Genomic DNA, 241,602 nt, shown 5'->3' on the forward strand with positions numbered 1-241,602 from the left:
ATTGGGAAGGAAATATTAGACCAATACTTGCGACAGAAAAAGACAGAAAAGAAATATACCCCGGATGACCGAGGTATATTACAGATGATGGACAGAAGAAGAGAATCCAAGCGGAAAGACTACGTTGCATATCAATTTCTAGACAAAGAGATAAAAAAAGCTGTCAGAGAAGCTAAAAATAAAAATCTGGAAGAACAGTGTGAAGAAATCGAGATATTGGAACGTAAACACGATTCGTTCAACCTCCACAAAAAGATCAAAGAAGCAGCAAGCATCTATAAATCAAAAAGGACAGGACACTTAACAGACGCTCAACGAAATCCAATAGTTGATATTGAAGAAACAAAAACAACATGGATGAACTATGTGACAGCAACATTTGAAGACGATAGGAATGTCACCATCACACAAAATAAAAATGACGATACCGATACCTATTCTCGAAGCGGAAGTAGAAACTGCTATAAACAACATTAAGGAGGGAAAAGCCGCAAGACCAGACGAGTTCTACTAAGAATTTTTGAAAATTATGGATAAAGACGAAGTAAAAAGACTTACCTTGATCTTCAACCATATATACCAAAGTGGAAAAAACCCCAACAGCGGCTAAGATCAACTTTTATAACAATCCCTAAAAAGCCCAATGCCAAAAAATGTGAAGATTATCGAATAATAAGCCTTATGAGCCATCTCTTGAAAACTTTTTTAAAAATTATACATAAAAGAATATATAAAAAGTGTGAAGAACACATGACAAACACACAATTCGGCTTCAGGGATGCATTGGGTACTCGAGAGGCACTTTTCGCAATACAAGTTCTCTTTCAAAGATGTAGAGACGTGAATTGTGATATATATGTATGTTTTGTTGATTACCAGAAAGCGTTCGATAGAATAAAACATGACGAACTGATGAAAATATTAAATTCAATTGGTCTAGACAGCACAGATCTCCGTATAATAAACAATATCTATTACGAACAAACCGCAGCTGTTAGAGTTGGAGATCAGTTAACAGATGACATAAAGATAAAAAGAGGTGTGCGACAGGGATGTATATTGTCCCCATTATTGTTCAATACATATTCAGAGCACATTATGAACCTAGCGCTAACGGACATAGACGAGGGAATACTTATAAACGGAGAACGATTGAACAACATAAGATACGCTGATGATACTCTGATTTTTGCAGACAGTCTTAAAGGTCTGCAGACACTTGTCTCCAGGGTGGCAGAAGTAAGTAGCAGGTTTGGGCTTGATTTTAACATCAAAAAAACCAAATACATGGTTATAAGCAAAAATCGGATACCACCTGGTCAATTACTAGTTAACCAACAACCTATAACACAAATCACCAACTTTTGTTATCTGGGTGCAACTTAAATGAACAGTGGGACCAATCGACGGAAATTAAGATAAGGATCGAGAAGGCAAGATCAGCTTTCGTTAAAATGAAAAAAAATCTTTAATAACCACGATATAAAATTGACAATAAAAGTTCGTTTACTAAAATGCTACATATGGCGTGGAGTCATGGACCTTAACTGAAGCATCACTGAAGAGACTCGAATCATTTGAGATCTGGTGCTATAGACGCATGTTGAGGATTTCCTGGATAGACAGAGTTACCAACGAAGAAGTACTACATAGAATGGGTAAAGAGCGCGAACTAGTCATAACCATAAAACGTCGCAAAGTAGAATACCTGAGCCATATAATGCGCAATGAACAACGATACAACCTACTTCGGACCATACTTCAAGGTAAAGTGCATGGGAAAAGAGGTCCAGGACGAAGAATGTCCTGGCTGCATAACCTGCAAGGTTAGTGTCCAACATCCGTAACGGATAGGCACCGTAAGAAGAAAATAGTCATTAGCTGCTTTGTTTTGGATAACTTTGCAATGAAAATACGATAAGTGCTATTATTTAAATGTTAAACTCCAGTTAAAAAAAAAAAAGAAAAGAAAGCAAATTTGGTCCAGTATAACCCGAGATGTCATTTTTTTTCGAGCTTTCTATTTTAAACTTATGTTGGATTTTTTGAAGAGCACAGCTGGCCTTTCACTGGGTTCACTATACTTCGATCTGGAAATATTACGGAGTGACGAATTTTTAAAGTATATACAGTTTCTGTGTCGAGCGGAAGTATTTTTGAAATTTTTGTTAAGCTGTCGTGCAATATTTAGTAACTTCCGATAGACTTGTCATACCCAATTTTTTTCCTATCTAGCCATTCACTTATTTCTCCTTTTGGCAACTTGTTGTTGGAAGCTTTTCTATTTGACGACTATGATAGGAAGCATTATCTAAAATGATTATTGAGCCAGGTTCAATTTTTGTCAATATGAACGAAAACCAGGTTTCAAATTTCCCAGCATCCATATCCTCGTGATATCTCCCGATTTTTTGGATTCAAAAACTCTCCTGGAGTTCTCCAGGAAGAAAAACCATGTTCACTAACAATTATAATAATGTATAATCGCCATATAATGATGTTGTATATTCTTAGGAGATTGCTACCATCAAGAGTTCCATATAGTGGAACTCTAGGGGTAGTTTACCCCCTGTATGTGGATGATTAACTCGAACTCACTGGATACTCATAATTACTTTATTAGTTCTCTAAGTACAATAATAGAGAGAGTACCCAGTTGACGGATGACAACACTAGCTTCGACTGTTAACTCTTCATTCTTAATAATAATTCTACTCGTGAGTTCCAGCTATTTAACTCACGTGCGTTTGTTTATATGATATTGTTTTAACTGTCTTTTCCTTGATATTGTTTTACTTATTTAATTTGTACACATTATTTAATAAGCTTTTGATTACATTGCAAATGTCACGAAGTCAGCGTGCGTCCCCGTTACACCAATATTTTCGATGTTATAAACAAACAATCGCGTTTAGCAATTAGTGTTATTAAAAGGATTTTAAATATTTTGGGTTACTTAAATCTGATGCTTAATTAAATCCCGTTGCATCCCTATCCCTCAAAAAAAATTTCTGAGTGCTGTTCGTTTTCAATCAACTGTTTTTACTCTTACCTTCCGAAAGAAGAAATTTTTCGTGTCATCATCAACTGATTACTGTACATATATACACTATTTACATATACATATATATATATATATATATATATATATATATATATATATATATATATATATATATATATATATATATTGTTATGATGTGTTGTTTGTTTGAATGATGAGCAATGAGTATTTTTAATAATATAGGGTTTTTATCGCGGTTCTCAAAGAATTAGTTTGTAAGTACTTTTTTAAATTATCTTTATTATAACTATTATGAAACACACATATATATCTAACCTAGCCAATGTAAATTTAAAATAAACTATCTTTAAATTGATATTCTTATAAAACTAATTAAATTCTATAGACAATGTAAAATTTAAACAAACTATCTTCAAAATTGAAATTGTTATGACACTAACTAAATTATATTAACAAAATTTTATACCTTTCTTTCACTGAATGCCTAAATGAACTGTTTTCCACTATATAGATTCTAATCACCACTGAATGTCTTCGTACTTCGGTTATCCTTGTTTTTGTGAAATTACTTTTTCCAATTATCAGCTTCTACCAATTTAAGATATATTTTTCTTCACCAGCATTTATAAACCACCAAGCAAACCAGCAAAACAGCATTTATATTTATTCTTCTTTTCAATATACCAATATCCAATTATTATAAGTTGATTTATACTAATCTCCAATCATAATATAATTTTAATTTCTTCCAATATTCTTCTAATATACTTTTTTAATCTTCAATAATTATTTGTGTATAATTATAAATGTGCATTAAAATATATGCATAATTTTTAATCTTCATTTAACTCACTATATTAAACAATTGGACTATTTGTAACTGATTGACTGACTTGAAAATTCTGAACAATTGACTTCACTAACTAAATGAGTCTAACTAAATGAGTCTATCTTCTACTAACTTTCATAATAAACTGGACATCTTGAATCCAAATCACGGGTATTTATATCTTTTCAATCTTCCAGAACCATCTGGTAAGAAATCATGTTCGATTTAGTTCTATTTCTTCTATATGGATGTTCTCAAAAAAAGTATCTGTTCGATCCACCGACATAATCATTATTCCAGAATGTTCCAACATAAACAAAGGTCAAATTCTGCATTCTGGAGAATTCGTTAATGTTCTATTGATAATTTTGTTGACATTTAGGCTTTTCAGATCAGAATAAACATTTAAATTAGTAACTAACACTCTAATTTAATAAAATACACATTTTAAACAATATATTATTTAACCCCACTTTATATTCCCAATTATTTCCTAAAATGTCACTTGGAGAGTATGTATATCTGTCTATCACTCACATGTATAGTTGGTTGCCTATGCACATGGCTCACTTAAATATATCTACCACATTATAATTACTAAAATACAACTTTTTACAATTATTATATGCTAATTTCTTAAAATTGCCCTCACATAAATATATTTTTATAAAATTCTCTAGTATATAACTTATTAAAATAACCAACTACTTTTAATATCTAATATATAACTTGTAAATTATTTTTAATCACTATTTTTCTTTCTCCTATATCATATCAATACCCCAAAATAATATTTAAAATAAATAATTTACTTATTTTTTTAAATATTAATTTTCTCATACCTTATTAAATTTAATAAATTAATAATTCAATTTTTTTTTATTTAAAATGTGTTCTATTAAATACATCCCTGTTCGCTGTCTATGTCAAACTGTCATGTCAAATGGAGCAATGGATGCTATATCAGAGAATAAAATATAACCTTAATTAAAAATATAATCTATATTGTGTTCTGTTTATTTATAGACAAAATCTAGGAATTATTTCCATTCAACAGGCTTTCATCCATATGAATTGGTAAGTTTTACACTTTATTATATTAGAAAGACATTTTTAGCAAATTATTTATAGAATCTATTTAGTATCTAACCCTAAATTATGATTTTTAGGGTACAAAATAATTTCCATATGTACAAGACAACAAGTATGATGTCAAATTGATTCAAAATAATGAAATCTACCATCTATTTAACAAATCAAGTCTATTGAATAAAATGGATATATCAGTAAGCTGTTTATAAGTGTTAAGTTTATAACCTAGATATATCACTACTTTTTGAAAAAATGTACATTTTTCTTGATTTATTTTTAGTCCAACTTTGTCTAATCTATTGATTATAATTTTTAGGTGTTTCTCATGATCTTCAGCAGTTTTAGAAAAAATTAATATATCATCAATGTAGTGAATTACAAAATGTTCGTATTGATCCAGAATATCATGAAGACATCTCATAGAGCACTGCAAGATGATTGAAGTCCAAATGGTACTACTTTGAATTGATATACTACTCCATCTATCTGAAATCCTGTATACTGTCTACTTTTTCTTTCTAGAGGTATTAACCAAAAACTATGCAGTAAATCGATTTTAGTGAAAAATGACATTTCTGTAATTCTTTCTAGTATTCCATCTTCTAACATATTATTAATTGTTTTGTTTACTTCTTCTCTGTATTTATATGGTATTGGGTATGATTTTGTTTTAAAATCTTTTTCTTCTTTAACTTTTATATTATGGACATAATTTTGTGCAATTCTATTTTCTTTATTGACAAGTCCCTTGTGTTGCTGCAATATGGAAATGACTATTGATTTATATTCTTCAGGGCAATTTAAAACTTTTATCATATTTTCTTCTTTACAAATAAAATTATTCTTCATTATGTACTCATTATTCCTTGCTTCCAATTTTACGCACTCCACCTCGTAGGCATCCATCTGCTTAAAATTTCCATTCCTTAAATATTCACTACAATAATTATTCTTTACATTCTTTTGGAACATTTCCCTATCATCAAAATACATTTCTTCTTCATAAACATCATTATTTTCTTTTAATAATATCCTATCAACTCTTATTCCTTCTTCCACCTCATCTTTCTGCATAAATTTAATTATTTGCCCTTCCAAAGTTACCATTTTTTCTTCAAAATCTATCTTTACTTTCTTCTTTTCCAATTCATCATTTCCCATTAATATATCAACACATAATCCTTGACAATAAATCCTTGCATATTAATTTCTTTATTAAGAATATTAATTTTAAAATTGGCTAGTTTATCAATTTCACCCAACTTCTTATTATTTGCACCAACAATTTTAATTTTTGGAATCTTTATTATATCTGATAGTTTTAATGTATTAAAAATAAAATTCTCCGAGACTAAAGTACTTTCTGAACCAGTATCTATCATAATCTTAATCATTTTATTTTTGGCCAAAGCATTTATATAAATTAAATTAATAGATTCAATAATTTTATCTTCATCTAAAGAAATAAATTCAGAAGGTTTTTCATAATAGCAATGGCCTAACTTGTAATTCAGAAAGTTTACTGAACAAAATTTTGATTATTAGAATTCTCAGATTGTATCTGACCACTTGGATCTGATGTCCTATGTCTTTCCCTACTGTGACTTCTACTCACATTTTCTTGCCTTGTACTATTTCGTTCCCAGTCTTCGCAGCTTCTATTCCTTCGTACACAGTTTACCTGTCATAGTTAGGTCGCTCTGTATTTCTTCTATTGTTAAAATCTTGTCTATTATTATTAGTACTGTTATTAAAATGTTGTCTATTATAATTACTGTTATTATTATTAAAATTTTGTAAATTATTACCATATCTATAATTATTATATGATTGTCTATATTGTTGATTATTATTTTTATTATATTGAAAGTTATTATTGTTTTTTCTGTTGTTATTATTACTTGTCATATTGCCTCTTTGTATTCTTTGAATAAAATTAATAAAACTATCTATTGTTTGAATATTTTGTACAGTTACTGTTTGGACAACATCAGCATCAAAATGTCTAGATACATTTAAGACTGTTTCTTCCTCTCTAAGTGGTGGTTCTAAATATTTTGCAACTGTTATCAGTTTCAATGCATAATCTACCATATTTGATTTTAAATTGTGATTATACTTTCCAAAATATAGAATTTCTCTAAACTTGGCTTGCTCTAATTCACCCCAATAATAATTTAAAAATTTATTTTCAAATGTTTGAAAATTATCTAAATCATTTTCAATACTAGCAAACCAAGTTGCTGCATTGTCATTTAATGTCACTCTAATATAATCTTTAATATCATTAATATTATTCACAAATCTTAATTTATGTTTTAAACTATGTATGTATACTCTAGGATGCAAACTTTTTATATTACCAGAGAATATAATCCCAGTCTCATTTGTTAAATTTAAGTAGGGTCTCCCTATGTCTCTCATTTGTGAAATATCATCTATTCTCTGTTCCACATTTCTTATTTGATTACTATTTATTTGGATATTTTGTTGTATATCGTCTAATTTTTCTTCTGTGTTTCTCCTGTCTTCGTTAATTTTTACTTCTAAGTTACATTTCTGCAACTCTATTTTCTGTTCTATATCTATCTTATTATCTTGAATAATCTTCTTTACTTCTGTCCTCTCATTTTTTATCCTTTTCTTGTAGTCATGCTGTATATTTTTTATTTCATTTGCTACTTTCTTCTCTGCAGCTTCAAGTTTTTTATACATTTGTTTTTCCATTTGTTTTACAATTTTATTATTATTATCTTCTATTTTCTTTTCTAATTTTCTATAATTCTCTTCCAATTTTTGTTCCATTTTTTTCATGTCTTCTTTGACTTCTTTTGAATTCTCTTCCATTTTTTTCGTATTCTCTTCTATTGTCTTGTTCATCTGCATCATTAATGACATCAAAGCTGCCATATTGACATTTTCCTCTCTTTCTGGATTCATTTCTGCAGTATCTTGTGGAGCTTGAACTAAACTCTCCTCTTGTATAGGTTGTGTTTCTACTTCCACATCTTCTTCATTCTTTTTGCTTCTTGTACCTTTCTTTCCTTGAGACATTTTGAGACTTTACTTGTTCAAATATAATTAAAAATAAAATCTATAATTTTTTCTTTCTACTGATAATTAATTTAATTATATGTGAGCACTTATCTTCCCAAACTAATTCTTTTAAATAGAGAGCCACCGCGTTGGGTGCCAAATTGTTATGATGTGTTGTTTGTTTGAATGATGAGCAATGAGTATTTTTAATAATATAGGGTTTTTATCGCGGTTCTCAAAGAATTAGTTTGTAAGTACTTTTTTAAATTATCTTTATTATAACTATTATGAAACACACATATATATCTAACCTAGCCAATGTAAATTTAAAATAAACTATCTTTAAATTGATATTCTTATAAAACTAATTAAATTCTATAGACAATGTAAAATTTAAACAAACTATCTTCAAAATTGAAATTGTTATGACACTAACTAAATTATATTAACAAAATTTTGTACCTTTCTTTCACTGAATGCCTAAATGAACTGTTTTCCACTATATAGATTCTAATCACCACTGAATGTCTTCGTACTTCGGTTATCCTTGTTTTTGTGAAATTACTTTTTCCAATTATCAGCTTCTACCAATTTAAGATATATTTTTCTTCACCAGCATTTATAAACCACCAAGCAAACCAGCAAAACAGCATTTATATTTATTCTTCTTTTCAATATACCAATATCCAATTATTATAAGTTGATTTATACTAATCTCCAATCATAACATAATTTTAATTTCTTCCAATATTCTTCTAATATACTTTTTTTAATCTTCAATAATTATTTGTGTATAATTATAAATGTGCATTAAAATATATGCATAATTTTTAATCTTCATTTAACTCACTATATTAAACAATTGGACTATTTGTAACTGATTGACTGACTTGAAAATTCTGAACAATTGACTTCACTAACTAAATGAGTCTAACTAAATGAGTCTATCTTCTACTAACTTTCATAATAAACTGGACATCTTGAATCCAAATCACGGATTTATATCTTTTCAATCTTCCAGAACCATCTGGTAAGAAATCATGTTCGATTTAGTTCTATTTCTTCTATATGGATGTTCTCGAAAAAAGTACCTGTTCGATCCACCGACATAATCATTATTCCAGAATGTTCCAACATAAACAAAGGTCAAATTCTGCATTCTGGAGAATTCGTTAATGTTCTATTGATAATTTTGTTGACATTTAGGCTTTTCAGATCAGAATAAACATGTAAATTAGTAACTAACACTCTAATTTAATAAAATACACATTTTAAACAATATATTATTATAACCCCACTTTATATTCCCAATTATTTCCTAAAATGTCACTTGGAGAGTATGTATATCTGTCTATCACTCACATGTATAGTTGGTTGCCTATGCACATGGCTCACTTAAATATATCTACCACATTATAATTACTAAAATACAACTTTTTACAATTATTATATGCTAATTTCTTAAAATTGCCCTCACATAAATATATTTTTATAAAATTCTCTAGTATATAACTTATTAAAATAACCAACTACTTTTAATATCTAATATATAACTTGTAAATTATTTTTAATCACCATTTTTCTTTCTCCTATATCATATCAATATATATATATATATATATATATATATATATATATATATATATATATATATATAAACTAAGGTACACTCGAAGAGTGGTGGGTTTTTCGGTCAAAGTGGAGAAATAAAAGACAAAGAAGGTGGCTACTTTATCTATTTATTGAAGACGTATCGCTTTCTGCTCAGAAAGCATCATCAGTTCATCTAAAAAGAACAATATGAAACCAAACATCCATAGAGAAGTTAACAAAGTGTGTTACTTTACAAAGACATGTAGCAGTCAATGATGTTAAAAATATGAAAAAGCTTATGAAACTGGACATTTAGAGTTAATTGAAACTAGGTATAGTTTGCAATTTAACAAAATTAGCACAGCAAAAGAACATGTGATAAACATACATGTATATAAAAAAGTTAGTATAAAAACTTAAGTAAAAAACATTAAGGTTTATTTTAAAGTGTAAAGAACTAGAAAGATCATGAGAATGCACTTCCAACAATTTATTTATAATCAATTAGATTTTAATTTTAATTTTAGGTAACAGTTCATTTAGATGAACTGATGATGCTTTCTGAGCAGAAAGCGAAACGTCTTCAATAAATAGATGAAGTAGCCACCTTCTTTGTCTTTTATTTCTCCACTTTGACCGAAAAACCCACCACTCTTCGAGTGTACCTTAGTTTATTTTGGATTGACGGTCGTACTCCTTTTCTCGATATATATATATATATATATATATATATATATATATATATATATATATATATATATATATATATATATATTATTGTGATATTTAAAGTCTTGGTGCGCCAAGCAATAATTAGCTAATTAATTTTTTTAATTAATTAAAATTATTTAAATGATATGATTATGACTCTATCACAATTTTTAATTCTTTTATCTCAGGGTTAAATTCGTGCTTCAATATCTATGCTATTACATGTGAAAGGTAAGGTCCAGAAAATACCGGAATAATAAAAAACACATATGATCTAACACTATATATTGAAATAAAAATAATGAAATAATTCACACTCAAAAGTTTTCAATAAACAAATCTCATATAAGGATTCTCTAAATTTTGTTCTCCGTACGTGAACAATCAAAATTTATGGTACAAACAATATTAATTGAAATCTCAAAATTCCGAACTATTCTAACTCACCTAATCAAAAAATTTATATCCTTTCTAAATTAAGTGTAAAAATTGTGTTATCAATAAAAGAAAAAAACTGCAGAAAACAAAATATCTCTCTCTGATGATGAGTGGTCCAAATCCTTGTTCCTTGTAGACTATATTATCTCCTCTCAACCGGTCCCTATGTAATCAGCAATCTTACACAGATTGTTGCAAGTATATCGTCCTTAATGATCTCCTTCAAAAGCACAAATCATTCAAATTATGATAGCCTTTCTCCTCTCGATAAACTGAATCTCTCGTTGGCCCGAGTGAAAAATGACTCTTGGAATATCTTCTCTTTACGATAAACTGAATCTCTCGTTGGCCTGCACAGTGACTCTTGGAATATAAGTAGAGAAATATGACTTACAATATTTTGCTGCTTCAGCTTCTGTCAGATACACTAACTCCACAAAAACTCACTAACATTCAACACTACTGCTTGCTACATTTCAGGAACCGCCAAAGAACAATCACTGTTCCTCTTACAGATTTGGAAAACCAACTGATCCTATCCTTTCTCTCTCCTCAATCTCGCTAAACTTTTTCCTACATACTTATCCAACCTTTTTCAATCTCCGCCAATCAAAACTCGTCACAATTCCCCCATTTTTTCATTTCGATAACAAACAAATTTTTACCTATAATTATAAAATTTCCTAAAACTTATTTACAAATAATATTTTCTATAATTCTTAAAACTAACAAAAAACACTTTCTAAAATCTCTTCTATTTGTCACTAATCACTGCATTAATGTATTTTGGAAAACCCCGTTCAATTGTCTTTTTGTTTTCACTTAAAATTATGCGGGTCACTCAAGTATAACAAAGAAATAATTTATGCAAAGCTTACTTTTTGTTTGGTACAGGTAATTCAAGAAATCATACCGCTATCATATCATAATTTAAATCTTCAATCACCACACATTTCATAATATGGAATTTGTTTCCCACTCTTATCTGTACTCCCAAGCCTTCGTTTACTGTCGTCAAATTTTTATTGTTTGCACCCACTAAATCAACCCTAGGAATCTTATACACAAATCTGTCCAAATTTAATTCTTTTACTAGTTTTTTATTGATTAGCGATATCTCCGATCCAGAATCAATCACAATTTTAATCGCTTTATGTTTTATAAATGCATCTAAAAATATTAGATTAGAATTAGAAATTTGTCTGTCGTTTCCTATTGCTACATGATTCATCTCCCTTCTATTTTGTTGTTGGAAGCTCTGGTTATTTCTATCGTCCCTTTGCTCGTTAGTATTCCTATTCGGAGGATTTTGTGCATCTCTATTCCTGTTGTGATTTTCATATGTTCTCTGTTGTGTGTCATTCCTGTTATCGTAATTTTGTTGTCTATTGTAATTATTGTAATTTCTCGGCCTATATTCGTTTGTTGATCTGGGATGTCGGTTTCTCTGGTCATAATTTGATGAATACCTTCTTTCCGCTCCATTATATTGGTCATGTTGTCTTCTATTTCTCATTTCTTTTCTTTTCGCTTCTTTTAATTGAAGGAATTGGCACAAACTATCAATATCTTGATAGTTTCTCAAAATCACGTGATCTTCCAACGTTTCCTCAAAATGTCTGCTGATCATTTCTACCAGCTGTTCGGTAGAATATTTGTATTCTAGATATTTTGAATTGTTATATATCTGCAAAGCATATCTTTCTTCAGATATTCCCATTTTTTCGTGATATTTTCCATTCTGTAGCTCTTGGTTGATTTCTCTCTGTTTATTTTTCCCCCAGAAATAGTTGAGAAATTTATTTTCAAAATCTGTCCAATTTTCAAACTCATCTTCCTTGCTTTCATACCATAACGCTGCTCCTTCTTTCAAATGGTTTCTAATTGTTTCTTTGCAATCGTCAAAATATCTAATATGTTGTAATTTGGTTTTCAAATTTTTAACAAACGGTACTGGGTGTGTTTTCCGAATATCCCCGCCAAACTGTATTTTTATGTCACCCGGACTTTGGCTGAGTACTTCTCTCCTGTCTCCCATATCTCGTTGTTTTCTGATATCCTCAATTTGTTTTTCTATTTCTTTCTTGTCTTCTTGTAAAGCCATTTCAAATTTTGTTTCTAACTGTTCTAATTCCTTTTTCTGTACAGTCTTAATATCTTTCATTTTAGTTTCTATTTCTTCTCTCTGTATCTCTAGTTCCTTTCTCTGGCAATTTTGTATCTCCTTCATTGTATTTTGGATATCTTTAATCTCTGTCTCTTGTTTTGCATTCTTTAGGGTTATTTCTTCTATCTGTTGTATCAGTTCTTTCTTTATCCCCTCAACACATCCTTTAATTTCCTGTTCATAGTTTTCCAAACGCTGCTCTATATTCCTGTTATTTAGTTCTATTGCTTGTCTTGTTTCCCGTTGGTTTTCTTCCATTGTTTGTTTTGTTTCTTGTTGATTTCTATCCATTTTATCCATTTTCTTTGATGTTTCATTTTGGTTTTTCTCTATTGTTTGTGACTGGAGTTGCATTAGTTGTAATATTTTATCTATTCCTGATAGTTCTTTTCTCTCCTCAACTATTGTCACATTTCCTTCATTATCCGATACTTCTTCCAAAATTGTTTCATCTTCTCTGTTATCCTCCTTCCTTTCCTGCATTTTACTTTGTCTCCTTGTGACAGACATGTTGTTACTTTTTGTTATTGTTTTTGTCCCCGCCAAATGTGAAATTTTACAACACTCTATATGTTTCAGAACACGACAATATTTCTCCCCAAATGTATTAAATTTTCACGACAAATATCATATATGCATTCAGTAAAATTCAAATAATTCAAAATAAATATCAAATGTACGATTGGTAAAGAAAATAAAATCAAATAATTCAATAGCAGTAAATATCCACTAACTACGATCAATCAATAAATCAAATTTATATTCCCTGGAAAAATTGTCAAAATACTTTCAAATTCAAATTCCCTCAATGTTAAATGTTTTTATCTCTGGATCACCTGTACTTATTCCAGATCTCTTTCCCTTCCTTCAAATGTAAAGCTGCGATATTTTCAAGCCCCACGTTTTGGAAGCCAGTTATTGTGATATTTAAAGTCTTGGTGCGCCAAGCAATAATTAGCTAATTAATTTTTTTAATTAATTAAAATTATTTAAATGATATGATTATGACTCACAATTTTTAATTCTTTTATCTCAGGGTTAAATTCGTGCTTCAATATCTATGCTATTACATGTGAAAGGTAAGGTCCAGAAAATACCGGAATAATAAAAAACACATATGATCTAACACTATATATTGAAATAAAAATAATGAAATAATTCACACTCAAAAGTTTTCAATAAACAAATCTCATATAAGGATTCTCTAAATTTTGTTCTCCGTACGTGAACAATCAAAATTTATGGTACAAACAATATTAATTGAAATCTCAAAATTCCGAACTATTCTAACTCACCTAATCAAAAAATTTATATCCTTTCTAAATTAAGTGTAAAAATTGTGTTATCAATAAAAGAAAAAAACTGCAGAAAACAAAATATCTCTCTCTGATGATGAGTGGTCCAAATCCTTGTTCCTTGTAGACTATATTATCTCCTCTCAACCGGTCCCTATGTAATCAGCAATCTTACACAGATTGTTGCAAGTATATCGTCCTTAATGATCTCCTTCAAAAGCACAAATCATTCAAATTATAATAGCCTTTCTCCTCTCGATAAACTGAATCTCTCGTTGGCCCGAGTGAAAAATGACTCTTGGAATATCTTCTCTTTACGATAAACTGAATCTCTCGTTGGCCTGCACAGTGACTCTTGGAATATAAGTAGAGAAATATGACTTACAATATTTTGCTGCTTCAGCTTCTGTCAGATACACTAACTCCACAAAAACTCACTAACATTCAACACTACTGCTTGCTACATTTCAGGAACCGCCAAAGAACAATCACTGTTCCTCTTACAGATTTGGAAAACCAACTGATCCTATCCTTTCTCTCTCCTCAATCTCGCTAAACTTTTTCCTACATACTTATCCAACCTTTTTCAATCTCCGCCAATCAAAACTCGTCACAATTCCCCCATTTTTTCATTTCGATAACAAACAAATTTTTACCTATAATTATAAAATTTCCTAAAACTTATTTACAAATAATATTTTCTATAATTCTTAAAACTAACAAAAAACACTTTCTAAAATCTCTTCTATTTGTCACTAATCACTGCATTAATGTATTTTGGAAAACCCCGTTCAATTGTCTTTTTGTTTTCACTTAAAATTATGCGGGTCACTCAAGTATAACAAAGAAATAATTTATGCAAAGCTTACTTTTTGTTTGGTACAGGTAATTCAAGAAATTAATAACTCTCCTTCTTCGAAATGTTTGTTGGATATTATCCTACTTATCTGAATTATTTTAATGTTATTGAATTTTGAAATATTTTTAAACAAACCAATATTTTTCTCGATTTTACATATCATAACAAATCCCCGCCATTTGATCTGCCGAAAACTCTTTGTTAAATTTTAAAAATGACAAAAGTTTTCTAGGATCAAATTATTTCACTATGTTATTAAAATCTACTTATGATACTGACAAATGTCGTGAATGTTAAAATACCCCGTATATTGCCTGTCTTTATACGGGATTGGATATATTTTCGTTTTAAATTTTTCCAAGTATTTTCCCTTAAAAGAAAGTTCATAATTTTTAACCACTTGATTTACTTTATTAACAAAATCTCCATGGTTTCCTAAAATCTTCTCTATTTCCTTCTCCATGTTTTTTCCACAATTTATTTTTCTTTCATCCACCTTTTGTTCACATGTGTTCACTGTCCATAATACTTCTTCACAAAATTCTGGATTCTCGTCCATCAGTGCCATTTTTTCTTCTGTTTTCTTTTTATCCTCCAATTCCCTTTGGTATTCCGAGCACCATGTTTCTATTCCTTTCACTTCTCTGATGATACCTTCTTTTTCTTCCTGCTTCCATTCTGTTTTATCGTCGGTTGCCAACAATTCTTCTGTACCTTCTATTTCCTGTTTTTCTCTGGTCTCCATCTTATTTTCCTGCTTTCTTTTCGAACTCTTCTTCTTTTTCTTCCTTCTCTTTTTCTTTTCTGTTAGATCTTGTTCTTGTACTTTCGGTTTATCCTCTACAGTCATATCGATTTCTTTGCGTTTTTCCTGTGCATTGATCCTTCCAGAATTTGTTTTCCTATCTGTTTGCTTTTCTTCTCCTGTGTTGTCTGGTTCTGCTCTGATTTCCAGTTTATTTTCCGAAAAATTTATGGTGATATCTTTTTTCCTCAATTCATCAATTCCCGCTATCATATCATAATTTAAATCTTCAATCACCACACATTTCATAATATGGAATTTGTTTCCCACTCTTATCTGTACTCCCAAGCCTTCGTTTACTGTCGTCAAATTTTTATTGTTTGCACCCACTAAATCAACCCTAGGAATCTTATACACAAATCTGTCCAAATTTAATTCTTTTACTAGTTTTTTATTGATTAGCGATATCTCCGATCCAGAATCAATCACAATTTTAATCGCTTTATGTTTTATAAATGCATCTAAAAATATTAGATTAGAATTAGAAATTTGTCTGTCGTTTCCTATTGCTACATGATTCATCTCCCTTCTATTTTGTTGTTGGAAGCTCTGGTTATTTCTATCGTCCCTTTGCTCGTTAGTATTCCTATTCGGAGGATTTTGTGCATCTCTATTCCTGTTGTGATTTTCATATGTTCTCTGTTGTGTGTCATTCCTGTTATCGTAATTTTGTTGTCTATTGTAATTATTGTAATTTCTCGGCCTATATTCGTTTGTTGATCTGGGATGTCGGTTTCTCTGGTCATAATTTGATGAATACCTTCTTTCCGCTCCATTATATTGGTCATGTTGTCTTCTATTTCTCATTTCTTTTCTTTTCGCTTCTTTTAATTGAAGGAATTGGCACAAACTATCAATATCTTGATAGTTTCTCAAAATCACGTGATCTTCCAACGTTTCCTCAAAATGTCTGCTGATCATTTCTACCAGCTGTTCGGTAGAATATTTGTATTCTAGATATTTTGAATTGTTATATATCTGCAAAGCATATCTTTCTTCAGATATTCCCATTTTTTCGTGATATTTTCCATTCTGTAGCTCTTGGTTGATTTCTCTCTGTTTATTTTTCCCCCAGAAATAGTTGAGAAATTTATTTTCAAAATCTGTCCAATTTTCAAACTCATCTTCCTTGCTTTCATACCATAACGCTGCTCCTTCTTTCAAATGGTTTCTAATTGTTTCTTTGCAATCGTCAAAATATCTAATATGTTGTAATTTGGTTTTCAAATTTTTAACAAACGGTACTGGGTGTGTTTTCCGAATATCCCCGCCAAACTGTATTTTTATGTCACCCGGACTTTGGCTGAGTACTTCTCTCCTGTCTCCCATATCTCGTTGTTTTCTGATATCCTCAATTTGTTTTTCTATTTCTTTCTTGTCTTCTTGTAAAGCCATTTCAAATTTTGTTTCTAACTGTTCTAATTCCTTTTTCTGTACAGTCTTAATATCTTTCATTTTAGTTTCTATTTCTTCTCTCTGTATCTCTAGTTCCTTTCTCTGGCAATTTTGTATCTCCTTCATTGTATTTTGGATATCTTTAATCTCTGTCTCTTGTTTTGCATTCTTTAGGGTTATTTCTTCTATCTGTTGTATCAGTTCTTTCTTTATCCCCTCAACACATCCTTTAATTTCCTGTTCATAGTTTTCCAAACGCTGCTCTATATTCCTGTTATTTAGTTCTATTGCTTGTCTTGTTTCCCGTTGGTTTTCTTCCATTGTTTGTTTTGTTTCTTGTTGATTTCTATCCATTTTATCCATTTTCTTTGATGTTTCATTTTGGTTTTTCTCTATTGTTTGTGACTGGAGTTGCATTAGTTGTAATATTTTATCTATTCCTGATAGTTCTTTTCTCTCCTCAACTATTGTCACATTTCCTTCATTATCCGATACTTCTTCCAAAATTGTTTCATCTTCTCTGTTATCCTCCTTCCTTTCCTGCATTTTACTTTGTCTCCTTGTGACAGACATGTTGTTACTTTTTGTTATTGTTTTTGTCCCCGCCAAATGTGAAATTTTACAACACTCTATATGTTTCAGAACACGACAATATTTCTCCCCAAATGTATTAAATTTTCACGACAAATATCATATATGCATTCAGTAAAATTCAAATAATTCAAAATAAATATCAAATGTACGATTGGTAAAGAAAATAAAATCAAATAATTCAATAGCAGTAAATATCCACTAACTACGATCAATCAATAAATCAAATTTATATTCCCTGGAAAAATTGTCAAAATACTTTCAAATTCAAATTCCCTCAATGTTAAATGTTTTTATCTCTGGATCACCTGTACTTATTCCAGATCTCTTTCCCTTCCTTCAAATGTAAAGCTGCGATATTTTCAAGCCCCACGTTTTGGAAGCCAGTTATTGTGATATTTAAAGTCTTGGTGCGCCAAGCAATAATTAGCTAATTAATTTTTTTAATTAATTAAAATTATTTAAATGATATGATTATGACTCACAATTTTTAATTCTTTTATCTCAGGGTTAAATTCGTGCTTCAATATCTATGCTATTACATGTGAAAGGTAAGGTCCAGAAAATACCGGAATAATAAAAAACACATATGATCTAACACTATATATTGAAATAAAAATAATGAAATAATTCACACTCAAAAGTTTTCAATAAACAAATCTCATATAAGGATTCTCTAAATTTTGTTCTCCGTACGTGAACAATCAAAATTTATGGTACAAACAATATTAATTGAAATCTCAAAATTCCGAACTATTCTAACTCACCTAATCAAAAAATTTATATCCTTTCTAAATTAAGTGTAAAAATTGTGTTATCAATAAAAGAAAAAAACTGCAGAAAACAAAATATCTCTCTCTGATGATGAGTGGTCCAAATCCTTGTTCCTTGTAGACTATATTATCTCCTCTCAACCGGTCCCTATGTAATCAGCAATCTTACACAGATTGTTGCAAGTATATCGTCCTTAATGATCTCCTTCAAAAGCACAAATCATTCAAATTATAATAGCCTTTCTCCTCTCGATAAACTGAATCTCTCGTTGGCCCGAGTGAAAAATGACTCTTGGAATATCTTCTCTTTACGATAAACTGAATCTCTCGTTGGCCTGCACAGTGACTCTTGGAATATAAGTAGAGAAATATGACTTACAATATTTTGCTGCTTCAGCTTCTGTCAGATACACTAACTCCACAAAAACTCACTAACATTCAACACTACTGCTTGCTACATTTCAGGAACCGCCAAAGAACAATCACTGTTCCTCTTACAGATTTGGAAAACCAACTGATCCTATCCTTTCTCTCTCCTCAATCTCGCTAAACTTTTTCCTACATACTTATCCAACCTTTTTCAATCTCCGCCAATCAAAACTCGTCACAATTCCCCCATTTTTTCATTTCGATAACAAACAAATTTTTACCTATAATTATAAAATTTCCTAAAACTTATTTACAAATAATATTTTCTATAATTCTTAAAACTAACAAAAAACACTTTCTAAAATCTCTTCTATTTGTCACTAATCACTGCATTAATGTATTTTGGAAAACCCCGTTCAATTGTCTTTTTGTTTTCACTTAAAATTATGCGGGTCACTCAAGTATAACAAAGAAATAATTTATGCAAAGCTTACTTTTTGTTTGGTACAGGTAATTCAAGAAATTAATAACTCTCCTTCTTCGAAATGTTTGTTGGATATTATCCTACTTATCTGAATTATTTTAATGTTATTGAATTTTGAAATATTTTTAAACAAACCAATATTTTTCTCGATTTTACATATCATAACAAATCCCCGCCATTTGATCTGCCGAAAACTCTTTGTTAAATTTTAAAAATGACAAAAGTTTTCTAGGATCAAATTATTTCACTATGTTATTAAAATCTACTTATGATACTGACAAATGTCGTGAATGTTAAAATACCCCGTATATTGCCTGTCTTTATACGGGATTGGATATATTTTCGTTTTAAATTTTTCCAAGTATTTTCCCTTAAAAGAAAGTTCATAATTTTTAACCACTTGATTTACTTTATTAACAAAATCTCCATGGTTTCCTAAAATCTTCTCTATTTCCTTCTCCATGTTTTTTCCACAATTTATTTTTCTTTCATCCACCTTTTGTTCACATGTGTTCACTGTCCATAATACTTCTTCACAAAATTCTGGATTCTCGTCCATCAGTGCCATTTTTTCTTCTGTTTTCTTTTTATCCTCCAATTCCCTTTGGTATTCCGAGCACCATGTTTCTATTCCTTTCACTTCTCTGATGATACCTTCTTTTTCTTCCTGCTTCCATTCTGTTTTATCGTCGGTTGCCAACAATTCTTCTGTACCTTCTATTTCCTGTTTTTCTCTGGTCTCCATCTTATTTTCCTGCTTTCTTTTCGAACTCTTCTTCTTTTTCTTCCTTCTCTTTTTCTTTTCTGTTAGATCTTGTTCTTGTACTTTCGGTTTATCCTCTACAGTCATATCGATTTCTTTGCGTTTTTCCTGTGCATTGATCCTTCCAGAATTTGTTTTCCTATCTGTTTGCTTTTCTTCTCCTGTGTTGTCTGGTTCTGCTCTGATTTCCAGTTTATTTTCCGAAAAATTTATGGTGATATCTTTTTTCCTCAATTCATCAATTCCCGCTATCATATCATAATTTAAATCTTCAATCACCACACATTTCATAATATGGAATTTGTTTCCCACTCTTATCTGTACTCCCAAGCCTTCGTTTACTGTCGTCAAATTTTTATTGTTTGCACCCACTAAATCAACCCTAGGAATCTTATACACAAATCTGTCCAAATTTAATTCTTTTACTAGTTTTTTATTGATTAGCGATATCTCCGATCCAGAATCAATCACAATTTTAATCGCTTTATGTTTTATAAATGCATCTAAAAATATTAGATTAGAATTAGAAATTTGTCTGTCGTTTCCTATTGCTACATGATTCATCTCCCTTCTATTTTGTTGTTGGAAGCTCTGGTTATTTCTATCGTCCCTTTGTTCGTTAGTATTCCTATTCGGAGGATTTTGTGCATCTCTATTCCTGTTGTGATTTTCATATGTTCTCTGTTGTGTGTCATTCCTGTTATCGTAATTTTGTTGTCTATTGTAATTATTGTAATTTCTCGGCCTATATTCGTTTGTTGATCTGGGATGTCGGTTTCTCTGGTCATAATTTGATGAATACCTTCTTTCCGCTCCATTATATTGGTCATGTTGTCTTCTATTTCTCATTTCTTTTCTTTTCGCTTCTTTTAATTGAAGGAATTGGCACAAACTATCAATATCTTGATAGTTTCTCAAAATCACGTGATCTTCCAACGTTTCCTCAAAATGTCTGCTGATCATTTCTACCAGCTGTTCGGTAGAATATTTGTATTCTAGATATTTTGAATTGTTATATATCTGCAAAGCATATCTTTCTTCAGATATTCCCATTTTTTCGTGATATTTTCCATTCTGTAGCTCTTGGTTGATTTCTCTCTGTTTATTTTTCCCCCAGAAATAGTTGAGAAATTTATTTTCAAAATCTGTCCAATTTTCAAACTCATCTTCCTTGCTTTCATACCATAACGCTGCTCCTTCTTTCAAATGGTTTCTAATTGTTTCTTTGCAATCGTCAAAATATCTAATATGTTGTAATTTGGTTTTCAAATTTTTAACAAACGGTACTGGGTGTGTTTTCCGAATATCCCCGCCAAACTGTATTTTTATGTCACCCGGACTTTGGCTGAGTACTTCTCTCCTGTCTCCCATATCTCGTTGTTTTCTGATATCCTCAATTTGTTTTTCTATTTCTTTCTTGTCTTCTTGTAAAGCCATTTCAAATTTTGTTTCTAACTGTTCTAATTCCTTTTTCTGTACAGTCTTAATATCTTTCATTTTAGTTTCTATTTCTTCTCTCTGTATCTCTAGTTCCTTTCTCTGGCAATTTTGTATCTCCTTCATTGTATTTTGGATATCTTTAATCTCTGTCTCTTGTTTTGCATTCTTTAGGGTTATTTCTTCTATCTGTTGTATCAGTTCTTTCTTTATCCCCTCAACACATCCTTTAATTTCCTGTTCATAGTTTTCCAAACGCTGCTCTATATTCCTGTTATTTAGTTCTATTGCTTGTCTTGTTTCCCGTTGGTTTTCTTCCATTGTTTGTTTTGTTTCTTGTTGATTTCTATCCATTTTATCCATTTTCTTTGATGTTTCATTTTGGTTTTTCTCTATTGTTTGTGACTGGAGTTGCATTAGTTGTAATATTTTATCTATTCCTGATAGTTCTTTTCTCTCCTCAACTATTGTCACATTTCCTTCATTATCCGATACTTCTTCCAAAATTGTTTCATCTTCTCTGTTATCCTCCTTCCTTTCCTGCATTTTACTTTGTCTCCTTGTGACAGACATGTTGTTACTTTTTGTTATTGTTTTTGTCCCCGCCAAATGTGAAATTTTACAACACTCTATATGTTTCAGAACACGACAATATTTCTCCCCAAATGTATTAAATTTTCACGACAAATATCATATATGCATTCAGTAAAATTCAAATAATTCAAAATAAATATCAAATGTACGATTGGTAAAGAAAATAAAATCAAATAATTCAATAGCAGTAAATATCCACTAACTACGATCAATCAATAAATCAAATTTATATTCCCTGGAAAAATTGTCAAAATACTTTCAAATTCAAATTCCCTCAATGTTAAATGTTTTTATCTCTTGATCACCTGTACTTATTCCAGATCTCTTTCCCTTCCTTCAAATGTAAAGCTGCGATATTTTCAAGCCCCACGTTTTGGAAGCCAGTTATTGTGATATTTAAAGTCTTGGTGCGCCAAGCAATAATTAGCTAATTAATTTTTTTAATTAATTAAAATTATTTAAATGATATGATTATGACTCTATCACAATTTTTAATTCTTTTATCTCAGGGTTAAATTCGTGCTTCAATATCTATGCTATTACATGTGAAAGGTAAGGTCCAGAAAATACCGGAATAATAAAAAACACATATGATCTAACACTATATATTGAAATAAAAATAATGAAATAATTCACACTCAAAAGTTTTCAATAAACAAATCTCATATAAGGATTCTCTAAATTTTGTTCTCCGTACGTGAACAATCAAAATTTATGGTACAAACAATATTAATTGAAATCTCAAAATTCCGAACTATTCTAACTCACCTAATCAAAAAATTTATATCCTTTCTAAATTAAGTGTAAAAATTGTGTTATCAATAAAAGAAAAAAACTGCAGAAAACAAAATATCTCTCTCTGATGATGAGTGGTCCAAATCCTTGTTCCTTGTAGACTATATTATCTCCTCTCAACCGGTCCCTATGTAATCAGCAATCTTACACAGATTGTTGCAAGTATATCGTCCTTAATGATCTCCTTCAAAAGCACAAATCATTCAAATTATGATAGCCTTTCTCCTCTCGATAAACTGAATCTCTCGTTGGCCCGAGTGAAAAATGACTCTTGGAATATCTTCTCTTTACGATAAACTGAATCTCTCGTTGGCCTGCACAGTGACTCTTGGAATATAAGTAGAGAAATATGACTTACAATATTTTGCTGCTTCAGCTTCTGTCAGATACACTAACTCCACAAAAACTCACTAACATTCAACACTACTGCTTGCTACATTTCAGGAACCGCCAGAGAACAATCACTGTTCCTCTTACAGATTTGGAAAACCAACTGATCCTATCCTTTCTCTCTCCTCAATCTCGCTAAACTTTTTCCTACATACTTATCCAACCTTTTTCAATCTCCGCCAATCAAAACTCGTCACAATTCCCCCATTTTTTCATTTCGATAACAAACAAATTTTTACCTATAATTATAAAATTTCCTAAAACTTATTTACAAATAATATTTTCTATAATTCTTAAAACTAACAAAAACCACTTTCTAAAATCTCTTCTATTTGTCACTAATCACTGCATTAATGTATTTTGGAAAACCCCGTTCAATTGTCTTTTTGTTTTCACTTAAAATTATGCGGGTCACTCAAGTATAACAAAGAAATAATTTATGCAAAGCTTACTTTTTGTTTGGTACAGGTAATTCAAGAAATTAATAACTCTCCTTCTTCGAAATGTTTGTTGGATATTATCCTACTTATCTGAATTATTTTAATGTTATTGAATTTTGAAATATTTTTAAACAAACCAATATTTTTCTCGATTTTACATATCATAACAATATATATATATATATATATATATATATATATATATATATATATATATATAAATATATATATATATATATATATATATATATAAATATATATATATATATATATATATATATATATATATATATATATTGTAATGTTTTTATTAATTTATAATTTATTCTATTTTATTAATTAATTCTTTACTAATTTATTATATTGTTCTTATTTTAATTTATTAAAACACACGGTAATTTATATCAGTTTATTAAACCACTAATAATACATAATTTTATTTATACGAACGATACAATTTACACGCGGCGCAAATCTTCAAAATTAACTGTTTCCCTCAATGAAAAATCCGTTATTATATATGAAAACAGCTATTTCTCGAAACCCATCGAATAGACTGCTATTTCGGCGAAAGGCCTATGATGAGTCATCTCCACGACTCGAAACTTCCAAGCAGGACAAAAACCAGTCTAGGGTCTTCGATGAGAGATCGCCGCACTCTCAAATAACTACAACAGAAAAGAATTAGTCATAATATATTTACAGTTTTGGGTCAGAATTTATCGTAACATTGCCCCCCTCTTAAAAGATGGTTCCTCCTGGAACCTTGTCGGGACTGGAACCGGAACGGTATGCTGGTATCAGCAACTGGACCCTCTTTTACAACTTCCAGTTGTATAAAAATGACAAGGGACGGTTTTCTCTCCGCACCAGTAACTATGCGGATTGCAACAGACTAACACCTGGACTTCGGTGTCTTTAAAGATCTCCTACACCATATTTCGGATAACCCTCCAATCTAATTGGCGGCACTCCAACTTTGGCATGGCTAACTTTTGCACGTCGGACTCTAGTACGTGCTCTCTCAATTGAAGTAAGGCTTCCCATACATCTCGGTAGGTAGGTTGGTCACGGGCAGTGTCTTTTGTTACCAGGTAGAAAAGATAACGTGATGCATATTGGAGTTTCAAGGTTTTACCGGGAGCTGGCACTTGGCATTGAAGTTCTGCAACTCGACCAAACTTCCTTCGAAAGACGGATGCCAACCCTGGTGCGTCTTTGATACTGGCCGGGATGGTAAGGGCCAGCGAGTAGTCATCAGGGAGCGCGAGTAGATCTTGCTTTTCTTCAGTGGTAACACCATGTATTGCTTTACCGGTACCTCCATAGGCACCCATGAATTCCTCAAACGTGAGGTCAGACACATCTTGGACTTGGTTTACTTCCACTTCTTCATCTACGTCGTGGTCACCTTCGAAAGACGCCAGCCGGTTATGGTGTACTATCATCGGCTTTCCCCTCGGAATCTTGCTTATTCGGTAGATGACATCGTTGATCTTCTCCATAATTAAGTATGGGCCTTCCCAAAACTGCTGCAATTTGGGAGAACAACATTTTTGCTTCTTGGGATTATAGAGCCAGACTTTGTCGCTCTTCTTAAAGCAACCCTTTTCGGCTTGTGTATCGTACCGTTTCTTCATTCGGTCGCTCGCGATCTGAAGGTGGGAACGGACCAACTCATGTACATCGTCCATTCTTCTTCGTAATTCGATCACATAATCTTCACCTGCTACATCCTCTCCAGGTCGACACCCAAACTCTAGATCACAAGGTAGTCGCATTTCGCGTCCGAATAGGACTCTGGCTGGTGTCTGGCCTGTCGATTCGTTAACAGCAGATCTGTAGGCCATTGTGAAGAACGGAAGATATTGGTCCCAGTCTCGCTGATGATCGGACACCATCTTTGTCAAATACTTGCCAAATGTCCTATTCATCCGTTCTACCATACCATCAGACTGCGGATGATATGCTGTAGTTCTTGTTTTCTTCATGCCTAGTCTATCACATATTCCTTGGAATAGATCGCTTTCGAAGTTCCTGCCTTGGTCACTATGGATCTCCAAAGGCACTCCAAATCGGCTGATATATTCTTGGATCAACTTATCTGCAACGGTGGCGGCCTTCTGGCCTGGAAGTGCGTAAATCTCGACCCACTTAGTAAAGTAATCCTATTCTTTTAAACGGGCTTCCAACATTATATTGTCTCATAGGAGCTCTCCTTTTTCGGTAAGGCCCGTTACTCGAAGTACAAATAGTACATTTCTTACACCAGTCTTTTACGTCGTCGGAACTGTTCATCCAATAAAACCGTTCCCGAATTCGCTGAAGGGTTTTCTTTACACCAAAACGCCGTCCTGATGGACTGTCGTGTAACTGACGAAGTACTTCGGCTATACTGCTCTTTGGGATCACCAACTGTCTTCTCTTCTCTGAACCGTCATCATTTTCCAGGACTCGTTTGAGCAAGCCATCTTCCATGATAAATGAGTCCCACTGGGCCCAATACGTCTTAACTACTGAGCATAGGTTTGATATTTCTTGCCAAGGTGGTCGACGGTTTTCCTCTTTACATTTTCGAATTTTCTGTATAACTGGATCTCTTTCTTGTTCTTCTCTGATCTTACTAGGCGTCCAGTCGTCGTTGACCATCGTTGTTCTTAGCACTGCTGCTTCCTTGGATTCCGTTTTGTAGCAGTGGGAACACTCTGCTGGGCATGGCCTTCTGGAAAGAGAATCAGCGTTTCTGTGGCTAACTCCGGCCCGGTGCTCAATCTTAAAATCGTATTCTTGGAGTCGTTCGATCCACCTGGCTATCTGGATTCTTAAACTGCATCAACCATTTAAGGGCGGCATGGTCGGTCCGGATTAGAAACTTCCTACCATAAAGGTATTGATAGAAGTGCTCTACTGATTTCACTACTGCTAGAAGTTCTCTTCTCGTGACACAATAATTCCATTCAGGTTTTGAAAGAACTTTACTAAAATATCCGAGGACTCGTTCCTGTCCTTCTTGAATCTGAGACAGCACTCCTCCAATTCCCACATTACTCTACTTCTAGCAGTGGATACCCTAAAATTGGTGATGTTATTAAATGCTTTTTCAAGGTCTCAAAGGCATTTTGGCAGTCTGTATCCCAGCAGTAATCTCTTGCTTCCTCCGTAAGTCGCGTCAATGGATTAGCGATATCTGCAAACTTCTTAATAAACCTTCGGTAGTAAGTACATAGTCCAAGAAAACTTCTCACTTGGTGTTTGTCAGTTGGTTTTGGCCATTCCTTAATGGAATCGATTTTTCCCTTATCCACGGCCACTCCTTCTTTACTGACTATATGACCCAGATAATTGACTTTACCTTGAAATAGCACCACTTCTTGGGGTTTAGCATCAATTGGGCAGCTTTAAGTCGATTAAAAATGTTTTCTAAATTCCTCAAATGATCTTCAAATGTCTCCCCCAAGACGATTATGTCATCTAAATAAACCAGGCATGTTTTCCAAGATAACCCTCTCAACACATTTTCCATAAACCTCTCAAATGTCGCAGGAGCATTACAGAGTCCAAATGGCATAACGTTGAATTGCCACAATCCAGAGCCTGTGGTGAAGGCTGTCTTTTCTTTATCTACTGGGTCCATTTCTACCTGCCAGTATCCAGACTTCAAATCCAAAGTAGAAAACAATTTACTTCCAGCCAATGTGTCCAATCTGTCATCGATCCTAGGCAGAGGATAACTATCTTTCTTGGTAACGTTGTTCAGCAAACGGTAATCCACACAGAACCTCGTCGTTCCGTCTTTCTTCTTAACCAGGACCACCGGAGAGACCCATGGGCTCGTAGAAGGTTCTATCACCCCGTCTTTCTTCATTTTCTGAACAATCGTTTCAGCTTCCTCTCTTTTCGCCTGTGGTAATCGTCGAGCTGTTTGACGAATTGGCTTAGCATTACCAGTATCAATTTTAAGCTTAACAACGGTAGTTCTTCCCGTCTTTCCTCCTTTCGGTACGAAAATATCACGATACTGCCGAAGAAATTCCCTTAATTTCCTTTTCTCAATCTGATTCAGAGACTGTCCTGCAACTGCAACCATTTGGTCGAATTTGTCGTTGGAATTATCAGATGTCGCCTGACGGATTATGGATGTCACAGGTACACAAGTTCCTACTTTTGTCTCTTTCTTTATGGTCACTGGGTAGTCGTTGACATTGATAAGTCTCACAGGAATTTCCTTAGCCGAAGTCACCAATTCCTTTCCAATTATGATTCCACGGCCAACCTCATCGTCGTGGTTCCAAGGCTCCATCATAACAGATCTCCCTTCGTCCACAATTCCCTGTAGCCGCGCTACTATGATCGTTTCGCTTCTCGCAGGCACGACTGTATCTTCTTTAATGGCTGCTTGCACAGTGTTGTCATTATGTGGATGGAGAAATACCTCCTCGTTACCAACTTTTATTACCTTATTCTTAAAATCCAATTGGAATCCATGCGTATTCATTACGTCCATTCCTAATATAACATCCTCTTCGATGTCAGCAACTATAACAGTACGGACGAACTTTTCTGCTCCAATTCCCAATTGTACCTGGATTTCTCCATGAATGTTGGCATTTTCACCTGTAACGGTCCGAAGTCGCAACCTCGTTGGTAACAGTTTCTTACGGCTGTTTATAACTGTCGGGCGTATAATGGTTCTGGTCGCTCCGGTATCCACCAACAACGTATGCCTTCTACCATTTATTTCTCCATCTACATATACACTATTTTCACGACATTTCAAAGAAGCTATTAGTATAAGAGGGTCTTTGGAAGAGTTCCGGGTCGGAGCTGCCCCCCTAAGGCTGACTCGTTCTGGTTTTCCTGATGGTGAGTTTCTTGATTTTATGGTCTTCTTTTTCTTGCATGTAATACTTTTCATCATATTAACGAGCTGGTCAAGTTTGTCTTCATCTCCTTCCTCTTTTACAGTCCTAACTTTACTGTAACCGCCAGAGGCCTGCGTATCAACAAGCGTCTTGTGACGAGCTAATCGTAGTGTTATCTGCATTTCATGATCACGAAGACCATCAATAAACGTTTGAACGGCCAACTTTTCCATCATGTCTTCGGGAGCTGTTGGATAAGCATATCGTACTAATCTGGCAATATCTACCTCATATTCTTGAAGAGCCTCATCTTTCTTTTGTCTTCGATTTTTAAGCTGTGACTGATATACATGCTCCAAATGTTCGTGACCATATCGCATATTTAACCTCTTCTTGAGTTGTTCAAAATCATCCGTCTCCTCTACGGCTATGGTCTGAAGCACATCTAAGGCATCTCCTCGAAGAGCGATAGTCAGGTTTACAGCCTTTTCTTTTTCAGACCATCAATTCGCTCTTGCAGCTGATTCGAACTGTTTCCTGTAGTTGTTCCATGACGATTTTCCGTCGAAAGTTGGGACTTTCACATGGACAGAACCTCCACTTCCTTCAAATTTCGGCCGTATTTCCAACTTACATTTCGTCTCGTCTTCTTTTGTCTCTATTGTAATCGGATTGTTACCTCTCTCTGCTATCCCTGTTTCCTCTATCTTCCTTTCCATCTCTTTCATCTTTTCTTCGAAGACCAACATATCGGCAGCAACTTGATTTTTTAACGAAGACATTCTATCGTCCAGGGCAGACATCTCAGAAGTGACTTTAGAGATTCCCGAAGAGATGTTAGCAGAAACTTTGCTTTCCAGAGAAGAAATCTCGTTAGAAACTTTGTTCTCCAATGATGCGATGTCACCAGAAACTTTGTTCTCTAATGATGTGATGTCGCCGGAAACTTTGTTCTCTAATGATGCGATGTCACCAGAAAATTTCGAAATATCGCCAGAAACTTTATTCTCCAATGATGCGATGTCACCAGAAACTTTCGAAATTGACGAGATAACAGCAACATGCTTGTCTTCAAATATATAAGTTTCCGGATCCAAACCTTCTTCTTTTAAAGCGTTCTTTAGTCGTTAGACTAAATCAGCCTTTTTCCCGGTAGAAGCTAATTCCCTATCTTCAAGATGCCTTCTTAAATCCGTAAATGTGAGCTCATAAATCGTAGCCATTTCCACAATTTCCACTTATCCCACTTCTGACACCACTTGTAGTGTTTTTATTAATTTATAATTTATTCTATTTTATTTATTAATTCTTTACTAATTTATTATATTGTTCTTATTTTAATTTATTAAAACACACGGTATATCAGTTTATTAAACCACTAATAATACATAATTTATTTATACGAACGATACAATTTACACGCGGCGCAAATCTTCAAAATTAACTGTTTCCCTCAATGAAAAATCCGTTATTATATATGAAAACAGCTGTTTCTCGAAACCCATCGAATAGACTGCTATTTCGGCGAAAGGCCTATGATGAGTCATCTCCACGACTCGAAACTTCCAAGCAGGACAAAAACCAGTCTAGGGTCTTCGATGAGAGATCGCCGCACTCTCAAATAACTACAAATTAGTCATAATATATTTACAGTTTTGGGTTAGAATTTATCGTAACAATATATATATATATATATATATATATATATATATATATATATATATATATATATATATATATATATATATATATATATATATATATATATATATATATATATATATATATATATATATATATATATATATAGAATTATATACAAATTTTTGGTACATATTTTCTTATATCTAATAACAAAAAAAGATGTTCAATATCAATATAATTGTTCCCGTTTTCAAATTTCATTTATCCTTATCATTACCTTAACATCAGCATATTATAAGTTTAACCTGATTGTTCCCTTGTAATATGCAATTTATCATCCTTCATTATGCCTGATGTTAATTATTAGCTTAATATTTTACCTACGTTATTTTACCTTACGTTAAATTATTTAGATTATATTAAATATTACCCCTATTATGTGCACATAAGATTTACAATAATATTTACATATTTTACATAATAAATAAAAAATTGCAATGATAAAATCTTATATTAATTCTTGGTACCAAGTAATAGTTCTGTTTTCACTTTTCGTATACACGATTAATGACTGTCACAATAAAGTTTTACCGTTTTATCCATTTATTAATTTATCCCTATTTCTTTTGTTTAACTACTATACAGACTAACATTTTTTTTTGTTATACACATTCTAAATATATATTGTACGAACTTAACAGTATATTTACACATTATACTCATTTAAATATATTTTTATATATTATTCGCATTCAAAAGTACATTTATATAATTACGAGTATATTCATTGACTCTTTTTGCAGCAGGTAATTTCTCCTTTTAAAGATACTTTTTACTATCGCCAATAATTCCTTTTATATTGTAGGATAATTTAATTCCTCTTCTAGTAAAGATATGTTCGAGTTTTCTTCTGTCAAAAAAAATTTTCATACTTGTTAGTTCCTCTTGCAATCGTAAATAAAATTTTAAATATACGGATCATAATAATAAAATAATTAAATTGGTCAGTTATATTGTATTCATTTCAAAATTTATGGACTTGCTTACTACGCACATTCCAACTCTATCAAATATCATTTAGACTATTAACCTGTCATTATGTAATGTTTATATTACGAATACTGTGTTTGCTATCGTATTAAAATATTATAGGTACGGTTTTTTGTTTGGTTTCACATCTTTTTGCAAATTAACTTTTGGTTTGTACATATGGGTCTTTTCCCAAATAAAAAACATCTGCATATTTTGCACTTTTTTTCTATGGGCCTTTTTTTTTCTCTTCAAATATTAATGGTTTTTACCACTGTGCTTAATAGTATTTCGACTCTGTTTTACTCTTTGCTTTGTTTCTTCCACATAAAATATATCTATTTTTTCCTAGTTTTGTATCTTCGGAATAAAACTTCTAATATATATATATATATATATATATATATATATATATATATATATTTCTCGATTATTTACATTTATGATTCCTATAGGTAACACAATTTTAATCGGTTTATCTATTAATCCTGCTGTAAACTACTACGCAACTTCTTGTTTCTCCATTATTGTAGCTGCTTCTTCTGTTTTTCGGTTCGATCTCGAAATTAATTTCGCCAAATATGTAATAATATTAACATATACTTTTCAAAATAATCTGATTCATGATTTTTTCGCCTGTGTGCGTACTTAATTTACTTAACATCTTTTCTTCTCTTGCATATAAATACAATAATTGTAGGGAATCGTTCTTCATTGTGACAAACTTCTTTTTCAATAATTTTTCCATTTACTGCATTAAAAAAAAATCATAATTCCAAATTCTTTTCGCAATTTTAATCCATTATGTATATTGTCGTGCTGGAGCCGCAGGACTCTTAGCGGGTTAAGATTCAAGTACCACCCTAGCTTATCCTCTTAGCAGCTTCCTGCTTGACGTAGGTTTCAACCCTTAAGGTCGAAGCATTTCCAGTTTGCCTACATTCCTGGAAAAAATCTTCAGGCACTAGATTTGTGTCTGCATGCGGTGCGAAATATGCTCCCGCTGTGCCTCTTTTTCTGTGGCATCTCACCTGTGTCCATTGATTATTCTTCCTTCTTCGTTGTGATTGCCATTTTCCTGTTTCTATGAAATCTATTACGATATATCCTCGCATCATACCTTTCATATTCACTTATATTTCTATAATTTTTGTTCTTATATTCTTTTCTACCTTCGAATTTATTTTTATAATATCCATATATTACATTCTTACCTTCTTTCCTTATATCAAAATCGTATTTGTTCCCGTATTTTAACACTCTTCTTTGTGTGCTATCTTCTGTCGCGTCGATCGATAAAAATTTGGAAATTACTTCGTGCGTGGTTGTGAAGTTACATGCTTCCAATATTAATTTAGCTTTTTCTGTGTTGACGTTGCGTTTCATTGTTACAACTACAGTTTCCGTTGTATATCTTTTCGCTAGTTCCAATGGCATTCCTTCCGCTATGTATGCAACTTTTAGCTGTTCTGCTAATTCTTCAACTTCAGATGCATAGACCTCTGCATCTTTATGTCCTTGTCTTTTCTTCGCCAATTTAGCTATTACCGTCTTCGGACTGTCGCTTCTCAGTTCTCTCTTCAGTGCCGCTGCTATTCTTGGGATTGTATCCTCTGTAGTTATAATGTTTCTGGCCTTATCGGTTAATCTTGTCTTTATTAATGATATTGCTGTTTCCTCGTGTAATATCGTTATTTTCTCAAGGAGTTCTAATGCATCTAAAAATGACTGCAGTTTACCTGCGCTTCCATCAAACTCGCTGATTAACACCAGGCTTGCGATATTTAAAAATTCGTTGACTGTAAGAGTCATACTTATTTCTTGCCCTGTATCGCTATGTTCTTCCTTCTTTATAGGTTGTTGTTTCTTTGTCACAGGTAAAGAAACTGGCTTAAAATCCTCTACATTTTGAGTATATTCTTCATCCGAAATGTCCATCATGTTATTATTGTTTTAAACTTTTCTATCTCCAGTGAGTCCTTGTATTTGCAATGATTATGTCGTTTCAATGAAGGTATTTAAATCTTATTGTCTAATTTGTATTTCTCCATGGTATATAAATTGTAGCAAGTCTCTTAGTATTTCGTAAGTCACGTTTGTCAAAATTACTATAGGATGTTGACAGGGATTTGACTTAAAAATTTCCTTAAAATATGGGCTACAAACTGAAAGAACCATTTTATGTGGTTTTATGCATTTTCCTGGCGCTGCAAGCCTTAGATTTACAAAATCTTGATTCTCTCATAATGAATTTATTCCTGAACTCACATGCTCGTGGAAATTGTTCCAACATAATGAAAATTTTTCTGACGCCATGGTCAATTATCTTTAAAAGTTCTTTTAAATTCTTTTCCTTCCTTATAAATATAACGATAATTATAAATATCGTAATTTATTGTGGCTAAATAGTTAAATAAAAAGTCATATCCGATTTCTTTGTTTATATTATTTGAAGAATTTGTCATTTAAGCAAATTCATGTCGTAATTTAATATTTTCCGACCAAGGTCACGGTGTATTTTCACGGGCAAGTATAAACATTTTTAAAAATATACCTTAAGCAAATAAAATTATTTGGCATATTTGTTTCATTAAAAAAAAGACATATATAAACAATAATTTAGAGCTAATTTAAAAATAAATAATTATATTCTGTACTTTTAAAAGCAATAAAAAAAAGTTGGATAATCACCATTTTGAACTTGACCTAGTTAAATTCTTATATTCAACTAATAAGTAATAATTTCTATCTGTTAAACAATATAATATATATAAGGGATAAAATAAATTTACTCACATAATATATTTCTTCACATATGGTTTTTGTTAATTTTCTTAACTGCTGATGCATTTGCCATTACGAAATTGGTACAGTGGGTTCCATATAACATCTAGTATGTAAATTTCCAGGTTATAGTAGTCATGTTTCATTTGTTTCTTCGGATCAGAAGATTCCTTATAAAAAAGGTAGGATCGCTATATAATAATGTATGATCGCCATATGATGTTTTATATTCTTAGGAGATTGCTGTCATCAAGAGTTCCATATAGTAGAACTCTATGGGTAGTTTACCCCCTGGATGTGGATGATTAACTCGAACTCACTGGATACTCATAATTACTATATTAGTTCTCTAAGTACAATAATAGAGAGAGTACCCAGTTGACGCATAACAACACTAGCTTCGACTGTTAACTCTTCATTCTTAATAATAATTCTACTCCCGTGAGTTCCAGCTATTTAACTCAAGTGCGTTTGTTTATATAATATTGTTTTACTTATTTAATTTGTACACATTATTTAATAAGCTTTTGATTACATTGCAAATTTCACTAGGTCAGCGTGCGTCCCCGTTACACCGATATTTTCGATGTCATAAACAAACAATCGCGTTAAGCAATAAGCAATTAATGTTATTAAAAGGATTTTAAATATTTAAACTGAATTGGGTTACTTAGATCTGATGCTTAATTAAACCCCGTTACACAATATGTGTTATTATTAGACGCCGGCCCTTACCTGATATTGCTTTTAGACCCTTAGAGACCTTCAAGGAACGCTTGTCGACTGCTTTTAACATTTAAATCGTGCCAAACTTTGTTTACAGTATGACCTTCGTTTAACCAAGTCCCATCTAAATAATAGATTTTTCTTTTTTCACTACGATATTGACGAACCTTTTTAAATAATTACGACGCCATATAACAATCTCACTTTCTTCTAATAAACTGTTCTGTTGACATTGTTTCATATATTTAAAATTCATTAAATGAAGTGTACGCAATAGTAGGTACTTCCCGTGAGATTTTTGGTAAAGTGGCATCATTATCGATTTCCGCAGACATTTTCTTAACGTTGGAATTTCATTCCTAAAGAAAAATAAATAAATTTTTTGACGAATAAACCTTCGTACTTCATTATCTAACAATATTGGTTTTCTCCCCCTTGTTTCTTTGTGTTCTTTCTAAACACTTTTTTTGTTTTCTTTTAGAATTTTATATATACTGCTCTCAGATAGTTGCGTTAAGATGCTTGCACATTCATCACAACTTTACCTCTGGAGTAAAAATTGTTCTAGAACGTTTGTTATTGGTTTCCATTTTATTGGAGGCCATAGCTTAAAAAATGGAATTCCTGGAAAAAATAATAGTGTTACAAAATTAAAACTACAAATTAACTATAAAATAGTTGTTCTTTATTCAACTAAATGTGTTTATGTCTACCTATTTCGCATAAATAAACTGTGACTTCTATTTGTACTAATATTTTAAAACTAAAAATAAAAGGATATATATTTTTGGTATTGCATAAAATAAATCTAAAGCTAGGAATGTAACTAAATTATGTGAAGATAAGTGACATTAATGAAAATAAAAATGTTCTAAAGATATTCTCCGATTAAAATGCTGCAATACATTTTAACAAAATCAGTAATTGAATATTAATTAGTTAACCAGGTTTAAATCGAGAAAATATTTAATTCGGTATTAGTATTCTAAATCAAATATGGTAAAATGGGGAAAATAGACCCAGATGATGTTAACCGGACGTAAATCAGCTTCATTTCTAGAACCGCCTCCACCCTGTATAGATATATCTCCTAGTAAAATATATATGTATATAGTCAATACGCGTTTTATATTTTGGACATTTACAGTTAATACACATATTATAAATAAACGTATACGTACCGAACAAATAAATTTAAAAAATAAGCACTACTTACCTTCTAAAGTCTACCGTAAAATACAAAACAATGTGATACGCCAACTACGAAACCTAAACTGATAACGAAAAAGAAATTGAACCTTTTGTAGACATGTGTTTTGAAAATTTCCAACAATTCAGTTCCAGTTCCAATAAAAAGTTTATCAATCCCTAGATGAAGAGTCTTTTTGTAATATCTGATACTACACATTTCAACTGTAAAATCCGTCTACAGTAGTGACGAAAAAGATTTATTTTTTACTAACTGAATTGGTCTAAATAATAAAATTATAAAATTCGTCATTGAATGACATTGAAATATTGGACAATTCTATACTTACATAGTAATTTATATACTTGGATATCCTGTGAACAGTATAAAACTGGAGATTTAAAAGAATCAGAATACTCTATAGACGCAACATGTCGATGGGTCATTAATACCACCTACCTTGTACATATAATATTTTCAAATGAAGGAAGGAAATCCATCTTTTGCGAAGTTATACTGTTGTTACTAAAAATCACGGGCTAGTTCTAGTTGACTTCAATGTAAACTCAGCTTACTGGATTGTATCACATTAAATGTGACCTTACGAAGCAGTTCATGTGTTAACTGAAGTCGTTACCACCTATATTTGTCTATGAACAAAAACCAAAGAAAAAAACAGAAACTTTTTAGAAAAAAAAATTGTAATTCGTACCAACTACGTCGGATTTTTGTTATCCTTATACATATGTACAAAAAGCGAATAATTTTAATTCAAAAATAAAAAAATATCGACATTATTTACAAATTTTGTAATAATAAAAAATTGTTATTATTGTATTTAAGTGTTGTCCGGCCACACTTCTTGACTTTCACTTTTCTCGCTTTCAATATCAACAGGGGCATAACAAGGACTTTCTCGTGGACAATCGTCCTCACTTGTTATAGTCCTTTCACTAGTCATTGCCACGGGTAGTTGACTCTTTTTTAATTCCTCACCGAGCTTATCATTAATTTCTTGATTATCGTCGGTACAACCGCAGTATCTACCGTCAAAAATATCTGTATAGACGTGTTCGATGCAAGGGCCATGATTTGGATTTTCATACTTTTCCGTTTTTAACCTAAAACAAAGTAATTATTATTGTAATATTAAATTATACAAAAAAATTGAAATAAGCAAATGAAACAAAAAGACAGAAACGGTAAAAATTTGATATTATTGAAAAACCTATTGTGTAGGCCTATTGTAAATAATTGTTTAAATAAATATAATGATATTTTGAATGCACCTAAAAAAACTGATTACTAAAACTTTCATAAGCGTTTACATGGTATGGTTGTTTATCAAAAATGTAGTCACTAAATTATGAGCAATGATAGCTGAGTTTTAACGACAACACTGTTGCCAGGTTATGCTTATACATAATTGTTCTTCTATATTAATACATATATAATCTATACTTCTATATTTGACATACAGTAAATAGTCATAGAATAACAAACTTGTATCTCATAAAACATGACAACCCTGACCAGCAGAAACAAACAATAGATAATCGAAGTCGCAAGTTAAAGAGAGCTATATCACTGAGGCTAGACCTTCACTGCACTCACGGTAGCAGATCGTTTACATTGTTAAATGAATTTCAAAAATTTATATGTACTTTATTTTAGTAAGTAAAATAATAAGACGTACTAAGACGTTAGTATTTTAATATGACATGTATTTAAACAAAATTAACTTACCTATTATATGAGGCAATATTGACAAAGTAATTCGACATCCACAAAAAAGGTCAAAATATTAACTATTGTCTGAAGAAAACTTGTCAGATGATGAAGAACTATTGCAATCACTATTAGTCACATTGATACTTAAAAGTTCAACAAAAACATCCACTCTAGTGTCTAGATTCCACATTCTACTTTTTTCTTTTCTGTATGTGTAGGTAATGCAAGTTCAGCTCACAATAATAAGGAGGAAGGCGCAGAACAATTATGTTCTTTCTACAAGCCATTTCGCTGAAACTACTTTTCTTGTATTCGGGTATTGTTCCCGATCTGACTTACTTTCATTTTGGGTTTTTATTTTGCCAATTAATACGACTATTACTTTAATTTTAACCAACCATCATTACCCAACGTATTACCGATTGTTTGTGATCCGCGTTCCAACAACTTTTGCAATTCTTTTAACTCTCTATTTGCCTCAATATGATTTGACCCATTATCCGAATAAATTGTGTGTAGTTTACCACGTCTTGCGACAAACCGTCGGAAACACGTTATCCAGGCTTTTGTTATATAAGTCTGATAACACTTCTAAGTGAACTGCCTTTGTTGAGAAACAAATAATAAGACAAATATAACATTTAATTGTTTGTGAGCCACGACCACGCTTTGTTTCTTCTTCTTCTTCGGCATATCACATCATGAGTTCGCCGTTTTCGTCCTCCACAGCACTTTATTTTCCCAGTCACCTTCTCTGAGGTCTCTATCTATCATAGCATTTCCCATGTATGTAAAAATATAATCATATATATGTATGTTTTCCATCTTGTAGCAGGTCTTCCTCTTCGTCTTCTTCCCGGCGGGTCCCGGTCCAATATTCTTTTCGGCCACCTGTGCTCTGGCGTTCTTTGTACATAGGGCTCTATTTTACAACTTTTTTGTAATTGGGTAATTTGGGTCTGCGTAGCGCAAGCGGTAGGATGTTTGCCTCGCAAGCTGGTGGTCCGGAGTTCGAATCCCACCGCCGGCAAGAACATCTAGACATTTTAAAAATGTCTATAGGCCCCAGGTCGACTCAGCCTGAATAAAAATGAGTACCTTGGGTAAAACCAGGGGTAATAATAGACGGTTGAAGCGTAGCACTGGCCATGTTACCTTCCTTGTATACCGTAGGCCCTAGATATAGCAGACTACCCTGCTATACTCCCAAAGCCGCGACAGCGGTATAAAACGGGAGACTATTATTATATTTTGTAATTGAGCATTCTACTTCAATTCTAATCCATATTTCCTCTGTTCTTATTCTATCCGCTCTAGTAATTTGTAGAGATCTTCTCATAAAGTCCAGTTCAACTGTTCTTATTTTATTTCGTATTGAAGTTGTCATTGGCCATACTTCCGCTCCATATAGGGTAATATTCATCATTATGCTCTGAAAGATCTTTTTTTTTTGTTTTCTTTTGAGTAGTGTTGTTCCATATTACTCCATGGACTGTTTCGTTGCTTGTTTTCCACATGCAATTTTCATTTAAATATAATAATAATAATAAATTGCCTTATTTAGTCTGTAAAATTTTACAAACATGAGTTACATGAGGCGAAGTCTCGCTAGGGCTACTCCACTTAATCTCAAGTTTTTAAAGTTTGTAAGGATGCTCTGATCGTTTAACAGTTCGAACCGTGGGAGTGTCAATATTTGCGCATCCACTTCTACAACGTGACGGCGAAGTGGGAATCAGAACGGCTATTTAAGGCGTGTGAATAGCGGAATTAGACAGTCTTGTAGCTAGCGCTCTAGGCTCCCTGACTCGCCGGTGTAGTGAACCTGCGAGCCATCTTGGACAGAGAGATTTCCGTATTGAGGATCATACTCTGTCCTTAACCAAGCGGAACCCATCGGTACTGTGTATTGAACATTACCGTGGATCTGCACAGAGCCAAGCCGGACAGAGAGATTTCCGTATTGAGGATCGTACTCTGTTCTTAGCCAAGCGGAACCCATCGGTATTTGTGTATTGAACATTACCGTGGGTCTGCTATTTCATTTTTTCATTAGTAATAATTAGTTTCTTTTCTTTTATAGACGTTCGCCGGGGAATTCATTCATCGCGGGACCCAGACGGAAACGTAGAATTCATTTTATTTTTGTTTTATAAGTATACAACGTAGAATTCCTTTTTTATTTATTGTATATATACTAAACAGATTTATTTTTATTTCAAACCTGTGTTTTACTGAGTCTGTCGCCCCGAAAGAGCTACCCATCACAAACTGGCGCCCGAGCAAAAATTAATAACATGCCGACAGATAAAGACACAGACTCAGTAACAGGTACGTCGTGGATAAATCGACTTTGCAAAGAGGAATTGCAGAGCGAGGCCGAAAAATGCGGCTTAGATCCCAAGGGAACCGTCGACGAATTGAGAGCACGACTCAGAACCTATTTTAAAAATCGCGAGGAAGCTACAGGAACAATCCCAAAAGAAAAAACTTCCAAGGGAACAGAATCCGACACACTGACCCAGGAAATTTCGGGCATCCGAAGACAATTACAGGAATTAATAACGAAACAAATGGGGCAACCAGAATTGCTAAATCAAGTACGAAAGTGGAACACACACACTTCGACAAGAAACATTCGGATGCAATAGAATTCTTAGAGAGGATAGACGAATTAAGCTTGGCCTACGAGATCGATAAACAAGATCTACTAAGAGCATTACCAGAATTATTAGGAGACCACGCTTTGTTATGGTACAGAAACAATAACAAAAATTGGAAGTCATGGACAGATTTCAGCGAAGATTTTAAAAAAGCTTTCTATCCCAGGGGATATTTGCTACAACTAGAAGAGGAAATCCGAAACAGAAAACAGAGACAGAACGAACCAGTAGATAGATATATCACGGAGATTCAAACATTAATCAGACGAGAAGGATCTTTTTCTAAAAACCAAGAACTTGAAAGGATATACAAAAATTTGTTACCAGAATATAAGCTTTATGCTCGCCGCCGGGATTTCGGAAACTTAGCCGAATTACAGTATTTAGTCCAAGAATACGCAGCTCTAGAAGACGAAAAGACCCGAGCAAATCAGATTTGCCGTGGAAACTGGAGACGCACGGACCAAGCAGAGTACGATGCGAAAACGGCATGCTTTAGATGCAAGATGCCAGGTCACAGCCGTAAAAACTGCAAAAACCCATGGAAAAAGTTTTGTTCGCGTTGCGGCAGAGAAGGGGTTTACAGCAGCGACTGCTGTTTCAGGCGTCAGGGAAACGAATTACAGACTGGAGAAACAAGGAGTCGTCCCAGTCTGTAAAACAAGATTCGACTCCATTCGTTTTCGCCGTTACACAGCCAGCAAGCAATGACATTCGACTGTTCGCATCACTAAAAATAGGGCAAAGAACATACAGAGCGCTCATCGACACAGGAACTACTAAAAATTACGTCGGGGATAGAATAGCTCAGATATACAAGGACTCTCTAGATAGCTACAGCGGGAGAACAAGACTAGCAAATGGAGCGTCAATGAAGCTTAACCAGAAGTTGACAATTGAATGCGAGATCGATAAGTTACAAACCCGACAAACATTCATAGTAATGCCAGGGTTGACGGAAGATGCCCTACTAGGAGTGGAATTCCTCAGGAACCATTCTATCGAACTTAAATTCGATAAACATACGACCAAACAATACATACAACATCAAGAAGAGACATGTAACACTTTAAAAGACTCCACTCAAAATACGGAGTTAGAAAGGTTCCTAAGAAAAGAACTAAGGGAGTTTGAGAATATAACAGGACCCACCAACTTAATAAGACACGAAATAAAATTGAAGAAAAAGTGCGATCCAGTCAAGCAGCCTTATAGGCGGCACAATCCCGCAATGCTACAGATCATCAACCAAGAAGTGGACAAGATGTTAAAAGAAGGAACCATCGAACCCTCCACAAGTGGTTGGAGTTCACCGATTGTACTAGTTAGGAAAAAGGATAACTCGTACAGATTTTGCATTGACTTTAGAAAAGTCAACGAACTATCAGATAAGGACGCATATCCGTTACCCAGAATATCGGAAATTCTGGATAGACTTAAGGAAGCAAATTTTATATCGACCCTCGATTTGAAACAGGGATATTTTCAAATACCCCTAGAAGAAACAAGCCGCCCAGTGACAGCATTCAGCGTACCCGGAAAAGGCCATTTTCAGTTCAAAACCACCCCATTCGGACTGCATTCCGCAGGAGCCACTTTCCAACGCCTACTGGATAAGGTAATACCTCCCGATATGGAATTCGCGTTTGCCTACTTGGATGATATCGTAGTAATATCTAAAACGCTCCAAGAGCATTTAAATCACCTACATGAAGTTTTCCGAAGACTGAAAGAAGCCAGATTACAGCTGAACTTCGAGAAATGCACGTTTTGCCAGTCAGAACTCAGATACTTAGGACATGTGGTTGGAGCAGAAGGAATAAAAACCGACCCGGAGAAAACCAACGCTATAACCGGACTTACAGCACCGAGAAATGTGCGTCAACTCCGCCGGTTCCTAGGAATAACATCATGGTACCGCCGATTCATAGAGAACTATTCGACAATAGCAGGACCGCTAAACATGCTTCTGAAGAAGAAGATAAGATGGAAATGGACCGATAAGCAGGAAAACGCGTTTGAAGAGCTAAAATCAAAACTTACATCGGCCCCAGTATTAGCATGCCCCGATTTTTCGAAAACATTTTACCTGCAAACAGATGCGTCGAACTGTGGACTTGGAGTTGCACTAACACAGAAATACGACGGCCAGGATAAAGTAATTGCATATGCTAATCGAACCCTCACACCAGCCGAGACAAAATATTCCACAACGGAAAAAGAATGTTTATCCATCGTGTACGGGATAAAGCAAATGAGGCCGTATATAGAAGGATACAATTTTAAGGTCATATCAGACCATCAGTCCCTCAAATGGCTGAAGAACCTTAAAAACCCGTCAGGTCGGTTAGCCAGGTGGAGTTTAGAACTGCAACAGTACGATTTCGAGGTAATATATAGAAAGGGAGTCCTCAACAAGGTAGCAGATGCTTTGTCACGACAACCACAAGAAAACCAGAGCGAAGAACCAGAGTCGGAATTATTAGCATCAGAACTGGAATCATGCAGTTGGTACGATAATTTATATAGGAATGTACTCCAGAACCCAGACGATTTCCCGGATTTACAAATATCAAACGGGAAATTATATAAACACGTTTGGAGCAGCCGTAATTTAGCCGACCCAGAGTTTAATAACCCATGGAAATTATGCGTACCAAGATATAAAAGGAAAGATATTTTGGAGGAAAATCATGACTCGACCACAGCAGGCCACTTAGGAATTGCAAAAACAATTTGCCGAATAGCGCAAAAGTACTATTGGCCTAAGATGTTTAAACAAATTGCAGACTACGTTAGAGCCTGTACGAAGTGCCTACAATATAAACCGTCTCAAATGCAACCAGCCGGGAAAATGCAACCGTCCACTGTAGAAAAGCCTCGGCATACTGTCTCAATTGATTTAATGGGACCATTCCCAAGATCTGCAAAAGGAAACATTTTCTTAATAGTCGTGCAAGACCGGTTTACCAAATGGGTCGTCGCCCAGCCAATAAGAGCAGCATCTACGAACTCAATCATCGACACTCTACGATCAAAAGTAGTCATGCAATTCGGTATCCCGAAGAAAATCATCTCGGACAACGGCGCGCAATTCACAAGCGGAAATTTTAAGGCGTTCCTAAAGTCCTATAACATAAATCACATTCTAACACCGCCGTACTCACCTCAATGCAATCCAGTAGAACGAATGAACAAAGTACTGAAAACGATGATAGCTACTTACGTGGAGGATAACCATAAAGACTGGGACAAATTCATACCAGAATTCTGCTACGCCATAAATTCGTCAAGACACGATTCAACAGGATTTTCACCAGCGCTTCTTAATTTCGGAAGGGAATTAGACACAACAGAGGCGACAAATGGACAAGATATACAGGGGTATACAGAAAACTTAAACAAGTTAGAAGCGTTAAGAGAACTAGCGAAAGTGCACATGGAACACGCTTTCGAGGACCAAAAGAAACATTACGATCTAAGACGAAGAAACTGGCAGCCACATCCAGGAGATCGAGTCATGAAAAAGGAACACCATCTATCATCGGCTAGTGCAGCTTTCACCAGCAAACTAGCGCCGAAGTACTCAGGACCATACATAGTAACGTCAGTGATATCACCAGTAATAGTAAAACTGAAATTGGCCGATAGTAGTAGCCGCAAGCAGACGACGGCGCATGTAAAAGATTTAAAACCGTGGGGAGGAAGATTGTGATAAAGATACCGAGAGGGATAGATGACATCACAAGGCTGTAGACACCATATACACAAAAAAAGGTATGTTACTTTTTTTTTTCAAAGAGAAGGGGGTGTAACGATGCTCTGATCGTTTAACAGTTCGAACCGTGGGAGTGTCAATATTTGCGCATCCACTTCTACAACGTGACGGCGAAGTGGGAATCAGAACGGCTATTTAAGGCGTGTGAATAGCGGAATTAGACAGTCTTGTAGCTAGCGCTCTAGGCTCCCTGACTCGACGGTGTAGTGAACCTGCGAGCCATCTTGGACAGAGAGATTTCTGTATTGAGGATCATAGTCTGTCCTTAACCAAGCGGAACCCATCGGTACTGTGTATTGAACATTACCGTGGATCTGCACAGAGCCAAGCCGGACAGAGAGATTTCCGTATTGAGGATCGTACTCTGTTCTTAGCCAAGCGGAACCCATCGGTATTTGTGTATTGAACATTACCGTGGGTCTGCTATTTCATTTTTTCATTAGTAATAATTAGTTTCTTTTCTTTTATAGACGTTCGCCGGGGAATTCATTCATCGCGGGACCCAGACGGAAACGTAGAATTCATTTTATTTTTGTTTTATAAGTATACAACGTAGAATTCCTTTTTTATTTATTGTATATATACTAAATAGATTTATTTTTATTTCAAACCTGTGTTTTACTGAGTCTGTCGCCCCGAAAGAGCTACCCATCACAAGTTAATAAGAAATTACAGCGAATAAAGTGATTTATAATTTTTACATAAATAATAACATAATATTAAAATGATATCAATAATCATATGGTTACTAAAATAGTACTGTAAAAACAGAATAATTTGTGATATTATGTGACAAAAAAAAAGAAAACAAAAATAATAACAATAACAACAACATAATAGTAATTATTATTATTATTATCCACATTTAGCCATACGGCTCACACTCCCTCTAAGGGGAAAATTCACTCATCCCAGATACCTACGGTATCAAAAGGATTGAGCTCTGGTGGGACTCTTTCCGTGTTATCGAGCCCTAGGTGACTTGGTATGTTGGAGTATCTCCCAAAAATTTTCGTACACATCTGGACGTCGCGAGGAGTACAGCTTTCTGTATGGCCTTATAGAAATGTTCATTTAGACCCAGTTGTTTTATGTTCTCTAGGAGGTTTTTGGGAATAACACCAGTAGTAGATAGAATAATGGGTACTGTCTGGGTACTTTCCATTCTCCATTGTCTCCTGATTTGTATTTCTAGATCTCTGTACTTGGCGATCTTTACGTTGTATTTAACACGTAAATTATTGGTGTTGGGTATCGCCACATCAATAAGTGTTGTTTTCCTAGTAAGTTTATTAACTATTATGAGATCCGGTCTATTATGCATCACTGGTTGGTCTGTGAGCACAGTGCGGTCCCAGTATAGCTTGTAGTTGTCATTTTCAAGCATTCTGTCAGGGACGTATTGATAATAAGGAAGATGCTCGGTTTGGAGAAGTCCCAGTTTGTCAGCTAGTTCTTGGTGGATAATCTTTCCTACTGAGTCATGGCGTTCTTTATAATCAGTACCGACAAATGCCTGGCAGCCACCGGTAAGATGTTGGATGGTTTCTTGGGCTTGACATCCATATCGGCATTTGCCATTTTGGGCTTGAGGATCTTTAATAATATTTCAGGTAATTTTTTGTTGGAATAACCTGATCCTGAATGGCAAGTAGGAAATCCTCAGTCTCGGGAAACATCTTTCCTGATGTCAACCAATAGCTCGACGCTGTATTGTCGACATATTCTTGGCTGATCTCATTGAGATGTCGCCCATGCAGAGGTTTACTTATCCAGGTGCGCATCTTTTCTTGCTTAGTCAGATGGTTCATGCGCTTTTGTTGTTCCCTCAGTTTAAGTGGCGTTGTATCATCTACTGCGTAGATTGCTCGATGTAAAGTAGATGTCTCAGCCTGAACCTGAAAATAAGTTCTTAAATTAGCAATTTGTTTATCCAATTGCTCACCTATATCCATAAGTCCTCTTCTCCCTTGATACCGTGGCAATGTTGTTCTCTCTACTGCACTGCGTGGATGATGTTTTTGCGTCTTTGTGAGAAGTGTTCTTACTTTCCGCTGAAGACCCTCTATATCCGTTTTTGACCACTTTATATAATATCAAATGAGTAGCTTAGCGCGGAACAGGCGTACGTATTTAATGCCTTAAACAAATTTTTACTATTAAGATATGACCGATTTAGCTGTCTTACTCTTCGCACGAATTCCGAAGTTAGTTCAGTTTTCATTTGTTTCTGGTCAATTTTCCGCGCTTGTGTTACTCCGAGATATTTGTAAATATCATTTTCACCCATTGCCTCGATGTTTTGGCCATCTTGCATATCGAAACCTCCGGGCTGAACCTTTCCTCTGACTATATTTAGTATACGGCACTTGTCTAGTCCAAAATGAATACTAATATCATTTGAGAAATTTTCTACAGTTTTTAGCATCTGATCTAAGTGGTTTCGAGTGGAAGCTATTAATTTCAAATCATCCATATACAACAAATGATTAATCTTCGCCATAACAGTATTGTTATTTTTGATACTAAAACCTGAGTCAGTGGAGTTCAGTAGCTGAGATAGTGGGTTCATTGCTAAACAGAACCAAAGAGGACTCAACGAGTCCCCCTGGAAAAGGCCCCGGTTAATTGGGATATCTTCAGTTTCGATGTTGTTTTCACCGGGTATTTGAAGGTGAATTTTAGTCTTCCACTCCGTCATTATATGCTTCGAAAAGGTCACTATATTGTTACACTTCTTAAAAATTAAGTTTATTCAACACCAACAATATTACAATACTTTTTAACTAACTGACAACTATATAATTATATATTTTCTGACGTTCCAAACTTCACTAGGCATTTTAAGAATTTTTGATGTCATCTTGAATGTTCTCGAACTACTTCTTCTTTTTCGTCAATGGACTTTTAATATGTGGGATAAACCTTTCGTAACGCTGCTTCCTCCTTTATAGTTATTCGCCTCGAATAACTGGACTATCGGGGATCGATTGAAGCCAACAGGGTGGATCAGTTCCATGATATGGAGCTAGTCTCTCGATATGAACTACCTTGGGCTTACTTCTAGCTGAAAACTGGATGCGATAGAGTAGATCATTTATTTTCTGCAGGACGGTATACCCAGTTTCGTTGAAGTTTCGGACAAAGTCCTTTCTTACGTGTGGGATTGTATAACCATACTGGGTCACCTCTTGCGAAAGTTGTACCAGTAGTATGCATGTCGAGCCTGGCCTTGGCTTTATCTCTTTGAAGCTTCAAACTTTTACGAGCAAATTCGTAGAGTTTTTCTAATTTTTCTTTCAAATTTTCAATGTAGGTCGGGGATGAACGTTCTTCTTCGCAGGGAGGCAATCTTCCGAAAATAAGATCTTGAGGAAGCTTCATTTCTCTTCCGGTGATCATCATTGATGGAGAATAATCAGTTGCTTCATGTTCGGAACTTTTATAGGCTAACAGGAATAGAGGAATTAAACTATCCCAATCTTTTTGATTATCGGAGACAAACATTGAAAGGTATTGACAAACAGTTCTATTATGTCTTTCGACCATTCCGTCTGATTGAGGATGGAGAGGCGTAGTGCGAGTTTTCTTAATACCCAAGATTTTCATTAATTCTTGCCATAATTCTGATTAAAAATTTCGTCCTTGATCAGAATGTAACTCTAAAGTAACTCCATGTCTTGATACGACGTGTGTTATAAATGCTTCTGCTACTGTAGTCGCTTCTTGATTAGGAAGGGGTACAATTTCAGGCCATTTTGAAAAATAATCCATTGCAACCATTAAGTACTTGTTCTCTCTGTCATCGGAAGTGGACCAAGAATATCCACTGCAAGTCGTTCAAAAAAGATATTGTGCCATTTTACCACGACTTCTTGTTCTAGGGCCTTTTTTATCATTACATAAATCGCATTTCCTACACCAATCTTCTACATCTCGGCGACAATTAATCCAGTAAAATCTGTCTCGAACTCTGGCCAGTGTTCTTTTGACTCCAAAAAGTCCTCCAGAAAGGCTGCTATGATATTCTTGCAACACACTTCTAATGTGTGATTTCGGCAGTACAATTTGTTGAAGTATACGTACTCCATCGGGACTTTCCCACTTCCGATATAATGGACCATTGGAAAGATACAGAGATTCCCATTGAGCCCAGTAAACTTTTATAGTTCCACTGTATTTGGTTATTTCCTGCCAAATAGGTCTTACTCCATTTTTAAGCCATTCTCGTATGACTTTTAAGTCATTATCTTTCTTTTGACTCTTTTTAAGGTTATCCAGGGACGTCTGATCATTATCTTCTTCCTGTATAACTGTGGTTACCTGGAGACTTACTTCTTCGGTTATGTTCTCTTTATCTTCAAGTCTTTTACAGTACTGGCATTGTCGTTCCAAACAGGGTCGCATAGAAAGAATATCGGCATTGTTATGGAGACGCCCTTTTCTATGTACTACGTCGAAGTTATACTGTTGGAGTCTCTCTATCCACCGAGCCACTTGTTCATCTGGCTTCTTAAAATTCATTAGCCATTGTAAAGCGCTATGATCAGTTCTAACTATAAAATTTCTGTTATAAAGAAAAGTATGAAAATGTTCTAGGGCTTTTATAATAGCTAGGAGCTCTTTTCTGGTAACACAATAATTCTTTTCAGCCTTTCCCATTGTTTTACTAAAATATGCAATAACTTTTTCTTCCCTTCCTGTTCTTGTGATAATACTGCGCCAATACCATGGTGAGATGCGTCACAATCCAACAGAAATTTGCCATCTTCTCGTGGATATGCTAGAATTGGTGATGTTGTAAGTCGTTTTTTTAAATCTATGAAAGCATTTTGACAATCCGGTGTCCAGTCAAATTCAATGTTGTTTTCAGTTAGTCGATAAAGGGGCTTAGCTATGCGGCCAAAATCTTTAATAAATTTTCGGTAATATGAACAGAGTCCAAGAAAACTTCTAATTTCCTTTTTATTTTCTGGTTTAGGCCAATCTTTAATAACCGAAATCTTCTCTGGATTAGTTTTAATTCCTTCTACTGAAACTATATGTCCTAAATAGTACGCCTCTCTTTGAAATAGTGAACATTTCTTATAATTTAACTTTAAATTGGCATTTCTCAATCTGTCAAGTACCTCGCTTGAAAAGTTTTTCAGATGTTCATCAAACGTTTTGGACATAATCATTATATCATCAAGATATACTAGACACGTTTTCCAGGTAAGTCCTCTTAAAACCATTTCCATTAGACGTTCAAACGTAGCTGGAGCATTACACAGACCAAATGGTAGAACTTGAAACCTGTAGAAATCACGGCAAGTTGAAAAAGCTGTTTTGTCTCGATCATCAGGATGTACTTCTACTTGCCAGTAGCCACTTTTTAAATCTAGGGTAGAAAACCATTTAGAACCTGATAAGAGTGTTTAGTGTATCGTCTATTCGTGGCAACGGATAACTGTCTTTTTGTGTAACCTGGTTTAATCTTCTGCAGTCTACACAAAAGCGAGTAGATCCATCTTTCTTAGTTACTAAGACTACTGGTGAACAATAGGGGCCCGAAGCTTCTTCGATAATATCAGAATTTATCATGTCTTGTATTATGTTTTCAACTTCATTTTGTCTAGCAAATTGCAATCTCCGTGGCGCTTGACGAATTGGTCTTGCATCTCCAGTATAAATTCTATGTTGAACTAAACTAGTACGCCCTTTAGATTTCTCGGATTCAAAAATGTCGTAGTTTTCATAATAAATTCGTTAATTTTCTTCAATTTAAAAGGCTTTTTAGACAAATTAGCAACCCTTACTGGAATCATCTCATCTACATTAATGAGGCATCTGGCTATCAAAATTCCATCACTAACTAGTTCATCGCTTTCCACAACGCCGAAATGTAGACCTTCAGGTTTTTGACTCAGTCTCGCCAGGATGATACTTTCAGAATTTTGAGGAATTTCGGTATCCTCGCTCACTATAACTCTTACTTGAGGTACCGATTCTTCCAAATTTAGGACAATTTCTTCATTTTCAATTAACAAAATTTTATTTTGAAGATCTATGATAAATTTGTTCTGCATAATATCCATCCCAAGAACGCATTCGTCTTTAATACCGGCTACAAGGAAAATGTGTTTTATCAAGGTGTTACCAATCTGTATGGTTGCCGTTATCTCTCCATGAATTGGAATAGTGTGGCCTGAAGCAGTTTCAAGAACTAAGTTCGTTTTAGTGGGTTGTAGTTTCTCATTCAGAAATCCGGTTCGAATAAAGGATCTGGTTGCACCGGCATCAATAATAAAGGTGCATTTTTCATTCTCAACGTAGCCCTTAAGTAATAAATTCTGTTCATTTTTATGTAAAGTGTAAGTGCGAATTTGGGGCTTCTGGATGTCGATCTAGGCGACCTTCTAGCCTCATTCTTTGGATATTCTCTCCTTGTTTGGGATCGGCTTCTGCAATTGTTTTGAAAATGTCCTATTCTCCCGCAATTAAAACAGCTTGTGTTTTCATTTCGAGGTTTTTGTTGAAGATTTTGCAGTATGTTTAAAACTTGGGATAAAATAGGTTGTTGGTTATCTGCGGTTGTGATTTCTTCATTTTCTTGAAATTTTATTTCTCTTAATTTTGGGCGAGATCTGGAAATGCTTTTTGCCGCTTCATACTCCTGGGCTGAGACTAGTGCTCCATTTAGCGATTTGTGATGTTGTAATCTGAGAGCTTGTTGCATTTCCACATCCTGTAGTCCATCTATGAATGCTTGTATTCCAATTTGTTCCAGAAAATCTTTAGGTGCCTGAGGGTATGCCAAGTGCAATAGTCTTTTAATGTCGGCTTCAAATTCTTGCAGGCTTTCGTTATGTTTTTGATATCGAATTTTTAGCTGACTTTGGAAAACCTGCTTTAGATGCTGCTGGCCATATCTTGTCTCTAAAGCTTCAACGAGAGAGGTATGAAGCATCTTGGGGAAGGAATTGCAAAACGGTTGCTGCCTGTCCTCGAAGCGACAACACCAAAGAATCTGCCATTTCTTTTTCATTCCAGCCATTTGCTCTAGCTGCAGCTTCAAATTGAAAACGATAAATTTCCCATGCTGTCTGACCATCGAATGTGGGTGGTTTTAAAAATTTACCAGTTCTAATTGTACCTGGTTCAATTATGGAAGATGATGAAGCTGTTTGTTTAGATTCGACGTTAGTTACTGAAAGATTAGATAAAGAAGCTTGGGTATTCATGCGGTACTGAATCGAAGGCCTTCTTGTAGTCGATGAAGGCGATGAAAAGGTTCCTTTTTTTGGTGTACGCCTGGTTGGAAATGACTGAGTCGATTATAAGTTGTTCTTTGCAGCCCATGGAACCCTTAGCGCATCCCTTCTTTTGAGGCTCTATGATATTGTTTGGAGAACAGTGTTGGTCGTTGGTACGCTGGGCTACACAGGATGTGACCAATTTGTACAAAGTTGGAAGACAAGTAATTGGGCGGTACTTGGCTGGATCTTGGGTGTTATTTTGATCCTTCGGTATTAGATAAGTGGTTCCCTGAGTAAGAAATGGTGGTATTTCCTGCTGATTAAAAATAACATGATTAATTAATACTGTTAAGAGCTCGTGTACACTCCAAAATTTCTTTAGCCAGAAGTTTTGAACCCCGTCTGGTCCAGGAGATTTCCAGTTATGAAGCTCTTTGATAAGGTTCGAGACTTCGTCAGCGGTGAAAGGTTCATAGGGAATATTACTGTAGTGTTGACAGTTGTTTGTCGTTTCTTCAATCCATCCCGCATTGTTGTTATGAGTAGCTGGCGTCGAAAGTTGGTTTCGTATATAATATAACTAATAAATACTAACTTGTTCCTTAAATAAATAGGATTCGACGACGAAATAATTCGATATATCAAAGGCGAGGTGATATTTATGTAAGTTATTGAAGTTCGTTTGTTTTGCTTGATACATGATCATATTTCTTTATTCCAAAGACAAATCTGCAAAAGTTATTTTGAATTTTTTGCAACCTTAATTTCGTAACTTGATATAAGCAAGGATAAAATACCAAGAGCCCATAATTAAGAATTGGCATTATCATAGTTTCAGAGAGTAATTTACGCACTTATGACACTAAATAAAACTTTTTTCATAAAAGGGAAACGTGCTCTTGAAATCGTAGCGTACAATCATATACGACTCCCAAGTTTCATTTTTTATAGGTTCATTCTTTATAATTAGTTTTAAGTTATCCTAAACAGTGGCTATGTAATTTTTTGAACAGTATATGAGAATTACGTTTTTTAGCATTTAGTTTAACCTTCTACTACGCCCACATGACCCCCGGCTAAATTCAAATTACGCGCAATTTTTTATTTTTGTTGTTATAGGTTTGTGACTCGCAGCTACCTTCAAGTTACAGTAACGTCGATCGCTTCACTTAATAAGTTTTTCAGTAGTGTGGTATTTAGTTTATAACTATCTAAAGTTTGAAAGGGGTCATTTTGGCACCACGTCAGTGTTTGTGAAAAATTTACGAAAATGGCAGGTTCATCCAAAACAGTACATTACGGTCATAGAAACTATGAAGAAACTCTGTTAGCATGGCATAACGAGGTAGAAAGTGAGGTTAGCGATATGGAAGCGTCAGGTGGCTCTTTAAATGACATTGAAAGTGAGCATGATACAGATTCGGTAGTAGAAGATGATAGTGAGGGAGCTAGTGGTGACTTGTCTGACAAATTCCGATTCTGAAAGTGGTAAAGAAGTTGAAAATGGAACGAGTTATTATGGTAAAAATAGATTTAAGTGGTCGTCACAACCTTTTGTACAGAGAACGAGAACAGAGAAACATAACTTACTTTCGTATTTACCAGGACTTCGTGGTGATGCCAAACAGTTGGGCAAAAGTGCATCTCCTTTACAAATATGGAGGTGTCTAATCGATAATGACATTCTAGCTGAAATTCTTATACATACTAATCGAAAATTATCTGAGTTAAGAAGAAACTATAAGCGGCTCAATAAACCAGAACTGGAGGACCTTGATATTATAGAACTTGAAGCCTTTTTAGGCATATTATACTACAGCTCTGTTTTTAAATCAAACAACGAGGACATTCAGTGTTTGTTTGCAACAGATGGCAGTGGCCGTGATATATTCAGTTGTGTGATGTCTCGGGAAAGAATGCTAATGATTTTAAGCTGTCTACGTTTTGACAACCCCGAAGACCGAGCGGAAAGAAAAGAAAATGATCCTGCTGCAGCAATATCAGGTATTTTTAATAAATTTAAAAATAATTGTCAGGAACAGTACTGCATGGGCCATTACACCTGTACTGATGAGATGCTCATAGGTTTTAGAGGGCGTGTAAAGTTTCACATGTACATGCCAAATAAACCCAACAAGTATGGTCTGAAGGTCTTGATTCTTACTGATGCCCGTACTCATTATTTTTTCAATGGATATATTTATACCGGCAAAGGTAGCGATGGCAAATTATTAACAGATGAAGAAAGACGTTTGGCGGTACCAACCCAATCCGTGATAAAACTTATTCAACCTATTATAAATACCAACAGAAATGTAACTGCAGACAATTGGTTCTCCTCTATTGAACTTGCAAATGAGTTGCGACAAAGAGGATTAACGTATGTAGGTACGCTTAAGAAGAACAAGAAAGAAATTCCCACCGAATTTTTGCTCAACCGGAAGAGAGAAGTAGGGAGTTGTATCTACGGTTTTACTAAACATATTACAATTGTGTCTTATGTTCCAAAGAAAAGAAAGGCTGTACTTTTAGTTTCTACGATGCATCAACAAAAATACACTGATGTTAAAACTGGCAAACCTGAAATGATTGTCTTTTATAATGAAACCAAAGGGGGCGTAGATGCCCTGGATAAAAAATGTGCAATTTATAGTTCAAGTAGACGTACTAGGCGTTGGCCTATGGCGGTATTTTATTCCATCATCGACATCGCAGGAGTTAATTCATATATATTACACCAAAGCTATCCAGACGCAAATAACATACTACGGGCAGAATTTGTGAAGCTGCTCGCCAAACAACTCGTTGAACGACATTTGAATAAAAGAATTATCAACCAAAGACTTCCAAGAGAATTAAGAATGAACATCAGTAGAATACTGAACAAACCGATGATTTATGAAAACGTGCATCCCGATATGAACCAAAAACGAAAAAGATGTGGGCTTTGTCCACGAAAAAATGATAAAAAGACTAAGAATTCATGTGATGTTTGTAAGATATCAATGTGTGATAACTGTAGAGCTAATATTTGTAAAGAATGTGCAAAGTAACTTTTTATCTGAATTCCAAAATTGCTAAAGTTTGGGTGTTGTAGTTTTTTATATGGGGTGTTTATTTTTTTGGTTTATTTTGGTTTTTCATATTTCGTATATTTGATCTTTAATTTTACATAACTATTAACATTTTAAACAATAAAAAAATTACAACAATTTTAGTAAACCGTTTCATTATTTAGGATATTTTGACATGTAATTTGTAATATGTTTAATAACTAACAATTTGGAAAAATATTATAAAAAAAAATGCATACACTAATGTAAAATGTATCAAAGAAATTATATTGAACATAATTTGTCATATTTTTAAAGAATGTTGGCAATACCAAATAGAAATTACATGGGGTCTACATGGCACCAGATCCGTAGTTATGTTCCAGAAAGTACACGTCAGTGGTAGAAGGTTAAGATTATGTTTAGTGGAATAAATACAAATAGCCCCCAAATCCTGATTTATTTTTTGTGACGCTACATTTACAGAGTTAGGTTCAAAAGAGTACAGTTGTGTATCGTCAGCAAATGAGTGTTATTTCAAATATTTTAAAGATTTATACAGGTCGGAAATATATATTGCAGTAAGATATATATGCCAAATCTTCTTGTATTTTTGGTCCATTGTATTGTAAATCATTGAAAGATATCCCTGTATCAGTATTGGCTGACCCATTAAATACCTTGTAGTTTCACTATTTTCATTTACCACCCCATGTGGAAAATAATATGGTATGGTATCCAACGAACCATCTGATAATTTCATATGACCCACTTCAATATAATTTTGCATGAATGTGAAATATAATTCTTGAAACTTTTCGTTTTTTTTGCAATTTTTGTTCCAATTTGTAAAACCTGTTTAATGCGAATTACCTAGATTCCATGCTGTAACTGATTTTTTCAGTGGAATATGTACGACAAATTTCCCATCAGGAGCTTTACTGGCCGTTTGCTGAAAGATGTGCTCACATTCTATTTCTTCTTTTGAAAGCACCTCCTGTCCCTCTGGAACTTCTTCTAGATGACAGAACTTTTCCAATTGTTGACCGATATTTATTATACCTTGTAACATTTTGTCGCTTTCCAATAAAACTCATTTTCCATTGACCAGCCAACCCAACTTTGTTTTCTGAAGCATTGGAAGATTTTAACCCAATTTAATTTGTCCAACACACAACAGCTAATAAAATATATCCAGTCTTAAGAGAAGATCAAACATGGGATTACTCCAGTAATTTTTGGAACTACTAGAAAAGATAACTGTTTTCTAAAGCCCACTCCAGTTGTTTCAACTGTAACATTGCACCTATATTTTACTGGTGCGGCCTTGCTTCCAATTCTTCCCAAAGTAACTTCTATTGAATTCCTAGGTAAATTCAACTGCTTTATAACTTCTTCATATATTAAATTAGGCTGGGACCCAGAGTCCAACACCGTTCTACAGGTCCAAGATTTTCCATTTCTATCAATTACTTGAACTAATTTAGTTGACAACAATTCCCCTCCAGGCTCCTCAGCTCGATTTTTTAACCACACAGAATTAACATTAGGTGACCTACCATTTGATGAACCAGCTGACGACTGACTACCATTACTAACAGTGGCACCCTCTTCACAGACCTAAATAGCAAAAAGTTGTCCAATACCTTCCTGATGACCCACTCCATCTACTTCTTTGTCTGTCCCTTCAGTAGTGTAATGCAACAGTGTGTTATGCTTCCGCCCACATTTTCTACAGCTTCCAGATTGACAATTTTTACTGATACGATTAGTGTTTTGCAAAAAATTTAAACATAAACCCAATTTTTGCGTTTGTTTATATCTTCCAGGGTGTTTAATTTCAAAACGTTAGAACAATTATAAATAAAATGTTTTTCATTGCATAGTGACATGAAGAATCTGTTTCTACTGCAAATAATGTTTTACTTGATTTATTTATCAAATTTCTTTGAAAACTTTTACCCTTATTACCCAATGGGTTTTCTACTCCAGTAACACACGACGTCCTCTGGACGTCTAAAATACGTTCAGTTTTGGTCCTAACGTCCCTGGACGTTAAACGGACGTACATGAGATGTACTTCGGGTGGACTAAATATGGACGTTCTCCGGACGTCCGTATTCGGACGTACCCTGGACGTCCGTACTCCGACGTTTTCTGAACGTCCGACATTTATCAATTATGGGATCAAACAGCAAATATTTGAATAGAATAACAAATTATTTACGTTAATAAAATAATTAAAAGCGAAAAGGTTAAATCATGATTAATTAAAAATTGTATAGTTTAATATCCAAAACATGTTTTTGTTTTTAGGTAACAACTATAGAAATAGAACTACCTTAAAAAATATACATATCATATATATATATATATATATATATATTTCAGGTTGTAGGTTTTACAAAAACCTACAATGACATCCACTCTTTCAATATCCATTCATTATTATGGGACACTTTCGATCGTCTTTCTCACCAAAAAGCCCAACACATTTCTGACAACAAAACCCAAACCCAGAAACGCAAACTGGACCAACTTATCTCTCAGCAAAATCCACCGCCCGTTTCAAATCAACAACCTTCTACTGTTGTCCATAATTTCTCAGATATTCACATATCCGATTCAGCTACCAAAGCTCTGTCAAAAGGCTTCAATTTCTCTGTCACTCCTCTTTCCATTCCAACTGAGAAAATTATTTGTCAAACTGAAGAAGCTATTTCCCATCTTCCTTCCGACCAAGCCGAAGTTGCCAGACAAAATGTCGCCAGAATTCTCCGTACTTCCAAACCCCCACCTTCAAATATCAGTCTTTCAGAAAGACGTGCCCTCAAAGAACTTTACAACAACCCTGACATCGTCATCCTTCCGGCCGACAAAGGTAATGCCACCGTCATTCTCAACTCTTCTAACTATTTCGACAAAATGTCCGAACTTCTGAATTCCACAGAATACAAACATGTCCCAAATGATCCAACCACATATCTAGAAAAAACGACCAAATCCATTATAAATAAGTCTACTCTATCTCCAGACCTCAAAAAATCTCTTATACCCAGAGAAAAATCATCCCGAATTCCAAAGATATACGGCCTTCCAAAAATCCATAAGCCCAATGTTCCCCTAAGACCCATCGTCAGTGCATACAACTGTCCCACTCAGAAATTGGCAAAACATCTCGCTTCATCCTTACAACCATCAGCCGAAAACGCCTCGTCCTTTGTCAAAAACTCTTTTCATTTCATTGATCTTCTGAAAAACTTTTCTATTTCGCCCTCAGACATACTAGTCAGTTTTGACATTGTTTCTTTATTCACCAACATTCCCATCGATGAAACCATTTCCATCTTGAACTCTAAACATCAAATTCCCCAAGACACATTATCTCTTATAAAACACTGCATGTCTAATACATATTTCACGTTCCAAAATCGTTTCTATCGTCAAATCAAAGGTGCCCCAATGGGATCGCCCCTCTCTCCCGTAATAGCAGATATATACATGGAACATTTCGAAACAGTAGCCTTGTCCTCGTCAAATCTCAAACCCACCTGCTGGTTACGGTACGTTGATGACACCTTTGTCATTTGGCCCCATGGTAAAGACACATTAGATCTCTTCCTCTCCCACCTGAATGGAATACATCCCAGCATTCAATTCACGATGGAAGTTGAGTCTGAAGCGTCTTTGCCATTCCTTGATGTTCTTATTCAGAAAAATCCACCTCACAGTTTTTCCTATTCCGTGTACCGGAAACCCACTCATACAAACCGCTATCTCAATGCCCAGTCACATCATCACCCCGCCCAACTTAATTCAGTCATCAACACTCTTATTTCCCGTTCCATAAGACTTAGCGACAACAATCACAGGTCATCCGAAATCAATTCAATAAGACAAACACTCCTACAAAACGGCTACCACAAAACCCAAATCAATAGAAGCATTCAAAAACTTCTAAACCCCATTCCATCCAAAAAAGAAACCTTGCCGCCGGATCAACCCAAAATCTTTCTACCTTTTATTAAAGGTGTCACTGACAAGATCAGTAGAACTCTTATCCCTCTTAATATCAAAACCATCTTCACCACTCACTCCAAATTGTCCAATCTCGTTAGATCCGTAAAAGACCAAAGCCCCAATGAAGACCATGGTGTCTACGAGATACCTTGTTCCAGTTGCCCACGTACATACGTAGGACAGACAAACCGACGAATCCATAACCGTATTTACGAACATTCTCTATCAAACATTCCGATACCACTTCAGCCCTAGCCCAACATCATATTCAGACAGGCCACAAAATAGATTTCGAAAAAGCAAAAACCATCGCTCCCATCCGCTCATTAAAAGCGAGAATCATTCGTGAAGCTATCGAAATCGAAAAACGGCCTCACAGCTTGAACACGCGCGATGACGCGAAACGATTGCCGGCAACATGGCGACCCCTTCTTCAGCGACCTCCCGCCCACACCGCTCAGGCCACGTCAGTTCAGACCACGTCAGCGCATACCATTCCCGCGCATACAGCGAGTATAAAAGCAGCGACACAGGGTAAGACCGGTTGTCACTCGACACTGGGGAGTAGGCAGATTGAGACCCCGAACTCGAACCGAACCGTATCCCTCTTGATAATGGCTCCAAAATAGGTGCCGAAACGTCGAGTTTTAAATTCTCAACGCGGTTCTTCCCGAGAACTCAGTAATTGTCATATATATATATATATATATATATATATATATATATATATATATATATATATATATATATATATATATATATATATATATATATTGGGAAATCTGAAAGAAAGACTCTAATGAGTATCAATTGTTTCGCTGAACGTTTTCGTCAAAGATAATTAATTTGGCTTCTTCAGGGCTGAAAGAGAAGAAATTATAATTAGCTACCATATAATCTATTTAAAAACACGAGATCTTACCGTAACTTAGAATTGTAGAGTTAGGATGTTAAAACAAAAAAACTTAACCAGTAACAACAGTGGTTTTTTTGTTACTATGTGAAAAAAGTTATCGTTGGAAATGTATGGTAGCTATGAACTTGAAAAGTAAAGGTGCACCTAAGGTCGACCGAAAAAACTAATGCAACTACATTTAAAAGAAAAGACTTAATTCTTTGAGTTGTCGGCAATAAATAAATTTCGGATTGTTGGAAAGTTCACATGTGAGGTTCTGTTTTACCAGAACGCATGCGCTGACAAGTCAAAGTAGTTCTTATGATTCCTAAGGTTCATTGGTATAACAAAATAAAGTTAATTCCCAGTTTAGGGTAAATTATTATTTAAGATTTTTCTTAATTAATTTTTTTTTTAAATATTATATTGTTCATGTATTATTACTATATATCTTATTGAGATGTATCTAAGAAAAAGCAAGGGAATGTTATCTTTTTTTAATTACTGAAAATTATTATTTAAGTAGGTTAGTTGTTAATGGATATATCAGTCAAGTTAGTTCTCTGTGATGTAGTGTTCTTGGTATCGCATTTAAGTAAGAAGTGGTATATATCGCTTAGATTCTTAATGTCACTCTTAACATTGATGGAGAAATCGCTAAGGAAAATATATTACATTTCAATGAACTCTCTTTTAGATTTATTGTTCTCACGGTGGAGAATTGTAGTGTTAGTATAGTCCATGAGATGACCAGTGGAATGGACATGTTTGCCTTAATGCACAACGGTCAGGGTGAAGTCGAGAATCACTCTTGTGAAGTCTGATACGTGATTTCAATAATTGAGAGGTTTGGCCGATGTAGGAATTGTTGCAAGAGAGGCATGGAATGTTGAAGACAATGTTACTAAGCATATCTATAGGAGTCTTATCTTTGATCTTAGAATAAAGGTTATTAATTGTTAGGGTTGATCTACAAGCCACATTAAGTTTAACATTATTATTATTATTACCAAAATTATTTTCAACACTTTTCAGAAACCTTGTTAACCCCGGAGTGATATCACTGAAGTATGGCAATGAAAAATATTTGTTGATAGGAGTATCCGAGACTGGGTTCCCACTTAAGACCTCAGGATCAGCATTGTTAGTCGCGAAGGAAGGTGAAGTACCTTCGTTGTGGACAGTGTTAAACAAAATCTTATTCACTAGTGGTGTTGGACCTAATAAGCAAAGACAGGAAAACAGTCAAGGTCATAGTAGGTCTTCTAACAGGGCACTGTAAGCTGAATAGGCACTTGAAGCTGATGGGATTATCAGATGATGACCTGTGCAGATTCTGTCACCTCGAAGAAGAAACAGCAGAGCACATTTTATGTCAGTGTGACAGTCTGGCAAATGTGCGGTTCTTTGCATTAGGAGAAGAAAATCCGCCGGCATATAGCTACATGGAAGGTACAGTCTCGAAGCTACTAGACTTTATAAAAAGGGTCAGGCTAGAGAATGTTATCTAGGACTAGAGGACCACAATAGATCTGAAAAGGTCGCAGTGGAATAGGCCGAAAGGCCACCTCTCTTAATCTAATCTAATCTAGTGGTGTTGGATAAGCGTTTGAAATGAAAAGTTTCTGTAGGATTTGTAGGTTTTTTGTATGAAAAGAAGGATCTGATAGTTTCATTACTCTATTTTTCATCTGTTTGACTAAGTTGACTTTGGTAGAATTCTTGTGGTAAGAGTGGTAGTTAAGGTATCTACCAGAATGGGTCGGTTTTTGATACCGATGAAACGTTTAGATGTAAACCGAACATTTCGCTGTGGTGAACTACCGCATTTATTATATTTTGTAGTTCTTGTGCGTTGCTTGCTATTAAGACGGTGTCATCAGCATATCTGATGTTGTCTATGCTGATTCCGTTAATCTTAATTCCGCCTTGGACCTCGTCTAATGCTTCTCTGAATATAGACTCCGAATACAAATTAAACAGTAGCGGTGATAAGATGCATCCCTGTCTCACTCCTCGTCGGATTTGTATATCTTCGGATGTTGTGTGCTTTATTTCGATTGTTGGCGTTTGGTGCCAGTATAGTTCTGAGATAATTCTCAAGTCTTGTTCGTCAACTCCAGTTGTTCTCAATATTTCGATCATCTTTTGATGGTTAACGCAGTCAAATGCTTTTCGATAGTCAATAAAACATGCATATACATCTACATTCATGTCTCTGCATCGTTGCGTTAACACATTTAAAGCAAAAAGAGCCTCTCGTGTTCCCAGCCCGTTTCGAAATCCGAATTGAGTGTCACTCATCTGGAACCCGCACTTTTTGTAAATTCGTGTATGGATAATTCTGAGAAAAGTTTTAAGGACATGAGACATCAAGCTTAATATTCGATAATCATCGCATTGTGAGGAATTTGATTTTTTTGGTAATGCTACGAATGTTGATTTTAGCCAGTCTGTTGGGATTTTACCTGTGTCAATAGTGCTGTTATTAAATCTAGGCTTTTACTTTCGTTATCTGCACTTAGTTTTAGTATTTCGACATTGATATTGTCTGGACCGGTGGCTTTTCCATCTTTTTGTGATTTTACTGCGTGAATCACTTCTTCTTTGGTTATTTCCGGGCCTTTTTCATTTATTCGATTATCTGTGGATGGTGGAGAACAAGGTATATCGTCGTCAAAAAGAGTTTTTATGTATTCTTTTCATCTCCCTAGTTTGTCTTCTGTTCCCATAATTATTTCGTTATTATCATTTTTTAATATTGTTGCTTGTCTCTTTTTGTGTCTACCTTTCATTTCTTTTACTTTTTTATGAATATTAAAGGTGTCGTATTTTTCCTGAAGTTGTTCGATTTCTAGGCATTTTGTTGACATCCAGTTTTCTTTCGCCTCCCTGCACTTTTTTCTAATGATTTTGTTAATTCGCTTGTATTCTATTGGGCTTGTTTTATGTTTTCGTTTTACGTCCATAAGGTCCATGATCTCTTGCGTTATCCATTCTTGTTTTTTGTTGTGTTTTATGAACCCGATGTCTTCTTCTTGTATCTTTGTTATTTTTGTTTTTAGAGCAGTCCATGTTACGTCAATGTCTGTCTGTACCAAGTTTTCGATCGTTTTTATTTCGTCCTCAAGCTTGATACTTATTTCTTTTTTCTGTTCAGGGTTCTTCAGTTGTGAGATGTCTATTTTTCTTGTCACTGTTTTCTTTCTGACTTTGAGAAATCTTTTTAATCTAAAATCCATTATAACTGGATTGTGATCGCTATGTATATCAGCTCCAGGGTATGTTTTCGTAGATTGTATGTACTTCTTAAAGGTGTTATTGATCAAAATGAAGTTAATTTGTTCTCTAACAATTCTGTCTTTTCTGTCTACAGGTGATTTCCATAGGTACCCTACAGAAGGTATTGGCTATGAACAGATTGTTTTCTACGCAGAATTGTACAAGTCTATCTCCTCTATCTATCTCCCATTAACAACTAACCTACTTAAATAATAATTTTCAGTAATTAAAAAAAGATAACATTCCCTTGCTTTTTCTTCTCAATACAATACATCTCAATAAGATATATAATAATAATACATGAACAATATAATATTAAAAAAAAAATTTAATTAAGAAAAATCTTAAATTTGTTACATTGTTTGACAAATTGTTGTCGGTCCTCTGGGCTATACGAAATTTGCGAAAGATTAAATCTTTTAGCAACAGCTGCTATCGCTTTGTTGAATTAAACGACCAAAAAATTGATATCTGATATTGACAGATGACATCTGGCAGGTATCTTTAAATAGGAGTGGTTAAGGGTCGTATCTTAAATATCTGCCATAGTGCATTTAAAAACAACGCAATTTATTAAATTATGATACATATCGGAAAGATCTTTAGATGCCAGTGTTATTGTTGATAGAATTTGGATCTTTTTTATGTGCATCATCTCTAACATACATCTTTTGTTGTAATTTTGTTCTTTTTCCAAAATCTGTACATTTTCAAAATCAAAAGAATGGGTATTTTCTAATGAATGTTTGTCTAGGGCTGTTGTGTTTAATGCATAGGTCTGTACACTATGTTTGTATGCAACAACTGTTCTATGCAGGTATTGGTGTGTTATAATATATATATATATATATATATATATATATATATATATATATATATATATAATATCATTAAAAAAACACTCATTGATCATCATTCACTAATAAGACATCATAACAACATATATATATATATATATATATATATATATATATATATATATATATATATATATATATATATATATATATATATATATCCATAGCATTATATTGCGTCCTTCTTATTACTCTGCACATAACATTTTACGTCCATGACTATTTTGCATCCGTATATCGGAAGCAAAACAGTTTTTCGATTTTTTTCGGTTATTGTTGAAGATAAAGACATCATTTATACAGAGAACTCTTTCGGATTATATTGTAATTGTTTTAACCTTATAGACAGAAATCTCAACCATACCAAATGGCTGTAGTCATAAAATTAAAGGATGCAATTAAGTATTAAAAGTGAAAGATAATATTCACATTTAATTCAGGGAATATCCGCGAGGGAGCGCAAAACCAATATACGGAATGTATATTTTTAATTCATTTAATGCATTATTTTGATTCCTCTTTGAAATCACTGACGGCAACACTGTGCAATACTGTGCATCTATAAATAGATACTAATAAACGGATTTTCGAAGATTATTCGATCTGTGACTGTGCTTGTGAGGTGAGAGGTGGTGAGACAATATAAGAATGTTAGCCAAGAGGAGAAGGAGAACATCGTATCCTTTTTTTTCAGATGATGTAAGTAGAAATTTTATATTTAAAACTCATAATATGTATTAAAATTATTCTAAATTTTCGAATAAAAATATACGAAAACAATACAGGTAAAGTATTTGAACGTAATTAATTTATAAAGATAGGTACCTACTCATATTTTTATGTATATTAGGTATGCTAGTTTTCTTAAAGACATCATACGAACAACTTTAATTTTGAAAATATAATTTTGTGGAACTACAACATATTTATTAAACAACTGCCAAATTTAAAAATTTTTACTAATCTAAATTTTAAAATTATTACTAACTTTATTCTTAATAATAACGTTTATTTATATTTTGTTTCCACCCAATTTTGAAAACACGTGAAAACGTTAAATTATCCACGTCAGTCTGCCCGTAAACACACCGCCTCCCTCATTATACCATGTAGAAGGAAAAATGAGTTGTCGAATTAAAGCTTGTAATCCATGGATAGTACTAAAGGTGGGAAATTTGACCTAGGACGTCAGTTTTAGAAATGTAACCAGAAGTACTGTTTTAAAGTCACCGGAATAGTACAAGCGATATATTGTTCGGCTCGCCTTAGCAAGACGAGAACAAATATATACTTTCGCTTCCATGACCGTCTGTCCGTCCGTCCACGAATATAACTCCTTCTACCAGGTAGAATGAAAAATGAGATGTCGAATGAAAGCTTATAATCAAATTATAATCAAAGAATGGTAATAAAGGTGAGAAATTTTACCTATGACTTCCGGTTCTAGAAATGCAACCAGAAGTACTATTTTAAAATTATCGGAATAGTACAAGCAATATATTATTCGACGCGCCTTAGCCAGACGAGAACAAATATATACTTCCAGTTTCATGATTGTCTGTTCTTCCGTCCGTGAATATAACTCTTCCGTTATTAATACAGATAGAATGACAAATGAGATGTCTAATGCTTGTCAAGCTAATAACCCAAGGATGGAATTAAAGATGAGAAATTGGACATCACACTTTCGGTTTTAGAGTTGCAACCGGAAGTACCATTATTAAGTCACCGAAATAGTATAAGCGACATATTATTCGACGTGCCTTAGCAAAATGAGAACAAATCTATACTTTTGGTTTATATATAATTTCCGGTTAAAATTTCGAATCCTGAGAAAACTAATAAGTATTTTTAAAAAATTTAAACGCTGAATGCAATATGACATTATTACCGAGGGCTGAAAGTCCCTGAAAACTATATCGTCTATAACGTTTATTCTAATAAGCTACAGGGGTGAAAAAAAAAGAGAAAAAGTGATTTTTAATTTCAAATATTTCAAAAAGAAACTTTTTGTTTTCTAAAGGACTTTCGGCCCTCGGTAATAATGTAATCTTCATTTAAATTTTTCAAAAATATTTTCTTATGTTTTCTTAGGATTTGAAAAAATGAATGCATTTAAATAGCATTGGACCAAGATTTTACACCTAGCCCCTTATAATATTTGTAATACTTAGTACTATGGATTTACAGCTTTTTCTAAACTGGTTCGAAGAACATAGTTATAATTTCGCTAATAAACTTGACGATAACATTAAAAATTATGTTTTAAATATACTTTTAGCGGGATGTCCAGTTTTTTCAATCGAAAAAGAAAGAAAGATGGTTCTGCAATAGGCCATTATCTCCATTCTCCGAGGAAAATCAAATCACTGATGACAATATTGGAAAAATAAAGGTACATAAGTAACTTTTGTGTTGCAAATATCAAATTAAAAAAATTATATCACAATTAAAATTTTTTTGTATAACTAAAGACAAAGTGGTTAGTCCAAATTATTTTCTAATATATTTAAAAAAAATGTATCTGTAATTACAAATTCGTAATAATTACAGGAATTGAACAGATCTCCGGACTCTCCTATATACGATAGCGATATTGATCCAGAATATTTTCCAGAATCGGATACTAGTGAAGATGAAATAAAGGCAAGTAAAATTATAAATTATATTCTTTGGCTTGTTGGATCTTTATTCTGATACTCTTGTGTATTTACTTGTATTTTTTTTCATTTTTACCTCTGTATTTTCTTCTTTCGTTCATCATGTTTAAAATTTCTCCTGTCATTAATGGTTTGTTCTTTTTTCGTCTCGTGTTTAAGGTAGTCTTCTGTTACTCTTGTCATTGTTTTCTTAATATAGTGCCAGTCTTCCTCGGAACTTTGTATCGACTGTACTGGTCTTTTCCTCCAGTGTCTATGTTTTTAATCCCTTATTTTATCGCTAGTGGATTCTTCTTTAAGCTTATCTGGGTTATTAACAACTATTATTTTCTTATTTCTTTTTGTTCTTTTGAATTTTGGTCTTATTATTGCTAGAAGATTGTGTTCGGTAGGGATGTCAGCTCCGGGATATGTCTTGCGTGTTTTTACTGCGTTTCTTGATCTTTTGTTAACAATTATGTAACCGATTTGATGTCTTGTCATGCGTCCTCCTAGTTCATCTGCTGGGGATTTCCACGTGTACAGGCGTCTGGGTGGTAACTTGAAAAAGCTGTTTATACTGTACTGATTTTATAAAATTAATGTTTTTAAGAAAACATATTATAAAATATGTTATATTGAATTTTTACTGCAATTTTACGTCTTTCTTCCTAAAGTTTTTCTTTTATAAATTTATTATACTTACGAGATAAGAAAACGGGGTTATTGACTAAATTGCTTATAAATGAAATTAAGCTTATAGAATAGTAATGAAGTAAATTATATATATTATAAAAGTGGATTCTTAATATATTATATTTTAGAAAAATTTAATTGTAACATTTTAATTTTAGGAGCAAACTTCAAATAGCCCAGGCGAGAATATAAGTACTGAAGTTTACAATGAAACAATCATAGGTAAAACTAAAAAATATGAAAGGAAAAAAGATATGTGCTATTACTGTGAAACGGACGTCATCAATTTTGTAAGACACTTAAAAAGAAACCATTCTTGTGAACTAGAAGTGCAACGTATACTGTCAAAACAAAAGAAATCCAAAGAAAGAAGAGAATTACTTTCACTTCTAAAGAAAAAAGGAAATTTCATTAAAAATTCACAAGAATGTGTAAAGCCGGTTAAGCAAGGACTTCAACCTTCTCAGTCATTTCTACCATGTTCGAACTGTCTAGGGTTTTACAGATCTAAATTTTTATATAGACATAGAAAAACATGTTTAGGTGGTCAATCATCTAAACATTCTCAAGCAGAAGGCCAAAATTTCTTGTTAAAGAATGTTAAAAAAATTGACCAGCGTTTAAAAGATGAGGTCTTCCCAAGAATGCGGCCAGATAAAATCTCTTTCGAAGCAAAAAATGATTTTCTTATATGTGCATTTGGTGCTAGATACCTTAAGATTCATCGCGAAAAACATCATATTAATGTTACAAGTCGAAAAATGAGAGAGTTATCTAGAATTCTAATAGAATTCAAGAAAATTAAGGCTTGTACAAGTAATCTATTTGAAACTCTAAAACCAAAATTTTATGACGATTTAGTAGAAGCTACTAAATTAGTAGCAAAATATGATACAGATAAAGATTTATTTGTTTCGCCCACGTATGCATTAAATATAGGCACGTCTTTAAAACAATGTTGTGACATTGCGTTACACATGATATCAAAAAATGAACCAACCATTGAAACAGCTAATTGTGAATCAAATCTGAAAACATTAATAAATTTGTTTCAATCAAATTGGCGTTTTGATATATCAAACCGGGCCGGTAATGACCTTAATTTAAAGAAATTTAATAAAATTACTATTGTACCTCTCGCCAGTGACCTAAAATTACTCAAGCAACATTTAGTTACAGAAGCAGATAAGGCATTACAAGTACTCAAAATAGATTCACATAATGTTGCTGCTTACAATACTCTATTAGAAACAATATATTGTAGAGTTATACTTTTAAACAGAAAAAGACCAGGGGAACTGCAAAGAATGCTTTTGGATACCTACGAGAAATCTGAAAAGAAAAATGAAAGTTATGAAGAATGTAAAGAAGTTGTTAGCGAAACAGAAAAAATATTGTTAAAAAATATGAAGCGTATTGTCATAAGAGGTAAACGGGGACGAGGTGTTCCGGTTATATTTAGCACTGACATACAAAATCACATTAGAGAAATATTAAAAGTTAGATCTAATTTTGTAAAAGATGACAACCCTTATTTATTTGGCAGATCAAGTCACTCTACTCCTATCTGTGGATATAAAATAATTGCCAAATATGCTGTCGCTTGCGGTGCTAAAAATCCTCAAGCCATAACTTGCACCAGATTAAGAAAACATCTAGCAACGCTCACACAATTATTTAATTTAAGTGATAATGAAATTGAACAGTTGTCCAGTTTTATGGGACACACAGCTGCCGTTCATAAAAACTCTTATCGATTACCAGACGATGTGTACCAAACGGCGAAAATTTCAAAATTATTAATCCTAATGGAAAATGGTGAAGCCGGAGGACAGAAAGGAAAAACATTAGACGATATATCTATAAATTTGGACCGAAATCTTTTAGAAGATGAATCTAGTGAGGAAAGCGATGATCTAGAAAAAAATGATTTTGACGATTTTAAAAAAGTTAATGTAACGGAAGAACTAAAGAAAGACGAAACAATAGAGACAATACCATTTGCACCCAAAAAGAAAAGAATACTAACTCCCTGGACAATTGAACAAAAAAACATTGTTAAAGTTTACTTTTCAAAATATATAGATCAAAAACGGGCACCAAAAAGGTTCGAATGTGAAGAATTAAAATCTTTGCATCCGCAATTATTTTTTAATAAAAATTGGTTAAAAATCAAAGTGTTTGTGCAAAATCAATATTTAAAAAAAGGTACATAAATATGAGTGTTACATGATGTTTTTTATTTATGCCATTAAATAAAAAATTTTTAGCTTATAGTATTGTTTTTAATTATTCCTAAAAAACTTAAAAAATTATACTTGCAACACTTAGACAGCCGCCATAGTGAAAAAAAGAGGGTCCTTCCAGTCGGACATATTTCTATCCCATACCCATATAAATAACAAACAGACTAGAATCAAAAGCTGATTCTCGTGGCAACAGAATCAAATTGGCCGTGCATCACGGCATGCTTCTCATGGCAGTCAAAGTGTTAAAATCATAGGCCTTTAAATGATATGCCTATAATAATAAAAGTATACTTTATCTGATATCAAACAATACAGATATGTCAGTTCGCTAATCTGAGACACAACTGTCTAGTAATTTTAGTAATTATTTTTTTTTTTGCAAAGTTAGTGACATTTTGACAGACTAGACGTGGCTGAAAATAAGGTACTGTACAATCTAGCACACGTACTCCTAGCAAATATTAAGAGTAAACAAACGTAAATGACATCAATCTTATGCCAATCAATAATTATTTATTTACACCATAATAATAATGTATTGACAACAAATGAGAAAGTTATTTATTGTACAAAATAAAAATATTTTAAAGAAATAAATTCCACAAAGTTTATGAGTTTAGTACACACTCCCACTATTTCCAATAATTCTTTTTTTTTTAATTAAACAGTAAGGTTATTCAACCTGTTAATAGTGCGAGGTAGAAATTTTTTGTTGTAGGTTCAGTTGAGCGAACCGAGTATATTTTAAGAAGTATGTTAATTTTAAGTTAGTTTAAAGCTTTGTTTTAAATAATTGTTTATTAATTTATTATCTATAATTTAAACAATTAACTTTGTTCAAGAATTTTCGATCACAAAAATGCTATTTTGCACTTCAGTAATAATAATTAAAAAAAATTATGCATATATAATTTTGATGTATAGATCCCTATAACTTAAAGAAATAACTAATACAAGTTCTTCGTGCGGCTCGGCGCCGACGCGGCGACAAGTGATATGTTGTTGACAAATGTTTTCTTTAAATTACTGTGGTAGTTTGTGCATTTTAACTTGGCAACATTGTGGGACGTAAAATAAATAGTAAAATAAAATATATATTCATATGTGGAAGTAAAATAGTAATGTATATATACGAGATGTATATAAGGGGACTCATATTAGATAGTAATATAAAAAGAAGCAAAATAATCTGAAAATAAAAAATTTGAATAATTTTTTTTTTCAAAATAATAATAAGAAAAATACAGTATACATTACTAAATTTTCTATAGAAACAGTATACTTTGTTAGTTTTTTTCTAGGATCATTGCTTATGGGGGACGTAATATGTTTGCTTTCTGAACGGACGCAAATTTGTGCCCAGATGTAAATATATATATATATATATATATATATATATATATATATATATATATATATATATATATATATATATATATATATATATATATATATATATATATATATATATATATATATATATATATATAGGGTGGTCCTTAAGTAATTGTACAAAAAGAAACAGTAGGTTCTACACTTTAAAATATAACGATTTAAGCCAAATTGCTTTAATAAAATGTTGATATTAAGAAAGATACAGGATGTTAAAGTGCAAATTTAAAATTTTATTTTTCGCTATAACTTTCATGTTTGTAAACATTTATGTATAAAAATTTACAACTGGGTACTTTTAAATATGAGAAATTTTAATCTGATGTACATTTTGATGTAGCTAATAGAGGGCGCCACATATGCCACATATGTGGCATAAATTTGCACTTAACTTTTTTGCTCTTTAAGTTACCTGTATTTGTGACAATAAATATTAAAGATACATTATTTTAACAAAAAAAAAGGTATACTTGTTAATAACTTCAAAACTCGACAGTTTTCTAGATAATAGCATTTTAAAAATCAGCTGCATAATTCTGATTTAAGGCAATTACTCCAGGCAACGAAGGAAAAATAGACAAAAACAGTAATACTTCTGAATTTTGGTATAAAATACCTTTAAGTAAAGTTAATAGATAACGAAATATTAAATAAAATAAATATATCAGCAGGATAATTAATAATAGGATTTGACAAAATACCAGAATAATGGGATTTTACATCAAACATTTTACGTTTTATGTTAAATTAAAGTCATAATTAAAACATTTTGTTTACAAACCAAATTAAAAAATAGTTAAACTCAATAACATAACTTTTTGTCAAAGTAAGTGTTCGATATGTCCACCATTTTCTTTAATTTATTTGTTATAATATTCCATAAACGATCGTCTCATATTAAATAGCATCATTGGGTCTAAAGAAACTGCTGCAGTATTTATTTCTTCCCATAGTTGGTTGCGAATGTTTATCGGATTCTTATAAACACGTTGATTTAATGCGCCCCATACACCAAAATCAAGTGGATTAAATTCTGGGCTACGTGGTGGCTATAATGTATAATGGATGAATATATTATTTTGGCTACATATCGAAACCTTATGGTATATTGTGGAACTACACCTTATTTGTCGCAGAGGTTAAATAATGTATTAAACTGTGATATATCTCGTTCATTGGTTACTTATATCCACACGGAATAATCTATCGATGGCATTACTTAATTATATGATTAAATTACAGCTTACGAGTAACTATAATTACATCTCGAACAAATGGACTATTATGATTTACTAACGAACTAATATTATGCTGAACTAAATTGCCTGTGTGTTTACTGTGGAATGAATAATAAGTATTCTTTTGGGATTTTTTATGAAATAAATAATTATATCAAAATCTCACCACATTGCCAAGGAATATGACTACCACGACAAATTCAACGTTCAGGAAAGTTGTATTTAAGTATGTTCTCACTGCCTTCTCTCTAGAATATGGAGGTATACCATCTTGCATAAATCACATATTTTGGGTTTTTAGCATTTTACAATAAAGAAAAAGTTATACAACGCCAGTATAGAAATTTAAGAAGCGATAGAAAAGGGAAATTGTAAATATAATGACGGCCAACGTCTGAATACGGACACTACACCTAAAGAAGAAGATGAAGAATCTTTTCTCCAATAAGACATTTAGCAGCCATAACAAAGCCTTTTGTGATGTAACAGTATCATCTTTGAGTTGTTTTCATAAGAATAAACTATGAATTATGCTTATCTACATATATTCAGTGCTTTACCGCACAAATAGTATTATGCAGCTGACTTATAAAATGCGATTATCTCGAAAACGGTTGGATTTTGAGGTTACTAACAAGTATACCTTTTCTTTGTAAAAATAATGTATATTTAATATTTTTTAACACAAATAGAGCTGACTTAAAGAGCAAAAAAGTTACGTGCAAATTTATGCCATACATGTGACATATGTGGCGCCCTCTATCAGTTACATTAAAGTATGTATAAAATTATAATTTATCCTACTTAAAAGCATCCAATTGTAAATTTTTGTCTAAAAATATTTACAAACGTAAAAGTTATAGCGAAAAATAAAATTTTAAATTTCCACTTTAACACCCTGCATCTTTCTTAATATCAACATTTTATTAAAGCAAGTTGACTTAAATAATATTTTAAAGTGCAGAATCTACGGTTTCTGTTTGTACAATTACTTAAGGACCACCCTGTATATATATATATATATATATATATATATATATATATATATATATATATATATATATAAAGTGCACTCGTAAGTGAATGGGATGTTTTCGGTCAATTTGGAGATAAAAAAGACAAGAGTTGTGCTACTTTATCTATTTAATGAAGACGTTTCGCTCACTGTTTAATGAGCATCATCAGTTCATCTAAAAGATTGTTATTAGCGATACACCTAATATGAGAAACAATTAAATGATCTTACCTTTAAAAGATCTGTAGCGTTAAAATGGTATTAATGTGAAGAAACATCAAAAAGGCAAACATCAAAAATTAATCTAATAAATACATCAGCAAAAAAACACAGAAACACAGAACCCCGGAAGATTCCCAATTTACGTAATAATTTTATATTAACTTTTTTAATTTAACTTTTGACAACACTGATTGATTATAAAATCTATCAAAAAATGTACTTGTCAATTTTGAAAGGTTATATTAACAACGGCGCGGCTTGTAGTATTAGTGCATAATAAATTTGGTTTAAGTTGCTGATTCTCTTATTTAATGCATTAGATTGTTTCAAAATATGACACATCTCCATAAACTGTCTCTTACTAAGGTTACGTTCTATATATATATATATATATATATATATATATATATATATATATATATATATATATATATATATATAAGAATTACTGGATATTAGTGACTGTCAATATAAACAAACAACACAGTTTATTAGGGTTGCAGTCAGAAAATTGGCTGGGATGTTAATGAAACACTCTTATGACTTTTCGTCTAGCTTTCGGAATCGTTTTGTTCCTTTTTCAAGACTCTATAATAAGAAAAAAGTGTAAATATTTATAAAAAATATCACAAATCTTCCGTGCAACTTACTAGTCGTTGAGATTATTTACAAAAGCATAGACACTCAACATTAATAACAACACACATAAAATATAAAATAGTGGACAAAATACATTTAAAATTCTTTAAAATTTAGGTACAAGTAGTAAAAATTTTGTTGTCATCTTTTACTAGTGTGTTTTAACTCTGGCACATAGATTATTATGTTTTGTTTGCATAGATTGTTATTAATGTTAAGTGTCTATGCTTTTGTAAATAATCTCAACGACTAGTAAGTTGCACGGAAGATTTGTGATATTTTTTATAAATATTTACACTTTTTTCTTATTATAGAGTCTTGAAAAAGGAACAAAACGATTCCGAAAGCTAGACGAAAAGTCATAAGAGTGTTTCATTAACATTCCGGCCAATTTTCTGACTGCAACCCTAATAAACTGTGTTGTTTGTATATGTATATATATATATATATATATATATATATATATATAAGAAATGCTATCATTTTCTATTTATAAGTCGGGTATGTAAGTGCACCTTTGTAGGCTTGGCACCGTTGTCGGTTTTTCAATAATCCGATTTTTTTATATATTAAATTTTTTACATCAAACCATCATTTAAACCTCGGGAGGTAAAATTACTGTATTTGGTATAATTTTAAAGCCAATAGATGTTGCCAGTGTTAATACTTAAAATAATATTTGAAAACATAAAAATATCGATCGGTTTGGGTCAAGTTCAAATAAAGACATTAAAACTACCTGCCGGCCGGCTGGTTTCAACCAACAGGTTTTTTATATCAACGTTCAGTTGTTATATTTATTCAATTTAGATATTTTTCCCAGAGAGTTGTGTAGGGGAATATTTTACAAATTTCAATTTCCAAGCTGTTTAATCGAAGCTATCAATGAATAGTTTAAGATAAATATTAGGTTTTTATGGGATTAAGTCAAAAATATTGGTTGTGATTGTGATGAGAATCACATTTTTAATTATTTAATGTTTGACATTTTGGTTTCCATTCAGGAAATCGTTTTCAAAAAACGTTTTTTGTACAAAATGTGTATACATATTTTTACATAATTTGTACAATAAACAAGGTTAAATATTGGAAATCGTATCGTTACATATTAGTTAATTAAAAATGTAATTTTTATCTCAATATCGACCAATAATTGTGGCTTAATCACATAAAAAAATAATATTTGACTTTGACCATGCCATAAAAAAGTAGTTCACGGAACCTCGCTAAATAGTTTAAAAAAATCTTATACAGAAATTTAAATTCTAAATAGTATGAGGAGTAGCCGACGAAAAATTTGTAAATATTTAAAATTAGTTCAAAATATTTTATGTATACATATGTAAATTCTTAGCCCTAAGTTTTAATTTGCCTAGACGACAACCCTAGGCAAAGTCGTTACACTTTATAAGAGTAGTATGTTTCTATATGTTGCCATAAGAGCACAAAATAAAGAACGTGTGAAGAGATTTCGTTTTACAAGTTATTTCTTCACCCTATCGATCAACTATTTACGACCACGATCAACCAGCGACCAGTCAATTTAAATCAACAATTTAAACATACAATTTTTTGGTCATTCGTAACCGGATTCGGTGGTAAATCGTAACAATTTCAATTTTTAATCATCAATTTATTAAAAGTAAAGCAAAAGTTTCTATTAGTGCATGTGTGCCTTTCAACCCATCAGAGAACGGGACAGCGAGTCAAAAAAAAGTTGACAAGCACGAAGCAGTGTTCCTGTGGCCAATTTGCTGAACGATTGCAGACGCGCATCCCTGGAAAGCTGTAAGTCAGTTCCACTTATATACCATCTTAAGATAAATCCTACCCTTATCGCAGTGCTATTTATAGATTCTGGTATTTCAGACTTTTCGATCTTTTTGCATGGTATTATAACTTGTCAGATTTAGAGTATTATTTACGAACATTTTAATTAAAAAATAAATAATGTCGAACTCAGATATTGCACAATTAATAAGAAATAAAGGTTCTCTTAAACGTAAATTAACTTCATTAACAAATTTTGTAAATAAAATAATTGATGGTTCACTTAAACCGACATTAGGCGATGTAAATATGCGATATAAAAGTAATCTTGAATTATTAAGTCAATTTGAAATTATTCAACATGTAATAAATAATCTTCACTTATGATCTCTTGTGGTATATTTATTTAAAACACACTAGATACTCATAGTTTAGTTTATTAGAATCAAGTACAATACTAAATAGTACTCAGTTGACGTTGACTAACTTAGACCGTTCTCTTGATTCTTCATTCTTAACTATATTGATAATAATACTAATCCCGTGATTTCCAGCTATTTACCTCCCGTGCGCTTGTTGATATATTATTGTTTTTACTTGTTTAGTTTGTACACATTATTTAATAAGCTTTTGATTACACTGCAAATTTCACTAGGTCAGAGCGCGTTCCAGTTACACCGATATTTTCAAAACAAATAATATATTTTGGCAAATGTGTGTCACGTTATTAAAAAGATTACTTGAATCTGATGCTTAATTAAATCCCGTTACATCCCTATCCCTCAGAAGAAAAATTTTCTGAGTGCTGTTCGTTTTCAATCAATTACAGGAGCTGGTTTTACTCTTCCCCTCCGAAAGAAGAAAATTTTTCGTGTCATCATCAACTGATTACTGTACATATATACATTAATTACATTCAGTATTTACATATACATATTTATAGAATTATATACAAATTTTTGGTACATATTTCCTTATATCTAAAAAAATTTAGTAACCTAACCTAACCTAACCTCAGCATATTATAAGGTTACCCAAATTGTTCCTTTATAATATGCTATCTGGTATCCTTCATTATGCCTTACTGGTATATTAATTTAATATTTTACGTACGTTTTTTCTTACCTTACGTTAAATCATTTAGATTATATTACCTTATATTACCACCTATTATGTGGTTGATTACATATTATATCTTACCCCCTATTATGTGCACATAATATTTACAATAACCTTTACATATTTTAAATAATAAATAAAAATTTATAATAATAAAATCATATATTAATTCTTGTATTAATTCTTGCATTAATTCTTGCATTAATTCTTGGTACCAAGTAATAGTTCTGTTTTCACTTTCCATATATACACTATTAATAACTTTGACATCTCGCAATAAAGTTTTGTCGTTTTATTCATTTATTCATTTATCCCTATTTCTTTTGTTTAACTACTACTATACAGTCTAACATTTTTCTTTTTGTTATACACATTTTAAATATTATATTGTACGAACTTAAAACTATATTTACACATTATATACATTTAAATATATTTTTGTATATTATTTGCATTCAAAAGTACATGTACATATTACGAGTATATTCATTGACTCTAATTGTAGAAAGTATTGTTTCCTTAATTATTCTAGCTATAAACTTTGTGCCTTGGTCTGCTATTATTTTTCTGGGTACTCCATACCTCAAGATAAATTTTTCTACCAATGATTTGGCTACTGTTTTGGCTTATTTTATTTTTTATTACATATTCTTTTACGTAGTTGCTTAATTCGCATTGTACGTCAATATATCTGTTTCCATTTTCATCCATGTATATTTTCATGGGTTCCTTGTTTATGATTTAGTGCTTATGCCTTTGGCAGTCGTCGCATCTCTTCACATTTCTCATATTTCTCAACATTTCTTCGTAATTCGTTCCACAAATAGTATTAACTTATATTTCTGTATTTAATATATCCTATTCATTCTTCCATATCCTTCCTCTAACATGTGGAAGTCGTTAATTATAACTCTTCTTGATCTGCTTATCTTGTACTATATTATGTATTGATTGTATTATGTTTATCTTGTACTATACAAGCTTTTATACTTTCCTTAAAAAAATTATATTTTTTCTCTTCGTATTTCATTAAGAATTGGTTGATTCTTTTTTCATCTCGTTTTATTCTCATTTCATTATTATCATTTTCTTTATAATCTTCTGCACTCACATTTGTGAGACAAAATCTCAACAAGTCTCCTAATGCTATTCCTGAAGCATAAATCCTTAAAATAAATTTGTTTTTCTTCGATAAATCGGGAAATTCCACAACCGGGGCTTATTAGATATATCTTGGGCTTATTAAATTTTTCTTGCATTCTGCGTAGGTGTAGGATACTGTTTATTCGAAAACTTATGTCTTAAGATTTCCTCTTTTAGAAAACATGAACATATTATCTGTTCATCGATTTTTCTTCTCTGTCAAAAAAATATTCCATACTTGTTAGTTCTTCTTGCATCTTGAATAAAATTTTAAACATACGGATCTTAATAATAAAATAATTAACCTGGTCAGTTATCACTCATTTCAAGTTTATGGACATGCTTACTACGTACATTCCAACTGTATCAAATATCATACTATTAACCTAATGTCATTATGTAATGTTTTTATGACGAATACTCTTGCTATCGTAATAAAATATTAAAGGTATGATTTTTTTTTATTGTTTGGTTTCTGGTCTTTTACAAACTAACTTTTGCTTGTACATCTGGGTCTTTTCCTAAATAAAACGTCTGCATATTTTGCATTTTTTCTATGGGCCTTTTTCTTCAAATATTAATGGTTTTTACTGTGCTTAATAGTTGTTCGACTCTTTTTTACTCTTTGCCTTGTTTCTTCCATATAAAATATATGAAAATTTTTTCCTGGTTTTGTATCTTCGGAATAAAACTTCTAATTTATATTTCTCGATTATTTACATTTATGATTCGTATAGGTAACATAATTTTAATCGGTTTATCTATTAATCCTACTGTAAATTCCTTCTCAACTTCTGGTTTCTTTATTACTGTAACTGTTTCTTCTGTTTTTTGGTTCGATCTCGAAATTCATTTCTCCAAATATGTAATAATACTGACATATACTTTTCAAAATAATCTGTTCATCATTTTTCGCCTTTGTGCGTACTTAATTTACTTAACATATTTTCTTCTCTTGCATATAAATAAAATAATTGTAGGGAATCGTCTTTCATTGTGACAAACTTCCTTTTCAATAATTTTCCATTTACTTTATTAAAAAAAATCATTATTCAAAATTCGTTTCGCAATTTTAATCCATTCTGTAGTTACTGTATTGTCGTGCTGGAGACGCAGGACTCTCAGCGGGTTGGGATTCAAGTACCACCCTAGCTTATCCTCTTAGCGGCCTCCTGCTCGACGTAAGTTTTAACCATTAAGGTCGAACCATATGCAGTTTGCCTACATTTCTGTCAAAAATCTACTTCTGTCACTGTATTCGTATTCGCATGCGGTGCGTAATATGCTCTTGCTGTGCCTCTATTTCTGTGGCATCTCACCTGTGTCCATTGATTATTCTTTGTTCTTCGTTGTGATTGCCAATCTGCTCTGTTTCTATTACGATATATCCTCGTATTATGTCTTTCATATTCACTTATATTTTTATAATTTTTGTTTCTATATTGTTTTCTTTCTTCGAATTTATTTTTATAATATCCATATATTGTATTCTTACTTTCTTTTCTCATATCAAAATCGTATTTGTTCCTGTAATTTAATACTTTTCCTTGTGTGCTATCTTCTGTCTCGTCGATTGATAAAAATTTGTACATTACCTCTTGTGTGGTTGAAAAGTTACATGCTTCCAAAATAAATTTAGCTTTTTCTGTGTTGACGTTGCGTTTCATTGTAGCTACTACTGCCTCTGTTGTGTATTTTTTCGCTAGTTCCAATGACATTCCTTCCGCTACGTATGCAACTTTTAGCTGTTCCGCTAATTCTTCAACTTCAGATGCATAGACCTCTGCATCCTTATGTCCTTGTCTTTTCTTCGCCAATTTAGCTATTACCGTCTTTGGACTGTCGCCTCTCAGTTCTCTCTTCAGTACCTCTGCTATTCTTGCGATTGTATCCTCTGTAGCTATAACGTTTCTGGCCTTATTCGTTAATCTTGTCTTTATTAATGTTATCGCTGTCTCCTCGTGTCCTATCGCTATTTTCTCAAGGAGTTCTAGTGCATCTAAAAATGACTGCAGTTTACCTGCTTTTCCATCAAACTCGCTGGGTAACACCTTGCTTGCGATATTTAAAAATTCGTTTGTTGTAAGAGCCATACTTATTTCTTGCTCTGTGTCGCTATGTTCTTCCTTCTTTATAGGTTGTTGTTTCTTTGTCACAGGTAGAGAAACTGGTTTGAAATCTTTTACATTTTGAGTATATTCTTTATCCGAAATTTCCATAATGTTATTATCATTTAAAACTTTTCTATCTCCAGTGAGTCCTTGTATTTGCAATGATTCGGCCGTTTCAATGAAGGTATTTAAATTTTCTTGTCTAATTTGTACTTCTCCATGGTATATAAATTGTAGTAAGTCTCTTAGTGCTTCGTAAGTCACGTTTGTCAAAATTACTATAGGATGTTGACAGGGATTTGACATAAAAATTTCTTTAAAATATGGGCTACAAACCGAAAGAACCATTTTATGCGCTTTTATGCATTTTCCTTGTGCTGAAAGCGTTACGTCTACAAAATCTTGACTCTTCCATAATGAATTTATTCCTGAACTCATATTTTCGTGGAAATTGTTCCAACATAATGAAAATTTTTCTGACGCCATAGTCAATTGTCTTTAAAAGTTCTTTTAAAATCTTTTCCTTCCTTATTAATGTAACGATAATTCTAAATATCCTAATTTATTGTAGCTAAATAGTAAAATAAAAAGTCATATCCGATTTGTTCGTCTATATTAATTGAAGAATTTGTCATTTAAGCAAAATCATGTCGTAATTTAATATTTTCCGACTTAGTCACAGTATATTTTCATGGTCAAATATAAATATTTTTTAAACTATACCTTAAGCAAATAAAATTATATATGTCACATTTGTTTCATTAAAAAAATAGAATTTGATATATAAACAGTTATTAGCGATAATTTAAAAATAAATTATATTCTGTACTTTTAAAAGCCATAAAAATTGTGTACTTAACATTCTGAATTTGAATTAGTTAAATTCTTATATTCAAATACTAAGTAATCTTTCTATCTGTTAGACTGCATAATTTATATAAATAAGGGATAAAAATAAAATTTACTTACATAATATATTTCACATATTGTTTTTGATAATTCACTTTTGTCCATTCATCCATTTTTCCGATTTATTTTCCATTATCATGCGCTGGGATTCTGTCGCGGGGCTCCTGGCGGGTTTGGTTCAGAATTTGGCGGGAATTTTCTTAAGTGCCGATGCATTTTCTATTTCGAAACTGGTACAGTGGCTTCCATATATCATCCATTATGTAAATTTCCATTTAAATTTCCAGTATGTGGTTGGCATTTTTGATTTGTTTCTGCGAATCAGAAAACTCCTTATTCGAAAGACAGGATCGCCATGTAATAAATAATCTTCACTTATGATCTCTTGTGGTATATTTATTTAAAACACACTAGATACTCATAGTTTAGTTTATTAGAATCAAGTACAATACTAAATAGTACTCAGTTGACGTTGACTAACTTAGACCGTTCTCTTGATTCTTCATTCTTAACTATATTGATAATAATACTAATCCGGTGATTTCCAGCTATTTACCTCCCGTGCGCTTGTTGATATATTATTGTTTTTACTTGTTTAGTTTGTACACATTATTTAATAAGCTTTTGATTACACTGCAAATTTCACTAGGTCAGAGCGCGTTCCAGTTACACCGATATTTTCAAAACAAATAATATATTTTGGCAAATGTGTGTCACGTTATTAAAAAGATTACTTGAATCTGATGCTTAATTAAATCCCGTTACAAACAATCTATCGAGGAGAAATGTTCGGACGATCAATTAGAAATTCATTTTAATGAACGTGATCCATTTGAAAATAATTTTTATATGACAATTTCATATTTAGAGGAATACATAAACAGCAATTCTTCTCCAGTAATAAATGTCGCACCTCAAAATGTATTAATCACGATCCACTTCAAAATTTTCTTTTGCCTAAAATCAAGCTTCCTACATTTAATGATGAATATGAGCAGTGGCGCGAATTCAAAACCAATTTTATAAATACAATCGATTCAAATGCATCATTAAGTGCAGGTCAAAAGTTTAACTTCTTAAAAGCTGCGTTGGAAGGTTATGCCAAAACGAACGATAGAGGATTTTACTCATTCCCGAGACTACCATGCTGAATGGAATATGCTTTGTGACAAATTCGATCGAAAAAAGTTTCTAGTCGACACCCACTTAAAATCTATTTTCAATTTAAATTCGATACATAAAGGCACATTCATGCAATTCAGAGGGTTAATCGATGAAGTTTCAAAGCATTTATCATGTTTAGAAGGAATGAAGCTTACTAAAAAGTCTCTATGGGATATGAAAATTATTCATGTTGTGTACAATAAATTAGACAAAGTAACTCAAAATAAGTGGAAAGAATATCACACTTCTGTAGAATTGCCTCACCTAAATGAATTTATTGAATTCCTTAAACAGAGACAAGACATATTACAATCTCAAGAAGAGGCTCATTCCTCCTCAATGATTACCGTTAAAAGTCACTCTGGGTTTCAGAAACCTCTACAATCTCGATCACAATTTCATTTATCAATAAATCAAATTCAGTGCAATTTATGCAAGAGTGATCATTTAATATATTCTTGCCCCGAATTTTTAAGATTAACAATTAATGACAGATGGGAAAAGATTAAATCTTTAAAACTGTGTCCGAATTGTTTACGTTTTGGTCACTCCAAGGAAAGATGCAGTAGCGGATCATGTAAGTGTAAACGTAAACACAACACTTTATTACACCAAGATTATTCTCGTTCATATCAGAGTCAAAACACACAGTCAAATGCATACAACAACAACAATCATCAATACAATTCACGAGACACAAATCAATCAGTAGGTGCTCGTAATCATCCAAATGATAGTGACCAGGTGTCACACAATTCACAAGGAATTTCGCATAATATTCAAGCAATTTCAGTCCCAAATCAACAATGCTTAGTTACAGACAGAGATACACAATCTAATATAATTCTGTCGAGAGTAACATTCAAAGTTAAAGACCAAAACAACCAATTGCATCAATGTATAGCTCTGCTCGATTCAGGAGCTCAATCTCATTTGATTACCGAAGAGTTTGTCAAACGGTTAGGGTTTCCATTAACCAATACCGAATTAGCTATTATTGGTATTAACCAAGTGGTTTCTACTTTAAAAAAGAAAACTTCAATTACAATTTTCTCAAACAAAAATAATTTCCAATTTCAATTATCTTGTTATGTAACCAAATTTATTTCAACTATTCCGTTGCAACAATTTGATATCTCTACAATTTCCATTCCTCAAAATATCGAATTGTCTGATCCTACTTTCAATACTCCTCAGAAAGTTGACATGATCATAGGTGCCAGTTTGTTCTGGGAACTGCTATTAGAGGGCAATATTAAATTAGGAAAACATGCACCAGTACTTCAAAATACAAAACTTGGGTAGGTAATATCTGGTACTATAATGAATGCGATATCAACGTCTTTATGCAATTTTTCACAATGCTTCATACCAGAAGACAATCAGTTACGTAAATTTTGGGAAAATGAGATAAATGAACCTATGATGCTATCAAAAGATGACGTCCAGTGTGAGGAATTATTTACCAAACACACTCGAAGAAATGAAAACGGTCAGTTTGTAGTGAAGTTGACCTTCAAATATTCTACCGATTTATTGGTAGATTCAAAAGAAAAACTAATCATATCACTTGAAAACCGATTCAAAACTCATCCTGAATTTTATTGATTATACAAAAATTTTATATATGAATGTATCGATTTAGGTCACACCTAAACCAGGGTGGAAAGTGACATGGTCACTGAACCAACTTATTTTTTCCCCACCATGGCATATACAAGCCTAGTAGTCTGACTACTCAACTTAGAGTGGTCTTCGATGGATCAAGTCCAAGTAGTTCTGGATGATCTCTCAATGAATTACAATATGTTGGACCAAAGGTGCAAAATAACATATTTGAAATTTTAATTAGATTCCGACTATACAAATATGTTGTGTCTGCTGACGATAGTAAAATGTATAGGCAGATCCTTATACATGATGCACACAAGCCCCTTCAACAGATCCTGTGGAGGGACAACCCAGCAGATGAATTTTCAATGTATAAATTAAACACCGTTACGTACGGTTGTACTAGTTCGCCATACTTAGCAATAAAATGCATAAATCAATTAGCAATTAATAACTGTAATACATTACCGACAGCTTCACAGACAATTCTTAATGATTTCTATGTTGATGATCTAGTAACGGGTTCCAATGACCTTTCAGAATTACAAACCCGATGTAAAGATATTTCAGACATATTAAAATCAGCACAATTCATACTTAGAAAATGGGTTACAAATAATCCGAGTGTTCTCATGAACATTCCATGTTGCGATATTCCGAATGAAATTTTAAATTTCGGTGAACACGAAAGCTGTAAAACCTTAGGTGTACAATTTAATAGTAACAAAGGCATTCTAAGTTTTGAAATATCTTCAATTCCACACGATAATTCGATTACTAAGAGAAAGATATTATCTATCATTTCACAGATCTGGGATCCTCTTGGTCTTCTCTCTCCAGTAATTGTACTTTCTAAACTCATAATTCAGAAATTATGGACCCTCAAATTAAATTGGGACGAAAAGGTTCCACATGACATTTATATTAAATGGACACAATTTTACAATCAATTGTCCCAACTCAATCAATTAGAGATTCCTAGGCATGTTCTTGGATCCAATCATTCCATACTAGACATTCATTATTTCTGCGATGCATCTGAATATGCTTATGCAAGCTGTATACAGGTATGGAAATAATTTTTCGGAACATAGGAATACCAATGCAATAAGTAGATTTCTTGATTTGCAATTAACCAGTGTAAATTTCAAGATAACTTCGCGATGTGCCGTGTCTAATTCAATTGTTCGACTGGATATGCTGTACCCACTGAGTTCTCTGATTTGCAATTAACCAGTGTAAATTTCAAATATCAAGTCGGGATGTTTTAAAATGAATTTATTTGTTCGACTATAATCGACTTGTAATAAAGATTACAATGGAACAAATGAATTAATTTTAAAACATCGCGACGTTATATTTTAATTTACACTGGTTAATTACAAATCAGAGAACTCAGTGGGTACAGCATATCCAGTCGAACAATTGAATTAGACACGGCACATCGCGACGTTATCTTGAAATTTACACTGGTTAATTGCAAATCAAGAAATCTACTTATCGTATTGATATTCGTATGTTCCGAAAAATTATTTCCATACCTGTATATTTCCGAAGCATAGATGCAAGTGGCAATTATCAAAGTCATTTAATTTGCTCCAAAAGTAAAGTTGCACCATTAAAGCGACTCACAATTCCAAGATTAGAGTTATCTGCTGCCCTTCTGGGAGCACAATTAACAGCCCAAGTTGTCAGTACACCATCAGTACCGATATACTATTGGTCCGACTCTCAGATAGTAGTATGTTGGATAAAAAAGGATTCTAATCAGTTACAACAATTCGTAGGCAATCGCGTCGCCAAAATTCAACAGTTAACCAACAAGGATGATTGGCATTATGTTAATACAGTATACTCCCTCTATAACGAACACAGTTATTACGAGGTTTCGCTTATAACGAGATACATTAGATGTCCCGTGAAATTTCTATTGAACTATAACCGTCTATAGCGAGGCAAATTTGGTTATAACGAGAGAAAATAAGATCCAAAAACGTGTTTTTTACGTTTTTAGTCCGGTCGTGTCTATAAATAAATACCTTTTCAAACAGCCCCTCAATAAACTTAACTGCAGCCCGCAATAAACTTCTTTACAATGAATAAATACAACTGTTTCACATCTTTAGAAAATATATGATAGAATGATACTGGACCATTTAAAGTAGTTAAAAATAACAGGGTTCTTAAAATTGCAGAAGTAATAGTTTATGTTATCCTTGAAGATACGATTTATACATTATGTAGTTAGAAAAAAATATAAGTACAGCTTTTTTGTTTTAACGTATATCATTGATAATAAAAGTAAACAACTCTTTTATGTTTTAATATATTTCATTGAAAATAAAAGTAAATAACTTTTTTTCAAAAACGCCATTCAAACAATATTTATTAGCATCTTATATTGCTCCGAATGGCTTCACTATAGGAAGTTAATGGTTTAGAAAACCACAGATTCATATGTATGCACAGTATTATGATTGTCTGATATAACGAGATCGGCTTATAACGAGGTAATTAGTCTGTCATTTCAGTTCTCGTTATAGAGGGAGTCTACTGTACTAAAGAAAATCCTTCAGACCTGGCTTCCAGAGGAGTTTTACCAGAGGATCTAGCTAACCGTGAATTATGGGCCAATTTTTCTCCGTGGTCCTATAGACAAGCCCGCACCTTCTGCAATGTCTGCAATCGAACTTCCTGAACAAAAGGTTAAAAGTTCGATGTTATTGGCTACCCATTCTGCACCACTCTATTCTCTCGATTTTCTAATATTTCAACGTTAAAACATGTCGTTAGTTATTGTCTTCGATTTCGTAATAACGCGTGTAAAAAAAGGTCAGAAAGAACGATAGACCCTTTAACTCTTTCCGAAGTAGAACAAGCATCATTGCGGTTAATAAAACTTGCACAATTGGATTCATTTGCGGAGGAAATATCTATTTTAAATTCCAATAAGCCATTACCAATCAAACATAAACTTTCAAATCTTACTCCATTTTTAGATGAAAATCATGTATTACGAGTGGGGGTCGACTTAGATTATCCGGATTAGACTTTACCTCTAAACACCTTTTTACCTATATTAATTTCATCTAACCATCCTTTCACTAAGTTGCTATTTGAACATAAACATAAAGTCCTATTACATGCAGGTCCTCAACTCCTTCTCTCATCAATTCGACAATATTTTTGGCCAATTCGGGGGAGAGACCTTGCAAGAAAAACGGTAATAAATTGTCTTACTTGTTTTAAATTTAAACCTACATTTGCCAGTTGTCCAATGGCCAGTTTGCCCGAAGCTCGCACAACCCCATCACTGCTCATTACAAATCTCACAACAGACTGTTTCCTATCCTGCTTGAAGCGTTTCATAGCTCGACGAGGTATCCCCAATGACATTTATTCAGATAATGGATCCACTTTCGTTGGAGCTCGCAATGAACTTAAACAATTTGGTCAATTTCTTTTAAAAAATAATACTTATATTCACAATTACGCTATTGATCATAATATAAATTGGCATTTCATTCCACCGGTTGCGCCTAATTTTGGCGGTCTTTGGGAGGCGGCAGTTAAAAGCATGAAACACCATTTAAAGAGGGTGTTACTCGACAAAAAACTTATCTACGAAGATTTCAATTCTTTGCTAATTCAGATCGAGGGAGTCTTAAATTCTAGACCTATGTTTGCACTCTCTAATGACCCACCTGACCTAACGCCACTTACTCCTTCCCATTTCCCGATTGGCCGTCCTATTACAACCATTCCCGATACTGACTTAAGAACAATCCCAATAGGCAGGCTCTCCAACTACAAAACGATTCGTCATATGTATCAACAATTTTGGAATCGTTATGTGAAAGAATACGTTTCGCAACTGCAACAGCAATACAAATGGAAAGAATCTTCGTCTCATTTGAAGATTGGAACTTTAGTGTTAATTCGCAGTTATCAACAACCACCATGTAGATGGCCTTTGGGAAGTATTATTAACTTGCATTCCGGTAAAGATAAACTTTCAAGAGTGGCAGAGGTAAAAACAGACAATAAGACTGTTATTCGTTCTGTTCGTCATTTGTGTCCGTTACCAATGCAGCAAGAGAGTGTTGTATGCTCTATATGTTACTGACTTACTAATAATGGTATTTTCCTTTTAATAACTTCCTCTTTCAATATGGGTAACCAGATCCTATTACATTCTGCCGAGGAATTTGCGACACAATTGGTCTCATTTAGCATAATTAGAGCCGCTTCATTGATTTTTATCTTTTTACCATCCGTTTCTTTTAGGACTATATTTGAATCATTCCATTGAATCCTATGTTCATTATGCCATGCGTGTTTACATATTTGAGATCTATCAAATTCTCTATTTTTAATATAAGATTGATGTTGACTTATTCTAACATTTAATGGCCTTGATGTTTCACCTAAATAAAACTGATCGCATTCACAAGGTATTTTATAAATGCAATTCTTTGTCATTTCTTGTTCATTGTTAGGTTTGGTTTTGGACAAAATAGATCTCAACGTGTTTGTTGTTTTGAATGTTGTTGAAATGTTTAATTTATTTGCTATCCTTTTAAGTTTTTCTGATAATCCTTTTATGTATGGTATTGTAATTTTCCTCGTATTATTCCTTGTTGTTCTGTTATATTCGATCGATTGTTGAAAACTCCCTATTTATAAACGATAAAGAATAATTATTTTTTAATAAAACAGATGTTAACAAATATTTTTCCTCCAAGAACGAATTTTCGTTAGAACAAGTAATTTTGGCTCTATCATATAAGGATCTTCACCCTCGATTAATTTGTTTCTGATCCTAGAGATGGCTCTACTACGGCATACTACTGTGGTAATTTTTTTAACTTAATCGTAGATTTCTACATGATGACTCTGTAATATTTTCAAACCCTAACATAAATTGCAGTTTTCTGTCATTATATCAATTGGCTGAGTTGCCAAGTTGTGTAAACAGTAATTTTATCAAATACCTACGCTATAACTTATAATACTAGTAGACCAAGTAAGCAAAGATATCTTTAACACCATCTTTATGTATAATACTTTACTGCTCTGCTGTGTCAGTCGGAATATAATAATTATCTAAACAATTTTATCGACAACGAAATTATTGCTGCTATATCTGTGAATATCATATTACCATTAAATTGGTACATCATATTATATTACATTTTTGTTGAGAGTTAAAAATTAAATGATCTGGTATTATGTAATATTTATACTATCTCAGTCTTTATGGATTAATACATTTTACTATGTCTTCCTCTTCATCAAATTAGTTCATAATAGAAATAGCAAGCAAGAAATCATTTACTTGAATTTACAGTCCGTAAACAAAAAATCCTTTTTGATTCGCTTTCCGTATCAGTTATTTTTAACGGGACTGATTGTATTTTTATTTTAATTTTGTTTAGGCTTCTCAATACCATAGTGAAAAGTAATCACATTTTTATCTCGAAAAAGAAAATATAACGATCATATCACAGCTACAGAGGAAAATTAATTACATTTACTTTTAAGTAAAGTGCATACTCAATTTTTAATTGTAATTAATTTGTTCCCAGCTCTGATATCTAATAAAAAGTCTATATTGTACCAAAGTATCGTTATATTATAAGCGTTGACAGTACACGCAAAAATTTTAACATCGCATACATTTGCCTTTCGAACTAATAGTAAACATATGAAATAATAAACAACTGCCACAAGACTGGAATACCGGAGTAATTATTCCACTACATAAAAAGGGAGATCAGCTTCAATGTAAAAACTACCGGGCAATAACGCTACTGACTGTGGCATATAAAATACTGTCAAATATTGTGTATGACCGATTGAGACCATATGCGGAACAAATAGTTGGGGGATATCAATGTGGTTTCCGCATGCAGAAGTCCACAATAGATCAGATCTTCGTCTTGAGGCAAATCTTGGAAAAGACTAGTGAATTTAATATAGACACACATCATCTTTTCATTGACTTTGAGAGTGCCTATGATAGCATCCATCGAGAATTTCTGATCCATGCACTGAAAGAGTTTAATATTCCAACTCAACTCATTGATATCATAAAAGAAACACTTAAAGTACAAAGCAAAATTCGAATTCAAAACGAACTAACAGATACAATTCATGTGAGAACGGGCCTACGACAGGGAGATGCCCTATCCTGTATTCTATTCAACATCACATTAGAGAAAATAATTAGGGAGTCAAAATTCAACACCAGAGGAACAATAATAACAAAAAGTGTACAAATATTGGATTTGCAGATGATGTTGATATCATAGCTAGAAGCGAAAGAGAAATGATAGAAGCATTTAATGCGATAGAAAGAGCGGCACAAAACAGTGGCCTAAACATTAATGAAATAAAAACCAAATACATGAAGGCCAGTAAATCGACAGGCCAAAGGAACCTACAGAATCTGACAATAGGAGACGAGAACATCGAAAGCGTGAAAAATTTTACATACCTAGGTTCACTAGTTACCGCAGATAACAATGTCAGTGAAGAAATTAAGAGAAGATATCGCTAATAAAACATATAATGGACTAATTAAACATCTAAGATCTAACAACATCAAAAGAAAAACCAAATGCAAAATATACAAGACCCTGATAAAACCGGTACTTGTATATGGATCAGAGACATGGACACTGTCGAAAAGTGATGAAAACCTATTAGGCACATTTGAACGAAAAATCCTTAGACACATATATAAGGGGGTAAAGGAAAATGACATATATGGCGCAGAAGATATAACTTTGAACTATACACAGCATACAATGAACCCGAGATCATAACATCCATAAAGATCGGACGTCTGCGCTGGATGGACCATGTTGAACGAATGTTGGAGACTGAAACACCAAAACACCATTATGAGGCAAACACCAGTAGGAAGAAGGTCAAAGGGAAGACCCGATACATGGGACAAGTGAAACAGGATCTGAAAATGTAAGGGAGTATGCAAAATATTCTTCTTGAATACCCTAGATATTTCCGAGAAAACCATCAGAACTGTTGTGAAAAAGAACAACAACTGTACTGTCAAAGGCATTCAGGATGAAGATCTTAGAGGAAGACACAATAATCATCACCAGATTAATCCATCTCTACGACGACGTCAGGGATCATCTTAACTCCATTCCGAGAATCGAGAGTCATTATTGTAGATCTCGTTCTAAACGCGAATATATAGAAGGCGGTCTTACCATTGCTGCTTTACACCGAAATTATGTTAATAAATGTGTTTCTAAGGATAAACAATATATTCCACACCAAACGCATGATCACATTTTTGTAATAGACTTTAATATCTCCTGTCAGCCCAAGAAAGACCAGTGTGAAGAATGTACATTCTCTAATAATGCTGACGATAAACCAAGTTTACAAGCGAAACAAAAACCAGATGAGAGAGAAAATTCTTTCAAAATCAGAAAAAGAAAAAGACAAACAAAAAGTTACTGAGATATTTATAGTTGCAGTATATGACTTGCAGGCTGTAATGCCTTGTCCACAGGGCGAGGTCTCTAGTGTTTATTATATTTCGAAAGTAAATGTACTTAATTTTACAATTACCGGTTTGTGGCTCTTTTGTATTGAAGTAGCGATATATAGCGAGTATATATACAATACATACAACACAATACAAAATATACAAAATATCAAGTTTTAAATTTTCAAGATTTTGATTTTACGTGGTAGATCAACTATTAGACGGTCGGTAAGGAATAAACAAAAGATTAATAGATTTACTTATCGTTTAACTAAATGTAATCCTCTCCTACTACTCTTTTTAAAAGGCATATTGTCCGAATACTAAAACTAATTCTAATACTAATATAACAATTACCACTAATACGTTATGCACTGTGGCGTACCCAGGGGGGTTTTGGGGGGTTACACCCCCCTTCCCCAGGGCATATAAAGTAAAAAATATATAAAGAATAGTAGGAAAATGTAACTTGTCTTTCACACATAATACAAAAAATCCAAAAGGCTAATTGAATAATTAAATTACCACGTTAAATATGTAGAACATAATAATTATTGTATAAATACATCATCATCTTGGTGCTACAGCCCTTAGAGGGCCTCGACCTTCTCAAGCTTTCTACGCCATTCTGTTCTGTCCCTTGCTTGCATTTTCCAGTTGCCGACTCCGATCTTCTCCGCATCTTGTGTTACCCCATCCATCCACCTCAGCTTTGGTCTACCACGTCTTCTCACTCCCATGGGTTGCGCTGTTAGAATCTTTTTTATCATAATTGTATAAATACACAATAATTAATAATATTTTTCGTTATATTTAGATATAGATACCTAATATTAGGCTTATGACAGAAGTAGACAGGTGGTAGACATTGTGGACTATCACGGGTTGTGTTTCTCTGCATGTGCTAGCAGTAGAAAAGACACATCTCTATGAGAAAAGAGAACATTTGACAACAGCTATAAAAAAGAAGAAAGGGAAAGATCAATGGAAAGATGGCAAGAAGAGGAGAACAACAAGGCAGATGTTGCCCAGTGGACCAAGATGCTGATCCCGAGCCTAAGGAGACTGGTTAGATTGTCTGTTTTAGGGCGTATCTTCACAGGTTCAGAAAGACAGATACAGATAAATGCCTATACTGCGAATATTCCGACATTGTTACTCACACAATGCTGGAGTATAATAGATGTACAGTGGAGAAAAACAGAATGTATAAAGAAATAGGTATAAACTCTGTGACTGTAAGAGAGATAATCGTGAAGATGGCGGGAAGTACGGAGGGATGGAATAGAGTTCACAATTACATCCGAGCAGTCATTAAAAAGAAAGAAGAAGAAAGGAAACACCAACCGGGCCAACGACAGAGATAAGATCTAATTACTATTTTAATGGGAATAAGCCGCAATTTACGGTTAAAATAAGTTTATTGACGTTTGAATCTTTGATCTTGCACTGATAACTTGTTTATACTCCAACAATTAATATAAAAAAGAATAGTAGTTGGTACCTAAGTACATCTAGTCTTCATCGACCTAGAAAAGGCGTATGATACAGGTCCAAGACTTAAATTGTGGCAAGCTTTACAACAACTCGACATTGGTCCATACCTTTTAGGAATAATCACAGTAGTATACAGGGATAACACTACTTACCTAAAAATCGGAAATAGACTATCAGAGCCAATAAAAGTAACTAAAGGACTAAAACAAGATTGCAGTATGTCACCCTTACTGTTTAATTTATATATTGAGGCAGTCCTCCAAAATTGGAAAAACCACTGCCAGGGAATGGGAATCCACATAGGAAATGACGTAGTGTTCTCCCTGAACTTTGCGGATGACCAAGTCGTCCTAGCTCAAGATTCTTATGATCTAGAATTTATGATGAAGCCTCTATACAGAGAATATGTAAATGGAAGTTACAAGTCAGCATGAAGAAAACAGAATATTTACTTATCAATTCAGATGCAAGGTTTGAAGTTGATCTACGAGGACGTGGAAATCAAACAAGTGGAAAAATTTAAATATTTAAGTGCACTCATTGGGACAAACCGAAATTAAACACCGAATTTATCAGGGACGTAAAATTGTAGGATATCTGAACTCCTTATGGTGGGATCGCAACATTTCCAAAAGGAACAAAAAAAGAATAGGGCAAACCATGGTTGAATCAGTTCTTTGGTATGGCTCTGAAGTATGGACAATTAATGCAGACCTGAAGAGAAGATTGTTAGCAGTTGAAATGGATTATTTGAGAAGAAGTGCTAGAACATCAAGGCAGGAAAGGAAGACCAACGAATGTATAAGAAATAAGATGAATGCTACAGAAACGGTCATTGAGAGAATAGAAAGAAGAGGTTCAAAATGGTTTGGACACCTATTGAGAATGCCTGACGAATGTTGGCCTTAAAAACTTCACAAATTAAAGCCCCCTGGAAGAAGAAAAAGAGATAGAACTTGACGCTCATGGAATGAAGGAATTAGAAGAGCGATGGAATCAAAAGGTTTGGAGGAGGAGCATGCCTTAAACCGGCGGAGAAGAACGGGAATACGGCGATAGCCGTCTCCAAAATGTATTGTATTTACAAGTTGGATTAATGTAAAACGTTAATAAACTTATTTTAACCTTCAATTGTGGCTTATTCCCATTAAAATAGTAATTACGTTAAAATGTCACAAGAAAATAGCTTCAGAACAATAGATAAGATTTAGATAAGAGAAGGGAGTGTTCCAAAAAGTGAGTGTCGTCAGTCTTACAGTGACCTCCCCACCTCTTTCGGAGTACGGTACGGGACTCCACATCCCTTTTGGAGTACGGTACGTGCGACAGTCAAATGCACACAAGTAAGAGTGGGTGGTTTTAGTTGGTATGCAGGATAATAAATACCTGAATCTTTGGCACTGCTATCTTTAGTAGTTTAAATTAAACTAAAACCCAAATTTTAGAGACTCACAATGGAGGTAGCATAAAAAAATTTCAAAACCCAACCCTCCGAAAAATTGTGAGTACGCCACTGGTTATGCAAGGAGCACTTTTGTTTATAAATACTAAAATAAATAACTAAAAACGCCTAAATAGTTTTGTAAAACTAAATACTTTTTTTATAGATATATTATAGAGTGTAAATTTTATAATATCGTACTTTCAAAATAAAAGTTGCAGTATCTACTATTGTGTAACTCTGTAAGTTTCAGCATGACCGGTTCAAAATTCAAACCCATAACATTTATATTAAATTTTGTTATAATCTGCGAAAGTGTTATACAAAGTAATTGATATGGCAACCCTGTTAGTATGACGTTTCGTTTGAAGCGTTTCGAAGCAGAAAGTAATGCTATCTATCGATGATAAATACTACCATTGTTTCAGATGGAGCCATCTCCCTACATTACAATTTGAAGGCGGCAGTTCAAGACATAACGTTGACTTGTTTAACGAGATTTTTCATATGTTTAGGAAAAAATATTTAACGTTTTATTGCAAATATTTTCCACTTTTACAGTTTTATATATGTTTTTATTAAAAAAAATTTCGGTTTCTTCCGGTAACTTTATTATAAGCCGAAACATATTATTTTTTCCTATTGGGACAAAACTGTAAATTCAAAAATTTTCAAAAAATTCATAAATATTTCTTATAATTATATCTTGATGCTGTAATAAAATTAACAAAATTTTATGTTTGGTTTTCCCGCTTTATACTTGGAAAAAAGTAGTTTTTTTGAGTTTTTTCAAAAACGAAAACATGAAGTTTACTTAAAAGTTGTCAAAATACTACTGGTTATCACATATACCTTCTCAATTTTTTTCAAATTTTTTGAATTTGGAGTTTGCCTTTTGGGGGGTGCAGATCAACCTTAATGATTCCCTTTTTAATATTAATATTGTGATTTGATTTGAAATTTAAATATCTGTTGATGTGTGTTGGTTTTCTATACACCTGAGTCTCATATCCAGCATCGTTCTTAGAGATTAAAACATCCAGGAAAGGTAGTGTGTTATTATATTCCTTTTCCATGGTAAATGTTATTGTCTCTTCTTTATCGTTTATATCATATAGGAATGTGTCCAACAACTCTGATCCATGAGGCCATATTGAGAATACATCATCTACATATCTCCACAATACTATGGGTTTTAAATTTTGTTTAAAAATAATATTTGTTTCAAAATCTTCCATAAATATATCAGCTAATAATGGAGATAAACTAGAGCCCATTGCTAGACCAAAATTTTGTTATAGCTGATATGTTTAGTCTTGTTCTAGTTGTCAATGTGTCATCATTCTCTAATTTTGTCTTGACTATTTTTAAAGTCTTATCTAATGGCACATTCGTAAATAAACTATTTATGTCAAAACTTACCAAAGTATTATTTGAATTAAATTCATTGATAATTTATTTAAAAAATGTTGTGTATTTTTTAAAAATGTGTCATTTTTATTTGCAATTGGTTTTAAAATATTTAATAAAAATTTTGATATTTCACTACAAGGAGAATTCATGGTATAGTATTTTTAAAGTCAGTTGAAACACCCAAAAAACTGGTTGCCCACAAACATTAAAAGAATAATATCATATTACCAGACATGGGCGCATCATTTATTTGTATATTCAAATATAGATTAACGAAGAACAGAATAAGGTCAATTTTAATTTACTTAACTGTCGTAAAGTACATAAGTGTATAAAAAAGTTTTTTACATATCATATTTAGCAACAAAAATAATTTATATATAATGGCAATAGACCATATTGACAGTATAATGATTTAAAACAGTTATTATACTTCGTAAAATAATAAACATTTTAGCTGTACAGCACTGGCATGAATCAACAGCGTTTCTTATCTGTACACCATCGCCTCCGGCTGGAAGCGAACCTTCAAGTAGCCTGTTAAATATTGGTGATTTTGAATAACATATCAATGTCCAATATTTATTTGATGGAATGTATCTTTCATTCTCTCTTTCTTCTATCTCTTTCCTACGAAGTACGGGGATTGTTCAACATTGACGCGTGTTATTTATACTTTAACTTGATTACCGGTAAATGTAATATTGAACTGCCCTTATAAATCTCGTCGGAGTGAAATGTTTCAACTGACTTTATAAATACTATACTACAAATGGGTCTAAGTGGTATAATTGTTTTATGAATTTCGGAACTCCATAAAAATTAGGGGTCTTACTATAATGAGGTGTAATGATACAGTTCCACATAGTTTGGTTTCGGATTTAGCTTCTTCCAAATCCATAACAACAGAGGTTGCAAAATCCATGAAAATTTACAATGCAGTTGCACCCAGGTTTTATACACTGCCTAAAGTTCACAAACCCACTATTTCTATGAGGCCTATTGTCTCTTCCATTGATGCTCCCCATAGTAAACTTGCTAAACACCTTACAGATATTCTCACAATTTCCTACAACAAATCCAATGAATTCTATATTAGAGATCCTTTCACGTTTAGTAACTTCATTAACAATGTTAAAGTTCCGAATAATTATATATTGATTAGTCTAGATGTTGTGTCAGTGTTTACAAACTTACCACTAGATGCTATTTTGAACAGCATCAAAAATAACTGGAACAGCATCTCTCCGCATACAAGATCAGGTTAGATGATTTCATAAGAATTTTAACATTTATATTTGACTCTAACATCTTTTTGTTCAATGGTAATTTTTTTAACAAATATTTGGCACTCCAATGGGCAGTAAAATTTCCCAAATACTATGTAACTTTGTTTTGGATGAACTTATAACAACGTGTAAAGAAAATATACCATTTCACATACCTTTTATTAAACGATATGTAGATGATTTGATTTTATCGGTCCCTGAAAACAAAGTAACTGATGTTTTAAACACATTAACTCCCAATGTGAACACCTAAAGTTTACGGTTGAGAGAGAGGCAGATGGTATGATTCCTTTTTTAGATATACTTATTCATCGTGGCAGTAATTGCATGCTAAGAACGGAGTGGTATCGTAAACCTTGTTTTAGTAACCGTTTCATAAATTTTCATTCTCAACATCCATTCAAGATGAAAACAAATTTGGTTTTGGCCTTAAAAACTAGGGTTACTACCTTGTCACACATCGATTTCAGGGACAAGGGAGTAAAAAAGTTGAGATCTATACTACTAGAGAACTCCTACCCCATAGGGCTTTTAAATAAACTCATTTTCGGTTCTCCGTTTCCCTCACAATTTTCCAACAACCAAAATTTTCATAACAATGAGGTCCGACAATTGACATTGACATATAACACTTCAATAATACCATCTAAAATAACTTATGGTTCCTTACCCTACATTCCAGTTCTGACACCTAAGCTAACATTTTCAAAAATGTTAATGGCTTGAAAATTACAACTAAGAATGTGAAAACGGTATCGAAGTTATACACAAAGGCAAAAGATCCTTTCACAATACAGGAGTCATCGAATGTTGTTTATTCTATACCATGTGCCAATAGCAACAACGTTTACATCGGAGAATCATCTCGTAATTTCCACATCAGGGAGATCTCACATCGTAGTGACATAAAAACCAACAAAATAAATGCATGTGCACTCACAGAACATGCAATAACTCGGAAACATGAGTTCAATTTCAAGGATTCCTGTATTTTGGCAAAAGAAAAAAAACATGCAAAACGTGTTTTCTTGGAAATGTGTTTCATAAAATCTAGTATATCTTGCATTAATAAAAAGTCTGACAGATAAATTGAGCAAAATTTATTGTTATTTACTTGAAAAACATCAAAAATAAAATAAATATTAACTTAACATATACTTGTATGCATAACTGGTTGCATACCATTAAGATAGGTTTAATAATTAAAAATTAAAACTACCCAAATATGGGCCTCTTTGTTTCTTGAAAATAAATAGAACAAATAATTACACTTTGGTCACATTGTTTTTTCTTTCTGTTCTCCATGTTATCAGAGTTAAAACATATCTACTATCAAAATATGTCATGAAATAAACTAAGTTTTACTATCCTGACCAAAATTTTTAGAATGTATTGTCCATTATATTTTATATTTGTGTTATTAATGTTGAGTGTCGAAAGTTTATTTTAAATAATCTCAATGACTAGTAAGTTGCAGTGACGAATTGTGATATTTTGTAAATATTTACACATTTTATATATATCCTATAGGATCTAGTCTTTCACCCATTCTAAGTAGCTATGTCATGGATGATGTTATCAGTGATTGTATCAACAATTGCACTTTTTTCATTCCTTTTATTAAAAGATATGTAGATGATTGAGTTTTGGCACTTCCTAAACACAAAATTCATGAAACAGTCAACATTTTCATCAATCATAATCAACATATACAATTTACAGTTGAGGAAGAGGTACATAATTCTCTACCATTCCTTGACATGAGAATTGTAAGAAATGCAGACAATATGTTGAAAACCAGATGGTTCAGAAAATCCATATGTAGTAATAGATTTATAAGCTATTACTCTCATCATCCAAATAAGATGAAAATGAACCTTATAACAGAATTAAAAGAACGTGTTTTAAAGCTTTCTCATCCAGATTATCTACAAGAAGATCTTCAATTGTTAAAAAATATTTTAATTGAAAACTCTTATCCTCCAGATATGCTACATAGGATGCTTTTTTCTAATATTGTTAATATAAATAACTTAACACCATTTTTTGCTAAATCTCAAAACATTGTATCTAACAATCAGAACATCTATTATCATTCACTACCTTTTATACCATCATTAACACCTAAATTAATACAAACACTAAAGGTTATTGACAATATAAAAATAGCAACAAAGAACATCAAAACTATTTCATCTTTATATTCCAAAACTAAATATCCTATAAACAAATTTGAAAAAACAAATGTAGTATACAGATTAGTTGTACTCAGTGTGAAGCTGAGTATGTTGGTGAGAACGGAAGAAATCTTTCAAATCGCATTATTCCTCACAAAAGTGATTGCAAAATTAAAAAACCATCTTGTGCTTTGGCAGAGCATGTAATCGATAAAGACCATATTATGGATTTTAATAACATTAAAATTTTATGTAGTGAAAATAATAAATTCAAAAGGACTTTTTTGGAAATGGTTTGTATTAGCAAAAGGGATAATAATTTAAACAAAAGATCAGAAATTCAAAATCTAAGCAAAATTTATAATTATATTATTTCTTTATAATTTATATATGAAACTTGTAAAATATCACATTTTGATTTAATTTTCCATATATCTGTTACATTTTTTCAGACATCTATCAATGGTGAATAAATCTTCTTCTTTTTTGTTACTAAACAAAAAAGAATTTTTAAACAAAATTTTATTTTTGGCAATATAATTGCCAAAAATAAAAATTTTTAAGTTGGCATTTATGACATTGAGTCTTATTTGTAATTAGTCGCTATTTTAACTTATTTATAAATTCAATTGTTTTTGTGTTAAGAAAATGTTTTCAAAATTATATTAAAATTTCAGAGAAACATTTATTGGTGTGTATTGGTGTATTTATTATTATTTTGTGAGTTAACAAAAAATTTTTTTCTTTCTAGTTCTCCTTTGTAAAATATTTTGTCTTTTTTAGCAGCTCTTGATAATAATTGTAAACACAATTGAAAGCTGCTCGAGATAATAAATAGTTAACCAATGGCCCCTTTTATTGACTCCAACCCATCCAAAACATATATATATATATATATATACAGATTGAACGAATTTAAAACGGAACATACGAAATCAATGTATTTCGGCTCAACTCCGCTCTAAGTGGTTGGCCAACAAAAGGTTGTCAAATAATTATATTATAAAAATCCAATACTTCAGCGGGCTGCTGGATTCTGAATTCATTCAAGAACAAGTCAAAACTCCACCCAAATAGGTTGCCTAGAATCACTGTGAAAACTAGACTACACAAGCAGTTATTATGCTGTCAAACCACTTATCGTTTCCTTATAGTCCAAGAGATAGAGCCGAAATTTTGAACTGATCAGTAATATGACATTTCTCTATTGGAATATATTCATTGTAACTGGGTTAAGACTTTGCCTTACAGGCGGACGCCCCTCGTGGTACAGGGGGTGGCTATACAGGGATGAAGTTGTAATTTTTTTCAGAAAAATTAACGATCGATAATATGGCTGAAAATTTGCCCAGAGTAAGATCTTGGTATAACCAGACGAAATCCCAAAGGGGGGACGCCAGAGTGGATACATAAGGGGTGGCGGACAGGGGTGAAATTGAAATTTTTTGGGGAAAAATTAACGATAAGTAATATGTCCGCCATTTTCATGGCTCATTATTTAGCCCCTAAAAACTCTAAATCCAAAAGGGTGGACAGCTGGGTTGGTACAGAGAGCCATAAAACAGGGTCAAATGTACCACTTGCATGCGCATTTTAGGTCTCGGTAACAATTTTCAAACTGATTTTATTATGATATTTTTATACCGATTGATTTGAAAATTTGTATGCTCACTTCTGTTACTATTCTGAGAAGCGCCAAGTAGAGTTTTCCTCAAAATTTTCCAAAAAAATTTCCGTAAATGAAAATGTTCGTAATTTTTTGAGGTAAAATCTAATTTATAGAATCCTTTCGATTTTCTGTAAGTTATACCAGGATTTTTTTCCAAAAATTTTCAAACGATTTTTCCGATAAGAAAAAAAACTTTTCTAAAACATTTGATAAAACTCTACGTCATCGTCTGAATCTTTTATAGAATATTTTGTAGTTTTAAAATGATATTATGATAATGTTTTTTTTTCAAACTAAAGTCATATTTACTTTACAAATCACATTTTTTTCTTAAATATAAATATTTTACGAATTAATTTTTAATTGAATAAATGTTTGATATTTGATATTTTATTAAATTAAAGTAATTTTATAATGTTAACTATTAAATATTTTTGGTATAACAAATAGTAATTTTACTTATTTTTTATTACAATAAAAAGGTTTTTAAATTTATATTGCATAAATAATGGTTGTTCAGATATAAGAAAAATTTGATTTATTATTACATTAATAATCAAATACAAAATATATTATTTCTATTTATCAATAGGTAAAATTCAATTTGTAGAATTCCTTTAACATTTTACAAATAATTATTAATAAAAATCAATTTAATAGTGGAATTATCAATTTTTTAAGTTTTGAAATTTACTTTGTACTTAGATATTTTCAATAATTTTTTTAACTTTCAAATTGATTGAATTTTTTTTTTCATTAGTTAATTATAATTTTACAAATTCTGTTTGGACATTAATTTTGCATCATTATTATTTTAAAATATTAAAATAATAATGATGCGCGTTCCATTTAGATCAGTAATTCTAGACGCATGCGCTAACGAAACTAAACTCTAGACGAAACCTTAGAAACTTTCATATGTCACTTATATGGAACAGGACTGACGAGAACAATTCCAAAAAGAAAAGTAAACGATGTCAGATTTTCACTATTTAACCGGCAGTATAAGTTTCATGATATGAACGAGCTTTTAAAAAAAAAAACTAAAAAATTTCGATGCTTCAAGCTTACCACCATGTCAAGATGAATTACACCAACATCTACTGCGAGCCAATTATATTTCAAATATTTGGACAAATGCTCATAAAAAAGTACCAACAGAATTGATTGTTGAAGAACATGGTTGGGAGTTTGAAGATGAAACATATAAATTCAAATGGTTTAGTGGACCTCAGATGCCAGAATCAATTCGAGAAGTAGTGATTGAAAATGAAGCAGATAATGAATGTGATATTATTGAACGTGAAAGTGACGAAGATGATGAATGTGATGACATCAGTGAGAGTGAGAAAAATGACGAAATTTTTAAAGTTTTTCTAAATTTTTTTTTCGTATCGGAAAAATCGTTTGAAAATTTTTGGAAAAATTCATGGTATAACTGACAGAAAATCGAAAGGATTCTACAAATTAGATTTTACCTTAGAAAATTTTCATTTACGGAAATTTTTTTGGAAAATTTTAAGGAAAACTCTACTTGAAGCTTTTCAGAATAGTAACAGAAGTGAGCATACAAATTTTCAAATCAATCGGTATAAAAATATCATAATAAAATCAGTTTGAAAATTGTTACCGAGACCTAAAATGCGCAGGCAAGTGGTACATTTGACCCCGTTTTATGGCTCTCTGTACCAACCCAGCTTGGATTTAGAGTTTTTAGGGGTTAAATAATGAGCCATGAAAATGGCGGACATATTACTTATCGTTAATTTTTCCCCAAAAAATTGCAATTTTACCCCTGTCCGCCACCCCTTATGTATCCACTCTCGCGTCCGCCCGTTGGGATTTCATCTGGTTATACCAAGATCTTACTCTGGGCAAATTTTCAGCCATATTATCGATCGTTAATTTTTCTGAAAAAAATTACAACTTCATCCCTGTATAGCCACCCCCTGTACCACGAGGGGCGTCCGCCTGTAGGGCAAAGTCTTAACCCAGTTACAATGAATATATTCCAATAGAGAAATGTCATATTACTGATCAGTTCAAAATTTCGGCTCTATCTCTCCGACTATTAGGCAAGCTCCTCTTTCCTTTAAAGGAGACAGATAGTTGAACGATATTTTATATAATGTCTATCACCGGGTATGGATTTATTTTTGTCCAAGTTTTATATTGGTCCACTATTTCAAAAGCAGTTCAAACAGACATATATTAAATTGTATGTTCCGTTTTAAATTCGTTCAATCTGTATATATATATATATATATATATATATATATATATATATATATATATATATATATATATATATATATATATATATATAGGGTTTTTATCGCGGTTCCCAAAGAATTAGTTTGTAAGCACTTTTTGAAATTATCTTTATTATATCTATTATGAAACACACATATATATTTAACATAGCCAATGTAAATTTAAAATAAACTATCTTTAAATTGAAATTCTTATGAAACTAATTAAATTATATAGACAATGTAAATTTTAAACAAACTATCTTTAAAATTGAAATTGTTATGACACTAACTAAATTATATTAACAAAATTTTGTACCTTTCTGTCACTGAATGCCTAAATGAAACTGTTCTCCACTATATAGATTTTAATCACCACTCAATGTCTTCGTTCTCAGCTTCGGTTATCCTTGTTTTTGTGAAATTACTTTTTCCAATTATTAGCTTCCACCAATTTAAAATATTTTTCTTCTTAATAGCATTTATATTTATTCTTCTTTTTAATACACCAATATTCAATCACCATATAACTATTATAATTTTAATTTCTAATCTCCAACCAATATTCTTCTAATATATGAACAACTGACTTCACTAACTGTAACTAACTGTGTCTGTCTTATTACTAACTAACTGTCTGACCGCTTACTGACCGACTGGCCATTTTGAATCCAAATCACTGAGTATTTATACCTTTTCAATGTTCCAGAACCATCTGGCAAGAAATCATATTCGAATTGTTTTGTTTCCTACATCTATGAATGTTCTCGAAAAAGTATATGTTCGATTATGTCCATTTCACAGACATAACCATTCGCGAAGGTTCTACCGTAAACAAAGGTTAACTCTCGTGTTCTAGAGAATTCTTTTCTTTTCTATCGAGAATTTTATTGACATTTAGGCTTTTCAGATCAGAATATAAACTTATATGTAATTTAAACAACCTAAATTAATAAATTACACTATTTCAAATCCGTAATTATATGTAAATTAAACATCTCAAACCAATAAATAACCCCACTTCTACATTCGCAACCATCACTTAAACGTCACTTTCAGAGTATATTTGGTTGCCTATGCACATGGCTCACTTAAATATATTTACATTATAATTATTAAAAAAAAAACTTTTTACACTTATATGCTAATTTCTTAAGAATGCCCTCATATAAATATATTCTATAGTATATAACTTATTAAAATAACCAAATACTTTTTATATCTAATATTATCTAGTGTATAACTTATAAATTATTTTTAATCACTATTTTTCTTTCTCCTATATTCAATAGCATTTCAAAATATATATTGTAGCGAGATTAAATAAAACGAGCGGTTCGAATTTATATACATACATTTATTTATAACTTTACAGTTCGGTAGTATCTTAACAACTGACTCTACTTCTAACATTGTTACCTATATATACTACAGTTACTAGGTTCGAGAATATTCTGGCGTTGTCCCACCTCTAATTCGCCTACGTGACCGGTTATTCTCTCTCGCACTCGATACACGGAGAAGCTTCTGGAAGGGTATTAGAGATGCAATGCAACCGTTACCTGGGCCATCTCGAAAGCATGTTCGTAACACTGCTCCCCTCTTAAATGTGACCGTCCCGATCAGCAACTCTATATGTAGACACAGGATGGCGGAATCTACAGGACTCTTCAGCTCTGCATGAACCCTTTAGAAAGAAATAACAGTCTACTGACTTTGAAGGATACGATTTCATCGGGTTAATGCAACACACAGTAATTCGTACGCCGGTTTCTCGGAAGATCACTTCAAGCATGCTTCTGACAATCTTCCAGTCCAGATTATCTAGTGCATGACCTATCTTGGGTAAGGCCAAATTCTTGATGTCGTAATTGCACACAATTTTCTTCAAATTAGTTAGAGCACGCCATATATCCTCGTAGCTTGCCCTGTCTGTATACGACTTCCTGGTCACCATATACAGCAAAGATCGAGAACCATCTTCTAATCTCATTACTCTTCCAACTTTAGGCTGCTGGTTTTTTAACTCGTCCAAACGACCGAATTTCTTATAAAATACGGATGAGATTCCTTTAGTCATCTCAAGATCTTGAGCAACACAGTGGGCTAGAGAGACGTTATGCGGAACACTAAAAAGATCCTGCTGAACTTCTGTGGTTACGCCGAATCTAGCACTCTTTCTCTCTGCGTAATTTGTCATAAATTCATTAAAGCTTGGTCGCCGGTCATCTTTGATCTCATGTTGAAGGGTTCGTGCTTCTTCTGTTTCATTTGAGCCAGCATATGGTGCAAGACGATTTATGTGAACTACTTTTGGTTGCCTTTCGGCAACTTCTTAATTCGGTATATTACGTCATTTATTTTCTTTTTAATTTCATACGGACCTTCCCATTGTCTTTGTAGTTTGGGAGACAAGCCTCGACGACGTTGTGGATTATAAAGCCAAACAAGATCACCTACTTCATAGCTTTCACTCTTGCATCGAGAATCATATTGATCTTTCATTCTGTCACTGGCTATCTGGATGTGTTGTCGGGCAAGTTCATGAATGTTGTTCATTCTTAACTTCAGGCGGTCGACATAATCTTCGCTTGCAACATGTTCTTCGGAAGGTCTGCAGCCAAACTCTAGGTCGCAGGGCAAACGAACTTCACGACCTAACATCAGGCAGGTTGGAGTCTGGCCTGTAGTTTCATTCACGGCCGAGCGGTAGGCCATTAGGAATAAATGAATATGCTGGTCCCAATCTCTTTGATGTTCTGATACAACCTTGGATAGGTGATTACCCATTGTTCGGTTCATTCTCTCGACCATTCCGTCTGATTGAGGATGCAGGGGTGTCGTTCTGGTCTTATTGACACCAATCAATTTACAAACGTTTTGGAAAAGGGTTGACTCGAAGTTTCGCCCTTGGTCGGAGTGGATCTCCAAGGGAACACCAAATCGGCCACCAAATAAAGAATTCTTTAACAAGTACCTCTGCAACGGTAGCAGCTTCTTGATTTGGTATTGCATAAGCCTCAGTTCATTTCGTAAAATAATCCATGGCTACCAGGATATATTTATTTCCATCATTTGTCTCTGGAAGTGGACCTGCAATGTCGATTGCTACTCTTTCCATAGGACTACCAACATTGTACTGTCTCATAGGTGCCCTCTTTTTACCAGCTGGACCATTACTGGTTGCACACAGTTCACATTTCCGGCACCATCTTCTTACATCATCTTTACAGTTCACCCAATAGAACCGTTCTCGAACCTTTTGCAGAGTCTTCGTGATACCAAAGTGTCCACCTGATGCACCGTCATGCAACTGACGCAATACTTCTGACACTTTACTTTTAGGTACAATTAACTGAAGCTTAGTTTCTGTACCATCATCGTTCTCAAAGGTTCTATACAGAAGATCATCTTTCAGCACTAGGCAATTCCATTGGCTCCAGTAACACTTGACTTCTGGACTACATGCACTAATGTCTTGCCAAGAAAGTCTCTCACTTCGACGCATCCAATCCAATACTCTTTTTATACATGGATCATCTGCTTGAGCGTCTTGTAGCTGTTGAGGCTGCCATTGCTCATTAATGACGGAGTTCGTCTCACGGGGCAAAGTTGTTCTTCTAATTTAAGACAGTGATTACAATTTGCACTGCACGGCCGTCTCGAAAGGGCATCAGCATTTGAATGAACTCTGCCAGCCCTGTGTTCGATCTCGTAATCATATTCTTGTAATCGTTCTAACCATCTTGCCATCTGGCCCTCTGGATTACGAAATTGTAGGAGCCATTTTAGAGCAGCGTGATCCGTGCGAAGAAGAAACTTTCTGCCATACAAGTATTTATGGAAATGCTCACAAGCCTTCACTACGCCTAGAAATTCTCTTCTGGTAACGCAATAGTTTCTTTCTGGTTTTGACAAGACTTTGCTAAAGTAAGCGATAACTTTCTCCTGCCCATCTTGGATTTGGGAAAGAACAGCTCCTATTGCACTGTTGCTTGCATCGGTGTCCAACACAAATTTACCTGCCTGTCTAGGGTAGCTTAAAATCGGTGCGCTGATCAGAGCCATTTGTAAGTGTTCAAAAGCTCTTTGACACTCTTCGCTCCATGTATATTCTTTGCCTTCTTCTGTCAACTTTGTTAATGGCATGGAGATATTGGTAAATCCTTTGACAAAACGGCGGTAATATGTACATAGGCCAAGAAAACTTCTAATTTCGTGTTTATCTCTTGGTACTGGCCAATCCTTAATTGCTGCAAGTTTTTCAGGATCAGCTGTTACACCATTACTTGCTACAATATGTCCCAAGTACTTCACTTCTCGTCGAAACAAGTGACATTTCTTCGGACTCAACTTCAGATTCGCTGCCCGCAATCGTTGAAAGACTTCTGTTAGATTATTGGCATGTTCATCGAAGGATCTTCCAACTACAATTACATCATCCAAATAAACCAGGCATGTTTTCCATGTTAGACCTCTTAAAACTGCATCCATTAATCTTTCAAATGTGGCCGGGGCATTACATAAACCAAAGGGCATAACTGTGAACTGCCAAAGCCCTGATCCTATCGAGAATGCGGTTTTTTCACGATCAGCTGGCTCCATGTCTACTTGCCAATATCCACTTTTCAGATCGAGTGTGGAGAACCAACGAGAACCAGAAAGTGTATCCAAAGTATCGTCTATTCTGGGCAAAGGATAACTATCTTTTTTAGTTACTGCATTGAGCTGTCGGTAGTCAATACAAAAACGTGTTGAACCATCTTTCTTCTTTACTAGGACTACTGGTGATGTCCATGGACTGTTTGATGGTTCAATTACCCCTTGTTTGTTCATATCTTTGATGATGTCTTCGGCTTCATCTCTTTTCGAAAATGGAAGTCGTCTAGGTTGTTGTCTGATTGGCTGAGCGTCTCCGGTATTAATTTTATGCTTTACTATGCTTGTTTTGCCATTATCCTTCTTATCCATGGCAAAAACATCTTGAAATTCTATCAGCATAGACTTCACTTTTTTAGTTCGTTCATCATCAAGATCTTGGCACGTTTTAATCATCGTCTCAACAAGCTCCTTTGGATACTTAGATTTCGACGGTTTCTCATTAGTGTTCATGGAACAAATCGAAGCCACGGGAACACACTGTCCGATCAAAGTTCTTTTACTTAACTTAATAGTAGTTCCCTTTAAATTCATAACTCTTACAGGAACGACATCTCGAATTCTCACCAAAGCTTTTGCCGTTAGGAACTCGGCATTATTCACATCTTCGACCATCCTTAAACTTCCCTCCCGGCAGTAACCATCAGGTCTGGTCATCAAAATTTTCTCACTATTACCGGGTATTGTTACGTCACAAGTAGTTATTAAGCTGATAACATCTTCTTTGTCTTCATGAAACGGCAACTCTTCACCACTGATCTCGAGAACTCCATCTTTGACATTCAATACAGCCCCAACTTTCCTTAGTAAATCCATCCCCAATATGAACTCATCGGAGATCTCTGCAATTAATACTGTATGTTTCACTGTGGTCTGGCCAATGAATACTGACATATTAGCCTCGCCATATGTATTAATTATCTCACCAGTTGCTGTTCTAAGCTTTACTGTTGCAGGCAATAATTTAAGATGGCCTCGTACTACTTCTGGCCGTGCAATAGTTCTCGTTGCACCTGTATCTACCAAAAACGATCTACTTTTATTATTGATACGACCCTCTATGTACAAGCTATGAATTCCACCTGAGGACGTAATGTTCACAGTTACTATGGGGGCTGTGTTTCTCGAGGTCGGCAGTTGCCCCTTGTTGTCGACCCGTTCTAGTTTTCTGACTGTTGTATTATTTTCTTGCAATTTACGACGAATGTGACCTACGTCGTTACCATTCCAACATCTGGGTTCACGTCTCTTCGGCATCATGTCACGAACTACTTTCCGTACGATTTCCTCCAGACGTTTCTCGTTTTGTTCGTCGCTCTCTTCAGAGGTTCGTACTCGATAGCTCCGTGAAGCTTGACTAGCTGTTTCATGTTCTAAGGCAATAGCGAGCGCTTCATCTAAAACTTTCGGTCTTGCTAGTCGTAAAGCTTTCTGTAGTTCAATGTCTCTTAACCCATTGACGAAGGCATCTACAGCAATTTCTTCCAAAATGTTGTCTGGTACCTCCGGATAAGCCAACCGCACTATACGAGCAACATCTGCTTCAAACTCTTGCAAACTCTCACTTGCTCGTTGGATTCTACTTCTTATTTGTACTTTGTACACTGGTTGTAGATGGGCATCTCCGTAACGTTTGTCTAGTCGAGTGAACAAGGTCTGGTAACATTTTTCTTGACCCTTAGGAATTGATCTTAGGATATCCGCAGCATCACCTCGTAAAGCAGCAGTCAAGGAAACAGCTTTTTCTTGTTCTGTCCAATGATTGGCTGTCGCAATAGCTTCAAATTGTCTAAGGTATATGGACCAAGAAGACTTTCCATCAAATGGTGGCAATTTGAATCTCATATTATGTGTTGTTTCGTCTCTAGGTAATTCTTCTTTCACTACCGGATCTAAGGCTACTGCATTAACTGGTGGTAGCACTTTTGTATTAGTTATCATGCTCTCTAACTGTTTGATCTTCTCTTTTACTTTATCGAATGTTCTTGTGACTTCTTCAAATTTGTCATTGTTTTGATTACATACTTCGTCGAATCTTCTAGACATATTTTCGAATTTCTCGTCGTTTTGTCTAGCTATTTCTTTAATAGTTTGAGACGTTTCATTGAATCTTTCATCATTCTTTCGAGAAGATTCTTCAATCATTTGAGACGTTTCATTGAATCTTTCATCATTCTTTCGAGAAGATTCTTCTATCATTTGAGACGTTTCATCGAATCTTTTGGAAACAGTCTCGAATTTATCATCAGTTTTTTTAGAAGTTGTTTCTATCATTTGAGACGTTTCATCGAATCTTTTGGAAACAGTCTCGAATTTATCATCAGTTTTTTTAGAAGTTTCTTCTATCTTCATTAAAACTGCTTCTTCTGCTGACTGAAAATGGAATGTCTCTGGATCATCTCCATTCTTGTTAAGAACAGTCTTTAGTCGTTCTTGGAGTATCTTCTTAGACCCGCTGCAGTCTTCATCACGTTCTTCCAGTTGCTCACGCAACTGTTTTACTGAAAGTTGTACTAGCAGCATCTTTGGTCAGGCACACACGTACTTTTTAAATGTTCTTTCGTACAAAGATCACTACTGATCTACGCGGATGTTCCCGATGAACAATACTTTTCAAAAGTTCAAAAGTCTTTTTCAAAAGTCACTGCTGAATTTATTTGTTTTTACTCACACCGTAACACCAACTGTAGCGAGATTAAATAAAACGAGCGGTTCGAATTTATATACATACATTTATTTATAACTTTACAGTTCGGTAGTATCTTAACAACTGACTCTACTTCTAACATTGTTACCTATATATACTACAGTTACTAGGTTCGAGAATATTCTGGCGTTGTCCCACCTCTAATTCGCCTACGTGACCGGTTATTCTCTCTCGCACTCGATACACGGAGAAGCTTCTGGAAGGGTATTAGAGATGCAATGCAACCGTTACCTGGGCCATCTCGAAAGCATGTTCGTAACAATATATATATATATATATATATATATATATATATATATATATATATATATATATATATATATATATATATATATATATATATATATATATATATATATCTACGGCATAAAGTAAACTCCGCCCATGTTAAAATTAAGGTTCAAGTGAGCTCCGCGGTGAAGTGGACACCGATATACGGAGCTCACTTGACCATTCCATAATATTGGCTGTGTCGATTCGTTAGCATGTATAGTTTGATAATTTTTAAAAATTTTGTAGAGTCCATAAGTACCCCTGTATCATAAATGTATATCGCTTAGTTCACTTGTATATATTATAGGGGTCGTTCAGGTCTTTTTCACTGTATATTGAAACCATAAGTATATCGGTTTAAGTAAGCTCTGATAGTTTGGCAACTATGCGATTAAGCCGTATATTTTCAGCGTATATTCTAAACGGTTCATACGGACTCCTTAGTTCTAATTTTTGTTATCATTCATACGAATTACAGTATGTAATAGATATGTCTACTACCAAATACCTGTTTTTGGTAGGTACGTGCTTTTCTAAAAATAGCTTTATAGATACAAAAGGATTTCGTTACCAAGTTGGATGTTTTTTCATATGCTGAAATTTCCTAATGCATTTTGTTAACGTCAGTATGTCTTTATACGTTTTATTTAAGAATCCGATTAATATGAACTTGATTTATTTCATCCATCTATTGTTTTACGATATCTTGTAGCTTCTTTATTATTTTATTTCTGGTTTTGTTTGTATACTACATATAATTCTGGATAGGTTATCTTAAAATAAATATTTAAGTGCTAAAATAGATATTTTTGTGTAAAAATGGATAGTAGTCCGCAAAAAAATGAAAGAATGCTTAATTTATCTAGCCAGAATATATCACTTTACCAATATTACATACTTCTGAATGGTAAAGTAATTTAGGGGTAATATCTAATCAATATAAGTGGAGTTAGTGTCCAATTTGCAATGATTTTTATAAGCAATAGCTTACTGACTGTACTCTACATGTTCAGTTTAAATAATTAAACCTTGTTCCTTCAGAAAAGAACAATTTAAATGGCAAAGTCAACTAAGAAGGTGTGAAGAATCTTTTACCACCCCACATTCACACAAGTTCACCGGTATTTGCAGGCAAGAGTCCTCCCGAGGGTTCAGATGGCGAGAATTAGCTTTTTTTTTGTATATCTTACACACGTGTTGATCTGGCCAGTTTTTTCTCGATTTTAGTCATAAAATGGGCTTGTATTCGTGAAGTACATGTCGCGAATCTAGATTTTGTTTCTTTCGTTCCTTAGCTACTTATCTTCGAATATTAGGTGTCTTGGTAGCTACGATAATGTAGAGCTTATGTATGGATGTGAGTCTTAATATCCGCTGAATTTGGATGACTAATTTATAGCTAAATCTACGAGTTAAGTATGTGTTGGTGTCATTCATACTGGCAAGGTATATTCGGCAGCAGAAGCATAGAATGCAAGCGTTTACGTTTTAAGGGTGGAAGGATGTGCTTCTCATTTTTAGCTGACAAGTTTGCGGAGAATAATACTTCTGGTCCTCAGTGTGCCTTTTAGTTTTAAACAAAGTTCTGTGAATGACTAAGTGTAATACAAACTATCTTCAAGATATTTATAGCAAGTCCAGAGTATAAGGATTTCATGATACTATTGGATGTTCAGATTTGTGAAAACGTCTGTGTTGGGGACATTAAAGTAGCACACCTAAGTTTTTCCGGGGTTTGGCTTAAAAATGATTTATAGTCTATTTTTATTGTGTTTTGATTTTTCTTCACTTCAGCAACAAAAGTTTTTGGTTGTGCAATAATAGATGTGTCGTATACATAATAAAAGTCTTATTATTTACTGGTATGGGTTGATGGTTTGTGTACATTTTATACAGTGTAGGTGCCATTACGCTACCCCAAAGGAGACCGTTCTTCTGCATTCTCCATCTGCTATTCTTACCATTGAGAAATACCAAAAATCTTCTGTTGTGTAGGCATACGCTAGTAAAACAAGTAAGTTTATTACCTAAGGAGATATCATATAGATTTTGAAAAAATGCCCTCTTATTTAATGTGTCGTAGGCTGCAAATTGCTGCTTAGATTGACAAATACCACTCCTCATAACTGATGTCTTTCGTACCCATCTTTGCTGTGTTGGGCAAGATTTAGTATTTGTGACGTACATGATCTTCCCTGTCTGTAGCAACTTTTGTCTTTTAATTTGAGTTTTTCTTCTGTTTTACCTCTTGAGGAGTATTTTGTAAAGCAAAATAAATATATTGACCAATAGCTTTTGTGGTCGTTGGAGTTTTTGCCAGGTTTAAGCAAGGCAACAACTTTGTCTTTGCTTTGTTTGTCTGCAGACTTTGGATATCAGTAACTGTTGTATTTTTGTTCCAAATTTTATAATAAGCTTTGTGCTCAGATCTTCAGTCAGTACCGTACTATTCTTTATTATATACGTAGATAGTGGATCCAAGCTGAACATCGTTAAAAGGTTGCTTTAGCTGACTGGTTTTGTCCTCTCTCATTTTAAGTTTTTCTTTGCTTCTTTGCCGGCAGAGATAGCACTTTCACATTTATTATGTGATTTTCAGCGATTAGCTTAATACCAAATACACTATTTTTTGCCCTCTATATATTTTCTGCACTAGAAATACGTCACATTTGTGCTAAGCGCATATGTCTGATAAGTTTAAGTAAAGTAAAGTGTCTTTATCTCTAGATATGCCCTTAACATTTATAGACATAATTAGAATAATTGATCCTAAAAAGGAGCGATTTGACAAAAATCATATTGAACGGATGATTCTGATTAGCCGATTAATTAATTATTTATTACCCAGGGTACAACTGATTCTTCTTCTTCAAGTGCCATCTCCGCGGCGGAGGTCGGCAATCATCATAGCTATTCGGATTCAGACTTTTGAGACGGCTGCTCTGAAAAGTTCATTTGATGTACATCCATATCACTCTCTCAGGTTACGCAGCCATGACATTCTACGCCTCCCTATGCTTCTCTTTCCTTGGATCTTTCCCTGCATAATCAGTTGGAGCAAGGTGTATTTCTCTCCACGTGTAATATGTCCGAGATATTCTAATTTTCTTGTTTTGTCTTGTTTTTTTTTTTTAATTTAAACTGATTTCAGATTATCAGATTATACAACTGATTACTCGACGATATTTGGAATCAGATTTGTATAGTAATAACTATAGTTAATATGGAGTCTCTTTGTGAAAAGTAAATAAGTTTGTAATATCGGTTACAACTCATATATGAATGATAAGGACATAAACGGTTAAAATAAGTGCACAGAATTTAAACTAAATATATCGGCGCCATTGTTTAGGAGATGGATTTATCCCAGCGATTAAAGGTTACATGTATATTCCAGGTTCTATTTACGTATTTGCATTACTAAAAAAGTATATTTAAAATAAAAGCCTTAAGATATCTTTAGATTCTATGGAAATTAGCAAATTAAAAAATACAGACATAATTCTGAATGACCAAATTGAGACAAACAGTTGTCTCAAGTATTGTTTATATTGTAAAGGTCATCGTCATAGTATAGTCAGAATGCAACAAGGTTCTATTGGCTTTTCTGCTTTTTGTCTCCTCATTCCTATTGAAAACTTAGCCACGTAAATAGCGTTTTAAAAATATATGTCAATATTTTTAAAGTGCCTTTCCTAAGATAACTTTTTTTAAGCCTAGTTCGTTTGACTACATGTAATGGATTTGATAGTTCCCAACAGATAAGTATTGATTGTAGGTTGGATAGCAGTTGGTTGTACAGGCATGTGTTGATAAATATGATGGGTCGGTAGGTAGTCCCATTATTCCTAAATCTGACCATATGTTACCTCCCCTGTTGATTCGTGGACGTCCTAAGGGCATTTTTTCTCTCGGGGAATTCTCCCAGTTTAACTTGGCAATGCAGTTATTAGAAAGCCTTTTTATATAGCCAGCGTAACTTTGGCATTGAGATTTAGTCTCTTGTATGACGTTGCTATCTTTATATATCTGTTAGACCTTGGCATTAGTTCCGGTTCGGTATTGGTTAGTATTCGGACCTTTGTAAGTTGGAAAATAATTCTGATAACTTTTCTAGTAATCCTAATCTAATTAATACCTAAGTTTTACTTACATTGTTTTGTCAGCGTTCTCGTCACATTTTCAGTCAATAGCACTGGTTTAATCACTTTTTTATATATCCTGAGTTTGGGGATTTGTATTAGACTTCTGGATTTAAAAGTGTTATGTGGGTATATTTACATTAGTTAGCTACCTGAATATTCCATTTTATTTCTTATGTGACAGCGTCATCTACGATACCTAAAACGCTGCAATCTTTCACAATTATATGGGTTTATTGTTACGTTATGCCCTACTCTACGTCCTCTCTCTTGTATGTTAAAGAAAATTTATTTAGTTTTCTCATTACTTACTATCAGACCGTTTTTTACTGCTAATAGCATTATTTTATAACATTCTAATATTTAATCTATGGATTAAATCCGGATAGTAAATAGATATTTTTCACTTTCTCGGAGAAATAATATTCTAACATACAAAATGCTATTAAATTGCTAAAACCTTTCTTGAATATTATATTTACTTATGAGGGACAGCAGCAATATCAGTACCATAATAAGGCGTATAGTCCTGGACTGGCTAATCGTTGGATAATTGGAAGCATGAGTGCAGCAGTTTTAATGTTTTCGGGACTGCTACCTGGTATCGGGGAGCAGAGATATCAGTACCAAGTTAGTGCATATAGGAATTGTTAATTGAACTTTATTATTATTAAACAGCACTATATTTCCTAGTAAAATCGTCATGACTTTACAGTTAGACAAATTTTCGAACGTTGGTTATGGAAACATCATATACATACCACCGGATTCCCTAGATCGACATTCAGCAAAATCCTTTTAATAATGATACGGTAGTAAAAATATAAATATTTGGGAGCTTACATCAACAAAGGATTAGATTAAGACTAAGAAATCAGGGTACGAATAGAAATGGCAAGGGCAGCGTTCTGAAAATTCAAGCAATTGTTCTGTGACAAAAACCTGAATACTGCGCTGAGACTGAGGTTTGTTGAATGTTACGTCTGGTCTCAACTATTGTACAGAGTAGAAATATATACGGTAAAAGCGCAAATAGTTAGGAAGCTTCAAGCCTTTGAATTTTGGATATACCGGAGAATGTTGAGAATTCCATGGACTGCCAGGGTCACCAATGAGGAAGTGCTGAGAACGATGGGTCGAGACAAAAAATTGTTGAGAACAATAAAAGTACGCAGGACTGCATACCTGGGACATATACTAAGGAATATAAAGTCTTCTGCAGGCCATCATGCAGGGTAGAGTCGATGGCAAAAAGGGAATAGGTAGAAAAAGGAAGTCATGGCCGCGAAATATTCGTGACTGGACAAACATGACTGTAGACGAATTATTTCACGTTGCAAAAGACAGAGATACTTTTAGAAATGTGGTCGCCAACCTCCGTTAATGGGGACGGCATAGGAAGAAGAAGAATGATACGCTAAACAAAAAAAAACAGAGATGAAGATAGGCGCCAACAAACTCTGTGTTATAAAACAGTTGAATAAAATACAGATTCTCGATTCAAATATTCAAAAATTTAATGAACAGCATACTAAAATAGAAATAACGACTATTTAAAATGCAATTCATTAATGGCTCAAGGTACAAATTAGCATCTGCTAATGATATTGATCTTATAAGAAACTCTCTCCCGTCCGCAAACGACATCTTCAACAAAGTGAAGAGAGCACGAAAAATGTTTCACTTAAAATCAACAAAATAAAAACCAAATACAAGCGAATCAACAGAAGAAAGCAAAGCTGACAAAATAAATAGATATATTGGCCGATAGATTTTGTGGTCGTTGGAGTGTTTGCCAGGTTTAAGCAAGGCAACAACTTTGTCTTTGCTTTGCTTGTCTAAAGACTTTGGATATTAGCCATTGTTGTATTTTTGGTTCAAATTTTAGAGTTAGTTTTGTGCTCAGATCCTCAGCCAGGAGCCGTAATATTGTTCATTATATACGTGGATAGCGGATCCAAGCTCAACATCGTTGAAAGGTTCTCTCAGCTGACTGGTTTTGTTTTCTTTCATTATAAGTTTTTCTTTGCTTCTTTGCCTGCATTTAATATGTAATTTTCAGCGATCAGCTTAATACCAAATACCATAGGATTGGCCATCTATGTGCTTTCTGCATTTTGTTAAGCGCATATGTAAAGTGGAGTGTCTTTATCTCTAGATATACTCTTAATATTTATACACATAATTAGAATAGTTATAGACGAAAAATATCCTGGCTTAAAAACCTAAGGGAATGGTTTGAAAGCAGTAGTGCAGAACTTTTTAGAGCGGCAGTCAACAGAGTCCGTATAGCCATGGTGATTTCCAACCTTCGATAGAAGATGGAACTTAAAGAAGAAGGTGGAAAAAAGCATAAACTATCTACGTAATAAATCCCATTAACCTGTTAGTAAGGGATAACCAAATATATTTAAAAAGATTAAGTGCCTTTCTTTTTATTTTGGATTTTGAATTTTGCATAACTAGAGCAAGCGACTAATTTTTGTGTATTAGTTTTGCAACAGTAGACCAAGCGCCTCTTGCGAGCGTTTTAATGATTGTAAATCGAATATTTGGCAACATATGTACATAAACGTTGTTAACAATGGTGACGTTGGCAACTTGTTGAGGAGTTTAGATTAAGAAGTAGTGGCAGTTATTGCTTAAATTTTTCTATAATAGTCACATTACAGAAGAGCTAACACAGAAAGAGAATACCTAACAAAAGACATAACACTAAGTAAAATGTATGAATTGTATATTAAAGAAGCAGACAATGACCTTGTTAAATTTTTGTTTTACAAAAAAATGTTTTTAACACGATTTAATCTTCAAAGAAAAAAGTTGAAAGAAGTTACTTGTAGTAGATGTGATTGTTTCGAATTAGAAATTAAAAGTTGCGCAGATAACGAACAATTAAGCAAGTTAAAAAAAGAAAAAATGTGCACTTAGAAGAAGCTGAAAATGCACAATCTAGAAGAAAGCTAGACATAAAGATAAGCAACTATCAACCAGAAGTGGAAACCTTTTGTTTTGATTTAAAGAAAAACTCTTCCCCTTCCGAGAATTCTAATAAATATTGTATATTATAAGCGTCAATTATGTATTTACAATCTTGGTATCCATAGCGCCAAGGATAACAAAGGTCATTGTTATATTTGGATAGAAGGTGAAGCTGGTCGGGGAGCCCAGGACGTAGGCATTTGTCTTAAGAAACATATTGAAGAAAATGTTACTTCTGCGAGATATGTAATTTTTTGGTCAGACTCTTGTGGCGGCCAAAACCGCAACATCAAAATAGTTTTGATTCTGAAAACGATTTTGGAAACTCATCCTACCATTGAAAAAATTACATTACGCTATTTCCTTCCTAGTCATAGCTTTTACCCAATGGTAGTGATTTTGGAGATTTTGAAAATGCCCTAAAATTTCAACAACGTTTATATATATATATCGTTGATGATTAAATAAACGTGATGAAAAAATCCCGTAAAAAGAAACCACTAGTAGTTCACAGAATGAAAAAAGAAGAATTCGTTGGAACAAAGAAGTTAGAAACTATGATTACAAACCGTAAGTCAGACATAGAAAACAGTAAGGCTTGTTTAAAACAAGAGAAATTTAAATAAGAAAGGATATACCACTCATTATTTTTATGAAAACTTAACACTAGTGAAGTTGAAGTAAATCTTTACAAGGATTTTTAAAAAGGACGGCCTGTTGCAATGCAATCCGTAAGTAACCACTTGATTCCTCTTTGGCCCACAGGCAAGCCACTTTTTGTGCCCAAGCTTAACGACAATCTTTAACGCGCCTAATACCAAATGATGCAAAACCTTTGTATTGCTCTCTTTTCAGAAACAATACAATAGAAGACGACATTAAAAGATTTTATATTTTTGATTAATTTCTTAAGTAATATAAAATATTCAAAAACAACGACTATTTTTGTCATACCCAAAAAGAAATAATAGCTTGTGGCCTACCAATAATTCACTAAAAGTGATATTTTAGTTACTCATCACTAGACCAAACGACCTCCATGTCGCTTGGTCTACTGAGGTATAACACAATTACACAATGTGGCGAAAATCGTAAGTCGACCAAAAGACTTTTTTTTTTGTTTTTCTTTAGTATTGGACAAGTTACTATTTCGCACTTAAAAGAAACATAAAAAACTGTATTCGAAAACAAAAAATTAGGACAATTGTAACATATAGTGAATTTTAATAGAGTGAAAACTTTAAAGTCAAATATCTCAAAATCATATTTTGGCACTTGGTCAAGTGATGAATTACGCCGTCCATATAAAATTACGAGACAATATTCATATGCTGTGGACAAATCGTCATAATTGCGTTATATTGATATGTATACGACAATCAGCTGTAAAAGTCATTGCCTTTTTTTTGCCGTATCATATTTTAGCATAGTCTTCTGATTTATTTTGTAGTATGTTAACTAAACCGGTTTAGTTTGCGTGAAATGAATCCACAATTCGTCTAATAATATTATGTTTTTAAAACAGTTGTGTTTTTATGCTCATCCGTTCACTTTTTGTAAAGCAGTTTGTGTAAATATTAGGGATTTATTTATATTATCCTTTTGTATATATAATTTGTTTATTGATTTTACTTTTTAGATAAAGTTTCATAATTATAGTCCTCTTGCTTTTATTATCTATGGTAATACATATACATACCCAATTCGAAAGGGAGAAAACCAGCGGTTTCTAGATTAAAAATAGACATTCTTCTCTCTATCTCCCTCTATGTTATATAAAGATCATCGTCATCGCATAGTCAAAACACAGCAAGATTCTATTGCCTTTTCTTCTTTTTGTCTCCTCATTTCTATTGCAAACTCAGCCACGTAAATGACGTTTTAAAAATTTGTCAATATTTCTGAGGTGCCTTTCCTGGGATAATTTTTTTAAGCCTAGTTCGTTTGATTACAAGTAATTGATTTGATAGCTTCCAACAGAGAAGTATTGATTGTAGGTAGAATAGCAAGTGTTGATAAATATGATGGGTCGGTAGGTAGTCTCATTATTCCTAAATCTGATCATATGTTACCTCCACCCTTCATTTGTAGACATCGTCTCGTGGCATTCTCCCAATTTAACTTGGTAATGCAGTTATTGAGAGAGCCTTTGGATATAGCTAGCTGAACGTTGGAGTTGAGATTGAGTTTCTTGTACGACATTGCTATCTTTATATATGTGTTTGACATTGGCATTAATTCCGTTCGTATTGGTTAGTACTCGGACCTTTGTAAGTCGGAAAATACCTCTGATGGCTTTTCTAGCAATCCTGATTCCTGATCTAATTAATACGTTCTTGTCACATATCCACACATTAGCACTGGTTTAATCACTGTTTTATATATCCTGCTTTTAGAGATTCGTATTAGACTTCTGGATTTAAAAGTGTTATAAGGGTTATATACACATCAATTAGCTACCTGAATATTCCCTTTTATTTCTTATGTGACAACGTTATATACGATATCTAAAACGCTGCAATGTTTCAAAATGATATGGCTTTATCGTATGGCGTTACGTTATGTCCCACTCTACATCTTCTCTTTTGTATGTTAAAGAACATTTATTTGATTTTTTTATTAGTGACTATTAGGCCGTTTTTTGCTGCTAATAGCATTATTTTATAGCATTCTAATATTTAATTTATGGATTAAATCCAGATAGCAAATAGATATTCTTCACTTTCTCGAAGAAATATTATTCTAACACACAAAATTAATAAATTGCCAAAACCTTCCTTGCATATTCTGTTCACTTATGAGGGGCAGCAATATCAGTACCAAAATAAGGCGTATAGTCCTGGACTGGCTAATTGTTGGATAATAGGAAGCATGAGTCTAGCAGTTTTATTGCTTTCGGGACTGCACCAGGTATCGGGGAGCAGAAATATCATTACCAAGTTAATGCATATAGAAATTGTTGCTCGAACTTTATTAATATTAACATCATTTAATCTTCGCTTATCCACTGCTGGGCATAGATGTCCCTCATAATTTTCCATCTATTTCGATCTTGTGCCTCTTGCATCCAATTCCTATGACAACGTTTTAGATCGTCAGTCCAACGTGTTGGTGGACGACCTCTGCTTCGGTAGGCATCATCTCTTGGTCTCCATTTCAGTATCCGCTTGTCCATCTATTATCTGTCATTCGAGCCACGTGACCTGCCCAGTTCCATTTCAGTGTTGCTGCTCTCTCTACTGCATCAGCCACTCCGGTTCTTTGTCGTAGCTGGCGATTTGGGATCTTGTCTCGTAGTGAAATGCCCAACATAGCACGCTCCATCGCCCTTTGACACAGACGGATCTTTTGAACTGTTCTCCTTGTCATGGTCAACGTTTCCGCACCGTAAGTTAACAGTGTGGCAAAACACACTGATTAAACGTTTTTCTTTTAAGGCATATTGGTATATCAGACGATTTGAAAATATGGTTCAGCTTGCCGAAGGCTGCCCAAGTCAGTCTTATATGACGGAGAAGCTCAACGGTTTGGTTATCTTTTCCTATGCGAATCTCATGACCTAGGTATTTCTAGGCCATTACCTGGTCTATGGATCTTGTTCCTACGCATATATCTTCGCTGACTACAAGATTTGTCATCATCTGGGTTTTAGATATATTTATTTTCAATCCCCCTTCTAGCGAGGAAAGGTAGAGCTGATATAAAAGTTCTTTGGCCTCATCTATCCTATCAGGCTATTAGTACAATATCATCTGCAAACCTTAGATGGCTAAGCTTTTCTCCGTTTATATTTATGCCCTTGTCGGTCAGTTTTGCCCTTTTACATATATATTCCAAAAGCGTAGTGAACAGTTTCAGTGATATGGTGTCCCTCTGGTGTACTCCACGTTGTATCGGGAATTTCTGGGTTTGACGATCACCCACTCTAACACTGGCTATTGCGTTTTGGTATATGTGTTTAATTAAACACATTATTAAATAACACTATATTTACTAGTAAAATCATCATGACTTTACAATAAGACAAATTTTCGATTGTTGGTTATGGAAATATCATGTACATACCACCGGGTTCCCTATGTGGATATCCAGCAAAATCCTTATACTCATGATACGGGAAACAAAAAACCAAAGATGAAAATATGCACCAAGAAACACTGAGTTATAAAACAGTCGAATAAAATATAAATTCTCGATTCAAATATTCAAAAAATTTATGAACATCTTACTAAAATAGAAATGAGGCCTATTTAAGATGTAATCCATTAACGGGCCAACGTACAAAGCACTCCTAGCATGTGCTAATGATATAGATCTCATAAGAAACTCTCCCGTCCGCAAAAATCTTCAATAAAGTGAAGAGAGCACGAAAAACGTTTTACTTAAAATCAACGAAATGAAAACCAAATACAAGCGAATCAACAGAAGAGACCAATTTAATAAATCTTGATAAAATATTAAAGTTAACAACTACAATTTCATTAATATGGAACACTTTACATATTTTAGATAAATAATCACGGTTAATAATAATGCCACTAAAGAAATACAGATCATAATTTAAACTTTTTACCTATTTTAATACATAGATGCGAATCATGGACAATGACTAAAACAGATAAAGAAGAACTACGAATATTTGAAAGGAAAATAATAGGAAAATTGTTTTAACCTCATTATCATATCGCTACAAATCCGTATAGAAGAAGAACACGTACTGAATAAAGAAAGCTCTTATAACGATATTGTTTAGGAAAATAAATTGCTTAACGTAGATCGGACACATGCATAGACGCCAAGATGTCAAACTTGTAAAACTGGTATGGAAGGAAGTTAGCACAGAAGAATGCCACTTGGGCGTCTCAGTATGCAATGAAGAGAAAACATCCAATCATATCTCAAAAAATTAACATCGTGAAGGTTCTTCTTTGAACCCCATAACAAATGGCTAATCTTTTACTTGTCATTAAAAATTTAAATTTTAATAAGCCACGTAAATAACGTTTTAAAAATTTATGTCAATATTTCTGAAGTGCCTTTCCTGGGATAACTTTTTTTATTCTGGTTTGTTTAATTACATGTAATTGATTTGATAGTCCCCAACAGATGAGTATTGACTATAGGTAGGATAGCAGGTAGTTGAACAGGCATGTGTTGATAAATATGATGGGTCGGTAGATAGTCTCATGATTCCTAAATCTGACCTCATGTTACCTTCCCCCTTCATTTGTGGAAGTCCTAAGGACATTTTTTCTCTTGGGGCATCCTCCCAATTTAACTTGGCAATGCAGTTATTATAAAGCCTTTGGATATAGCCAGCGCAACTTTAGCATTGAGATTTAGCTTCTTGTACGACGTTGCTGTCTTTATATACGTGTTTGACCTTGGCATTATTTCCGTTCCTTAATGGTTAGTACGCGGACCTTTGTAAGTCGGAAAATACTTCTGATGGCTTTTCTAGCAATCCTGATCTAATTAATACCTGAGTTTCACGTACATTGTTTTGTCAGCGTTCTCGTCACATATCCACACATTAGCACTGGTTTAATCACTGTTTTATATATCCTGATTTAAGAGAGTCGTATTAGACTTCTGAATTTAAAAGTATTATAAGAGTTATGTATACATCAGTTAGCTACCTGAATATTCCCTTTTATTTCTTATGTTACAAAGTTATCTACGATATCTAAAACGTTTCAATTCTTTAAAATTATATGGGTTTGTTGTTACGTTATGCAGTTCTCTACGTCATCTCTTTTGTATGTTAAAGAACATTTATATGCTTTATTACTGACTATTAGACCGTTTTTTTTTTAGCTAATATCATTATTTTATAGCATCCCATTATTTAATTTATGGATTAAATCCGGATAGCAAATTGATATTCTTCACTTATGACATTCTGCAATTATTGTTGGATAGCCCAAAATTGACGAAGTAAGTCTAAAACGTTAATCACAAAAAACTTTTATTATCCAATAACTTCGAGTCTTTATCGCGGTTAATTAATTTCTTCCTTTAAAAAAACGTTTTTTGGTTTATTTCAGATACCCCTGAAGATGCTCTAGGGAGCGAAAGTACTTGGGCAAGATTTAATTAATAAAACTGTGCTCGATATCTGCCTTTATTTTATCAAAGTTCATTTATTCGAGCATTCAACCTTGTATCTATTTTTTTTATTGTGTTTAAGATATGATTTAGATTTTTTTCCACTTCAGCAACAAAAGTTTTTGGTTGTGCAACAGGAGATGTATTGTCTACGTAATAAAAGTCCTAGTGTTTACTGGTACGGGGTGTGTTAATGTTCTATTATCGGTAAAATTATATTAAGGATTATGTGCAGAAGTATTTTATATAGCTGACAAAATAAATATATTGACCGATAGCTTTTGTGGTCGTCGGAGTTTTTGAAGGTTTAAGCAAGGTAACAACTTTGTCTTTGCTTTGCTTGTCTGCAGACTTTGGATATCAGTAATTGTTGTGTTTTTGGTACAAATTTTATAAGCTTTGTGCTCAGATCTTCAGTCAGTAACCGTAATATTGTTCATTATATAGGTAGATAGTGGATCCAAGCTCAACATAGTTGAAAGGTTCCCTCAGCTGACTGGTTTTGTCCTCTCTCATTTAAGTTTTTCTTTACTTATTTGCCAGCAGAGATAGCACTTTTACATTTATTATGTGTTTTTCAGGAATCGTATAAATACCAAATACCCTAGGTTTGGCCCTCTATATGTTTCCTGCACTAGAAATACGTCACATTTGTGCTAAGCACCCTTAATATTTATAGACCTAATTAGAATAGTTGGTCCTAAAAAGGCCGATCTGACAAAAATCATATTGAACGGGTGATTAGCCGATTAATTAATTGTTCATTACCCAGGGTACGTCCGATTGCGGTGGTCTTATTAGTACTTAAATTTTCGTAAAGGCTTCTCTTTTGAACTCCATAATAAATGGCTAATCTTTAACTTTTCATTAAAAATTTAAATTTTACATACTGTTGATGTATGTTTTACATACATACAAGAGGTACCTTGTGGACAACATGTGCTTAATTAGGAACGAATTGAGATACATAATCAGAAGACGACAAAGGAAAATCTATATAATATATAATAATCTATATAAATGTATACCATTTTTAACAATGCATATTTATAGCGCATTTCCAGAGCCAACGTGCTAATTGTATGTAAAATGAAACTTTTTAAGGTTTTTAATGTTTGTATGAAAGATGAAACCGTATGACACATAACCGTGAAATTTATATACCAACCTATAAATCTCTTTTACAAGAATACTGACACCTACACATTATCACAATACTACATACACCTACACATTATCACAATACTACATATCATAATACTAAGAAATTTGTTATTTTAATCTAAGAATAGGCTTTATAATTTACGAGATTTAATTTAATGTATTTAAAATTTTACAGGATCCGGTATAGATATATTAGATATTCTTTTAGATTTTTTAGATATATTATTTCTTCAACACTGAAGTTAGTCCAATCTCTGATATTTCTCTGCCAGATTTTGTCTTTCTTCCCAAGACTTTTCATCCCTCTACTCTTCCTTGCATGATGACGCATAGAATAGAGTATTTATCGTTTCGAACTGTAGCCCAGATACGATGTCCAGATAGACAATTCGTCTTAACGCTTCTTCGTTTGAGACTTTTGCAGTCCAAGGAATTTTAAGAATACGCCTATATAGCCACATTTCGAATGCCTTTAATTTTTTTACAGATTTGGCTGTCAGGGTCCAAGCTTCTACCCCATATAGCAGTTGCGACCATACATAACATTCGACGATCTCAGTCTAATAACCACACTCAATTTCTTATTTGTAAACATTGACTTTTATCTGTTTAGTCTAGTCCTATCATTTTGCTTTATCTGTTAATGATTTCTATAAGAATTTGTAAATCCTCTATATTTTCTGTCATAATTGGGGTTTAGTCTGCAAATTTTATGTTATTAATGATGCTCACTCCATTCCTTACTTCTTTTCCATAGTGTCTCCTAAAATATTAGTTGACAACACACATCTCTGGCTGACTCCTTTTTGAATTTCTGCTTGATTTGTCTCTCTATTTTTCACCCGCATGACCGCTGTTTGATTTTAGTAGATTTTTTAGTAAATTAATATCTTGGTATCTAGGTGTATGTATTTTAATGCATGTAAGGGCTTACCAGGTTGAACTATGTCAAATACTTTTGAAAATCTATATTAGATATGAATACGTTTTCATTATAATCTCTGCATTTTTGTAATAGTACCACCATTGCGCACAATTCCTCTTTTGTTCCCAATCGACTTCTAAATCCAAACTATGTGTTGTCCAATTGTTCGTCACATTTTTTATTGACAGACGATTTAATGTTGTTATTAATCGGATGACATTTGTGACTTTTATTAAATTTTGATAATCGTCGACAAATCAAGTCTTTTAGTGACATATTATTCTTTTAATTTTTACTTCTCATTTAATGTCTATCTTTTGTTAATTATTTTTAGAGTAAATATATGATGACTGACATTATTCCCACTTGATTCTTTTGTTTCAGTTATTGCTCTAGCCTAATTTGACATTTTCTTTCTTCAAATCATCAAATTTTCATGGTTTGTTTATATTTCGTTATAGTAAAATTCATATTTTCCACTAAGCCTAACATAAGAAGCAGCAGTGTCATCAAACCACAATAATCCAGTTGTGCATTACGTTTTTGCTGATCGATTTACAAGTAAATTTTAACAAACACATCAAATTGATCATCCTTTTTACTTTCGTATACGATCATACTTATCCAAATTAAATTTTCAATTTTCAAAAACTTATGATACCTCCTCAATCCACAACCCTGCGCCATGGACAATATCTGTTCCGGCTATCGACATCAAAAAAACCTAAGAAATCAGAGATATCGTCAACTGTCATTAAACAAAAGTTTCGTACACTATTAAACAGATATGGCAATACCTACAGCGTATACACCGATGCATCAAAAAATGAAGACAGAGTTGGAGCAGCAATTTATTCGGAAGACATCTCAGTTAGTTTCCAATTGTCGTCAATTACAACCATCTTTTCGGCTGAATTATTTGCAATTCTAAAAGCACTATCGTTAATACAAAACAAAAACCAAGAAATATGTATAATAATCAATTCTCTAAATTCATTTTCCTCACTGACTCAATTATACTGTGACAACCCCCTTCTACTTCTTAGTAAAAAAGAACATAAAAACATTTCAAATAAGAAAATCCAAATTCATTTTTTATGGGTACTTTCTCATGTCAGAATTGAAGGTAACGAAGTTGTAGATAAACTAGCTAAAAACGCACCAAATAACCTAATGTCCGAAGAAAGTAACATATTGGTACAAAACGATTTAAACTATAAACTTATACTACAAAAAATAATTCAAAAATGGCAACAAACTTGGAACAACACTCCATCAAGGCTATATGAAGTCAACAAACATCCGCATCTTTGGAAACCAAAAATAAAAGACAGAAGACTGCCCTAGAAGAAAATACAGATACTAAAAGAATAATTTCTTATCTTAAAGACTGTCAACTTCTTCATATAATTTAAAACATACATTGTAATACACATACATATTATTATTATTAATTATGAACCAATGTATATACACTATTTGTATCAACTGTAACATTAATCTTAATACGCTAATGCCTCTGCGTGGTAGATGCGTTTAAAAAAAAGGTATTTATATTAGACTATAGATTATATTAGATTTATATTAGATTAGATATTCAGTTTTGTGAAAGCGCCTGTCTTGGACAAATTGAAGGAGCGCTCCTAAGATTTTTCGGGGTTTGGCTTAAAATTAATTCGTAGTTTATTTTATTATATTTAAGGCAATCATTTAGATTTTTTTCACTTCAGCAACAAAAGTTTTGGTTGTGCAATGTATCGTCTACATGAAAGTCCTAGTATCTACTGTTATCGGTTAATCATTTGTGTAAATGTAATACAGTGTAGGTGCCATTACGCTACCCCAAGCGAGACCATTCATCTGCGTTCTTCATCTTACCATTGAATGATACGAAAAATCTTCTATTCTGTAGATATACGCGGATAAAACAAGTAATGTTTTTATCCAAGGCGATGTCATGCAGCTTTGGAGAAATGTTCTCTTATTTAATATGTCGTAAGTGGCATTTAGATTGACAAATACCACCCCTGATACCCGATATCTTTCGTACTCGTTGTTGCTTTTTGCAAAAACAGGTACGTTATTACGTACGTTAATAAGTATTACAAATAAAAATAAATAAGCAAGAAGAATATAAGTGATCTACATATAAACTAAGTGACAGAAAAAAGAATATTATATATACATTTACTTCTAAATTAGAAATTAAATTTTGATATGCCTGACAACGAAAGATACAAAAACATAATTATATAAAGTTGAAAATAATAATAGCTTGTACAAGCGACAAAGCATTTAAAACAATAAGAGCGAACATATTATATGTAATTGTAATAGATATGTTGCCGAGAATCAAGATACCCTAAGGAACCCAAATATTTCTTCTTTTAATATCTGCTATAAGTGTATCCATGTGTTTATGTGTATCTAAAATATAGTATATAGGATATTGAATTCCCTACATTTAAAAATCGAAATATTGAAATAAGACTCTAAAAAATTGGAATTTTAAGAATAATTTATAAATTGTTATAATTTAGATTTTACTACTCCATGAAACATATATTTTATACGTCATAAACTGTAGCAATCGAAACATCGGAACGTTCATTTATATAATAAATATTTCAGTGCCAACGCATTTAAAAAAAATACTAATAAATAAAAATGAACTCTTGCCTTTTCCAAGTTTATAATAGACACTACTTAAGTTTAAAAATAATTAAAGCAAGTAATATAAATTACCACTCTAAAATATTTAACTGCATTAACCAAGTATTTGTGAAATTTCTCGATGACTAAATTGATTGATATTTAAATAAATTTGAAGTACCAAAATGTACCTGCTGTAAAATTTGAAAGTCTACGACTAATCAAATTATTGGCAGCATCGCAAGAGTTTAGTTGTGTACGCGAAGGTATACATACGGATCCCAAAAGTGTTTTAACCTATTACAGAGTTCACTTAATCCTACGTGTTGCTCGGAGTCTACATAAAGCGCTACGCAGATAATAATATACACGGTGTATATTCTACTGGAGTTAGTATAATACCGTTTTAGAACGGAGCTTACATTAACCGCTAGAGATATATATATATATATATATATATATATATATATATATATATATATATATATATATATATATATATATATATATATATATTAGTGTCTTGAAAAAGGAATAAAACCATTCCGAAAGCTCGACAAAAAGTAGAAAGAGTGTTCCTCTAACATCTCGGCCAACATTTCTGACTGCAGCCCTAATAAACTTGTGGTTTTGTTTATTTATATCGACAGTCACTAATATCTTGTATTTCTATATATATTGAAATGAATAGAATATAGGAGAAAGAAAAATGGTGTTTAAAAGGTTATACTAGATAATATTAGATATTAAAAGTATTTGGTTATTTTAATAAGTTATATACTAGAGAATTTTATAAAAATTATTTATGTGAGGGCATTTTTAAGAAATTAGCATATAAAAAGTATTTTTTTATAATTATAATGTTGTAAAAATATTTAAGTGAGCCATGTGCATAGACAACCAACTATACATGTGAGTGACAGACAGATATACATACTCTGAAAGTGACATTTTAAATAATAATTGCGAATATAAAGTGGGGTTATAATAATATGTTGTTTAAAATGTGTAGTTTATTACATTAGAGTGTTAAGGCTGTTTTATCGGTGCATCAAAACCTAGGGACAGTGTTTTCTCTGTTATTTAATGACAAAATGTCTAGAAATTTGGACACGTTATTCGAAATTATGTTGCCTTTAAACTGATGGTTTTACTTTTTTTATTTTTTTTAAACTTCTGTTGAAAAATTGGAATATACTGTTTAACGTTCTATTATAACCAAACTTTTTACGCCCATCACTCGAAAGAGTTTTTTTTTCTGTAATCGTTGATTTTTGTTTCACCTTTCTGTGTCCAGTAATAATCGAGAAAAGCGTGTTCCAACTTTAAAGAAAATTGCTAAAAAATACTGAAATCTAATAGTGAAACGTGTTACTCATCATTGGGCTTAGTTTCATCGTTATCGCCTTCGTGACGTCAAATCTCATGAACGTATGGTCAGTTAGTTCGTGTTAAAACTAATTTGAATGGAGAATAATGTATTTGTTGTCATTAAACTACCCGTCGGCCGGCGGCACTGAGTAAAGATGGTCTCGCGTAAGAAGTGTAGAAAAGTAAGTGATACGCCCATTTCAAATCGCAGTTGGCTTGAACTGCTAAAACAGCCTTAAGTTACTGATTTAAGTGTATATTCTGATATGAAAAGCCTAAATGCCAACAAAATTCTCGATAGAAAAGTAAGGAATTCTCTAGATCACCGGAGATGGCTTTGTTTGCGAAATGGACTGTTCCAGAAAATTCAGACATGTAGGAGATGGAACAAAATCGAACATGATTTCTTGCTAGATGATTCTGGAACATGGAAAAAGATATAAATACCCGGTGATTTGGATTCAAGTGATCAGTTATGAGTAACATTGTCTATAGAGACCAGTTTTAGTATGAAAGTTAGTTAGAGTCAGTCAATCAGTTACATTTCAGTAAGTTCAAGATAGTCAGAAGGTCCAATTGTTCAATATAGTGAGTTAAATGAAGATTAAGAAACAGTATAAAGAAAATATTATTGAAGATTAAAAATTATGTTATGTATAAATGGTGATTGGATAATGGAAGAAGTATTAATTGAATAATAAAATTATATAATATATTTGGTGATTGGATATTGGTATATTGAAAAGAAGAATAAATATAAATGCTGTTTGCTGGTTTGCTTGGTGGTTTATAAATGCTTAAGAAGAAATATATTTTAAATTGGTGGAAGCTGATAATTGGAAAAAGTAATTTCACAAAAACAAGGATAACCGAAGCACGAAGACATTGAGTGGTGATTAGAATCTATATAGTGGAAAACAGTTCATTTAGGCATTCAGTGACAGAAAGGTACAAAATTTTGTTAATATAATTTAGTTAGTGTCATAACAATTTCAATTTTGAAGATAGTTTGTTTAAATTTTACATTGTCTATAGAATTTAATTAGTTTCATAAGAATTTCAATTTAAAGATAGTTTATTTTAAAATTTACATTGGCTAGGTTAGATATATATATATATATATATATATATATATATATATATATATATATATATATATATATATATATATATATATATATATATATATATATGTGTGTGTTTCATAATAGATATAATAAAGATAATTTAAAAAAGTACTTACAAACTAATTCTTTGAGAACCGCGATAAAAACCATATATTATTAAAAAACACTCATTGCTCATCATTCACAAATAATACATCATAACAATATATAAATATATATATATATATATATATATATATATATATATATATATATAAATATATATATATATATATATATATATATATATATATATATATATAAATATATATATATATATATATATATATATATATATATATATATATATATATATATGTATATACAGATTGAACGAATTTAAAACGGAACATACGAAATCAATCTCCGCTCTAGGGGGTTGGCCAACAAAAGGTTGCCAAATAATTATATTATAAAAATCCAATACTTCAGCGGACTGATGGATTCTGAACTCATTCAAGAACAAGTCAAAACTCCACCCAAATAGGTTGCCCCGCCCATCACGTATAAAAATTGAAAGCTACTATTGTCTGTTTAAGCAGTGTTGCCAACCGGAGGAAAATGTTCGTTATTTAATTTATTTTTGTCACGTTTGATGAGAGAAATCACATGCCATGAAATTCGATCAATAACGAATTCAATAACGACATATTTCAGTTGAGTCAATTTATCTTTACCCGTGCGTCATGATTTAAAGCATAAGAAAATCAGTCGGAAATTTACTCAACGCAACAGCAAGTGACAGAAAGTGGTTAGGACAATCTGTCTAAATAAGGTTAACTTTAAGGTAAATTAAGGGCAAAATAAAATACACTTACCATAAAATTTTCAACTGCAATATAAAGTTAGTTGTGAAAATAACTGTTTGTGTAATATAAATAATTCCAAAATGTAAAAACAGGACAAAAAATAGCAAAATAGTCAACAAACTGACAGCCACAAAAGTAAACAAACCAGAAACGTCAAAAATTGTACTTACAATCTGAAAACGTCCAAGCGTCTTTTTTCTACCTATCTCTTTTCGATGTACTGACTGTAGAGCGTTCATAAAAATAACATGTGTCTTTACTTAATAACAGGCGGTAGCTGGTTTATCCTTAGTTTCATGCGTGGAAGACAATGATGCTAGATAAAAAGTATGTGTTTTATCTCGCCAGGTATTAATGACGCACGGGTAAAGATCCGTGGACTCAACTGTATAAGAAGGCACAAAATGGCCTGTTGAAATATAAAAAAGTTTGTTTTTTTTTACAAATATTCATATTATATTAATTTCTAGTTAAGTTAGCTGTTGTTTTTATTAAACAAGAATCCTAAATTATATAAATTTGTATGATAATTATGTAAATTAATTCTATTATAGTACCTATTTGATATTAAATATATTTTGTTCATGTTTTTTTTTTTAATTAACAAGTTGAATAAAATATTTTTTTTAATGTATTTTTATTACCTTCAGAAACTACCAAGATAAAAATTTTTAACATAATTTTGCAAAAATTTTAACTTAATTTTGCAAAAATGTTAACATAATTTTTGGCAAAATCTGATAATTTTAGCAGCTGTTAACATAATTTCATATCGTGACATCGGCAACACTGGCTCCGTGTCACACTCGGCTCTCAGCTCAGTGAGCGAGCTCAGCCAGTAATCAATGATCCACGGAAGGAGTATGTCGAACAATTTATATGAAACGGATATTTTTACGCACCTATCACGTTTTATGCTCGAAAAATTATTTGTAAAATCGATTTACAAATAATTCTTCTTAATAAAATAGGTTTGTAATTGCTTTTTGCCGTAACGGTTTGGAAAATAAAAAATAAATTCGTAAAAAAAACAAAATATAAACTCTAAAAGAATCTTGAAACTTACTTAGGTAAATCTTAAAAGAAACAAAACTTAATTTCTAAAAGAAACTTCTAAAGATAAAATTCTAAAAACAACTAAAAAAACCTATTTAGGCACAAAATTTAATGGAGTAAAGGTTCAAATAATCCACCTTGAACATCCGAACAATAGGTGAATCTATCATACAAAGAAGCTCTTGTATTTCTGAGTTGATCAGGCGTAACGTCGGCACAATGTTGGATAATTTTCGCCCTTAACTCCATTAAATTTTCGGCACGTTCAAAAGTGTGCCGATAAATCTTTGATTTAAGAAACCCCCAAAAAAAGAAATCATTTGGGGAGAAATCTGCTGATCTTGGAGGCCACTTGATTGTACCGTTTGTCGCAATTAACCGGTTTGGAAATGTCCTTTGGAGATATTCGGTAACTGCCCTTGTATTATGACTGGGACATCCGTCATGCTGGTACCAAATATCTCCAAAATTCATATTAGGAAGTTGCTGAATAGCCGGAACGATTTGATTTTGTAGCAGTTCGAGGTATTTAATGCCGTTCAGGTTGCCCTCAATAAAAAAAGGACCTATTACATAATCGCCCAATATACCCATCCAAACATTAAGTTTTTGTGGGTATTGTGTGCGCACGGGAATACTTAGATGTTTATTTTCCCGAGACCAATATCGAACAATGGATGGATTGTGTTTCCTGTGAAGAGAAAATGTCGATTCATCAGTAAATAAAATGTTCTTTAAAAAATTTTCGTCAGCATTTTGCTTTTCCATCATCTCTTCACAGAATACCATTCGTCTAGTATTGTCCTCGGGAAAAAGTTCTTGAGTTGTTCGAACTTTATAGTAACGATATCCATTTCTTTTTAAAATACCTCGAACAGTGTTTTTGCTTAAGTTTACTTGTTCAGCAATTTCCCTGCTTGAACACGGCTGACTGGCCTCAACAACAAAACAAACATCAACTTCATTATTTATACATTGTTCACTTTTTTGACGAACAGGTGGTTCACCAAGATTGTTACACTTGTGGCAGTTTTGAATACATCCACATTTGCGAAATTTTTGAATTATTCTCTCAACTGTGGAAATCGAAGGAACCGGCCTATTAGCAAAAGAAACAACGAATAAATTAACTATATCTCGAATCGAGTGACCTCCAAAATACCAAGTTAAAATTTGTAGTTTTTCTTCAATTTTATACATTTTAATATATTTACGAAAATATTTTATTTTCACGCTACGGACCTACAGCCTAGAATCACTGTGAAAACTAGACTAAACAAGCAGTTATTATGCTGTCAAACCACATATCGCTTCCTTAGTTATCTAAGCAGTCAGATGGGTATTTTGAGCGGTGTTGCCAATCTCATTCCTCTAGATGTTTTTCAAATAAGGTGTTAACCATAATAACCAAATATTTACAGAAAAGAAAGGAAATAACTACAAACCACTAAGTTTATTTTTGTTATTAGTCTGTTGTAGTAGATTGGTAAATACAATGAAAAATATAGGCAAATATTTATTTAAAGATACGAAGAAGATAAAACTCTCAAAAAGATCCGCAAATCGGATTATTACACAACGATTGGCAACATTGACTTTGGGCGGTGCTAAAGACTATGGTGCGTCCTAAAAGGAGACAGATAGTTGAACGATATTTTAATGTCTATCACCGGGTATGGATTTATTTTTGTCCAAGTTTTATATTGGACCACTATTTCAAATGCAGTTCAAACAGACATATATTAAATTGTATGTTCCGTTTTAAATTCGTTCAATCTGTATATATATATATATATATATATATATATTAAATTCATATATCGATCATATTTTTTGAAATATTACTTTGTAGGGTCCTACGTGTGTAGAACTTAACCAAAAAAAATGGTTTTATATCCGTTTACTCAAGACGAATTATACTAATTGCTAATTAAAAAACTGAAAAATACGCGATCTTGTGGATCTGGTACATCGACATTATTAATTTAATTCGAGCATATTGCATGCATATTTAGCCACTATGAGCCACTAGAACACCAAGAATAACTCTTCAATATTTCCTCGAATTTAGTGTCTACAATTTGGAACTTATGCAATAGATAGAAGTAGATTGCAAAATATATCTAGTTGTTAGGTCGTGTACAAAAAATTTAACAGAATACAGAAGTAAGAATGACAAAGGGTAATATGGTTATGGAAATGGATGACTAATAGAGAGGCAAGGATAGGATATATGTTAAAAAAAAAATGGCAAGCAATAAAAAAAGTGAAATAAACCAAAAAATTTCATACCTGTACGAATCCGACGAGGCTCCTACAATACTTGGCGTAATATTATTTGGTGTGGCTTCTACTCTCTCACTAGGAAACATCGTACTTTTAGTAAAAACTTGAATCGGTCTTCGGAAACCCTTGGAATTATGGAAAGGATAGCCCAAAATTTCACCTTTAGCAAATCCTACAGCTGGGGACAAAAGATATTCCCTGAACTTTTCTGGGAAAAATTCGATTGAGTTGTAGTTTTTGAAAATTGTTTCCTATAAAACAAATATTAAAATTATATAAATCTCAACTATCCTTAAAAATAATTGTTTTGTATTAGTGTATCATTCAAGCAGCATGTTATTAAATCCATTAAAAGAAACAAAATTTGGTAAAAAATAATAGTGTTTTAATATCCAAAAACCTGTCATGTAAAAGTAACTTGCCTCACCTTTTGGTAGATGGGATTGGGGTGCAAGAATAATAGGCCATTGAAATGTTACATTTTTTACGCCTTAGCGTGCATTTCTTAGAGGGCGAATCTTTTTTATGTGTTGGGAGGGTAAGTATAAACTTAAGTTCAAGTTTGTGTGATTGCCACTTGTATCTCGTAAACCAGCAACCATACATAAACTTTTATCAGACATTATTTGTAGCAAATTAAATTGTCTACAAATTTATTCCTATTATTTTTTATGGTAAAATGGAAAATAAAAAAGTTATTAACCAACATACATATAAAAATTTTTGAAAAATTTTCTTTCCGGCCTTAACTTTTTTTCTAGTCATTTTACAATAAAATAATGTCAGAGCAATATTAGGAGGTTTTTGTAACAAATCATTATATCATAACAAAATTTTTTACAGCACTCCGAAGTTGACCGGGATTTTGAGTATTTTTTGAAAAATTTTCTTTCCGGCCTTAACTTTTTTTCTAGTCATTTTACAATAAAATAATGTCAGAGCAATATTAGGAGGTTTTTGTAACAAATCATTATATCATAACAAAATTTTTTACAGCACTCCGAAGTTGACCGGGATTTTGAGTACTCATAAAAATACAATAAAAACGAACCATTAGACTTAGTTTTCTATTATACATATTTTTTTATTCATATAAAACCATCAGGTCGACCAGGTCGAATCTGACGCAGATACAGTCATCATCCGTTCTGCGCTTGTTGCATTCCAATCCTATGACTATATGACTGTCGTAGCAGAGGACATTGACATTCTTGTCTTGCTCTCGGCAATTAGTTATATGGTGGAAATAAAAATGATTCTCTAATAGCATGAGATACAAACCCTTTCGTTTAAAACAAACAAACAAACAAACAGTTTTTAACAGTCCCATTCAAATCTCTCCCTGTCCTTTGTGTATTGATTGCGACTCATAAGAAGCGTGTTGAGGAAACCCACTTTTCAGCTTGTAGGTTAGATATTATGTGTTGAATTGTGTATGGTTGGTGACGAGTGTGTGCCCTCAGGGTTTGTGTGTTTTACCATTTATATTTACAATCGACCTAAATGCAAAATTAAAGAAGTTACTTTAGTTTGCAAGAGCCGTTAATGCATCATAACTATGAAAAATGTCGTCAACATTTACCCCAGTCAAGTGTACTGGTGTGCTTAATTTACAAACAAATACAGTAATGTTAAATGTATATAAGCTGTTGTACATTAAACATAGAGCAAATGAACATCAAATGTCGCTTTCTATGTTAGAACTATAATCTCAACATGTGCCAATATGACAGGAGTGAATAAATCTACTGTTTACACACTTCTACGGGAAAGAAAAAATGGAAATGAAAGAAAAAATTGATGAGCGTATGCAACATATAATAAGACGAAAAGGGGATGGCTTTTATCAATAATAGAAGGGGATATCAATTATAAAGAGATCTCAACACGTAGCAGCATTCTAAGGATTGTATAGGAAAATGAAGTTTGCCCCACATAAAACGAAAAACCATGTGGAAAATATCATAAATTAATCTTTTCTCAGTAGAAACAAAATTGTAAGTCGGTGTTAATCGGCAACGAACATAAAGAGGTACAGTAGGCTGTACTGTAGACTCGCACGAAGCGTCATACTATGTTTTCTGTATATTTAAAATTTAAACAATATTTTTTAAATTTTAATAATAAAATATTAGAATTCTAACGCATTCAACTGTAGATATTTACATGCCTATTTTATCTACCATTCGCATATTTTCCGAATAATCGATGACAGATTCGAGTTTCATCACGTTTTCTCCTCGATTATTATTTGTTGACCATCGTGAATTCTTGTCAGCATATAGATAAAATATTGTTACTAGTCCTCATGTCGAAAGTTCCACGCGGTACTTGTTGCGGAAATTTTGAAAAATATTTTCGGTTTCGTTTTACTATAAAACCAATGTTTTTATCGTGTACTTAGCTAAAATTGGACTTGACTACCAATACAATATAATATGTCCTTTATTTCATATTTCATTATAAAATATTTTACTACCCTATCACTAAATCCTAATAAATTGTCCCTCACTATATCTAATGTACATGTAACACCTGTATAAACTAATAAATCTACTAGCCCAGGGAAATAAGCCTTTTTCGTGACACTGATCCGATCAGGCAAACGATAATTGTTTTGAGTAGTATGGTCCTCTATAACCAAAACCTAAATGTTTCCTGCAATCGATTTTTTGGACTTAATTAGTTATTATCAAATTATGGTCAAAAAATAGTTAATTTTCACTTTTTTCGTCTATCAGCAAAAAGTGAAGCATTTGAAACAAATTTGAGAGTAATAAATTTGTCATATAAAAACCTTCAAAATAGCGTTGTTTAAATGTTTCTATCCTTATTTGTTGCTTAGAAAGTTGTAAAATTACTCAAAAATTTTGATTTTTTATAAATGTTAATAACTTTTTAAAAATAACCCTATAACCTTCATATTACATGGAATGTTAGGCCTTGTAATGCTTAAAATATGATCAAAACTGCAAACCGATAGGTCACACAGTTTGTGTGATTTAATTTGTTTATCCCGAATTAATTTTTTTGCAAGAATATAAGTGAGAAAAATATATAGTTATAGTAATTATATGGCCAGATTCTGTAAGAAGAAAATATATTCCATTAATATCATCTAAAAAAGATAAAAGGAAAACAAGTTTAAATATTGCAAAACAATTTTGCAAAAACATGTCGATTTTTGGCTTATAACCAATCAGAATAACTTTTTAACCATTGCCTACAAAAAAATTATTTTTTCATACTTAGAAAGCCTGCATTTTTTCACAGTTTTAAAAGGAAAAACAGTTGTAGGACAATTTTGAACGAAGTTATTCCTTTTTTTTTAATTGGTAGAAGATTTGTTTATAATAATTAAAAGATCTTATTGGGGTCATTTAAAAGAACATACTTTAAAGTTTTATTGTACAAAATTCGGAAAAGATTGCCTCTTAATGGAATCGTTCACAAAGCTTCACAATGTGGTCCCCAAAATCGGCCGACTTGAAGGAGTTGTTAACTGTATCTCTGGTTCTTTTGTTTGGATTTCGACGTTTATTTTTTTAATTTGTATATATACGTATATATACAGTGTAGGTAAAACTTTATGGTCGGTATGTATCTTACGTGAGATGGAGTGAGAAACACCTATTTAAAAAGAGAGAGGTATATTAGGTCAGCCCATTATATCGTCGAAATAGCATTAGTGGAACTAAGAAAAGAGGAGAAGTTCAACATTGCCAAACTTATTGGTTTTATTTGACCTGTTGTCTTTTTAGCATTTTAACAACATTCTAAGATAATCAAATTTGGGCGAATTGATTTAAACGGCAACTTACTGTTTTTTATTTTAAATTTGCCACAATTTTTCTTTTCAATAAGTTTAATTTAACATTTTGATTTCCACTTCGGAAATCGTTTTATGTAAATAAAATTTATTAATGTTTCGTATTTTAAGTACGATTTCCGAATTGGAAATCTAAACATCAAAATAAGCTTATTTTAAAGTCACGTTGTGTCTTATTCGCAATAAAAATAATAAATTGAAATATCAAACCACAATAAAAAACCTTCATACGAAATTATTTGGCAACGTCTCATGTCGCGTAGTCAAAGCACCGAATCAAAGTAGAACACAGGTAACGAATGAATAGAAGTGGGCATTCTTTTTTTTTTTTTCGAATCCTGAGAAAACTAATAAATATTTTTGAAAAATTTAAACGCAGAATGAAAGAATACATTATTACCGAGGGCCGAAAGTCTCCGAAAACTTCTATAATGTTTATTTTAATAAGTTACAGGGGCGAAAAAAGAGAAAATTTAGTGTGATTTTGAATTTTAAGTATCTCATTCAAAAAAACTTTTTGTTTATTTCGGCCCTCGGCAATAAGGTCACCTTTCATTCTGCGTTTAAATTTTTCAAAAATATTTGTTAGTTTTCTCAGGATTCGAAAAAAATGAATACATTTAAAAAGCATTGGCCTGAAATTTTGCGCCTACGCTCTTAACGCAACTAAACCGATTTTCGTAAACAATAACTATGATTGTTTAACAGTAGTTTCAAGTAAGAGAGTACTTACATAAACAAACATAATGGCTATTATCGTTTATGTGTATATTTATTGAAGTGAAAGAAACTAATCAAGGATATATTTATTATATCTTGAAAAATAAACTAAACAATACAAATAGTAAATCGTACTTACATTTACATTACACGTTATTATTAAATCGCGAATCGTCTAAATTGACATTTAAAAACGTAAGTTTTTCTACTTTACTTCTTGTTAACCGTGTTCTTCTTTTATTTAAAATTAAAACCAGATTTTGAACATGTGTTCACATTTACAATACTTTTTGCTAAACCCGATATTAGTAATTGTACTACGTCGGATACTATGGATGTAAGTAGTCTTCATTATTTAAATTTGGTCCAAGTCTAAGTCCGTATTAACTAATACAAAAGTGGAACGGATTGCCTCTTCTATCTCGGTCATTCTTTTTAACATGTAATAGGTGAAGTTCTACCTAGTTTCCACGTATTGGATTGGCCTTTTGGGAACTTTGTTATGTTGTAATTGATACTTTAAAAGCCTTTCAAAAGATAAGGTACTTTTTTTGAAATGTTTTTTTTTAGAAACTGAAATTTGAAATTAGTGAAATAATTTCACTAATTTCAAAAGCGATCTTTTCTGAATTATGGTTTCCAGAAAAGTGGCAGCAGCCTAATAAAATTGTTTTAAATTCTAAATTTTCGGTTAAATATTGTCCTGTTAATGCGATGTAACTCAGTTACTCCATATGTCCAAAGGTCAGTAGTAATACAGATATTTTCTACTTCTTTAACAACTTGTGATCTAATAATTTGCTTAGTTTTGGTATAACATTCCTGAAGTAATGAGCCTGACGTAATGAACAAGTTTTTCTTGTTAGTGGTTTATATCCAGGAATCCACATTGCAAACTTTTTAACGGATGAAACGAGTCTTTGCATAGGTTTATTAAATCCATATCTATTTGTTTCTTTTGTTCTAAATTAATATTTTTATTAAAGGAAGTATCCATCACCTTTTGACGCTTGGGTCGCGGTGGCAGTATGTCAGTACTTGTAGTAGAAGTAGTCGAAACGGACAGAAATGCGTCAGAAGTTTCAATCATTGCAATATTCAGAAAGTGGACCATAAAAGCTGCATCTTCTACAAATGCGCATTTTTGAAAATAAAATATTATTCTTATACTAGGTCAATAATTTTGAAAAATAATTCATAATTGAATATTTACAATAAATAAATCCTTTGACGAACTATCGATAAAGATTTGAAATCGAAAATGCAGATCAATCGTAAATCGAAACTCATTCATTAATCAGAATACCTAGTTATAAAAAACAAAAGATAGAGTTAAGAAGCTGGTTACTTCTATAAAAAAAAAAGAAAAAGAAGATTGTACTAGTGAAAATCAACCAGTACAAGAAAAAGAAACTGATAAAGATGACTTAAGTCCATGGTGTATTTTTGATGAATTTATTAAACATGACTCATCTAAACATACACCTGTATCTAGAGATATAAAAGAAGTCGACATGTATTTGTCTGATGATATTACCCACAAAAAATTTCGAACGGTGATTGGAACTGTCCATTACAGTGGTGGAAAAACCATCGCCATGTATATCCTAACTTAACCACTATATTCATAAAATCTGTTCATTGTGAACACATGTTCAAAATCTGGTTTAACCCCTTAACGTACGTGCCCGTCTCAGACACGGGCGCGCTGGTAATTTTGTACACGCTCGTCTGGGACACGGGCGCCGGTTATTTTACCCATAAAATTTTTCAAGCCCTCGCTCGAAGCGGATATTTGTATAAAGAGACATATTTAAGTTTATGTAAGCATATATCTAAATTATTTTTCTATTATAAAATATATGACTCAGTCAGTATTGAGTTACTTTAAAATATATTTATTATCTCATAACTTGCAATCGTCACCATTGATAACCGATATTATTTTCGAAATTTTGTTTTTATACAAACCTTCTGTCTTGCCGGTGTAAAGTCGTGTGAAGTCGATATGTATTGTTTTTGCGTTTGAACTAATTTGTGCTTTATTTTCATCATATTATTATACTGTTTGGCAAGTAAATTTTGCATATAATAATCGGTAGGTTAGAGTAATGTGTATATTTTTTGTTTTACTAATTTTCATTATAATTCATCTAAAATACCATATTGTGTGTGTGTGTGTGTGTGTGTGTGTGTGTGTGTGTGTGTGTGTGTGTGTGTCAATATTTTGGATTATTTGTATTTTTCATATCAATCATACTACTATTTACCTATTCACAGTGTTTCCTCTGCACAAGTTTTTTAAATTTCAACGGATTTGCATATAAAAAGAGTGCGCCACTGTTATCTATAGTAATTTAGTAAGATCATTGGCATTATATATATATATATATATATATATATATATATATATATATATATATATATATATATATATATATATACATCCCGCTATCGTTTTAAGCTCTTTTCACGTTGCAGTAATTTAGCATCACCATTTTCTATTTATAAGTCGTGTATGTTCGTTTAGTGCACCTTTGTAGGCTTGGCACCGTTGTCGATTTTTCAATAATCCGATTTTTTTATAAATTAAATTTTTTACATCAAACCATCATTTTAACATTGGGAGGTAAAATTACTGTATTTGGTATCATTTTAAAGCCAATAGATGTTGCCAGTGTTAATACTTAAATAATAAATCATGAATGTGTTGCTTGTGTGAGTCCATTTCAAAAGGTAAAAGAAATAATAAGTTAGACTTACAATCAATTTAATTTAACTAATCGGACGACCGGTTTCGCTTTCTATAATATGCAAAGCATCTTCAGGTCACGATACAAAGTTAAAATGCTGAAAATAATAATCCCATATTAGGGTGTTGTCCAATAAAGATAAAAACAAAGATAAAAACATAGGTAGGTGATATAAATTATATAAATTACAGTAATTATGCCAATATTACATGTCTGTGGTTTTATAAATGAATAAAATGTTTAAGCAGACAAGGTACGACCCACAAATTGATAACATAGTCTATTAAACTGTATAAATAAACCAATAAATAAACATTACTTACATGCCGGTACTCTATTAGTTGCTGGTTGAAAGAACATGGTTCAAACTATCTTGGATTGTAGATTGGATAGCTCAGGTCAACTATTGTAATTATTTAACAATAAACGGGGAAGTTCTTGAGGAGACAGATTGTATGATCTTCAAAGGATGTACAGATTGTGTGGGTGTGCAATAGTATAATCTTGTAGTTATCAAAATTTCTTTGATAAAGTTGTTGCAATATTCGGCAAATTATTGTAAAGTCCAAAAAATTTTTTATGTTAAAATTAAATTAAGACACAATTACACACACAGAAACACACAGAAAACACTTAAAAAAACGGGGGACGAAACAGACATTTAATTTAAAAGGAGTGGATTTTCAAAAGAACTACATTTCTTAATAGGAGACAATGAGTTTTTTATGTGCTGTATATCAGATTTTAGAGGTAAACTTGACAAATGTAGGTTAAAGTGTGACAGTTCTTCTTCTATTTTAAATGCTGTAAATTAAGTTATCCAGTTTATGAAATAAGCTGATATTAATAAAATCTAAAATTTTTTTAATTTTAGATATTAAAGTTATTTGATGTGTTAATATTGGCATACTTTAACAAACTTTAAATAATTGATTTCAATGTAACAATATAAATAATTGTAATACTTATTCTAAGATAACAAACTCAGCTTAGTCAAAGTTACAGAACAAACTTAAGTGATTATTTGTTAATTAAATTAAATATGTACATTTGTAATGAAAATGTATAATGTATAACAAAATTACAAACTTTCTTTGAAATAATTGTTGGTGTGAGTCATCTGTCATGGTGTGTATAAGTATTTTTAAATATTTATTCCAATTCTGATATGTTAATATGGAACTTAAATAATAAGTAAATAAACCATTGTTGATAAAATTATTGATAAATTAAAGAAAATTAAAGAAATTGACTGAATAATTAAGTATTCAAAAATTAGTTGGTAATTTTAATATCAGACAGTTGGGACCGGAAATTGGTTATACCAACAGGTAAAAGGTTCTCTATTTAAACCGGTGTAAAGTAAAATTATTCTTATTTCAATTTTCTAATACCATGAAGGAGTCTCATCACACCGACCCGAACAATGGTGAGTTTGTACAATAATTTCTGTGACACTTTAACAATTTTAAATTTAAAACAGTTTATAGTTAAAATATAATATTTCTATTTGAAAATGTAGATTTGTTAATTATTAGGATTAACAAAATTATATTTAATTAATACTGCTAGTCTGAACGACTTTACCATGTTGTGTTGGGAACAATCAAACCACGTGCTAATTTGAAATTAAATATTTTGTAAAATGAGTGTATGTCGCAACCGGATGGGGTGTAATAATAATTTTGGGTTAAATAAGTTGAGGCACCATACCAGTTCAATACTGATGTTTTATATAGTTTTAGGAAAATGTAGTTTATAGTAACATGTTAATGAAACCAGTGAACAAAAACTTAATCCATGGGGACCATACCTTAAACTTTATGTAGAAATTCAAATAATCTGAGGAGTATATCAAATGTATTTGAATGTATATGGGATACTGGAATAAAAAGTTTGACCATGATGTTGAAGTAAATTCAGAAAATGTGCATGAAGTACTTCAACATCATGGTCAAACTTTTTATTCCAGTATCCCATATACATTCAAATACATTTGATATACTCCTCAGATTATTTGAATTTCTACATAAAGTTTAAGGTATGGTCCCCATGGATTAAGTTTTTGTTCACTGGTTTCATTAACATGTTACTATAAACTACATTTTCCTAAAACTATATAAAACATCAGTATTGAACTGGTATGGTGCCTCAACTTATTTAACCCAAAATTATTATTACACCCCATCCGGTTGCGACATACACTCATTTTACAAAATATTTAATTTCAAATTAGCACGTGGTTTGATTGTTCCCAACACAAAATGGTAAAGTCGTTCAGACTAGCAGTATTAATTAAATATAATTTTGTTAATCCTAATAATTAACAAATCTACATTTTCAAATAGAAATATTATATTTTAACTATAAACTGTTTTAAATTTAAAATTGTTAAAGTGTCACAGAAATTATTGTACAAACTCACCATTGTTCGGGTCGGTGTGATGAGACTCCTTCATGGTATTAGAAAATTGAAATAAGAATAATTTTACTTTACACCGGTTTAAATAGAGAACCTTTTACCTGTTGGTATAACCAATTTCCGGTCCCAACTGTCTGATATTAAAATTACCAACTAATTTTTGAATACTTAATTATTCAGTCAATTTCTTTAATTTTCTTTAATTTATCAATAATTTTATCAACAATGGTTTATTTACTTATTATTTAAGTTCCATATTAACATATCAGAATTGGAATAAATATTTAAAAATACTTATACACACCATGACAGATGACTCACACCAACAATTATTTCAAAGAAAGTTTGTAATTTTGTTATACATTATACATTTTCATTACAAATGTACATATTTAATTTAATTAACAAATAATCACTTAAGTTTGTTCTGTAACTTTGACTAAGCTGAGTTTGTTATCTTAGAATAAGTATTACAATTATTTATATTGTTACATTGAAATCAATTATTTAAAGTTTGTTAAAGTATGCCAATATTAACACATCAAATAACTTTAATATCTAAAATTAAAAAAATTTTAGATTTTATTAATATCAGCTTATTTCATAAACTGGATAACTTAATTTACAGCATTTAAAATAGAAGAAGAACTGTCACACTTTAACCTACATTTGTCAAGTTTACCTCTAAAATCTGATATACAGCACATAAAAAACTCATTGTCTCCTATTAAGAAATGTAGTTCTTTTGAAAATCCACTCCTTTTAAATTAAATGTCTGTTTCGTCCCCCGTTTTTTTAAGTGTTTTCTGTGTGTTTCTGTGTGTGTAATTGTGTCTTAATTTAATTTTAACATAAAAAATTTTTTGGACTTTACAATAATTTGCCGAATATTGCAACAACTTTATCAAAGAAATTTTGATAACTACAAGATTATACTATTGCACACCCACACAATCTGTACATCCTTTGAAGATCATACAATCTGTCTCCTCAAGAACTTCCCCGTTTATTGTTAAATAATTACAATAGTTGACCTGAGCTATCCAATCTACAATCCAAGATAGTTTGAACCATGTTCTTTCAACCAGCAACTAATAGAGTACCGGCATGTAAGTAATGTTTATTTATTGGTTTATTTATACAGTTTAATAGACTATGTTATCAATTTGTGGGTCGTACCTTGTCTGCTTAAACATTTTATTCATTTATAAAACCACAGACATGTAATATTGGCATAATTACTGTAATTTATATAATTTATATCACCTACCTATGTTTTTATCTTTGTTTTTATCTTTATTGGACAACACCCTAATATGGGATTATTATTTTCAGCATTTTAACTTTGTATCGTGACCTGAAGATGCTTTGCATATTATAGAAAGCGAAACCGGTCGTCCGATTAGTTAAATTAAATTGATTGTGAGTAAGTCTAACTTATTATTTCTTTTAACTTAAATAATATTTGAAAACATAAAAATATCGATCGGATTTGGGTCAAGTTCAAATGAAGACATTAAAACTACCTGCCGGCCGGCTGGGGTCAACCAACAAGTTTTATTATATCAATGTTCAGTTGTTATATTTATTCAATTTAGATATTTTTTCCCAGAGAGTTCTGTAGGGGAATATTTTACATATTTGAATTTCCAAGCTGTTTAATCGAAGCTATCAGTGAATAGTTTAAGATAAATATTAGGTTTTTATGGGATTAGGTCAAAAATATTGGTTGTGATTGGGATTAGAATCACATTTTTAATTATTTAATGTTTAACATTCTGATTTCCATTCAGGAAATCGTTCTCAAAAAACGTTTTTTGTACAAAATGTGTATACACATTTTTACAAAATTTTTCAATAAACTAGGTTAAATATTGGAAATCGTATTGTTAAATATTAGTTAATTAAAAATGTAATTTTCATCTCCATATCGACCAATAATTGTGGCTTAGACACATAAAAAAATAATATTTGACTTTGACCATGCCATAAGAAAGTAGTTCACGAACCTCGCTAAATAGTTTAAAAAAATCTTATACAGAAATTTTAATTCTAAATAGTATGAGGGGTAGCCGACGAAAAATTCGTAAAGACGTACAGTTGATTTTGCTTTGTTTTTTTAAACAATCATAAATGGCAAAAAAATTTTTGCTTATAAAACGTTTTGTATACATTCTAAAGAAAAATAATTTAAATAAAAGTTGTAGACCATAAAAAGTTTTCTATGTAGAGAAACACCAAATTTAAATACATAAATAATTGAGATAATTCCAAAAAACCATATAGTCTAAGATATTATGTCTGTAGTAATTTATAAATGTTAATAACTTTGTTTTTTGACTAACGACAGGTAATATAGCTACTTGAAATCATGGCAATTGATGAGTTATTAAAGTGTGCTAAATATCAAGCAGATCAAAAAATACTTTACAATTTATTCAATTTGTTTATCACAGAAAGCGATTATTTAAACAACTGTACTTGTCCAAACTCGTATGACTCTACAAGTATTTTGTAACTTGCAATCGATTCTTTGCGCTTTCAGTTTTAGGGTATATTAAAAAAACTTTTAACATATTATTAAATTTTTTTACTTTTTAGTTTTTAGACCACTTAACGTTTTTTTAGTTTCTTTGACAAGTGAGGATTCGGTTATTAATTCATATGGGCTATGAACAATTGTGTAGTCAAGTCAACACTATTATAGAAGTTACCCATACTTTTTCAGTAGTCATGCAGACGGTTCATCTTAATTGTTTCCATATGGAACATAAGCCCGAGAAAAGTCTTAAATTCGGTTTGTGTTGTCTCTTTCCAAAACGCAATCCTCGATTTTTCTGAACGACTTTGTGCAAGTATTTCGTCAGAGTCACTTCCACAATTCATTTAATCTACATCGTCCTCGCCAGATGCTTCTAACAATGATTGTAATTCAGCAGTGGTCAATCTACGTTTATCTTCACATCTAGCTTTTTTAGATGCCGAAGGCATATTATTTACATCCATTTCTTTATAAATACTATAACTCACTTTTACGGAGGTAATTAACAATTTCTACGTTCTACTGGAAACTATCAACTTACGACTTCCAATACTATAAGGCCACTTGAGGCACAATACGTTTTTACTCTTTAATAGTTCCCGTATAAGTAAAATTGTTTTTTAATGTGCTTCATTGAAGCACACTAGATATATTTCAGTTTTGCAATCACATTCTTCAGAGTATGTTTTAACTTTTTTAACTTTTCTATCGGCCTTTCTACTAGTCAGGTTTCTTCTTAAAACTTTGTAACATATTGTACACTTTCTTCTCTTTGTATTATCTACATCGCTTTGCCTTAAATGGTATTTTTGGGTGTAACTGGTCGTGAGGGTTACAACATTTCTTTATTTGTAAATGCCTTCGCGAACTCCAGTCTGAACTCAAGGATAGGTTGTCGCTTTTTTTACGTTTTCTATTATTTACCAACTAAGCATTGACTACTGCGGTATTAAATATTAATTCCATTGCCACTTTCCGGTACCACTTCAGCATTTTGCAGGCTTTGGTAAGAAGCCACTTGATCACTAAAATCAACACTCTTTTTCACCAAGTTAAAATTGAGAATAGTTTGTGGTTTTAGTACTTGTGTATAATTTTTCTCTTCATTTGAATAAACCAAGATACAACTATTATGTTTAAATGTTGCAAGGATTAAAACTGGTCTTTTGTCGACCCATTTTATCACTCGTAAAATCAATAATGGGGTTAAGTTTCATCGAGAGTAACTGGTTGCAAATTTTTTAATCGAGATTTTGGTTTTACATGTTTTTATAGTAAAACATCTGCACATGAATAATTCGTTTCTTGAACAATGATTTCAATTCATCGACCAATATTCTAAAATAAGGTGGTATTACGTCGTCCGGAATATTATAAACTGGTTCTATTTCATAAAGCATTGGAATGGAAATATGGTTTACACTCTATATTATTATCTCCGTTAAATCCTATCATTTTAGGCTCCATATGTGATGATTAGACCTATAGCACCGGAGATACGCAACTAAGGCTCTTTTGACATAACATATATAGGAGCAAAGATATATACCTAAGGTTCTTTTGACGTGTTGATGTATTTGACTTCTACGTCGTTGTATTCTATTGGTTAAATGTTACCATTTGAGGTACTGTACGTCACAATTGGACTAATAGGATCGAAGATACATAACTAAGGTCCTTTTGACATGCTACTCCATTTAATTTTTATACCTCATTGTATTTTATTTGTTAAATCCTTTCATTTGAGGTACTGCACGTCATGATTGGACTAATAGAACTAAAGATACACAACTAAGGCCCTTTTGACATTGTTCTGCATTTGATTTTTCTATCCCATTGTATTCTTTATATTAAATCCTATCATTAGAGGTACTATACGTCCCGATTGGACTAATAGGACCGAAGATACGTAACTACGGCCCTTTTGACATGGCTGTATTTAATTTTTTTATTTCATTGTTTTCAATTCGTTAAATCCTGTCATTTGAGATACTGTACGTCACGATTGGACTTATAGAAACGAAGATATATAATTAAGGCCTTTTTGACATGCTGCTATATTTGATTTTTCTGTCTTATTGTATTTTATTGGTTAAATCCTATCATTTGAGGGGCTGTACGTCGCGACTGGACCAATTGAAGCGAAGATACAATAGGTAGTTGCAATATATCATAACCCGTTACTTTTAACCAAACATGATGCCAGAATGATTTGTGGATGAAAAAAAAAAAATATATATATATATATATATATATATATATATATATATATATATATATATATATATATATATATATATATATATATATATATATATTCTTAAATTTACTATTTCGTTGTGGGTAATATTATATTCAACAGCGATGCCAAATTTCTGACGCTAAAATGATTGATAATGAAAGTGGGATATACATTTTCATGTATATAATGGCAGCGAGTAAACGGTAAAACCCTGAACTAAATATATATAATATTTTCACTGTACCATCATTTTAGACTCAAACATTTTCTGGAATAAACTTGTATAACTCAGTAAGGGATAAAAAGAGAAAGCGGATATTTTAAAATATCAACACGGTATCAACACTCTAATCAATGAGATGGTTAAAATTTTTGTAACAAGTACAGGAAAAAAGTTATTAAAGTCTTGTAAAGTAGCGTCGATATACAGATGCTACTTTGCAAGACGATGCTAAAGTGATGGTAAAAGCATAATGTATCGATGCAAAAATGATAGTAGGATGTATATATATATATATATATATATATATATATATATATATATATATATATATATATATATATAATATGTGTATATTATTAGTGTATGTATGAAAACAAAAATAAATATTTCGCCTAACCCCCAAGAAAAGTAAAAGTTCTACACCACTGAAAATATTTTTTTTATTCAATTATAACCAAAACAAAACATTTTCGCTAAAAAAAAATTAGATCATTTTTTGACCATAACTTCAAAATTAATGTGTACATTAAGGGGTTAATTTTAAACAAAAGAAGAAACAACAAGAAAAGTGGAAAAACGTATGTTTTTAAATGTCAATTTAGACGATTCGCGATTTAATAATGTGTCATGTAAATGTAAGTACTATTTGTATTGTTTAATTTATTTTTTAAGTTATAATAAATATATCATTCGTTAGTTTCTTTCAATATAATAGCCAATATGTTTTTTGTGTACTAGTTTATTTGAAACTACTGATAAACAATCAACTAGTTACAGTTTACGAAAAACGGTTCCGATAAACATGTCAACGACCCACCTCTAGTTTCTTAGGATCGGAACCAGAGATCTCAGATCGGAACTAATCGTCTTACTACTGGGCAATGGGCAGCAATAAGAAATATGGAGGGGAGACCAAGGGGAAATATGATTGTTATCTTTGTCTGTTCGCTGAAAATATGATTTTATATCTGCGTTAGATATCCTGTTAAATTTTACCATACCGACCATAAAGTTACTACCATACTACCATAATACCTACACTGTATATATATATATATATATATATATATATATATATATATATATATATATATATATATATATATGTATTGATTAAACGGCATTAAACGGTAATAAAATAGTTAAATAAACCATATAATTTGTTTAAATTTTTTTTTCAGTTTTTAATAATTATTGAGGTAATTTTTATTGTAAAACATACAATATTTCAATATTTACAATTAAATATATACTTTTTTAATAAAATTTTTCTATAGTAACCTATTTTTTTTTATTTATTATTTATTTAACAATTCTTAAACAAATTATAAAAAAAATTTTTTTGGCTTCCAAATTACTTTTTTATTCATTTGAGTTATTCTAAGATGAAAGTTATTCTTGTGTTTTTTCGTAAAACACTTTTTTACGGAACAGTGGAGGGGGAAGGAGCCGTTAACTGTATCTCTGGTTCTTGTTATGGATTTCGACGTCTCTTTTTTTAATTTGTATTAAATTTTTGCGTACATTACGAATATGTATTATTAAAAGAATTAAATTGTTAAATAAACCATTTAATTTGTTTAAACATTTTTTTTTCAGTAATATTTGAGGTAATTTTTATTGTAAAACATAAATAATTATGATTAATATATACTTCTTCAAAAAATTTTTTCCATGGCAACCTATTTTTTATTTATTATTATTTGTTTATTTAACAATTTTTAAACAAACTATAAAAAAATTTTTCTATGCTTCAAAATTACTTTTTTTTTTAATAATTTGAGTTATTCTAAGACAAAATTTATTCTTCTGTTTTTTCGTAAAATACTATACTTCAAACGTAAAATACAAATTAACAATTAAAAATGCCAAAAAATGCGATTTTAACGTTTTTGAGGCCATTTTCAATGGCCTCAAATGCGCAAAAGTTTCACAAAATGTGCAAGTCAATTTTGATTTTATATGGCATAAGTCAGTTTAAAATATTCATAAACAAATTGATATACCGTTGCATTTCGGGATATATAGACTTGACGAACGTCTAAACTTTAACGTTCGAAATACATTGTTTATTTTTTACATACAACCTGAATCTTATTTTATAATCAACAAAATAATAATAAACCAAAAAAATAATAAATAAAAAATAATATTAACAAAAATCGAGAAGTTTTTGCAAAATTATTTTGCAATATTTAAAATTGTTTTTCTTATCTTTTTTAAATGATATTAATAGAATAAATCTTCTTTCAGAATCTGCCCGTATTATTACTATAACTACATAACTTTTTAAATTATATTCTTGCAAAAAATTTTTATTTGGGATATACAAATTAAATAACTTTTAAACTAATTGATCTATCGATTTGAAATTTTAATCATATTGCAGCGTTTTTTAAATAAAACGAGCGGTTCTAATTTAAGTAAATATATTTAAGTTATTAACTTAATAATTATATTAAGTTTACAGTACGATAATATCTTAACAACTACCTGAGCTAATATCAGCGCTGCTTATATATACAAGTTATTATGTACTAGAATAATCTGGAATAGTCCACCGCTATTTTCGCCTCTATTGAAGTCTCGATCTCTCACCCCGTCGATACATCCGGAACATTCCCGAACAGACATCATCGTCTCGAGATGCAAGCGTTTACGTGAGCTATGTCGAAATAAGCATCTTCGTTACACTGCTTCCCTCTTAGATCTGAGCGTCCCGATCAGTAACTCTATATGTAGGCCCAGGATGGCGAAATCTACAGGACTCTCCAGCTCTGCATAAACCCCTCACGAAGAAATAACAATCTACTGACTTTGAAGGGCACCATCTCTTCGGGTTAATGCAACACACAATTTTTCGTACGCCGGTTTCTCGGAAGATCATTTCAAGCATGCTTCTGACAATCTTTCAATCCAGATTTTCTAGTGCATAGCCTATCTTGGGTAAGGTCAGATTCTTGATGTCACAATTGCACACATTTTTTTTTCAAATTAGTTAGAGCACGCCATTTATCCTCGTAGCTTGCCTTTTCTGTATATGACTTCCTGGTCACCATATACAGCAAAGATCGAGGACCATCTTCTAATTTCAGTACTCTTCTTATAGTCTTCTTCTCAGTAACTTCTTATAAAATACAGACGAGATTCCTTTGGTCATCTCAAGATCTTTGGCAACACAGTGGGCTAGAGAGACGTTATGCGGAACACTAAAAAGATCCTGCTGAACTACTGTGGTCACGCAGAATCTAGCACTCTTTCTCTCTGCGTAATTTGACATAAATTCATTAAAGCTTGGTCGCTGGTCATCTTTGATCTCATGTTGAATAGGTCCTTCTTCTGTTTCGTTTGAGCCAGCATAAGGTGCAAGACGATTTATGTGAACTACTTTTGGTTTACCTTTCGGCAACTTCTTAATTCGGTATATTACGTCATTTATTCTCTTTTTAATTGCATTCGGACCTTCCCATTGTCTTCCCAGTTTAGGAGACAAGCCTCGACGACACTGTGGATTGTAAAGCCAAACAATATCACTTTCATAGTTTTTATTCTTGCATCGAGAATCATATTGATCTTTTATTCTGTCACTGGCTAACTGGATGTGTTGTCGGGCAAGTTCATCAATGTTGTTCATTCTTAACTTCAACCGGTTGACATGTTGTTCGCTTGCAACATGTTCTTCGGAAGGTCTGCAGCCAAACTCTAGGTCGCAGGGCAATCGAACTTCACAACCCAACATCAAGCAGGTTGGAGCCTGGCCTGTAGGCCAGGCCGAGCGATAGGCTATTAGGGATAAATGAATGTGCTGGTCCCAATCTCTTTGATGTTCTAATACAACTTTGGACAGGTATTTACCCATCGTTCGGTTCATCCTCTCGACCATTCCTTCCGATTGAGGATGCAGGGGTGTCGTTCTGGTCTTATTGACACCAATCAATTTACAAACGTTTTTTGACTCGAAGGTTCGCTCTTGGTCGAAGGATCTCCAAGGGAACATCAAGTCGGCTAAAGAATTCTTAAACAAGTACGGTGCAACGGTAGCAGCTTCTTGATTTGGTAACGCATAGGCCTCAGTCCATTTCGTAAAATAATCCATGGCTAGCAGGATATATTTATTTTCGTTTCTGGAAATCGACCTGCAATGTCGATTGTTACTCTTTCCATAGGACTAACATTATACTTTATCATGGGTGCCCTCTTTTTACCAACTGGACCATTACTAGTTGCACACAGTTCACATTTTCGGCACCATCTTCTTACATAATCTTTACAGTCCACCCAATAGAACCGTTCTCCAACCTTTTGAAGAGTCTTCGTAATACCAAAGTGTCCACCTGATGCAGCGTCATACAACTGACACTTTACTTTTAGGTACAATCAACAGATTCTGTACCATCATCATTCTCAAAGGTTCTATACAGAAGATCATCTTTTAGTAGTAGGCAATTCCATTAGTTGCAGCACGACTTGACTTCTGGACTACATGCACTAATGTCTTGCCAAGAAGGTCTTTCACTTCAATGCATTCAATCCAATACTCTGTTTATATAAGGATCATCTGTTTGGGCGTATTGTAGCTGTTGAGGCTGCCATTGATCATTAATGACGGTGGTTCGTCTCAAGGGGCAAAGTTGTTCTTCTAATTTAAGACAGTGATTACACTTTGCACTACACGGCCGTCTTGAAAGAGCATCAGCATTTAAGTGAACACTTCCTTAATTGCGCCTAGCAAATCTCTCCTAGTAACGAAATAGTTTCTTTCTCTTTCTAGGGTAGCTTAAAATCGGTGCACTGATCAGAGCCATTTGTACGAAAGCTTTTTGAGACTCTTCACTACATGTATATTCTTTGCCTTCTTCTGTCAACTTTGTTAGGCTTGGAGATGTTGGCAAATCCTTTAATAAAACGTCGGTAATATGTACATAGACCAAGGAAACTTCTAATTTCTTGGTGATCTCTTGGTACTGGCCAATCCTTAATTGCTGCAAGTTTTTCAGAATCAGTTGTGACACCATTACTCGCTGCAATATGTTCCAAGTACTTTACTTCTCGTCAAAACATGTGACATTTCTTCGGACTTAAGAGCGTAGGCACAAAATTTCGGGCCAATGCTTTTTAAATGTATTTATTTTTTTCGAATCCTAAAAAAACTAATAAGTATTTTTGAAAAATTTAAACGCAGAATGAAAGACTACATTATTATTGAGGGCCGAAAGTCCCCGAAAACTTCTATAATGTTTATTTTATAAGTTACAGGGGTGAAAAAAAGAGAAAATTTAGTATGATTTTTAATTTCAAATATCTCATTCAAAAAAACTTTTTGTGTATTCCAAGGGACTTTCGGCCCTCGGTAATAATGTAATCTTTCATTCTGCGTTTAAATTTTTCAAAAATATTTGTTAGTTTTCTCAGGATTCGAAAAAAATGATTGCATTTAAAAAGCATTGGCCCAAAATATTGCGCCTACGCTCTTAACTTCAAATTCGCTGCCCGCAATCGTTGAAAAACTTCTGTCAGATTATTGGCAGGTTCATCGAAGGACCTTCCAACCACAATTACATCATCCAAATAAACCAGGCATGTTTTACATGTTAGACCTCTTAAAACTGCTTCCATTAATCTTTCAAAAGTGGCAGAGGCATTACATAAACCAAAGGGCATAACCGTGAACTGTCAAAGCCCTGATCCTATCGAGAATGCGGTTTTTTTCCCCGCTCAGCTGGCTCCATGTACTACTTGCCAATATCCACTTGTTAGATCGAGTGTGAGAACCGGAGAGAGTCTCCAATGTATCATCTATTCTGGGCAAAGGATAACTATCTTTCTTAGTTACCGCATTGAACTAGAGGTAGTCAATACAAAAACGCGTTGAACCATCTTCTTTACTAGAACTACTGGTAATGCCCATGGACTGTTGGTTCAATTACCCTTTGTTTGTTCATATCTTTAATTATGTCTTCGGCTTCATCTCTTTTCGAAAATGGAAGTCATCTAGGCTGTTGTCTGATTGGCTGAGCGTCTCCGGTATTAATTTTATGCGTTACTATGCTTGTTTTGGCCGTATCCTTCTTATCAATGGCAAAAACATCTTGAAATTCTATTTTTCTCATTAGTATTCATAGAACAAATCGAAGCCACTGGAACACACTGTCCGATCAAAGTTCTTCTACTTAACTTAATAGCAGTTCCCTTTAAATTCATCTCTTACAGGAACGGCATCTCGAACTCTCACCAAAGCTGTTGCCGTTAGGAACTCGGCATTGTTTACATTTTCGACCATCCTTCAATCCTGGTTAAAGACCATCATCCCTCTCGGTAGTGACCATCAAGTCTGGTCATCAGAATTTTCTTACTATTGCCGGGTATTGTTACGTCACAAGTAGTTACTAAGCTGATAATATCTTCATTGTTTTCAATACAGCCCACAACTTTTCTTAGTAAATCTATCCCCAATATGAACTCGTCGGAGATCTCTGCAACTAATACTCTGTTTCACTGTAGTCTGGCCAATGTATACTGACATATTAGACCCACCATATGTATTAATTAGCTCACCAGTTGCTGTTCTTAGCCTTACTATTGTCACCTCGGGGGAACAAATAAGGGTCTAACCACCTTCTGATATCCCCGGGTGCTCTGTAGAGGGCTTCGAATATACTGTCGAGAGCTCCTCTACTTAAGTCCATTTTCGGGTTATGGACTTGGAAAATATTTATCTTCGGTGTCTTGCCTTGAAAAAGGCAAGATATTTCTTAAATGACAATTTCTTCGTCGAAATAAAAACACCAAGTTAAGTTGGAACAATTCTCAGCCACAGAGTATGGAAAATAAATGCAGGAAGCAGAGCCCCGAGAGAACTAAGATCTCGGAGAGCCCGTGAGGAACTAACTTGCTGATCTGAAAATCGCCAATATTTATATGCGCTGTTCGAGCGATAAATAGGGATTTCCAGGTCAAGAGCCAATGGGAAAATTCGAGGCGGGGCGATGCGCATCGAAATGCGTACTAGTCCACAGACTATGGCATCCGATGACATCCCCCCTCCTCTGGAGACTCTGTGGCTGGGAAAAATATTTATTGAATAAAAATACAATAAAAGATACATGTGAAAATACACAAGAAAATATGCATAAAAATATAAGTAAAAATGTTCAAAATAATTCACACAAAACTGCACTACTTACGGGGGGAGCTCGGTGGTGATGACGGCATCTCAAGCTCCTACAGGTCCATCCTCGGTCGGCGTGCCAACTCCTCCAACGGGTTCGTCTTCTTCTCGGTCGTCCGGATCCCATCTGCCATATCCAACGGGGTTTCGTAGGGTACCAGTGTGCCGAAGCCTACGTGGTCGTCCAACCACTTTCGGTAGGGGGGCGATGACTGAGTCTACTCCGGGACTTTCATCGGCATCTGGGGCTTCTAACTTCGAATAAGCCTGGCTCGTCAAAGGTGTCTGCACGTCGAAGGCATCAGGTCTCGATGTCGGAGTGTTAGAGTATTGCTTTCTAACACTACGTGGTTCTCCCCATTCTTCTCTTGACTTCAACCCATGTGGAAGTCAATGATGTGTTGCCTTCTGTGAATTCGAGCTGGGTCGTGGGTTAGGATTTTAACCACGTTGTCGGGCGCCATGTCACCTCGAGGGAACAAATAAGGGTCTAACCACCTTCTGATATCCCCGGGTGCTCTGTAGAGGGCTTCGAATATACTGTCGAGAGCTCCTCTACTTAAGTCCATTTTCGGGTTATGGACTTGGAAAATATTTATCTTCGGTGTCTTGCCTTGAAAAAGGCAAGATATTTCTTACATGACAATTTCTTCGTCAAAATAAAAACACCAAGTTAAGTTGGAACAATTCTCAGCCACAGAGTATGGAAAATAAATGCAGGAAGCAGAGCCTCGAGAGCACTAAGCTCTCGGAGAGCCCGTGAGGAACTAACTTGCTGACCTGAAAATCGCCAATATTTATATGCGCTGTTCGAGCGATAAATAGGGATTTCCAGGTCAAGAGCCAATGGGAAAATTCGAGGCGGGGCGATGCGCATCGAAATGCGTACTAGTCCACAGACTATGGCATCCGATGACACTATTGCAGGCGATAATTTAAAATGCCCTTGTACTACTTCTGGACGTGCAATAGTTCTTGTTGCACTTGTATCTACTAAAAACGATCTACATTTATTGTTGATACGACCCTCGATGTATTCAAGCTATGAATTCCGCCGGAGGACGTAATGTTAAAAGTTACTATGGGGGCTGTGTTTGTCGAGGTCGGCGGTTGCCCCTTGGTGTCGACCCGTTCTAGTTTTCCGACTGTTGTATCATTTTCTTGTAATTACGGCGAATGTGACCTACGTCACCACAATTCCAACATCTAAGCTCGCGCCTCTTCGACATCGTACTTTTCGTACCATTTCCTCCAGGCGTTCATCGTTTGGTTCGTCGCCGACTTCAATGGTTCTTTTGGTTCATTTGGCTAGCTGTTTCATGTTCCAAGACAATAGCGAGTGCTTCATCTAGAACTTTCGGTCTTGCTAGTCGTAAAGCTTTCTGTAATTCACTATCCTAAAACTCATTGTCGAAGATATCTACAGCAATTTCTTTCAAAATGTTGTCTGGTGGCTCTGGATAAGCTAACCGCACTATACGAGCGACATCTGCTTCAAACTATTGCAAATTTTCACTAGCTCGTTGAATTCTACTTCTTAGTTGTGCTTTATAGACTTGTTGTAAATGGGCATCTCCGTAATGTTTGTCTGGTCTAGTGAACATGGTCTGGTAACATTTTTTTTTACCCTTAGGAATCGAACTGAGGATATCCGCAGCATCGCCTCGTAAAGCAGCAGTCAAGGTAACAGCCTTTTCTTGTTCTGTCCAATGATTGGCTATCACAATAGCTTCAAATTGTCTAAGGTATGTGGACCAAGAAGACTTCCCATCAAATGGTAGCAATTTGAATCTCATCTGATGTGTCGTTTGGCCTCTCGGTGATTCTTCCTTTACTACAGGATCTAAAACTACTGCATTAACTGGTGGTAGCACTTTCGTATTAGTTATCATGCTCTGTAACTGTTTGATCTTCTCTTCTACCTTTTCGAATGTTTAAAAACTTCTTCAAATTTCTCATTGTTCTAACTTCATACTTCGTCGAATCTTCTAGAAACATTTTCAAATTTCTCCTCGTTTTGTCTAGCTGCTTCTTTAATAATTTGAGACGTTTCATCGAATCTTACATCATTCTTTCTAAAAGTTTCTTCAATCATTTGAGAAACATTTTCAAATTTCTCGTCGAATCTTCTAGAAAAATTTTCGAATCGTTGATCATTCTTTCCAGAAGTTTCTTCAATTTTTGTTCAAACTGCTTCTTCTATTGAATAAAAATGAAATGCATCAGGGTCATCTCCATTCTTCTTGAGAAGATCCTTTAGTCATTCTTAAAGGATCTTTTTGGACCCGCTGCAGTCTTCATCCCGTTCTTCTAGTTGTTCACGTTGTTTTACTGATAGTTCTGCGAGCCGCATCTTTGGTCAGGCACACACGTACTTTTTAAATGTTATTTTTTATAAAGATCACTACCGAACTACGCGGATGTTCCCGACAAACAATACTTTTCAAAAGTTCACAAGTCTTTTTCAAAAGTCACTGCTGAATTTATGTTTAAATAAATCAAATACCCTTATAAGTTTACAGTACGATAATATCTTAACAACTACCTAAACTAATATCAGCGATGCTTAGATATATATATATATATATATATATATATATATATATATATATATATATACAAGTTATTATGTACTAGAATAATCTGGAATAGTCTACCTCTATTTTCGCTTCTATTGACGTCTCGATCTCTCACCCGGTCGATACATCCGGAACATTCCCGAACACACATCATCGTCTCGAGATACAACCGTTATATGGTCTTCGTCGAAATAAGCATGTCGTTACAATATTTTAAGCACTACAAGACAGACATTTCATGAAATATGATGGTTATAAATTTATTTTTAAAAAAGTTATTAACATTTATAAAAAACCTAAATTTTTGACTTATAACTTTCTAAGCAACAAATCATAAACATTTACGCTAAATAAAGTAAAAAGGCTATTGTGAAAGTTTTTATAGGACTTACAAGGTTATTACTCTTAAATTTGTTTCAAATGCTTCACTTTTTGCTGATAAGACGAAAAAAAATGAAAATTTTGCCGTTTTTTGCTTGCCACAAGCGTTTTTTGACATTAATTTGTCAATAACTAATTAAGCCAAAAAAATCGACTACAGGAAACGTACAGGTTTTTGTTATAGATGTCCATATTACTCAAAACAACTGTCGTTTACCTGGCCGGTTCAGTGTCACAAGGCGGGTACTTTTTTTTGCTTATTTCTCTGGCCATTACTTCTTTGGGCAGTAAAAAGACAAAAATCTACCCATTTTTTGCAGTTGGATGGACCTCAATGTAACTTTTTGCATTCGAGTTTTAGGTGTCAGGAAATTTTGTAAACAAAAATGATGATGTGGAAATGAAAATTGCGTTATGTTTTCCAAAGTGCATTTCAAAGTGATGAAAAACGATTTCGGAAATAATTGTCGGAAAAAAGTTCAATATTACTACTCGCGGGGTTTAGCGTTCACTGAACACGAATATCATGACGGCGATACTCTCCGATACACCGGGTGCACCTGTGCCTTGTCTTCTGGAGTTTTGTATAAATTAGAAACAAACAGTGCGACTCAGGGACTTTTGGGATCATTGAACATTAATATTATGTCGGAGATGGTGAGCGAGACACCTGGTGCCCAGCACGGGACTTATCTCCTAGAGTTTTGTGAAAATTCGATACACAATCAGTCTCCGATGCACAAACTCCAGAAGATGACGCCCGTCCTGAGCATCAGGTGTATCGCACACCATCGCCGACATGATATTAGTGTTCAGCTACCTCCAAAAATTACTTTTTGTATCGAATTTCCTCAAAACTTCAGGAGACGACGCCCAGGTGCACCAGGTGCTTCAGACATTATCGCCATCATGATATTGATCTTCAGTGGCCCCAAAACCCCCGAGTATTAATATTGAACTCATTTTCATCAATTATTTCCGAATAATAAATTTACCATTTTCAGCATTTCGAAATGCACCTTAGACATTCTTACGAATCCAATGCAACTAGTTTCATTGAAATCCATCCAACTGCAAAAATTTGGTAGGTTTATTTCTTGTTGCTGATTGGGTGTAAATGTTAAAACGCTTATTGATGTTAACCGTCCATAAAAAAGTTTCCTATGTTTCTATAACTAAAATCTAAAAACTAGTAAGTGATATTAAGTACTACAGCAAAAATTTTCAATTAAAAATGATCAAATTACCGTCAACTTTTTCTTGCTTTTGTAACTAGCCCAGTTCTGTGGTTCAAGTACGAGTTTTCCTCCCGGCCTAAGCTGTGCATACATTCTTCTGTAGGCTTGTTTTAAACCAACATCTCCCCAGTTCAAATGAAACCACTTGGTAACACTCAGACACATGATTACATCAAACTGCGGTTGCTCCAGAGCTAAGAGGTTGTCATCTTCCAGAATATAATTACACTACAAGAAAATAGTTTAGTTAAACATTAAACAATATTCAATACTCTATTTTTATACAGGAAAAATCAGAATAGACAGTCTAAGTGGAGGAAAAAAAGATGTTACAGTAGGCAGCACAGTAGACTAGCCCAAAGCTTTATACCATATTTTCTATATTTTTAAAATTTAAATATTTTTAAAATGTAATAAAGTAATTTTATTATTTATTTATTATTTTTTTAACACAAATTATATTATGTTAAAATAATTCAATAAATTATTATGTTCCTAACGCCATAACTATATAATGTAAACTAAATAATATGTTTAAAAATAATAATAGTATTTATATGAAATTATTCTAAAACGAGAAGTGTGTTAAAAATTGAAACCGATGATTCAATATTGTTATTAGTTGGATGACATTTATGACTATTAAATTTTGACAATCGTTGGAAATCGAATCTTTTATTGGCAAATATATTTTTTAAGTTTTTACTTCTCATTTAATGTCTATATTTTTTAGTTATTTTTCATGAAGTTCCTAATTTAAACCAGCTTAGAATAAATATATGATGACTAGAAATAAATTGATCCAGAGTAGTGAAACGATGTGAAGAACCGTTATTTTATGACGCTACCCGTACGATGACACCTTGTGGCGCTAGTTCCGTGACGACATCTTGTGGCACTAGTTCCGTGATGCTCGCATTAGCATTTTACTAGAGAAAAAAAAGTAATACAACGCCAGTATAGAAACTTCGCTTCAAAAATAAGTTCAACGAAAGCTTAAATAGCTCTGTAAATGCATTACTGATAAAATAGAAGGCCAAAACAAGCAGGACTATAAACAGAGCAAACACTGATTTATTGAATCTCATCTATTGTACTTCTACTTCTTCAGCCTAAAGTAATCCAACTTTGGACATATGCCTCCCCCAAATCAATCCAGTGTTTTCTATTTTGTACCACTTGCTTCCAGTTGTGTCATCCGATCTTCTTAATATCATCAGCCCATCTCATTTGTGGTCTTCCTCTGCTTCTCTTTCCTAACCATGGTCTCCATTGTTGTATTTCGTGGTTCCATCTTTTATCCTTTAGTCGGGCAATGTGTCCTGCGAAGCTCCATTTTAATTTGGCAGCATGTTCTCCTGCGTTTTTTACTTTGGTTTTGCTTCTAATCCATTTGTTTGTTTTTTTGTCTATAAGTATCACCCCGAGCATTGATCTTTCCATCGCTCTTTGTGCTTTTACTATTTTATCCATATTAGACTTGGTGTGTGTCCACGTCTGTGAACCACACGTGAGTATAGGGAGGATACACTGATCGTAAATTCTGGTTTTCAAATATTGTTCTATTTTAGTGCTTTTCAAGATTCAACTCAGTTTTACAAATCCTGCCCATGCTAACCATATTCTTCTGGGAATTTCGGCAGTTTGATTTTCTTTCTTAAATTTCATTATCTGTCCCAGGTAGGTGTATTCGCTTACTGTTTCTAAATTTATGTCGTTCAACGTTATTTCTCTAATGTTCGGTGTATTTGTCATTATTTTTGTTTTTTCCAAGTTCATCTTAAGACCTACTTTTTCCGAAGCTTGAAATAGTTGCGTCTTCATGGTCTGCAGTTCTTCGAAAGTTGTAGCAAATATTACAATGTCATCAGCGTATCTCAAATGACTCAGTTTTCTTCCATTAACATTTAATATCTTTATCTACCCAGTTAATGTCTTTGAACACGTCTTCCAGTCCAAGTGTCAATAGCTTTGGTGAGATAACATCTCCCTGGCGAACTCCTCTGTTGATTGGTATAGCTTTGGTTTTCGCATATATTTGTATTTTCATTATAGCTTTCTTGTAAATATTATGTATGAGCATTCTGTATCGGGAGTCTATCCCGCAGTTGTTCATAGCTCTCTCTATTGTCCAAAGTTCTATGGAGTCGAATGCCTTTTCATAATCAACGAAGCCAATGTATAAGTTCAAGTGATATTCATTGGCTTTCTCTATTAGCTGTAACCGTTCTGACTGTAAGAAGATGATCCGCTGTACTGTAACCCTTTTGGAATCCTGCCTGCTCTACCGGTTGATAGCTATCGAGTTTCGACGTTAACCTGTTGGTTATTACTCTCATAAACAGTTGGTACATTTGGGACAGCAGGGATATTGGCCTGTAGTTCTTCAGATCCCCCCTGTCTCCCTTTTTTGAAGAGAAGTATTGTCAAAATTACATTCCAATCATCTACGACTTCTCCTCTGTGAAGACATTCGTTGAAAAAAATTTTCAATTCTTCGAAAATAATTTCACTCCTCTCCTTCAACATTTCTACAAGTATTCCATCTGGGCCTGGAGCCTTATTGTTCTTTAGTTGTGCCATTGCTTGTTTTATTTCGAAGGATTCTGTGTTAGGGAGTATTTCTGAGTTGACATTCGTTATCTTTCTCTTAAGATCTTCCTTTGCAGTGTTATCTGGGTTCTTGTTTGAGGAGGTAAAATGTTTGAGTAACTTTTAGGATTTCGTTCCTTTCTCTTATTTCTTTTCCATCGTTATCCTTCAATGAGGTTATTATAGGCTTTCCTAAGTTTGATCTTAGGCATTTCAAATCTCGGTTCTTTTCTATTATTTTTTCTACCTTGTTTTCATTATAGATCCTTAAATCTACCTTTACTCCCTTCTTTATTTGTTTATTCAATTCTTTGAAACCATTGGTGTTTCGCTTTCCTTAGCTTAGAAATGTGTGTCTCTTTTCCATTAACCGTTTTGTTCTGTCACTTATTCTGTCTTCTTTATTTTTCGTTTTCTTTGTAACAGTCAGTCCTGCTTTCAAGAGCTTTCGTTGCATTTATTTATTATGTTCATGTCGGAGTATTCTTGTTGATAATGTTCTACAAATTCTTTTCTTAAGACTTCTCTGTACTCATCTCCCATCTGTCGTATTTTAGTTCGATCTATCTGATTACAATAATTATGTGGCCTGTATCTACTAGTTTTCGTCTTTTTAATATGAATCCTTGCTCTTAAAAGGCGATGATCGCTGCCAGTTGTGAATCGATTGAGAGCAGTTATATCTCCAAAAATGCCTTTGTTCCTACATAAGAAGTAATCGATCTCGTTTTTCGTCTTTTTATCGGGAGATATCCACGTCCATTTTCAGTTTGCTGGTTTCTTGAAGTGTGTGTTCATGGCATATAAATTTTGTTGTTGTAAGAAGTTAACTTCTAACTACTTATCTATTGTACTACCTTTTTAATAATCTAGTAATGCTCTTAAATGACTAAGCTTACTTGTATGATATATGCAAATAAGAATGCTATCCTATTTTATTTTTTTTTTATTCACTGAATGTCTCCATTTTTACAAAAATTTAACGAAAATAGAATAACCTAACCATACAGTACCAATTAAAACATTAAATTAAAATAAATTAAATTTTCCTGAAAATCTTATTAAATGAAATGAATACTCCAAGTTAAAGGTCACTCATTTTCGATCCCTAACATACTCAGTCAAAGAGTGCTTAAATCTTACAGATTTTATATCCACGAGATCATAAGATTGATTAATGTCATTTTCCTGTGTCTAAATTCTGTTAATAGGAGAAAAATTACTATAGGTTGTGTGATAGTGATTTATAGAAAACAAAGACACATCTCTAAGAATTCTAGTACTACATCTTAAGTTGATAAAACCTAATAAATCAGAAGAATCAGAAGGTTCGATCAGGTAGTTTATAGAGAAAAACTAGATCACATTTAGTTCAGTAGTTTTCTAGGGAACTGATATTTAGCTTTAACCATAGTTCCACCAAAGACATGTTCTGTAAGTTTAATCAATAAGCACAAATCCGGAGAAACTTATTTTGAATGTTTTAAAGGGTGTAAATGTAGTTAAAATAGTACAGTGACCATACTACAGAATACACTCATAAGAATTTCTTCTAAATTGCCCTGATAAATGACAAGGACTGTCAAATAATATCCGGAAATCTCTTATTTCAGTCACTCTTGACGAAAAACTTGTATTTTTTACTTGTATTGACGAAAGACTTGTATTACTTTAGATCTGCTAGGCTAGAGGATTATAACAAAACACTTATCTTTATTAAACTGGAGACCATTGCAAAGAGACCAATTATATGGGGAAGTCAGGTCTTCGTCGATCCTTAGACAGTCAGATGGGTTTGAAACTTTGAAGTATAGCTTAATATCATCAGCAAAAAGTCAAAATTGACAAAACTTTATAAACTCATTAATAAACAAGTTAAACATACTTAATAAACATAAACAATATAACAACATAATTAATAAACAAGTTAAACAGAAGTGGACCCACATGTGTGGGCATCAAAAATATTATTCCAGTCAACTGAAGAAAAATAATTGTTTAGACCTATAAAATAAGTTTAACGTTACCATTACAACTAAGATTACACGTAATTGCCACATGATGAAAGTTATTGGGAAGCAAATTGTCAAATGCCTCATAAGCTGCCTTTAATATTGTAGAAAATGAGATCAAAAAATACCCCATGTTGATTTGGTATGTACATGTTATTTGGTTGCCTCAGATCTAGGTAAGAGAAGCATTCGCATAGTATTTTGCTGGATCGTTTTATTGGCAGTCAACGAGCAACCCTCTTCATTTGAGTAAGCCCAAGAAGTAAGTTGTAAATTTTATTTGTCAAATAAATATATAGGTACATCTGGCCTGTTGTTTTTAATAGTTTCAACAGCCAAGCAATGACTACGGTAAATATCTTCTGATGAGTTAGTAGGAATGTATACTCCAGCCATGATAAATGATTCAAGTTCATAATCTACTTGAACAAACAGATGGTTAACATTATTAATGTGGTTTGATTTGTGGTTGAGTTTACAGAAAGTATAAGCTGAATATAGCCGCAAATGTCAACCATGAAATAAAATATTTCGGTTTGACAGTGTTGGGAGTCTTTTATAATGCATATGTTGTATGCTTCAAATACAAAGAGAGAAAGCTTTTAAAAAGTACATTTTGATTATACTATTTTATGAATTCTGCAATTTTTAATTTATATGAAACAATAACGAGTAAATATTTGTCTCTTTCGAGATTAATTGCAAACATCTGTTGCAATCTGTCAACTGCTGATTTGGCGATTCCCAAATCTATCTCCTAATCTATCAAAGGGCAATTCCCAAAAAAAATTTCTAATAATTAACTGCAATTAATCTCCAAAGAAACAAATATTTACTCATTCTTGTTTTATATAAATCAAAAATTGCAGAATTCATAACATAATATAATCAAAATGTACTTTTCTAAAGCTTTATCTCCTTATATTTGAAGCATATAGTATACATTATAAAAACACTGCTAAACCAAAATTGTTTGTTCCATGTTTTACATTTGCGGCTATAATCAGTTTGTACTTTCGGTAAACTCAACCTAATTTGTTAAGCTTTTCCTCCTCCACGCTGCTTAGTGCTTAGTCTTAAGCTACGATCAAATCTAAAAATGTGGTAGCCAGAATTTGACACTTCATTATATGAGTAATCTTGATTTAGCCAAGCTTCTACCACAATGATTAAATTATAATTACATTGGGAGATGGACATTCGAAGTTCATCTAGTCTAATACGTATTCCCGCAAGAATCTGATAATAAATAGAAATAGTGTTTAAGTTTAGTTTTTTGAAGATTTTTTAGCAACTGTCGGGAGTCAATTTATAAATTTAATAGTCAAGTCAGATTCTCCCTTCTGTTCTCGAGCATCACTAGCTCGTTAATATGATGAAAAGCATGACATACAAGAAAACGAAGACCATAAGATGCTGGAATTGTGGCGAAGCAGGACACGTACGAAGTTCCTGTAAGCACCCTAGGTACGACGCAAATCAAGTAACTCACCATCAGGAAAACTAGAACGGGTCGGCCTTACGACGGGGGCAGCTTCGACCCAGAACTTTTCCAAAGACCCTCTCATACTAATAGCTTCTTTGAAATGTCGTGAAGATAGTGTATATGTAGATGGAGAAATAAATGGTAAAAAGCATACGTTGTTGGTGGATACCGGAGCGACCAGAACCATTATACGCCCGACAGTTATAAACAGCCATAAGAAACTGTTACCAACGAGGTTGCGACTTCGGACCGCTACGGGTGAAAATGCCAACATTCATGGAGAAATCCATATACAATTAGGAATTGGAGCAGAAAAGTTCGTCCATACTGTTATAGTTGCTGACATCGAAGAGGATGTTATATTAGGAATGGACGTAATGAATACGCATGGATTCCAATTGGATTTTAAGAATAAGGTAATCAAAGTTGGTAACGAGGAAGTATTTCTTCATCCACATGATGACAACACTATGCAAGCAGCCGTTAAAGAAGATACAGTCGTGCCTGCGAGAAGTGAAACATTCATAGTAGCGCGGCTACAGGGAATTGTGGACGAAGGGACACCCGTTATGATGGAGCCTTAGAACCATGACGACGAGGTTGGCCGAGGAATCATAATTGGAAAGGAATTGGTGACTGCGGCTAAAGAAATTCCTGTGAGACTTATCAATGTCAATGACTATCCAGTAACTATCAAGAAAGAGACAAAAGTAGGAACTTATGTACCTGTGACATCCATAATCCGTCAGACGACAACATCTGATAATTCCAACGACAAATTCGACCAAATGGTTGCAGTTGCTGGACAGTCTCTGAATCAGATTGAGAAAAGGAAATTAAGGGAATTTCTTTGGCAGTATCGTGATATTTTCGTACCGAAAGGAGGAAAGACGGCAAGAACTACCGTTGTTAAGCATAAAATTGATACTGGTAATGCTAAGCCAATTCGTCAAACAGCTCGACGATTACCACAGGCGAAAAGAGAGGAAGCTGAAACGATTGTTCAGGAAATGAAGAAAGACGGGGTGATAGAACCTTCTACGAGCCCATGGGTCTCTCCGGTGGTCCTGGATAAGAAGAAAGACGGAACGACGAGGTTCTGTGTGGATTACCGTTTGCTGAACAACGTTACCAAGAAAGATAGTTATCCTCTGCCTCGGATCGACGATACATTGGACACATTGGCTGGAAATAAATTGTTTTCTACTTTGGATTTGAAGTCTGGATACTGGCAGGTAGAAATGGACCCAGTAGATAAAGAAAAGACAGCCTTCACCACAGGCTCTGGATTGTAGCAATTCAACGTTATGCCATTTGGACTCTGTAATGCTCCTGCGACATTTGAGAGGCTTATGGAAAATGTGTTGAGAGGGTTATCTTGGAAAACATGCCTGGTTTATCTAGATAACATAATCGTCTTGGGGGGAGACATTTGAAGACCATCTGAAGAATTTAGAAAACGTTTTTATTCGACTTAAAGCTGCCCAATTGATGTTAAACCCCAAGAAGTGCCAGCTATTTCAAGGTTAAGTCAATTATCTGGGTCATATAGTCAGTAAAGAAGGAGTGGCCGTGGATAAGGGAATAATCGATTCCATTAAGGAATGGCCAGAGCCAACTGACAAACATCAAGTGAGAAGTTTTCTTGGACTATGTACTTATTACCGGAGGTTTATTAAGAAGTTTGCAGATATCGCTAAACCATTAACGCGACTTACAGGAAGCAAGAGAATACCGCTGGGATACAGATTGCCAAAATGCCTTTGAGACCGCCCTTAAATGGTTGATGCAGTTTAAGAATCCAGAGGGTCAGATAGCCAGATGGATCGAACGACTCCAAGAATACGATTTCAAGATTGAGCACCGGGCCGGAGTTAGCCACAGAAACGCTGATTCTCTTTCCAGAAGGCCATGCCCAGCAAAGTGTTCCCACTGCAACAAAACGGAATCCAAGGAAACAGCAGTGCTAAGGACAACGATGGTCAACGACGACTGGACGCCTCCTAAGATCAAGGAAGAACAAGAAAGAGATCCAGTTATACAGAAAATTCGAAAATGGAAAGAGGAAAACTGTCGACCACCTTGGCCAGAAATATCAAACCTATGCTCAGTAGTTAAGACGTATTGGGCCCAGTGGGACTCGTTTATCATGGAAGACGGCTTGCTCAAACGAGTCCTGGAAAATGATGACGGTTCAGAGAAGAGAAGAAAGTTGGTGATCCCAAAGAGCAGAATAGTCGAAGTACTTCGTCAGTTACACGACAGTCCATCAGAAGGGCATTTTGGTGTAAAGAAAACCCTTCAGCGAATTCGGGAATGGTTTTATTGGATAAACAGTTCCGACGACGTAAAAGACTGGTGTAAGAAATGTACTATTTGTGCTACGAGTAACGGGCCTTACCGAAAAAGAAGAGCTCCTATGAGACAATATAATGTTGGAAGCCCGTTTGAAAGAATAGCTTTGGACATCGTTGGGCCATTTCCAGAAAGTCAAAATGGAGGCAAGTACATATTGGTAGTAATGGATTACTTCACTAAGTGGGTCGAGATTTACGCACTTCCAGACCAGAAGGCCGCCACCGTTGCAGATAAGTTGATCCAAGAATATATCAGCCAATTTGGAGTGCCTTTGGAGATTCATAGTGAATAAGGCAGGAACTTCGAAAGCGATCTATTGGCCTACAGATCTGCTGTTAACGAATCAACAGGCCAGACATCAGCCAAAGTCCTATTCGGACGCGAAATGCGACTACCTTGTGATCTAGAGTTTAGGTGTCGACCTGGAGAAGATGTAGCAGGTGAAGATTATGTGATCGAATTACGAAGAAGAATGGACGATGTACATGAGTTGGTCCGTTCCCACCTTCAGATCGCTAGCGACCGAATGAAGAAACGGTACGATACACAAGCCGAAAAGGGTTGCTTTAAGAAGACAAAGTCTGGCTCTATAATCCCAAGAAGCGAAAAGGTTGTTCTCCCACATTGCAGCAGTTTTGGGAAGGTCCATAGCTCATCATGGAGAAGATCAACGATGTCATCTACCGAATAAGCAAGATTCCGAGGGGAAAGCCGATGATAGTACACCATAACCGGCTGGCGTCTTTCGAAGGTGACCACGACGTAGATGAAGAAGTGGAAGTAAACCAAGTCCAAGATGTGTCTGACCTCACGTTTGAGGAATTCATGGGTGCCTATGGAGGTACCGGTAAAGCAAGACATGGTGTTACCACTGAAGAAAAGCAAGATTTACTCGCGCTCCCCGATGACTACTCGCTGGCCCTTACCGTCCCGGCCAGTATCAAAGATGCACCAGGGCTGGCATCCGTCTTTCGAAGGAAGTTCGGTCGAGTTGCAGAACTTCAATGCCAAGTGCCAGCTCCTGGAAAAGCCTTGAAACTCCAAGAAGCAACACGTTACCTTTTCTACCTGGTAACAAAAGACACTGCCCGTGACCAACCTACCTACCGAGATGTATGGGAAGCCTTACTTCAATTGGTGGAGGAAGATGGTGGAAGTATGGTGGAGGAGATCTTTAGAGACACCGAAGTCCAGGTGTTAGTCTGTTGCAATCCGCATAGTTACTGGTGCGGAGAGAAAACCGTCCCTTGTCATTTTTATAAAACTGGAAGTTGTAAAAGAGGGTCCAGTTGCCGATACCAGCATACCGTTCCAGTTCCAGTCCCGACAAGGTTCCAGGAGGAACCATCTTTTAAGAGGGGGGCAATGTTACGATAATTATGGCGTTTAAAACTGTAAATATATTATGACTAATTCTGTTTTTGTTCTAGTCATTTCACTTGTTTACCAGAAACCTCAAGACCCGAATTATGATGAGTCATCTACGACTCGAGGTTTGCAAGCAGTTGAAAAACTAGTTTCAGCCGTCGACCGCATTCTAGTCCCTTTACCGAAATACCAGTCTATTCGATGGGGTCATCGATCCTTGTAGATAACGGCAGTTTGTGTATATAAATGTAACATTTTATTTGGAAGAACAGTTTTGAAGATTCGCGCCGCGTTTAAATTGTAACGCACGAATTATAAATGTAGATAAATTATATATTAAGTGTAAAATAAATTAGATATATATATATATATATATATATATATATATATATATATATATATATATATATATTGAAAAAGTTGTATTTTATTAATTTTATTTTTATTTATAATAAATGTTGTAATTTTTAAAATATGTGGTTCGTTGTTTAATTTAATATATACCTCAGCTAGCTCAATTATGTGTTCTAAGCAATCTGTCACTGTGTGACGTCGACTCTGTAGTCTCCTGGTAGAGTTCAAAAAGAAATTAAACCAAAATTTACTTTAGACTTTTGATAAATTAACCCAAATGAAGCACGTTATTTATTAATATTGAACAAATTTAATATAAACAATAAAATTCGTCTGCAACTTGGGTTGCCTTTAAAAATTTACAAAAATAGGAATCGTATAAATCTTAATGTGGTTTAGTGTCGTGACAATAAAAATTTATTACAAAATGTGGAGACTCTCTACAAGTACCTAAAAACTAAATAAATATTGCAACTTTATAAAGTGTTTAAATGAACTATAAAGAAAAAGAAAATGAACACTTTATTCCGCTGACTTTTAACTTGCATTCAAATATAATCAAAATTTCAAATGATCCCCAAAATTATTATCCAACCTAGTTAAGGTACGTACTATTCTATTTTTAATTTAATGATCATCAATATTTTCAATTTTTTTAAGGCCTATCGCAATTATGTTAATTCATGAATTTTAATTTTCTCAATTTAAATGACATTTCTGTACTCCAATAATAATTTATAAGTCAAATTGTTTCTCTTACTCTCTGGAACAAATTCTGGATTTCTCTGCTGTGGAAACTGTGGAAAAACTAAAATTCTAATTAGACGAGTTAAAAAACACTCCCGACCTATTCCACAGTTTCAGGGCTCCTCTTCGTCGAAAAATCCTCGTCGGCTTCCCCAAAAAACCCTCTTATCCGTTGATAACAGCAACCAACGTTCTTTTTTTTTTCGTCTTCTATTTTTTTTAAACCATAAAACTGTCCTGTTCTGACACATTTGTCAATCCACATTAATTTCTCATAATCACTTTAATCACATATCTAATTTGGGAATTTATAAAAAAAATGTTCAGATATAAAACTTATTCTATTACAATGCTAATACAATTTATTCTTTTCATCTCCACATCATTGTAATTTCTTATTTAACAAAACCCCTATTAATTTAGCTCCCACAGACTTGCTTGACAGTTTATTTTCTGACGTTTTTTTAAAATTTCTATGTTTAAATACTTTTTAAGAATTCTTCTTTTTTTGTTCTTTTTAAGGTTTAGACGATTCACCTATACCTAGACTTTTATTAATAAGCATATCTCTTGAATATTTTTTTTTATAATTTACTCTATGACAAATACAGAATTCTCCAAACAAAATCTACAAATCTTTCACTAATTAGATCAACTTCAGAATCAAATTTCCAAGTACTTTCCCAATTTCTTTACTTCTTTTCCTGTACTATTTATTTCTTGTACTATTTTCGTAGAAATTCATATAATTGTTCCCCTATATACTATTTCATATACTATTTCAGTATCTTTATTCATCTGTCAAATAAACGTCAAAGTGTAAATACGAACTTAAAAGTTCTCTGCATTTTAAAGTTTAATTTTAGATAGTTTTAGGTATAAACTCAAGTTAAATTACACATTTTAAAGTTCTCTGCGATTTAGGAAGTCCTAAACACAGTTACATTCTATTACTATAGTTTAATACATATATATTAGTACTAATTTAGTCGTCGAAGCGATCGTCGAAGGCTCCATTTATGGAGTCTTCTAACGGGGGCGAGCCCCCCGATAAATTGCCAAGGGATCAGGATGCGATGGATGATTGCAGTTATGGTTCCCATGGATTTTTATCCCATCAGCTAGAAAACTCGATAAGTAGTCTTAATAATATTAATCATTTAAAAACCGATAAACAAATTAACTCATTAACTTCTAATGAGCCAGAAAAAAGCAGACCTGTATATTTATATGATAAAACTGATTTAGGGCCATTTCACATTTTTATTGAAAACAATGATAAAAATTTTACAGGCAAATTAAATGCAGTTAAGATAGGTGAAATATTATTTACCGTACACCCAGAAATTGATAATTATATTAAAAAAATTGATTCAATTGGACGCAATCGGATTAGGATAACATTTAAAAACTATGCTAGTGCAAATACCTTAATTACTTCCAAATTGCTTATTCAAAAAAATCTAATTGCATATATTCCGAAATTTCAATTATTTAAATTAGGTGTAGTTAGGGATATAGAATCAGATATATCAGAAGAATATCTCAAAGATAAAATAAAAGAATTTGATCACCATTGTAAATTCTCGGTGGATTATGTAAAAAGAATAAAGAGAAAAATAGTAACAGATAATAAAGTAGTTTTTAAACCTACAAAATCGGTAATTGTATCATTCAAATGTCAAAGTTTACCAAAATATATCGTAATTAACCATGTTTTACATAATGTAGAAAAATACCAACAAAAAGTAATTATTTGCTACAACTGTTATAGGTATGGACACATGAGTAAGCAGTGTAAAAGCAATCCTAGATGTCTTAAATGTCATGAGTCTCACCCTTCCGATTCTTGTTCTTTATCATCCTTTAATAAAAAATGTCTCTCCTGTGAAGGTGAACACTTCACTAATGAATGGGAGATATGTCCAGAATTCGACCGTCAAAAAAAAATAAAACATTACATGTCTGAAAACAGCTTGTCTTTCAAAGAAACGCTTAAATTATTTCCTAAAGTAACCTATGCATCGATAACAGCTAATAATTCCTCAATAAATTCACATCAAATTCCAATTATGAACTCTCCATCCTTTTCATATTCCTCTACTCAATTGTCCACACCCCCCTCACCCCCCAATCAGCTCGCCCTTCCTACAGTTTCAAACAGATATACAATAATAAAACCTCCAAAATCCAAACGACCCCTCCCTTCCTCACAAGACCCAATAGCAATAGAACATCAAAAAATAATAAAGTTAAACCCCATGTCCACCAGACCTGGCGGCATTTTCAATTCATCTTCTTATCAATCTACATTTAATACAGAACAAGGATCCAAAGTACATGAATCTCCTAAAGAATTAACAGAACTAATATCAAATAAAGTATTATTTCTAATATGAATCACAAAAATTTTGAAATCCCAGAAAAATCAGTTTTAATAAATTTAATTCAAACAGTTTTAAGTTCTCTCTCATATAATAATGAATAGTTTGGTAATTTGTCAATGGAATTGTAGATCGGCTAACTCTAATAGAGAAAATCTTCTCCACCTACTAGAAGACCAGAAAGTTGATATCGCATTATTATCAGAAACTAGATTTAAACCAGAAAAGTATATTAACTTTCATGGATATAATATTGTCAGAGACGACCGCTTTTCAGCAACTGTCGGTGGTGGCTCGGCAATTTTAATAAACTCAAATCTGTATTATGAGGAAGTCACCATGAAAGTCGAATTATTAAACATCAATAAAGTAGCAATTAAAATGAAGTTTAAATCATTCACTGTCACATTTATATCGATGTATGTTCCCCCAGGAGAAAAGCTATCGTTACAACAGTGGAACAATTTCATAACATCTATAGAAAGACCGTTCATAATAGGAGGCGACTTTAATGCTCATCACATTGCCTGGGGCTTGGACAATCACACAGATATAAAAGGCAAAATCTTAATGGACTGTATAGATGATAATAATTTGATATACAAAAATGATGGCTCTCCTACTTTCTTTAGGAACTTTTCGAAATCGGCAATAGATCTGACCATTTGTACTCCTGACTTAAGTCATCTGATCACTTGGAAAACACTTCAAGACCTATTCGGTTCAGACCATGCACCTATAAGGATCGAATTAGAGGATCAACCAATTCATATATATATAATCCGTATTCACAAAAGTGGAATTTAAAGAAAGCCGACTGGAAATTATATGAACAATTTTCCGAAGATATCTTCTCTCAATCTGAAGATATAAATTCATATGAAAATTTTTTGCACAATATAAATACAACTGCATCCTACTGCATCCCCAAATTTAAAATAAAAAAACCAACTTCCAGAGGAAAATACTGGTGGGATTTAGAATGTGAGGAAGCAGTCACAAGAAGACGGGAAAGTTTTTGTATATTCAAAGATCATCCAAACCAAGAAAACCTACTTAAGTATAAAAAAGATGATGCCCACGTGAAGAAGATCACTAAACAAGCTAAAAGAAATAGCTGGAGAGATTATGTCAGGTCCTTAAATAGGTCGGTCCCTATTAAAGATGTATGGTCAAAAGTTAATAGACTAAAAAATAGAAAAACTAAGAACAAAGTCCCTATAATACTATCGGAAGCTTCATGGATAGAAGAGTTCCACCAAAATATCACTCCACTGTCTGCAGAATTAGTAATTCCTGACCTACAAGTGAATGCGCAATACGACTATCCAGAACAAATCCGCTTCTTAATCAAACCATTTTCTGGCACTGAACTTTACTTTTCGTTAAAGAAAAATTCAAATTCAGCACCAGGTGCTGATGAAATCCATTACTCGATGCTATCAAATCTTTCAAAAATTGGTAAGACTGTGCTTCTGAATATATACAATGAAATTTGGTCACGCCGCATAAAGATTCCTGACGATTGGCACGTTTATACTATTCTCCCGATCTTAAAACCCGGAAAATCATTAAATAATTGTGATTCTTACCGTCCAATAGGACTGGCTTCATGTATACTTAAAACATATGAGAGACTAATTAAAAACCGTTTGGAATTTTGGTTAGAAAAGAACGACCTATTACCAAAAACTCAGTTTGGTTTTAGAAAAGGTAAATCCACACAAGAAAGCCTGAGTCACTTATTGATAGACATTTATGATTCCTTTACTGATAAGAAAGCAGTTAGTGCTTTGTTTTTAGATATAAAAGGGGCTTATGACAATGTTAATCTCCACATTCTATATGCGAAAATGTTGGAAATAGGAATACCTGAAACTGTAACATGGAATATCATTAATTTGTATGTTAATCGATCAGTACACGTTAGATTAAATGGAGATAAGTCTAACACACGGTACACATCTTTGGGACTACCACAAGGTAGCATCTTGAGTCCTCTATTATATATTCTGTATACTGCTGATTTAGAAAATAAACTTCCTCAACATATAAAAATCTTACAGTATGCTGATGATGTTGCAATTTATGTAGAAAATAAGTCAATAGATAAATGTAATGAGTATCTTAAATCGGGATTGAATATTATAAAAAAATGGGCGACGGATAAGAATTTAACAATCTCGGAGAGTAAATCAACCATTGTTACTTTTACCAGAAAACGATATTCTCCTCCAAACCACCTACAATTTGATAATTATAAAATTCATTATAAAACTTCAATAAAATTTCTTGGCTTATTCTTAGACTCAAAATTAAATTGGAAAGAACACACAAATTATATATTGCGAAGAACGGAAAACGCAATGAATATCATCAAGACTGTAAGTGTCAGTAACTGGGGAGCTGACCCAAACATCTCAATATTACTATACAGAAATTTAATGAGATTGATCCTAGATTACGGATCTATATTCTATGGCTCAGCATCAAACGCTGTACTCCAAAAAATCGAAAGTATAAAAAATAAAGCACTTAGGTTAAGCACTGGTTATCTTCGTAGTACTCCCATATTGGTCATGGAATGTGAGCTTAATGAACCTCCACTTTCATTACGCAGAGAATTCTTAAGTGAGAAATTTATAGTTAAAGTGGCAGTTAACAATAAAGTGTTGTTGAGTAAAATTGTACAACTAACCACTACATACCTAACTCATCATTACTGGGAAAAAAAGAAGCAGCTTTTAGTTGTGGAAAGTTTTCTCAACGTTTCTAGTTACATTGATGACATACACCAAATGGAACAAACCTCATGTCGAAAATTAAACTATGAAGATTATTTATCTCCATTTAACTGTCATTTAAGTAATATTCTTGCCACAGATTTTCTTACTAAAATAGATCACCTTCAGTATGTACAACATCATTGGGGGAGTTATCAAAAATTATATACAGATGGTTCAAAAATGGACGGCAAAGTTGGATATGCTATATTCTACCCCCAAAAAAGTATAAAGATAAACAACAGATTACCTGACAAAATGACAACTTTCACAGCTGAACTCGTAGCAGTCAAAGAAGCCTACAAAATATGTATGAATCAAAAAGAACTAAAATATGTTATATTTACAGACTGCCAAAGCATTGTACATAAACTGAAATATAATTTACATAATTTTGAAGAAAATTATATCATCAGTGACATCATAGCACTGAATAGTGAAGCTTTGAAATCGGGCAAAAATATCATATTGTGCTGGATAAAAGCACATATTGGTATAAAAAACAACGAAATAGTAGATGATCTGGCTAAAAAAGAAACAATGAAAGAATCCACTCTGCAAACCTATCAACTTCCTATGGGTGATTTAATATCTGTAATCAGATCTATTAAACGCACAAAATGGCAGGGACACTACAACAATTCAGACAAAGGCAAATTTTATAAAAGAATCCAACCGAAAATTTCCGTCAAGACATGGTTTAAACAAGTTTCCAACAGAGGCTTCATCAAAACTATTTGTAGAATAAGAAGCAATCATTGTATGACTCCAGTATACAAAAGAAAAATAGGACTGACAAATAATAATGAATGTATATGTGGAGAGCTAGCTGATCTACAACATATATTGTTAGAATGTCCTTTACATTTTATTGAAATATCAAATTTTTTTACCAAGCTTGTTCAAGTTAATGTTCAATTACCTTCTAATCTAACACATCTTTTAGAGTCAAAGAATCTAGATGTATATAAAATTTTATATGGTCATATTAATTGTTTAAAATTAAAGCTCTGACAAAAAAAACAATAAAAAAAATAATAAAGAATAAAAAAAATGGAGAACAAAATAAAAAAAAAATAAAATAAAAAAAAAAGTTACTAAGAAGATGTAAACCTCCGAGGTGTCGAATCGGGTTTAGATCTTAGCGTAGTAATAAAAAAAAAATAAAACAAAATAAAAAAAAAGTAAAAAAAAAATTTAAAAAAAAAAATTAAAAAAAAAGATACAAAAAATAAAACAGCAAAAACAGAGTAAACTAGTAAGTAAGTTTCTAACATTCCATGTCTTAACTGTCAATACAATAGTTTTAAATTTAAATACTAACAATATCTTGTGTAAAGAGAGAACTCAAAACAAATTGACTGGCCAGTTGGTTGTCAAAACCAGTGCCAATAAAACAAACACACACACAGTATCTTTATTCATTGCCGCATTATTATTTATTCTTTTTATATCCGCATATAATATTCATTTCATCATCTCTACATATAACTCTCTATATTTCATATTTCAATATTTCATATAATTCTATTTTTCATCTTATTTCCGCATATACTATTTATCATTATAATATTCCCTATTTCCCAATTTCTACAAAATATCGATTTGTCCATAGTACTTTGCTCATTTATTTATACTTGTAACTCCTATAAATCTACTTGAAAATAAATCAACCTTTTTTGTTTATATAAATTCATCATTATTCTGTACATCTGTTCCTAATAAATTATTTAATTATCAAATTTATCTCAAGATATGCTTATTTATTAATTATCCTTCTATTTACAAAACTTATATCTTATAATACCAAATTCGTTCCATAATATTGCCTACCCTTGTATGTTTATTCATAATACTTATAAATTCCCTCTATATTAAATATCCCTCTAATTTTATTAGTTTCTGGATGTCTTAGTTCATAACTGTTTACCCCATGTTCAGTACTAATGACATAAGGTCCTTCAAATGGCAAAAGTAATTTTCCACACAGATTTTCATCCCTTTTAGGCACCTGTAGTGACCTGATAAGTACCTTCTCCTCTTTTTCAAAAGTAACTCTTTTCTTTCTCTTCTTATTGATTCTATTTACATAACGATTAGCATTTCTTATTAAATTTTGGTTCACCTTCTTTATTACTTCTTGAATGTCCCCTGTATCACTGATTTCCCAGGGTCTTTCTGGATACTTTCCAGACATTAGGAAATATGGGCATTGTTTGGTGATTCCATGTGGTGTCTCATTTAAAAATCTTTCAACTTGTGGCAAATTTTCCTGCCATAAATAATGTTGTCTAGCACACAAAATTCTTAAGAATTTTACCACCTCTTTGGCGTATCTTTCTGCAGGATTAGATGCGGGTCTTCTGATACTAATGAAATTTAATTGGATTTTCTTTTCTTCACAAACTCTTTTTAATCTTGGACTTTCAAAATATGTGGCATGATCTAAGATAATTGTTTCTGGAGTACCTACTTCCTCTATGTATTTTTCTAGATAGTATTTTACGGTTTTTGGTCACCTAGACAAACTGGCTTGGTCACCTAGAAAGAATGCCAGATAATCGAGCTGTAAAAGTAATCCAGAGATGGAAGCCCCAAGGAAACAGAACAAGAGGAAGGCCCCGTAAAAGATGGATAGACGACGTAGAGAGGGATCTTAAAACCATGAACATCAGGCAGTGGCGAAGGAAAGTATCCGACAGGGCAGAATGGAAGAACATTGTTAAGCAGGCCAAGACTCACAAAGGGTTGTAGCGCCATTAGAAGAAGAAGAAGAATTTTACGGTTTTTACATTTGTCCTTTCGCTGGGATATAACTTTACAAATTTTGTATGTATGTCAATAATTATAAAAATATTTTTGCAACCCTGTTCACTTATGGCTAAATTACTGACAAAATCGATAGCAACTAATTTTAAAGGTCTCTCTGCAACTATGGATTTTGCTACATTAACATTGTGGAAATTCTTCTCCTTTGCTAACTGACAAATGGTACAACTTTTAGTGATGTTTTTCGCCATGGATATATCTTTTCTTGTAAAATAATTTTCCCTAAACAACATCCATAATTTTCTGCTCCCTCTATGACCATATTCAGCATGTAGATCTCTCATGATTTCTTCTGCTAATTCTTTGGTTACGACATAAACTTCTATGGTTTCCAACTTCTTACACCATACTCCATTGATGTTGATTGCTCTGTTCTTTTCTGCTTCTACCAATCATCTCGGATCTTCCAAGATTCTTTCTAACGAATACAGTCCTTCTTCATTCTTCATTCTGTTGATTCCAATTTGATATTTTCTTCCTTCACTTCTTTGTTGTGCTTCTCTGCTTAGTACATCTGCTACAATGTTTGACTTGCCTGGAATATGTCTAATTTCGAAGTCATATTCTTGTAACAAAAGGCTCCATCTATGAATTCTGTTGTTGGCAAACCTGTTTTTAAACAAAGTTGTCAGAGCAGAATGACCCGTTTCCAATACAAAATGTGCTCCTAACAAAAAAAATCTTAATTTGGTAACACAGTAGATCACACTTGCCATTTCTAGTTCCGTTGCTAAATATCTTTTTTCAAAATCTTTGGTTACCCTAGATACGAAACTTATAGGAACTTCCTTTTCTTCTTGTTGTTGTAGCAACACTCAAGCTAATCTCTCACATGATGCATCCGTTCTTAGTATAAACTCCTTATCATACTGCGGATGATACACTTGCAAATTAGTTGTAAAAATTTGTTTTAATTGTAAAAAAGCTGTATTTCTTTCTGGAGTCCATTCCCATTTCTGGTTCTTCTTTAACAGTTCTATTAGTGGCACTTCCATCCTACTTAGGTCTCGAATTAATCGTTTAAAATAATTCAATATTCCTAAGAAACCTCTGAGTGTTTTGAGATTATGTGGTGTGGCAAATTCTTGAATCGTTTGTATCCTTTCTGGATCCATACTGACTCCTTGTGTATTGAGCACATATCCTAGATATTTGACTTCTTTTTGGTAAAAAGAGCATTTTTCCAAATTTAATTTTAAACCTGCTGTTTCTAACTCCTCCATTAATGTTTTTAGGTGATCCTGATGTGACAACTCATCTTCAGAAAATACCAAGATGTCGTCTATGTAGTGGAGAATGAACCTTTCATATTTGTTCAGAATGGAATGCAAAGTTCTGACCAGTGCTGCACATGAACTCTGGAGTCCAAATGGTACCACACAGAATTGGTACACAATACCATCCACCATGAATGCTGTATAACATCTGCTTTCTTTGGCTAATGGAATAAGCCAAAAGCTATGCCGAAGGTCCAACTTTGAAAAGACTTTAGCTTTAGTGATTCTTCCAAAAATACCCTCAACATTCATTGGACTCTCATATTGTTTTCTCGTATAGCTGTTGATATTACGAGCATCCAGGCATATCCTGATTTCTCCTGATTTTTTTCTTACACATGTGATGGCACTAATATAAGGAGAATTACTTCTTTCTGTTATTCCATCCCTCAGCATTTTATCCAGCTCTCGGTACACCTCATTCTTTAATTTGTACGGAATGGGATATGTCTTCATTTTATAATTCTTGATTTCTTTGTTCATTTCCAATTTATGTACATATTGTTTTGCCACACACACCTCTTGATTGAATAACCTCTGATGTTCCTTTAACGAACTTCTTATCTCCATTTCATGTTCCTTTGGCACTAAAATAATTTCTTCTGAACTGTTTACTTGACAAATCTGAAATTCTTCTTTATTCAAAATCTCTTCTTTATTTAATTTACAAAATTTAATAGATTCTTGATCAATTTGTAAAGTTTGATTGACATAGTTAATAATCATTTTATGTTTTTCCATTTCATCATTTCCCAATACTATCTCAAAATTTAAGTGATCTACCACTAACATTTGTATTTCATACATTTTATTTCCCAATTTTACATTACAGATTATAGAACTATTAGTATCATATAATTTTTTATTATTCGCCCCTATTAATGATAATTTATTTGTTTTTATCACCATAATATTGTCCTTATTTAAATTATTTACAATGTTTTTGTTGATTAGAGTTACTTCTGAACTTGTATCTAATAATAACTTGTATGCTGAATCTTGTATGTACCCTTCAATAAACTTTAAAGTATTAGTGTTATTATTTTTATTTAATTCCCCAGTATCTCTAATAAACTCCCTTGGATGTTCATACTTTGATAAGTAGACAATATTATGCACATAGGAGCGGTCTAAACAAAATTTCTCCCTTCTGCATCAACACTTGCTTCCCCTCTATCCTCCTCTGTTCTAACTACATTCACCTGTCTTCTCTCCTCATTTTCCCCCCTATTATATCTTGGATTCCCTTCTCTGTAAACTTCCCTATTTCTCGTCTCCTGTGGATAATTTCCCTGGTTCTGTCTCCAATTATTGCCTCTGTCATTTCCTTGTCTCCAGTTATTCCCTCTATCATTGTTTGGATTCCCTTGTCTACGTTCCCAGTTATATCTTCCGATATCTCTCCTGACATTGTTCATATTCTCTCTCCCCTATTTGTAAAATCCCTGCTTCTATTTTGTCTCTCAAATTCTCTTTCCCTATAATTATTCCCTCGATTCACATATCCCTGTCTATTTGCTGTGTTATTCCTATATGTCCCTTGCTCTTGTCCATTTCGATTCTGCGTCCCTACACTCCTCTCAATCCTCTGAAGATATCCTGTCAGACTTCCCATGGTCTTTATATTGTGGAGAGCTATTGTTTCTGCCATGTTATGGTTATATTGCCTGACGATGTATAGGACAATCTCCTCTTCTCGCATAGCCGGTTCTAAGTATTGTGCTGTCTGGAATAACTGCATTGCGTACAGATTGTAGTTGGTACTTTTTTCATAATTGAATTTCCCAAAATACAACCGCTCCCTGAAACTAGCCTGTTGGTTTTCTCCCCAAAAATAGTTAATAAACTTGGCCTCAAATTCCTGCACATTATTTATGGAATTTTCATTATTGCAAAACCATAATAATGGCATGCCCACTAACATGTTTCGAATATTCAATTTCATTTCTATCGGATCCCTTACATTCTTTACCTTATTTTTGATGATATCTACAAATATTCTAGGATGTAAGTGATTCAGGTTTCCGTCAAACTTAATTCCCCCATCATTATAACTCGGCATCACAGTACTCACTCCCCTTGTTTGTCCTAGATTTGATTCCAAACGCTGAATCTCCTCACTTGCATTTTTAAATTTCTCTCTCAATTCCTCAACTTGTCCCTGTAATACTCTATCTCCCTTTTCCGCCTGATTTGCATGCCTACCCATTTCCAGTTCCAAATTCTGCAATCCCATCTTTATATTGTTTTTGATAATGGTAAGTTTTTCCTCATGATCCTGAGTTTGCCTTTTAACACTTTCTACCTCCCTAACAATCTCTTTATTCTGCTTATTAACTTCTTTGTTTATTTCCCTTGGTAAATTCTCTTGAATGGATGTTCCCAACTCTACAAATCTGCTCCCAATTTCCTGTCCTATTTCCGCTCTAATTATGGCCTTTTCTCTGGATATCTCCTCCTGTACATTCCTCTTAAAATTCTCACTTTCTCCTCTGACCTGTTCTACTTTCTCTTCTAAACCTTGGGTAATGTGTAGCATCTCTTCCCTGACTATCTTCACTTGTTCTTTGATTTCTTCCCTCATTTTAATTAACTCTCTCCTAAGTTCTCCTTTAATATTATTTTCCATTTTGTTCATATCCCCCCTAATATTGTTAATATTAATATCCATTTTGTGCATATCCCCCCTAATATTATGATCCATCTGTTGTAGCATCCGCATTATTTGCCTCATATCCATCTGTGTCATCCCTGACTCTCCAACATCTCCTTCCCTGCGTCTCTCCTCCTGCACTCTACTTTCATCCTCACTTTCATCACGTCTATATCTCACTGTCTCATCCAACTCCTCTCTCAAACTATCTGTTAGACTTCCCTCTCTATCACCTTGTCCTGCTTCTTGTATGCCTTGCTCTAAATATACTAATACTTCTCCTGATCCTCCTCTGCTTTCTTCATCTACCTGTATATCCTGTTCCTGTTCTAACACCTGTTCTCCTTTACTCTCTTTCGGTACGACTTCTTTTCCATTTCTTAAAGTCATTCGGTCTGCCATTTTATCCTAATATCTATTTATTCTCAAATTTAACTTTAACTGCCCCAGAATCTCTGCAACACTAATCACACCAATTTATTTTTACTCTAATCTGTGTAATATTAATAAATCTGCTTAAAAACACCCTTATTTCTGTTTTCCGAGAGGCCCCACGTTGTTAGCGTCAATTGAAAAAGTTGTATTTTATTAATTTTATTTTTATTTATAATAAATGTTGTAATTTTTAAAATATGTGGTTCGTTGTTTAATTTAATATATACCTCAGATAGCTCAATTATGTGTTCTAAGCAATCTGTCACTGTGTGACGTCGACTCTGTAGTCTCCTGGTATAGTTCAAAAAGAAATTAAACCAAAATTTACTTTAGACTTTTGATAAATTAACCCAAATGAAGCACGTTATTTATTAATATTGAACAAATTTAATATAAACAATAAAATTCGTCTGCAACTTGGGTTGCCTTTAAAAATTTACAAAAATAGGAATCGTATAAATCTTAATGTGGTTTAGTGTCGTGACAATAAAAATTTATTACAAAATGTGGAGACTCTCTACAAGTACCTAAAAACTAAATAAATATTGCAACTTTATAAAGTGTTTAAATGAACTATAAAGAAAAAGAAAATGAACACTTTATTCCGCTGACTTTTAACTTGCATTCAAATATAATCAAAATTTCAAATGATCCCCAAAATTATTATCCAACCTCACTTTAAAACAGTTCTGATTTATTTAAAGAAAACTAACTACTCGCAAAATAATCGGTGAAACTGGAATATCAATCCTCTCTTCGGAAGTTAAGGTACGTACTATTCTATTTTTAATTTAATGATCATCAATATTTTCAATTTTTTTAAGGCCTATCGCAATTATGTTAATTCATGAATTTTAATTTTCTCAATTTAAATGACATTTCTGTACTCCAATAATAATTTATAAGTCAAATTGTTTCTCTTACTCTCTGGAACAAATTCTGGATATCTCTGCTGTGGAAACTGTGGAAAAACTAAAATTCTAATTAGACGAGTTAAAAAAACACTCCCGACCTATTCCACAGTTTCAGGGCTCCTCTTCGTCGAAAAATCCTCGTCGGCCTCCCCAAAAAACCCTCTTATCCGTTGCTAACAGCAACCAACGTTCTTTTTTTTTTCGTCTTCTATTTTTTTTAAACCATAAAACTGTCCTGTTCTGACACATTTGTCAATCCACATTAATTTCTCATAATCACTTTAATCACATCTAATTTGGGAATTTATAAAAAAAATGTTCAGATATAAAACTTATTCTATTACAATGCTAATACAATTTATTCTTTTCATCTCCACATCATTGTAATTTCTTATTTAACAAAACCCCTATTAATTTAGCTCCCACAGACTTGCTTGACAGTTTATTTTCTGACGTATATAACACTATACCAGGTAAGTCAATCCTGTGTATCCTTTTTAACATATTGAAATCATTTCAATATATATATATATATATATATATATATATATATATATATATATATATATATATATATATATATAGTACAATTAAAGACTTTAATAAATTTGTGAGTGTCATAAATAGAACCTTTAATAAATAAATAATAAATAAATTAGAATTAATAAAAACATTACAATTATATACCTGAAATATAAAAAAAGTTTGGATTTTATTACTTTAAACAAAAAGTAAGATAAAATAATGGGGTGCTACAGACACCCCGCGAGTTGACACGTTCCTGAAATAGGCGCGAGTAACGAAGGCTAATGTAACTCTGGCCTTTGAAAAGCGTATGAAAAAGAAAAATAACAAAAACTATTCAAGGCAAAAGACTCAGCTCGAAAAATCTATATATGATAATCATGTTATTATCTACGAAGGCGACATAAACGCCAAAAGTATTGAATACTTGTCATTGCTAAGGAAGTTAAAAAAGAGTTATTAAAAACTTGTTAACTTACCTGTTTAAAAGTGACATTATTGGGGAACCCTCTACTCCGATTGTGCGTGTCCGTAAATCCTGGAACGTCAATAGCTCCATATAATATAGGCATACTAATAGGAAAAAACTCACTACTTTTTATTTTTTTCTCGTCTGACTGCCCCTCCACAATTCTTATCGGCGATGGTATTGGATCTTCCTTTTTGACGTAATGTTTTACGTTTTTCCTCGCAATAGAAATCAATTTCTGGTCAATGTCTATACCTACAATTGATTTAGCTCCAAAATCTCTTGCTACAGAAAGAGTAACATGACCAATGTTACAGCCTATATCTAAAATGTCTTTGTTTTCAAAAATATATGGATGGTGGGAGAAAACTCTCAGTCTGTGGTCGGTTTCATTATGAGGATTTCTGTAGCCATAATATCTACAAAATTACAGCTTACTTTATTATCTAATTAAAAAATAAAGCTGGTCATAGATCTGTATAAATCCATATAACTAAATAGATTTAGTCCATATTTGGTTCTTGTGTTGGACTGAACAGCATCCGCAAGTACTTAAAGATTTCCAAACCAGCATTCGAATATCGATATTTCAACCTGATGCATAACGTATTAGGCTATTCAATAATCTTTGGGGTTCAATAAGAGAGGGCGCTGCTTTAACCTAATTTTTTTTATGTTGGAACACTCTTCATACGAACGTATGTGTAGTTTCATTTCAATATGTTACTTCATTCTTTGTTTAAAATCGATTTAGTATCGACGTGTCGCAGTATTTTTTTAAATGGAAAAATCAAGTATCGACGAGTGATTGAATTTTTATTTTTGTAAGGTATTAAAGCAAAGGGAATTTATAAACTAATATTGAAAGTGTATAAGTACTCTTCATCTTAAATTAGCACAGTAGAAAGATGGTATACTGGATTTAAACGTGGTCGTACAAGCATTGAAGATGATCCACGTCAAGGACGACCAAAAGCTGCAATAACACCAGAAATCGTAGGAAAATACAGGATATCGTATTGGAAAATCCTCGAGTGACTGAAAGATATTTAGTGGAAGCCCTAGGCATCTCATCGGCCAGTGTAAGCAATATTTTGACTGAAGTATTGGGTTTTAAAAAGTTACATTCACAATAGGTGCCGCATTCGCTAACAATGGAACAGAAAGAAATTCAAGGCTTTCTCAGCAACATTTAGAGCATTTTCGAAAGGATAAAGTGGATTGTGTGTGTCGATTCATCACTATGGATGAGACTTTGGTCTATCACCATGATCCTGAATAAAAACAAGAGGCTAAAGAGTGGTGAAAACCTGGTTCCTCGGCTCCGAAACGCGTTCGTATCCAGAAATCGGCCAAGAAGGTATTAGCATCAGTTTTTTAGGAGGCGAGAGGAATTTTGCTTGAGGATTACTTGCAAACTGGTAAAACAATAAATTCTAAATATTATTGCAACCTTTTAGACCAGCTGATAGAAAAAATTGGTAAAAAATGACCCGGTTGATAAAAGAAAAGAATCATTTTTCATCGGCACAATGCACCATGTCATGTGAGCACTTTAACAATGGCTAAAATACATGAAGTAAAGTTCGAATTGTTGGAACATCCACCGCATTGTCCAGATTTCGTCCCTAGCAACTTCCATCTGTTTCAATACCTAAAAAATTCATGCGTCAAAAACGTTTTATTAAAATGATGAGGTCATAACATCTGTGGAAGAATCGACCAGAATCGACAGGAACAACCAGACTTGTTAGACGACAAGAATAAATCTGAAATGGGTCGTATATGCAGTTTTAAGGATGATATTCCCATCGGTTTGAATAGGCGAGAGTTTCTACCGCACCAAACGTTTTTGATTTGATTCTATATATTTTTTCAAGTTCAAATGTATTTTTTTATTTTTCTAAGTAGGCCGGAAATTATTATTAACAAATAACATAACAAAAAAACAATTTCCGGAATTGCTTCGATTAAAATTTTTTGAGGCGTATCTCATGGAAATGTTTCTCTCTTGGTAATTTTTCGAAACATGGTTCCTTTTCGAGTTATTTGCAATTTTTTGTTGGAAAAAAATGCCTTAATTAGTGATTTTTGTGATTTTTTTGTGATTCATTTAGTAAAGAAATTTACTAAATGAATTACAATTCTACAAAATGCTTAATAATCTTAAAACCTTCACGTGTAAGTAAGAATATTTTGACAGGGATAAGTAGTTTATATCTTGCTAAAAACATAGTTTTAAATTTAAACAAAGATTTAAAAGCGCAGCGCACCTGTATCGCCACGACTGTACAAGCTTTTTATACAGCGATAGATTGCTATTCGAAATATTTGGTTCCATGTTTTGAGCAAGTTAGAATCCATTTATCCTTGTCAAAATATTCTTACTTGTACTTAAACGTTTAAAGATTATAAAGCTTTTTATAGAATTGCAATTCATTTATTAGTTTTTTAGAAAAAAATCCCAAATCGCTAATTACGGCATTTTTTTCAACAAAAAAAAAGTGCAAACAACTCGAAAATAAAGCATTCTTCGAAAAATTACCAAGATAGAAAAAGTGTTTTTTTTTTAAAGGTTAAAATACATTTATTGACGTTTCAATTTCCACTTCGGAAATCGTTCTCAAAATACAAACATTAGTAAATTAAACAAATTTTGTTTTTGTTACTTAGTGAAAAATTCTTCTAATAATTTAATTTTATCTGACTCATCTATATTGACAATTCAGACATACATTATACATTTTATAGTGTTTATTTCAATGAAAGCCTAAAAAAATTACTTGAAGCCATTCGGGAAATTGTTTTTTTGTTAATAATAATAAGTTATTTGTTATTGTTAAAGAGAGTTGGCTTCACTCTCCTGATGCCAACCAATATGTAGCTTCGCCGTTTTTTAATTTTTAAACTGTTTGTCCTTGGGTCGTGTAGTGTTAATGTATAATTATTATGTTTATGACATTCTTAATATAATGTTGGATAGGCCAAATTTGACGAAATGCCCCTGAAGATGCTCTAGGAGCGAAAGTACTTGGGCAAGATTTGATAAATAAACTGTGCTCGATATCTACCTTTCATTTGATTAAAGTTCATTTATTCGAGCATTCAACCTTACATCACGTAATTAATATTATTTTATGTAACCCACATAACCTATAATGTTATATGGATTATCAGCCGGACAATCTATCAAACGTAAAACTATATTCTTCAATTAATTTCTTGTCAACTTCAGTGGATAGCAGTATTATTTCAATAAAATGGTGCTTGGTAGCTCTACAAATTCAAAAATTCATAAGTTGGTGATTAAAAATTATTGCCGCAATAAAATAATCCGTTAAGTGGCAGATGAAATTAATCTTTCTAAAACTATAATGTGGAATATATTTAAGCATTATGAGAAAACATGAAGTATCGTAGACAAAAAAGCTAAAATACCAAAGCTACTTTCTGACACAAATAGGAGAATATTAGTAAAAGTTTGCAAAATCGAAAAAATACTCTAAAGGACATTACAGCTGAATGAAATCATGAAATTGGATTAAATCTGTCAAAGGATGCTTGCGCAAGTGGAAACATAAATCAGGATTAAAGTTTTATAAGGTTGAATTACAGGTGAAAATTTGAAAGTGTACTCTTACTCTTTTTTATTTTCTTTCTGACATCAGTATCCTCCCTAATAAGAGATCTGTAGCCCACTTCCCAAAGCTCGTCGTTGTGTCCTTCAACATACTTGAGAATTATTGCATAGTGAACGACTTCAGACCTGGGCCCTGATTCTAATTGAGATTTCGACTCAAAACATGTCGAAATTAATATGGCGACGTCGAAATGCGACTTTGCGAACCTTGTGGATTTCAGCTGAACTAACCAAACGACGTCACTAAATTTCGATTTATCGAAATTAATTTCAACTTCAAGAAAGTGGTTGAAATTTAATTTCGAGTCGAAATTAATCTGACATGACTGACTGGACTGGGAGAAGTGAACTTAGGTTCAGTTTAGGTAGGCGGTGTTTTGATCCTTGCAAGGAAAACTGAGGCAAAAAGTATTAATATGGCTGTGTTTTACGGACATTTGCTAGTTTTGGAGGAATTAGAGAGGATAGATATCCGACGCTCATAACGGAGGATAAGAAGAATGTTACGGGATACCCAAAATTCTTTTTCACTAAGTGATGCTCAATTTAGGCAGCAATTCCGGCTTAATAAACAAGCTGCAAATTATTTAATAAGGGTATTAGAACCATATTTGGAAGAAGATGTTTATGCCTCTAGTATACCCAAAATGTTTAGGGTTAGTATTACTAAGCTGCAGTAAATTTAAAAATATATTAGAATATAACCACTAAGTGAAATCTTAGTGGATATAACTTAAGGATCTCCCACATCGCCTTTTTTTTCTTGCCATCTTTTCTTTCAATTCAAAATATAATTGAGAATGGCCACTATTTATGATTTAACAACTCAAACAAGAAAAAAAAGACGTTCACGTAACGTAAACAAAACAAACATTCAACAAGCGTAGTGCAGCCAATAAACAACAGGGCCAACCCAAATTTTCAGCAGTGTCAAAATGATAAAGTAAATATCCCCAGTTTTAACTACAATCGAAATGAATGAGAATCGATAGCGATTGCGACTGTCATGGCGTAGTCGCTTTTAAATTTCGACATCGAAATGAAATAGAATCAGGGCCCTGGATGTCTTCGTATCTTCAATTCTGACTAATCTTTCCCTTGGTTAATAATATCCAAATGAATACCCAACTTCTGGGCATCCTTTCTTCCCATTCAGGTATAACTTTCGTTACAATAATTTTATTAAAAAAATATTTCATTGATTTTGTTAGATTTTCTGTTTCACTTAGTAAAAATTGTGTCATAAATTATTTGTGGTATTGTCACATGAAATGTGGTAACATCTATTAAGAGATTAAGAATTTAAGCTAAAGGTAAAAATTTTGGTAATTAATTGATACAAATATAATTCTAAGTTTGTTCAAAGATATTTACAGTACTTACCTGTTGTAATTTCCGTACTGAAACTGCTTATCCTTTTCCTTAAATTGTGGCAACGCAGTATCCTGTAGTTTAGGATGTTGCCTCTGCTTAGTCCATTTGTTAACGGAATTACTTCTTTTTAACCATGCACCAGGCTGAGGTACTACCGGACTCACAATCTTATCCATCGAATTATTTTTAAATTTTTTCACAATGTGATGACCATCGTCCGATTTGCGCTTACTTTTGTCTTTTTTTATTGGCGCGGGTACTATGCTAGAAAACATAGTTGAAGTACCAACAGACGGATCAGAATTTGGTATATCTATAGGTAAATCTAGGTAAGGTTCAGATACAGACGGGACTTTGAGACTTGGCATCACCTGTTCTATAGGCTCAGGTATTTCGGGTATCTTCGCAGAATCAGCTGATGATTCTGGTGTTTTTGCTTCTGTTGTTGAACTAATGTCGGCTGTGACGTCAGACACATCCATGGTGCCGGATATAGTACGACGTTTTTTCAAACGTTTTTTCTTAGACTAGATAACAAATTAATAAAAACAAAGAAACATATTATAATGTGGCATTATTTATCAAATTGCGTTTAGGTAAAATTTGAATTGGATTACACATATACAGTACAGGCAAGATTTGCAAATAGTGATAAAACAATGTCATATATTTGATATCATATTTTTGCACTGCTGAATACTATCAATCTGTCAAGTATAGCTTCGAAAAATATAAAGAGATAAAGTAAACGCCAGATTCTCATCTACTATAGAAACAAACAATATTTGAAAATAGAAGTATTTTATTATTTAACATACTCGTGTCTTAATTCGTAAATTTCCTATAAGAAACCTGAAATGCCTAAAGATATTGATTAAAAATTTATTTTGATCTACTACCAGCTTCTATTACCTCTTCGTTGGATGTTTGAAGATAATGTAGGCTTTTTTAAGTTAAGAAAAGACATTATACATCTAGTTAATAAGGAAGGTGTTGGAGTAATGGAGTAATAACCTTAACCAATGAATTGTTTATATGGCAATATACGATTCGTGTGCTGTGCATTGTCCTGGAAAAAACAAAATACCTTTAAACAACTTTCTGTGTCATATTTCCATATTTTTTTCTCTTAGATTAGTCAGTAACCTCCAATAATTCCCTTATTAAGAAAATCAATCACGATTACTTCTTGGTAATCCCAAAAAAACTAAAACAAGAAGAAAAGAAAACTTTCCAACAGAGTTTTTTTAACTCTCTATATTAAACAATCTGTCTGTAAAATATTGAACATTTTTATTTTTAAACAAGACCTGGCAACGTCCAATATTTTTAATTTTCCCACTTGAGAGACGGAGGTCAACAGATAGTGGCAGTGAAAAAACGAGGCGCTTACAGACCTTTCGCCATTTAACATGTGTATCCATGTGTATCTTATTCGATAAAAATGAAATGAGGAAATACTACAAACCCTTAACTAATAGCCGTCGAGAATTTAAACCACGATTAAAAATTTGTAAAGACACTAACGGTGAAATTCTACATGATAAAAACTGAGATGGACGCTGGACAATTCAGAATGTTCTGGTTCGGAGATATTAATAGAATGAAACCAGAAATAATTATAAGACAAATATTAGAATTGGGTAGGGGTACGAAAAGAACAAGGGAAAGACCCAGACGGAAATCGATAGATCAGACCGAAGAAAAGGGAAGGAATAAAGTGAAAACTATTGAACAAATAAAGACAATAGACAAAAATCTAAATGCATGGAAAAATGTCTAAGAGAAGAACCGCAATCCCAATCCGACGCCTGAGAGTGAAAAGGATATGATAGGAAGAAGAATATATTTAAACAACTTTCCGTGCATCTATAAAACTGAAACAACAATTTTTCCAGACGATTTTGAACTGAAATTTCTCACGATCTGGAGAACCAGAGTGTCTCCATCCCATTCGAATCCCAATATCAAATATAATCAAATACCGAATTGAATCGAATCGATGATCGAACCTATTGAATCGATTATCGGACTTAATCGAATCGATTATCGGACTTAATCGAATCGATTATCGAATGGAAGAGGTGGGTAAATGGAAATTAAAATAGCTAGCCCAAATCCGACACCCTGTTAGGGTAAAAGGAAGGGGAGAAAGAAAGAAAGAAAGAAAGATAATCGAATTAAATCGATTATCAAATCAAATCGATTATCGAATCGAAGCGATTATCGAATCGAAGTGATTGTCGAATAGAATAAAATATTGAATCGAATCGATTATCGAGCCTAATCTTATCGATTATCGAATCAAATCCATTATCAAATCGGATCGACTATCGAATCGATTATTGAATCGGATCTAATTAAATATCGAATCGAATAGAATCAAATATCGAATCTAATTGAGTCGATTATCAAATCGTTCATGCGATCGAATTGAATAAAATATCCAATCGAATCAATTATCGAATCGAATAGAATCAATTATTGAAACAAATGGAATATCGAAGCGAATCGAATCGAAATACAATAAAATATAATCAAATAAAATAAAATGCAATAAAATAAAATAGAATCGAATCGATGATCAAATCGTTAGAATCGTATAGAAATAAAATAGAATATAATAAAATAAAAAAGTAAATTAAAATCATCGCTCGTTGCATAGACAATCAGAAGGGTATTCTTCCTTTCCTCGGCCCTCCCGGAATGTCACATCCCGATTTTATTACTTATTTAAGATTTCGTCCAAGACTAAATTGAGCCACTACAAATAATATATTTATATTAGGAACGATTCAAGAAAAAACTTATAATTACGACGTGGAACTATAATAATATGTATATAAACTTTAAATAAGAATTTGATATTGTGAAAAGAAACAAAATACTGGAAGATATTCGTAATCTAGGTATACCTAACAAATCAACCTCATAAAAATGACGTGATGACTGACTCTCTTATTTGATATCAATGTGGGAGTGAGACAGGGAAACGCACTAGCAACCGTGCTGTTTAACCTAGTTCTTGAGGCAGTAATCAGAAAAACCAACGTACCTAGTCATATAAATACCAAATCAGTACAAATTACTGCATATGCAGATGATGTAGCTATCATTAGTGGGAGAAAGCAACGACTAATGGAAGTGTTCAAGGAAATTGATCCCGAGGCACGAAAAAAAAAAACTATACCATCGAAAGTGTGAATGCTTTCATAAATCTGGCCACATAAATCGATGAAAAGAATTCCGTAAGTAGCCAAATTTAATGCACGTATTTGATAATAAAAGATTGATGACACCGAACTTATTAGACAAAAGAACCGAAATGAATATCTACAGAATATTAAATAGGCCCGTAGTAACCTATGGTTGTAAGACCTGCGTAGTGACAAAAAATGAAGCTCGACTAAGACATTCGAGATAAAGATACTGAGAAAAGTATACGGCCCGGTGCAAGAAGGAGACGGCACATGCAGAATCACGGCATGACGGCACGGCAGCGACTGTCATGGATGGGACATATCCAGAGACAAGAAAATACAAAATCAACAAAAAATATTACAATGGAAGCAGATAGGAAGACGAAAGAAAAGAAACGAACGAAAGAAAGACCCAGAACAAGATGGTAAGATGATGTGGAAGACGACCTGAAAACTGAATGGAAGAACCTAGACAGGGGGCAGAGACCCATCTATGGTTATGATGCCAAAAGAAGAAGATTGTGTCCATGATGTGAATGAAAATTAAATAGAGAGTATTCTAGATTACTTGCCTCTAATTCTTCCAGTGTTTTCCATCTAATTTAGCAATCACTTTTGGATAATTGGTAAAGTTTCTATTTGTATGAATTTGAACTTTTATAATTCAATATTGACCAAAAGTAATAATAAAGCAAAATACTTTTATTTAAATCTAATTCAAATTTTAAAACGTCATTCTATTAGTACCTAAAACTTACTTTTTTAATCGGTGAGCATAATTGTTGTTCATATTCTGCATCATCATCACAGTCTATGAGATTCAAAGGGTCATGAATATTTTTTGGGATTATTACTTCGATTTGGCCCTTCTTCCTTGGTGGAGTGGGAACCGGCGACGATTTTGGTGTTACAGCATTCATGGCTCTAAAACAAAAGATATCAGATATTCTCCAAAATTACAAAAAAAAATCAATTACAGGGTTTATTACAAAACAAATAAAATTAATTAAATCTGTAACAATTTTCTGAGAATCTGGAACCAAACACTGATAACTAATAAATTGTATTTGCAAAAAAAAACAGATCTTCCGTTAATAACTTCAATCTTCGCTGTTAGGGAGCTGTTAAGAGAGCGCTAATGTCACGAAAAATATATAATTTCCATAATTTCCAGGTTACACGTGACTGAAGTTGCGCGGCAAAATCAAACACAAACATAGTGTAAAGACTGATGCATTAAACACAACAGCCCTAGCCAAACATTCTCTAGAAAATAGTCATTCTTTTGATTTTGAAAATGTACAGATTTTAGAAAAAGAACAAAATTACAACAAAAGATGCATATTGGAGATGATTCACATAACAAAAAGAGATCTAAATTCTATCAATTGTAGCATTTGAAAATTCTTTGGATATGTATTGAAATCCCCTCGTATTTGTTAAAATATCAAAGAATAATCTTAGTGTATTTCTGTTTCCTTTCGTACAAGTTAAAAGACCGAATCTTTCAACTTCTTTTTATTTGCGTCGCTAGAGTTAATGTAAACCATTTTATAGTTTGTTTATATTTCACAAGATGCGTATTTTGTCGGTATTCTTTGATCGAAGCCTCTTTTAGGATCTTTTGCGTTCCCGTTACCGTTGTAAGTGTTTTGTTTATACCAAGATTATGCGAATGAATTTTGAGAATAGTTGCTCACTCTCGGTAAATCCGACCGCTGTTAAAAGCGTGTTTAGTTTTATTGGAGTCCGAATTTAGCATCAAATTCGTAATGTTTTGTGTTTTTCGCCTTTTCTCATGGGAAATCCTGTAGTATGGTAGCAGTTTTATGTGCAGTTAATGGAGGTTTGCAACGAAGTCGGTGTTGAACGGACTTGCTGGTCAAAACCAGCGAATTTGATGAAATGAGTGGAAATTTACTCTCTGTAATATGGCAGATTTAAAAAGAGTAATCATTATTTTGTTAAGTATTTAAGGGATTTGTGCCGTGTACCAGAGTATTGAAAATATTTCCAGTGTTGTAAAAAGCTGCGTATAGGGTGTGTCCAATGTGCGGGTGATTTTGGTTCCAACCTCACTTTATTTGTCTCTGGTCGTCTTTCCAGACGTTGAAGCAGTCCTTTTTTGTATAGCAGAAATTCCAATATAATTCCAGTTTAACCCTCAGAAACTTTAGTGCTTTTTTTGGTGAAATAAGGTAACTTTTTGTGTTTTCATTTGGAAGTAACAACAGACATTTTTTTTTAAATAATAATTTAAAAAGATAATTTTTATTTGTAATAATTTTTTATTTGCCACAGTTTATAGCTCAGTAACATTTGTAAGTTTTGTAGCAATAGAGTTTGTAAATGAATACGACATAATTATGTAAGTCTTTTCATCTTTATTTATTTTGGAATAAATTTTTACTAATTATTTTGTACCTATTATATCATATACATTTTGTACCATTTAATATTTTGTAACTGTTTGTGTTGAGAGAGTAATAAATGTTTAATTTATCTCTCTGAACCATTTTGTTTATTTTAGAAAAGTCTCCTAACCATTTTTGTATTTTTAATAATTATTTCAATAGTTACAACTAGTTGTAATCGTTATAATTCGGCACCTCGAAGCGGCGTCCATTTTAAATTGCTAGAGGTCCTCCCTGTTGTTTTTTTTGTCCGTTTGTTCCAAAAGACTTATACTTCATCTAATTTACTTACCGTTGCACGTCATCCGCGTCATAGCCCGTGAGGTCACATGATACCAACACGAAATATTTAGGGGGTAGGTTTGTTCTTTTTTAGAATCACTTTGCCGAGTACACTGGCATTACAGCCACTAGACATATGTTATTATATACGCGTAGAAATAATATTTAAAGATTTATATTATTGGTAACTTAAAAAAATAAACAATAATATGTTTCATTTAATTTGTATAAATGTAATATAAAGCGTTTTTATGAAGAACATTTGTTCGGAACACACTGTAACTGTAATCGAACGGATGTGATATTTTGGCATAAATTGGTAACACTTATTTGACAGTTGCGGTGTTGACACTTTTTGTACTTTATTATTTTGAATTTTAAAGTGAATACCTCTTGTTTTATATTTTTACCTATTTAATAAAATCTGTTCTTTTTAGAACAAAATTTATGTGTTTTATTTCAAATATGTCACGTAAGAATTTAAATAATCGTTGTAAAGAGATGGTAGCATCTTTGATTCATTATTTTGAACAGGAACGTAATAATAACGGCCCAATTCTACCCTTGACTGCTGTTAGAGAAGTATGTAAATGTATGTTTTGTATATTATTGTAGATGCTTAAAATATACATTCTTGTTGTAACGTGTAGCTGCAATTTTAAATTTACATATTTCAACTGTGAGGTCTATTTCTCAGGCCGTAAAAACTAATACACTTCTACGTACGAAATCGAATAATCGATCTCTATCTAATCACTATCGATCAGAAAACCGAAATTTACTTAAATAAATCTGAAGAAGAAATAAAAAAGCATTTGAAAATTTAGTTGTAACAAAACATGTCAAAGTAAATAAGTAATGAAAAAAATGTTAAATATTCCATTTTACATCTTTATACGACGCATATAAGCGGCTCAAATTGTTTTTAACAAGATTATTTTTTAACTCTTGTTTTGTTTCTATTTATTTACATTAAATATTAATTTGTTTTGTTGTATAATTCACTTTTGCAATAATTATGTGACCTATTTGATTTAAAATGGATTCAGGATTTTTTTATACTTTGGCAACTACGTCAACTTCGATCTCTGTCAATGATAATGACGTGTAACGGTAAGTAAATTAGATGGACTGTATGTAAGAACCCCCTTTGTTTCAATTTTTTGTAGTTGCCCCAATCCAACCTCTTTGCCATTTACTTATCCACGACCCAGCTCTCCAAATAAGCCCGGAGTGCCGTTGGCACAGTATCGTTTATTTTGCTTGCCCTATCTCCACCCCAGTAACTTCTGTCCCAATTTTCAAACTCCCTATAATTATACCCTATGTGGTAGGCAAAATATTACGTTACACAATAATAAGACTGACATCAAAGATCTTTCCAATATGTATCATAATTTAATAAATTAAGTTGTTTTTAAATGCACTATGGCAGATATTTAAGATACGACGCAGACCCACTTCTGTTTTAAGATACCTGCCAGATGTCATCTGTCAATGTCAGATACCAATTTTTTATTCCATGTTAAACTTTAAAAAAGTGTAAACATGAACTTTTACGAAAAACGCAAAAACACGTCAATTATTATTTGAAAGGGGAGACATTATATCATATTTAAGGTTGCTGGGAAACGCCCCTCTCACCCCCTGTATCATCGATTTATTTATTTTTATTATTTCCCCTTTTTTATTTGATATTTGGATTATCATCTTTGTACTGATTCCAGAAATGTATAACGCATGATGATTGAAGTGATTAGTTTATGAGAAAAATAAATACAAAACGAAGAAAACTTGATTGAAAAAAAAAATGATTTTTTAACAATTTTATTACAAACATTTAGAATAAACATTTCACTACCAAAAATTTTTACAATAATTGTTCAAAATAACTGCCATTTACTTCCATACAATAGTACAATCTATTTTGAAATTCTTCTCTGACATTGCTTAAAGGCGGGTACACATATGCGAGCAGAACTGTTCGCGAACCGTTTGTGAACGCTATATTCGTTAATTTGTACGACGGGACGAACCGCTTGCGAGCTGTTCGTTCGTTGCTCGTCAGGAACCGCGGCCTGTCGGTTTTTGGGACGAACACAAAGAATGTTCGCAGTTAAATTTGGACGGTGTTCGAGACTATAAATTGTTTCTGCTAAGTGTGCGATGAGATCATTCGGTTAAACAAAATTGCTGAACGAGCGCGGCTTATTCAAAAGTAACGAGAGAAATTAATAACAGATAATGTAAACAAAATACCGAAATGTTTAGAATAACGAAGTAAATTAATTCTCGGTTTGTTATTAGATACTTAGGGTATTAGATAGTCTGAACATAAACATATTTTCAACGAACTCTTCGCGAACAGCTCACGAGCAGTTCGCAAACAGTTCGGCTCGCATATGTGTACCCACCTTATCACTTCTCTAACATTGCTTATTCTTGGTCGTAAATCATCTAGAGATTCTGATTGAGTAGCATAAATTATTGTTTTTAAATACCCCCAAAGAAGAAGTCTAGGGTGTTAAATTCAACGACCGGGAAACGTTTCGTTTAAAAATTGTCGCACAGGTAAAGCAAAGTGTTCCAAAGGAGCTCCATCATGTTGAAATACAACCAAATCTTCGGAAAGGTTATCATCATTTTCCACTATTGTTCTAATATGATCAACCATTTGCCTAATTAATTCAAGATCCGATGCACAATTTAAGTTTCCAGTGATAAAGAAGAGTCCGATAATGTGATCATCTAGGATACCACACCATACGTTTAATCGTTGAGGATGCTGTGTGTGAAATTCACGTATAATATGTGGATCAGTCTCAGCCCAGTATCGGCAATTGTGTCTGTTCACCAAGTAGCCCAGTCAGATTAAAAAAAAAGGTTTTATAGGTGGGGGCTACTAGATGACGAATGTATGAAAAGGTACTCGTATTTTTACCTTGCGTTTTTTTTTTAACAATAATTTATGGTCACAATTTGATTTTTTGTCTATAAGTTTTTTCCCCTATATTTTAAATAAACAATATTTATATCATTTTTTTTATATCAAGAATATCTTTATTTTCCCGTTTTTTCAATTAAAATTGATAAATAACTTACGGAGATATTTGCAAAAAGCAGTTTTTTTGCACTAATTTATAAATTTTATTAATTTTTTTATTAACAAAATAAAATGTTATTAATAAATTTGAACATCGAGGAGTTACCGTCTATTAAATTTGTGCTTTTCCCCCCGATCGGTCAAATAGTTTAAAAGTTATTTAATTTATTTATCCCTGAGGCTAATTATTAAAAATATTATAGCAAATTTCATATGATTCTTTAAGACTTAAACTATCTCAGAAATTAAATGCATATTGCGTTTTCATCGAAATTATTTACAAAATAAACGTTTGAAAAAGGGGTATGTTTTTTACTTATTGTATTAACTTTTATATTTTTCAAGCTACAGACTTGTACGTACAACCATTAGATAGCTGGTAAAAAAACTCACACAAAAAAACCTTCTATGACCAATAGGAACGAAGTTAGCGACTATTTTTTTAAAAATCGTATCTCCATTGTTTATAAACATTAAAGTAAAATTTGCACAAATTTTGAATGAAAATCTAAACGTTATATTGAAACTTATAGCTATAAAGTTCATTCAATTTTTCGAAACTCACAGCCCTTCGAAACGAAGGTACTTTCGAAAGATCGACATAGGAAAGTGGAGAGAACTGTTTCAGCTCCGTTTTTTTTTTCGACATCGGAACTTCAAATTGAAACACATAGAAAAAATTTACATAATCTCGGCTTCCATTGTAGCTGGAACCTCTTTTTTTATTCTGGGGTAGCTCGTCGAAATATGAATAACTACATAGTTTTCACTGGCCGGAAAATATGGGAAACCTAATTTGGCTGGAATAGTCTGTCGCAGTATTAATAATGATAACATAAATTTCACCCCCACTCCCGGAAATCTTGGAAAATCCCGGAAAATCATATATTTTTTTTTTCATTTTAAATCAATGATGTATTAATACTTATATATTTTTTTAATTAAATTTTGGGTAATTTTTTATTATAATTTATATTATAATTATTCATTGAATAGTTTTAAATATTACTTACAATTTTCAATCAAAAAGTAATTACTTAAATGCGTTTAGTTAAAATTTTTTTGTTCAAAATACTCAAAATATTTTACTCAAAGAAGTATTATAAGTATATTGCTTTCTAAAGCCACTACACTGAGACTGGCGAAATTTTGGAGCGTGGAGCTGAAACAGTTTCCCCTCCACTTTCCTATGTCCATCTTTCGAAAGTACCTTCGTTTCGAAAGGCTGTAAGTTTCGAAAAATTTAATGAATTTTATAGATATGTTTCAATATAAAGTTTAGATTTTCATTTTGTTACAGTCAATTAAGGTGAGAGATACTATCTTGTTAAAAGAAAAATTGTGTATCTTATAAACTAATCACTTTAAGCCAAAGGCATTATATTTTTAAAATCAGTACAAAATGGAGAATCCAAATTAAAAATAAAAAAGGGAGAAGTAATTAAAAAAAAATAAAGAGATGATACGGGGGGTGACAGGGTGTATATTTCCCACCAACCTTAAATATGATATAATGTCTCCCCCTTTTTTGTACGTTGGCCCGTTAATGGATTATATCTTAAATAGGCGTTATTTCTATTTTAGTAAGCTGTTCATTAATTTTTTGACTATTTGAATCGAAAATCTGTATTTTATTCGATTGTTTTATAACACAGAGTTTCTTGGTGCATATTTTCATCTTTGGTTTTTTGTTTCCCGTATCATTATTACAAGGATTTTGCTGGATATCGACATAGGGAACCCGGTAGTATGTACATGATGTTTCCATAACCAACGTTCAAAAAATTGTCTTATTGTAAAGTCGTGATGATTTTACCAGGAAATATAGTGTTGTTTAATAATAATAAAGTTCAAGCAACAACTCCTATATGCATTAACTTGATAATATTTCTGCTCCCCGATACCAGGTGCAGCCCCGAAAGTAATAAAACTGCTACACTCATGCTTCCCATTATCCAACAATTAGCCAGTCCAGGACTATACGCCTTATTATGGTACTGATATTGCTGCCCCTCATAAGTGAAGAATATCTATTTGATATCTGGATTTAATTCATAAATTAAATATTAGAATACTATAAAATAATGCTATTAACAGCAAAAAAACGGTCTAATAGTCACTAATGAGAAAATAAAACAAATGGTCTTTAACATACAAAAGAATGGATGTAGAGTAGTGCATAACGTAACAATAAAGCCATATAATTTTGAAAGATTGCAGCGTTTTAGATATCGTAGATAACGTTGTCACATAAGAAATAAAAGGGAATATTCAGGTAGCTAACTGATGTATATATAACCTTTAAGATAGATATGTCGTACAAGAAACTCAATCTCAACTCCAAAGTTGCGCTGGCTGTATCAAAAGCTCTCTTAATAACTGCATAGCAGCCAAGTTAAATTGAAAAGAGAAAAAATGCCCTTACGATATCTATGAATGAAGGGCGGAGGTAACATATGATCAGATTTAGGAATAATGAAACTACCTACCGACCCATCATATTTATCAACACCTGCTATCCTACCTACAATCAACACTTATCTGTTGGGGACTATCAAATCAATTACATGTAATCAAAAGAACTAGGCTTAAAAAAATTATCCCAGGAAAGGCACTTCAGAAATAGTGAAATAAATTTTTAAAAGGTCATTTACGTGGCTGAGTTTACAATAGGAATGAGGAGACAAAAAGAACAAAAGGCAATAGAATCTTGCTGCGTTTTGACTATGCGATGACAATGATCTTTATATAACATATAGGGAGAAAGAGAGAATAATGTCTATGTTCAATTTAGAACTCGATGGTTTTCTCCCTTTCGAATTGGGTATGTACATGTATTACCATAGAAAATAAAAGCAAGAGGACTATAATTATGAAACTTTATCTAAAAAGTAAAATCAATAAACAAATTATATATACAAAAAGATTATATAAATCCCTAATATTTACACAGACTGCTTTACAAAAGGTAAACGAATGAGCATAAAAACACAGCTGTTTTAAAAACATAATATTATTAGACGAATTGTGGATCCATTTCACACAAACTAAACCGGTTGTCTACAAAATAAATCAGAAGACTATGCTAAAATATGATACGGCAGGAGGAAATGCAATGACTTTTACAGCTGATTGTCGTATAAATATCAATGTAACGCAAATATCATGATTTTGCCATAGCATATGAATATTTCCTCGTACTGTCATATGGTCGGCGTTATGCATCACTTGACCAAGCGCCAAAAATTGATTTTGAGATATTTGATTTCAAAGTTTTCACTCTATTAAAATTCACTATATGTTACAATTGTCGTTATATTTTTTTTTTTTTCGAAGACAGTTTTTTATGTTTTCTCTAAGTGCGAAATAGTAACTTTGCCAATGTTAAAGAAAAACCAAAAAAAAAAAGAAAAAGGCTTTTTTCGACTTACGATTTTCGCCACATTGTGCAATTGTGTTATACATCAATAGACCAAGCGACATGGAGGTCGTTTTGTGTAGTGATAGTGATGCGTAACTAAAATATCTCATTTTGAGTAAATGATTGGTAGGTCACAAGCTATTATTTCTTTTTGGGTATGACAATGAAAGTAGTTGTTTTGAATATTTTATATTACTTAAGAAATTAATCAACAATATAAAAAAAACTTGAACTCAGTGTTAACAGTTGGTACAATTTTCTGAATATTATAAAAATAGTAAATAAACATTACTCATCTCGTATGCCAAAGTCTCTATCAAATCCGTCAATGTCATATTCTATTGTATTGTTACTGAAAAGGGAGCGATACAAGGTTTTGCATCATTGGGTATTAGGTGCGTTAAAGATCTTCAAGTCGTTAAGCTTAGGCACATAAAGTGGTTTGCCTGTGGGCTAAAGAGGAATCAAGTGGTTACTTAGGGATTGCACTGCAACAGGCCGTCCTTTTTGAAATTCCTTGTAAAGATTTACTTCAACTTCACTAGTGTTAAAATCAGTTTTCACAAAAATACTCAGTGGTATATCCTTTCTTATTTCAATTTCTTTTGTTTTAAACCAGCTTACCTTACTGTTTTCTATGTCTGATTTACGGTTTGTAATCATAGTTTCCAACTTCTTTGTTCCAACGAATTCTTCTTTTTTCATTCTGTGAACTACTAGTGGGTTCTTTTTACGGGATTTCTTCATCACGTTTAGGTAATTATCATCAAACGTTGTTGAAATTTTAGGGCATTTTCAAAATCGCCAAAATTACTATCATCGGGTAAAAGGTATGCCAGGAAAGAAATAGCGTAATGTAATTTTTTCAATGGTAGGATGAGTTTTCAAAATCGTTTTCAGAATCAAAACTATTTTGATGTTGCGGTTTTGGCTGCCACAAGAGTCTGACCACAAAATTACATGTTTTGCAGAAGTAACATTTTCTTCAATGTGTTTCTTAAGAGAACTGCCTACGTCCTGGTCTCCCCGACCAGCTTCACCTTCTATCCAAATATAACAATGACCTTTGTTATCCTTGCCGCTATGGATACCAAGGTTGTAAATATATAATTGACGCTTATAATATACGATATTTATTGAAATTCTCGGAAGAGGAAGAGTTTTTTTTTTTAATCAAAACAAAAGGTTTCCACTTCTGGTTGATCGTTGCTCATCTTCATGTCTAGCTTTCTTCTAGATTGCGCATTTTCAGCTCCTTCTAAGTGCACATTTTTTTCTTCTTTTAACTTGCTTAATTGTTAGTTATATGCGCAATTTTTAATTTCTAATTCGAATCAATCACATCTACTACAAGTATCTTTTTTCAACTTTTTTCTTTGAAGATTAAATCGCGTTAAAAACATTTTTTTGTAAAACGAAAATTTAACAGGGTCATTGTCTGCTTCTTCAATTCATACATTTTACTTAATGCTGTGTCTTTTGTTAGGTATCCTCTTTCTGTGTTAGCTCTTCTGTAATGTGACTATTATAGAAAATTTAAGCAATAACTGCCACTACTTCTTAACCTAAACGCCTCAACAAGTTGCCAACGTCACCATTGTTAACAACGTTTATGTACATATGTTGCCAAATATTCGATTTATAATCATCAAAACGCTTTATTTTGTCAGCTTTTCAAAATCCTTCTGCAAATGTTCCTTCATATGATTTCACCGATAATAAAAAAAAACTCAAATTAAAATGTAGAGATGCTAATATCATGTACGTCACAAATACTAAATCTTACCCAATACAGTGAAGACAAGTGCGAAAGATATCAGGTATCAATCTAAATGCCACTTACGACACCTTAAATTAAAGGATATTTCTTCAAAAACTATATCGCCTTAGATAATAAACTTACTTGTATTATCCGCGTCTGCCTACACAACAGAAGATTTTTTATATAATTCAATGGTAAGAATAGCAGATGGAGAACGCAGAAGAATGGTCTCGCTTGGGGTAGCGTAACAGCATTTACAAAAATTCATACCAGTAGATACTAGGACTTTTATTATGTAGACGATACATCTATTGACGATATTGGGGTAGCGTAATGGTACTAACGCTGTATAATATTTACAAAAATTCATACCAGTAGATACTTCGGCTTTTAATATGTAGACGATACATCTATTGATGCACGACCAAAAACTTGTGTTGCTGAAGTGAAAAAAAATCTAAATTATACCTTAAACGCAATAAAAATATACTATAAATTAATTTTTAGCCAAACCCTAGAAAAACTCAGATGTTCTCCTTCAATTTCCCTAACAACAACGCTTTCACAAAACTGAACATCCAATAGTGACATACAATCATGCAATTATGTAAAAACCTTGAAGATACTAGTTTGTATCGCACGTTGTCATTCATAGAACATTGTTTAAAACTAAAAGGCAAACTGAGTACCAGAAATAATATTCTCCGCATGCTTGTCAGTTGAAAATGGGGAGCATATCCTTTTACTCTTAAAATGTACACGCTTGCACTCTATGCTACTGCTGCCGAATATACCTCGCCAGTCTGGGTGACACCGACACATCCGTGACACGTAGATTAAACTATAAATTAGTCAGCCAAATTCAGCGGATATTAAGACTTCACATCAATGCATAAGCTCTACCCTATCGTAGCTTTCAATCCACCCAATATCCGAAGAAAACTAGCTAGAGAACGAAAGAAACAAAGTCTAGATTCACAAGGTCCACTCCATGTGGAAAAAAATCAAGGAAAAACTCATGCCAAAGGTTCAAGATTCATCACACCTCCTTAGTTGTCTTATACTAGAGAAAGCTTGCACAGAACGCGATCTACTACACGCAATTAACTTTGTCATTCAAACCGCTCTTTTCTGAAGGAACAATGTTTAATTATTTGAACTGAACATATAAAGTACAGTCAGTAAACTATTGCTTATAAAGATCATTGCAAATTTGATACAAACTTAACTTATACTGATTACTTATTACCCCTAAATAGGAGATAAATCATTCAGAAGTATGTAGTATTAGTTGTTAATACCTTTTCTTGTTAGATCAATTAAGAATTCTTTTTTTTTTTGAGCGCTGCTACCGATTTAACATAAAAATATCTATTTTAGCACCTAACCATATTTATTTTGAGATAGCGCCTTCCATCCAGATATCATATGGAGTACACAAATAAGACCAGAAGTAAAATAATAAAAAAGCTATATACAAGATATCGTAGAATAATGGATGAAATAAACGCAATTCTTATTAATCGGATTCTTACATAAAACGTATAAAGACATGCTCACGTTAACAAAATATATTACGAAATATCCGCATATGAAAAAAAAACATCTAATTCGGCAATGAAATAATAAAATTATGTTAAACAAAAAAAATAACATTTTTAAAAATACAGAGAAAATAAAATTTTCTAAGCAAGTGAACATTCCATTAAATAATAAACCCAAGGTCTTTTGTATCTATACACCTTTTTTTAAAGAAGCACGTAGCTACTAAAAAAACATGAGAGCAGGTAGTTAGAACTATGCATATCAGTTACACACCGTAATGCCTAACAACAATAAGGAGCTTAGATGAACCGTTCAGCGTATATTATACGAATATATATATATATATATATATATATATATATATATATACGCTGATATAAACCGTAGCAGAGTTGCCAAACTATCAGAGCCTACTGAAACCGATAAACTTATGGTTCGAATATATATTGAAAAAGATCTGAACGACCCCTATAATATATGCACGTGAACTACACAATATACATTTATGATACAGGGGTACTTATGAGCTCCACAAAATTTTTAAAAATTATGAAGCTTTGTATGTTAACGAATCGACAGAGTAGATATATATATATATATATATATATATATATATATATATATAGAGAGAGAGAGAGAGAGAGATATATATATATATATATATATATATATATATATATATATATATATATATATATATATATATATATAAGAAGATTTATTAAAACATGTTCTATTTACATTATTTACACAATTTTACCTGAAATTAAAGAAATGACATTTAATGTCACTAACTCTGGATGTTTCTTAACCACAAAATAAAATCTGACAAGGTGACAAGTTTTTAAATATAAAGATGACAGAAGTGGTTGTGTCTAATATTCCAGATAATGTGCTCGGTAGAGCGCGGCAATATTTGAATGATGAAATTATAATTTCATTACATCCCCTACCTGGAGGAGAAAATATTCATGCCTTTAAAGTTTAGTAATTGTTTACGTCTTCTTCATCTTCAGGTGTTGAGATTGGAGTCAGCTTGAATATGTGGAACAGATTGGACTCTGATCAATCATCAGTTTGTTAAGTTTGTTCCTGTTCAATTTGTTTCCATTTTCCACATATACCAAATTACCTATCTTGAAATCAAAATGTTTACGGTTTTTGTCATAAATTTGTTTATTATAATTATGAGATTTTATTGTTCTATCTAGAGCAATATTTCTATTACGAATTCAATATCTCTCAGAAGTTAATTTTTTTAGTTCATTTGGCAACATTGCAACATTTTTGCCATACATTAAGCATGATGGTGCGAAACCAGTGACAGTATGTTCTGTTTCATTGTATTTGCGCACACATTGTTGTGCTATTGTTGTCCAAGCAGTTTTTTGTTCTTTCTCGTTAATTTTACATCTGATTTTATTAATTAGATAATTAAATAATTTTATATCTTTATTTTTTTCTTGGTCTTTCAATATATCTTCAAGAGTTATCAAATTTGTAACTTTCAACTGCTCCTCCATATTTTCATTGGGTTATAAGACAGGATTTCTGCTAAGGCAGTCAGCTTCTAAGTTATATTTTCCAGGGCAATATTTCACCATAAAATCATATTGCGATAAATAATATGTTAAATCACCTAGTTCTTCATCTGTTCTAGACTTTATATTCATATTCTCCAATGACTTGCGGTCAGAAAAAACAGTAAATTTCTTACCTATTAAATAATGTTGCCAATATTTATCACATTGTTAAATATTGGCCACATTTTTTGGTTGGTGGTGCCACACACCAGGCACTCCAGGTATATAGCTTTTTTCCTCTTCTGTACTTCATTTAGTTTCTTTGAGAAATAGGCCACTGGTTTTTCTTCATTGTTTTCCTGTGGTTGTGTTAGCCCTGCTATTCCTAGTAAGCTAGCATCAGTATATATGTGTATCGGTAGAGTTGGATCAAAAATAGTACAGGTTGAGTTAACAATACATTTTTTAAATCTTCAAATCTTTTTTGGCATTCTTTAGTCCAATTATATGGTTGACCTTTTCTCAGACGATTATGCAAAGAATCCAATTTTATTGCTATTTTTGGCACATATTTATAATAAAAATGTATCTTCCCTAGAAACTGTCTAACATTTTTCTGTGTTTTAGGTATTGGAAAGTTTTTTATTGAAATCAAGTTGTCCTTCAGTGGCTTTACACAATTATTTTTTATTACATGACCCAAGTATTTTACTGATTCAGCTGCAAACATGCATTTTACAAATTTTAATCTGAATCCTTCACTTTTGATTGCTTTAAATAGTTGTGCTAGATGTCTGATATGTTCCTGGAATGATTTTGAAAAAATGAGTATGTCATCTATGTAGCTCACTGTGAAATCTGCAAGTTTGTGTTTTCTTATTATGTTACACATTATTCTTTGAAATATTGCTGTAGATGTTTTTAGCCCAAATGGTAAACAAGTCCATTGAAAGTGTCCTTCTTGTGTAACAAATCCAGTTTTGTGCCTATCTGTAATGCTCATAGGGATTGAACAAAAAGCAGAGTTTATGTCCAATGTTGAGAAAAATTTGCAATTTCTTGTCTTTACCATTAAATCCTCTATGTGGAAAGGGTTGTGATTGGGGCACTACAATTTTATTTAAGTCTCTAAAATCAATGCAAAATCTTGACTTTGTATTTTCATCTCTTTTATATTATAATGTAACTGGGGTTACATTTTTTTCCTTTTTTTCATTTGTTTTCCAAGTTTTCCAATCCGATTTCACTGTATATTTAATTAACATACTACCATACCAATCTATACATTGTTTTTCAAGTAGATGTCTCAAACGTTCTATTTTATCTTCATCGTTTAAAATTTCAAACCTTTAACATTCTTTTTCAAATTCTTCCATCCATTGTCTAACATTTGGCATTTTAATGGAGAATTTTTCAATAAAAAACTTTTCTGTTAACTTCCCCACATTTTGAATGTTTGGTAAATCTTCATAGCTAACAGCAGCTGGTTGTAGTTGTTCTTCTAACTACTGATCACCAAATTGTAAATTTTCACCTTCATCCAAATAAATCTTCCTTAATTCATCATCTAATGGGATCTATACATTTCGTTTTTGACCTCTTTTTTTTTTTCAATGAGTTTTGAGTTTTTTACTTTTGTAAATGTACTGGATCTAGATATGTATGTGTGTTTATTTACCTGCTTAAATTTTTCTGGGATATCATGTCGCCAATTGCAGATTGGCCCGGAATACCATTGATATAACATACAGCTCCCGCGGAAATATCAAAACTAACATATATATATATATATATATATATATATATATATATATATATATATATAGGAAAAAAGAAGTCTTCGCTGACTACGTTCGAAAACGGAGCTTTGAGGATTATTGGGATACGCAGCGGTGAAATAAGTGTACTCTTTTAACTGAGTTTCAAGCTTTCCAAAATGTTTATTTTCATCGTCAGGAAAAAAGTTATTGAGATTAGTATTTCTTGGATGTTACACTAACATGTGACAATTTTACGCACCACTCATAAAATGAGTTAAAAATTAAAAAATACATGGTGTAAAAAATTTTTAAATTGACAAATTATATAAACTGACAGTTTATAGCAATATTATAGCAATGAAAAACATTTAAGAACTATGCATATGGAAATATCTTACCTGTTTATTTCTTCATCTTGTAAGCTGTTCAAATTAAGGGGATCCTTGATATTTCCTCCAAGTAAAAATTTTGAAGGTAAGACAGGCTTCTGGTGGATGATAATGCCGCATCCAGAAAAACTCTTTGACCTCTTTCTGCTGCTTCTATCATGCTTGTTCTTTCGTTTGTTTTGATTATTGGGGTTTAGAAGTTTTACTGGATTCTTATGGCCCGTTTTAACAGCTGGGGGATTTAGCATCTGTACTTGAGCGGAAGACATAACTAAAAAAAAAGAAAATAAATCAGTCATACAAAGAAACTTATGAGACAACCGCATATTTACAGTTTTTGCTTCCCAAAAAAAATATCATAAAATGTTAAATGTCAAAGATCTATATGTATGTCAAACTATATATAAAATAAAAATAGGATAAAGACACTTCAGGTATAGAGGTAACATTAAAAAGTAACTTAAATACAAATAAATATATAAAATAACACATTGTAAAGTACATTATAAAAAAATGCAATTGTTCGCCAACACCATAAGTACCTGAAACAGGTATTTTTAGAGCATGACCAGGTAACAAATATCTCTCCTAAATGGCTTTCTTAGAAGCCTAGATATGTTGGACTGAATATAGATGTAATATATTCACCAAAGATCTTAAAAGTTGTAGTGTGGAAAGGTCTTTGCTTTGAAAACGGCAATCTAGTCATAGTTAAACAAAAACATCTGAACAGGAAATGTCAGGTATACCCATTTCGTTCCAGGACATTAAAATTGTGTGGGCCTTATTAACATATGAAATATGAATCAAAATTTTATAACTTATTCAGACTGATAAGACATGATTGTGTTGGATATATTATTACCCATTTCATCACATGTGATTCAATTAGAATCCATATCTAAGTTGGCATTTGAAGTTGCAATACCTGCTTTATTGTTTTTCTGTGTTTTTGTGAATTGTAAGGGAGAATAAAGGTAGGTTTCACTTTTTAAACAGGGTTTTAAATGTAAAGTTATTTAGAAAATGCATTGTTTTACATGATAAGCTTAAAAATATTTCAAAATATTTTGTTTTTTTTAGATGCACATACTTTTAGTTGGTATCACAAATGTAATGGCTGGGAGCCAACACACACTGAAAAGAAGAGGCCAGTACTGTAATATTTTTGCTTTTTGTAAGGTCTAATAGAGCACTGGACTTGGAAAAGCTTGCAGCCAATCCAGATCAGGTTTACGAACTCTGTTTATGAATTTTTTGGCCTTCCAACGACTCTTACAGGGAGATAAAGAGTTAAAAAACAGTAGTAGTAATGATGAAGTGCCTAGGGCTAGCACTAGCCAAGAAAAGTCTAATCCAGCACTAAAATGGGTAAAGCAGTCATTTGAAAGTAATTCCTTCTTTATTCAAATAGAACTAGAAGAATTTATGATTTGCAGAAAAATCAAAATTGCTTTAAAAAGTTTCATATTAAGTAATTTTCTTACCTAAGACTAAAAGTTTTTAAGATATTTACATTTGTTATTTCATTTGTGCTAGTATTATTTTGACTCCAATATAGTACAATTGTGATTGTCCCTGAAATCCTGTTTAATATCAATATTTGTTTCTAAGAAAAATCAGAATTTCTAATAATGTATTAATAAGTACCATGGTAAAATTTTATCTGCACATTCAAAAAAATGTAGGCTCCAGAGTGTAAGGGATACAACACAAGGAAATATCGAAAATTTGAGTAGAAATAGTATGATTAATTTCAAAAGAATAAGCACTAGAATTCTGCTAACTGAGCTGCAACTTGAAAAAAGAAATACTTATCCGAATTAACGCCCTAATGAACTTTACTACTGATAATACAGTAAAACCTCTGTTAACCGAAATAATTTTGTTGGAGGCCGTTTCGGATAACAAGAATTTCGGTTAAAAATAACATTGTGTTTTACAGTATTCTTGGTCAAAGTATTGGTATTAAAAAATACTATAATGTCTCTTGAATGTCTTTATTACTCCCTGGTCTAACGGCTGAATTAAGCTCGTGACATTCGGTGGCAAAAATCTGACAACTGTCACTATTTTGTATATTTTGGGGGTGAGTTGGCGCATTGTCAACAAGCAACAATTCGTTGACGGAAAGGTTTTTTGATTTAAAAAAGGATTTTACACTTGGGACGAATTCATTTTCGAACCATTCTGAAAATAAAGTGGTCGACATCCATGAGCTTTTTTGGCTTCTATAAAAAACTGGAAATACTTTTTCAGAAATATCTTTCAGAGCTCTTGGTTTTTTTGATTTCCCAACACACATAGGCAGCAATCGGTGAGGGAAATTAATGGAATTGTTACGTTTTGCGATAAAAATTTACTTATTATTGACGAAGTTATTGAAAATGTCAGCCGTTTCGGTTAAACGATGTTTCCGTTAAAAAGGTTTCGGTTAAGGGAGGTTTTACTGTATTATGAAATAATATTATCAGTAGTAAAAAGTTATTAAAAAGTCTATTATTTTACAGAGCTTATACCAGATCAATTTTGGACTATGGAAGCTTTTTCTATGGATCAGCGACAAAGTCTCGTTTGATTAAATTGGATCGAATACAATACAAAGCTTTAAGGTTAGTCCTAGGAGCTCTCAAATCTACTCCCTCACCAGCCCTTTTGGCAGAATGTAACGAGCCACCTTTACATTTAAGACATCTATTTTTGGCAGAAAAATTTATTCTTAAATGCCAGTTTAATAATCAAAACAGCTTATTACAAAATATGTCTCTCTGTTGAAAATCTAACAAACAAATGGTGGGCAAATAAAAACTCTCCAACTTTAGCTGTTGCTTTTCCCAATTTATCACAATATTCATTCAATGGAGAAGGGATTCCATTATTTGGCTCCAATTATGACATGAATATAAATCTGCTGTAGTAATTGCTTCATCTATTTCAATTGTTTACGAAAATTTAGTAGTACAGAACAAGCTGGAAGACTGTAACCATTATTGTAAAATTTATACTGAAGGCTCAAAATCGCCGGCTGGTGTTGGCTGTGCCATTTACATAGACAATATTCAAGATTATTTTCAGTACAAATTAAAATCAGATTGCTCAATATTCACAGCTGAATTGGTAGTCATTGTCAAGGCGTTGGATTGGATAATTAATAGCACATTATATTTCGAACGATATATAATTTTATCTGACTCACAGTCTGTCCTCCTCGCATTAAGACACTTCTCCAAACGCATATATACTAACAGACTAATTGTAGATGCGCTTGAAAAGCTAAGGATCTTAACTTCTTTAAAAATAATTGTTAACTTTGTGTGGGTTAAAGGTCACTCTAATATTCCAGGCAATGAAAAAGTAGACCATTTGGCTAAAGACGCTACTTTAGTGGGTATAGAGTACAACGAGTTGCCCAAATGGGATATAGTTTCAGCTAGGAAGAAACATGTTAGACTTAATTGGGAAATTGAGTGGCAATCCTATACTAACAGTAGCAAAAATACATATTGCAGTATATATCCAACTCTTCCATCTACTCCCCCAAATGACAGAAGCCCCATCTCTTGGAAAATTTATACTATGAAAAGATGCCTTGTTGGACATGCTACAGTAAATGCTTACCTATATAAAATAAATCTTTCCGAAACTGATATATGTGAATGTAATGGCAATTATGACGACCTTAAATACTTGATGTTTCAATGTCGGTATAATCAAGAAGCCATTAAATTTTTATTTCAAGCCATCTCCCAACAAAAAATCATACTGCCGCAGAACATTGCTTCTATACTCTATTTAAGTAGTCGAAATTCAACTATTAGATCAATTTTATGGGAATTTTTCAAACATACTAAACGGAAAATTTAAACTGTCTTTTTCAGTGTTGTGTGAATCCGAAATGGTAGGACTTTAGTTGTATTTCGCATTGTCTTTCCTTTTATATCATTTACCTTTAACCGTTGCCTGTATTGTTTGTGTAAAAAAAGTCGCTATGAAGGGCCCCTTAGTGTGAAGCGTGTGTTCCTGTTCAATCCTTTTTGCATAGTCACCCAATATTGTTTTCAATGGGAAGGTTGGGAAATCAAGTGAATGAGTGAATCGGGGTTTTCAATAAATTATAAAACATAATTGACAAAGCAAGAGTAAAAGCAAATATATATTAATAATGAGAGATTACAAGGCAAGAATAGATAAAAATTACTGGAGTATTCAAATGAACAGAAAGTGCATCATTTTTTTCAGATTAATGATTTGTTAATAGGTATTTCTGGGAAGAAACCTTAGAAGAAAGGGATACTTTTATAGCAGAGGAGAGAAATAAAGATAAGCATATAAGGGACTTCATAATATATGCCCAGAAGATTTAGAGTTTTGCAAACAATGGAGAATTAGGAACACAACACAAGGTTACTTAGTTATATGTTGCTTAACAAATATAAATCAAGAACTAATAAAAATAAAACATTATAAAATCCAGATATATAAACTAAGTAAAAAATAGATATGATATAAAGAATAGATTTGGATAAATATGAGTGAAAAATTATTATTGACATAGGGAGACAGAATACTATTTGTTACATATAAAGGTAAAGTATTGTTTTATATAGTTATTTTAAGCTCTTAATAATATCTAAGAGTATAGACGCATATTATGTCTATATTCTTTGATAATATTAAGGATTATCACTGAAATTGGTAACTTTGCACTATGAAATATGCATATTCGAGAATCAATTTTGATCTCAACTCAAACTGAAACTGGTGGTAAGTATGAGAGATACAAAATATGAACAACATAAAGCATAAATACAACTGGGATTGGTTATAATTAAGGGCCGATGATATAATTCCAGTATTTTTAGTTAAATATTATGTTTATATGGTATTAAGTCACAAAATCAGTTTCCAAATCTTTTTGTATTTAGTGGTTTCAGTTTCCGAATCTTATGTAGTTTCATAACCCGAATAGAATTTGTTAGATATCAATCAATGTTAAACCACTTAGTGGTAAGGAGCTTTTTGGTAATATATACTTTTAGAATTTAAACTGTCACTAAAAACACTGATGATGTTGCACTAGTACTTTACCATAAATAAAGAATTATCGTAATTTTTGATATTTTGTCCAATAAAAAATATTTTTAGTTGGTTTTTTATAGCCTCATTACTTTCAAAGTAAGATTTTAAAATGTTGGACGATTTTCACATTTGGTCCCATTGAAGATAGCTATAATTGAGCTGTCAATCAAGTTCATAGAACGAAATGTTGGCGCTTGACTGTGTTGCCATGTTTTTTTAATAAATCGGGAAATAGCATGTGATTTATAATTAATAAAAATCCAATAGAACGTTAACAAACTAACAGTAAAAAAGAAATTCTGTCAAAGAATAATAAGAATATTATTCAGGTACTTTCCACAGACATCTGGTGACCATCTGTAACAATCTGGCAACTGGTGGTTTGAGGATTGCCAAATCTATTAGCTTATTATCAAAGGCAAACGCCAAAAAAATGTTGTAATAATTAACTGCAATTAATATGAGAAGAAACGAGTATTTATTCGTTCGTGTTGTATATAAAAAAATAAAAAATTGCATAATTCATATAATAATATAATAAAAATGTATTTTTGAAAGCTTCTCTATTTGTAATTGAAGCCTACAACATATACATTATAAAGACATGACAACACAGTCAAACGTCAAAAATTTGTTTTGTGAATTTAATTCACAGCTCCTTTGTAGCTATCTTCAATGGGACCAAATGTGAAAATCGTCCTAAAATGTTATAATGAGGTTAATAATAAAACTATTTTTATTTTATTTATTTTAGGTTAACATTTTTATGCAAACTTTATTGTCTTTTAATACCATATATTTTTAATTTGTCCATATATTTATTCCTAGAAATAAAATTTAAATTTTGGCTTTTTAATTTAAGTAAAACTTACGAAGATTTACTGGTACGTAATAGCAATATCGGATTGTTAAAATATATGCAACCATATAAATATGAAGAATATCAATTTTGAAAACTATGTTAAAATAACTAACAACCTAAAACTCCTTCAAAATTTTAAATTCAAATTTCGATTTTGTTAGAATTTCATACAGCGTTATCTTAGATAAACTATGAAATGAGAAAAATCACTACCAAAAAAGATATTTAAACTAATATCCCATAATTCCTTGCAGTCACGAAAATATGACACAGGCGCAGTTTTTATGTTCTATTGCAATCATTTATCTAGCAATTGAAAGGAAGTTATTTTCGTTAAAAGGAAGCAAAATCAAAAATATTGAAAAACAAATATGTGAGTATATGTAGCAGTATTTATGAAATTGGGGAGTACTCTTACATTTTAAATATAAGCTCATAAAAAATATTCCCGCGAAAAAAAATGTGTACGCATGCGCCATTAACAACAAACAATTTATGCCATTGCAGAGACCTAACCAAAAGTTGATATCATAAATTTTTGGCATGTTTAATAAATTTTTAAAAAAACTTACTGTTACTCAATACACAAAGGCTCTATTTAATTTCTTATCACTTTTAATGTCTCCTAACGATACGGAACTCAATTTTACAGTATCTCTGTATCTCCCTTCGTTCTTTCTTGCACACACCACCTACGTCTACGTCTAATGTCTAATTCAAGTCCATGTCCATTGTCCATGTCCATGGCACCTGGTACAATCACAGAATCAGAATACACCATCTCAACGGGACGGTGTATTCTGTGGTACAATGAACACAAGGTATGATACATAATGTTCCAAAATCGATTCGCGTCGCGCATGACGTAGTCAAGACCGCTTCTTCACGCAACATTTGGATGTAGTTGTATAGAAAAGACTTTTAATTTTAAATGGTTTTATATAATTTAGCTGATTTAATTATAGTAATTATAAAGAGATGATAAAATTATGTTATTATTATATTTAATCATAAATACAATTTTGAAGGTAATTTAAATTTATTGATTTTTGGTACAGTTTTTCTTTAGAAAACAAGTTTTAATTATCTTTTATTTTAAAGGCAGGAGAAGAAAAGTGAGCCGAACGCCAGCAGGTCGAAACCAACAACGAATGAAAGCAGCAGCCAGAACGAAATGATGGAACCAGAGATATGTAAGAGAGGGGATATGACACAAACGATATTTCTGAATCTACTAAATGGGACCACTTAATTTGACAGGATGTACTCTCCAATATGGCGACGGGCAGGCCCGGATTCAAATTAATGCAAACTGTATTTACTGTATTTGAATAAGCATTGAGTTAGATTAATAATAGTTATTATTTAATAAAATTACTTTCATTTTTAGTACTCTTCAAGTACACTTTAATAATAATTATAAAATTTATTACATACATAAAGTTTAAAAAAATGTACAAAACCAGTCAATGATATGGTTTTAAAATTATAACATTTACATACAAGTAAAAAACAACAATAAGCAAGTGCACTTACATAAGTATATACATTTAGATATGTTAGTTCCATGTACTATTAATATAAATTATATATTTTTATATAATTATTTTATATATTTATCTAAAAAAAATATAAAAATTAGTTATTGTGTATAGGTAGGTAGTTAAAGTATTGTATCAAAAACATGCCGTGTTCTTTATCCTTTTTTAACTTATTGTGGTTTCTATGGAATTGTTATATCTGTTACTATTTAAATGGGAATAAGCCACAATTAAAGGTTAAAATACGTTTATTGACGTTTCAATTTCCACTTCGGAAATCGTTCTCAAAATATGAACGATTTCCGAAGTGGAAATTGAAACGTCAATAAACGTATTTTAACCTTTAATTGTGGCTTATTCCCATTTAAATAGTAATTAATTTAAAATGACACAAGAAAATAGCTTCAGAACAATATTGTTATATCTGCATATAAAGATCCCTTTTCCAGTAATGCGAGCCTATGATAAGGGATATTATAGCTAGTGTCAAAGTCGCGGGATATTTTAAACGGTTGAAAATACTACTTTTTAGCTGTTGCAACTGTCAACAATAACTAACTCAACAGGCGATTGTCGATATTCACCGGATTTTCGTTTATTTTCCGTAACATATAAAGTTTGAGACACTCATCCTATGTATAAAGCTGGTACAAAAACTAGCTCACAATATGATGGTATATCGAGCCCTCGAATAAAAATTAGAAAAATGAAAGAGCTTTATTATATTGATGTTAACAATGTTTACAAGAATTTTTAAACAATATTTTTATTTTATTTTTTTTTTTAAACAATTTGAATTCCACTAAAGTGTCCACTAAATAATACCACTTTATTAATAAGAGGTCTCATACTGAGAGATTTGTCGGTCTTACTCTTGCACATATAGAACATCCTAATATCAATATAGCGGCTTGCTACAGCCTTTATTAGGAGTATTCTGTGATTATCTGAGAATTGTTGATCAATGCTATGACTAAGTAAATTTAAAAAGATGTCTTTGTTTATGTACCTCCGTAAAACTTTTGTAACTAAATCGTTGGTACTCATACAAGTTGGAGAAGGGATTTCTTTTAAAATTGTCTCAGCTATAAAGCATATATCAATTACACTTTCAGATGGATATTGCAATCCTTTTTTATTTTTTTTTATCAATATATGAAAATAAAAAGTTGTTCCGAGTGACACTTACTAAGGCGCTTAAACATTCACTACAGACTAATCTTTTTTGTAAATAAAACACAACATAACCAGCAATGTATGTAGTTATGCTTTTAGAGTATTGAGAGAAAGGCTTGATATAGCTGTGATCATGAATTATATCTACTGACACATCAGTATCATAACTATTACTCAATCTATATTCTCTGGAAGTGAGATTAATGTGATCGGTGGGATTGCATTTTAAAATATTTAAATCTTCTAAAGGAAAGCAGTTACCACTAAATTTATTTTTCAGTTCAACATGCACCAAAATTTTTTTATAAGCTGACTGAAACTTCATTTTGTACACAAATAAAGTAGCTTTATTATAAAAAAAAGCATAAATCATATTTTAAACGCAAAAAACTGCTGTTGTTACACCAAAAAAAAATGTCAAATAGTACATATTTAAAGAATGGCCAAAACAAAAATGTGATTAATTATTAACTATACTCTGTTTTTTAACCAGAAGGAGTAAACTAAAAAGACAGATTCACACCCAAGAAAGTTACTAGAAAAGTTACCAAATACATCTTCTTTTTTTGTTGATTATCTCGGCCTTGCGGTAATCCAGTAATCAGTATCGGACACCTTCACACGTTGATTCTTTGTTTTTGTCATTTCTTTGTCATAACTTTGTTTGAATAATAATTTTTCGAATTAACTTCCAATATATATTATTTAGTATTTCTAATTACAATAAAAAAATGTTGGACTGTTATGAAGAAGTTGAAGAATTTTTAGAGTTTATTTATCACATTGTAGAAGAAAATCGTCCGGAACGTATACGAAAGCGATATATTCGTGATAAAATGATATCTAAAATCCAATGGAATTTTACAATATTACTGTTCCAGTCTGCTTATATTCTAATACAAGCTAAAGTAATGTGCTAATAAAATTAGCACATTACTTTAGTAAGTCTTGATTTTAACAATAACTATTCTGCAAAACTAACCTGTTGCCTGTTTTATTTTTGCTACCGTGGCTGTTATTTTCATTCCAGAATTATCAATTTTGATTTGTTTATACATGGTTATAATCCATTGTTTCTCATTTGAAGATAAATGACCCAAATCTACACGGCGTTTTTTAAGTGGAGAGGAATAATTACCACTAGTACTTGGCATCGAATCCATATTGTTATCTTAATAACACTAATATATCGCTAAATAGTTCTTTTTATATAAATACAAACGAAATATCTGAAAATGTAAGGAATAACGCAGAGAACACAAAAAATCGTCGATATAAATTTTGAATTTTAAAATTTCACAAATGTCATTAGTGTCAAAATGTTATAATTTAGTGGAGTAAACTTGCCTGCGGTTGGACCAATTACAAACAAGCATTACGGCGCGGAAAATTTGAATTAGTCCTCCTGGTTAAAAAACAGACCATAGTACTTTATACAAAATATCAAGAACCTTCTAGTTGAAATCTCTGTTCACACCTATACAAACTTATTTATTTGCAAATGAAAGCAAGTGAAGTGTACAATTGAAGTTGTATACTGTGTAATGTCCAGGTGTAATTATAATTATAATTATAATGTCCAATTTACTAAATTTTGAAGGTTCCCAGTTCCCACACTATTTACGAACTGTATCCAGGAATTTCTCCTTTCAACATCTTTAGGAAATCTACAACCACATAAACCAAATTAAAAAGATTACATGTTCTTTTTACACGCGGCATCACTAAAAACGGAAGTAATTCCGCCCTGTACACTGTTTACAATTTCATACTAACCTATGAAAAGATATTCCAGTGGAGATTTTCTTATTATTACGAGTGTTATTTGGACACAAAATAAAAGAACACGATATCATAATAGTTTCACTTTAAATAAACGTAAAAACCGTACAAAAATAAGCTCAAAATATTTTTAAAATTAAATTTCTATGCACAGAACTACTCGACACAAACAACAATCTGTCAGATACTCACCAATATGGCGAACCGATCCCATCTATTTCACCGTATGTCATATCCCCTGTCTTACATATCTCTGGATGGAACTAATGCAAGCGATAATAAAAAGAAAAACACGGATCTGGAAGAGATAAAAAATACAATGGGTAATATGATTGAGGAACTAAAAGAAATTAGGAAGGAAAATAATGAATACAAATTGCAAATGAAAGAAATAATAAGAGAAAATGAAAATCTAAAGAAAGAAATGACAACGATGAAACAAAAAATAGATAAAATAGAAATAGCCTTGGAAGCATGTCAGAAAGAAAAGAAGAAAAATAACCTAATAATTAGAAGCTTACCAATAGACACAATAGAAGTAGAGCAACTGGAGAACTTCATAGAAACAAAAATGGGAGTAAAATCAGAAATAAATAGGGTACAAAAGATAAATGAAACAATGTGTGTTTTCGAATGTAAAAAATTCGAAGATAAAATGAAAATACTGAAAGCCAAGGGTAAACTAATAAACTATAAGCAACATAGAGTATAAAATATATAGAATGTGACCTAACATTAAAAGAGATAGAGATACAAAGAAATCTTAGGAAGATAGCAGCAGATGAAAAGACTAATGGGAAAAGGACAAAAATTGGATATGGTTTCATAGTTATTGAAGGCATTAAGTGGAAATGAAATCAAAAAACAAGCCGGATAGAAAAAATAACATACAATACAGAACCAACTGGTTCAAAAAACTAGCTGAAGAAAACACAATGACGGACCGAGAAACAAAACAGGCACAGAACAGGGACATGAGCAGATCTAAAGATAATAACACAAACGGAAGTAAAAACAAATTGAAGTACAACTTAAACACAGAAAAGAACAAAACAATTTGGAAAATGGCATCATGGAATGTGAGAGGTATAAATGGGAAGGAAATAGAACTGGGGGAAGAAATTAGAGATAAGAACATTAAAATAGTAGCTATAACAGAGACAAAGAAAAAAGGAAAAGGATCAATAATATTAGAAAACGGAATGTTACTAATATACAGTGGAGTGGAAGAAACGAAGAGAGCTCAGGCAGGAGTAGCGTGCATGATAAAGAAGGAAAGTATCAACAAAATAAAAAATTGGATATATTACAACGAACGTATACTAAGAGTAGACATAGATATGGATAGAGGAAACCAATACAAACCTAATTATATGTTATGGACCAGATGAAGACGCAACAAAAAACGAAAAGAATGAATTCTGGGACAAATTACCAGAAGTGATAAATGGTTGTACAGAGAAAATTGTGATCACAGGAGACATGGACAGTAGAGTGGGGAAAGAAACAGAAAAATGGAACAATGTCATCGGACCTTATGGGGAGGACAAACTAAACAAAAAATGGAAAATTACTACTCGAATTCTGTCTAGACAATAACCTGGTGATTAAGAACACACACTTCCAACATAAAAGGATACACAAGATCACAAGAGAAGTCAAATCAAGAGACGAACAATCAATTATAGACTATACTATAGTGCAAAAAACAGAGAAGAACTGGATAAGAGACGTAAGGGTAAAAAGGAGTTATGAAATTGGTAGTGACTACTATCTACTAGAAACCACATTCAAAAGCAAAAGAAAAGAAATAAAAAGAAATGAGAACATAAACAGAAAACACAAAGAAACAAAAATATGAAAATTATAAGAGACAAAAAACAAAAAAAAAAGTTAAAGAGATAGTTAAGAAAGAGAAAAAGAAAAGTTGGGAAAAATTCGGGGAAAAAATGGAAGAAAACAGCACAGAAAACGTAAAATTATTTTACAGAACACTGAAAAACCTAAGAAGCAACAAAGAAACGAAACTGAAACAAATAATGAACAAGGAAGCAACAATAATAAACGACGATAAGACAATAATGGAAAGATGGAGGGAACATTTTTAGCTGATACTGAATGGAAATCAAGTGAATACAATGGAGAAGGAAAGCCACAACAGGAGAGTATCCATGAGAAACACGAAAAACTCAGAAACCAAAGAAAAAGAAGAACTGGAAGAAGCAATAAGAAAGATGAAGATTAGAAAAGCACCAGGAAGCGATGAAGTAGCACCAGAAATGATGAAATATATAGGAGTAAAAGCAAAAGAAAAATTGTTATACATATATAACCTAATATGGAAGAGAAAAGTAATACCCAGAGAATGGACAAATGCAGTAATTATACCTATATACAAGAAAGGAAACACAAGAGACTGTAGGAACTATAGAGGTATATCACTACTATGTGTAGCAGCAAAAGTATACGAAACAATAATAGAAAGGAAAATTAGAAAAGAAATAGAACATAAATTAGAGGATGTACAAAGTGGATTCAGGAAAGGACACAACACACAAGACCATATATTCACCATGCAACAAGTAATAGAAAAAGCCTTAAAGAAAAATAAAGAAATACATCTGAGCTTTATAGACATGGAAAAAGCATTCGACTCAGTCAAAAGAAAAGATATATGGGAAAGCCTAAAGAAGAAACAAGTAAGTGAAGAACTGATAGAAGCAACAAAGAGTATATACATGAAAACAACAAATACAGTAAGAATGTTAAATATACAGTCAGAACCATTTGAAACAACCCAAGGAGTTAGACAAGGGGGAAGTCTCAGCCCAGTACTATTCATAAATGTAATAGATGAGATAGTGAAAGAATGTAAGAAAACATTCAAGAAATACTGCATCGTTTGGAACAGAATGCAAATGATAAATGCTGAGATGTGTATATTTGCAGACGACATAGTATTAATTGCGGAAACTGCAGAAAAACTGAAATACAACTTAGAGAAATGGAACCTAGAAGCAAGCAAATACAACTTAAACGTAAACAAAGAGAAGACTCAAATAATGAAAATATCAAGGAAACAAGGTACGGAAGATCAAATAGAAGTAATGATAGACCAACAAAAAATAATACAGACAAATTCATACAAATACTTAGGAACAGTAATCAACAACAAAGGAGACATCGAGGATGATCTTAACAACAGAATGGAAAACACAGGAAAACTATTCCAAGCACTAAATAGAGGATTCCTTAATAACAAATAAATATCAACAAAGACCAAGATGACAATATACATAACAATATATAGACCTATAGTGACATATGGAGCAGAAAATTGGATATTAAACAAAAGACATCAGAGCAGAATTCAGGCAGCAGAGATGAAATACCTTAGAAGAACGATAGGAGTAAAAAGAACTGATAGAATCAGAAATGAAGAAATAAGAGAAAGACTCAAAATCAAACCGATACTCGAGTCAATCAAAGAGAAAAAATTGGCATGGTTCGGACATCTAACCCGAATGGACAATAATAGACAAGTAAAAAGAGTGTGGGACGCCAAACCAATAGGAAAGAACAGAAGAGGAAGACCCATTAAAGAATGGAACAGTGACATCTCGCAGATACTGCAGAGTAAGGGTAAGACTTGGCAGGAAGCAACACAGATGGCATCCAATAGGAAGGAATGGAGAAAGTTCGTTAAGAGCTAGGACACCTCAGAAGACTGTCAAATATTGTAATTTAATGAATTGTATTTTAAACGGCCCAACACCGAGAGGTACAAATGGGTCTACTGATTAAGTAAGTAAGTAAGTAAGTTATTTTAAAAAGATACAAAAAAGTGATAATTAAGGTATACAAAATTTGTATGTATATACTGAACTAAACACAAAATCAAAATAAATAATGATAAAGTCAACTTTATTTAGACCGAATGAGCTAGCTGGCCATCGAATATGAGTGTAGTAGTGATGTCACACAACATTACACAATATTCTAAATGACATCTTTTGTAATTTTCACACATAAAATTATCTTGGTATTGTTTTAATGATAACATTATATATTTTAATAATGATAACATGATTTAACGAAGAAAAATATGTTATGTTGAAAGATGTTAAATTAATTTTCTCCGAAACATATCTTGTTGCAAATTGCATAGCAAGTTGAGGCTAGTTTCTTAAGTAGACTCAGTAGACTATACACTATAGTTCACCCCAAACCCTTCTTTCAGTGCGTCATAGTTGATCGAATTCTCTCTAACACATTAAGCTAGAAGTGACAGAAAAAAACGTGAGTCTGTGATTATTATACATAGAACTTAGAAAATGATTTATCGTAAAGCTAATTCTACTTACGGATGTATAATTGGTTGGAGTTTAGAATACGCTAAATAGATATCCAATCAACGATGCGCATAAATATAATTTGACGCAGATTGTCTCGATCGTGACAGTACTTTCACAATGTCAACTGATAAAATGATAATTGTCATTCCAGGTTAGTATTATCAGAGATTTTACAGTGAAAAATTTGTATTTACATAAAAATATTTTGAATATACCGGAATATATCGAGAAAGAACAAAGACTAATATTAAAATTATTAAATTATTTTCAATTAGAAAAAGAGAGATTACGATCCTACAACTGTCAAATTTAACTAAAATGTCATGCAATAATTCTCGACATTCTTAAAATCCTATATGACGTCAAAATTAGTGACGCACTAAAAGAAGGGTTTGGGACAGACTGTACATGATTTTATCATTATGACAATATCATATGAGACAAGGTATGATATTGCGCATGACATTTGACAAGTGGCGCAGGAGTGTGACGTAGTCAAGACCGCTCGAACCCATAAATATCGACTTCAGACGACTTTACACCGGCTAGACAGAAGGCTTGTATAAAAACAAAAGTTCGACAATAATATCGGTTATAGTCGGTTCGCTAATCCCAGTCCTGACTGTCTAGTGAATCTAGTAATTATTTTTTGGGAAGTTAGTTACTTTTTGACAGACTAGAAGTTGCTGGAACATACTATACAACCAAGTACACGTGCCCATAACGTATTTATTTCATTAGAGCATTTAGTCGACCTTTTTTGCAAACTTATCCTAATATTCTATTATTTTTATCAGAAACTGATTTTGAACGACTTGGGATTATACCTTTTTTATCTAACGTACTTTATTATGTGGATTATATAACACAATATTGAGCACGTTTTGTGATTATACATCATTTAAAATATTGCTTATTCAGCGTTATTATCATCACTTTTAATAATATAAAAATTTACTATAACGATCAAATAACGATTATAAAACGATAATATTAAACTTTATTCGTTTATTGAAACTATTCTCAAGAAACTCAAGCTAAATGCTACCAAAAACTTTAAGTTGGTTGACTACATTTGGCAATTACTTTCTTCATACATGCGATAATTTCCTTTTGCGACTTATCTTCTTTAAAGTGAGGGTTGTACCTATTAGACCCAACTTTATATGCCCCATTCGCTTAGCTAGGGCATATTTTGACAGATTCATTGTCGGAAACCTACAACACAACAATTCCTACTTCTCAGTATTAATAGCTCAAGTATACTACTATTGCAGACTTCTTTCTTTGAAAAAAGAAGAATTATTCCAAATAGTGGAAGTGTATACTAAACCCATAACATTTTGGGTAGTATAATATATTTTATTTGTTATAATTTAACATAACTATTTATTATATATGGTGTAAATAAATAAATATTGATTGTCGGTCATTTGTAAAGTTCTATTTTATATACTATTTATTTTGTTTACTATTAATATTGGCTATAAGTACGTTATATAGTAATTTCCAGTCACTTCGAGTCTGTCAAAAAGTAACTAACTTCGCAAAAAAATAATTACTAAATTCACTAGACACTTCGGACTGGAGATAGCGAACCGAATATATTTACGCACACTTTTTTCTGAGACTTTCAGACATTTGGATGTTAACCAAAATGTTTTTGTTATTAAGAACATTTGTAATATTTACATATGATAAATACATTTTAATGATCAATTTACCTCAACAGTGTTTTCATTCGGCAAATAATAATAAAAAAAATGGTAGGCATTTTGAATAAACCTGTGTGCAGTTTCATTACCTTGTAATTTAACAGCTTCCTTACTCATCTATAACTTTTAATGAAAATTTTATTATGTTTATTGAAGAAAAACTTACGAACGCATTTGTAACGATACGATCGTTAATAATCTAACATTTTGAACGTTAGCAAACCGGATCCCTACATTAGCTACTAATTTGCCGCCGTTGGAGTATGCAACCCACAATACGATCTCTTATATTTAACTTTATGAGTTTCGAAAATCGTTATATCGATTGATAATATAATCGATTCCCTTGTGATTGGAAACCTAACCTTCTTGGAGGCCTTGAAGGGAATTCTGGTCATTTTGGAAGGGAACTTCGAGAAGAGAAGTTAAGTTATCTATCACGGCAGGCAGAACTTAGGAGCAGGGATAGAACAATTTTTAAGTTATTATTTTTGAGAAATGTGAAGAATTTGATTTTGAAGTTTTTATTTTGTACAATTTTCGTTAGAAAGTTACGTTGTTTTTTTTTATGAAAAAAAACCCTCCGAGGTTCTGGTAAGTTACTTTCCATACACATATTATTTCTACTACTACTAAGGATTTCCACAGTTTTCACTGTCTTCCTTCACTCAACCGTTTTCTCCAATTTTCCCTGTCATTCCAGTCTCCATCTCGCAGGGTTCTTTTCTCCATAGCCTCGTCGATTTCATCTCTGAATGACCTTCGGGGTCTTCCTCTCTTTCTTCTTCCAATCGGGCTCCATTCTGTGATTTTGTTTATCCAGCGTCCTCTGTCCGCTCTTCTGACGTGGCCGTACCAGGATAGTCTCTTCTCCTCTATATAGTCGATTATGTCTGATTGCACTCCCATTCTCCGCTTAATCTCTGCGTTTTCAATTCTGTCTCTTTTTGTAAGTCTACAGCTTCTCCTCAGGAACTCCATTTCTACTGCTCTTATTCTACCTCTATTTCTCTTGTTTATTGTCCAGTTTTCGGACCCATATGTCAGGATACTTCTTGTCAGGGTGTTATATATTCTCTTTTTTGTCTTTATCGTAATGTTCTTATCCCACAACACTGAGTTTAGTTGTCTTATACAGTTTCTTGTTTGTCTCAGTCTGTTGTTTATATCTTCTTCTGTTGTTCCCTGGTTCGATATTATGGTTCCTAAATACTTGAATTTATCTGTTCCATTTATTTGTCTTCCCTCGTCTATCTCTAGGTTTCTCATATCCTTGTTTTCTGTTGTTAGGTATTCGGTTTTCTCTAAGTTTATTTCCATTCCGTTGTTTTTATATTCTTCTTCTAGTTTTCTGAGCATAAAGCTGAGATCTTCTTCATCTTGTGCGATGACTACTTGATCGTCGGCAAAACTTAAGGTGTATAGGTATTCGTCTCTTACTGGTATGCCCATTCCTTCGCACTTTCTCCTCCATGGTTTGAGTGTCTTTTCCAAGAATATTTTAAACAGAGTAGGGGACGTAGCACAGCCTTGTAGAAGTCCTTTTGTCGTCTTAAATGGATTGTAGGCTTTATTTCCACATTTAATAGCTACTTTGTTTTCTTTGTATAGTGCTTTAACTGCTTTTATTAGTGTTTGTCGGATTCCGAGATCATTCATTGCTTCCCATAATTTGACTCTAGGTATTGAGTCATATGCTTTCTTTAGATCAACAAAGGCCAGATGGACCGGTCTACCTTTTGCCATTTTCTTCTCTATCAGTTGTTCTAATGTGTACGTATGATCTAGGCATGATTTTCCTACTGTGAACCCTGCTTGGTCTTCTCCAATTTTTCCTATTATTTCAGTTTCTAGTTTTTCTTTAATAATTTTCCCGTAAAGTCTACCTACCGACGATATTATACTAATTCCTCTGTAGTTTTCACATTTTTTCCTGTTTCCTTTCTTATGTATGGATGTGATGTATGCTTGTGTCCATTCCGCAGGTATTTCTTCTCCATTTAGTCCTCTTTCGAACATTCTATGTAGCATGCGGAATAACTTTTCCGTTCCGTTTTTAATTAGTTCGTTTGGTATTCCTCCGGGTCCTTTGGCTTTTTTGTTCTTCAATGTCTTGATTGCTCTCTTAACTTCTGCCAGGCTTATTTCTATCTGGTCGTATGCCCCATTTCCTGCATGTTCTATATTCTCTTCCTGAAATTGGGGACGGTTTTCTGTAAGTAGTTCTACGTAGTATTCTTGCCACTCGTTTTCATTAATTTTGCCGATCTGGGTTTTCTCTGTCTTATTTCGTTGAAGTGCTTTTCATATTCGCCATGATTCTGAATTTCTCGTTCCTCCGATATGTCGTTCTATCTCTGTGCATGCTTGTTCCCATCGTTCGTTCTTTTCATTTGTTACTCTTTTCTTTACCTCTCTGTTTTTCGCTCTATATAGGTCTAAGTCTTCCTGTTTTTTGGTGTTTAGGTATTTTATGTGTAGTTTTTTCTTTTCTTTTATGCATTTCAATGTGTCTTCCCTTAATTTGATATTCTGATGGGTGTTCCTTTGGTCGTCTTCTCCAAGAGCTTCTAAGGCCGCTGAAATCAGGCAGGTTTTTATGTGTTCATGCATTTCATCTAACGTGTCATATCTGAATTCTTCTAGTTTTTGGTCTAGTCTTCTTTTGTATAAATCTTTTATTGATTCTTCCTGCAATAGATGTAATTTGAGCCTCTTTTCGTTTATTGTCGTTCCCGTTGTAACAATCGATGTATGTTTTTGTTTTGTCCAGATATAGGGGAATTCCATCCATGCCACCACAAGTTTGTGATCTGTTCCACACTCTGCCCCTCTTTTCACTCTGATGTCTTTCACTTTGATGGAGCTTTTGTGGTTCATGATAATGTAGTCAATAATGGATCTTAGTTTTCTTGTCTCTTGAGTCCATGTGTATTTATGTATATTTTTGTGTTTGTAAAATCCGTTCATAATTTTCAAATCATTTACTTCACATAGTTCTACCAATCTTTCTCCGTTGTCGTTAATTGTGTCTTCTCCAAATGGACCAACTGTTCTGTCATTGTCTTTTCTTCCGACTCTTCCATTTAGATCCCCCACTATTATTATTTCTTGTTTAGGTTTTCTCTTATCCATTTGTTCTTGAAGTTGTTCGATAAATCGTTCTTTCTCATTGGCTGGACTGTCTTCCGTTGGTCCAACGGAAGACAACGGACATATTATTTCCATTTAAATATTACAAGTCCTCAATCATCTATCACCTTAGTAGAAATATCAAACGATAATTTTTTATATATACATACATATATAAGTAAATTCTAGTATGCAAATATTAAATTTTTGAGTCAAGGTCACTTAATGACCTCTGCCGGCTCCAATCTTTGAGACTTTAATTTTGGGGAAGAATATTTTTTAAGTTGGGAAATACTGGGATTTCGGAAGAATTGAACGTTGATTTTGGGCAAAGAAGCCATATTAAGTTGGAATTTTCTGGTTGGTCTGCCAGTCCTAGTCAGCTTTTACTTTAGTCAAGATAAGCAGAACCACCTCAGAGTCCATCCACTACCTGGACAATAGACCACGACTTAGGGAACTTCCTTACCAGTAACAAGGCTACTAAGGACATTTATTTATTTTTTCTAAACTATTAATAATTTAAATTTAAACTTTTTTATATTATATATTATATCCTCGGATACTTAGGCCTTCAGCCTAAGTGGGTTACGAAACAGATTTGTGCATAATCCCTGGTTAGTACCCTCAAAACTCTTTGAATCCTTTTACTTGCCTTATTTTTACATTTCTACTTTATCTTTAATTTATTCATTTATTAATATTTTACATAACAACATAAGTTGTCAGGATACATTATCCCATTTTTTGGTTACTAGTACGTACCTTTATTTTGTGTAATTGATGTAAGTTGTGTACTGGTCTAGTTACTTAACTGACTATGGTCATACTTTAAAACTGCCTCCTTTATTAATTTGTCTAATTATTTAATTATTGTGTGCTATTTTAAGTACTATTTACTCACACCAATTTACATATTTACCAATTAACCTCATTGTCAAAGGACTGGGTAGATCAATTTTTTGTAAATAATTATATTTTGGGTCATATTATTTTTTTTTTTATACTTTTAGATAACTGTTTTTTGTATATAAATATTTTGGGGGATATATTTTAGACATTGTTTGGTATATAATACATATTTGTTTTGGGGATATAAGTAAATTAAGATTATATTTAATATAGTGTATATAGCATTACAGATTTTTATTTGTTTTCCCATAATCTTTTATTTTTCAGTTAGTGTATAACTATGAATACCACAATTTGGTGTGATATTTAAAATTCACCCTGGCGCCCATCTTAAGATCATCTTAGGATTCTTAGGATTGATCTAACTATCTTAAGTTACTACAGGCAAGCAAACGTGCCGACCTCCTCTCTGAGCACAATTCTCATTCTCTTGAGCTAAGCCGATTCTCTTGTAGTGTTTAAAGTAAACTTTATATTTTCTTTTGTATTGGTTACATTCCCTGTTATTTAACCTTATTAAAATAATAATTAATTAATTTTAAATTTTATTTAACCATAAATCTTACATAATTTCTAATATTGGCTTCACCATCTCAGGCTTTTCCCTTTTAATTTGCAACAATCAGCTTTCCCATTTTGATTCGTAACATTGGCGCCCAACGTGGGGCCTTAGTAGTAACATAAGTTATAATTTAGTGTTATTATATTTAAATATTTAGATATATTTGGTAACTGTCGCTATATACACTTATATTAGATAATCTTGTACTCAGTTAATATACCACCATACATATTGTGTAGTTTGTTAAGGAATTGGGGCAGTACAATACAATCAATTTGACACATTTTAGTATATTTTAATAACTGTGGTCTGAACTTACTTTATCAATATTTGAGTATATTTTCTAAATTTAATATTTTGATATTTGTGATTATTTTAATATTTACTATATTGAATTAATTTTTTTTTTCAAAATATTAGTGCTATAATTCGACTTGTTTGGTAAATACTGTGGTCTTGTGTTGTGTTGTAGAGGTTCATTATTTAAACTATTCTCATTATGTCTTCATTTAAAGTAGAACATTTATTAGTTAGTGAGTTGGATTATGAACTCATAATTAGAGGTATCAATATTGAGGATTTATCTAATGTTGATACAAAGCGCAAGGTCTTGCGTGGAGCCTTGAAACAGGAGGAGGGCAATAGGAGTTTTACTCAAATTTCTGCTGGATCGATTCCATTCGAAGAACAACAGCAAGGAGTATCCGTGACTCTCGATGACTTAGCTCAGAAAATAGGCAAATTTAGAGGAACGGTGCATGACAGTCAATATGGTCGACTAGCTTCTCGCTTAGCATACATTTCAGGTCGTGTCCACTTGCTGAGTTGTCCACTTGTTGGTCTGATTTGGTGCAGAAGTTGAAGTCTGATTTTCTCCCCTATTCGTTCCAGGATGATCTACTGGATGAGATCAAATCCCGTAAACAGAAACCTGGTGAATCAGTCACTATGTTTATAAATAATATTTTGGGTATGTGTAGTAAATTAGATACTCCATTATCTGACCCTGCAAAAATCAAAATTATCTTGAAATGTTTGTTACCTTTTTATCATGCTCAGTTAGCCTTAGTGGATATCCACAACATCGAAGACTTGACAGACAAATGTAAAAGAATTAAAGAAACTTTGTTTTGGTCTTCACATCCTCCGACCTCATCTCGACCTACTTCAGGTCCTTCGTCTAGTCCTTACCAATTTCAAAATCGGTCATGGCATCAGAAATCTCGGGAGCGTAACATGTCGGTTTTAAATTCTAATTTATCATGTTGGAATTGTCATGAAGCTGGAAACACATTTTGTGAGTGTGGAAAACCAAGGACACATATATTTTGTCATGGTTGTGGGAGAGATAACACTCTCAAGAGGAATTGCTATAAGTGTTCGGGAAACGAGCAGACCGAGGCTCGTACCCTGAGCGTTCCTCAGTCTCTAATCCCATCAGGGAGTACAACCACCGTCGTGGAAGGAAATGTAGGTCAAGCAGGGCCCAGCAATTTAAGGTGAGGTCCCCCATCAGAGAAACAATCAACAAAGCACAAACGCCACAACAAGTCGAATCAAGCAAAAAGATAACTTGGAAACCCAAAGCACTCCATTCTGACGTTGTTCTCAATTCTAGAGTATCTTCTCCTTTATTAAATGTTAGGTGTAATTATGTTATTAATATGGACCAGGAAACAGTTCTGTCATCTCTACCAAGTTTTGATGTTAAAAATGATAATGATAGTTCTATATTAGTATCTTATAATGACTATTCTATATCTAGAGTCTCTGGCTTAGATATAAATTCTTTATTAGTTAAGAAATGTAACGATAATCGACCATATCTCCGAATTAAGATTCTAGGACAATCTTGTTTGGCATTATTGGATAGTGGCTCCAATATTTCATTACTAGGTTTGCATTCATTGGAAATGTTAGATAAAGTTAACATTAGCATATCACCTATTTCCTCCCTGCAAGTGTCAACTGCAGATGGAACAATCCAGTCTATAGTAGGTAAATTTGAAACTGAAATTTTAGTGGCTAATATCAGGAGAAACATTACTTTTTATATAATACCTTCTGTACAAAATTCCATAATTCTCGGCATGGATTTTCTGAATATATTTAATAGTACCTTGGATTGTTCAGATTTTTCATTGTGTATATCTCCACTGAATTTATCCACTCTTACCGTCATCCATGATTTCTCTAGTTTATCAGTTTCAGAACAGAAACAATTGGAGGCCATTATGTCCAAATTTTCATCGATCTCTTCGAAAGACAAATTAGGCCGTACCTCTCTAATTTCGCACACTATTGAGGTAAATACGTCTACTCCATTTAGACAATATTAATATCCTATACCTCAAGCGTGGCCAGCAGACTTGGGAAAAGAGATTGATTCAATGCTTTCTTTAAATATTATAGAACCATCGACTTCTTCTTATTGTAGTCCACTGTGGTTAACTAAAAAGAAAGATGGATCCTTCCGAGTTTGTTTTGACGGTCGTAAGCTAAATAGTATCACTGCTAATAGGGATGCCTATCCTATCCCCAGAATCGATGTCATCTTAAGCAAACTCCGGAGAGCCAAATATATCTCTTCTATTGACTTATCCAAAGCATTTCTACAAATTCCTTTAAGTGAAGAAAGTAAGAAATATTCTGCTTTTGCTGTCAGTGGTAAAGGTCTATTTCAATTTGTCACTATGCCTTTTGGTCTTGTGTCAGCTCCTCAGACCATGTGTCGTCTGATGGACTTAGTCATTGGTCCACAATTGAAACCATATGTGTTTTATTACTTAGATGACATTATAGTTGTAACTCCTGATTTTGATTTACATATAGAGATTTTAGAGAAAAAATAATTAATAATAATGTTAATAATAATATCATAATATCATTTTTATATAATTAAGATAAGCATATTTCGTTGATTTAATATAGTCATTATACAACTTTATTACAGCTAACATAATGCTAAATATATCTGGAACAGACCCTTTTATTATATTCCTTTTCTGAACCTTTCCCTCATTCATCGTTGTTTATATAATATGGTAATTCTACTAGATCTTAGTTTTGTATATATTATTTTTAATTAAGATACTTAAGATTAGCACATATGCAAAAAAAAAGATGTTTAGCTATGACCACTAAAAAGATAACTGATATGGACCGCTGGCAAATTAATGAACCGATCTTATTAAGTTAGGATCTAGTGTTCGTGCAGCCTCCTAGCAAGATAATTAATAATTGTTGTCTTTACCCCGATTTAGTTTTAAGTCTTCGATAGCCTGTCCCAAAACAGCAGTCGGAGAAATCCCTAGTTTTAAGTCTTCGATAGCCTGTCACAAAACAGGATTCGGAAAAATCTCTAGTTTTAAGATTAGTTAACCTAGAGTTATCGACTAACCCCCCAACAATTCATTTTTGAATGAATACCAAAGTGTCTTATCATAAAAGATGTCCATCAGATTAACAAAAAGATGTCTACTAAACCAAGTTAAATCATGTGCTGATCTTAGTAACGTTAAGTATATTGTTATCATATATATTATCATATAATGTAAAATAATTCATTCCTACTAACCATCATCCCTACTAACATGACAGTCGATGTAGTCGTACCTTCACGTTGGTGACTGTTGTTAAGAACATATGTTTTTTCAGCAAATTTATGTTTGAACCAAATTGACTACCTTTTATGCATTGAATCATTTTTTATACCTCGCTTTACACATACATTCCATCGCTTCGATACTAACATTACACTTAACCATTACTCACTGCTGACCATGCTAACATATTTTACATGCAGTCTATGTAACTATTTCTTACCAGAGACCCGAAGCACAATACCAACCTACAAAACATAATAACGCCACGTTTTTTATTTAACACCTGTATAAAATCTGAGTTCGTTTGCGACAAAAATCAAGTTTGCATGCGTATCCTTTTCTCCGATACTTTGGTAATGTATATATGTAATCTACTACTCTTGGTATATCGTGTTGTCCTAGTGGATCAAAGTCACATTTTGATAATAGAACAAACGATGCCGGTTCTCCTTCGACATATAGGATGTCGCAGCTAACTTTCGTATTTGTCATCCATTGATCAATAAGTATGTCATCTAAATTTAACTGCTGAATTTTTCTGACTGCGTTCTGACCTCTAAACAGCTCATTTTTTTCCATCTTACTCAGCCGAATGATTGATTGATACTGATTTTGCATTATTCGTTCAATTATGTATCATCTATAAATTTTACAGGAGTAGGGAGGACCTCCTATATTACGTTTACAGATCGATTATAGCTAATAATTATAAAAGCACAATACTAACCTACAAAACATAATATTGCCCGAACTGTCGTAGATAAAATATAGTATACAACTCACCATTTGTATTCGCTAATTTTGTATATCACCCGAATATTTGACATAGGTAAAATATAGTATGCAACTCACAATACATTTGTATTCTATAATTTTTATAATATTACTCGAACTGCCGTAGATACGCATATACAGAATAATAGTGCTGACTAGTAATGTAAGTTCCGTGTATAGTAGTACTTAATCAGAGAATGTTTGTTGGTTTGGTCATACTGTAAGAATAATATATGTTCTTCGATGCATCATGTTCTATTTCTAGTAATACCACACACGTTATATCGTTTTCAGCGTCACCTTTCGCTTTGTTTCACGAGAGCGAGAGAGAGAGATAGGCTGTGTGTCTTTTTACGATGTCAGGTGCTAGATGTGGTCGACAGATGGCGTGACGAGATAATGAACTGTAATAGACGTGGAATCTCATTCAAACTATGTTGAATATTTGATATAGCACCGTTTTTGGGGATGATTCTCTGTTAGCCTCACTTTACTCCAATGTCTATTATGCTAAACAAAGATCCGATATAGCGGCGTTTTGGTCATTGTCTTTTGTCTTAACATATTTCCCGTCACCTCCCCTTTTCATTTAACGTATTACACGTAGTAATCTGACTAATAACAACAGAGATACGACTTTTTTTGTCTTAACATATTCATTACCCCCTCCCCTTTTCGTCGATACCTCACACATTGAGCCGTTTGGACATTACAAACGTAGCGCCGATGTCTTTGAGTTTTATTTTTATCTTAACATCACACATTGTTGTACGTTGTTGTACGTTGATGTACGTTGAACCGTTTGGACGTTGCAAGCTTAGTGTCCTTTAGGCATTGTCTTTTTCGTTTGCTTTTCATGCTACTATATTCATTACCACCTCCCCTTTCCAGCGATACCTCACACGTTGAGCCGTTTGGACGTTGCAAGCTTAGTGTCCTTTTGGTATTGTCTTTTGCGTTTTGTTTTTATCTAAACATATTCGTTACCACCTCCCCTTTCCATCGATACCTCACACGTTGTTGTACGTTGAGCCGTTTGGACGTTGCAAGCTTAGTGTCTTTTTGGCATTGTCTTTTGCGTTTTGTTTTTTATCTTAAAGTATTCGCTACCCTCTTTTACAATTCCAACTAGCCCTCGTACGTCACGATCTGACCAATAATAATGGAGATACGACGTAATGCCGTTTTGGCACAGTCTTTGTGTTTGATTTTTATCTCAACGTGTTCCCCGTCCCCTCCGCTTTCCAACAATACCCTACACGTCACGATCCGACGAGCCGTCGCGCCTCCACCACAAAACGAGACAAAAATGACCAGAATGAACCTTAGCGATTTCTTATGGGATTTTACATGGGAAAATACGCCGTACCGCTGCTGCCCTTTTACTACGGTATTAGATTTTTGTTTTGATACAGGGCAGCGACAACCGCTTATACGTATTTCGACCTCTTTAGGTCTCGTCAGAACGGTATAGCCACTGCTCTGAACCAAAACAAAAATCTCTCCCGTCCTAGACAATAGTTATCAAAATAACTATATACGGACGTAACTACTCCATCTAAAAACAAAAAGAGAAATCAAACGATTTCTACCTAGCGAAACCGAATTTAAATTTTTACCACTGTGTTTCCTAAAACTTGCGAAACAAACAGCTGAATAAATTACTCGGCAAGGGAATCTAAAATTGCATTCCACATGCCGTTCATCCTGATCAAAATTCGTAGTGAATTGAGTTTCTGGTACTCCAAACGAAGTAAGTAATAAAACATAACGACGGTATTAGATTTTTGTTTTGATACAGGGCAGCGACAACCGCTTATACGTATTTCGACCTCTTTAGGTCTCGTCAGAACGGTAGGTATAGCCACTGCTCTGAACCAAAACAAAAATCTCTCCCGTCCTAGACAATAATTATCAAAATAACTATATGCGGAGGTAACTATGCCATCTAAAAACAAAAAGAGAAATCAAACGATTTCTACCTAGCGAAACCGAAATCAAATTTCTACCGCTGTGTTTCCTAAAACTTGCGAAACAAACAGCTGGATAAACTACTCGGCAACGGAATCTAAAATTGCATTCCACATGCCGTTCATCCTGGTCAAAATTCGTAGTGAATTTAGTTTCTGGTTCTCCAAAGGAAGTAAGAAATAAAACATATCGACGGTATTAGATTTTTGTTTTGATACAGGGCAGCGACAACCGCTTATACGTATTTCGACCTCTTTAGGTCTCGTCAGAACGGTATAGCCACTGCTCTGAACCAAAACAAAAATCTCTCCCGTCCTAGACAATAGTTATCAAAATAACTATATTAGGACGTAACTACGCCATCTAAAAACAAAAAGAGTAATCAAACGATTTCTACGTAGCGAAACCGAATTTAAATTTTTACCACTGTGTTTCCTAAAACTTGCGAAACAAACAGCTTAATAAATTACTCGGCAAGGGAATCTAAAATTGCATTCCACATGCCGTTCATCCTGGTCAAAATTCGTAGTGAATTCAGTTTCTGGTACTCCAAACGAAGTAAGTGATAAAACATAACGACGGTATTAGATTTTTGTTTTGGTACAGGGCAGCGACAACCGCTTATACGTATTTCGACCTCTTTAGGTCTCGTCAGAACGGTATAGCCACTGCTCTGAACCAAAAGAAAAATCTCTTCTGTCCTAGACAATAGTTATTAAAATAACTATATACGGACGTAACTACGCCATCTAAAAACAAAAATAGAAATCAAACGATTTCTACCTAGCGAAACCGAATTCAAATTTTTACCACTGTGTTTCCTAAAACTTGCGAAACAAAGAGCTGGATAAATTACTCGGCAAGGGAATCTAAGTCCGATGGACAACATCAATACTTGTATGTCTAATCTCTCCATTTCTAGCATGACTGTTAATTTTCCTGCTGCATAAAGTGTTCTTATATTCCACGTTGCTATGCGTTTTAAATCGCTTACACTACATTTGTTTTTCCACCCGGGGATTCTTCGCAACCCTGTCCCATTAAAGGAACGCCAGGTACTCGGGGCCACTGTTTGATTTACGTCCATTTGTGGTTGTTCTTGAGAATCCTTAGGGATCTTTAATGCAGTTATTTCTCCTTGCCTTCTGCATCCTTATGCCGTTGATCTTGGTTCATCCGCCTTTGAGATCGATTTCTCAATCTCAGGACAAAAGAGTGCCCTCCCACTTACCAACTCATCCGCCCGAAGCCGTTGGTCAGTAAGTGGGGGTTTGCTTATACCGGCAAACATTCGGTGATTTCGCAGTGTCACAACCGGTTAAATCATAATTACCGCCTGTGATTATTGAGTATCAGACCCGTAAAGAGATTTTCTCTACCGCTCCGATCCTGTAATGCCATAGCAGCTGCCCTATGCCATGCTCCCAGTTGATCCGCGGGTGTTTATTTGGCAAAGCCTTATTCACACCTGCCCCTCATATCTGTAGGACGTTCCCTCAGCCATTGGGACGCGCCGTGTTGAGGTTGAGAACTACCCCCTCCGAGTGTGTTTTCCAAGAAGTACTGAAGAGCCCCTACTCAATTCAGAACCCCTCCTTCTTGGAAACTACACCGGCACGGTATATATCTATATCCTCTACTTACCTTTTATTGGGGCTACCTCTTGTTCTTGGGGTCCTATTTGTTTGGGGTTTTAATCTATGGATTACTTATACAGCTCGATTATCTGGCATTCTTTTTAAGTATCTAAGCCAGTTTAGTCTTTGTGAGTTTACAAATATAACGATATCTGCGCTCTACAGTAGTTCATCCAGCTCTGCATTAATTCATTTTTATTCTTCATGAACCATCGCTATTTTTTAATGTTTGTTATGTGTTAAAAATAGGTGCTTTTAAAAACATTTGGATAAACTGAGTGATGTGCATAGTTATGCAACTAGAAAAAACTCCATTATAATATCTTTCATTTTGTAGATTAACGAAGACCCAGAATTCATATGAATATATCAGTTTAAAGCTTTTTAACATGTTACTGTAAAATTGTTGTTATTTTTTTAGACAGCAACCTTAAATGGTTCTTTCATATCGATTTGTTAAGTAAGAAACTAGCCTCAGCCTGCTATGCAATTTTCAATAAGATGTGTTTCTGAGGAAATCAATTTAGGATCTTCCAAAATAACATATTTTTCTTTGTTAAATCATGTTATCATTATTGAAATATATAATGTTATCAATATTAAACAATACCAAGATATTTTTATGTGTGAAAATTACAAAAGATGTCATTTAAAATATTGTGCAATATTATGTGATCTCACTACTACACTAATATTCGATGGCCAGCTATAGCTCATCCGATCTAAATAAAGTTGACTTTATCATTATTTATTTTGATTTTGTCTTTAGTTCTGTATATACATACAAATTTTGTGTAAACTCCATTCGCTTAGCTCGGGCACACTTTGACAGATTCATTGTCGGAAACCTACAACACAACAATTCCTACTTCTCAGTATTAATAGCTCAAGTATGCTACTATTGCAGACTTCTTTCTTTAAAAAAAAGAAGAATTATTCTAAATAGTGGAGGTGTATACCAAACCCATCAAATTTTGTGTAGTATATATTTAAAAAATATACTTTAGTTGTTATAATTAAACATAACTATTTATTATATGGTGCAGATAAATAAATATTGATTGTCGGTAATTCGCAAAGTTCTATTTTATTTACTATTTAGTTTGTTTACTATTAATATTGGCTATGAGTACCTTTGCTTAGTTGTATAGTAATTTCCAGCCACTTTTAGTCTGTCAAAAAGTAACTAACTTCGCAAAAAAATAATTACTAAATTCACTAGACAGTTCGGACTGGGAATAGCGAACCGAGTTTACCTTTATTACCACTTTTTGTATCTTTTTAAACATCTGAAATATCAAATAACCTGTACCTACATGTAATAAAATATAATTAAAACTTGTTTTATTCGCGATTGAAACTGAATGTAGAGGGCAGGTCGATTGCAGTGTCATGGCCGATATAAATGGTATAAACAACTAATGTTTACCATTGCTTTTGCATGTATAGTTTGGTTTAAGACGAGTTATTTTATCATTTGTAAATGAAAATTAGCCTTAATGATATCTTTGAGTATTGTGGTGAAGCAAAAAGTCCATTGGTTGAAGGGGAAGCAGTTTTCAAGTGATGAATTCTTAAATTTTAACTTTAATGTTTGGAACTGGCTTGTGTATTGATGAATCCAGAATTCTATTTTGTGTATACCTGGGAACCCAGAGTATAATGTTTTGTGTAATGTTTGTCTTACTACC

The 241,602-nt window shown here is 32.9% G+C and overlaps 1 protein-coding gene across 3 annotated transcripts; it reads right to left on the minus strand.

Annotated features, from left to right (window-relative positions):
• Nucleotides 1-36,798: 36,798 nt before the first annotated feature.
• Nucleotides 36,799-217,480, minus strand: LOC140434715 (7SK snRNA methylphosphate capping enzyme-like). 3 transcript variants are annotated; one of them, XM_072523179.1, is made up of 9 exons: nt 217,322-217,480; nt 210,818-211,079; nt 195,368-195,533; nt 191,419-191,936; nt 186,522-186,814; nt 186,406-186,464; nt 161,219-161,437; nt 135,119-135,363; nt 36,799-37,236 (listed from the first exon to the last, which is right to left on the minus strand). In XM_072523179.1, the coding sequence occupies exons 2-9, from the start codon at nt 211,075-211,077 to the stop codon at nt 36,954-36,956; spliced, it is 2,043 nt and encodes a 680-aa protein (XP_072379280.1). In that variant the 5' UTR covers nt 211,078-211,079; nt 217,322-217,480; the 3' UTR covers nt 36,799-36,953. The 3 variants fall into 3 exon arrangements, with proteins under 3 accessions (XP_072379280.1, XP_072379279.1, XP_072379281.1); XM_072523178.1 differs by having other exon boundaries at nt 186,406-186,814; XM_072523180.1 differs by lacking the exon at nt 36,799-37,236 and adding an exon at nt 96,368-96,494 and having other exon boundaries at nt 186,406-186,814.
• Nucleotides 217,481-241,602: the final 24,122 nt, after the last annotated feature.

The sequence above is a fragment of the Diabrotica undecimpunctata genome, chromosome 2 (assembly GCF_040954645.1).
Source record: "Diabrotica undecimpunctata isolate CICGRU chromosome 2, icDiaUnde3, whole genome shotgun sequence".
Lineage (NCBI taxonomy): Eukaryota > Metazoa > Arthropoda > Insecta > Coleoptera > Chrysomelidae > Diabrotica > Diabrotica undecimpunctata.

Coding starts and splice junctions, on each gene's coding strand:
- LOC140434715 (XM_072523178.1), bottom strand. CDS start 211,077: ATGTCTTCCGCTCAAGTACAGATGCTAAATCCCCCAGCTGTTAAAACG. Junction 135,364..161,218: donor AAAGCAAGAAAAAGTTGACG/GTAATTTGATCA, acceptor TTTGTTTTATAG/GAAACAATTTTCAAAAACTA. Junction 37,237..135,118: donor GCCTCGTCGGATTCGTACAG/GTATGAAATTTT, acceptor ACTTTGTTTTAG/GTTAAAAACGGAAAAGTATG.